The 274,777-nt window shown below is 49.6% G+C and overlaps 8 protein-coding genes and 2 long non-coding RNA genes across 23 annotated transcripts; 5 read left to right on the plus strand and 5 right to left on the minus strand.

Moving 5' to 3' along the window:
- The first annotated feature begins 2,042 nt into the window (after window positions 1-2,042).
- On the plus strand, window positions 2,043-10,347 carry SLC29A3 (solute carrier family 29 member 3). The gene is made up of 6 exons (XM_079313006.1): window positions 2,043-2,124; window positions 2,803-3,055; window positions 5,257-5,339; window positions 5,944-6,170; window positions 7,011-7,173; window positions 8,332-10,347. Exons 2-6 carry the CDS (start codon window positions 2,807-2,809, stop codon window positions 8,978-8,980), a joined length of 1,371 nt encoding a protein of 456 aa, XP_079169132.1. The 5' UTR covers window positions 2,043-2,124; window positions 2,803-2,806; the 3' UTR covers window positions 8,981-10,347.
- Window positions 10,348-15,699: 5,352 nt separating this feature from the next.
- On the plus strand, window positions 15,700-185,105 carry CDH23 (cadherin related 23). 4 transcript variants are annotated; one of them, XM_079312979.1, is made up of 68 exons: window positions 16,136-16,204; window positions 22,994-23,068; window positions 25,617-25,694; window positions 49,040-49,182; window positions 52,591-52,638; window positions 52,795-52,887; window positions 80,491-80,685; window positions 84,090-84,218; window positions 89,530-89,608; window positions 98,896-99,008; window positions 100,800-100,988; window positions 108,125-108,274; window positions 108,992-109,150; window positions 122,180-122,244; window positions 123,310-123,547; window positions 124,063-124,168; window positions 124,248-124,375; window positions 127,065-127,137; window positions 127,360-127,476; window positions 127,804-127,916; window positions 129,739-129,846; window positions 131,749-131,938; window positions 132,724-132,869; window positions 133,135-133,354; window positions 134,111-134,263; window positions 135,474-135,587; window positions 136,691-136,839; window positions 142,853-142,913; window positions 143,758-143,906; window positions 144,868-145,003; window positions 145,179-145,567; window positions 145,660-145,761; window positions 147,257-147,406; window positions 147,959-148,087; window positions 148,191-148,319; window positions 149,286-149,513; window positions 164,870-165,091; window positions 165,174-165,293; window positions 167,077-167,257; window positions 168,034-168,167; window positions 168,356-168,565; window positions 169,186-169,293; window positions 169,697-169,799; window positions 170,617-170,742; window positions 170,827-171,030; window positions 171,927-172,385; window positions 173,184-173,300; window positions 173,861-174,085; window positions 174,169-174,338; window positions 174,563-174,700; window positions 174,856-174,975; window positions 175,369-175,546; window positions 176,139-176,350; window positions 176,882-177,076; window positions 177,324-177,434; window positions 177,653-177,782; window positions 177,914-178,177; window positions 178,303-178,464; window positions 178,571-178,827; window positions 179,797-179,894; window positions 179,974-180,094; window positions 180,260-180,339; window positions 180,632-180,672; window positions 180,951-181,011; window positions 182,016-182,145; window positions 182,814-182,936; window positions 183,078-183,191; window positions 184,002-185,105. In XM_079312979.1, the coding sequence occupies exons 2-68, from the start codon at window positions 22,999-23,001 to the stop codon at window positions 184,326-184,328; spliced, it is 10,080 nt and encodes a 3,359-aa protein (XP_079169105.1). In that variant the 5' UTR covers window positions 16,136-16,204; window positions 22,994-22,998; the 3' UTR covers window positions 184,329-185,105. The 4 variants fall into 4 exon arrangements, with proteins under 4 accessions (XP_079169103.1, XP_079169104.1, XP_079169105.1 ...); XM_079312977.1 differs by lacking the exons at window positions 16,136-16,204; window positions 142,853-142,913; window positions 143,758-143,906; ... (37 more) ...; window positions 183,078-183,191; window positions 184,002-185,105 and adding an exon at window positions 15,700-15,863 and having other exon boundaries at window positions 136,691-136,956; XM_079312976.1 differs by lacking the exons at window positions 16,136-16,204; window positions 142,853-142,913; window positions 143,758-143,906; ... (37 more) ...; window positions 183,078-183,191; window positions 184,002-185,105 and adding an exon at window positions 16,627-16,667 and having other exon boundaries at window positions 136,691-136,956.
- Window positions 149,760-163,689, minus strand: VSIR (V-set immunoregulatory receptor). Its single transcript, XM_079313012.1, has 7 exons — window positions 163,317-163,689; window positions 157,983-158,423; window positions 157,353-157,400; window positions 156,040-156,147; window positions 154,800-154,827; window positions 153,709-153,896; window positions 149,760-153,487 (listed from the first exon to the last, which is right to left on the minus strand). The coding sequence occupies exons 1-7, from the start codon at window positions 163,378-163,380 to the stop codon at window positions 153,450-153,452; spliced, it is 915 nt and encodes a 304-aa protein (XP_079169138.1). The 5' UTR covers window positions 163,381-163,689; the 3' UTR covers window positions 149,760-153,449.
- A 349-nt stretch (window positions 185,106-185,454) lies between the features above and the next one.
- Window positions 185,455-192,723, minus strand: LOC306805323 (prosaposin-like). 2 transcript variants are annotated; one of them, XM_079313004.1, is made up of 14 exons: window positions 192,507-192,723; window positions 189,551-189,675; window positions 189,239-189,316; window positions 189,029-189,154; window positions 188,647-188,835; window positions 188,012-188,155; window positions 187,728-187,784; window positions 187,317-187,424; window positions 187,032-187,118; window positions 186,765-186,948; window positions 186,521-186,690; window positions 186,362-186,442; window positions 186,140-186,247; window positions 185,455-185,961 (listed from the first exon to the last, which is right to left on the minus strand). In XM_079313004.1, exons 1-14 carry the CDS (start codon window positions 192,565-192,567, stop codon window positions 185,926-185,928), a joined length of 1,554 nt encoding a protein of 517 aa, XP_079169130.1. In that variant the 5' UTR covers window positions 192,568-192,723; the 3' UTR covers window positions 185,455-185,925. The 2 variants fall into 2 exon arrangements, with proteins under 2 accessions (XP_079169130.1, XP_079169131.1); XM_079313005.1 differs by having other exon boundaries at window positions 189,239-189,313; window positions 192,507-192,719.
- A 1,040-nt stretch (window positions 192,724-193,763) lies between these two features.
- On the minus strand, window positions 193,764-214,327 carry LOC306805321 (prosaposin). 7 transcript variants are annotated; one of them, XM_079312997.1, is made up of 16 exons: window positions 214,193-214,327; window positions 206,421-206,554; window positions 205,307-205,381; window positions 204,502-204,627; window positions 204,178-204,372; window positions 203,287-203,430; window positions 202,727-202,783; window positions 200,488-200,556; window positions 199,939-200,052; window positions 199,731-199,784; window positions 199,079-199,174; window positions 198,711-198,897; window positions 198,425-198,579; window positions 196,673-196,753; window positions 196,088-196,195; window positions 193,764-195,549 (listed from the first exon to the last, which is right to left on the minus strand). In XM_079312997.1, exons 1-16 carry the CDS (start codon window positions 214,245-214,247, stop codon window positions 195,514-195,516), a joined length of 1,686 nt encoding a protein of 561 aa, XP_079169123.1. In that variant the 5' UTR covers window positions 214,248-214,327; the 3' UTR covers window positions 193,764-195,513. The 7 variants fall into 7 exon arrangements, with proteins under 7 accessions (XP_079169123.1, XP_079169126.1, XP_079169128.1 ...); XM_079313000.1 differs by lacking the exon at window positions 199,731-199,784; XM_079312996.1 differs by lacking the exon at window positions 193,764-195,549 and having other exon boundaries at window positions 196,019-196,195.
- Window positions 214,328-218,111: 3,784 nt separating this feature from the next.
- LOC306805332 lies at window positions 218,112-219,756 on the minus strand. Its single transcript, XR_013775184.1, has 2 exons — window positions 219,344-219,756; window positions 218,112-219,239 (listed from the first exon to the last, which is right to left on the minus strand). It is a non-coding gene; the product is annotated as an uncharacterized lncRNA (long non-coding RNA).
- Window positions 219,757-226,365: 6,609 nt separating this feature from the next.
- Window positions 226,366-239,832, plus strand: CHST3 (carbohydrate sulfotransferase 3). Of its 2 annotated transcripts, none has more exons than XM_079312995.1 (4): window positions 226,366-226,477; window positions 231,902-232,101; window positions 232,238-234,901; window positions 239,709-239,828. In XM_079312995.1, exons 2-3 carry the CDS (start codon window positions 231,965-231,967, stop codon window positions 233,466-233,468), a joined length of 1,368 nt encoding a protein of 455 aa, XP_079169121.1. In that variant the 5' UTR covers window positions 226,366-226,477; window positions 231,902-231,964; the 3' UTR covers window positions 233,469-234,901; window positions 239,709-239,828. The 2 variants fall into 2 exon arrangements, with proteins under 2 accessions (XP_079169121.1, XP_079169120.1); XM_079312994.1 differs by lacking the exon at window positions 226,366-226,477 and adding an exon at window positions 230,255-231,648 and having other exon boundaries at window positions 239,709-239,832.
- A 620-nt stretch (window positions 239,833-240,452) lies between these two features.
- AIFM2 (AIF family member 2) lies at window positions 240,453-244,811 on the plus strand. The gene is made up of 8 exons (XM_079313007.1): window positions 240,453-240,688; window positions 241,443-241,558; window positions 242,183-242,302; window positions 242,649-242,741; window positions 242,973-243,081; window positions 243,232-243,384; window positions 243,703-243,903; window positions 244,370-244,811. The coding sequence occupies exons 1-8, from the start codon at window positions 240,514-240,516 to the stop codon at window positions 244,522-244,524; spliced, it is 1,122 nt and encodes a 373-aa protein (XP_079169133.1). The 5' UTR covers window positions 240,453-240,513; the 3' UTR covers window positions 244,525-244,811.
- Window positions 244,812-245,710: 899 nt separating this feature from the next.
- MACROH2A2 (macroH2A.2 histone) lies at window positions 245,711-265,405 on the minus strand. 3 transcript variants are annotated; one of them, XM_079313009.1, is made up of 9 exons: window positions 265,199-265,405; window positions 260,227-260,442; window positions 253,659-253,765; window positions 252,266-252,463; window positions 250,911-251,021; window positions 250,445-250,544; window positions 249,460-249,549; window positions 247,570-247,744; window positions 245,711-245,929 (listed from the first exon to the last, which is right to left on the minus strand). In XM_079313009.1, exons 2-9 carry the CDS (start codon window positions 260,396-260,398, stop codon window positions 245,764-245,766), a joined length of 1,119 nt encoding a protein of 372 aa, XP_079169135.1. In that variant the 5' UTR covers window positions 260,399-260,442; window positions 265,199-265,405; the 3' UTR covers window positions 245,711-245,763. The 3 variants fall into 3 exon arrangements, with proteins under 3 accessions (XP_079169135.1, XP_079169134.1, XP_079169136.1); XM_079313008.1 differs by lacking the exon at window positions 265,199-265,405 and adding an exon at window positions 264,416-264,545; XM_079313010.1 differs by lacking the exon at window positions 265,199-265,405 and adding an exon at window positions 264,127-264,146.
- Window positions 264,728-266,573, plus strand: LOC306805331. The gene is made up of 3 exons (XR_013775183.1): window positions 264,728-265,111; window positions 265,940-266,075; window positions 266,412-266,573. It is a non-coding gene; the product is annotated as an uncharacterized lncRNA (long non-coding RNA).
- Window positions 266,574-274,777: the final 8,204 nt, after the last annotated feature.

Below are 274,777 nucleotides of genomic sequence, written 5' to 3' on the forward strand. Positions count from 1 at the left end.
GCTGGGATGTGGTGGGATTCCTCTGGGCAGCTCCTGAGGGAGGCACTGAGCTGCTGGGGTTCACTTCTTGCTGGGTTTTTGAGGCTGTGGGAGAGGAGGGATCTTTTCTCCTTGTGCTGGGTGGGACAACTGCTGCTGGCTGAGCTCCTGTGTCACATCCATCCTTTGGGATTTGGCCATTTCTGAGACCCTCTGAGCTAAGGAAGAGGAAGCAAATTTGGAGAGCAATAAAGGCTCGATGGAGCAATGCAGATGGATCAATCCTTCCCAGGTCCAGGGTGTTCTCTGAGGGATGAGATGCCCCTTGAGGTCACACCTCAGAATCTCTCTCACTCCTGTTCTCTGGTTTGTGGGTCCCTGCACCAGGGTGTGCATCTGTCTGTCCATCCATCCTTCCATCCTGCCTCTGGGTGCCTCTCTCCATCCCTCTCTGCTCATCCTCCCCTTCCTTTGGGGAGGCAGCTGGCTTGGCTGAAATTTGAGGAGATTCTCCCTGTTTTTCTGACTGGGGAACCTGCAGCAGGAGCAGGGCAGGGGGGTGCAGGGTTTGCCTCCAGCTCCCTGGAGCCCTCCATGCCTCCCTCCATATCCAGGGCTTTCTCCAGCCAGGAATTTTGGCAAAGGCAGCCCCATGGTCCATGTCGTGCTGGCAGTGTCCATCTCTTGCTCCAAAATGTGTTTCCATATTTATATGTCCAGGGGATGGGCCTGGTGGCGTCCTCTAAACCCACATCTGTTTATTCTGTAAACTAAAGAACTGTAAATAAAGTTTAGCATTCCTATTGTAACAAATTAATTTTTATGCAATAAATTATATTTCCTAGTCTAATAATAAAAAAAAACCAAAAAACAAAAAAATTAAAAATGTAAACACTCTGCTCTCTCGTCTCCTGTTCATCACTCACTGGTTCCTGCTGTGTTTGGCACTTGCAGATTGATTGATGGTATTGATGGCTTGTTTTGGGCTCACATTGGGTGTTTCCAAAAGGGAGGTTCCAGGAGCCCACTGTCCCTGCCTGGGTCACTCAACTCACCAGGGGATGGCAACACTGTCTGTGCTCTGGGCAGGATGGGAATCCTGCAGCCACGGAGCAAAAACAGGGAGGAAATTGCTGCCCTGGGACTTTCCAGGATGCTGAGGCAGATTCTTCTGAGAAAGGATAATCTTTCCAAAGAGTCATAGAATGGTTTCATTTGGTTTGGAAGGGATGTTGTAGTCAGTCTTGTTCCATCCCCCTGTCCTGGACAGGGACACCTTCCATCAGAGCAGGTTGATCCAAGCTGTGCCAGGGCCTCACCACCCCCACAGGGAAGAATTTCTTCCCAATATCCCATATCCAATATGCAGGTGAACACCCCCAGTGATGCCTCTTATATTCTTCAGAATCTCTGCTGCTTAGTGTGTAACTCTGAAACTTCACATTTGTAAATTCTCTTCACAGGATAGTTGGACAAAACAATTCCTTTCCAAATAGAGAATCAAGGACAACCTGTACCCAAAACCATAAACAATGTGAGGGAAAGGGGGCTGAGACTTCATAGCCTGGGGCTGTTCTTGGATAATTGACCCCAATGTGAAAATGAACCAAAACATAAAAATGTGAAAATTCAAGACCAGGATCCAGCTTGCCCTACACCCTTAGCTACTGTCTTATTTATTAAAATATAAAAAACATTAAAGCATACAAAAAATCACAAAAATGCAAAAATACTACCAAAAAGGGAGCTAGAAAAAGTTACAAATCGTACAGGAGTTTCCAGCCCTGGGGGGAGGACAGGATTTGGGATTTGGGATTTGGGATTTGGGATTTGGGATTTATGACGGAGGATTTGGGGTATAGGGGCGTGGCCAACGCCGAATGGGCGGGGTCAATCGCCACGAGCCCGCGCTTTTCCTGTGGGGGCGTGGTCATTCATATGGAAGCGTGGTTATGGGGTGGGCGTGGTTGCATTGTTATGGGCGTGGCTTTGAGATGATTGACATAAGTCTGGTGTGGGCGTGGTCGTGATGAGTGGGCGTGGCCTGTCCATAAAAGGCGGGGCGGGGCGGCCCCGCGGGCCCTGAGGCGGTGGCGGCGGCGCCGCGATCGGGATCGGACCGGGACCGGACCGGGCGGGATCCCCGTAAGTGCTGCAAGGGCGGAGCGGGACGCGTGGCTAGAGTGGGAGGGAAGCAGGCGGCACTCCCCGCTCCCGAAATCCCCCGTTTTGTTTGTAAAATCCGCGGTTTCCGCCATTTCCGCCTCCTCCTCCTCTGTGGGCGGGAGTCAGCTCTGAGGCTCCCGGCGCGGCTGCTGCGGCGGCCACAGGTGCTTTTCCTGCTCCGTGACTCTTTATGAGTCATTTTCCAGAGCCGTGGTGGCTTTGGGAGCCTCTCCGCCCCGCCCGGGTGATGCTGTGGTGGTTTCCCAGTCCTTTCGGTGTCACCAGAGCCCTTGGGCGCCGCTGCTTTGGCAGCTGTCGGCTTCTTTTTGAGCTGAGCGAGGTTTCTCACCCTTGCACATCCACGGGGGCGGGTTAATTATTAATTATGGGTGGAATCTGCTGAGTGTCAGGCCCTTTCCCCATGCCAGGCTCGCTCCTCCAGCGGCTGAGGCGCTGGCACAGGTTGTCCAGAGGAGCGGTGGCTATCCCTGCAATTGTCCCAGGACAGGACTTTGAGCCACCTGGGCTGGTGGAAAGTGTCCCTACCCATGTGAGTGAGATGAGCTTCAAGTTCCCTTCCAAGCCTGGCTGATTCCAGCCCGTGAGCAGCCCAGGTGTGACGATATCACGTTGTTTTGTTTTTCCCAGCGTTGCCAGCACGATGATCCCGGCGGGCAGCAGCCCTCCCCCGGACCAGGAGCCCCTGCTGGAGGATCCCGCAGGCAGCAGGTACAGCCGGCAGAAGCCCAGGGATCGCTGGAATGGAGCCTACCTGATATTTTTCCTGCTGGGAATCGGCTCCCTGCTGCCCTGGAATTTCTTCATCACGGCCAAGCACTACTGGAGGTACAAGCTGCAGAACTGCTCTGATGAGCCAGGCCCAGAGGGGCAGGTCACCTCAGACCTGAGGGTGAGTGCTGCTTTTGAGGCAGAAAATATAATCTGCTTTCCTTCCCAGCTTGCTCTTTTCTCCCCTCCACTTCCTCAGAACGTCCTCTAGGATGTCACCTGCTGCAAACCACAGGGAAAGGTTTATTTGGCATTTGGTTACAAATAGCTGCAGGGAAGATGCTTCAAATCGTTTTGTGGTCTGCATTTGGACTGCTAAGTGTTAAGATGCTTAACCTTTCACAGGGTGATTTCTACAGTGCAAGGTGTCTTTGTGGTGGGGTTTTTTTTTGTGTCCTTCCTGATGTGGCAGGTGTGCCATGAGTATCTCCTTGCAGTGATCAACATTTGCCTTGTGGCATATCGAGTGTGGAGCTTGTCATGTGGTGATGGATGGGGTGGCAGTTTAATGTCCCCAAAAAGCTGCTTTCTCTTGCTCCTCCTGCCACAGCAGGATTATTTCCCCCTGTCTCCCTGACAAAGGGTTGGTTTTTTGTGACTTTAAAAAGTGTTGGAGTGCTGAGGCTGTATCACATACTCCTCTCGTGGCAGAGCTTGTTCAGATGGTTTGGGTACATTTTGTTTTTATATAAACACAGGGCCAGGTGTGACACCTGCATTTTCCCTTTGCATTTCTCACTCCAGTACACCCACAGCTCTTTTAATTTCCATAGTTGTTAAGTGTCAGCTGCTTTTTTTGATGGGGAGGAAGGGAAGTGCTTACACCAGGATGCTACAGGTGTGCTGCTCCTACATCACACTGAAAAAAGCTGGGATTTAGGTAAAGTAAGTTGAAGTAGGTGTTTGCACAGCTGTGCTGCTGGCTGGATCAGCCATTTCTCTGCTGAGAAAGTGTTTCTCCTTTTCCTGATGCTTTTTCCTTTATCCAAGTGAAAGCTGCCTGGCTGTTCTGTGGCAGTTGAGTGTGATCAGCATCCAACCAGTCAGCCCAGTTTGTGCCCTGGGTTTGCCTGCACAGGGAGCTGGGCTCTGGAAGGATGCCCCTCTGACTGACAGCCTGCTCCTGGCTCCAGCCTGTTCACTGCTGCTCATTTTATGCCCTGTGCTCAGTAACACTCCAGTGCCTTCAGCCACTGTCACGGACCTGGATTCCTTCCCCAGCCTGGCAGGAGCCCATCTGCCAAGTCCAGGCTGGAGCAGAATAGAAATTACTTTGCAAAAGCATCTTGTGTCAGGTTTGCCTCCATGATGCTTCTTTGTCCTGGTCTGGGGCTTTTTAAGGCATCCTGTGGGGTTAAACACTTCCATTATGTGCCTCAGCTCCAAGGCTGAGGGACCTGGATGTGGGAGGAAGATGTCAGGTGTGGTTTGGGGTTCATTTTAAGGGCTCAGCAGAAAGGAAGAAGAGCTAGGTATATCCTGCAGTGCTAAAAATGAAAGCATATCTTTCACATGAATACCCAGGGAGGGAGAAGAGCTGCCACTGGAGATGGATTGAAACCTAACAAGCAGGAGAGAGTGAGTATGGAACCAAGTATTTTCCATTGGTCCAGGCATGGATTAAATTTGCCACCCACCATTCTGCTGCTGCATTGAAAATATGGTGCAAGGGCTCTTAAGTATTTGCCCAATTCTCTTCTCTCTGCTGGTGTGAGCCCATTTGCTGAGAATGAAGGAATATTTCCCTGGGATGCTCAAAACACAGCATCTCTGCTGGGTTACTTTGAGTGCACTTCTGCTTGGTGCAAAGCATTAGAAAGTCATTTTTCCTCCCCAGAAGCAGAAGCAAATTAACTTGGAAGTTTACTGTGTGTCCCCAGGATGTTTTGGAGGTTTGTTTCAAGTAGGTGGGTAAATAAGCTGGAGTTTTAGCAGCCAGCTTTTGCATTTTGCTTTGTCTTTTTTTTTCTTTTTTGTGATTCATTGTGTGGCCACAGAGCTTTGAACCTCCTGCTTGGCTGAGCTGATGCCATAAGCAGAGGAATTTAAGCCTGGACCCTCTAGGAGTGATTATTAGATTTCCTGTTGCTTCCAGTGAAGCTCCTGATAGGGAAGAAGAGGCAAACATGCTTGTAAACTGATTAAAAGTGATGCTTTAAAAAATAATAAAGGCTGTAAAAAATGAGCTATGCAGAGAAAACCATATATATATTTTTTCATAACTCCCTGTGTCATATTCAAGACCTGAAATTCATGTGCTGTTCCCCCTACAATGTTTTTTTACTTTGTTTTGGGGCTTTTTTTTTTTTTTTTCCCTGGCAGGACTATTTTGAGAGTTACATCTCCATTGCTTCCACTGTGCCCTCAGTGCTGTGCCTGATTGGAAACTTCTTGCTTGTCAACAAGTAAGTGTTGCTCTGATCCCAAGTGCCTGAGCCATGTTCCTCCCTAGCTTTGCTCCTGTCTTTTTTTCAGTTTCCAGCACAGGCTGCCCTTCCCTCAGGGCTCAGCCTCCCTGTGCAACCAAAATTCCCCTCCTTGCCCCTGCCTGAGTTGCAGCCAGCTGAGATGAAGTGGGAGAAGCACCTTGCTCCACACATGCCTGCAGCTGGCTTGAGTAAATAAATTCCTAATGAATTCCTTGGCTAATTGCTTGGAAACAGTCTTCCCTCTTAAAAATACCTTTTGTTGTCATCAACAAAAACCAAGCTCATGCAGGTAGGAGCAACAGCAGCCCTTGAACTAGGATAAGAAGTGGGCCAGCTGCACCTTGTTGCAAGCTTGGCTTAAATCTCAAATCTTCATTTGTACCCTTCCTTATCCCACACCAAGCTCCTGCATGCTGGCAGGCACAGGTTTGAGTGCCTTATCTCCAGATTCCAGCTCTTTACCTTGCTGCTTCCTCATCTCCTCCCACCTCTCTTTGTTTTCTTTGCCCCTTCTGCCAGCACAGCAGTTGTGTTCCTATGTTGAGCTGTTTTAAACTCCAAGTCCTTCCCCTTATCCCAGGGTTGCTGCCAGTGTCCGGATCCTGTCCTCCCTCTTTGTCATGCTGGCTGTTTTCCTGGTGATCACAGTGCTGGTGAAGGTGGACACCTCCTCCTGGACCACGAGTTTCTTTGCCCTCACTGTGGGCTGTGTGGCTGTGGTCAGCAGTGCCTCCACAGTCTTCTCCAGCAGCATCTTTGGCCTGAGCAGCTGCTTCCCCATGAGGAACCTGCAGGCTCTCATCTCAGGTTGGGTGATCCCACTGCCATCGTGCTCTTGGACTTTCCCTGCTCAGCTCCGTGGTTTTCTCTCCCCTCCCTCTGGGGTTTTGTTTTAAAAGCTTAACTTTGTCCTGATGATAAAAGGGAAGTTGCTGAAGGAGAAACCAGCTCGGTCACATGAGCTTTGGTTTCTGTAAATAGCCATAAACTGACCCTGGAGAGCTGCTGGGTGCAGGGAGAAATGAGGGAAGGAGATGGCATCCCCCTGCCCTGCCATTTCCAGCAGAGGGATCTGCAGCTTTGCCTTGTCTGCTCCTTTCTGATCAGCATTTCCCTGAGTGCTGAGGGGCAGGTTGGGAGCTGTGAGTGATGAACTCCCTGGAGCTTTGATAACATTATAAATGTGCTGTGGAATGCTTGACAAACCAAGAGGAGAAGAGGGGGGAAATCAGGATGGTGAGATTTTTCCTGGGGCCAAGACAGGAGTGTATTAATGAGTTTATCTCAGAGAAGGAAAGCACCACATCCCTGAGATGGCATTCCTGCCTCTGGTGGCTTGAATTCCCATCTGGGGGAGTGAAGAAGACAGATTGATTATATGTGTGCTGGCTGAAAGCCAGGTTTAGGCTTTGGAAAAGGTTTGGACTTTTTCTGCAGGGCTGTGTCCCATCCTGAGCCCTGTGCTGTGTTGGAAGGGGTGCAGGATGAGGTGTGGGAATGGAGAGGAGCTGGTTTGTGCAGCTGCACCCTGAGCTGGGTGTGGGGCGGGGCCTGAGCTGTGTCCCCTGTGTGTGTCACAAGAGCTTCTGGGCTGCCCCTCTTGCTCTGTGTGTCCCTGACTGTGGCCACCTCTGCTCCCACATGCAGGGCAGGCCATGGGTGGCACCATCAGTGCTGTGGCCTCTGTGATAGACCTGGCAGCAGCAGCCGATGTCACCGACAGCGCCCTGGCCTATTTCCTCACCGCCGACATCTTCATCGTTGTCTGCATCATGGTGTACCTGCTCCTGCCCAGGCTGGAGTACTCCAGGTGTGTGCCAGCCTGCCAGGGGCATCCTGTGGGGGTTAGCAGTGGGATTGCAGTGGGATCCTGGCTGTGCTGGTCCCTGTCACACCACCAGCCATTCTTCCCCTTTCACCAAAACCACAGGCTGAAACTGGGCGCCTGCCAAATTTCTGCCGAGCTCTCCCAGGGTCACTAGCACTCCCAAAACAGCAGAGTTTGGAGTTTGTGGAGTCAGCAGAGAGCCCTAATCTGGAGCCAGTCAGCCAGCAGTATTCTCACATTGTCTGTGTGACCCACTGGTCTGGTTAGTGCTTGTGGCCCCCAAGTGCCTGCATGCAGTAGGGTCCCCTCTGTGAACACTGAGGGTGCAGAGAGATGGTGGCTTATCCTGGTTTGGAGGACAGGTATCTGCCAATAAAGGCAGAAGCTTCTCTTTGAAATGGAGAATGTAAACCCCCTCCCTCCAAATTATTATTATAATTTTGAATTTAAGTGGCTCTCAGGCAAAGATAGGGGAATTAGAAATAACAGTTCTTTACTAGGAAAATTAAAATAGAAATTAAGTATTACAAAGAACAATCCCAACCCTGACAGAGTCAGAATCCAAGCTGACACCCTGTCAGTCAGTCAGGGTGTTGGCAGCAGTCCCATTCAATGGTGGCTGCATCCTCCTGCAGTGGCAGATGTGGTTCAGCTGGAGCAGTGCTCCTGGAGAAGGTGCAGTTTTCCTCTGAAGGTCTAGGGATGATGTGGAAAATTCTAGTTTTCCTCTGGAATCCAGTGGAAAGATAGAACCTTGCTGTCCAAAATCTCAGTTTTTATCTGTATAGGAAAGGCTTGGCTCCTCCCCCTGGCTGGAGCATCTCCCAGTGGGATGATGTAATTTTATCAGTCATGCAGTGGGACTCAATGTCCCAGCAGCAGATGATATCTCCTGGAGGGAAGATGGGTTGTGGAAAGATAAAGATGATTGCCCCATCTGGTTTAAAGATGGCCCATTAGCAGAGGATATGTGCCAGGAGATAAGGGTCACTGCCCCACCCACTTCAACAGATGGTGACAGAATACACATTTCTGGCCACATCAACCCACCACAAGGCTCTGCAAGGGTCACTTCACTCCTGCCCTCTCTGCAATTCCCAGTTGCATTCCCCCTGTGCTTTCCTCTGTCTCTTTCTCCAGGTACTACCTGAACAGCCAGAAGGAGAGCCCCTCTCTGGCCACCGTGCCCCCCGACAGCTCCGTGGAGGACAAGGCACAGCCAGGAGGCACAAGAAGCACTGGCATCCCCCCACTCCGCCCCATCCTGCAGAAGACTGCCCTCCTGGGCTTCTGCCTTTTCTATGTCTTCTTCATCTCCATCATCATCTTCCCTTCCCTCTCCTCCAACATCGAGTCTGTCAGTAAATCCTCGGGGAGCCCTTGGAGCACCAAGTACTTCACACCACTCACGTGTTTCCTCCTGTACAACTTTGCTGACTGGTGTGGGAGGCAGGTCACTGCCTGGATCCAGCTGCCTGGCCCCAAGAGCAAACTGCTGCCTGCCCTTGTCCTCCTCAGAACCATCTTCCTCCCTCTCTTCATCCTCAGCAACTACCAGCCCCGGGCTCACATCCGGACCGTGGTGTTCAAGCAGGATTTCTACCCCGTGCTCTTCACGGCGCTGCTGGGGCTCAGCAATGGCTACCTGGGCACACTGGTCATGGTCTACGGCCCCAAAATTGTGCCCAAAGAGCTGGCTGAGGCAGCAGGGGTGGTGATGAACTTTTACCTCGTGCTGGGGCTGGCTCTGGGGTCTGCCTGTGCTGTTTTCGTGGTGCACCTCGTGTAGAGGGGTGGGAAGAGGAGGAGGAGGAGCTCCAGTTTGTGGAGCTGCTGTTGGGTATTTAGGGTTTGGGTTTTTTTCCCCAAAAAAGTCAGGTATCCTGTGGTTTTGCCTGTTTTGAGAGAGGGGTGTAGCTGCATCCAGGGGGGATGCAGAGGGAAAGTCTCCCTTCTGGGAAGGGGCATCCCCTGTGCTTGGGAAAGTTCTGTCAGACATTGTTGCTCCCCAGTTTGATGGAGCAGGGACCAAACGGCCTCATCCTCCCCAGGGAGCTCAGGGAGGCACCAGGGACACAGGGATACCATCCCTTACCCTTGTGCCAGTGGTTTTAAGCTGAGCTCAGGGCTTTTAGGGGCACCTTGGGTTTTACTGCTGCACTGTTACAAGTTCAGCCCTTCAGGGGTTGGGTGGTTTTTGGGGGGGGGATCACCCCTCACACAACTGTGATGGTGGTGTTGAACTAAAAGGGATTTGAGCCCTGAAGCACCTTCACACAATGTAGGGAGTGAGTAGCAGCTGTTCCAGGGATCAGAGCACAGTTTTGCACAGATTTCATACAATCATTGCACAAAAAATATATATGTATATAAGGGAAACTGCTCCACTTAGAATTTTGCTTGCTTTAATTTTTCGATCTAAAATTGAATTGAGGGATCATCTACCTCACTGGTGTTGGGGACTATTCCCTGGCCAAGCTGAGAGGAGCATTTGTCCTGCTGTGACTGTGGTGTGACCCTCAAGGAAGGTGAAATGCTGAGTGGGCCTAACCTGAGGTTTTTAAGGCGTCTTCAATGTGTGTTCAGAGAGCTCTGTGAGAGCCAGGGAGAGGTATGAGACAGGCCCTGGTGTGAGGTGCACAGCAGAAATCTGGTTAATTCATGTAGACAGGCACCATATGGCCTCCAGATGTTTTCAGAGGGGTGAGCCACTGTGACACCCAAAAATAAAGCCCACCCAAAGATGACTGGCTTTGAAATTCATTTAAACTCCCATATGCCAGCACAGCCTGGGCTAAATCCGATTATTGTATTTATTTTCTCAAATTGCCTGGATTTATGGTCTGGAAGAGGTGAACTGATAAGCAAGGGTGTAATGGCAGAGCTTGGCAGTGCAGTGGTGCCTCAGAGATGCTGTCTGTGGAAATTAATTCCTTTAGGACTGGGTTAGGAGCAGGTGCTCCTTTACTGGGGTGCTCTCTCAGCCCTTTGGCCTCCAGCACTTGTCCAGGGACTGCCCTGACCCAAGGGTTCATCAGCTTGGTTTTTTACTGCTTTGCATCTCTGCTCCTCCTGTCTGTTACAGAAAAATTCCTCTGGAGGGAGAACTGAATTCTGGTACAATTGCTAATAAAGATAATTCTTGATCCTGTGCAAGTGCTGGTATCTGGGATAATTTCTCTTGGAGATGCACTGGTGCATGCAGTTTTAGCTTGCATTTTTCCTTCTGGTCATCCTTCTCTCCCAGCTTGGATTGTAAACTCAGAGAAATCCCTGGCATGGGCTGGGTGAAGGAGCCCTTTGCTTTAAGATCATTGCTTTGACAGCACAGTTATTCCAGTGGAATATCCCCAAAGGATGTGCAGGTAGGTGTGGAGAGCATTCCTGTGGTGGAGGGAGTGAGCAGAAAGGGATGATTATCACAGTCCCTTCCAACCCAAATTTATTCCATGTGATAAATGCATCTTTGACAGCAACAGCAGCCATGGAGCCCAGTTCCAGGGCTGGAATGATGTTCCAGCCAGGAGGAACTCTGCAGGGATCCAAACCTGCTTCATGACATGGAGCTGGGAGGGAGCTGCTCCCCAGAACTGAGTTCCAGAGAAAGATCTGGGTGTGGGCAGGGCTGGTGCTGGGCTGGGTCTAAAAAATGCATTCCCAGATTTTGTTTCTCAGCCAGCAGGGATGTTTGCCCATCTCCCAGTTGAGGAGGGTGAGTGTTGATCCAGCTGGCACAGGAAGGACCATGTGCTTTCCACAGGGCTTGGCCCCCTCTCATCTGTGGGTGCAAAATGAGCCATGCAGAATTCCACTGCAGAATTCTTGCATTGCAGAATTCCTGAGGGTGAGGGAATGTGAAACAGTCAAAGACAAATCCCTGTGTGGTGCCCAGCACTGTGACCCAAGGTTTGGAGAGTCCCAGTCCTGCCTTTGGAGTTAAATCCAGCTGGCCAAGGGGGAAGGAAAGCTGGGAGCTGGCAGAGCAGCAGCAAAGGCAGCAGGGTGCAAGGGAGAGGAAGGGATGAAGGAGCACAAAGGGGAGGAGATGCATCTGCTGCAGCTTCTGCTCAAAGGAAACCAACTGAGCCCGAGCCTGACCTGGTTCTGTCCCCTCTCACCTCTGTGGTGCCAGCTCCCCCTCCCTGTTCCAGAGCTGGACAGGTCAAGTGTTGGAACTGGGGGCTTTGAAGCAAACAAATGTGCTGGAGGAGGAAAGGGAATTTTTGTTATGGAGTTTCCATCTTCAGATGAGCTGAGCTGCTCCTGCCCCTTCCATGGGTGCCCCAGAGGGAAGAAGCAAACCTTGGCTTTGAACCCTTGCCAGCCAGCTGCAGGCCTGCCTGGCTGCTGCTCTCCTTTTGCATGTTTTATGGAGTAATTTGTACTATATTTACACAGCAGTGATAAACAGTTTTTAAAATGGAAGTAAAGAAAACGCTGCTGGATGAATTGTTACAAAAAAGCCCTGTTTGCCATTCCAGCAGGGGGAAAAAAAAAAGGGATAAAAATCACCATCCTAGGGACATGCTGTTCATCAGATCTGGGTATTTTTTCCCTTGATTTGTGTGCCTAATGTGAGCAGAAGAAGTCGCAGATGCATGCTGAATTCTGCAGGGAACATATGCATGCATTTAAATCATTTACAGCATTTACTGGTGCAATTGTAAAGCACATTATTTTCCTGCATTTGTAATTAGGCTCCAAGCAGATGGTGGAGGACTGTAGCTCCTGATTAGACAGGCTTGTGCTCTGTTGGATGGCACTGTGAGAACAAAGTGAGAGGAGAAACTTTTCCTCCCAATTTATCACACCAGGGCAGGGGAGCTCAGGAGGTGGGAGTGCCTGGATTCCAGCGTGGCTGGAGCAGGCTGTGCCATCCTCTGCTGCTGGATGGGACCCCTTCTTCCTACAGCTTCTTCTTTTCCTGGCTTGCATTCCTAAATCATGAATGTGTGACTGGAAGAGCAGAAGAAGAGCACGATGAGACCCAATTTGTGAGCAGCACAGGATTCCCTTGAGGCAACAGCCTGACCAAAATTCCTTTGTGTCCCCTTTGCTGGTGCCCCTCAGGGCTGTGGAGGTGGGTGCTCACCTCCCCTTTTCCAAGGTTTTTATCTTGCTGCTCCATCTGAGTTAGCAGCGAGGTCAAACACAGGTGGGCTGGGCAGGAGGGAGCTCATCTTCCACATCTTTGGTGTTCCCTGAGCCCAAACAGGGGTGGGGGCCCAGCCAGGGTGTGGTGACATGGGACAGGCTGCAGTGTGGACTCTCTGCTCCTGTTCATGCATTCTCTGTGCCTGTAGATGGCACCTTTTCCTCTGCTGAGGAAGAATAAACCGAGGGGAATGAAAAAAAGACTCAAGCTGGTGAGACAGGGCTTAGAGCAAAGGAGGAAAAGGTGCTTCAGGTGTGTGGCATGAAGTGACCCAGGGCAGTCCCACTGTTGTCCCCTCCCCGAGTTTACAAACATTGCCCATCACTAGGAAATCACAAGGGAAAAGTGATTCCAGCTGCACAAACACCAAAGGGGTTTTTTTTAAACCCTGGTTAACCCTTTGTGGAACTAACAAGGGGCCAGGTCCTGCTGGCTCCACCTTGGGCTGCACAGGGACACAATTCTGCAATCAGGCTGCTTTGGGGTCTGCAGAGTGCAGAGCTTCAGGGCTTCAGCCCTGCAAGGCTTTTTTGGGGCTCACCAACATCCCCTTGATGCTTCCTGCCATGTGTCATCACCACAGGAATATTGGTCCTGGGGTAGCTCACCTGGACCCCACCTGTGAGCACAGCCTGGAAGATCCCTGAGGAATTCCCACTGAATTAGGACTGTGCTGCAAAGGTGACCCAAAGTTTCTGCCCCTCCTGCTGTCTCCATAGGATCACCTTACAAAGATGCAATTTGAAACCCAGTGCATCTGTATTTCTAAAGGAAAAAAAAAAAAACCAAAACAAACCCAGCTGCTCTTTCAGTGCTTTTCTTTTCAGAGAGAGAATTCCAGCAATCCCTTAACTTTGCTCAGCTTTCTCACCAGCCTCCTTCACTCATAAATTCCTAAACAAACAGCATGATCCTAATATTGGCCCTAAAATTCTGTGTGAAATGAACCTGGAAATTAATTTCACACAGGAAAAGCCAGCTCACTGTCAGCCACAGCACAGGTGGTCGAGAAGAGAACTCCAAGGTGGCTCTACAAATTAATTGGTGATTTGGATGAGAGGGCAGCAGGAGGGGAGTTGCCTCCCTCACACCAACATCCCAACCCAGACTGCACCATGGTGTGCTGGAAATCTGTGGGAAAAGGAGGATACCACCATTCCCCTGGGGCTTGTGATTTGAGGGGGCAAAATCACCATGTTTCCCCCCCCCAAATAAAAAAATAATTGGAAGCAGGAGGCATGGGCTGCTTTTTCCTGAAATAAAACCCAACCAAACAAACAAGAAACCAGCCAGCCCTGCACTTTTATATAGGTTTTATTTACTGGGAAAAAAAATTAGGATGGTAGTTTGGGGAAGCACTTCCAGGGACACTTTGTGGGAGACTCCTGGGGAAAAGGAGGCGTGAAGAAATGACTGATGGCACAATATTGCAGGGCTGGTTGTCAGGCAGTGATGTTCTTGCAGACCCTGAACGTGGTGCAGGGCAAGCAGAGGCAATTCAGCTCCTTAGCAGGGCAGGGTTTTGCAGGTGTCCGTGTTTCACCTGCTTTCCATGTGATATTTCATCCATTTGGAGACAAACAGCCATCCCAGGGGAAGGCAGGCAGAGCAGTGAGAGGCTGTGGGGAGAGCTGGATGTGGGAATGTTCCGTGGCTGGAGGGAAAATGAGAGGGGGAGAAGCCCTGCAGAACAATTTCAAGGTTGAGTGAGTGGTGCCAGGAGGATGTGAAAGGCTCTGCTGAGCTGCTGTGTGCTCACAGGCAGGATGAAGAAGGGAGGTCATGGGATCTGCCTCCAAAAAAATCAGGTTAGGATAACCTAAGGGAGGTTAACCCAGCCCTGCAGCTCCCTGCTTTGGGGTTGGTGTTAATTATGATCCCAGTAGCAACAAGGCTCACAAAGCGTCACTCTCTTATTTTCCCAGCTCTGAGCCTGTGGAAGGGCTCATCTCCCAGGGCTGGATCTTGGAATACCGTGGATTTCTCCAAACAGGAGCTTGGGAATATCAGCTCAGTGAGCTGGTTGGAGGTCCAGCCTGCACACAGCTACTGCTGTCCCTGCCTGATTCAAACCCCCCCGACAGATCACCAGACACTCAATTCCTGTGTGTCTTGTGAAGCTGGCCACTGAAATCCCCCCAGTCCTCCCTCTCCTCCTCCATGGGAAAGGCTGCAGCCTGTTCTCCATTGGGAATGGGACTGGCAGCCCCTTGTTAGGGCTGATTTATGTAAAACAGGTGACACATCTCCCAGCCAGCCAGGATGTGAGCAGAAATCCATGGTGGGGAGCCAGGGCACAGGCACCTGGCAGAGGAGAGGTGTTTAAACACAAACCCTGACCTGGATTTATCAGGAGAGGCCCTAAGTGAGACATCACCTGGCCCTGAGACACGTCCTCACCAATAGTTCTGCTTTGGTTCCTCCCCTTTTTTGTCATTTTCCCCTCCTCATTATCTCCCTGGCTTTGTGGGCTGGGGTGGACGCTGCTGTGTGATGATGGAGAGGGTGAGGAAGAGATGGGGAAACCCCCCAGAGCAGGTGGCTCAGCTCAGCAAGGTGCTCAGAGCCCCAGCAGGTACCACCTGCACCCTCTGCTCTCCTGGTGAGCCCCAAAACCGGTGCCAGCACCGAGGGAAATTCCTTAACGAGCCTGGCACAGCCCAGCAATGATGTGATGTGAGGAAATGAGCTGCCAGCACCTCAATTATCTGCATAGAGCTCATTGCAGTCACCTGTCTGCCAGGACCTTGGGTTTTAGCCCCGAAGCACCTGCAGGTGTGCAGGGCAGGTTTGGTGGGGCAATCCCCCCATCCCCAGGACAGACCTGAGCCCAATTCCAGCCAATCAACCCCGGAGCTGTGCTAATGGCTTAATTAGGAGAAGCTGCTAGGTTTAATTGTCCCCTCCTGCTGCTGTAGGGGGATTTGCCTGCTGGTGCTCTAGGACTAGGTGAGTTGAGGCTTCTCACATCCCTGGAAGTGCTGGATGGGGTTTGGAGCAGCCTGGTCCGAGATGATTTGTGATGTCCCATCCAACCCAAACCATTCTGGGATTCTCTGGGGGCTCCAAGGGTGGGTTTAACAGCATAAACTGAATTTATTTAGCGTTTTGATCGAAGCTGGTTGTGATGGGGTCGGGTACACGGTGTGAGCAGCGGGATAGGACCCGGATCCCTGCTGATCCTTTCCTGGCTTCCAGGAACGTGGAATCACCCTTCAGTTTGAGTGCTGGTGTCACTGCAGGTGGATTTTATGGTTTTGTCACTCCCAAGGTGGCACGAAATGGAGTGAGACAGGGGCGTTTGGATATTTTTCCAAAAACTGCTCGCAGGGAGGGCTTGGACTGGAGGAATGTCCTGCCGGGAATACAGGAGGGAATTTGGTGGGAATCGTGTCTGGGCAGCACGGCAGCTCCAGCCCGAGGCTGCCGGGCAGGAATCTCCATCCCGGATCGCTTTTCCTGCTCATCCATGATTTATTCACGCTCTCCGCGCCCTGCCAGCTGCTCTGGCGCGCAGGTCAGAGAAACAATATTAACAATTAAAAAAAAAGAGAGAATTAAACCCGCCGGGGCGGAGTTAAACTTTGGGTACCCAGCGGGGTAAAATTGGATTTGAGCCGGCGGCTGTTTGGGGGAAAAGCCCGGATTTGGGGGATATTTTGGGGGTCCCCAGGGAGGGGAGGCGGCGCTGAAATCCCGGGTACCTGGGCGAGGGGCGCTGCCCCGCCCGCTTCAGCATCTCCGCGCTCCTTGGCTTTCCCTCCCCTTCCTCCTCCTCCTCCTTACGCCGCTCGCAGTGAGGGAGGGGGGGACATGGGGGGTCGCCGCTGACACCGGGCTCCGAGACATCCACCGCAGGTAATTCCCCGCCGCTTTCCCGTGTTTATTCCGTGTTTTATCGCCCTTTATCCCTGCGGGAGGGGTGGCATGCGAGGTCGGGGCATCATTTCCCAGGGGGCGGCTTTGAGCGGGGTCCCCCTTCCCAAACCTTTCAGCCACCCAACCCGCTTTTCTAGCGGCAGAGCCCCTCTTATTGTTATTTTTGGGAGAGGGGGAGCCAAGCCTGCTGCTCTTTTCCCAAAAAACAGCCCTGTAAATGCGCGGTGATGCCGCTGTCCTGTCCCCGAGGGGAGCGGGCACGGTGCCTCCCTCCTTCCCCCATCCCCGGCTCTAATTCGGAGTTCGGGCTGTTCGAGCCGCAAAGTTTCTGGCATAAGTTTTTCCCAGACGTGGGGGCTGAGCCGCAGTGGAAGCGGTGGGATTTTTAAATCCCCTCCCAGCGTTGTTAAAACGGGAGGGACAGCGCTTGGAAACGCCGAACGTTCCGAGAAAACACTTTATTTCTATTTTTCCTCCTCTTGTTCTTTACTTGCTGCTGCTTTCCTTCGCCTCCCTCAAAACCTGCAGTCCCTCTTTTCTTTAAATCCATGTTCTGCCCATTATCCTCTCCCTAAGCCTCTTCTCTACCCATCAGCGTTTTCCAGGAGGAGAGGGATGCTGGAATGGGACGTTCCTACGCTGATGTGTGTTTTCTTTGTTGTAGGTTTGGTTTTTTGGTTTTTTTCCCCCGCGTTTGGCAGCAGGACTAGGCTGCACTCAAAAAACAGGGATCCTCCCGGTGCATCCTGCGGGATGCTCCCTGCATGTGGGATAGAAATGCATTGAGATATTTGAGGGTTTTAAAAATTTTTTAAATTCTTTTGCGGGGGAGGTGGAACCGCGGACGAACTATTCCCACGGGATGCTCGCGTTTGTGAAAATCCAGGTGGTTGTTCCGGCAGAGTGAGTTTTATTTTTGTCTCTGCTTTCTCCCTGTCCTGGGGAAGCAGGGGAGGAATCCCTGTGCTGTTCCCTTCTCCTTCAGCACCCTGCTCCCTCCCTTCACCCCCGGCACAAAGATTCCTTGTTTCCCAAGGAGCCGTGAAAAATACAATGTTTTAACACCGAGTTGCAAAACGCTATCTTTGTGGGAAACTGTGAACATTGATGTCCCTTCTCGGTATTTTATTTTATTTTTTTGTTTTTGGCCAAGGAAAAAGGACTCTGCAATCCTCTCCTGAGCAGATCAGGGTGACAGCACCTCTTAAAAAGGATTCAGTTTATGAAGTTTCTGAGATGTTCTGTGCAGATGGTCTGGAGCACAGATTATTATATTTTTTTAAAATTTAATTTAAGAAGCTTTAAGATATGGGATTGGCTTGATGAAGGGGCTCTTGTTAAGGTGTAAAATATCCCAGCTGCTCAGCATACATCCCATACTGCAGCCAGGCTAATTGGGCTGGAGCATGAACAATTCCATGTGCAACCAAAAACTTTTGTGTTTTTTCCCCACTTACAGCATCCTCCTTCCTCCAGTAAGACTTCTAATAGTGCTACAGAAGAAATAGGGTTATTTTGGGGGCTTTTGTGGCCCAGGACTTATAAACCTGAAAATTCCTGCCTTGGTACTGATGTGGTTGCCTGTCTCTCCATCAGTGTGTGAATTCTGCACCCAAAATGGGCAGAAATTCCTGTGGTAGAGACCCAAATCTTGCAGCTGCCCTGGGTCTTGCCAGGGGTTTGGTGAAGCCCAGGGGCTGGGGTAGCATGAAGTTTCAATGTGGGCAGGAGATATTTGCTCATGGTGACTTTCAGTGCATGAAGGTGAAGATTTGATGGGATTTTGTGAAGGAATTGTTCCTTGGCAGGGTGGGCAGGCCCTGGATCCCTGGAAGTGCCCAAGGCCAGGCTGGATGGGGCTGGAGCAGCCTGGGACAGTGGAAGGTGTCCCTGCCCATGGTTTCAAGGGCTCTCAGCCACATCTGGGGTCTCTGGGGGGTTCTCATGAACAATCCTGTCACTGGTGATGAGCTGCTGTCATTAATCCAAATAACTTCATCCTGCTGCATGCCTTTGTCTTTCCCTCAATCCCTACTCTCCCCTTTGGGACTGAGGGGGCTCCTCCTGAGTTATCCCCACCTTCCTCTCCCTCTGCTGTGTCTGTACATTTTTTCCCTGCTCCTACAATTCCAGCCAGGGAGTGATTATCCCCAGAGCTTCCCTTTTATCAGCTGGAGCAGCCAGCAGGTCTTGGAGAGGTCTGGAGCAGCAAAGTGCCTCTCTGGAAGTTAAGTGAGCTTTGTGTGACTTCCCTCTTGATTTGGATGAGGCAAGAAAAGGGCTGAGAGCCTTTGCAGCTCTGGCTCATCAGTGTGAAGGTTTTTTTGTGGGTTTTCCTGCCATTGTTGTATTTTTTTTTCACCTTTCTTCTGAAGCATCCCTTTTTCCCCCTCTGTGTGGAAGATCTAGCATTCCAGTTACCACTGAAGAAAATAGCCTTGCTGCTTCTTTTTATTAGTGTTGCAAGCTCCCAGGCTGGAGCTTAGGAGGCAGGGAGATGGGGTAAAATCCCAGGAGCACACACACACACCCATCCAGGGTCCTGGGCTTGGAGCAGCACCTGCTGAGTGTTTGCCAACGGAGATGGAGTTAAAGAACTCACCCACCTCCTTTGGCAGGTTTCAAAATGCAGCTGGGTGGCTGATGGGGAAGAGCTGGTGGTTCTGAATCCTTTATTGCTGTTGTGGGGCAAAGCCCCAAAAAAGGGAATCCCTGCCTGGAAAGCTGCAGCTGGATGTGGCAAGGAGGGAGCAAAAGGGATAAAATAAGGATTTATTGAAAGGATACACCTTGGGCAGTGCAAGAACCTGGCCAGAGCTACACCCAAATCAAATCTGAGATGGATCCTGCTCACAAATCTTTACACTTTCATAACTTATGGTTCATCCACATATTGGGGTCAATTATCTAAGCACAGCCCCAGGCTTTCCCTCATCATTGTTTAGTTTTTGGGTACAGATTGTCCTTGATTCTCTAGCTAGAAAGGAATTATTTTGTCCAACTACCCTGTGAAGAGACATTACTAACACCTAATATGAAGTTTCAGAGTTGCACACTAAGCAGCAGAGATTCTGAAAATATAAAAGCTCAAGCCCAAGGCATCAGGGTGGCAGCAGAGCAGGCACACTCAGGGATGGTGTGTGGGAGCCTGGGGATGTTGGACACTGCCCCTGCAGTGTTTTATGGCAGTGTTGAAGCCCAGCCAGGTGCCCTGGGTCAGAGGGAGGTGTTGGGATAAAGTGTCTGGCCTCCCATCTCCTGATCAGGCTTGGAGTCAGCCCTTCAGCATCCTTACCCTTGCCACCCTGTCTGTTCCTGTGTATTTTCTGAGAGCCTGGAGAGAGGCTCCTGTCTTGTGAGACCAGACTGTGAGTGTCACTTCACTGCATGCAGCTTTCCACTTCCTCCCAGAGCAAGAATTACCACCCTTTTCCCCCTCCTCCTTTTTTTTCCTCCTTCCAGCCAAGCTCTGTTGCTGTTGGCTGCCTCTGCATCTTTTCATCCCACGTTAGTATCATCTGCTTCCCAGCCTGGCTGTGCTGCTGCAGCCCAGGAGCCTCTTGCCTTGGTCTCCATGCCCCATCCCAGCCTTGCTCCAGCTGGGGAGAGGCTTTGTGATGGAAAGTGGTTGCTATGATGCCTATGGTGACTAGCAACCAGTGCTGGAGGCTGGGCTGCCCTTCTTGAAAAGAAAAAAAATTTTAATTATTTCTTCTCTCTCCCCAAAGATGAAGCTGCCCTGGCCATGGAGGCAGTGGGTGGTGGAGCAGGGAATGGGGACTCTCCTCCCAAAACTCCCAGGGTGTTATTTCAGTATCCCAAGTTGAGTTGGATGCACCATTTGGCTTTTCCTTGGACATGCCACAGTTGTGGTGAGAGGTTTGGGTGTTGCTCATACAGAGCTGGGTTGGATTTTGGGATTTATTTGGATTATTTTATGTTGGGAAAACCAATGTAGTTTCCAACCCAGCACAGCCTTCCTGCAAGCACTTAGAAGTTTGAGGATGGCATTTCCTTCTGTGCCTGGGTTTTTTTTTTGTTAAATGGTGTCACTTTGCAGCTAATGTTTGTTTTCCTGTGGGAATGCAAACATCTGGAAGCACCAGCCAAAATACTTCCACTCCTGTACTTGTTGAAACAAATTTTAAAAATGGGAATAAACTGCTGGAAGTGGGGGAAATTTTTGTGTGTTAATAGTTGTCAGCAAGGAGCAGCTCCAGCTTTTTTTCTGGAAGAAGAAAGGGCTTTGTGGGGAGAAATCCCTGTCCCAAACTCAGCTTTGATTTTTGGGGTGAAGGAAGAAGAGAGAGGATTTTCCATGCTCTTTTCCCCTGCAAACACCATCTCAGGTGGTTTGTGCCAAAAGCTGTGCCCCTTATTCCCTGTGGGGATCCTTATATCCTGGCCTGTATTTATTTAACAGGGAAATTTTATTTCCTTTCACTGCAGGGAATAGAAAGGAAAGAAAAAAAAATTAAAAAGAAGGGGGCAAATTTTTTCACAGGGAACAAATCTCATTTTCAAGAGTCCTGACAAAATGAGCCATAAAATTACAATATTTCAAAGTGCTTTGTAATTCTAGCGTGGACGGCTCTTCATCATGGAATCTGAAAGCTCGGAAAATATAAAACTCATTAGATTAAAATAAACCACCTACTGCACTGGAGAAAAGCTTATTTATCAATATCAATTTACTCCTGATTGCCCTGTTCTGCAATTTGTTATTTTTGGGAATTATGATTTGGGTATGGCTCACGCCAATATGGGGGTAGGAATAATAATAAAAAAAGAAAAATCAGAATTAACTTGTAATTTTTTCCTTTTGAATCCTACTTATTGTAAAGCCCTGGCCAAGAGGCAATAATGAGGAGGAAAGGTGCATTTCTAGCAGTGTTTTTTTTTTTTTTTTTTTTTTTTTTTAATTTTTTTTTTAAGGAGCAGAGGGACGGGGAAGCTGGGAAATAAGGAGATTGGCCAAATTTAGGGATGCAGCAATGGGGTTCCATGGTTGTGATGTGCCAGGAGGCTCCTGGAGCTGGTGGGATTTGCCACATTTAGGGATGCAGATGTGAGATGTGCCAGGACACTCCTGGAGCATGGAGCTGGTGGGATTTGCCAATTTGTCACATTTAGGGTGCAGCAATGGGATTCCATAGGGATGAGGTGCCAGCATCCTCGTGGAGCAGGTGGGATTTGCCACATTTAGGGATCCAGCAGTGCTGTGAAAAAGCCACTTCCCAGGTTTGGAAAAGAGCAGGCTTTGGAGAAACCAGGCTGAAAAACTCCTGCTTGACCCCAGCTTGTTTGCTCTGTGGTGTTTCCTCAGCTCTGTGTGCCTTGGGAGCAGCTGCCAGCAGATGGGGAAACCTCTGGTTTAACATCAGAGCTTTGGCAGCCAGGAGCAGACAACACCTGAGCTCCCAGTGATATTTTCATGCTGGGAACTGCACTGAGTGCTTCCCCCAAAGAGCCTCTCCCAGGCACAGGGTGCAATTTAATCTGCTCTTAGTCACCATTTTTTAAGTTCTCCCCAGAGGCTTCTCAATCCTGTTCCTCAAATTTGCAGTATTTGAGTGAACCATCTCCAAGAGCTGCAATATTAATGAAGACAGAGAAAATCAAAATGACATTTCAGGCAATTACTTACATAATGAAGTGACTGGCTTGGAATACCCAATATTTAGATTTATCCTGGCACTCCAAAGGGGATGCTGTCAGCTGCCTTTATTTCTACGCCACATAAATTGTTTCTCCACTGCCCTGGTGCTTTTTAAGCACAGGCTGTGAAGCTGGAAAAGAATTTTCACACTCACTTGGGCTGAGAGTGGTGCTGTTTGAGAAGAAAGTTGGTGTTTTCCTCTGTGGCACATCATTTCCATCTCATCCTCTCTGCCTGCAGCAACACAAGTTGGGCTCTGCATTCCCTGCTGTCTGAGAATTCCCCAAAACCTATTAAAACAGGGGAAGTTGAGATATTTGATGGGTTTTCTTAACCACAAAAACCTATTCTGCTTTTTTTTTTTGCCTGTGTTTTCTGGAGTGATGGGCATGATTACACCTGAATGTTTTTCCAGGCTGAAACACCTGAAGATGCACAAAATGCACCACAGCACCATTTTTCTTGTCTGGGGACAGGCCTCCAGCTCAGAGCCTCTCCGTGGCAAAATAGCAGGAGAAATTAGAATTTCAGGCCCTTTCTGTGCTGACAGAGCTGTTACAAGCTGTCTTCTTTGACACATCTATCAGTAAAAATAAAATAGGTGTAGCTGGAGCTCCTCTGGGAGGATTCCCATGGATCAACAAGAGGGGGGCAGAGCCCTTTTTCCCTTAACTGGGTTGGGATAATTCTGCCCACTCTGCTTTAAAATCCAGGTGTGTGAATTTCCTTGCCAAGGGGCACTTGGCTGAGGTTTTGGTTTGGGAAAAGATTTGTGTGCCTCTCCAGTGATCCTGGGTCAAGCTTCTTGCACAAAGCTCTGCCAAATCATCCCAAATTTGGGTGCCAGAGCATCTCTTCCTTTGCTCCAGTGCTGGGGTGCTCATCTCTTTTCTGACAGAAAGGAGATTTGGGAAGCAGAAAATAAAAAAATGGAGCATTCCAGCAGGTGAATGCTGGTTTCCATCCCCATGAGGGTGTTTGAAACAGAGCACTGATGTCCTGAGTGGCACTGGGGACACCAAGGGCTGCACCCTGAGCCTGATTTAGGGAGGCAAGATGACATCTGTCAGGTGCTGGCTGGGCTTGACTCTGCCTCTCTCCTTTGACAGGAGCCATGGAGCCTCTCGTGGCTGCTGCCAGCAAGATCCTGCCTCTGCTCCTGCTCCTGGAGCTGGTCTCTCCAGGTGAGTCTGTCTGTTTGCAAAGCACACAGGTGGTGATTCCTGTGTTTGTGGGTCTCCTGGTGAATGGGCACTGCTGGGCTGAGCAAACCCCCTGTCTCCATCCCATGAAATCAATGGGACATGCATATGGTGCTCCCACTTTTCCTGCAGTCCTTACTGATTGCACAGGGAGGGACTGGGAAAGCTCTTTCCACTGTTGCTCTGGGTCTTTTCTGGCAGGGATCTGGTGGGGCAATGGCTCTTTGGTGCAGAAATGTGCCTCTTGGGGTGAGTTTTTATCACAGGGAGCTGTAAATGTGCAGCAAAGCCCCGTGAAAATTTGGATTTTTGCAGGGCTGGCTTCACCCCCCTGGGTCCTGATGTGGGGAGAGGGTGCCCGTGTGGCTCTTGCTGATAAACAATGGCCAGTGTGTGTCCATGTGATAGCACTGTGCCCTTTGGAATAAAGGCTTTTTTCCCCTCCTGAAGGCTGGAGATGGCTTGCCCAGATTGGCAGGCTGATTAAGCAGTCAGAGGATGACATTAGCTGTGAGTGACAAGCACAGTCAATCTCCCTCTGGATCAAGGAGAGCCTCACTGGCTAACTCTGGAAAGGGGACAAATAAGGGGAAAAAAGCCAATCCAGCAAGTCCTTTGCCTCCCTGAGAGGTCACCTGCCAGTCTGTCCCCTTGGAAGTGGGGTGGGGACTCTGCCAGCCCATCCCACAGTGACAAACTGCAAACCCTGGGCAGGCAGCATGTGGAGACAGGGATTTGGAGGCTTTGCAGCCCAGCAGTGCTCCAGCCCTTCTCTCCTAAACCCTGCCCAGGGCTTGGGTTGCCATCTCTGTGATAAGCAAGTGCTGACACAGCTGCTGTGCCTGGGATAGGGATAAACTAAAGGATGCCCTGCCACCCACCCTGGGCTCTGCAGGTGGAGGAGCAGCTCATCCCAGAAGGTTTGCAGAGCTCCTGGTGAATAAATGAGCTGGGATATCACAGGAAAGGGGAGCCTGAGTGGGCATGGAGTGTTTGGAAGGGGATGGTTGAGCCCAGTGCAGTCTCCCTGCTCCTGCTGCAGGAGGAGAGCTCAGACCTCCATCACCCACAGTCTCCCTGGAGCCTCCTCTTCTCCAGGCTCAGGTTTCCCAGCCTCTCTCAGCATCTTCACAGACTCCTCTGGAGCCTCTCCAGCAGCTCCAGGTCCTTCCTGTGCTGAGGGCTACAGGGATGGTGCATCCCAGGGTGTAACTGGGTGGTTGTGGCAATCTCCCACAAGCAAGCTGCAGCCTTCATCCTTTGGGATTTGCAGCCCAAAGCTGTGCCCTGCCTCCAGACCCTCCTCCCTCATCCTTTCCCAGCTCTCAGGTGCTGCTCTCCTCCTCCCTGAGCACACAGATCCCCTGTGCCAGGTGCTCTGGAAGCCTCCCAGCACCTGCCGCAGCTGGATTTGGAAAGTGCAGCTTATTTTTAGCATGCTGGTGGATGTCAAGAAACGTATTTTGAAACAGAAAGGTTTTGCAGGAGCGAGTCCTGTGTGCCAAGGGCTGCCTGGAGGTGTTTTAGCCTCATTTGCCCCTCCTGGAGCCTGCTGGCCCCAGCGTGGCAGCTGGTGACAAGTGAGCTGCCGAGCCTCTGGAGATGCTCTTAGCTCTCCAATAACCCATTTTGTCAGGTTCCTTTTTATTTTCTTTCCAGGTGCTTAACTCCAGAGGCTGGGATTTAAATGTGCCTTTGCAACACCACTGCCTCCAGTGCTTTCCCATTTCTCAGGGTGTTTAACCAGCCTGGTGCCTCAGGAAAGAGGGCAGTGCTGACAAAATCCCTGTCTTGTTCTGGAGGGAGCTCTGGGGGAGCCAGGGCTGCTCCCCCATCCTATACCCACATCCCAGGAGCAGGTTTATGAGATGCACACCTGAGACCTGTGTCTGGGAGGTCTCAGGAGCATCTTTGAGGGTTTGCCAGGCTGAGAGGATGCTGGACTTTGGTCTGCTCCCCTTTCCTGAGGTGGGATGCTGAACACACTCCACCAAACCTTCCTGGGAAATCATCTCTCTCCGCATCTTCCCCTGCAGCCCTGGAACAGCAGATCTCTGCTGCCTGGCCCTTTCCCTGCCTTTGTCACTCTCCTACGTGCTCTGCACTTGGCTCTGTCCCCTAATGAGGCTCCGGGGCAGGGGCAGGCTCGGCAGAGAGTGGGAAGGAGCCAGCCCGGCTATTAGAGGTGAAAGGAGGCAATTAGAGGGAGAGGCAAGGAGCACGGGGGTTTGCTGGGCTGGCTGACAAGGCAAAAGGCTCTCAGCCTTGGGAACAAAGCAAGGTATTAATCCTGGCCTAAACCAATAATTGATGCTCTTGGTCCCCGTGCTGTCGGATTTCCCCCCTTCTCTCTGCCTTTTGGAAAATACCAAATCCAGAAAGGATGGTGGAGGGAAATGGTTCCCATGCCAGCGTTTATGGGGGCTTTCTGTCCTGCTAGCTGTCATCTTGGGGCTTACCCCTTGCCCTGTGAGCCTTCCTGAGCCTTTCCCAGCCTTGGGAATAACTCTGTTTTTTGTCCTCTTCCCAGGCCAGGGCAACCGCCTGCCATACTTCATCAACTACTTCTTTGACACCTACCTGCTGATCAACGAGGACACCCCTGTGGGTAAGTGGGATGGGCCCCATGGAAAAGTATAGGAAAGGAATGCTTTCCTTTTGATTGGCAGGTGGAGCTTTTCTTTCTTTCTTTAGCTGGGGATGGGGATTTTTTTTTTAGTAAATGCAGAAATCGACCCGGCCGCTCTCGGCGCCCTGCCAGGCTCTCAGTCCATTAAACTTGTGGTCTTCAATCAGGGCTCCTGACTGGCTTCTAATGTGGGAGGAATCGATTGGGAGGCTGGGATGGAGCCTGTGGAGGCCCCTTCTTCCACCTTTAGGAAGGGCTCTTGCTGCACCCACATGGTGCTGAGGGTTGGAAGAGCCTGGAGGAATCTCTTGGCTCATCCTGCACTTCCAGCTGAGCCTTCTCTCCCTTCTAGGGGGCATTTGCAGCCCCTGTGGTGGAGTTTTGGGTGGTGTGTGAGCAAGCAGGCAGGATTGGAGTCTTGGTTTGGGTGGATGGTGGAGGCTCTTGCACAGAGCTCACCCCCAGGAGAAGCCCTGGGAAGGGAGAGGGAGTGAGAGCTGGATGGGAACAGCTTAATGGGAATGCTCCCTCACAAAGCACCTTGCCCTCCAAGCACTTGAGCCTGAAATACCTTATGGGAATTGCACTGAACTTCTATTTTGTCAGGAAATAGGGAGATTTCCTACAGCCTGCTTTCCAGCGAGACATTATACCAGTCAAGTTGTTCATGGAATTACTCTGGCAGTCGAATTTCATTTCTTTTTAACTATTACACTGTGTGTATATATGTAATTGACTCTTAGGAATATTGGCACCTTGAGATTTTGTTTCCAGATGCACCAGGGGGAAATGTCAGCCTGGGAAGTGTTGACACACACACAGTTGTTTCTGTGTTTCCTGCTGTTGATAGGTGTTTTCTATGTTAAGCATTATTAACTTAAAAAAAAAAAAATAAAGTAGCATCTGGAAACACCTCTCTGAGACCCTGAACAGTGTGTGGTGCCTGTTCCTTGAAGGGGGAAAAAAAAAAAGTGTCTTTTTTTGAGGTCTGTTTGAGCACCCATCCCTGTGACATCCCTCCCTCCAGCATCCCCTCCCTCCAAACCCAGCAGCTCCCTGCCTGCTGCCTGCCATGCCAAAAGGGATCTTAAGCAACAATTAAGAGATCATTCCCCCTCTAATCACTTACAAGAGTAAATTAGTCTTGTCAGGAGCTATTAAGACAGAGAGCTCTGAATTCATTAGGAGAGATTGGGCCGAGGGAGCTGCTGGCGCTGCCGCCGGTCCAGGCTGATTAATTTCTCCCAAAACATCATCAATGCCCATCTGTTTCATTTAGGTCTGGGGAGAGCAATTTTCAGGTGGACTGACCCTCTAGTCAGTTATTTCACCCAGAAGTAATGGGAACACACACACACGTGCAGAGGGAGTGGGAGCTGGGAGCTGCAGGAGCTGGGGGAAGGAGATGCCTGGAGGGGAGGGATAATGACTGGTTGGGCTGTGGTGGCACGGGCAAGGCAGGGCTAGCTGCCAGCAGCTGTGTTTCACTTGGAAAATGGGAGTTCTGGCTGGATAACACCCCTTGGGAAAGGAGTGTGCAGGAGAGGGGCCGTCCATCTCCATCCTGCTGCTGTTTGCCTTAAGCAGAATCATCCCAAGGGCCATTTCACTTAATCCCAGGCTTTTTTGGAGGGCTGTGGGTGCCAGCAGGGTGGGCTGCTGCAGCCCTGGATTTGCCAGCAGGTGGGAATGGGCAGGCAGCACTCCAGGCTCCTCTTGGTTGGGGTCCCTGCTGCTGCCAGGGGAGTGTCCTCTTAGCATAATGTAATGACTGGAGTCTAATTGCCCAGCAAATGGATTTGCTGTGAGCAGGACAGGAGTGGGGGAATGAAGATGATCCATCATGTCAGCTCTGTAAGTAGCCTTATAACCACCTAGCTTGGCTTCACCCAGGTTTCTCTGCAAGCTTTCATGCCTCAGTGCCTCCCAAAATGTGTGACAAAAGAGCCTAATTCCCCTTCCCCTCATCCCAGCGACAGCATCTCTGGAATAATGCTGTGTGAAAGGGTGGGGAACACTTCACCCACAGCACTTGAGGTGATAACATGCACTTGGCCTCACCCTCAGGCTGTGCTGTGCCACCAGGGTCCCCCAGGTGGGGACAGCGTGTCCCCTTCAGACCTTGGTAATTCGTGCCTTGCCCAAAACCAGAAGAAGTTAGTCTGGGTCTTAGGTCAGGTTGCACAGGGCTGTGAGCACCTCGGAGGTGGCCTGAATGTGGCAGAGAGTTTGTCCTGGTTTGAAGGGCAGGTATCTGCCAATAAAGGCAGGAGCTTCTCTTTGAAATGGAGAGTGTAAACCCCCTCCCTCCAAATTATTATTATGATTTTGAAATTAAGGGGCTCTCAGACAAAAATATGGGAATTAGGAATAACAGTTCTTTACTAGAAAAATTAAAATAGAAATGCAGTATTACAAAGAACAATCCCAAAACACTGACAGAGTCAGAATACAACCTGGCACCCCGTCAGTCAGTCAGGGTGTTGGCAGCAGTCCCATTCAATGGTGGCTGCATCCTCCTGCAGTGGCAGATGTGGTTCAGCTGGAGCAGTGCTCCTGGAGAAGGTGCAGTTTTCCTCTGAAGGTCCCGGGATGATGTGGAAAGGTCTGGCTTTCCTCTGGAATCCAGTGGAAAGATGGATAACTTGCTGTCCAAAATCTCAGTTTTTATCTGGGTAGGAAAGGCTTGGCTCCTCCCCTGGCTGGAGCATCTCCCAGTGGGATGATGTAATTTTATCAGTCATGCAATGGGACTCAATGTCCCAGCAGCAGATGATATCTCCTGGAGGGAGGATGGGTTGTGGAAAGATAAAGATGATTTGCCCAGCTGGTTTAAAGATGGCCCATTAGCAGAGGATATGTACCAGGAGATCAGGGTCAGGTGGGAATGACTGCAGCTCCACAGCCTCAGCTCTCTGCCCCACCAGCTCCCTGGGATTCCTGCCGAAGCTGGTGAGAGGCTCTGCCCCACATCCCCCAAATTTGGCTGCCTCAGCACCTCCCATGTGTCACCCTGGGACAGCACAGGGCCAACGAGAACCCCCAAGTCAGCAAATCCCAGGGTCAGGAGCAGTGAGGGGTGACAGCCCTGGGCACCAGCTCAGCACCACATCCAGTGACCCAGGATGTGCTTGCTGCTCTGAGCCCCCTTTTCCTCCCCTCTGGCTCCATGGCTCTCCCAGGATGGATGGATGGATGGCTGACAGGGAATTTCATGGGTTCTCTGCCCTCTTTTCACTCTGTGCAGCTTTTGCTGAGCTGGCAAACACTCTGACCAGGGGTATTTCACCATTAAATCTGACCAGGCAGAGCTGAACCTTGCTCTTTGTAAGACCCACTTCAGAATGGGCTGTAGCAGGCCCTGCCCATGGAGTTGTGGCTCCCACAGGAGGAGCCAGGGATGGTGGAGTGTGCTGAGCTGTGGGGCTGTGACACCTCCAGCCTGCTGGGACACGATTGTTTCACCAGAAAAACTAAAGAGGAACGTGGCATCTCACAGGCAGGGTGCTCTGGGCTGACTCCTCACGTGGATCTGAGGCAGCACATCCCTCTCTTTGTGGATTATTTTATTTAATTCTCTGTCCTAGACAAGGGCCAGGCCAGAGGGCTGTTCTTCTTCCATCCTCCACACTCTGTATCCATCCTTTCCAAGGCAATCATCTCTTCCAACACTGCCTTTCTGTGCCCTGGTCCTGGGCAGGGAGATGTCTTGGCACCCAGGAAGGGTCCCTGGGGGTGCTGGGGCACTCAAGCTGCTGCTGAAGATATGGTTATCATTGTGGGATTGAGCACTAAACCTGTTTGATCCCACAGCTGTCAGCAGCTGCTGTGCCCAAGCTCCTCTAGATTCATCACTGGAAGGAAAAAGGAAAAAAATTAAAAGTTGGCTCTCTTTTCCCTGCATGCTTCTGGAATGGTTAAATCATTTCAGAGCTGATTTGGCTTTTTAGGAAGGGTAATTCCGGAGGAATGTGCCAGATTCTGGTTGTGTGGCTGGAGATTTTGTGGTTTTGAAGCTTTTTTGGCCATTGCTGAGATTCTCCTCCACAAAGGAGTTCAGTGTTTATCTATCCCCCAATGGCTGTTTGCTGCCTGGAACTGAATTTTCAGGGTTCTGGAGTGCTCTTCAGAGGAGCAGCCTCATTTCTAAGTGTGCTGGTGACCCTAATGAACAGCAATATTTGAGGAGAGCTTAAGCAGAGGATTTCAGCTCTCCCAACTCAAGCCCTCCTTCCATCATTTGAAGGCCCATTGATGAAATTACTTGTTGAGCTGCAGAAAGTACAGCATCTTTAATGAAAACTTAAGGCTAGAAAATCAGCTATTCCCAACATCAGGGAAACTTAAGGTTTAAAAAAAAAAAAAAAAAAAAAAAAAAAAGCCCCCGCTCCCACCCAAACCCTTAACCCTGTGTCATTAAATTAATCACTTCATCAATCACTTAAACTTTCATATCTGCTTTGCTAATAGGCAGTAGCATTAGTGCTTATGTTGAAGGAGGGGAGTGGGGAGAAGGGAGGAAGGGTGTTTGCAGCATGGACTCATTAACATGCCAGGGTAACCTTGCTCCTGGCAAGAACCCTGTCAAACCACCCAGAGGTTTGATCCTGCCACCTCCTGAGCCCTGGCACGGGGGCCAAGCCCTTTCCAGGGAGAGGGAGGAAGATGTGTGAGTTTGGTAATGAGGGCTGGGGTGATTCTTGCATTTTTTTAATGTCTGGGATGGCTTCAGCAGCATTAATTATCTGTACAGGGCTGCCTGTAGGAGCTTTATTTGCAGGCTGGCTGCTCCTTGTTACTCTGGAATACTCAGGCTTGGATGTCAGCACTGCCCCAGCCCAGGTAAATTGAGCTTTCCAGGCTGATTGGAGGCATTAACATGGGTGCCAAAACTGGTAAAGAGCAGGGATAATGATGTGAGTCAGGCTTTACAAAGAAAAAAAACACAGGAGGAGTAAAAAGCACATATATATTGGTATATGTGTATATATTCAAGTTAGGAGACACACACACACACATATATATATATATATGAGTTTTTAATTTATTTATATGGAGCTATTCATGCTCCAAGGGAATATTATTAGCCAAGGGTATTTCCCTGTGCTGGAGGGAAATACTTGCATTTGCGTACACTCATAATTTTATTATTGGTGGGGAAGGTGAGCTGTGGTTTCACTATCAAAAAAAAAAAAAAAAAACAAAAACCAAACCAACAACAACAACAAAAAAAAACAAGCCAAAAAAAACCACCCCAAAAATCAACAAAAGCAAACCCCTGGTTGCTAAAAGTGATGAACAGGCTTGTGAGTTTTGCCAGGTTGGAAACTTGATGTATTTGGGGTTTGTGAGATTAAAAAAAGAAGGAAAAAACCTTAAGCTTAAGTCCTTTACCCCCTGCTTCTGATGCTGGCACATCTGAGATCTCTCCAATCTGGATCTTCCCCTGGAAGTGTCCAGGGCTGGATTGGATGGAGCTTGGACCAGCCTGGACTAGTGGAAGGTGTCCCTGTCCATGGCAGGGGGGTGGAATGAGTCTTCAAGCTCCCTTTCAACCCAAACCATTCCATGACTCTTTTAATAGAATTTTTAGGCTAGTGAAGAAATTACCCTTTGAGTTATAACTTCCTATAATTGGGGGTTTTTCTTGAAGAAAAAAAAAAAAAAAATTCAAACTGGGGTGTGTGTCCCAGTGAGCATCTTGTGTGTGGGGTGGGATGCTGGAACATGGCACACTGTGTTGGTGGCTTGGGTCTCCTCTTGGGCAGTTGTTTTCTCACTTTTTTCATGTTTTTGGGTCTCCCCAGTGTTGTTGCAGGATTCCATCCCCTCCTCATGCCCTGAGCTTTTAAAGTGATTTATCACCAGCTTGTTCTAATGCACCTTCCTGCCTTTGGGTGGATTAATGTGCTTGATTGGCAGGGGGAGTTAACACATTGGTTCCTCCTGTCAAACTGCTCATTGATGGCTTTTGAATCAACTGCAGCCAGTTGGGGAGGGGGGAGAGAAAAGACAACTCTGTGGAAACATCTGCTCTGTTTGCAGCCCTGGCCAGGGCATTGGAAAAGCTCTCTTGAAGATTTATTAATATTGCTGGGTACACGAGGGGGAAAGATTTCAAACACTTGGCGTTTAATGGTTAGTAACTCAATTTTATTCCATTCATCTGCATGGCTTTGTCAGGTCTCTGCTCTGTCAAGGCTCTGGTGCTGTATCACAGAGGTTGTCTTGCTGCCTGTGGGCAATTAGGAGGGTGATTTGGTACCTGGACCCAGAGAAACCTTTTTATTTTTTTCCTTTCTAATTGATTATTAGCTCTGAGGTGAGAGCTGGTGTCGTGGAATGTAATATCCTTTCATAAATAGTGATGTGGCTTTACTTGCTCTGCTGTTTTGGTTTCAAGCAGTTAATTTGGGAAGAAGAGGAGGGGGGGAAAAAAGAGTTTGAAATATATAAAGTCCAAGGGAGATGAACAATTTGGGGCATCCTCTTAGGCAGAGATTAATGGTTGTTACTAATGATTTTGGGAAATTGAGGGGAAGGAATAAGACGTGGCAGAAGACTGTAAAAGAAGTAAGAGCACTGCAGAGAACTCTGGAAATGCACCTTCTCCCACCTGACAGCAGCATCAAACTAAACACATCCTGCTGGATAAAGCAGCAAAGAAAAAAAAAAATCCCTGCAAAGGAGCACAGATATGTGGTGAGGCAAGAAGAGAGGGGAGCACACAGAAAGCACCAGCAGCTTTCCTAGAGGCACAAAGGGGGGAAAAAAACATCACCTAGGATTTGCTTGTTGTTATTTTCCTTGGAAAAATTGTCTGTGCTCCCATCAGGTGCAGAGAGCATCAGCCAGAAGTCATTGCCCACCTGGCTTTGGTGGAAAGAGTCAGAAATCAAGGCTCTGTGTTGGGGGAAAATAAAAAATTCCAAGCTGGTTTTGTTGCACTGCAACAGGGGTTGCCTCATGGAGCCATAAAAATTGGCAGCATCCCTGAAGTTCACAGAATATTGGCAGGAGAATGAGTTTCACTGGTGCTGAGATGCTCCACAGGCAGTTTCTGGCAGACACAGGTGGGAAAGGAGTCCCAGGAGAGAGGGGAGGCCTCTGTGGGCTTTAAACCAGGAGCTTGACATTGCATTCCAGGTCATAAATTGGGGGTGAAATTTTGATTTTATCTCAAAAGCCAAAATTGCTGTGCTTGGTGGGCATCCTGCTGTAAAATCAGGATTCTGTTGGAGATCCTGGTGCTATTCCCCACTCCAGCCCCCAGAAGCAGAAGTTCACCCCAGGGCCAGCAAATACTGTGGATGGTCTGGGTTTGCTCTCTGTGCATCCTGTCCCCACTGGTATTATCCAGAGGGATGCTGCTCCCAGGAGTGGAGGAATGCCCTTTAAAAGGAGTTTGCCTGATGTCAGTATTTGGGGTGGCAAGGCAGGGCTGCTTTGCCAGGGAGGGGCTCATCCCTGTTTTCCATGGAATCCCACTGCCATGTGCAAGTGGCCCCAGGTGGTTGGATAATGGCATCCCTAATTGTGCTCTGAATGGGATAAGCTTCTTATCTGGCAGCCTGACATCTTTATTGTTATTAATGTGTGAATAATGCACTGTGGTGGGGTTTTTATGCATGACTTTGGTTGCAAATATTTTCCTTTTGTTTACTGGTGCCTGTTACTTTGTCAGCCTGGGATTCCCAAAGGTGGGGATCCCAGAGGTTAGGGAATGCTGCTCCTATTTCTTTCCTTTTTAAAAGGTCACTGCAGCTCCTCCCCTTTATTTCTTCTGTGAGCAATTCCTCAATGAGTCTGGAGTTTGGTGTTGGAATGTGACATGGAGGACTAGGGACCATCAGTCAGGTGGGGCTTGGGATTTTGGGGTGTGTAGGGGATGGGGAGGCTTGGGATGATGCCAGGCATGGCTGAGGGTGCTCTGGCAGGGACTGGATCCATTCTTTGGTGCTGGCAGGGAAGGAAAAGGGAGCTGTGGAGGGTGGGAGGTGGCTGCAATCTGTCAGCTCCAAGAAAAGCAGTTCCTGTGATGTAACTTGCTATTAAACAGGATAACAAGGTCAATAATGCCTTTGCCTGGGATAGCTTCAGCCAACACTTCTATCAAAACCAATATTAATTTTCACTAATTAGGAGCTGCAGCTAATGAGTGTCACAGCTAATTTGCCTCATCCATAACGAGGGAGAGGAGGGGGTCGTGTGCCTGGGATCAGAGCCTGGATCTGCCTCCTCCCTGCTCCCCCTTTCCTCCTGGCCCAACATGTGCTTGTCACCTGGGTGGCTTCTGCCTGCAGGGATGTGGGAATGTGTGTGTGGTCCTCTGCTGCCTTCCTTGGGGCCTGGGAATGCTTTGGGAAGGAGCTGGATGGGGAGACAAACTCTGCAGCAGGTGCTGGCTGTTCTGGTGAGGGGAGGAAAAGAGCTTGGAAGGGATGTGCAAGGGAAGACTTTGGGAAAGAAGAGGAACTTCCTTTTGGGAAGAAAAGCAACTTCCCCTGTTGTCCTGAAGGGGAAGTTGTAGTGGAGTGTTTGCTCTTGAAAGTCCTTAATTTCCAAAGATTTTATTGTGTGCTTTATTCCTGTTCCCTTTCATATCTTTTACCCATACAAACCAGCCTGGAAAGCACCAAACAGTGAGTCTGTCACCATTCATAGGTTTGTGGCTCACTCTAGGGAGCCTTTCTGTCATCTTTAGTTCTGTGACAAGCTGGACAAGCATTGGAAATGTTTGTGGGAGTGAATTTTTGAAAGCAGATATCTTCAGTGCCGTGCAGGTCATCCTCCCTCACGGGTCACAGGCAGGAGCATTCCATGGATGTTGCCAAGAGTGCTAAAAGAAGGCAAATTTCTGATTTGAAATCCTTCCTGTTTGGCTTGTAGACTTGATTTGATGGCTCAGAGGAGGGAAGAAAGAGAGCAGTGAACACTGCATCCCTCTGAAACATCTTTATAGTCTGCGCTTTCTAAACAAGTCGAAGAATTATCCACAGGGACTATTGCTTTGAATAGGAATACACTAGAGAAATTTGTGGTCTGCTGTCAGACAGCTCGTCGTTAGGGACAGCTAAAATTGACTGAATAAATGATTCACTGGTTTTATTCACGTTGCCCTGACTGTAAACCTCAGGAGAGTTCCCTGTCGGAATTGATCTGTTCTGCCGCGAGCGGCACATGCAACACCAGCCCCAACGTGTTGGAGGAGAAAAACCTTGTCCAAGGGATCTTTCCTAACAGACAGTCTCCTTTTTGGGGTGTCTGAGGCCTTAATAAAAGGGCTTGGCTTTCAGGCACATCCTGGGAAACTCCAGGAAAGTGGTTTTCAAGAGAAGAGCCTGCCTTGGAAACCAGCTCATCCCAGAGCATCATTTCGGGGCATCCCGTGAGGTTCAGGTGGGAACTGCTTGTGGTCCTGCCTCTCATCCATGTGCATGGTGGGCTTTGCCTCCATGTTATCCAGCTCCTCCTTGTTTGGGCAGATGGATTTTTTTTGGTTTTTTTGGGTTTTTTAGCTGTTGGCCTGAAATTGCCACCCAGCCTGCAGCAGCTCCCAGAATGTGTTTTCCCTCTGCCTGCTCCAAGACTGCACTCTTTGCACTTCTCGTTCTTCACCAGCTCCCCGTGTCTGTCACCAACCTCAATAGGGATAGGAGAATATATGAACATAGATAATAATAGATATAATATGCAGAAGAAATTTGTGCATTATTTAGTGGCCAACCCCTGCTGTCCCTTTGGTGGGGGCCAAGGTGGCTGAGAAAGTTTCTTGGAGCTTATTGCTCAGGGAAAAACGACCTTCAGGCAGAGTTCTTGGGGGGGAAAAAAGCTTCCCCAAGCGTGACAGATTTGACTATAAATCTCCAGATTAATGCCCAGGTTCCCAAGGTCTGTCATCCTGCCTGGCACGTGAGCTGCTCAAAAACAATGTGCAGGCTCATCAGTCATTTGGGAGGCTGCAGGATGCCTGGAGGGGACACGAGGGACAGATGGGACAACATCCTCACCTGAGGGCATCCCAAAACCTGAGGAGCCTGGGGTTATGTCTCAGGCAAGAGGAGAAAGATAAGCAGGAGAAATATCTGGGGTGAGGAGATGGAGGGCCAGAGCTGAGCCCCCCCCGCCAGGGTCTCTCTTTTCTTCTCTTTTTTTTTTCTTATGGAAAGAGTAAAACTGTTTTTAAAGTGGATTCATCCTGAGTATCGCTTATTGGTACAGGTATTAAGCTGGTTATGAATTTCTTGCACTTTCCCTCCTAGGAAAATCCTTTCCTTATTCCTTTTGCCTTCACTCTTGACTGATAAGGTTTATTATCACTCTTTAATAACCACAGATATAATCTCAGCCCAAATTTGAGGAATTTATGGGAGTTACCTAGGCCGGGGTATCTTCATCCTGCCAAGGACAAGGGCTAGAGAAAGGACAGCCAAAAAAAGAAGAAGAATGGCTGTCATTTAATGGGAAGGAGGAAAAGAGGTGCATTTCTTGCTGATGGCAGCTCACTGCTCACAAACACTGCAGGGAAGTGCCTGTGGTGTGGTTGGACTGGTGGGCTGAGTTTACTTTGGGGTTTTCTTTGAGGTTTTTAGCTGTGTCTCCTCTGGGACAATGTCCCCAGGACTGTGGGATGGATCATCTCTTGGCTGTGATGCATTTTTGCAGGAAATGAATGAGTCTTGCATAAATGAGTGCAAGATTCATTTATGGACATCCATAAAGTCCCTCAGTAGAGCCAAGTGGCTGCTGTGGATTCAATCTGGAAATAATTTGGAGAGAGTAGGGTGGGTTTTCTTCATCCAATAAATGGCACAGGAAGGGTTCAGCTCTAGGGAATGTGCTCTGAAGAAACTGGGTTCGCTCCAGAGGGGCTGGAAAAATGGATGTGTGTGACACCTGCTGGGTCACAGGAGTCTCTGATGTGTACAAGTGGCAGGGAGAGGCTGAATTTGATGGTCAATACCCATTTCTCTCTCAATCAGGGCTTCAGGGGGAGGAGAAGCTCTGAAAGTCTTTGCTCTGAGCAATTGAAAGGAAAAAACCTAAAACTGGGACTTATTGGCTCACTTTTCTCTCCATAAATTTCCACTTTTAGAACAGTCTGTGAAACCTCAGTGATTGCTTTCTTTTTGCTTTCAAACAACCCAGCAGCTGGGATTTAGAGCGTGGAGTTTTGTGTTTGGTTTGGATTTTGAAATGTTATTTGGTTTTTTTGACCAAAGGAGGTTTTTTTTTTTTTTTTGAGTTGATCTGGATTGATCTTGATTTTTTTTTTTTTTTTTTTTTTTTTTTTTTTTTTTTTTTTTTTTTTTTTTTTTTTGTGGTTGATCTGGACACTGGGAGAGGGGAGTGTGTAGCCAGGTTCTCCAGGTTCTCACAGGTCACCTTGGCCATCATAGAATCCTTAGTAAAACCTTATAAAAGAGAGCTCTTAAAAAATCAGACCTTGCTATTTCAGCTAAGCTAGCAGCTAGCCTGATAAGTTCCCATGAGAAAAGAATGATAAGAACAAAAATCAGTTTGCATAACAATCTATTCTTGTGAGAAAACAATTTGCACCTATAAAAATAAAAAGCCTACCCCGTGAGAATATGAGAAAAAAGAATGCAAACACGACTAGAAAGAAAAAAAGTTTAATAAACATGTGCCCCCACTGTTACCAACTTGTAAACTGAGTTTCAATAATTTGCTAACCTATCAAATTCAAACAGAGTGCCTTCTACTACCACATAAAAATATAGTGTGCATGATAAAGATTGAACTATTCTACACGAAGAAACAAGTGTCTTTGCCTGTCTCTATTACGCACAGCTTGTTCTGGGGGTTTTTTGGGAAGCTGAGGCAGGCTGGATAATGCTGTGTGGATGTTTTTATGTGCAGGTGCCTCCACAAACCCTCTTTGCAGAGGTAGATTACATCCCATCAACATGCAAAGGCATTCCCACCTGAGCACGGTGACCATTTCTGTGGGGTGAGCTGCCAGTTGCCAGCACCCAGAGGGACAGTTGTAGGAGCAATTAGTGAGAAATCCTTTGCCTGAAATATGTTTTTAATAAACCATTCACTGGCTATATCCAAATAACAAATAGATTCCTGCAAGCCCGAGTATATTTGCAGACAACTTGCAAATGAGAAAGGCTAAATTAATTGAATGCTCCAGCCACTGGGGATAATGGTCCAGCTGTAACAGGGCTCTCCAGATGTTTGTTTGCAGAAGAGTGTGCTTTCATAGGAAAAGGAAAAACACTCGTGGGGATATTAACTCAGAAACAAGTTTACAGCTGTGTGCTTGCACGCTCTGTCTCGCTCTCCTGCCAGCCACTGTGGAGCTCTGTTCCAAGGCTTCCTCTTGCAATAAACAGCCTCTTTATTTCTCACTCATTGTCCTCCTGGCCCTGGTTAGACATCTGTGACGTCCAAAGTGAGGCAGTGGCCCTGTGAAAACCTCCTGGGTTTCAGCAGATCTCGCCCTTGTTGTTCCACGTGTTGCACATACAGCTGGATGGCTGCTGCTTGGCCTTGAGGCTCTTGTGGTTTGGCTTTTCCCTGGTTTTGGGGAGGGTTTGCTGCACAGGGCCATAGACTGGGAGCTCACAGGGATGAGTGGAAGAGCCCTGGCTGCTGGGTTTGGTTTAATTACCCCTAAAGGCTGGAGCTTTGCCTAACTTCTCTTGGAGGAGCTTGGCTTTATCAGCGCACTGGAGCCTTCAGTCCAGTGCCCTCCATCCATTTCCCTGGGCCTTGTTTTGTTCTGTGGTTAAACAGGCCAAGCTGGTTGTGAAGCCCTGTAGCTGAAGTGCCCCATTACTCACAGGAGAGGGGACAATGGGACATGAGGCCTCTCTTAAGCATCTTTCCACGTCAGCATCATTAATAACTGTGGCGCTCCTAAATAGCCTCATTTATCAACCAGCAATTTACTGCAGGGCCACAGATAAGCTCCTGCCTCACACACCCAGGCACCACCTGCCAAGAGCCTCCCCCCACCTCCTCTGTGTGTCTTGGGTTGCAATATAGGATGTGGCCAGCAATGTGTATTCTGTCACCATCTGTTGAAGCTGGGTAGGGCAGTGACCCTGATCTCCTGGCACATATTCTCTGCTAATGGGCCATCTTTAAACCAGCTGGGACAATCATCTTTATCTTTCCACAACCCATCCTCCCTCCAGGAGATATCATCTGCTGCTGGGACATTCAGTCCCACTGCATGACTGATAAAATTACATCATCCCACTGGGAGATGCTCCAGCCAGGGGAGCAGCCAAGCCTTTCCCACTTAGATAAAAACTGAGATTTTGGACACCAAGTTATCCATCTTTCCACTGGATCCCAGAGGAAAGCCAGACCTTTCCACATCATCTCTGGACCTTCAGAGGAAAACTGCATCTTCTCCAGGAGCACTGCTCCAGCTGAACCACATCTGCCACTGCAGGAGGATGCAGCCACCATTGAATGGGACTGCTGCCAACACCCTGACTGACTGACAGGGTGTCAGCTTGGATTCTGACTCTGTCAGTGTTTTGGGATTGTTCTTTGTAATACTATATTTCTATTTGAATTTTCCTAGTAGAGAATTGTTATTCCTAATTCCCATATTTTTGTCTGAGAGCCCCTTACATTCAAAATCATAATAATAATTTGGAGGGAGGGGGTTTATATTCTCCATTTCAAAGAGAAATTTCTGCCTTTATTGGCAGACACCTGTCCTTCAAACTAGGACACTGTGGCATTTCAGGGGGACAAAGAGGGAGGAAAATTTGAGTTGTGGCAGTCACCATCAGCCCTGAGGAGCTGGGCTGTGCCTGGAGGAGCTGGGTAGATGAGCTGCAGGTGTTCCTCAGGATGTCACCTTTGAGGAGAGACTTCCAAGCTCTTGGTGGTTTCTCTCAAAGGTTTTGTTGATTTTGTTGTGGCTGGCCCATCCCTGGAAGCGTCCAAGGGCAGGCTGGACAGGGCTTGGAGCCGCTTGGGATAATGGAAGGTGCATTTGGCTGGATCAAAATGGTCTTTAGGATCCCTTGCAACTCAAATCCTGCCACAACTCCATGATCCAAGGAGGAAGAAGAGCAGGAAATGCAACCTTTCCAAAACTGGCTGCCTTGGGTCTCTAATTCCTGCCCTGTTGCTCAAGCCCTGCTTTTGCTGCAGCCGTATCTCGGCGATCAGGAGGCACTAACTCAGCTCTGGGGAGATAAATCAGGAAGGGACTTCACTGCATCTCCATTAAAACGAGGCAGAATTCATCACCCAGCACGTGTTTTGAGATCTCAGAGAGTTACAGTGACAGCCCAAGGCCGGTTTACTCATGGATCTGAGACCTGCAGATAAAATCCTGACCGCTGGCACCATCTCCCAGCTCTGGGATTCGGATGCAAACCCCGCCTTGGAGCTGTGATATTTGGGCTGAGCATGGCTGTATTTTGTTCCCCTGAACCATTCAGAGAGGAGCAGAGCAGCTGGGCAGGAGCTGTAGCACGAGCAGGGTTTGCAATGCCTGAGAGCCTCGGGGCTGTTTCAGCCTTTGTGCAGATGAGGTTCCAAACGAGACGTGAATGGATCCCGCTCAAATGGAGTGGGATTTGCTGACGGGTTTGTTTTGTTGTTGGTTTTTTTTTTTTTTCTTCCCCCACCTCCTTCCCCCATTCATATTGATCAGCTCCTCAGCTTGACAGGGCTGCTAGTGCAGGAAGCAGTTCAGCAGCGGGACTTTCAGCTGGGAAACTTTTAGGGAAAAGGTGTAATGGCTTTAAGCTGGAAAAGAGCTTATTTAGACTAAGAATAAGCAAGGATTTTTTTACAGTGAGTGTGGTAGGATATCTTGTTTTAGTGCTTTATCCCTTGATGGGGTTGGACAAGGTTCTGGTCTAGTGAAGACATCCCTTCCTGTGGCAGGAGATTTGGACTAGAAGGGACTTTAAAAGTCCGTAGGAACCCACAGCATCCTATGACTTCTAAATCAACATTGCTAATGCCCCTGCCTTGCATTTCTGGGGGTGTCTGACACCCCAGAAGTGTCCTGGGAGAGCTGCCCCATGGGCATTGCAATCTAGCTTTATCTCCCACCTCATATTAATTGCAGAGCAGCTTCTCTTTTCTAATTAACACCAAGCTATGTTACCTCACCTAGCTAAAATGCAAAAACGCCACACGTGTCGCCTTACTCATAAATCATTTATTTACACCAAGTAGCAAAGCACCTCATTAAATAGATTTCTGGGGTTCTGCTCCTCTCCTTGCCCTGGTGCTTTTTCTAGAAAGGGAGATGAGGCCAAAGGGAAGCACTCAGCTTGAGGGTTGTGGGTCCGCTGCATCTTCTCTGAGGTTTCTTCTGTATCTTCTGCAAACTCTCTGTACTCAGGCCAGTGGGTGTGTGCCCCCTTTTTTTTTTTCCAAGCTGAGACCTGTGAAAGGGTTTCCTTTGATCTGAGTTAGTTAAAAAAAAATTGAACATTTTGGAGGAAGCTGGGTAGAAGGCAGGGAGGAACAAAGGGAATGCTCCTTGTTCCTTCTGGGCTGTTTCTGATTTCAGAAGTTAATTAGAAAAGGATATTCTGTGGATTTAGAGTTCAAACTTTGTGTCAGATGTGGTAATCAAGGTTGCATTAGCCAGACTTTCCTGGAGGAGCCAGTGGAGAGGGTGCACTGATGCTGGGATGTTTCTGTAACCCCAGATTTATGTTTTCCTTTGCTCTTCCAGTTCATCCTGCCTCCTCCCACCCCTCTAGAAATAGTTGTTGGTAGTCACATGAAGGCAGCTCTGAGGAGTGAGGCACCTGATATTTAGGGTGATATTATTCCCTTTCCCTCTTCCTGGGAGGTGTGTGGGTACTGATGAAGATCACAATCTGATTTCCAGTTGGCAGTGCTCAGGAATGAAATACATATTCCTGCTGTGCTTGAGTTAGGAATGCACATCTTGGCTGTGTTCCTAAGGATTGCCCTGGTCTTTGGGAAAATTTGGGATTTGTAAGGTGCTTTCCCTCTTTATGACCCCATGATGCTCAGTGCTAATGCATCCCTCCCTCCCACCTTTTGTATTTATTTTTCAAGTTTACCAAACATGGACTTTCCACTCCAGGAAGTCTAAATGCTTTAATTTCCCAATTCCCTGCTGCTCTTCTTGTTCTCTGACCCTTCTCAGGGAAAGGTGTGAGTGAACCACCAGTTAATTTCCTTTAAAATTAGTTCCTTGAATGGTTGGTTCACTGCAGAGCTCGTGGCTTGTGCCTTGGGACCAGGATCACATCCAGGTTGGAGCCAGTTTCTCTCCTTCCCCCTCCTGTTGTGGGGATGAGGAGAGAAGGACAGATATCAATAAAAGTCAATGAGACTTTTTGACAGAGCAGCTTCTGAGAGAGAACTTTTTTTTTGTCTTTTAAGGGTGCAAACAATGGATGGAGCAGAATTTGCATAAAACTCATTAGAAAAAAAGTACAAGTTTCATAAATCTTGTGATGAATTAATGCTATATCGTTCCAAACATGATGTATTAATTTTGGGATCAAATGAATGGGTCTGTGATCATTCTTGGTAATTATGAGGCACCCAGGCAGTTTGGAGAGGAAATTATTTTCAAGGTTTTATTTTTTTTAAGTGCTGGATCTCTTTTTTCACCAGAAATATCTTAACCCAAACCCCTCCTTTTACACGTGTTTCTTTTCTTTTTTTATCTCCTGGGCGTTTTGTTTTTTTTATTTGATGTGATTTTATTGACTTCCCTCTTTCCTGCTGGAGCAGCCTATTCGTTCAAAGACAAAAGGAAACAAAAGCCCTTTCAGTTTTTGGAAATTCTCCATGGTCTCAAGGAAGGTCTGTGGGTTTTGTAGTGAAGGGAGGGCAGGAATTGCTGGGTCCCAGCTGGAGCAGGGGGATTGCCCAGGGATGAGCAATTTATTTATTTCATTTTTTTCCAGGCAAGTTTGGAGATACCACAGCAGTGCTAAGGTGCATCTGTGGTTTTGGCAGGAACAAACCCTGCCTGGCTGCAGAGTTTTGGTTAATGAACTCCTGTCTGAGCCCGAGGAGGTGGCAGTGAGTGAGCAGAGGATGGCATTTCCATCCCAGGAATCCTGGAATGGTTTGGGTTGGAAGGACCTTAAAGATCATCCAGTTCCACCCCCTGCCAAGGGCAGGGATTCCTTCCACTATCCCAGGCTGCTCCAAGCCCCATCCAACCTGGCCTTGGACACTCCAGGGATGGAGCAGCCACAGCTGCTCTGGGCACCCTGTGCCATTGCCTCACCACCCTCACAGTGAACAATTCCTTCCCAAAATTCCATCTAAATCACCTCTGTCAGGGTGAAGCCATTCCTCCCTGTCCTGTACCTCCATGCCTTTGTCCAAAGCTCTCTTGGATCCCCTTCAGGTCCTGGAAGGTTCTTTAAAATCTTCCTGAACTTCTCAGGCTGAGCAGCCCCAGCTGCCCCAGCTTTCCCATGCACTGCAGAGGCACATGAGCAGCACGAAGCCACAGATTTAAAACTGGGTTTGGAGAGCTTGTGTGATACCTGTGCTGCTTTAAGACCTGTTAGGGGCTGATGGAGGGCAATTTCTCTGCCTTACTCATGTCAGTGTAAATGTTGACTTTATTTAAATGTTGACTTCTCTTCCTGGGTGCATCTGCCAGGACATCCTCAGGAATTCTGCTTATTTTAATGATATTGTAAAGAAATTTCAACATGCCACTGATATTTTTGTATTTTTCCTCTCCTTGTGTGTGTTGCAAAGTTAAGCAAAGTGATGTGTTCTGAGCAAACCAAAGAAGCCCTCTGCAAATGGGAGTTGCTGCTGCTCTCTCTGCCTTAAACAGCTTTAAACACCCTTTTACACAGGTCTGTAAGGCAGGCAGTGCCTCTGCCTGAGCTTTACCCACTGGCTGTCAGCTCTGCTTATGGATTCTGCCTCTACACTGAGTCCCCACCTCAATAACTAAACGCAGCAGAGGAATTACAGGCTCTGTCTCAGAGCATCTGAGGAACCAGGAAAAACTCTTCTGCTGTGCTTTTCACTTCCCAGCTTGACAAACTCTCTCAGAAATGGTTCTGACTGCACAGATTTGTTTTCCTTCTCTGCTGTCACCTCTGTGTTTGGCTCCTTTCCCTCCCATACATGACAGCAGCTTGTGGTTCCTGGACCAGCTGGTCCAAGGCTTTTTCCTCACACCCTTGGTGAAAAAACCTTCTTTTCCCGATGGCAGGAATTCTTCTTTTCTCATTTATTTATGGTGAGGGCCTTTTTTTAAGAGGTGCTGGTGTCTCCCTGCCCTTTCTGGCAGGAATTGGAGTGGAGGCAGCACCTGGAAAGAGAAACGTGTAACGCTGACCTCAGTTGAATTTTAGGAGTGGAAACTTCCCTGGCCAAGCCCCTCCTGGAAAGTTTTGGCTCAAGTGGTTGAGCCCATTCTGAGAAGAAGGTCAGGGAGTATCTGTTGAGGTTGTGCTTATGGAATGAGCTACCAGACACCTGCTCTGGGAGAGAGGCTTGGGATGGGCTGTGATGTGCCTTGGGGTGATGCTGGCCAGGGTTTGGGCTCAGTGTGGTTGTGTGCCAGGAGATTTGCTCTTCTGGTTCACCCAACATGGGAGCAGCTCCTGCTTTAAACTAGATTTTACTTCACTTCCTTGGCCAGGGAGTCACCAGCGTTTTTCTTCCCCTCTCATTGCTCAGACACTGCTGAGCTGGACAGAAACACTGGCATTTCATCTTTCCTTTTCAAAATCTTTGGGAGAGCCATCTACAGAAGGACTTTCTCTTCCTCCTTGGTTTTTTTTCTTTTTTTCTTTCTTCTGAAAGGTGAAAGAGAAAATGAATTAGAGGCAAAGAAAAGGGGAGCAGGTGACAAATGAGAAAAACAGGGCTGGATTTTCAAGTTCAAATCCATCAAATCCTTCCTGTGAGTGTGTCAAGGTTGTGATGAACTGGGATAATTGGAGAGGACTGTGCTGGGTGACTGGGGCAGGAAAACTGGGCTGAAGAAGTAGAAAATGGGACTGGGTTCTCCCATCTCACAGGGGAAAAGGGGATCCAAGGCAAAACTTCCAATACTGGGAATTTTATTTTGGAAGTGTGACATTGACCTTTGTGTAAGGTGGGAGTACTAAAATTATTTTTTAACTAATTTTCTACCTGTTTAGGGAGCTGGAGAACAGCTGAGGGGTTGGTTCCCTGTGCCAGCATGGGGAAAAGCCAAAATGTGGTGACTGTGCCCACACATGTGACCCAAAGCTTAGGATGGATGAGGATGGCAAGTCGAGGAGAAACTGGCACTTGGTTGCTAAAATCAGGATTAAAATGCTTTTCATATTAAAGCCTCAAGTTTTGAGCCCAAAAGCCATTGCAGAAATTCCTATTAACTCCACATGGGTATGAATCAGAGCTCTTAAAAGAGAGGCTTATTAGGCAGTTAATTAGAAACCTGCCCCTTCTGTGCCCTCCAGCCCATTCCTGCTGCTCTGGGTCAGCATCTGGGTCTTTCCCTGGCCCTGGGGCTCTGCACTTTCCAAAACCTTCCAGCAGCTCTAGGATCCTTCCAGAGACTGAGTTTGTTCCCCCTTTTCATCCTCCTCTAGAAAGCAGAACCAGTGGAGATGAATTGGTGGGGTGCAGCCCCTTTTCCCATTTTCCTCCTTGGCCAGAAAAATCCAGAGGTTTGCAGCTGCTGAGACAATGGGATGCAAAAGTACCTCCTTAAAACAGCCAAACCTAAAAAAAACCAAAAAAAACCCCCAAAATCTGATCAGAAAGAAAACCATGGCAAAAAAATCCCCAACAACTCCTGAGGTCAATCAAAGTTCAACACTTGGAGAGAGAAGAAAATATGTGTATGTGTGAGAAAGAGGGAGAAGTAGCTGTGATTGAGAGAAAGGAGGCAAAGGGAGACAAGATAAATTCTGATTATCTGCTGGAATCAAGACACTTAACTGCCCTGTCTGATTCCTGAGAGGAAACAAATGGAGCCTATAACTTTGGGCTGCAGGAAGATAATTTGTCCCTGTTTGCTCAGCCCTGGCTGGGGCCAGCTCAGTGCTTGGGCTGAGGATGCTTGAGCAGCACCTCCAGCACGACCCTGAGGAGAAATTGAAGGAGTTTTTCCTTGTGAGACCCTCTGCTTCCTGATGATGGGGCAAAAATGAGGATAAAAATCAACAAATACAATGAATCAGTGCTAAAGAAATCAGTGAACAAACTTTTGAGGCTTTGATGCCACACTCCTAAACTTGGCATGCCCTTGAGGTGAAACTTGGAAAAAAACTTGGAGCAAAGCAACTGTGAAGTCTCATTTCTCATTTCAAGCCTATATTTCTTGTTATCTTATATTTAATCTGTATTTTATACATTTGTAACACTCTTTTTTTTTTCAATCTGAACATGGTGCTTTGAATGGGGATGGTGCCTCCTTCTCCAGGTTATCCTGAACTTAGGAACTCAATTCCCTGACAGCTGGAGGTAGTTGCAGTGCAAAGAGAGAATTGAATGCTAAATGTTCCTTGATTTAGTAATTTATTTATTGGTTTGCAACACACAAACCATGATTGTGATTAAAACTAGGTGGAAAACGTGGTTTTCCTCTTCACCAAGAATTTCAAGATCCTTTGCCTTCCAAAGGTGCAACCAGCTTTGGGATTTGAAGTATTTGCTATTCTGGAGGGGAATGATGACCTGTTGATATGGGATTTTTTAACTGGGTGTGCAATTCTATTCTCCTGTTAAACTGGGCACAAAAAGAGGCATGATCCTGGATTTATTTTGTCCTAGTTACTGGCTTTCCCTGCCATGTAGACTGAGTGTCTTCTTTTTCCCTTGGGGCAAATAAACCTTAGCTAAGGGTGGCCTTGAACATCCCCCAGCACAAAATCGAGCTGCTGCCTTGTTTTATTTCAGGGCTGCAAGGTTTGAGGAAGTGTAGGGGCTTTGTATTCACAGGGCTGGTTGCCCTGAAGAGGTGAGAACACTGCAGATGAACACTCTGATCACAGCCTGGGGTAAAACCACTTGTTTTTGTCTCCATCCAAAATGCCTTTGGCTGTGACCCATCACTCACTTGCACCTGTTGGTGGAAAGAATGTTGTTTGTTTGGGGTTTTTTTCCTAGTGGTTAATTCTAGCTGCTTCTTTTAAAATAACTGCTATCCCTCCTCCAAACAGGAATCTATGCAGGTTTGGGCACTGTCTCTTGCTGTGCTTTCCTGCTCATTGCTTAGGATCACATTTTGTCCTCTCTGTGGATGTGCTCGAGATGGCCTGAGTCATCTCACTCTTCTTAGTCACTCATCAGGCAGTTCAAGCTTTTAAAGCCTTTTATTTTGGAAAAGCTTTTTTTGTTAGCTCTTGAAATTTCATGGCTTCCACCTGTGTCCAGTCCTGAAGGGGAAGCAGGCAGCTTGCAGCTCTGCAGCCTTGGCAGAAGCACTTTTTAGCCTGAAATCCACTCCTGGCTTGCCCAAGAGCACTGTGGCTCTCCAGGCAGGGTGTGGAATGGTTCCTTGCATGCTTGGACCCCCATTCTGCCAGCAGGGCTGGCTTTGGGATGTTCTGTGACCCTCCAGCCTTTTGAGGTGGCTTGGAGCAGGGTCAAAAAATAATTATTTTCCCCAAGTTACCAAGGGTCTTCCCTGTTATGTGCCATGCTGTCACCCCAGCTTGTACCAGCAGCAATTTTACATCACACTGGTATGTTCCGTGTGAGGTTTGGTGGCCTTGGGACCTGCCAGGCCAGCTGGGTCCTCCCTTCAAATGTGCTTCCCTGATGTCCCAGGGCACTAAATTTTTAATCACGAAGTCACCCAGGGCGAAGGCAAACGCCTTGCACAAGTCTATTATTCCTTCTTTATCTGCCAAAGTCACAATCTCATCAAAGAATAAAATCAGGTTTGTTTGACAAGCTCTATTTTCCATAAAATCGTGTTGACTGGCAATAATTACGTTCCTATCATTTAATTCTTTATTAATGGAATCTCGCATTGGCTTTTTCCATTATTTCTGCCCTGATGGATGTTGTGCCAATCCACTGGGAATTCTCCCCCTGCTCTCCAAACTGTGCTGCTGCTTTTGCCCTCTGGTCTGCTGGGGCTTCCCAGAGGGGTGAAATTTGGGCATCTCCTTGGCCAGGAGATCTGGAGCAGGGATGGCTCTGGTGCTGCCAAGGGTGGCTCACATAGACTATCCCATCCCCATCCCCAAAAAGGAGAAATCCCATCCTTATCCCCTCCATCCTCAAGGCCAGGCAGCCTAGGGAATGTCCCATCCTTATCCCCACCCAACAGATTTTTTCCAACCTGTTTTCTCCCCCATCCTGCTGAGGGGCAGTGCTTACCCAGGGGAGGTGTGGGGGTCTCTGGCTGCACCAGGCTGAGTTTCTCTTCTGATAAAGGCAAGGAAGGAGAGGATCTGTGGCTCAGCCCCTCTGTGCCACACAGAGCAGCCAGGCCATGCACAGCCTGACTCCATATCCTGGTTCGAAGGACAGGTGTCTGCAATAAAGGCAGAAGCTTCTCTTTGAAATGGAGAATGTAAACTACTTTTCTCCAAATTGTTATTATAATTTTGAAATTAAGGGGCTCTCAGGCAAAGATATGGGAATTAGAAATAACAGTTCTCTACTAGGAAAATTAAAATAGAAATACAGTATTACAAAGAACAATCTCAAAAACACTGACAGAGTCAGAATACAGCCTGACACCCTGTCAGTCAGTCAGGGTGTTGGCAGCAGTCCCATTCAATGGTGGCTGCATCCTCCTGCAGTGGCAGATGTGGTTCAGCTGGAGCAGTGCTCCTGGAGAAGATGCAGTATTCCTCTGAAGGTCCAGGGATGATGTGGAAAGGTCTGGCTTTCCTCTGGAATCCAGTGGAAAGATGGATAACTTGCTGTTCCAAATCTCAGTTTTTCTCTAGGTAGGAAAGGCTTGGCTCCTCCCCTGGGTGGAGCATCTCCCAGTGGGATGATGTAATTTTATCAGTCATGCACTGGGACTCAATGTCCCAGCAGCAGATGATATCTCCTGGAGGGAGGATGGGTTGTGGAAAGATAAAGATGATTGTCCCAGCTGGTTTAAAGATGGCCGATTAGCAGAGGATATGTGCCAGGAGATCAGGGTCACTGCCCCACCCACTTCAACAGATGGTGACAGAATAGACATTGCTGGCCACATCCTGTACTGCAACCCAAGACATTCCCCTTGAGGCACTGGATGTGATTCCAGCATGTGGAATATGGACACAATCCAGGTTTCCCGCCAACCTCTGCTCTCTGACAAGCTGGATGGTTTCGGGGTTTCCTCTTCTCTGCCTCGTTTTGCTGAACATTTCTCCCCTCTCTGTGCTTTCCAGGTTCCTCAGTGACCCAGCTGCTGGCCCGGGACCTGGACAATGACCCTCTGGTGTTTGGGGTAGTCGGGGAGGAGGCGAGTCGCTTCTTCGCCGTGGAGAGCGTCACCGGCGTGGTGTGGCTCAGGCAGCCCCTGGACAGAGAGGTAAAGCTGGGGAAAAAACACATAAATGGTGGATCTCCATCCTCTGGGACAACTGAGATGGGTGCTGCTCCCTAGTGGGTTGTTGTCCTGCTTTGAAGGACAGGTGTCTGCCAATAATGGCAGAAGATTCTCTTTGAAATGGAGAATGTAAACCCCTCCATCCAAATTATTAGAATTTTGAAGTTAATAGGCTTTCAAGCAAAGATGTGGGGATTAGGAATAACAGTTCTCTACTAGGAAAATTAAAATAGAAAGGCAATATTGCAAAGAACAATCCCAAAACACTGACAGAGTCAGAATCCAAGCTGACACCCTGTCAGTCAGTCAAGGTGTTGGCAGCAGTCCCATTCAATGGTGGCTGCATCCTCCTGCAGTGGCAGATGTGGTTCAGCTGGAGCAGTGCTCCTGGAGAAGGTGCAGTTTTCCTCTGAAGGTCCAGGGATGATGTGGAAAGGTCTGGCTTTCCTCTGGAATCCAGTGGAAAGATGGATAACTTGCTGTTCAAAATCTCAGTTTTTCTCTAGGTAGGAAAGGCTTGGCTCCTCCCCTGGGTGGAGCATCTCCCAGTGGGATGATGCAATTTTATCAGTCATGCAGTGGGACTCAATGTCCCAGCAGCAGATGATATCTCCTGGAGGGAGGATGGGCTGTGGGAAAGATAAAGATGATTGTCCTAGCTGGTTTAAAGATGGCCCATTAGCAGAGGATATGTGTCAGGAGATCAGGGTCACTGCCCCACCCACTTCAACAGATGGTGTTAGAACACACATTGCTGGTCACATCCTGTACTGCAGCCCAAGGCAGTTGGGAATCTGGGTGTGCTCACCTTCCCTGTCTCCAGTTCACAGGCAATGAACAGCGTGCTGTGTTTTGATCTGACTTGTTGGTTTTCCTGGGTGCTGGAATAAAATCTGTGGGTCTGGGAGTAAAGGAATTAACAGGTGGAGGTGATCTACCAAGGAGCCAGGCTGCTCACACAGTCAGGGAGATGTACTGGCTTCCTCTTTAAATCTCTATGCCAATTAAACCCTTTGCTATTTAGAACAGCGTGTCAAGAGATGTGAGGTATCCCTGCTTATTCAATCTCATCAAGACTTTTCATCCTCTCATGGATTCAGACTGCTGGATGCTAAATTTGGCAAGATCCTTGCCTCAAAGCTGTTCCACCACCCCTGTTTCCACAGGCAGCTTTGGTGTGCAAGGCTGGAATCCCATCCAGGTGCCTGCTTTGCTAAAACCTCAGCCCTTGCAGCATTCCTGGAGCAAGGAGGAAGGGATAGCAGGAAGAGTGGGAAAACACCGTGTGATTTGGGCAACGTGCTGAATTTCCCCCGTGCTTCTGCTGCCTGTTTTTAGTGCTGCTTGGCCAGCAGCAGCCTTGGGAAGATCAACTCCATTAACACACCTCCAGTTCTGGCCTTTCCAGCAGAGCCAGCCAGGCATTGGGATGTGCAGAGGGAGCAGGGTGGTGGATGCTGCTCAGGCTGATGCTGCTGGGGGGAAGGCCAAACCCAATTTCACAGTGTTAAGAGCGAGACTTTGGGAAAATAAAGTGCTTTTCTTCACCCCTCTCCCCTCCGCCTCGCCGTGCCAACAACTGCTGGTGTGAGTCATAAATCTTCCCTCATCCAAATGCCTCCTGCTTCCCCATATTTCCCATGCCAGCCTTAAGCCCAGGAGGGTGATCGGGAGATTTTTAGGTGTCTTGTGGTGTGGGGAGTGGAAGCTGGGCAGAGTTTGGATGGTGTAAAGGATGTGAGAAAGGTGTAAATGGCAATTTATGGTGAAGGAAGGGATGGAGATGGGCAGGAAACTGGGAGCAGAGAGCACTTGGCCTGGATGCACGTTTTCAAAAAGTCATGGGGGGAAAGCCACTCAGGAGAAGTGGTGGGAAAGGAAAATGAAAAAGTGAATACAGTGGAGGAGAAAGAAGGGAGAAGTCATAGTAAGGCAAATGATGCAGGAAAAGATGAAATAGGAAAAAAAAAAGAAAGGATCAAATGTATAGAGGGAAAATGAATTCCAAAACTTTCTTTTTTTATTCCTATGAAGATTAGAAGGAAAACTGATTTTTTTTTTTTTTTTAAAGGCAGACCCCGAGGCTAAAGAATTGTGTTAAAATAATTTTAGAGACAGCAGTGGGTATGTGGAAGCTTTCTCTGATTACTCCATGGAGCTTTTAAAATTTAAATGCTCAACAGGTTGCTTCTTATCTCCTGTTTTAAATTTTCTTCCCTATTGCTTTGGATGAGCAGGAGGAAAAGAGCCCTGTAAGGCACAGGTGCAGCAGGGTGGGTGGCACAGGGAGCAGAATCTCCTGTTTCTTGGGATTTCAGCCCTTCCTTCTGCCTGGGAGCACTGCCCCAAGGAAAGGGCTCTCTCTGGCTGCACTTCCCAGGTTTTTGGATGGAAATGTGGGAGCAGGAGGGGGTACACACTGCTCCCCAAACCCTGCTCTGGGATGAACTTGGATTCTGGTGGGAGCAGAGCTCCTGTTCCAGGTGCTGCTGGCTGCTGGCTGTCCCTGAGCCAATCTTATTAGGAATAAATCAACCAGAGCTGCAGCACAGAGAGCCATTTCAAGCTGTCTTTTCCAGCCTTTCCTGTGTGATGCCTGGGAAACAGGGAGTTGCTGTGCTCCAGCAGGTCAGGCAGGGCAAGGACACCAGAGGTGGGAAGGGACTGCCAGGACTGGAAGGGAGCAAAAAGCACCAGCTGGTGGTGGGTACCAGATTAATGTGGTGGCCAGAGCTGTCCATCATAATTCTTTGGTGAAATAGGAGCAAAATGGTTGCTGGTGGGAAGAAAAGGGTCAGGAAGAGAAGGTTTGCATCCTCTAGCAATATCCCCCTGCTCTGATGCCCCCAAAATTTTGCTTTTTCCTACTTGTTGCTCACCCCAGCATCAGTGGCTCGAATAGATCCCAATATCAAGCTGTTCATTTAGTTAAAGCAATGAGGAGCAGAGAGAATTATGTGGGTATTTTCCTGGAATTTCAGCCTGTTCTTGTCCCAAGATTCCCAGCTGTGTGGTAGGTAAGTTGGGGAAGCTGCAGCAGGATTTAGAGGTGCTCACCGAGACATGCTGCATTGCCACTAAATCTTGCCATGTTTTAAGTGCCCAGCTGCCAATCAGGGAGTCAATTCCTTAGCTCTGCATCCTCCTGCCCCAGGGCAGGGCACCTCCCTGCCTCTGGAATACACAGGAGCCCCGCTGGCACTCAGATTGCCCAGCATTTTCTGCCCAGAGCAGGTAATGCCACGCAAGCACCTCTCCTCTTCGGGAAGGTCCTGAAAGCATTTTGCGTGTAATGACATTGGCTACAAGTCCCTAGCCTGCCACCTGCAGATAAACACCACAGTAACTTTAATTATAGTTGTTTATTTTTCCCTTCTCTTTCTCTTTCAGACCAAGTCAGAATTCACGGTTGAATTTTCTGTCAGTGACAGCGAAGGGGTGAGTGTGAATTCTCATTTCATGATCTGGGGCACGGATGCAGGGGAGAATGGGGTGTGGGTCACTGTGGCCCCCTCTGCACCCAAAAACACAGTCACAAGCTCAGGTCTAAACCCACACCTGAAGCTGACATCCTGCTTCCTTGGGTCTCCACAGGTGATCAAAGGGACGGTGAACATCCAGGTGGGAGATGTGAACGACAACGCCCCACAGTTCCACAACCAGCCCTACAGCGTCCGCATCCCTGAGGTAGGGACCCTCCCTGCCCACCCTCTGCCTCTTCCCCCACTGTGGTTTGGTTTGAAGGACAGGTGTCTGCCAATAAAGGCAGAAACTTCACTTTGAAATGGAGAATGTAAACCCCCTCCCTCCAAATTATTATTATAATTTTGAAATTAAGGGGTTATCAGGCAAAGATATGGGAATTAGGAATAACAGTTCTTTACTAGGAAAATTAAAACAGAAATGCAGTATTACAAAGAACAATCCCAAAACACTGACAGAGTCAGAATCCAAGCTGACACCCTGTCAGTCAGTCAGGGTGTTGGCAGCAGTCCCATTCAATGGTGGCTGCATCCTCCTGCAGTGGCAGATGTGGTTCAGCTGGAGCAGTGCTCCTGGAGAAGGTGCAGTTTTCCACTGAAGGTCCAGAGATGATGTGGGAAGTTCTGGCTTTCCTCTGGAATCCAGTGGAAAGATGGATAACTTGCTGTCCAAAATCTCAGTTTTTCTCTAGGTAGGAAAGGCTTGGCTCCTTCCCTGGCTGGAGCATCTCCCAGTGGGATGATGTAATTTTATCAGTCATGCAGTGGGACTCAATGTCCTAGCAGCAGATGATATCTCCTGGAGGGAGGATGGGTTGTGGGAAAGATAAAGATGATTGCCCCAGTTGGTTTAAAGATGGCCCATTAGCAGATAATATGTGTCAGGAGATCAGGGGCACTGCCCTACCCAGCTTCAACAGATGGGGACAGAATGCACATTGCTGGCCACATCAAACCAACACAACTGGCCACTCATGTTGCCACCAGTGTACAGGGCTGTGCTCTTGTCCTGGACCATTGGGGTGAAACTTCTGGAAGTCACTGCCTGAAAACGGGCAGAAGCAAAGCGTATTGGGTGTTGGGGGAAGGAGGTGGAAGAGGAGATGTGACACTTTGGTGGCATCTTTCTCATGACAGTGAGAAAGTTTGGAAATCAAGGTCTTGTTGCCTTTCTTGGAGCTGGGGGAATGCACAGCTCTTGCCACAGAGGTGACCTGAGGCAGGGATTTCTCCAAATGCCTGAATTCTGTCAGAGTGCTGCCCAAAGACTTCGTACCCTGGCTGGTTATTTCCTTTAACAGGACTTGTCCCATAATGTCCCTGGAATAAAATGATGGGAAGGGGCCACAGGAGATCATCTGGCCCAAACTCACACTAATCCAATGAGAATTTTCACGTTAGGTCAGGTGGCTGAGGGCTGTATCCAGCCAAGTGTTGAATCTCCCCAAGGACAGAATTCCCACAACCTTGTGCTGCTCTCAGTGCTGTCCACTGCGAGGGAGGTGACATCTGCCTATCCATCAGGGACAGCTTCTGCACCTGCAGCCTGACTGGGCTGGGAGCTCACACCTCTGATGTGAATTTAGGCTTTAAAGTTGTGGCTTCTGGAGCCAGGAGGAGAAAGTGAGGTCCCTTGAGCATTTTGTGTGTGTGTGTGAAAGGAAGCAACTTTGGTAACTGAGAGGTGCAAACGATTGTGTTACCAGGGTGTATTTAATATTCCTGCTGCTGATGGGCTGGGCTCTGATCCCTCCCCATCCCTCTGCTGCCAGGATGAGGTTTCCTCATTAGAGCTGCTTGTGATGTATGAGCTGGGAGCTGGAGTCTCATCTTTGCACCAAGTCACATGAAACCCTCCCCTGAGAGTGACACTGGGTCAGGGGCATTGCTGCTGCTCTCTGGAGCACAGAGGGTGGAGAAACGACTTGGCAAAGCCCACACCAGGTGCTCCCAGCTCCCAGCTTTGCTCTGGAGCCCCTGGAGCTGGCAGTGCCTTGCTGCTGTTCCTCCCGGCCGTGCTCTGCCTGCAGAGGTCTGCAAAGCAAAGGGAATGGCACAGGATGGCAGGAGAGCAGGCTCCTCTCCCCTGCCCCTCACCTCTGGTCTTGCTGTTACCTGCCCCTCGTGGGAAGGGATGGAAATGGGTTTCTGTGACTCCCCCAGGGCATCAGGACTGTGTTAAGCATCAGTTTTTTACACACCTGGAGTTTGTGTTCCACATCTCACTGTCCTAAAACCCAATATTGCAAAGCTTGAGTATTCCCAATTTCCAGTATTGACCTGTGCCCAGCCTGGGGAGCAGGGAGTGCAAAGGTGCTGGTTGGGAGCCATGGAATCTTAGATTTACAGAATGGTTTGGGTTGTAGAGGACCTTAAAGCTCCTCTAGCTCAGCTCCTGCCATGGGCAGGGACACCTTCCACCGCTTGCTCCAACCTGGCCTTGGATGTTTCCAAGGGATGGCTCAGCCACAGCTCCACTGGGCACCCTGTGCCAGAGCTTCCCCACCCCACAGGGAAGAATTCCTTCCCAATATCTAGTTTAAATCTCCTCTCTTGCAGTTGAAGACCATTTCCCCTGTGTCCTATCACTCATATGTACATTTCTCATATGTAGAAAATCAGGGCTGGTTGAGGAGAAGGAACTGCAGGCAGGTGATCTGGGCAAAATAATATATAAAAGCAGAAGAGGGTGAGCCTTAGTGCCATGTCACATCTGTGGTTCTGCTGTGAGGCATTCCCAGGGCTGCCTGGCTCTTTGGGGTGCATCAAGCCCAGTGTTCCCCCCGTGCAGCCACTTGGCCTTGGGAGCTGTGCTCTTTGGAGGTTGGCCTAATCTAATTACGAGGCAGCATGTGCCAGCTTCCAGTTTCTGCCCCTGATCTTTAACCAAGGGCACTGATCAGAGGTAATGAGCCACAAACACTCCTGCTCTTCTGCCAGGGAGAGAGAGCCTTGCTTTTCCAGGCACTGAGAGCAGGGCATAGGGTCTCACCCCCTAAAAGGATTCTCCAAGGGCTGCAGGCTGTGGGAGGTGTCAGCAATAAACTTTTCTCTGTGTGTGGGAGCTCTCAAGGAGGAGATGTGCACTTGGTTTTGAGACCTGTGCCATGGTTTTCTTTGTTGCTTGTCCATGACTACTCAAACTGGAGGTGATGTGGCGTGGAAAAGTGGTGGGGAACCAGCCATGAGGGATGACAGGTCACCCCATACTCCAGACAGCTTGAGGTGAGCAGGGAGGGCACAGGTGCCAAAATCCACCTGAGACAGCACCCAGACCAAATCCAACGGCTAGTGGATAACAGGTGAAGAGGACAGGAGGTTGGAGAAAGAGAAGAGGCTGGTGTGGTTTTCAACAGGCTGGCTCTGTGCAGATTTGGCAGCTAATGAGGGTTTTTCTCTTTTTAATTTTGAGATAAATGGATGTATCGATTCGCAGTTGTCGCAGCTAATGGAGCGGCGACCGAAGGGCTATTTAAACCTCACTGCTATTGTGTGCCACTTGGAAAGTCAAAAGAGGAGCGTGCATAAATAAATGGAACACGGAGTAAACTGACCTTTAAAAACAATACTGCCTCTGAATCCCCATCCTGGTGTTTTACCTGGTGCGAGAACAGGAATTTATCCGGGCACGGGCTGCGGGTTGTGGCGCGGGGAGGGATGGAGAGGATGCACAGCAGCAGCTTGGGATTGCTGGAGTGGCACGGCTCCTCTGTGCTTGCTGTGTGCTAATCCCATCCCTGGAATAGCTGCTGGTGGGCTGGGAGAGGGAGATTGCTCCGGGGCAATCGTCCGTCCCGTCTGTGCAAGGGCGCGCTCTCTCGCGTGGGCGAAGGGAAGGGGAATCCTGCTAGAATTGGCAACTTAATTCTCCAAGCTGGCCTGGCCAGAGCTCATTAAGCTCCCGTGTATTCATTGTGGGCTAATGGCCATCATGCTGGCTGCTGTTTGATTTGCTGTAATGGGCTTTTATGGCTTTCCAGTTCGCCAGGACTGCTCTGCCCCGCTGAGCTGCTCCAGCGCGTCGGTGAGCTGCTCGTGTGCTGCTCTGACCTTCAGGGCTTGCTCTGCTCTTGGATGCAGCCCCTGCACGTCCACATCCTGCTCACAGCCTCTTTTCTACCCCCCTCATCCAACCCCATGTTTCTGGGAGTCTCAGATTTTTGCCTTTTAAAAAAGGAGAGATCTATTGCTAAGCTTGTGGAGGGCTGTTGTGACCATGCCTCAATTTCTGTCAAGTCCAATCTTATTTATCTGACCTTTTTTTTCCTTTTGGCTGGATTCCTAGGGAGCTCAGAGTTGTTGGATTGTCACAGTTCAACACTTTTAGGTTGAAGGGGAGTGGATCCAAGCTCCTGTTGGTGGTACCAGTTGTGCTGGGGACATCAGGGGGGTTTGTTCCCCCTGGGTGCTTGCTGGGCTTTCTGTCCCAGTCCCAAGCAGGAAACCTTCTGGGACTTCCACACAACTTTCCACTTGCCTTTGGCTCTTTGGGCAGTGGTGGAGTCACCATCCCTGGAGAGGATGGTGGGGTATTGGGTTGGTGTGGCCTTGGCAATGCTGGGAGAATGGTTGGACTCATCCCTAAAGGGCTTTTCCAACCTAAATTGTACTAACTTCAAGTGTAGTGCCCCCTTAGGAAAAGCTGTTTTCTCCTAGAAGCACCCAACATACAATCAAGTTTAAGCCATACCTAGACTTCTCTTGGCCTTGGACCATCAGTAGCTCTGGCAGAAAGGTCATTTAATTGCTGGTTTCTTAGCTGGATGTTTCCATTGGAGTTTTCTCTCCTTTTGTGCTCTCCCCCACCTCATTCCTTCTGTGATATTTATAAAACTGAAAGTATTCAGGGACAGGGTTGGAGGGGGCTCTGAGCAGCCTGGTCTAGTGGAAGGTGTCTGTGGCAGGGGGTTGGAGCTAGAAGGTCTTTAATGTACCTTCCAACACAAACCATTCCATGATCCTATGATCTTCCAGCAAAAAACCTGGCACTAGGCCAGAGACTGCAATTCAGTCATTCATGAAATCACAGCTGGATCACAAGAAGTACCTGAAGCTTCACAAGGACACAGGAATTAGAGCTCTGCCTTCAAATATTCAAATTTGTAAGTGCAGCCCTCTGCCTTGGGAATGTGCTCGTCTCATCCCGAACTCAAGCAAGCAGGGCTGTGGGAGAGGAGTTTAAAAACGGAAAGGAAAGTTTCTGGTCTGCACATAGCAGCGTTGAGGCAGCCACGGTGCAGCTTGCAGGTGTCCTGTCTCCTGAGCTGAGCCTTGATTAGCTGATTTATTTTAATTGGGAGGAAGGCGGGCGCTCACCATCAGCAGCAACCCCTTCTGCTCAGGGAGCAGGCTTTGGGATGAGCATTCATGAGCTGCTGGACACTATTCCCGTCCTTAATATAGGGGTGTAGCTGAAATCGTGGCTTTTATGATGCCTTTTCCTTAATTGTGCAGAGAAGGATTTGGTGGGAGAGGTGGGAGGGGAGCGCCACTGCCCCGTCCCCACCGTGCTGCACAGTGAGCAGGGGCAGGGAGGAGCACAGAAAGGCCCAAAAGCCCTTGCTGTAATTAAAATTATTATTTTGCTTTAAGGGTAATAATGTCAGTAATTACATTGGTTTCCCTGCCATCCTGCCCAGGAGTCTTTGGGGGCTCGTATAATTCTATTGCTGTTCCTGTGTAATTCTATTGCAGGCCTGGTGCTGTGCATACAGAGCAGCTGCCACGAGCTGAGCCCCCCTCAGCTGCATCACCCAGCCCCTTCCACACTCCCAGACACCTTCTGGGGCTTTCTGTCCTCCCCTCCTTTATATAAAGAGCCTTTACAGTGGACGTGATGATAACAGAGCTGATAAGGAAGATGTTTCTACCACATTGCAAAAACGGCCTGAAATCATTGCTGGCTGCTTTCCTTCCTCATTTCATTTATTTTTTTCCTTCACTCATTATTTTCCTTCTCTCCTTGTCCTTCTATTTCCACGTAGAGTTTGGAGCTGAACAAATAATTTACAGTGAATAACTCATCCCCCCCAAACCCAGTCATCCCTTCCTTCCGCCACCTTTGAGCATGCTGAAATTTGCAAGTGTCTTGAACTTCTCTCCAGCAAATCAGGAGCAGTTCTAAAATTTCATTTATTTATTTATTTATTTATTTATTTATTTATTTATTTATTTATTCACTGTGGAGGATTTTTGGTTTGTTTTTAAAGCTCCCTGGAAAGGCAGCAAGCAATGTGAGTTATTGAAGCTGTAGTGAGTTATTCATTAAGCTCTGTTGGACTGAAAAGCTGATTCTCTGAGCACTTCCATCTCCTCTCCATTCCACTGGCAAGCCCAGTGCTGGTGATCTCCCACTTCCAGTGCCTGTTGGACAAATAGGAAATGGAGATTTGCTGTAGCAAGGGTGCACAGGTGATAATCTTCAGCAGTGAAACACTTCCCAAACCCTGGACATCCTCAGTTTTAATCATTTTATTGCTGTTTTCCACGTGCAGGAAAAACATAAATTGCTTGAGAAGTGCAGGCCCTGTCTTGGGTTTTCCTTCTGGCTTTGGGATGCTGGTGGTGTCTTCAGGCAGGATCTTGGAAGCACAGCAGGCACCAGCTGTCATCTTCTCCCTGCTTTTTTCCACCAGGACTGGAGAAGGGAATTTAAATGAGACAGACTGCAGTGCATTGAGTAAAACATGGGGTTGGGGCTGCAGGGGTTTGCACAGCTGACATTGTAGATGTCAGAATTCTAGAATGTTCAGAATCCTAGAATGGTTTGGGTTGGAAGGGATGTTTAAAGGTCATTTACTCCATCACTTTGTCATGGGCAGGAACACCTTCCACTATCCCAGGCTGCTCCAAGCTTTGTCCAGCCTGGCCTTGGACACTTCCAGGGGCAGCCACAGCTTCTCTGGGCACCCTCACCTTAAATAATTTTGCCCTTTGAAGCTGTGACCAAGCAGGTGCTCAAATCTGGAACATCCCCCATATCAAAGGTCATCTGTGTGCCAGTTTTTGTGGTTTGCTGTGATGCCAAAGGGCCTTGAGTGACATCCTAGGGATAAAAAAAAGTGTCCCCTGTCCCTTGTTTGGATTCACCAGTGAACAGGAGACCCTGGTCCTTTAATACACGTGACCAAGGAGCGAAATGAGAGATGCAACAGAAACTACTGGGGCGGAAAACTCCAAATGGCGTGGAAGTAATGTGTAAAGTGTCCTGGAGATAACAGTCATTTCCACCAGGCAAAACTTGGGCTCTTTCTGGAAGGCTACTGCAGCAAAGGAGGGGGGGGAGAGCCTGAAAATTAGAAATAGTCGTGCTGTTCTGGCCAGTGTTGGGCAGGATGAGGGGGACAGGGAAAACAGCAGGTTTGGACCAGAAAGGGGAGCCAAGTAATTTGGTGCCTCCTTGGAGGAGCTGTTGTGCTGGGAAATTAGGGAATTATCTAGAGGGAGAGGAAGGGAAAGCATCCAACAGCATCCTCTGAGTGAGGAGAGCACGGGCAAAGAGGGGCAAGGTAACTTGGACAGGTGAGTGACCATTCCTCATGGAAGAAATGGGAAAAAAGGAAAAACATCCTCACTCCCAGCTCCTTCATATGGGTGCTGAGGGCATGGATCTGCTGAACTTGTGGTCCCTCAGCACCTCCTGGGCTAGAAAAGGTCTTTTTTCCAAGGGACTTTCCAGCCCAGCCCTCTCAGGGTGATCACAATTATCTGGGCAGCTGATAGCTTCAAGGTCTCTTCCCTTTCCCTGGAGCAGAGGGGTGAGGAGGGAGTGGATGTGACAACCTGCTGGCAATTAGTTTTGAGTGTTTTTTCCTTTCCTCTGGTCACCATCTTCTCCCAGAAGCCTGGGATGTAATTTATTACCTCATGCCAGCCAGCAAAATCTGCACCCATCCTCTCCCCTCAATCCCTGTTTTACCTTCCTCTCCAAATCTCACTTTGGAGTTATCAGCAGCACTGTGCCTGGATGGTTTTTATTGGTTTTTAACTAATTTCTAATGGTCTTTAACTCATTTCTAATGATTTTAACCCATTCAGGTGGTGAGTGGCAACTGCTCCATGCCAGGAAGCAAAAAAACCCCATCACTGAAAATATATTGAACTTTTTTTACTCGCAGTTTGTGAGTTTAGATTCCTTGGTTTTTTTTTAGCCAAAGCACCTAAATTAAGGGTTTTTTACTCACAGTTTGTTGGTTTAGACTCCTTTTTTTAGTCACAGCACCTAAATTAAGGGATGATTAAGGTGGTGCTGATACAACACTGAGGGACAGGGGAATTTTAGGGTCTTTTCCACCTGCAGTAACCAAGAAGACCAGCAAATCCCTGAGCTGGGCACACATTAGCATCCTCACTCTGTGCAGCAGGGGAATGTGAAGCTGCAGCTGGCACTTTTTTCAATAAAAACACCATTTTTAATTAAGATGGAAATATTTAGGGAAAATGTTGCCATTTTGACAGCAAAGCTGGGGAGAAATAGCATTTCAAAAGAACCATAAAAATCGCTCTTGCAATAGATTCATTCCAATCTCTCCTTGAGAATTGCATTTTGTGTTTTATTAGTTTGTAATGTGTCAGTGACAGTCATGTATAATAAGCTTTCCACTGCTGGTCAAACTTTGTGGTAAAATAATAGACTAAATCAGCCTCTCTATCAGTTTTTTAAATATTTATGTGTGAACTGAACTGTTTGTGTCGGTTTCAAACTATTTTCATTACAGATGGAGGGAATTTGATCTAAGTAGAAGTTTCAATCAAAATTAGGGACCATTACTTAACTTCAGCCATTAATTGCTGTGGGAACTTAAAGTGAGGGTGATTAATTTTGTTAGTGCAAATAATGGAGAGAGCAGGGAAAGTGAATAAAGGGTTCAAGGCAATTTTGGTTCAAGGAGGGAAAAAAATGGGGAGGTTTTAGTTTTGGAGATTTGCTCTATGGGAGGTTTGTAAAATGTATTTATTTGTTTTTCTGAGACAGTGTGGGTGATAAAGGAAGGATGGTCATGGCTGTCATTTTGTGTAGGGTGGTGGTTGCTTGTCCCTCTTTTTTTTTTTTTTTTTTTTTTTTTTTTTTTTCCCAGGAAATAGAGCTTGTTCTGTGTGGTTAATAGGTTTTGCTGGTTGTGCCAGGGTGGTCACCAACACCACCATCAAGCTGGTGTTAAAGGAGGAAAAAAAAGGAGTTTGTAACTCATAGGCTCAGGCAAGGGGTTCTTTTTTAGCACTTCTCCATTGCCATCAGTGGAAGATGATCTTTCCCTAATCAGTAAATCTTTATTTAGAGGTAAGTTTTCCGAGCTGAGGATAAAGTGGGATCTACCTGTGCTCCATCCCATTACCAGAGCTGGATGAAAACCCTGAAATTGAAAATAATTTTTACTGCCTGTGTGATTTAGATGGCCCCAAATCTCCCTGGGTCAGCAGCTGTGCTTGGAAAAACACTTCATTAAACATGCTGGAAGTGCACATCCAGATGTTTGCAGATTCCTCAGCCCCCCAGGAGAAAATTCTCCAGGATTTGCATTTGAGAGGGAAATAGCAGGGCAGGTTCATGGCTTGTTTTCTTGCGTGTAAGTCAGACCTGCACTGTGCTGGCCCCACATTTGTGGGCTGGATGAGTGGCCAGGTGCTTGCAGCCAACACCAAGGAGCCTCATCCCCACCAGTCTGGTATTTTTTAGGTTTGGGAGAGGCAAGCAGAGCCACCCAAATGGTGGGTGGTGAGGAGAAGGAGAGTTTTTGGGAAGGGCAGAGCCTCACCTCCCTTCTGCACGTCCGAGCTTGAGGCTGGGCAGCCTTTTTTTGGGGGGGGTATCTGCTTAAAAAGCCTCAGTGGAGCGTGATGGAATGGGAATGTGAAGGGTAATGGAGCTGAAAGCCATTCTGCTCCTGCAGCCTGCACTGCAGGACCCACTCCCAGCACCAGGAATCTGCAGGGAGAGAGGGAGCTGGGCTGCACCCCTGCACCTCCTCTGAGCACCCAGCTCAGCCAGAGAGGCAGACAAGCCACACCACAGAGAGGTGGAGAGGAAGGTTTTATTTCTTATGCAGAAAAATGAATGTTTTTTATGCAGTTCCTGAGCTCATCTCCTTCCTTGCAGGCATTGCTCTGCTCTCCAATTGCTCCCTGCAGCTCACGTGCCACCACCCTGTGTCCTGCTGTGGTCACAGCCTTTGACTGTCCCCATTTCCCCACCCAGAGCTCCACCAAGCAGCCCTGTGCTTTTTCCCATTGAGAAAATACCACACACACACACACAGAGATGCACTCACAGGCATGGCCAAATGGCTGATAATTTGGAATAATCAGATTGATAAAAATCTTAACAAAAAGAAGAGCGTGGCTACTCAGAGTGGATGTAATCATTAAACACACACACACACAAATATTAAAAGAAAAAGAAAGTGAGGTTTTTGTCACTGTCCCTTGTCTCTCTAGTTCTGGGAGTTGGGATTAAAGACCCCCCCCCAGTCTGGACCCCAGCACAGCAGTATGTGAGATGCTCAGCCCAGCTGTGTACCCTGTCCTCTGTTATTGATTGCTGAACAGGCACAGTTAAGTGCCTCTCATTAATATTTGTTTTGGTCTTTTCCCTGAATTCTGATGAGTGGAGGAGATGCTGCTTATCTCCCTCCTGCAGGTTTTCTTTCTAGAGGATTCCTCTGGCTGGTGACAGGCCTGGGCTCTGTAGCCCTGAGAATGAGGGATGAGGTGGTGGCTGACACCAAATCTTCGGAACTCGGCAGAAAGGAAGCAAGGAGGCAAAATTAACACAAAATTAAGAGGTAAAAACACTCTGCTCCTGTCATCCAGATGAAATATGGAATTCCAGGCTCACCTGTGTTTGTGAATGTCCTACAAGGGGCTCTCTGGGCAAGTAGGATTTCTGAAACTTGCTGAAATAGAGCAAAGCACTTTTTCTGCCTTGTGTAATAATGCCTTGTTTGTTAGGCTTGACTTAGCTGAGACCTGCCCACCCAAAGCCATTGAAATGATTCTGAGCAGCAGTTCCTGCCACATCAGGTGCAGCTCCTGAAATGAAAGATTTCTGGTGTGCCCAGAGGCAGTGAAGAGAGCTGTTTTAATGTGGTTGCCTCTCCAGCTTTTCAACGGAGAGTTGGGTTCAGGTTCTGCTCTGAAGTGATATTAGAGTCCATGGAGCATGAGAAACTGCATTTGTTTGTGGGTTACAAATGAAGACCTGTCAAAAACCTTTTTAGGCAGCGACAGAAGTTTTCTTTTTCATGATGCATTTAACTTTTGAAGGCTTTGCCTCCTGAGGAGGTTTAGCTCTTCTCTCTCTCCCTTTCTGTGAGTTTGGAAAAAGATGGTTGGCAAATCATTTCTTTCTGTGCCTCCCCCTGTTTGTGGGATTGTTGGATCCTCTGGGTTGCTCTTGGTTCTGGAAAATGAAGGAGTGAAGGGGGTGGCACTGCTGGGGGAGAGGGGGAATGGGACATGGAGCCCTCCTGGTGCTCCACCAGCTTCTTGTGGGCAGAAGGCACAGGTTATTCCCACTGATCTGCAAAGGCTAAACTGTGTTTATGGAATTTCTGTCCCCTTGTTGCAAGGAGCAGGACTCCATTCCTGGGCACAGGATTTTGCTGAGGGAGTGTCACATCAGCTCTTCATCACTCTGTTTGGTGCTGCAGCCCCTTCTGAGGTGCAGGTGGTGTGCGAAACACCACAGCTCCCTTCTCTCTGCTGAAACCAGCCTTTTATTCAGTGCAGGCTCTGGACAGAGCTGATTTCAGACACCATCCCTCATTTTGTGTGCTCCCAGATCCATCCATGGCTTCCACCTGAGCATATGAAACATCTGCCTGGAGGTGGGTTTGGAAATGCCACATGCAGAACAAATAAAGGATTGTCAGAGCTGATGGGTTTGCAGGGAGTTTTTTGCCTCCCTGCAGCTCTCAGCTCAAGAGTTGTCTTAAAGCATTTGTGCCTTGTCAAAACAGTGTTTTTTATGTAATTATGTGTTTTATGTATGAAGGAATCTCACCTGTCCATCCAGGAGGATGAGGGATGCCAGGAATTGGGCTGGTGGGTGTCAACCTTGATGCAGAGAGATCTCTAGTTCAGGCTGTGGGGAGGATTCACAAGGATTTTCCTCCCCTTTGTAGGCACAGGTGGTGTCACAGCTTAATGGGACTGGTTGGAGTCAGAAACCCAAAGAGCTGGAAGGGGCTGAGGAGGAGGAAGGAAATTATTGTTGTGCAAATAAATCTGCTTGCAAGGACCTCCTTTACAGAGAAGGAGGAGAAACATGCTCCTGAGTGGTTGGGGGGAGGATTTTAGCAACCCAGTGGTTGTTGAATTACTAGCAGGGTAAATCTTGCTTGTTCCCAGCTTGGCATTTTCCTGCTGGATGTCCTTTCCAATGCTGGGCTCCCATAAAATTCTCTGGGATCCTGCAGACCACAGACCTGTCCCACAGCTTCACACCCTGTTCCCTGCAGGTCACATTATATTCCCTGCCCTGGCAATTGGGAGACACCAAGTATTTCCCCTCCATTCTTCCCTGCTGTGTTTTTCCAGCAGGGATTTCTCTCCCTGGGTCATACATTTTGAGTTGGCACACTGAAAGTGCTTTCATTTAGGACTTCTTTTATCAAGGTGGATTTTCTATTGCTTTTTCCCTTTGGGTGTGCTTGGGGGAATTTATTCTTTTTAACAGGTTTATTCCAGTGCCAGGTATTGGTTCTAAAAGGCTGGGAGCAGGGGGGGGCTTTGATTTGTTGCATGGAAAATGAATTTGTCTTCTGTTCCTTTTCTTGAACTGGGAAAGGAGGAAAAAAAAGTGAAACTTCTGCCTGTTTAGCAGCAGCTTTCTGATCCTGTGTGCCTGTGTCACATTCTCTCGTTTTCCACTGTCACCAGTGATTTTGTTCGCAGAAAATTTGTGAGCTGGTTGAAGTCCCCCCTGTGAGAACTAGGGGAATGGGCACATGGAGACAGGATGATTTCATTATTTTATTGTATTTCTTTCCAGTTCTGCTTTCCCTTTATCTTTCCATTATGTTCCACAAGTCTCAAGTTTCTCACAGGCAGAAGTAGAAGCAGGGTTTTGGGTTGGTGATTTGGTTAAATCTCTAGGAGGGATTAAATTGAGAAATACCCCCATACATCTCCCTTGCAGCTGAGGGCAAATTTAACCACAGATTCCAAAGCTCCCGAAAATGGCTTTGTCTGAAAATGAATTTTGGCCTCTCAAAGTTCAAACATTTATCCTGAGCCAGAAATACACACAGATTTGCTCTCTAATTTAATAAAGCCATCCAAATAATATGATTTCTCCCATAACCATCGTTTATGTTTCACAGCGAAATGATAATGAGAAAGTCATTAGAAGTAATAAACAAAACAAAACCCACACAGCAAATCCTTCACTGAGCCTGATGGATGGGGAGAGGAGCAGCATCCCACTCTTGGCCCACTGAATGTTTGCTGGGTGCAGCTGTTTTGAAGGAGATGTGCTCTTGAAACATCATTTTTGCATGCTGTGTTTTAATTTTTTTTATCTTTATTTTTGCTTTGCATTTAAATGGGGTTTTTAATAGGGTGGAGCTTGGGGTGGGCACCTTGTGGTTGGTTGCAATGGGTGATTAACAGGCATTTTCTTCTCCCTCTCCCCCAAAAAATCCTCCTCCTTATCACTGCTTCAACAAGGTGCTTTTGTTTAAATTCCCTGCTAAGTCTTGAACTGGGAATGTTGAGACAGGAGCTGCACCCAGATATCAAAAGTGCTCTTTTTAAGCTTTTATTTATATCTGGCTGTGCACTTTGGGCTGCAGCTCCTGGGTTGCACTCAGCCAGGTGAATTTTTCTTTGACTCTGGTGTTTTGCTCCAGTGGGTGCCTAGATCGGATATTAGGATGAAATCCTTCACTGGGAAGGTTGTCAGGTTCTGGAATGGGCTGCCCAGGGCAGTGCTGGAGTCACCACACCAGGAGGGGTTCACTGCATGTGTGGATGGGACACCCTGGGGGTTGGCAGTGCCCAAATTATCCCACATTTGTTGCTGCTGGATGTTTATTCCCTCCCTCTGATCCAGGCATTGGGTTTTGGTGACAAAAACCCAGTTTTTTGGGTGGCACTGCTGGTGCTGAGCCAGGTGGTAATGACTCCTTAATTTTTGGCCCTCCTTCCCTGGCCCAAGCTAAGTGCTGGCAAATTACTCCTCCAATTAAACAGAAAAGTTTTTTCCTTCTTCTTACACTTGATATAAAATAAATATCAATAGAAGGAATTCCTCTGGATGAGGGATTTTGTAGAGCATTTTTTTTTGTTCTTGTGCCTTTCTCTTTTCCTGCTGTAGAATCCACCTGAGGACCTGAAGGGTGCAAACTGAGGCATGTGACATCTTTTTACCTCTCTTTGAAAAACAAATGGCACATCTCAGCTGTCCTTGGGCAAACTCTTGCCTGCTGACATTTCAAAAATTGCTCTTTAAGGTTCCTCCTTGCTTGTGCTTCACTCTCCTCCTAAAAGAAAATCCTATTTATGTTTTCACCTTTAAAAAAAAAAAAAAAAAAAAAAAAGAGCTTAAATAAATAAATAACTGTGCACAGGCTGCAGGGAGAAGAGAGCTCTTCTGCTTTTTACTCCTTTTTCCCACCCAGATATGCTGTGAGCAATTGGTTCTCCCCTGGGAAAATGAGACTCCTTGGTCTCCTGGCTCCTCTCATCCAGGAGGAACTTTTGTATTTAAACATGCTTAGCACTGAGCTGAACATGAATTTCCCCCCAAGCAGCTTCCAAGCTCATTTTCAGCAGCCTGCTCTTGGCAGGGAGAGCTGCTAGGTGTGTGAAACCCGTACAAAGCTGGAATGCCCAGAGGCATCCTTGTTTAAAATGAGCTCCCTGTCTGTGTCCAGAGGGCAAATCTTCATCTGGAGCTGCCTGAGTCTGTGTTTTCCAGGAGGCTGAGCCTGAGGATGGTCTGGTTGATGGATCAGGGAGAAGCAGAGGGATGTTGCTGTCCTGTGCTGTTGTCTTGGCTGCTGGGATGCTCTTCCCTGGGGAGCAGGATGGATGCTGTGGGTAACCAGCTCTCCTGGGGCTCAGAACTGGAGTCACTGTCACTGGAGGAGATCCTGAAGCCTTCCCATGGCTTTGTGGAGAGGTGTGAAACAATGCACTCATCATTTTGGGGGGATGCTGATGGTTCTGTAGGATGGACTTTGTGTGCCTGAAGTGGAGGGATTGAGCAAAGCAGGGAAATGGGGATTTAAAATGCTGGTGGAACATGACTGCAGGGAGCTGACAGATGTGGCTTGTTAATGACTGCAGAGGTGCTTTGGGTAAAAAGAATTGCAACCTCACGTTTTTCTCCTGCGGCTTCTTCTTGCTGCCTCTCCAAAGGAAATGCAGAGGACAAAATGCCTTTCCCCAAAATCCCTCTTGGGATGTTACCTGGCACCTTCCAGGGGGCACCAAGGGAAGAGGAGAGCTCCCTTGTGCAAGAAAAGGGCCTCAGGAAGGTGGGGGATGATGGCACAGCCGTGTTTTTCTGCCAGACTTTGCCATTCCAGCCAGAGCATCCCCAGGATGAAGGTACACCCAGGGATCCTTCCCAAGGCAATTCTCATTCAGCCAGCAGTGGTTTGGAAATAGTCACTCCTCAGGCACTTATGGATCTTTCAAGCCCCTTTCTCCCCCTAATAATCCCTCCTCTTGGGAGGTATTGATTCAGCAGCTGCTGGCTGCCTCTTGGTATTCCACACTCCGTGGAAATCGCTGCGCTGTCATTTTCACGCAGCAATTACCTGCTCCTGATTCCTTTCATCCCCAATCCTTCCCTGAGTTCAGGTCTGAACTCTGTATTGACAAACCACCCTGGAAGAAAGGTGGGGTTGGGGATGGAGTTGGGGTTGGGGTTGGGGAACAAGGTTCACTCAACAAAAGCTTTGGGCAGAGTTTCCTTGTGGTGTGATTGTCTCAAAGGTGCTCAGCCGGTTTTGGGAGTGGTTTATGAACATTCAGCACAAGAGGGATGCTGTGGCTTGCCAGCCTGAAAACGTGACTTCATGCCTTGCTTTTTTGCTTGTGACAAAAAACGTAGGGAATTCTTCACCTTGGCAAAGGATCAGCCTGAAGAGCTTTGAAGGACAGGTGTCTGCCAATAAAGGCAGAAATTTCTCTTTGAAATGGAGAATGTAAACCCCCTCCCTCCAAATTATTATAATTTTGAAATTAAGGGGCTCTCAGGCAAGCATAGGGGAATTAGGAATAACAGTTCTTTATTAGGAAAATTAAAACAGAAATGCAGTATTACAAAGAACAATCCCAAAACTCTGAGTCAGAATCCAAGCTGACACCCCATCAGTCAGTCAGGGTGTTGGCAGCAGTCCCATTCAATGGTGGCTGCATCCTCCTGCAGTGGCAGATGTGGTTCAGCTGGAGCAGTGCTCCTGGAGAAGGTGCAGTTTTCCTCTGAAGGTCTAGGGATGATGTGGAAAGGTCTGGCTTTCCTCTGGAATCCAGTGGAAAGATGGATAACTTGCTGTCCAAAATCTCAGTTTTTCTCTAGGTAGGAAAGGCTTGGCTCCTTCCCTGGCTGGAGCATCTCCCAGTGGGATGATGTAATTTTATCAGTCATGCAGTGGGACTCAATGTCCCAGCAGCAGATGATATCTCCTGGAGGGAGGATGGGTTGTGGAAAGATAAAGATGATTGTCCCAGCTGGTTTAAAGATGGCCCATTAGCAGAGGATATGTGCCAGGCGATCCCTGCTCCACCCAGCTTCAACAGATGGGGACAGAATACACATTGCTGGTCACATCCTTTACTGCAACCCAACACAAGAGGCGAGGGCAGCTGTTTTCCAAATCATCCTCATTCCTCTGCTGAGGAATGGGCTCCTTCCACTACCTGGAGGGGCTTTTGGTAGGGGCAAGGGGGAATGGCTTCCCGTTGCCATAGGGCAGGGTTAGATGGGATGGGATATTAGGAAAAAATTCTTTCCTGTGACGATGGGGAGGCCCTAGCACAGAATGCCCAGAGGAGCTGTGGCTGCCCCATCTCTGAAAGTGTCCAAGGCCTGGTTGGACGGGCTTGGAGCAACCTGGGATAGTGGAAGTGTCCCTACCCATGGCAGGGGCTTGGAATTAGATGATCTTTAAGGTCCTTTCCAACCCAAACCATTCTGGGACTCCTCTCACTCTCCAGGAGATCATCCTTTGATTTGAACTTTTCACCCATCTGAGGAGGTGTTTCATTTTAATCCCCTTTCAGGTGACTTTTTTTTTTTCCCCACTTTTTGGGTGAACAAAAGTTGATTTGCAGCAGTGGGGTTTCCTCCAGCCCTCTCTGCTGTGGCACAGGAGTGGCACCCACCTTGGCACCTCCAAACCCAAAGGCATTTTGTGATTAAACCAGCATGCCTGGGCTGTGAGTGAGGGCTCTCACTTGTGCAGAATCCCCATCCTAGCAGAGAATAAATTAAAAATCCAACTGGCCATGGCTGCCTGAGGAGCACCAGGACCAGAGATAGGGCCAGAAGTCAGATAACAAACAGTGTCCAAAATTGCAGCGCCTGGTGCATGGCGTGAAATTAAAACCTGCCTCCTCCTGCACGCTGGAACAAAACTGCTCCTGACACAGTCTGCAGGCACCAGGAGTGAAGGGGAGAATAATTAAATATGTGGGAGTTTTCTGCATCTGAGAGAAGGGAAGGGATGAGGCTTCTGTGCTGTGGACCTTGGTGGTTTGGTCCTGCAGATGGGGTTTAGTTGGAAGGGTGTTCCTTGCTACCCAGATGGGCAGGATTCTGCATTTTTTTTCCTCTGTTTTGTTGGCTTTTCCCCTGAGTTTGGCCCCTCCGCCTTCCCTGTGAGGCTCAGCAGCAGCCCTGTGGTGTACAGGCTGCTCTCTCCCCAGACCTTGCTGGCTTTCCATCCCTGGGGAAGGACATTTCTCTGGAGTTACCACCCAGGAGTGATGAAGAGGGCAGCACTTTTTAATCAAAGTTACATTAGGTGAAGCTGATATTATTCACTCTGCTTTATTGCAGCTATTTTTACACGAGGGTTAGAAGTTAATACTACCCTGTGAGCCTGGTTTTGCTGGATTCTGGCAAGCCCCAAAATCCATCAGCACATCCAGACAGGGCAGAAAGAGCATAAGTAAAAAAAATAAACTCTCTAGCTCAACTGGGGGGAGAAATACAGTCAAACCCCCAAACCTTTTATAAAAAACAGACCATTGATAATTGAGGGTCTGGTCTGGAAGGGCAAAACCCAGCCAGGACCATCAGCTGCAATCAGCAGAAGGATGAGCTGCTCCAATCAGCAGGGGAAGGGAAGCAGGAGCAGTGGCAGGGGGGGATGCAGGGTTAGTTTTTCCCTGCCCTGGCAAACGATCCTGACTCTCTCCTGCTGCTCAGCCACAGGTGATAAGGCTTGGTCTGAGCCTGGTGGGGGGATGTCAGCTGGAAATAAAAGCCTGGGACTGAAGGTGCCCCCAAGGGAACGGTTTCAGCCAGGAAGGTTTTGCCAGGGTTGTGTGGGTTTGGGTCTGTCTGGGTTTGGGGTTTTTTTCCTCCCACTCAGGTAATGCCATGTTAATTCCTTGGGATCTCCTCTGCTGCTTGCAAGGTGAAATGAACTGAGAGGGGGAAGGAGGGAGTCATCCCTCTGTTTCTAGAAAAGGACAAAAGTGCAGGTTTTTTCTTTCTCCTTTGTTTTCTCCTTCCCCACCTTGCTGCTGCTCTTTAATGCAGATGTCCCAAGCTGGAATGTGCCTTTTCCTGCTGTATTATCCCTGTGGTGAGCTTTTGGGACCCCATTGCCTTGGTTCTTGTGATGTTCCTCAGAGACTGACTGGGGCCCCTTTAAAACAAACCCCAACACCCCAGCCGAGTGTTTTTATAACAAAACACAAGATCTATTTGAAAACCACTTAAGGTATTTTTTAAAATCTGCTTGACACAAGTGGTGTCACCAACAGATTGCTTTGTCCCTTCTTCTGGTGTGACTTCCCAGTGTGCTTGGCCAGTTATTTGGGCTGCATTGTAAAGGTTGGTTCCTTTGGCCAAACAGGGAGGAAATAGAGGGAAAAATTGTTTGCCTCAACACTGAGGTTATGAGACTTTACGCAGATACCTGCAATTGCAGAAAAAAAGTGTTTTTTAAAAGTTTTTGCTGCCATCTTTCCCCAAACCAGGGCAGGGACACGTTTCACTGTCCCAGGGTGCTTCAAGTGATGTCCAACATGTCCTTGGACATTTTCAGGGATCCAGGAGCATCCACAGCTTCTCTGTGCCAGGGCCTGCCCACCCTCTAGTAAATAATCTCTTTCTCACATCTAATCTAAACCTCTCCTCTTTCATTTTAAAGATGAGCATTATGCTTTTTTCCTCCCCATTTGGGGAAAAAAATCCTCCCTTGTATTGCTGCCTTCCTTGTCTTTATTATGTGTCCAGCTTCTCAGCATAGCTCCTGCCTGGCTTTTCCTGCAGTTTCTGAGTCACCCTCCATATATTGTATTTTAAAAGGCTGTTCCCTGCTCTTCCCACTGTCTCAGGCTCTCTCTGCACTGTCAGGCAGTGGGAGACAGGGAATTGGGGTGTTACCTCCCATGGGAGAGTGATGCCCATGCCGTGGCTCCAGCAGGAATTTTTCCTGACAGAGTTTGCTGCCTCAGCACCAGCAAAACCTGATGAGGAGACCCCAGGTGAACCCATATTGATCCTTCCTCTGGTAATGAAGCCATCCAGGGGAAGACAGGGAAGGATTTTTTTGAATCAGCACGGCTGTATGGATTTTGTGTTCGCTGCTCTTGAGGGTGGTACCTGCTCTCAGCCTGCTGCAGAGGCTTTTCCAGGAGTTTCTTCTTGATGGATCTTTGGGATTTACAAATCCCAGATTTCAAAGGGGTGTGTGTGGGGGGTTTCCTTGGTTTTCTGAGGTTACTCACTCCTCCCCTGGGAAAGGTGTTTTTAGCTTCTCTACCAGAATAGCAGATAAATAATTAGTAAAATAAACAAACAAGGGAGAAAAGCCAGCAGATGATAGTAGCACTATTTTATTAGTGGCATATTAGTGACTGGCTTTTATTTATTTATTCATTTTGGTTTTTAGTCAGAATCAGAATTGAAACTTGAGAGACGGATTTTCTTGTTTGGACTTGGTTGTTTATTCTTTCTTATCTATAGTACAGAGAGTTCTTCAGCACTTTTAGCTAACAAGTTAAAAGCAAGAAAATGGAGGTGAATTTAGCTAGTTACAAGGTCTTTTAAAGGCAGACTATTCAATTAAAACTGACATCTGTATTATTTATACTTTTGGCCCAATAAACACCTGTGACCTGTACTGTGGGATTTTCTATTTAACCAAAAGCTACTACCTGAAATCATGAAGAAGAAGGAACAAGAAGGAAGAAGAGCCACTGCCCAAGAACCTCCATCTTGTCCCATACCTATTACTCTATTTTAAAACCTCAAATTCAAAGCCTTTCACCATGTGAAATTACACACTTCTATTCTAACTACACACCTGTGATTCTAGCTCTGTCACTCAAATTTGGGAGTCTTCTCCAAGGCCTCAAGTACAAAGCAGTGTTCTTTTGGGGGTCAGTGTCAAAAAGCACAGAAAGTTCAAAACTTCCAGGCTTCAGGGTTTCAGCAGGCAGGTTTCTTTGTGCCTGGCTAAAATGGGAGTGTGAGAGATGGAGGAAGGGAATGTGATCCTCTTTCCAGGATTACATGTGCTGAACCAGAGGGTCTTTTGAAGATCCAAGGGAAGGGAACAGTGAGAAGTGCTTGGATGAGAGGAGATAGCAAGAAGGCAGTGAAGTGATGAAGCAAGCCTTGAGCAGCTTGGTGGCCCTGCAAGGTGGCTCAGGACAGCTTGAGAGGCAGGAAGGAGCATGGAGAGGGGCAGGTGGCAAGATCAGCATCCATAGATTTCATGTATATATTTTCAGTATGTTGTGTAAATTAAGACAATACCTAATGATTCGTGGCTATTATTTGAAGTGTCCCACTGTTCCAGATTTATTTGTCATTTCTAGTGGCAACACCGATGATAATGAATCCATTTGTATTAATGGGGGTGTCGTGGACTTCTGTTGATATCCCACATTAATTAATGTACCATTAAGAGGAAGTGGCACCCAATTAATATCGAGTGGGAGCGGTGCTGCTGGTGTCCTGTCATTAGGGTTTCATTTGTAATGCATTGTGTGAATGCTCTGCCTTAATGGGAGTCATTTGCCATCCACAGCATCGCCCAGTGGGCTGCCATGGGGTGCCAGAAAGTGAAAGTCAGTGGTGAGTGAAAAAAAAAAAAAAAAAAAAATATATATATATATATATATATTAACAAACAGGATCTGTCCAGTTTATGGCATAGCCCTCAAGCAGGAATTGGAAAATGGTTTTTACTTTTCTACTGAATTTTGATGTTGAAAGAAGGGACGATGGAAAACCCCCCTGGATTGTGTAATCTCCCTGCCATTGCTTCCCTAAACAAAAGCAGCCACTGCAGGAAGGCAGACCTTGACTGTGGCCACATGGATCCACCTGATCCATGCCCACCACCTCCAGGAAGGTGAGAGCCAAAGGGATGCTGGGCCATCTGCCCTGGGAGGATGCTCCAAACGCCCTTTTCCAGCAGAAAAATCACACCAGTAGGAGAGACACCGTGCTGCTGAAGCCAGGGGCTCTGACTGGCAGGTTTTCACATTCTTGGCACTCGTGTCTGACTTTCAAATGTCTCCTTACACCATCTTGGCTTCCATCTGCTGTCTCCAGAACTGGGGCTGACCTACCAGCAGCTGAGGAGGGAAGCACAGACTGCCTCTCAGCCCTTGCCCTGGCCCTGCCTGCTCCTTGAAGATGCAGAATGGGAGAGAAATGTGGCTTTTGTGATGAAATTTGGCTGTGGGTGCTGAGTTAGTAGAGTGGTGGTTGCATCACCACCCTTTTCTCCTGCCCCCTCCCAGAGCAGTGGGAAGCTGCTGGCTTCCCAGCAGTGATCTTTAAGGTCCTTCCCTACCCATCCACAAACCATTTTAGGATCCCATGATTCCTCTCCCAGCTCTTGTGGGTGCTGTGCCATGGTTCAGCCACAGTGCTGGCAGGGTTTTGGTGGGCAATGTGGGATCTCTGGGCAGGAAGAAGCAAGCAGGTCATAATGGTTTGAAAGCAAAACTGGTGAGAGACTCCAAGTCAGAAGTACAATTTAATAGGAAAAAAGAGAAAAATAAAAAATATATGCAATAGGACAAAAGAAAAACCACTGAGAGTCAGAATACAACCTGACTATTTGGGGTGGTGGTAGCAGTCCAGATGAAGTGATCTTGTTGAAGTAGTGATCCTAGAGAAAGGTCTGGTAGCTCTTGTTCTCTGAAAATCAGTGGGTAAGGGCTGCTCTGGTGTTCCAAATCTCATCTTTTATCTAGGTAGGAAATGTTTGGTTCCTCTCCCTGGCTGGAGCATCTCCCAGTGGGATGATGTAATTTTATCAGTCATGCAGTGGGACTCAATGGCCCATTAACAGGAGATATCCCCTGGAGGAGAAATGGGTTGTGGAAAAGATAAAGAGCATTGCCCCATCTGGTTTTTAATAGCTGACCCATTAGCAGAGGATATGTCCCACAGAGACAAGGATCACTGCTCCACCTGGTTTCAGCAGATGGTGACAGAATACAAACTTTGGGCACATCTTTGCATTGTAACCTAGGACACAGGTTTATCCCACAGGACACCAGAGAATCTTCTGCTCCACGAGGCTGTTTGTTCTCTGCCTGCTGAGTGCCTTGCCAGCACTTCAAGGTCCCCTGTGGGCTGGGTGGTTGTGATGTCCCTTCCTCCAGCCTTGGGTTGTGTCTGCCATGAATGAGCGCACTCGGCTCCAAGTGTGGTTATCCAGCAGCTAATTCCTCTCCAGCTCCCACAAAGCATCCATTCCAGCTGTGTTTATGGTGTTTTCAAAAGCCCCTCAATTGAATTATAGCTCTGTGGTGGCCGTTTGCCAGTGTCACCCGATAATGAGGGAGGTCACTTAATAGAGATAGCAACAGGAGGTACATATTAATGAGAGCTGATTGAAAGGTGGGGTGGATTTCCACCCAAAAAAAAAAAATTGTAAAAAGGAAAACTATCAGGTTTTAAAATCAAACTTAGAAATTGGAAATTGCCTGGCTCGGACGAGCAGTAATGCAATTAATAAATGTAATTAAAAGTGCAATTAGGAACAGGGGAATTGGAAGTCTGCGCACATCTGAGGGTTCAGAGCTGGCACGCAAGTGAGGGACTCACTCTGGCAGATGGATTGCTCCAGGATGGAGCATGGGGACAGGAACCAAAACATGGGGCTGGTTTTTTCCCTCAGCAGGGCTGGCACTCGCTGTGACTGCTTCTGCAGTTATTTCCTGCAGAAATGAGACCTGGGCAGAATAGGTGACTTAAAGCAGCTTGGGATGAGAGAGACAGGGTCCCAGCTGTGTTGGGAGCATTCTTGTAATCCATGTCAGCTCTGTTCTGCTGCACCCTGAGATGCCCTGCCTTCAAGGCAAGGAGCACTGAGCCCTCCTTGCTGCCCATAGTGATTGGGGATGGGCAGGATTTGCCTGGAGCCCAGGGATGTCTGAGCTCAGGCTGTCAGCAGAGTGCAAAGCTCCATCCGTCCGCCCCACTGCAGAGGGAAAAGAGCAGCCAGGAACAGCAGCAGGGAATTATTTAGGAGCTATAGGTCGACCTAAGCATCCTGGTGGGGCAGCAGGAGTGGGGCAGGCAGGGCTGTGGAGACCAGAGCTGCCTGCTGCTCGTGGCTGTGAGCCCCCCAGTCCGTTTGTGTCGCCTCATCTCCCCGACCTTCCGACAGCTGCTGGGCCAGATTGCCTGCCGTTTGTCCACATTATCTGCATGGCTACAGCATGCACCAGCATCCTAATCACCCCCACCAGCTTCTGCCGGGTGACTTTGCCCTGGGAGGTCAGATGGAGGTCCTCTACATGGCCAGCTACCAGAGAGGAGAGGCTGGCGTGGAGGGATGAGCCCCAAAAAAATCTAAATATTAATTTCTGGTGCTCAGTCCTCTTGTTAGGATGTTGTCGTGGTTTAAACCCAGCTGGCAGCTCAGAGACACACAGACAGACAGCAAGTGTAAATGCTTTAAAAAGTTCCTTTTTGGTAACCTGTTCTTCAGCCTTATTTGCCCCTTTGCAGAGGGGCTCTGGTGTCCCAGCTGTCAGGGTTACCAGGGCACATCTGTGTCTGGTGGCTGGTGCTGAGGCCACATGGGAGGTGACAGCCACCCCAGGGCAGCTGTTTGTTGTGGTAGGCTGCACTTGGGCCATCCCACCACAGCTTTGGGATGGAAACACAGCTCTCTGGGAGGACTGGGACAGAGCAGTCTCCTTATGATTAGCAGTTATGGGCTCCTGCATAACAGTGCTTCTTCTTCCATTACATTTTTTTTTAAGCAGCTTAAACTTTTCTTACTCATTTATTGCAAAATAAGTGAGGCACAAAGCATCACCACTAAGCACCCCAGAGCTCTTTAATTCCTGGAGCTTCTCTGGATGCTGGAGCTGCTCCTGCTGAGCTGCCAGGTGAAGGATGGGGTGCAGGAGTCAGGTCAGGAGCAGGTCCCACTCCTGTTTGCCCTCCTCCACCTCCCCCCCAACAGGCAGCATCTGTCTGCATGTTTATTTTTAATCTCACATCTGCTGGCATCGTAACAAAGATTTAATGACATGACACAGTTTTGTCACCAGTTCTTTTTTCCCTGTAGTGAATGAAGCCTGCAGAGAGCTGAGAGCTTTAAAAAATGACAGAATTTGGCCACTCCTGTAGGAAGCTCACCTGCTTACCACGAGCACCTGTGGGCTGTTGTCTGCCTGGACAAAAGAAATGATAGATTTTGTTATTTTTGCCTGTTGGTGAGATAAGCACAACCACAATTAGTCTGTGTTAATGAAGAAAAGCCATGAAGGATATGCAGAGGAGTCCTATAAATGAACAAAATGCTGGAAAAGCAGAACTATTTGGGGCTTTCCAAAGGCATCTCCCTGGTTTGTGTCCTATGCTCGGTATTTACCATCAAACATCAGCCCCAGGCTCTTCTGTTTATCCAGATGTTTTGCTTCATTGTTTAGATGATGGGCCACAGCTTCTGAGAAATAAAGACATCCGCTTCCTGCTGAGGAATATCTCCAGCCTGTTTGACCCAGAAATGGCAAGAGGATTTTAAAGACATACTTTTAATGCTTTTTAAGGCAGATGGCCTGAAATTCCACTGTGTCTTGACTGTGCCTGCCTGGGCATTGATGAGGCCATTTTCCCTGGAGGACTGTTGATGTGGGATGTCTGCACCCTACAGCTGGTTTTGCTGGTTTGGGGGAATTTCTTTTTTTTTTGCTTGAATTTGAGCTGTGATAAAAAAGATGCTTTACCCAGTGTGCTCCTTATGGGTCTGCATCCTCTCCACTGTGAGCTATTGGAAATAAGGGCATGTGCTTGGTGGTGAAATATTCCCATGTGTCCTGTGCATTTTGGGCAGTACCTGTGATTTCTCTCTTGCATCCATTTCCCTCCTAAATTCACTTGGCTGTGCTTGGCTGGTGTGCCCACACCCTGGGGTCCCTCACAGCCCCTCAGATGTTTTGCTGTTGATGTCCATGACTGATTCCCAGTGCCAGATCTTTGTCCAGAACTGATCCCTTGCTGTCCTGGCCAAGGAAGGGAGCTGGTGAGCAAAGCTGTAAAACAAGGATAAAGTCACCCGGTGGTGTCTGCAGGGTCTGGAGCTGACACACCAAAGCTGGTGACCTCCGGGTCCCCTCCAGGCAGCTTCTCCTCTGGAAGGACAAGGAGATGGACTCTTTTCAAAGCCTGCTTTGGGGCTATTGTGTGGAGACAATGCTGGGGAAATCAAGCTCTGCTCTCTCGCAGCCAGCCGAGAGCAGCCCCGTAATCACGGGTGACCAGAGAGGATTTGCATGTTAAAAGCAGTGGCTAGGGGCACTTAAAAAGGAGAGGAAAACGTGTTCACCAAGGCCAGCTTTATCCTTATGAATATTATTATTCCCAGGGCAATGTAGCCCAGACCCTTCTGTGCAAGCCTGAATCTGCTCCTGCCCTGCCTCTCCCTGTGAATGGTTAATTTGTGATGCTCTGTGTGGTGGCACTGGTCACTTTTTGGGAAGGCAGTGGAGTTGTTGGAGCATGTGGAGTAAGGTGGTCCCTTCCAGCTATATCTGTTATGCTTTTGTGACTGCTGATCACCAAAAAACTGGAAAGAGCTTTAAAAAATAATCCTCAGGCCGTGCCCTGCGAGGCTTTCTGGAGCAGCCTGATTTAGAGAAGGGAAAAAAAAAAAAAAAAAAATGGAAGGAAATGGAAAAATCTAAGTGGGAGCTGCAACCTCTCACACCCTGGCAGAACTGATGCTGATGTAAGGGAAGTGGAATTTTGCTGGAGCCCGAGGTGAGCTTGGGTGTTGGTGTCCCTGCAGTGCCACAAAGGGATGTGTGTGGGGTGAGTGTCCTGGATTCATCAGTGGGAGCTGCAGAGTGGCCCAGCTCTGTTGTACCAAATCCTGCCACCTGCCTCGAGGGCAAATTTCTGCTGGACTCAGCCCTAACTAGGAAAATTTTGATTCTTTGGTTCTTTGCTTGTGCCAGTGTTAAGCTGGTTAAATAAGATTCCCAGAGTGGAGCTCTGTTTTCCTGTATTTTCTACTAGAGGAGGTGCTGCTTGGGACAGCCTTTGGTTTACTGCAAGCCCTGTGGTTCCCAAAAACCCTGAAAATGGCTCAGTTTGTTTCACAGCTTTGGCCAGGGATTTTCTGGGAAGCAGTGTCCCTCCTCAAACCTCCTTCCCATCCTCTCAGCCCTTCAGGATACTCTATAAACTGAGGGCGAATAATTTAATAGGGAAGGAGTTAACAATAAAACACAGAGGAGACTTGGGGAGAGGTTTTCAGGAATGATCCATATTATCCCATAACCAGCCTCTGTCAGGTCTCATTTCTGACCTCTGCTGTCTCCCTTTTGAGGTTTACCTCCTTGCCAACCCTTTTGGTGTTGTCACAGGCAGAGGGACATGCCCAAGGTGTACCTGGAGCCTTTTTCACTGGCAGTCTGTGCTCGTGCCTTCGGGGAGAGACAAGAATACGCATTTTAAGATTTGCATAGGAACATGCAGCTGTTCCACCAAAAATGGATAATTGTTCTCCCCGCTGCGAAGTTAAACAATAAGAAGTGCCAAACTGCACTTGCCATTGCTGATTTTGTGCACTCAGCTGCATATTTTATGCATGTAGATTAGTTCCAGATTTATGACGATGGAGCTGCTCATGCCTGTGTTCCTCGGGCCAGGTTGGAGTTGCTGTGGAAACTACAACTTTGACTTTTGTGTGAATTTCCCTGTTGCATTTAATCCTTTTATTTATTTATTTATTTATTTATTATATTTCCCCTTATTTTTTTGAAGCTCCCCTATATTTGATACTTTGTGGTGAGAACACTGGGGGAGCCAGTGTCAAAAATAAAAACGCCTTTGGGAAAAAAAAGAAAACAAAAAACAAGTGTAAGCAAAGAGAGCAATTTTTCTGGAAAGTTGGGAAAAATAAGGGTTTGTGACAGAGTGCCATCTTGACCACAGCTGTATAACTGTTATTATAAGTGTGTAACAACTATTGTAGGCCCTGCAGTACTGTAATAAATAACACAGCTGTGTAAGTTGTAAATGCTGTGGAAATACAGGACTGAAGGTGCTGTGTCCCTGGAAATCACTCCTGGTGCAGGTTTGATGTGAGAACAGTGCACGGTGTAACCAATATCCCTTTTTTATCCCCAGAACACCCCCGTGGGCACCCCAATTTTCATTGTGAACGCCACAGACCCGGACCAGGGGGCAGGAGGCAGCGTGCTGTACTCCTTCCAGCCCCCTTCCAGCTTCTTTGCCATCGACAGCGGCCGTGGCATCGTGACAGTGACCAGGGAGCTGGACTACGAAGTCACTCAGGCCTACCAGCTCCAGGTGAATGCCACGGTGAGTGTCACCCTTCCTGCAGGTGTTTGTTTTATTGCTCTGCTCTGGAAAATGTCCTGGTTTGGAGGATGGGTGTGTGTTGAGAAAGGCAGAAGCTTGTCTTTGGAATGGAGGATGTAAGCCACCTCCCTCCAAATTGTTGGGATTTTGAAATTAAGGGGCTCTCAGGCAAAAATATGGGAATAGGAATAACAGTTATTTGCTAGGAAAGTTAAAATAGAAATATAGTATTACAAAAAACAAACCCAAAACACTGACAGTGTCAGAATCCAACCTGACACCCCATCAGTCAGTCAGGGTGTTGGCAGCAGTCCCATTCAATGGTGGCTGCATCCTCCTGCAGTGGCAGATGTGGTTCAGCTGGAGCAGTGCTCCTGGAGAAGGTGCAGTTTTCCTCTGAAGGTCCAGGGATGATGTGGAAAGGTCTGGCTTTCCTCTGGAATCCAGTGGAAAGAAGGATTCTTGCTGTCCAAAATCTCAGTTTTTATCTAGGTAGGAAATTCTTGGTTCCTCCCCCTGGCTGGAGCATCTCCCAGTGTGATTATGTAACTTTATCAGTCATGCAGTGGGACTCAATGGCCCATTAACAGGAGATATCTTCTGGAGGAAGGATGGGTTGTGGAAAAGATAAAGATGATTTCCTCAGCTGGTTTTTAACAGATGGTGATAGAATACATACTTTTGGTCCCATTCTGTATTGCAACCTAAGACAATCTCCTTTTGGGCTTTTGCAGGAGGGGGACCAGCTCCTGGGTGGTGAAACCCAGTACAGAGCATACAGACCATTCCCAGAACCGTGGAATGGTTTGGGTCAGGCACCTTAAAGTCCATCCCATTCCAACCCTCTGCCATGGGGCAGGGACACCTTCCACTAGACCAGGTTGGCCCAAGCCCTATCCAGCTGTGTCTGGAATACTTCCAGGATTGGAACTGCATCCACAACTTCCCTGGCAACCTGTGCCAGTGTCTCACCACCCTCTGAGTGAAAAATGTCTTTGGTATATTGAATGCTCCAGATTAATTCTTTGTACAGTTGATTTATTACAAGTGGATTCTCCTGTATTAAGTTCAGACACCAAGAGTTAAATTTTGGTGGGCAGAGGAGAAACCAGGGTTTACAGTCAGTGCCATCACATTGGCAGGGGACCCCTGGGACATGCATCCCGCATAGCAAATTCATGTCCCATGTGAATGGGTGTTCAATCCTGTCCAGAGAGAGCTGGAGAATGTGGAGCAGCACTCAGGCTGGAGCTCTGCCTCCCTCCCCACCTCACACACAACAGAGATTCAGCCTTGCAATATATCTGCCCACCTCCACACTCAGGAGAGGGGGGGAAAACCCTCTCTGCCCCCTCCAGGCAGCTGGCTAGAGCTCTTGGAGCATGTGATTTAATCAAGATCATTGTCTTGATGCAGAGCCACAAATGTCAGGAGGACACAGAGGGCTGCGCTTGGCTCTTCACAGCGCCGAGCCTGGACACTCATGGGCTGCAGGGCAAACACCACAGCCTTTCAGACCAATCCCTGCATGTTCCAGGCAGTGGAGTTTTCTCCAGAAACTTGTTTTTTCTGTTGTTTGGTTTTCTGGGTTTTTTTGTTTTGAAGCGTACCTCATTTTATTTTCAATACTCCGGTGGGAAGTGGGACTCTCTGTTTGTTGCTCCCTTGCCAGTGTCTGTCACTGACACCCTTTCCTGGGATGTGTTACTGAACTGTCTAGCAGATTGGAAAATGGGGGACCAAACACAGTCCCTGGTGGAAATGTGGCTTTCTTCCAGGATTTTGAATTCCTCAGTGCTGTCAGCTTGGTCCATCCTACTCTGTCTGGCCCTGTGTCCCAGCAAATATAAAATGGGGGATTCATAGAATCCCAGAATGGTTTGGGTTGGAAAGGGTTGTACACCCAGTTCATCCCAACTCTGTGCCCTGAGCAGGGACACCTTCCAGTATCCCAGGTTGTTCTAAGTCCTGTCCAGCCTGGCCTTGGACATTTCCAGGGATGAGGCAGCCACAGCTGCTCTGGGCACCCTCTTACTTGCTTTGTACTCTCCCGGAAATCCACTGGAAATCCAGTGATTTCCAGCTCTGGGAATCCAAGGACATAAATCTTGTCTCTGGATGGCAGCTGTGGGAATATCTCCTCAGCTTGGTCAGTGCTAGTAATTCCTAGAAGAAAAGTGATGAGAAACCCCAAGGCAAAGAAAGATGGGAGTCCCACCAGCACAACAGGAGCTGGAAGAACAAATGCAGAATTTTGACTGCCTGCTGAACAATTTGCATGGTCCAGAGTGGGAAATGGGGTGATGGTGAGTTCAGGGTGGCTGCAGGGATTGCTGAGGAGCACAAGGGCAAGGCAGGATTCGTTCCATCCCAGGGATGAAGGCAGCAAGCACAGAAAGAGGCTGGGAAAGACAACAGGAGAGTCCAGTGAGGAAACTGGAATCATGCTCGCTTTTTATGTGCTATCTGTGATGCCTTAAACAAAATTTAAGAGGTGAAGGGGAGGGGAAGGACCATTATGTGAAGAAACAAAGGACTTTAACCTGATGGCACTAACAGTAGAGTCAGAATAAGCATCCACCCAGGCCACAGACACTGAGCCCTGCAGGTGAAGAGGATAATGTACAAGCTGAGCTGCTGAATAGAGTTTAAATTAACATTAATCTTCTGGCAATCAGTCTTTGCCTGTGCTCAGAGCTGCTCTGGAGGAGTGTGTGGTGAGCTCTGATGGTCACCTTCCAGCACAGTGCCTGATTGGGGGTAAGGAGACATTGATTCCCTTCCCTCCGTGTGCTCTCCTTACTCCTGCCCTTAGCAAAGGGCTGGGGACATTTTGGGGTCATTTTTGAGCACCTATGGGACAAGGCTTCAGCAAGAAAAGCAGTGGCAGCAGGAGAAGCTTGGAAAAGAGCCCGAGGCTCTGTCCTGGTGGGGTGTGATGGAGTGAAAGGGAGGGGATCATGGAATGGTTCAGGTGGGAAGAGACACTTAAAGACCATTTAGTCCATGGCCAGGGACACCTTCCACAAGGTGCTGGCACCCACCCCTGGGTCTGGCCATGCAGAGGTGCCTTAGACTGTGTCTGCATTAGGAAGGAATTTACATTTTGAAGTAGGTGTTGAACAGCGCTGCCGCATTTTCATTCCGAATGTGATGAAAGCTGAATTGGTGTTTGCTTCATTTGAAAGGGCTGATGCTGCAATGAAATGCATATTGTGTTTCAGCTTAGAGGGAGGTGCAGTGGACAATAATTCCAGCAGGTAGCTTGAAAAAGAGATGATTGCCTCCACTATTCAGAAATCCTGCCCCAACTACAACTGCAAGAGACTCAGAGCTGCTGAATAATCCTGTTTTTCTGATACAAATCCTTTCTCCCCCCTCCCTGCCCCTTCTGTTTTTTCAAGGACCAAGATAAAAACAAGCCTCTGTCTACTCTGGCCAACCTGGCAATCATCATCACAGACGTGCAGGACATGGACCCCATCTTCATCAACCTGCCCTATAGCACCAACATCTACGAGAACTCGCCTCCGGTAAGGGCTGTGCTTCCTGAGGTTTTCCTCCTGAAACAGCACATTTCCAGCCACATCCAAAACACTCAGCCCCTTTTCTTATTCAGCCTAAGCATGGACCCCAAATAAAATATTTTTTTTATGGATTTTTGCTTAAATCCCACAAAGGGTGTCACCCCGTCTCCTCCCCACGTTCTATCTGCATGCCATTTCCAGTAGAGAACTTGAAGGGGAAAAAAAAAGAAATCTAAACGTTCCTCAAATGAGGCAGTTTTGAAAATGCCAGAATCATCAGCCATTTCAGCACTTTGAGTCTTTTCCCCCCAGGTTTTGCCAAATTGATCCAATCATTTTAGTTCTTCTGAAATTCGGTTTGTCAGCAAACTCGCTGTTTGTGGAAAAAAACGTCTCCCAGTCTCTGAATACAGCAGGGATGAGTTTGTTTTTTGTTGTTTTTGGGGTTTTTTTCCCCTACAGATGTCAGGGAGTGTGGAGGGCAGCTTGGGCTTTGGAGCTGTTTGCTCTGCTCTCACCAAGGGCTTTAATGCCAGCACCAGCCCTTCCCTGCAGCATCCCCAGCTGTGCATCCCATCACTGTCTCCACAGGGAAGCATTTCTGTGTGTGGAAGGAAAAACCTGCCTTAAAATCACAGCACTCACACCACATGTGCATCCCACAACTTGGATCCCAAATCCCTGGTGGCTCAGTTCAGAGGGAGAAGGAGCTCCATTGTGCTGCAGTTTGTGCATTTTTATTCACTTTGGAGCAAAGCCCTGACATGCAGAGTGCTGGATCAACAGGGCTGAGTCCCAAAATCCATGGGGACACAGCATATTATCTGTCTGCTGGCCCAGGGGTGGCCAAAAAAGCACAGCTTATTCATGAATTACTCACAAGGCAAAAGTTTTGTTGATATTAAGGAGTATCTGGTATGGACTGAGTGAGCAGCAGGGAAATAAAACCCCACAAATTAGATCACACTTAACTAGGAGGACAAAAGCTTTAGATGAAATTAGAGGAATGGAAGTGCCATAAATATTAAAAATCACCTCCATGAAGAGAAAGAGAATGTCTCCCAAATAATGATAGATATTAAGGGTCAAGGATCCCTTTGTGTCAATACATGCACCACAGTTATTCCTGGAATATTCTATTTGCAGTCAGCAGAGCTGCAAATAACCACTGTGCAATGTGATGCAGGAAAAGGAGGAAGGAATTCCCACCAGGTTTAGAGATTTTAATTTCTCTTGGCCACGTGCAAGATCTCCAAAGGCACTGAGGTATCCCAGATGAGTAGGTGCCACCAGGATGCAAGGATGAGGTTTGCTTTGGCAAGCCTGGGGTTTAACACAGAGTCATTTGGTTGAGAAACACCTCAAAGTTCATCAAGTCCAGCCATTAATTTTGTGCATTTTTTGTCTAAATCTTCTCATCAGCTCTGCCCTATACCCCTGAGCAGAGCCACCTCTAGAGTGATGTCATGGTTATCAAAATGATCCAGTTTGGGCTTGGCCAGCTCAGGCAAAGCTTGCAGATGAAACAAAGAGGCTGAGGTGCATTTTTGGGTGATGTTTACCCTGACATGTGACACAGCAGGTCAAAATGTGCTCAAGGCATCTCATCCCAGCCCTAAATCCACAGAGCCGCTGCTCTTGTCTCTCTTCCCTCTTTTTATCTGTGGTGCACAGCATGTCTGTGTTCCCCTATCAATGTATCAGGCCAGAATACCTCATCTAAAGTGTATACATTACCTAATAAAATCCTTCTTATTCGGGATTATTGCATCAAATTTTAATTTCCTCACTCGAGTAACAGCATGTCAGCCAGCCCGTCGGCGGAGAGCCGATAGAAGGTGAAAAGAGTGGATAAACTGCAGCAAATTACCACAAACAGATCTCTATCAGCCCTTTGACTGGAATTGACTGGAATTAAGAAGTGAGAAATGGGATTTTTTTTTTTTCTTTCTTTCTGAAGCACTCACCCCCCACCCACCCCCCTCCTCCTGCCGCAACGCTGGGCAGCGCTTCGCCTTTCAAGTCCCTAATCCTGTAAGAGGAGAAGAAGAAAAAGAGGTGGAGGGGCATGAGAGGGGAGAGGAGTGCAGTTGTAGCTCTCATTTCTCTCAGGCTGGGATCTGGGAGCATAATTGAGCAGCGTTTTGGGCAGGTGCTTATTGTGGCTCTGAGAAGAAAGCAATTTCTTATCGGGCAGAGGAAGAGGACGCAGCAGGGAGAGGCACTCTGCTGTCCCTGGAGGTGTTGTATCTTCTTTCTTGATGTTGTTTATCATCCCAGCACGGCTCAGACATCTCTCCTAGGGCACCCAAGCACCCCTGCAGATGTGGCAAAGCTCCAAGGCGTGATTTTCATCCTCAAGAGGGTTTTTGGGTGTTTTTGGGAGACTGAGTGGATGGCTGATGTTGAATGCCATGGAAAGGAAGGGTTGTCCAAGCACTGCATGGGCTGCCAGGGTGGTAGTGGGATCACCATGCCTGGAGGGATTTAAAAGGCATTTTTGGGGATGTGGGTTAGTGATGGGTTTGGCAGTGCTGGGGAAATGGTTGGAGTGGAGGATCTCAGGAGGCTTTTCCAGCCTGGATGGGTCTGTGATTGCTTTTCCAACCTGAATGGTTCTGTGACTCCTTTTCCAACCTGAATGGTTCTGTGACTCCTTTTCCAACCTGGATGGTTCTGTGACTCCTTTTCCAACCTGAATGGTCTTGTGATTCCTTTTCCAACCTGAATGGTTCCGTGACTCCTTTTCCAACCTAAGTGATTCTGCTCTGGAGGAGAGGGGCCATTTCCCCTGATGAGCCCCTGGTTCTGCACCTCAGCTGGTGCCTGGTGCAGCTGCATTTTGTGGGTGCAAGAGGAGGAACCTCCTCTCCAGGAGACAAGCTGAGGGCTGTGCTGCATCCCGCAGGGAGCCACGGGAAGGCAGGAGAGGGGCCAACCCCACTGGCACATGGTCCCAAGACCAGTGGTAGAATGGTACAGATATGTGTCAAACATGGTTAAAACAGTTTTAATTCTTCAGCACCATCCCCCCCTCCTCCTCAGAAACTCCTTGAGTTGAAGAAATAATGTAGAACCAGCTCTGGTTTTGCCCTAGAGTCTCAGTAGCTCTGAGTTAATTCTTTCTTACATTATTTCGAGCCCATCAGTGTGAACACTTTATTAAAAGCTCAGGGTTTTATTAAAAAAGGATTGATTTACCCCTGCCCCTCTTCAAAAAACCCTCAGATTTTGTTTGGATAATGTGCCATTCTTTATTTTCTTTGCCTTTTTTTAAGCACAGGCTTTCCCAGATTATTACTTTTCTAAACCTTCTTCCTCCTCCCCCAGGGAGGGGAGAGTTATTCCATTCTCTCTGTGCCCACCAGCCTGTCTGCAGCAGGAGGAAGAGGTGTGACTTGTTTTAAAAGAAAATTCAGGGGTATTTGGGGAGTTTCTAAGAGCTGCAGGGTCTTGCCACAGATTGTGCCACCTCTCCAGGAATGTTCAAGTTTGCTCTGTGGATGCTCGGGAAGGGATGGCCCAAGGGAATTGTAAGAGTGGTGGAGGACCTGTCGGGAAGGATGGAAACCAGGTGGGATGTGAAGGGTGGGTGGCAGGGAACCCAGCAGCACTCCAGGATGTTTCCTGGACACTGGTGGAATGTGGCCCATCCCCAGGAGGTGCTTGTGGAGCAGGAGGAGAAACACAGGAGGCTGCAAGGAGAAACAGAAGGTGCCCCAATGCCAAAATACCAAAACCCAGCAGCATGTATCACCATCATGGGCCTGCCAAGGGCAGGGGGTGAACATCAGTATGGTCCCTCGTGGTCCCTGTGATCAAAAGTCTGGATAATTCCTTTCCTGTGGGCATCTCTGCTGAGATATCCGAGTGAGATTCCCCCTCCACCCCTCCTAAACTTCCCCTGCTGCCACATCCACGCTCATCCCTTTATCTCTCCCTCCAGCCCTCCCCCTTGGCTCCTCCAGGAGGGGTCTCTCCTGCAGATAAAGCTGTTCCCCATTGCTATTCCCCAGCCTTCCCTCTGCAGGGGACAATTCCCATTCTGTGTCACACAGACCCGGTGTGACAGTGAGCTGTCACACAGACCTGGTGCCTTCACCCTCTGCCCCTTCCACTGGGGAGCTCCAGCTGTCCCAGGGAGGGGAGGGGGATCTTATCTGTCCCGTGGGGATGGGAGATTAAAGATTTCATCGAGTTTGATTCTGCTGGATGTGAGTGTAATGTATAATACAACACATAAAATGTACAATTTATAGTATGTAATACAATTAAATATATATATACAGGATATAATTTAAGCAAAACTATGCTGGGACAGAACACATTGAAATGCATCTCCCATTTTTTCCCCCTCCACTTTGCCCTGCCTTTCTTTCCACATCCCCTATCCTGCTTTCCCACCTGCTCCTTCCCCATTCCTATGGTGTTTTTTCCTCTCTCTGTGCTCTCGGGCAAGCACAGTTATTGCCAGTAATTTAGAGGCTCTCAGGGTGGCTGCTGAGCCTCACCAGCCGAGCGCTGCTCAGAGGCCAGTGACCTGGGATTTATGGCTAATGTTCTCGGTTAATAACATGGATTTACTTAAGGAGTCCATGGAAATGCCCTCAGAGATCAGGGAACAGGCAGCCTGCCTGGCCCTGGGAGCTTTCTTTATGGCACTGAGCCCACAGGGACACAGATCTGGGAGCCAGGGCAGACAGCAAGTCCCTGCTTTCCACCGGTGATGTTTCTGCCACAGTTTTCCCTTTGGCCTTCAAGTGATGGATTTCGGGACAAGCACCCGCTCTGCTCCCTTGTTAGATATGCAAACGCCTCTGCTGACATTTCCTTTGAGGGAAAAAAAAAAATTAAAAAATTTGCTGCTTTCCCCACTGTTAATAAGCCAATGAAAACAAGAACAGCTGAGTTGTAAATTTTTTCACACTACATTAATTACAGGCATGTGCATGTGTTGGTATTCACAGGGGCTCGCTGCACTGTGGCGGGGGAAGTTGACTTATGGAGCAGGATATTTTTATTTCAAGAGCTGAACAAGAATTTTGGGTCCCTGTTAGGTTCTTCTTGTCAGTTTTGGGGGGACTCTTGGGTCTTTCTGCTGGGCTATAGGAACAGGATTGAGGATGAGGTGGGTGAGCTGGCACTTGCAGAAGAGCCTATGGGCAATCTATGGTTCTCTGTCCAGCCCTCCTCATCCTCCTCCTCTTCCTCCTCGAGGGTTTCAATGACAATCCCAGCACCTGGCACACAGTGGGAGGTGCAGGTGGTGTTGGGAGCCCCAGCAGTGCTGTGACATGTGTCCCCTGTCCCTCCCCAGGGCACCACAGTGAGGATGATAACAGCCATCGACCAGGACAAGGGACGGCCACGGGGAATCGGATACACCATCGTATCCGGTGAGTCTGGGGGACTGGAGGATGGAGGGATGGATGGAGAAAGGGATTGATGGATGGATGGATGATGGATGGATGATGGAGGGATGGATGGATGATGGAGGGATGATGGATGGTTGGATGGATGGAGGGATGGATGATGGATGGTTGGATGGATGATGGATGGATGAAGGATGGATGATGGATGGATGGAGGATGGATGGAGGATGGATGGATGATGGATGGATGATGGATGGATGGATGATGGACAATGGATGGAGGATGATGAATGGATGACGAATGGATGGATGATGGATGGATGGATGATGGATGGATGGATGGATGGATGGATGGATGGATGGATGGATGGATGATGGATTGATGGATGGATGGATGGATGGATGGATGGATGGATGGATGGATGGATGATGGATAGATGGATGGATGATGAATGGATGGATGGATGGATGGATGGATGGATGATGGATTGATGGATGGATGGATGGATGGATGGATGATGGATAGATGGATATATGATGGATGGATGATGGATAGATGGATATATGATGGATGGATGATGAATGGACGGACAGAGGGATTTATGGATGGATGTATGATGGATGGATGATGGGTGGATGAATGATGGATGGATGGATGGATGGATGGATGGATGATGGATGATGGATGATGGATGGATGGATGATGGATGAAGGGATGGAAGGATGATGGATGGATGTATGGATGGATATATGATGGATGGATGATGAATGGATGGACAGAGGGATTTATGGATGGATGGATAGAGGGATAGATGGATGTATGATGGATGGTCAGACAGAGGGATTTATGGATGGATGGATATATGGATAGATTGATAGATGGATGGATGATAGAGGGATGGATGGATGGTGGGATGGATGGATGGAAAGATGATAGATGGATGATGGATGGAGGGTATAGCTCTGCTATCAGTCTTTGTACATGCCATTCCTGGGAAATCATTGAGTAGAATAGATAGAAGGATTTAGGATGGAAGGACATTTAAGGTCAATGTTCCAACCCCCCTAATACAGGCAGGTACACCTTCCACACCTTCTTAGAGCAGGTTGCTCCAAGCAAATTTGACAATATTTCACATTGAAACCTTTCATTCCTAATGATGAGCCACAAACAGCTCGGTAACACCACGGAGAGTATTTTCTGTTCTGGGAGGGAAGGGGACTGAACAGCTCCTGGTGTTTTCTGTGGTGTTTCCCAAAAGTTGTGATGCAAGGACTGTGCCAGTGAGGGTGCAGAGCTAGAGGATGAAGCTTAATTAAAGAAAGCCTTAATTAAAGGCTTTCTGCCTTCTGACAGGCACGTGGATTGAGCCTGCCTTTGCAATCTGGCTCTGAAGGCTGGGAAGGTGTTTCCAGATAAAACCCAGCTGCCTTATGGAAAGGCCAGTTTTGTGTGGTTGGGTTAGTTTCATTGAAGATTCCTTGAGCTCAGCAATCTCTGCGACACCCCAGCAGACTTGGATGCTTCCAAGGCTGCTTTGCTGAGCACAGACAGACTGCTCAAGGTGACCCAGGAGTGAGGGACCAGCTGGGTGGGTGTGGGTTGTAACCCTCTTCCTGGCATCATTTTTTTTTGGGGGGGTGCTTCTTCCCAGCAAGAAACAGCAGCAGTGCCTCCCCCTCCCCGCTGTGCCACATGTTCCAGGTGCTGCCTCCACGTGCAGGAGTAATTTCCCAGTTTCTTTTCCTTAAAGCCCAGCCATTTCAAACCCTCTCTTAATCAGCCTCAAGGGTCAAGGTGATTTCACCCTGACTTTCAAGTCCTCTGATCCTGACAGCAAGTATCCAGCCTTTGAAGATGCGAGGATTATTTATTCCTCTAATTCCCTCTGCAATTTATTCAAGAGATTCTCCCAGATTGTGGGAGAATCAGCTGGCCCAGGTGCAGCAGAAACTGCCTTCTGCCTGATATGGGACCTTTTTCTGGACTGAAACATCAATCTGATTTTGGAGAGGTTGCTGAATTATGGTGAGGATGGTAAAATATCTGTCCGCTTGGTGATCCTGGAGGGGCAGTGTGGTGGTGGAAGGAGAACCAGGATGCTCTGGGATACAGGTGGAACATGGAGAGACCTGCGGGCAGATCACTGCACACAGCCTTGCATCTGCTTGTGCATGCCAAGAATTTAACCCTTGTCTGCAGTCCTGCCTGGTGGGGGCAGATCTCCTACCAGAGGATCCAGCAAAACAGATCAAAAGAGTGATTAAGCTGCTTTGCACTATTTTTTTTCCCCAAACATGAGAATTTCAAAGTGTTTTCCTAACTGGCCAGGAATCTTTCTCCTGTCATCACCAGAGTATCACAGAGAAGAGGTTGGGAATGATCAGGCTGTGGACAGAGCTGATTTTACTTTCTGATGTCTGAGAGTCCAGACACAGGACTGGCATCTAATGCACTTCCAAAATCCTGCTCACTCAAGGCAAGCCATTTCCTTTTTTGGCAGGCAGGTAAAGCCTAATTAATTTCTCATTATCCTCAATCATGATGGTAAAGGTCAACAAGCAGATTTTTGTGCCTGAGCTAGAAAATTTTTATGGCAATTTTGAAAAAAAAAAAAAAAAAAAAAAAAAAAAGCCTAACATATGGGAATGGGGAAGCAAATTAAATTAGAAACCGACCGTAAGCAAAAGTGAAAGTGGCTGGAGGAAGCAGTAATTAAACCTGGCTCTTCAGCTCCCTTCTAGGAGGGGAGGCAGCAGGAATGCAATGCTCCCATTCCCCTGCAGGGATGGGTGATGCCTTTTCCCAGCTCTCAGAGTTTTTTGGGCACAGGGTTAGCACGTGGCTGTTCTGATTTTGCCTTTTTTTGGCTGTCTTATACAGCAGCAGAGAGCTGAGAAGCAACCTGGCCGTTCATCACACCTTTGGTGCTAATGCCTAAAACATTGCTGCGATTTGGAGGTGGGGTTTAAAACAATTAATTAATAAAATTAATTTGGAATTGCCGCTGTCGTGTTTGGCTCCATCCCTGGGGCAGCCACGTCTGGGGATGTGCTGCAGCAGCTCTTATTTATACAGCTATCTCCAGCACAAGGTCCTCCCATGACAGGAACACAATAAAACTAAAAGATTAACCATAACCACATAAAATAGGAGTCGAGATCTGACTTTACACTGCCAGCTTACAAAGCTGTTAAGGCTGAGATGATGGAGGAGAGCTGGTGTAGCTGTGCCATGGCTTTGTCTACTTGTCCTGCCTGCATTGGGAATCATTTCCATGCCTAATAGGGGAAAGCCATTGGTTTTTTTTCTGTCCCTTCCTTCCCATCAGAGTGTTTTGACCCCAGGAAAATGCACTTTTTTTTCGCTTCACACTTTACAAGGAGCTTTCACTGCCCAATTAAAAAAGAAGTCCTAATTGAGATCTCACAGTTCCAGCCCCTGGTGCCAACAGGCTGGTCAGTGCCAGGGTTCCCATTGCTCCAAAGGGTGTTCCTGCTGCTTTTCCTGTGGCCAGAGCCCTGTGAAATCCCTCCCCTCCCTCCCCAGCTGCAGTGACAGGTTGGAGATGCTCAGCCGCTGAGGTCAGGACTCTGTTTGAAGGACAGATAATTAATCCAGCAAAGTAATCCACAGCTTCTTTTTGGCAGATTTATGGAGATAGCCTCTGTACTGGGGACTCTGCCTCACCATCTTTCATTTCCCAGGCAAAGCAAGTGACTTGTTGTATAACATGACCTGTTCTAGATAAGGCTTTTCATTTAGGGGAACTCTCCGGGCTAACAGAGATTGATTTTTCCCGGCAGAAATCGGGAGGGCCCTGGAGTTTTGGGCAGGATTTGCCCTGCAGACGGCAGTGTGTTTTCACATTTGCTGCCTCTGCACACTGCCTGGGGCACGGGGAGTCCTCTGGCTCTTCCAGGGAAGGAGTTTTAGGCTGAGTTAAACAACAACTTAATTAACAGGCAGGAGGAGAGTTTGGCCAACAAGCTCTTCTTAGGAAAATGTATTCACTCACATGTTGCTTGCTTAGCAGTAAACTTAGGGCTTCATTTATTTCCAGGATAGTCAGGAGGCTTGGAGCCTTCTGGCAGGAGGATGTGAAGGTGACCTGTGCTGCTTGGGCAGGCACTGAAGGGTTAAGCCAGGGGAGAGGGTCCTGCATGTCAGTCTCTGCCTGCCTGGCACATTTCAGGTGCAGTGATGGATGGGCAGTGGGAGATTGCACAAGGGCAATCTGTGTGTCCTTCCTGGGCTTGGAAAGTCCTTCAGGAGAGAGAGGAGTGAGGTTTTGGTCCTTAGGGCTATTCACAAACCCTTAGGTGGATTGTTTTATGAAACTGATGCAGTTTCTGGCAAAGCCCCTCTTCCTTAAGCTGGTGCATCCAGAGGGGAAACATGGATTAAACATCATTATTTTCACAATGCAAAAGAAACGTGAGTTACTAAAGTGAAAATAATTGTTCTCCACCTTCTGGATTTCCTGCTAAGGAATAAAATGTCATATATAAAAATGCATATAAATATGAGTAAAAAAATCAGTGCAGTAGCTCTCAGAACATGTTTCCCATCCACTGCCTTCCTTAGGAAATTGCAGCACGAATCCTTGAGGAAAGGTCAAGTGGCCAAAGAGGTCAGTCTCCAAGCCCTCAGCTGCCTCACCTGGCTTAATAAAAAAGGCAAAGCAGAGCAAACCTCTAACCCTAAACCCTTAAACCAGACATTGGGTGAGAGCCCTTGGAAGGGGGAACCTGCTCATTTTGCTATTCCCTGCCTGGCTCCAGCTTTTTTTCCCACATTGGAGCTACCTGGGTGTCGGAGCCCTCATAAATTCCCCCTGCTGGGAAAGGCTTTCGTGTGTGATTTAGAGGCAGCCATCATAGCAGAACATTTCTGTAGGAGGACACGCTGATGGGTGGAAAAGTGCCTCACCCTGGGCTATCCATCAAAATCTTTTTTTTTCCCACCCTACCAATGCAGGGGGATGAGGCAGCACAAAGCAAATATGGTGGCTGCAGCCACAGCCTCTCTTCCCTTGGCTCCCCACCTTCCTCCAGGCTGTTGGCATCTGGGTTTGGCTCCCTGGCAATGCAGGAGTCATTGGAAAAGAGATATGATTGGGATAATGATTTTCGTGGCAGGTGGTCCCTCAGCGAATGGCCCTCGGAAATTAAAACTATACATTCCCTTTTATGTGTAAATAGGAAACAAAAGCACCCTTTCTGTTTAATTTCTGGGACTTCCTGTTTAGCTTCTTGGGATTTTAATGTGTATTCAAGGCTGAGCAACCTGGTCTAGTGGAAGGTGTCCCAGCTCATGGCGGGGGCTTGGAATGGGAAGATCTCTAAGGTTCTTTCCAACCCAAACCAATCTGAGTTTCAATGCTGACAACCAGTGGAGAATGATGAACATGGACCATGTTGTGCCTAGTGAAAAGAGCTGGTACTGAGATGGTTTTAATGGAGAAATTTCAGAAAGCTGTGGAGCCTGGAGATGTGAGGTTTATGACAAAAATCCCATTTTAGATGACGTGGGGGGATGATGGTTGTGGTCCTAAACTCAGAATCCTTTTGTGTGCAGAATTACACTCAGAGCAGAAACTCTGCATGTTCTGTTCTCCTCTCTGGTACTCAGCCACAGCTCTCAGGAAATTTGGGGTGGGGGATTGCACAAATACTTATTTTTATTTCCTTGTACTGTACATTCCATTCTAAAAGAGGAAACTGAGCGAGCATTTGACATGAGCTCCTGTTGTGGCTCTGCTAGATGAGGAGTTCTGCTGGTCGTGCTAGAATGGACAAATCCTTTGGGAAAGATACTAGAAAGGTCTGTTTGCAGAGCAGGTGTGTGAAAAGGAGCTCTGGCACACAGCTTTGGGCTCAGATCTGTTATCCCACAAGGGCAGCAAAGCAAAGCCCTGAGCAGGAGAAGGGAGCATTGTTTTTACACATCACCTCGATTTCCCAGAGGGCTCAGGCTGTAATAACAATTTTTCCTTAGGAAATGACTTGTTGCCTGTGAATTTAAGCACAGGGGGCAAGGTCCCTGCCCTGGCAGTGCTTCCCTGCCTGCATGCTGGGGGCAGAAACTCAAGGTGAAGAGCAGCGAGGTGCTCACGGCAGCTGATGGACTATTTATACGCTAATAACTGTGTCTGTTGCTGGCTCCATGAACCACATCCAGCAGCATCTATTTCCGTGCCCGAGGAGCCCTGACGGAGCACATTTTGATTAATAAATTATCCAGAGCAAGGTGTGTGATGGGCTCCCCTTTCACATCTCCTGAAAGTCACCCGCTCCGAGTCCGGCGGCGGCTTCCCAACGCCAGCAGCTCTTCCCGTGGAAAGGGGTGGGAAAATCATCCTGCCCTGGGAAAACAGCTTGGCCTGACTGGCAGGCAGCTCTTCAACAGAGCAGCATCTCTCCCTCCATGGGATTTGAGCAGCACTCAGAGCATAAAGGGGTGGAGAGGGAGGAGGGGATGTTGATGTTGGGGTTTTTTCCCCCTTTTTTTTTTCCTTTTCTTTCCCGCTTTCTCTGGGTTTGAGCCAGTACTTTTAACAGCCTTTTAAAACTGAGAGCTTGGCTCAGGGCAATTAAACATGATGGCTCTCATCTATAAAACCCCTCGTTATAGCAGTGTTTCTCCAAAATGATGCCTATGCCACCACCCGTTCCTCAATGAGCTTGGAAAACACTCTGAATGGGCTTCTGTGATCCATCCCAGTGCTCCCAGCCCTGCCTGCCTTCCTTGTCAGGTGGGAGCAACAAGTCTGCCAGAAGTGGGTTCATTCTGCTGTCCCAAAGTTCTCACTTTTTTTTTCTTGTTTTCATTTTCCCCAATTCCTCTGTGTTTCTGATATTCAAAACGTTTTCTGCCTCATTTTCTTTCTCTCTGCCCCCCATTTTGCTGTTCAGTCTTTCCCATCTTTAAATTTCTGCCACATCCCTGCATGTACCTCTGGTCTCTCCAGAGAGAGGAAGGACAAAAATTGGATAATTTCCCCCCATCATATTTTTTCCCCTTGTTCTCAGGAAAGTGAAGATGATCAGAGAGATTTTGGCAAGGAAAATGTCTTGGGAAATGGGCATTGTTCAGCAGTGTGAGTCACTGGTCAGAGCAGTGAGAAAGTGGTGGTTGGAGAGGTATTGGAGACACCTCTTCCCCTAAATTAGCAAATTTGTAAAGCCAGGAATTCTCTGCAAGTGGAAAGGAAGGCCCAGTGGGCATGGGATGAGTATCTGATGGTGTTGGGGAGGCTGAGCTAGAGAAAACCCTCTGATGTGCAGCCTGGGAGGCCTTTGGGTTCCCAATTTAGTTTCCCATCCTTCAAAAAGTGACTGTGGTCAAATATGAAATGCATCATGATTTTTAGGAGACAGGACACAGCGCTGTGTTCAGTCAAATTTCTGCCCTGTTGACCTAATTCCACTAAATTCCATTGTTCCTGTGTTTTATTGCACTTTATATTAGGGGGAGGTGACCCCAAGGCATAAACTTTACCATGGCAACCTGGTGTCCTGGAGCTTTTAAATTCCTCTCAGCACAATCCAATCCATCTCGTGGGGTGTCCTTCAAAGCTGCGATCAGGAGAAGCTTCCTGAGGAATCAGCCATAAATTACAAAAATGGGAACTCAGGGTGGAAAGAGGGGAACTGTCCGAGGGAGGAGGCCGGAGATCTTCGTGTACAGCAGCAAAAGATGAGGAAATAAAACCCCTCAAGGCTGTTGTTAATATTTTAAGCAGCCTGGCATCAGCTCATTAAGCTGGTGAGTGGTCAGTGGGGCATTTCAGATGGAGAGAAAAGAGGAGCAAGGACAGGAAGGAGAGGAGAGAGGAGAGGAGAGGAGAGGAGAGGAGAGGAGAGGAGAGGAGAGGAGAGGAGAGGAGAGGAGAGGAGAGGAGAGGAGAGGAGAGGAGAGGAGAGGAGAGGAGAGGAGAGGAGAGGAGAGGAGAGGAGAGGAGAGGAGAGGAGAGGAGAGGAGAGGAGAGGAGAGGAGAGGAGAGGAGAGGAGAGGAGAGGAGAGGAGAGGAGAGGAGAGGAGAGGAGAGGAGAGGAGAGGAGAGGAGAGGAGAGGAGAGGAGAGGAGAGGAGAGGAGAGGAGAGGAGAGGAGAGGAGAGGAGAGGAGAGGAGAGGAGAGGAGAGGAGAGGAGAGGAGAGGAGAGGAGAGGAGAGGAGAGGAGAGGAGAGGAGAGGAGAGGAGAGGAGAGGAGAGGAGAGGAGAGGAGAGGAGAGGAGAGGAGAGGAGAGGAGAGGAGAGGAGAGGAGAGGAGAGGAGAGGAGAGGAGAGGAGAGGAGAGGAGAGGAGAGGTGGCTCCTGGGGTGGGAGGAGACTTTGGGGCTTTGGCCATCCAAGAAAGCTGCAGCTGTGATCCAACAGAGGTTGGAAGGGAGCAAGGTGGGTGCTGAGTGATGGGAAACAACTTTCCGTGGCAGCAGATCTGTCTTGCAGCTCCCTCCCAGCAAAATGACAAATGCTGTGTGTGTTTTCATCCGTGCTGAGACGTATTGAGGAGACAGGATTTATTTTTTTACCTCCTTTCGACTGGGATGACTGGAATGTACCTGCAGGGTTTCCTGGCTGCTGTCTGCATCTGGGGTTTCTGCACGCCTTGAGATGCTGTGTGGGTGACCATATGCCTGGATAAAACCTCCCTGGTCATCACTAATTCAGCAGCCTGCTCTGCTTTTGTGGCAGGCTGGTGTCAGGTGTCCCAGGCTCCACACACCAACTGCTTGCTTTTGTCTGGCTCACAGGGAGAGCACCTGGAGCTGCCACAAGCACATTCCCGAGCAGGACATTGTCCTTTGAGTGCCTGCTGGCTGTGACACCCGAACATGTTGTCTTAATCCTCTCTGGGTGTCTAATTCCAGAGGGGGATTCAGGCTGGGGAGTCCCTTAACTCCTGTATTTTAGGAGAGGGGCCATGCCCACCCCAGGAACACAGTACCCTGCAAATGCAGGTGGTCACTCAGAGGGGAGCAGCTGGATTTGGTCCTGCTTTCAGCTTTGCTGTTGTAGATTTTAATAACTGAAACCCTCTGAAATTCTTCATCTGCCTCCAGCATTGGCAACTTTTGGCTGTGGAAGGAGAGCCCCACTTGGAGCCCTAAGCCACGGCAGGTGAGAGGAGGAGAGGAGTGTTACAGCCATGACATTTTAATGCACATTAGATGGAATGCCAGGTTCCCAGAGTCCATTTGCTTGCAGCTTGTGTCCTCTTGCTTCCCTCCCTGTTGACTCCAGCCCTTTTTGGGATCAGCTGTGCCAGCTGCCTGTGCTCACATTCCTGTTATTTTTTCCCCAGGTAACACCAACAGCATCTTTGCACTGGACTACATCAGCGGAGCCTTAACCCTGAATGGGCCCCTGGACAGGGAAAATCCCTTATACAGTGCTGGATTCATCCTCACAGTGAAGGTGGGAGCTGCTTCTGGGGACACCCCTGGCATGTGTTCTTCTCTTGGCATCCAGAGCCATGATGTGCTGACCAAGTGAGATGTTAAACACAGCCCCCTTTGGGTCTGGTGGCTCAAAACATGATTCTCTCAATATGAGGGTGTTTTTGCTGTCCTGCCTGTGTCAGCATGAAGATACCTCAGGGCTGCAGATAATACATACTCAGGCACCAGAATTGTGCCCACTTTTGCCTGTTTTTCCTCTTTCTCCCCACCAAAACCCTGGATAAACACAACATTTTGTCTTGTCAGCAGGCAGTGGTGTAGCAGGGCATCATCTGTGCCTACCCAGCCCAGGGAGGGAGTGATGCTGGAAGTTGCCTTGTCAAGAAAAGGCACTGGAGCGTGGCTTCCCAGCCCCACCAGCCCCACCTGAGAGCATCTCCCTGGCTCTGCTCACAGCCCTGTAATTAAAATCAATACCAAGCTGGGCAGCTGGCTGGAAACACATTTAGAAGTATGGATTCTGCTGGGCCAGGGTGGGGAAAAATCAGCAGTGGAGGAAGGGGCATTGATTGATTGGGAGGGAGGGAGCCAGTACATCACCTCCTTGTTTTGGCAAGTGTGATGCTTCCTTGGAGGGGGGCAGAGGAACAAGAATCACCCCCATAGGTCCCAGACACAGTTCATACAGTGGGGTTTTGTTGTGTGTAAGGAAGAGATCCTCACCCATCCTTGGTATCTTTTCGCTCAGGCTTTTGTAGTTTCAAAAAATCAAGAGAGGAAGGATTGTCTGGATTTAATAGGAACAAAAATATCTGTTTAATCTTGGAAAGGTTTGTGAGCCTGAAAACTTGCCTCCTTGCATGACAATGGAGTTCCAACCAATGTTCAGTTGATCTGACAGATTTCCATGTCCTCTCCCCACAAACTCCCTGTCCTCCCGCAAGTGCCAGCTCTCTGCATCCCGCATCCCCAGGACCCAAAATGTTCCCTGCTGCTCTCATCCTGGAGCACACACTGAAAATACAGCTGGGCTGCTCCTCGCTGGGATCAGCCTGTTCTGCTGCTGTGTGCAGAAGCAGTGAATAGCAATGAGCCGTGTGGGTCGTGATAGCTGCTTTTCCATGCCCACAGCAAAGCAAGATTATCCAAAGGACAAGAGGAGGGACTCAGCTTGAAAAGGCTGTTTCATGAGTCTTGCTTCTCTGGCATTAAAATCTGCACTCTCTCCTTTTGGGAAGGCAGAATTAAAGTCCTTCTTGAGACAGAGGTGTGGGTTCATGACTCAGCTCTGTATTTAGGCACGTGCTGCCAAACCTATTTTAAGTCTAAGTCTTCTTTTCCTCTGGTGCCCTAGTTTTCCATCCCTGTGTTTTTCAGTATAATGTGCGGTTCAGTGGCAGCTCCCAGCCCCTCATCAGGGATGGCAGAGGAGAGAGAAAAGTGTTCTTTGCCTGTTGAGCCTTCCCTTATTTTGTATTGTCCCCTATATCTCACAAGGGACTTTTCATTTTGTTTAAGCGCTTGTGGTAGGGAAATCTGACTCCAGCCTGTTGCATGACAGAGGCAAGGAAAGAACTTGGCCACAGCCATCCTAAGGGAAGCCTCTGGGAAGGTTTTTGAGAGTGTTTTGGGATCAAAGCATGAGTGATGGGAGAGCTGGGCCAACATCTCTATGTGTTAATGGGACAACGGCAGAGACAGAGGAGGAATAGAAAGCTGCAGGAGCCTCTCACCACGCCATGCACACTTCCTTTAGACTGATTATTTCTGGAGAACAAAGAAGGTTTTTTTCTGCCTGCCCTGGCAGGGGACGGAGCTGAACGATGACCGCACGCCGTCCAACGCCAGCGTCACCACCACCTTCAACATCCTGGTCATCGACATCAACGACAATGCGCCCGAGTTCAACAGCTCCGAGTACAGCGTGGCCATCACAGAGCTGGCCCAGGTGGGCTTTGCCCTCCCCCTCTTCATCCAGGTGCAGGACAAGGATGAGGTGAGGTATCTCTCCCTCCTTCACGGGCTGGCTTGGTTTTGGGGCGGGCAGGGGAGGAATCACTGAGGTACCTGTGGTGAAGTGCACGGTTCTGTCCCAAAATCCACTTTTTCAGCTTTTCTTTGCTCTGCTTGCTGCATGCCCCAAGTTGCAGTTTCCCTCCCCAGTGTGCAGGCACTGATGCAGTCAGGATTGCACAGCCCCTGAGAGCCAGAAAATAGGATTTTAGGAAATAAGAAAATAGGTCTGGGAGGCTGATCCCTGCCAGTCTGGGTTAGCAAAGGAGGATTTTTCCTTCCGGACTCCCAGGGGAGACTTGCCAGGGACAGGGAAGGCAGGAGCCCCAAGCTCTGTGCCAGGAGGGATGGGTGCTGCTGCTGCAGGGAGGAGGCAGGAGATGGCAGGAGATGCCCCTCGAGGTGGGGAGGGCTGGGACACCAGTTCATCACTGCAAACAGGAGCAGGGGAGCCTTGTTCTTCCCACGTGCCAGTGGAGCTCCTATTTGTCATGTGTTTGGGATTGCAGCCTGTTTTTTTCCCAGCCTTGGGCTCCCAGCCTTCAATTACTCTGATTATTTGACTCGTGCAGTTCACGTCTGGCTGCCCCTGTGTGCTGGTCCCCCCTCCAGCCCCGCCAGACTGCCGGCTGTCTGCTCCAAACTAGTGCTGACACCTCATGGTGAGCTGTCCAAAATCGCTGGGAAAGGCTCTGCCTGCAGGCTCCTGAGCAGGAGATGAGGGGAGAGGGTTGCTCAGAATGAATGGCAACACAGAACTGGGCTGGGTTGGAAGGGACCTGAAAGATCTCAGGGACAGCTTGCACTAGAGCAGGTGGCTCAGAGCTCCATCCAGCATCCTGGCAAAACATCATCGGGATGGTTTTACCTGCCTCAGGTGTTGGGAAACAAAACATCCCCACCCCCAAAATCCTGGTGGGTCAGTTAAAATGTGCATCTTTTTAATTGCCTTTTCTGGCTGAGAAGATGGATTTGCTGCTCTCCAGCCCTGGGTGGAGCTCACCCCCATCTCGTCAAGCCACCCAGAAATCCCATTTTTTTTCCATCTGAAGTGATTATGACACAGAACTAATAACCTGCTGGTGACATGGTGTCACCATCCAGGAGTTATGAGTTCAGCCTGAAGAGGTGCAGATGAGCTATTAACCAGATAAAGAGACTGTTTTTTTTCTTGAAAATGTCAATTGCTAATAAAGAAGATATGGATATGACAGATGCTTAGGATAGTTTCTGAATAGAGCTGCTGTCGTGCTTGCTGAGAGATGTCAGCAGATCCATTCTTGAAGGGCATTGTAACACTTCTGTTTGTGCCACCAGGATGAAGGATCTGTCATTATTTCTGCTTAAAAGCTCATTTTGCTGGAGTGACTCCCATTCAAGAATTCACTTTTCAGCCTTGCTAATTTTAAAATGGGAGAATAAAAAATAGGCTTGCCTTCCCCATCGCACCAGCAAAAAATAGACTCTGTTCTTTTGATGTATTTCTTTAACTTCCTGAGATTTCCCCAAAAGAATTGGCTGAGATTTTTAAAACTGCTGAGAGAGGATCTCTCGTGCTAAGGGAGTCTGAAGTAGTTTTACTGTACACATCTTCAGAGACCACCATATTAGCACAGATTGCTTTGACCATGGCATTATTTTCACTGATAAGATGCAGAGGAGAGCTGATTCTTGGAATGTCTGGAGGGAGGAAAGTCACAAGCAATTGGTTGGTTTTTTTTTTTTCCTGCCTTATCCTGTGATGGATCTTCCTTATTTCCTCTCACGGATGCTTGCAACTGGGTTAACTGTCAAGGTAGCACTTTGGGGGAAGAAAAAGAAAAGGGAGAAGATGCCAAGCTTGTGAAAAAATGTGGGATAGAAGTAGGGCTGCACCTGCAGCCAGCATTGCTTCCCAGAGCTCTGGGGACACATCAACTTCCAGTGAAAAAAAGCTACAGAAAGGTTGGATTTGGGATGCTCAAGCACCCCGTGAGAGCTGTAAGGGTTTTCCAAACCATCTGCATTTGGGGTAGCTGAGGTGGCAGTGGGCTCTCTCGTCTCTCCCTGGGTGCAGGGGGTGCTGGCAAGGACTGAGGTCTGCAGGCAGGGATGTGACTGAGGACGTGGCTGACAGAAGCTGTTCTGGCAGCCCTGGCTTCATGCTGGAGATGACAGGACTCATTTGTGTAAGGGGCAGAGGCAAACAAGAAGAGAATCATGCACATCTCCAGGGAAAGCAGGGAGAGAAATAAATGAGAGCAGATGGGTTGAGACACGGGAAATCAAAACCAGAGTCTTTGGGAAGATCACTTTGCTCGAGTTAGTTTCCTGTCTCCCAGCTTATGTCACAAAGTCCTGGGAGAGTCACTCTGGTTTATTGGCTGATTTTCTGACCCTGGAAAATCCAGGCACTGCTCCTTTAGCCCTCCAGCTTGTTGAAGTCCTGCTGCAGGGATGCCTGGACTTCACCCCTTGTAGGGGTCTGTGGGTCTAGGTGGTTTTGGGGAGCCTCCCTGTCATTGTGCCTTTGTTGAGCTGGGCTGTCACATGAGTCTGGCCTTTAACACCCACCATGTGGGCTGCCAAGGCTGTTAAGCAAGGCTTTTCAAAGCCAGGCCCACACAAAACCCTTTTTTTAACCGTGGGGTTTTCAGCCTCTTTTTCTTCTGTTTTGCACAAACTGAAATGAGGGCTTTTGGAAGGAGTCAGATTAAACGATTCAGCAAAGCACTTCAAACTGCTTTTCCCAGGAGCACATGACCACTCCTGAAAGGCTGTGCTTGGGTTTCCCTCTGTGCTCTGAGTGCCATTCTGCAGCTCAGCTGGCATTAACCTCTCAGACAAGGCTCCCAAGTGAATGTCTCCAAGGAGAAGCCCTTCCTTGGGGTCCAGCCCCTGCAAACTCTCAGCTTTCACCCCCCAAAATGTGGCCATGTTCCTGCAGGCTGGGATGGGGATCTCTTCAAGAAGGAGGCAACTCTGTTGAGCCCTACACATGGATTTGGGGTGCAGCCAAGAGGTGTTCAGCCAGGTGTGCTGCTTTTCCTTTCTGCATTCTCCAGGGCTTACTGAAAGAGAAGTCTTTGCACAGGGTTTTAGACCTGGCCTTGCTGAGCAGCCTGTCACGTGGAAGGTGTCACTGCTCAGGGCTTGGGGGTGAAATGAGCTGAGCTTTACCATCTCTTCCAACCCAAACCATTCTGGGGTTCTGTGAGCCAAGGAAAAAGAATTCATTGCTGTGCAGCTGAGTTTCTCTGCCTGCCAGACAGAGAGCAGACCCTTGAACAGCTTTCCCAAGCCATTCAAGAGCTGTTTATGAAAAATTCATTGATGTTTCAGTGTTTAGACTGAGCCTATACTCAACTGGACACCTCCAGGCTGTGCTTGGGTTCTCCTCTCATTCACATTGTGGTGATTCAGCAGGGGGGAATAAATCCTGTGTGTGAGGCAGAAGATGAAAGCATTGACTTATCTGCTTTTACAGCAGGGTTTGTTTCCAGGTTGGGAACAAGAGCCCTGAGCTGTGGAACAGGATGGTGTTAATTCAGAGGGCTCATGTGCTGATCTGGGGGGCACATGGATGTTTTTTTGGATATGCTTGTGTTCTGTACCTGGTGGCTCAATGCAGGATCACAGGGAGAAGGAAAGGAAAAGGAGCAGGGCATCCTTTGGGGCATCCCCCATTTCCTGTGGCTCCAAGATCCGTGGATGCCTGTTAAGGGAAGCAGCAGGGCATGCCAGGGGAGCCAGCACTCCCATCGTGGCTTCCACTTGATTTTCCTCGATGTGGTTGAGTAAAGAGGAAGAAAAGGGCAGAAGCTGTCTGAAGCACCACTATCACGGCCTGACATTTTAAAATCATTTGGAAACAATTCTCTAAAATAAGCATATTGAAGGAGGCAAATGGGGAATTTAAAATAAGGAAACCTGGGCCGTGGGGATACACTCTTTGTTCCACCAGAGACCCCCACCAGGATTTCCTGTGTGCCCATGCGTGTGCAGGTGGCAATATATGATTCATCCAGAGCATATATATATGCATATGACAGGCACAAGCACTATAAATATGATCTACATGGCAAGAAACTGTAAAGGGGAATTGACGGCACACGAGCGTTCTCTCCCAAAAGTGCCAGCTGCCAGTCGGGCTGAATTAGATTTCACAGGGGTTTTTGCAATACATGGAATTCACCAGCAAATTACCCTTAAAGAGGGAAAATCAATCATTTGGAGCAGAGATAAGCTGAAGGCGAGGCAGCCTCGGATTGATCCCGTCTGTGCAGGCGTGTGTGGAATTCAGCAGATAACCTGGGGAGAGCAGGGAAGGGGAAAACTCCTCCAGGAGGGAGGGAGCAGGCAGGGACTGACACCTGGGGTGGACAAAAAGATGGGAGAATAGGGCTGCTGGCGTGGGGAGGAGGATCAGAAGGGTTGGGGAGGATTTTTCTGCTGACATCCTGCACTGCCTGTCAGCTCAGTGAGTTCCTTAGGGATGCAGGGAGCATCACAGTGCCCAGGGAGCCTTTGGAAGGTTATTGAAAGGGTTTTTGGCACAGGTGGGAGAGGGGTGCTGGGATCCCAAGCTGGCTGGGCACTGGGAGAGAAGCAGGCAACACCCAGAGAGGATGTTCTGAGTTAAATCCTATTAAATAGATGCAGGGAATAACACCCTTCATGCCTTGTGTTTTCAGAGGAGGGATTAAGGACCATTTGTGTAAGACTCACTAGAGCCAGGCCTAAGTTACCCAAGCCCCACATTGCTTTAAAAAAAAAACCAAAACCCCAAATTCTTCTTTCCCTTTCCTTCACCTCCCCTCCTAAACTCAGGTCTTTCCTTTCCTTGTAGAATTCCCAGAATAAGGAATTAAATTCTTCGTGGCTTGCTGTAGGTAATAGCCCAGAAAGTGCCTAGAAAGTGACTAGGAGGAAAGCTGGATTTTGTGCTTCAGTAAGGCAAGGCTCTCCATTTTGGAAAAGCAAACTGCACTGGGGGACCCAAAGGCAGATCTGTACTGAGGCAGCATGAAAAGGACAAAACCAGAGGATTCCCAGGCTGCTTTTCCCAAGTCTAGTTCACTTTGTACTGAAAATGATTGCAAGAAATCAACCTGCCCATCTCAGGGAATGGTGTGGTTGTGGAAGGGTTGTCTGCTTGTCTAGGGATTTGGATTATTTCATTTTTTTGCCTTTGTTTTCTTGTGTAGCCCTTGGTAAGCAATGCTAAATCTTTGCTGTGACTTGAGCCACATCCCAAGCCCAGAGTGCTGGCATGGGATGAGAGGAGTTGGAAAATCTGTGGCTGCATCCCAGCGTCGGGCGATAGCAAACTTTCCTCCAAAACCTGTTTTTTATGGGTCAATTCGTTTCAGAAGGAGACAGGTTTATTGTTGGAGGGTTGCTGAGCTTTGGCAGGCTGCTCCTTAATTTGTGGCTCTGAAGGAAAGCAGAGGACTCAGTTTGTTTGCAGTGGTGGGGAAAATATTGAGCCGTGCAGTAGATGGGAGGTCAGGGGATGGAGAGGGGAATGAGCACGTAGAAGAGGTCACTGAAAACATCCTCATCCTCATCCTGGGCACTGCAAAGAGATGATGGTGCTTGGCTGTGATCACTGCACACCCGGACCTTTGAGAGCCCAGGGATGCAAATCTTGATTTTCCTCTTCCCAACCACGTTTCAAATCCGTTGTCTGCTCTGGGTGGCAGGAGCAGGTAGGAAAGGGTGAGGAAAATGTAAGCAGCTCCCTGTGGCTTCCTCTGGAGTGGGGGGTCCTTGCTGTGAGCCTGGCTTAGCCAGGCCCTTCTGCTGGGCAGCTGATAACAATTTGAATATTCAGATTTGCTTTCAGGCAACCACAGGGGGCTCGCAAGCTCCGGGAACCAGGAGCAAGGAAAGCAGCATGGGGGCCGAGGCAAAAAAAAAAAATAAATAGCTGAATAAATATATAAATGGTAACTCACAGCAGCCCTCCCCAGAGGCAGCTGTATCCCCTTCTCCAGACCTCACGTGGGGAGACTGAGGCACTGGAGGGGCTGCTAATTAGGGGTACTGGGTATCTGGAACTGATCTCTTTCCCCAGCTAGAAAGGAATTAATCCACCTGGCTCTCTTCCTGCAAATACTTGGATTTCTTTTGATGTCTCAACTTTTATCTCACACCCCTAACAAACTCACCCTTCTCTGGCTTCCAAGAAAACCCCTCACACCTCACTGCCACAAGAGGTTCCCTTGTGTACTGCAGGGAGGGTGCAGGTCCTGGGAGAGATCCTGAAATCAGGAATTTCCTCAAGGAAGTAGCTTTTTGTCACTGGTGGGAAACGGTCATTTGCTGTAAATCCACATCCTGAGGATAGGGGACAAAGTAACATGGGAAGTAATGCTTCTTTCTGCTATTCTATGGATTCTCTGCTCCCTCCCTTCCAGGTCTGAGGTGTTGGGAGAATCTCTCCCTTCCTTTCTGGGCACTGGAACAGTTTGTGGACTCAATACTAGATTTCAGCCCTGAGATGCTCCCACTGCCCACCAGCAGAGCACTGCTGGGCTCCTGAGGCACTGGGTTGCCCTTGTGTGGTTCTGTGGGTGTCCTCAGGGCTTGTTCCTGCTCTGGGGCTCCACTGGGAGATGCCCTCAGCTCCATGGATTGCAAGGAGAAGGGCAAGGCACAGATCCTGCTCATGCCACCCGCTCTCGGCAGTCACACTTAGGCAGCTTTCACTATTAGTGCCCCTTCGTGCATTTAATTGGCCACTTTTTCTGATAGGAGGGAGGTCATTCGGGGAAAATTGGAAATTCATCTCTGGCAGCTTCTGAGCTTGCTTTTCGCGTGCTCTGCTGGGCCGTGCTCAGGGCAAGGCTCTGAAACCATCCAGATATTGGCGGTCCTGCTGCTTGGCTGGCCGAGTTTTGGGAGAGGAGAAGATTTTCCAGTCCCCAATTTGAGCTGCCTTGCTGGGAGAAGCCTTCTGCACCCACATTGAGGCAGGGAAATCCCAGGGCATGACCTGTGTGGTGTGTGAACCTTCAACCAGCAAAGGGATTTTCCCTCCGTGAGCCGCGCGGGATCATCCCAGGGATGCATTCCCACTCCACTCACTTGCACACAGATTTTGTAAATTAAACACCTTGTTCTTTCCCTTCCCAGGGTCCCAACAGTGTTTTTGAGGTTTACCTGGTGGGCAACAACTCCAACCACTTCATCATCTCGCCGACGTCCATCCAGGGGAAGGCAGATATCCGTGTTCGCGTGGCAGTGCCGCTGGATTTCGAGACCATTCCTCGCTACGAATTTTCAGTAAGGATGCACCCCTGGGCTCTGTGGGACAGCCACAGCTTTTAGCATGACCTCAGAGTGATCATTAAACATCCTTCTTGGCCAGTACTTGAAGAGAGAGGTGGAACAAGCTTGTCAGCAGGGCCTGCTGCAGTAGGACAAGGGGAGATGGCTTTTGGTGGTTGATTTAAATTAGGTGTAAGGAAGATTTTTTCCATAGGGGTGGTGAACATTGGAACAGGATATCCCGAAAGATGGATGTCCTATTGCTGGAAACTCAGGGTCAAGTGAGCAACCCAGTCTAGTGGAAGATATTCCTGTCCATGGCAGAGGTTGGACTAAGAAAACTTTAAAGCTTCCTCCCAATCCGAATTCTATCATAATCCCCACCATGAAACAGTGGAGCACCACAAAGCAGCCAAAAAACCCAGAAATTATAATAAAGAAGGAGGTGGGGAAGAGATTGGCTCTGCACTTTCTCTTTCCAACATCCAAAGGCTCAGCTGCAAGAGCTTAAGCTGTGCAGGGCCATAAAAGCTTTATAGAGCATAAAACTTTGTTTTAAGAGCACCTATCAGGTGCCAAAACCCTCCCAGTCCTCCTGCTCCAGCTCTGTTGGCAGTTTGCCTTCAGCTGGCTCAGCTGGTGTGGAGAGCCTGGTTTGCCCCACTAAATAAGCAGAGGTAACTCTCCCAAGCTTCCCATCATCTCCAAACTTGCCTCGTGGATTTTTCCCAGCTCTTTGCCAACGAGAGTGTCCCGGACCACGTCGGCTTCGCGCGGGTGAAGATCAACCTGATCAACGAGAACGACAACCGGCCCGTGTTCAGCAAGGCGCTCTACAACGTCAGCCTGCTGGAGAACACCACCGTGGGCACCACTGTGCTCCAGGTCCACGTGAGTAGGAGCACCCCAGCTCCCTCTGGAGTCCTTGTGCTGGCTCTGTGTCCCTGTCCTGGTTGGAAGGACAGGTGTCTACCAATAAAGGCAGAAGCTTCTCTTTGAAATGGAGAATATAAACCCTCTCCCTTCAAATTATTATTACAATTTTGAAATTAAGGGGTTCTCAGGTAAAGATAGGGGAATTAGGAATAACAGTACTAGGAAAATTAAAATAGAAATGCAGTATTACAAAGAACAATCCCAACCCTGACAGAGTCAGAATCCAAGCTGACACCCTGTCAGTCAGTCAGGGTGTTGGCAGCAGTCCCATTCAATAGTGGCTGCATCCTCCTGCAGTGGCAGATGTGGTTCAGCTGGAGCAGTGCTCCTGGAGAAGGTGCAGTTTTCCTCTGAAGGTCCAGGGATAATGTGAAAAGGTCTGGTTCTCCTCTGGAATCCAGTGGAAAGAAGGAACCTTGCTGTCCAAAATCTCAGTTTTTATCTGGGTAGGAAAGGCTTGGCTGCTCCCCTGGCTGGAGCATCTCCCAGTGGGATGATGTAATTTTATCAGTCATGCAGTGGGAATCAATGTCCCAGCAGCAGATGATATCTCCTGGAGGGAGGATGGGCTGTGGAAAGATAAAGATGATTGCCCCAGCTGGTTTAAAGATGGCCCATTAGCAGAGGATATGTGCCAGGAGATCAGGGTCACTGCTCCACCCACTTCAACAGATGGTGACAGAATACACATTGCTGGCCACATCCTGTATTGCAACCCAAGACAGTCCCTCACCCAGGGCAAGCCTGGGAAGAGAGCATTAGGAGATGCTCTGGTGGGATGCAGGCTTCTCATGGGCTTTGGAGCAGATTCATGACCTTTCCTGTTCTCTGGAAGGTGTGTGAGTGTTTCCTGCCACACTAGGAATTAAAAGAGAGTCCTGCCCTGCATTTCATCTGCAGATCCCAGCGGTCACAGTGCCCCTGGTGTGGCTTTTGCCACTGCCCTCCTTGGAAACATCATCTTCCTCAATCAAACCTTCACTGTTAAAAGGGGGAAGGATGGAAAAGGAATGGACTGGCTCTGTTTAGCATGGCTGGCAGCAGAGCAGAGGCAGGCAGAGGTGGTGGTGATAGCAGAGGGCATCTCCATTCCCTCCTCTGTGGGTTAGTTGGAATCCTCATGGAGAAAACACATTTCCTGGTGCATGAGAGCAGTGTCAATGCCAGCATGGGGCACAGCAAGAACCACAACAAAACCCTGTGCTGAAATGCCATTGGAAAGGGAATCAAAGCTCCTCTGGGATGGGGAATTTCACAGCAGGGAGCACCAAACCCCCTGCTACACCTTGGGTGTGTTATTGCCACTACTGTGAGTTGTGAATGGTTTTTTTTTCTCTTCAATGAATTTGCTCCAGCTGCCCTCCTGCCCCCTGCTCTCCCAAGGCACAGCCCCTGGTCTCCCATCCATGCAGGAATGCCCACTCAGAGGATAAAACCCTGGACAAAAGAGTTGGGTGTATGTGCCTGTGTGTAAGTGTGTTTACTTTACAAACAGATGGTGTGAAACTGTGTAGAGCCCCCAGGCTGTTCCCATCTGACAGTTATTAATATTTCAAGCAGATGTTTAGCTAGTCAGGCCGTCAGACACTAAACAATGAGATTGTTACTGCGTCTCCTCTTCCCCCAACTTCCAGCTATGCCAGCATTTCAGAGCGAGCACAAAATGCCAGGAGTTGAATCTTCTATGATAAATCAGAATGGATGCAATTAGCACTGAAATCCAAATTGCCCTCCCAGCTGATCCCAAACTTTTTACAGCCCTCATAAAGTGCCAGCTCCTCCTGCTGTAGCCTCTTGCCTTTGAGCTGCAGCCCTTTGGTGGCTGCCTGTCTGTGCCATGCCTCTCCACCTGTCCCATGTGCTCTCCTTGCTGATAAATTCCTCCTCTCCTTTTCTTCCTTCTTTTCCACTTGCTGGAGAATGTTCCTGGGTGTTCACACGTGGGGATGGGGTTTTGGAGAAAGCCACGTGGCATGCCCACTTCTTTGGTGGCTGCTGGGTGACATCCCCACAAAAGAGGACTTTTTTTGGCTCCCCTCTTTTTGCGCTCCTTTGTGCAAATAAGTGCAGGTTTGGAGATTTGTGGGGTGTTAAGGATAAATCAGGTGGCTTGTGGGGTCAAGGAGATTGATGAACTGGGGAGTGTGTGTGCTGGGTGAGTGGTTGCTGAAGGGGGGCAGGAGGCTTTGTGCCAGCTGCTGCTGCTGGTCAGACACAGCTGGCAGGGCAGAGGACAGAGCAGTCAGTGCCTGCAGCACCTTCCTGGCAGGGACACAAGCAGCCAAAACCACGGGAGCTGAGGCAAGGGGAGGTGGCTGATCCCGGCAGCTCAAAAGCCCCCAGAGCTGTTTGCCCATCTTCCAGTGAGTGCATCCTGGCTCTCCCACCTTGGCTGTGGCTGATGTGTGTGGGCTAGGGGAAAGGCTCTCCTCAGTGCCACCCTCTCCAGGCTGCCCTCAGCTGAAAGGGAAAGGCAGGAGGAAGGAGCAAGCAGACTTCATTTGTGGTGACAAATGGCCATTTGTTTCTGCAGCCTTTCAGCTGCTAATATCAGTGACAGCAGGGAAACATTGCCTGTTACACGTGTAAATCAACTGTAAAACAACCCAAAGTGCAGGCAGCCAGAGCTGCTTTCTGCTCTCTGCTTCCTGCCTCTTTCCCTCTGCCCAGGGATGGGTGGGCTTGGATCCATGGATTGCTGGTCAAACTTCAGCCTCTTCCCTGGCACAACCCAACCTTGCCCACCCTCTAAGATTTTGTTTGCTCTCTGCTTAGCATTCCCTCCATCTCCCTGTCCATCCACCCATCTGTTTAATTCTGTCCCTGTAAGGCATTTATTATTTAGGCTCAAGTGGTCATTTGCTTGCACAAGAACATCTGGAGAGTCCAGGCTCCATGGGAACAGCTCCTGCCCTGTACAGGGAGCCCAAAATGTGCCCAAGGGCAACCTCCTCTCCTGCCTCCATGCTCTTGGAGCATGAGGGCAAGCTGAGGGAGCTGGGAAAAGGGCTCAGGTTGGAGGAAAGGAGGCTCAGGGGGAGCCTTCTGGCTCTGCACAGCTCCCTGACAGGAGGGAACAGCCAGGTGGGTCAGGGTCTCCTCCCAACAAGAGGAAACAGCCCTAAGTCATGCCAGGGGAGGTTTACACTGGATATTAGGAAAAGCTTCTTCATTGAAAAGCTGCCCAGGCAAGTGGTGGGGTCACCACCCTTGGAAGTGTTCAAAAAACACATAAATAGGGGTGGTGTGTGGTGAGCTCGGCAGCTCATGGTTGGGCTGGATGATCTCCCAGGCCCTTTCCAGCCTTAGTGATTCCATGACTGTTTACACATATGATGAGCCCCTCAGGCCAGACATTCCTGGTTCTGCAGAGACCAGTGTGAAGGGCTCCTAGCTCCGGCCAAAGCTTCCAGGTTACATGAATTGTGACTTTTTGGAGCTGCATGTCCACAGCATGTCTGGGACAACTGAAGGACAAGCAGCCTCTCCAGGGCTCTTACAGGCTTCTCTCAATGGAAATTCCATTTTTTACCTGCCCCAGACTCTGCTGTGCCAGGAAAAGGCAGGCTGGAAAGGCTTGGAGGTCCCACACAGCAGCAAACAGCCTCTGTGAAGCAGGAGCAAAGCAGGGAGGTGAGCAGAGCTCATCCTGAAGAGATGGGCCAGTTCTGCCCCAGCTCCCAGCAGATATTGAAATACTTTTTTTTTTTTTTTTCTGAAACAACTGGCCATGAAGCCTTTTAATAACATAGCAGAAAAGGTCAGAGAAAGAATTTCACACTTCTTGAGCAAGCAGGCAGCCAGTATAACTTCATGCCTTCCAGGAATGAAGCAGCAAGAACATACACTGCACCCCAAATTAACTGGGGTTCTGGCACCCCTGCCAGGTCCTGCCTGCCTGGTGGTCTCTGCTCCTTCCTCTCCCTGGTGTGGAGAGTTTGGAAGCAGTTTCTGGGTTCCTTTTGGTGGGGCTCCCCTGAGGAACTCTTCTGCCACCTCTCCAGGGGAGCTTCCAGCTGGAAAGATTTTTTGGGTGGAAGAAGCTACATGAACGTGGCCTTGCTTCTGAGCTCACCTGCAATGGGTTAGCTGCACCACCTAATTAGTGGCTTGCCTTCATTTTATTCTGCCTTCACTCAGAGTCAGGATTGAAAACACAAAGGAGATTAATTTTCTTGTGTTTGGACTTGATTGTTTATTAAATCTTATCTAAAGTACAGAGAGTTCTGCAACACTTCTAGCTACCAGCTAAAAGTGAGCAAAATGAAGCTGAATCAAGCTAATTACAAGGACTTTTAAAGCTAAACAGTCCAATAAAGACCTAACACCTTTGTTTTTTATCCTTTTGACCCAATAACCAAACACCTGTGACCCACAGTGCAGAACCAACTAAAAACTACTACCTGAAATTAGGAAGAGGAAGGAAGAAGACAGAAAGAGACAATGCCCAAGAACCTCCATCCTGTCCCATACCTATTATTATATTCCAAGAGCCCCAAATTCCAAACCCTTCACCATGTGAAAGCACACATTTCTATATAATTATACACCCATTATTTTAACTCCATCACTCAAATTTGGAAGCTTCTCCAAGGCCTTAAGTGAAAAGCAGTGTTCTCCTGGGGGTCAGTGCCAGAAAACACAGAAAGCTCAAAAAATCACAGATTTCTGGGTTCCAGAAGCTGTGCTCCAGTTGCTGATGTATTTGCTAGACCTGGAGGATGGGGAAGGGGCTGAAAAGGACCCAGCAGGAGGTGGGAATTAAGATCTCCTTAAGCTCCTTGTGCTCCACAGATCTGCACAGCAAAGTCCTCCTGAAAAGCCCCGATAACCAAAAATCATTAAAGCCCAAGCAAGCCGAGAGTAACTTGTTTTTAACACAACAATGCATTTGATTTGCCTTGAAGTGTCTGGAGAAAAATGGTTCTCCAGGGAAGTGTGGAAAGTAATCCTAGCTCCGTGATCCCTCCTGTGTGCTTTATTTGCCCCGGTCTGGCTTGGCTGCACAGGCTGGGATCAGTGGCCCTGGGCTCCATCCACTGCCTGGCAAGCAGCAGCAAGCTGGGGGCATGCTGCCAGCCCCCTCCCTGCTCTCCCACCCTGGAAAATGGCTGGGATGGAGACAGGGAGGCTTGCAGGGGATTAATTGCCCCCTTGCCCTCCTTCGAACCACACAAAAGTTCTTCCTGAGTCCAGCTGGGTCAGGGACAGATCAGATAGATGAGCCATGCTTTGGAAACCACACCAGCACCTCTCTGGGATGGTTTGTGCAGCTATTTGTCCCAAATCCTTGCTGATTCCTTCTCTCCTCCCAAATCTCTGTGAGGTGATGTGCTCTTGGTGTCCTTGCCCTGAAACACCTCTCTGGTCTGGGGCTGGGTTTGTCCTGACCACAGCCACCCTCAAGAAGTCTGAAATGGATGTGGAGACTTTTCAGAGCTTTAAATACACAATACTTTTGGGCCAGCTGCTGGTGGGCTTTCCAGAGATGTCTTTTGGAGACCCTCAGAAGCAGTGTGAGCATCTCAGATTATAAACTGTGGTGCCTGGTTCAACCAGCAGGCATCGATTTCAGCACAGGAATGATTCTCTGTATCTTGTGATATGTGGCAAGGCAGGTAAAATAAGCACTGTGCTCCCTCAGGGCTTGATAACCTGAATCTCTAAGGCAGTCTTGTGTGTGAAAAACTCCACTACTTTCCCTGGTTTTTAATGAAACCTGGATTAAATATTTCAGATTGTTTGACAGAGTTGAAGAGATATCTCCTGGTGTTTTTGGCAAATGCATTAGCCTGTGTATTCTCATGTGTGTGTGTGAATTCAGTATCTATGCACACACATATGGGTTCCCATTCCTTTCTCCTGCCCTCCTGGGTTGTCCCTCCCCTGAACATCATCCCCAGCCCCTCCATCCATTCACCTGCATCCTCATCTTCCCCCTCCCTGCCACTTCACTTCCTCGGGAGGAGCCTTGTTAGTAAGAACCTAATGAAGTAAATGTGCTAATTAACCTTCCATTACTCTCCTCATTAAATCAACCTTTAATTTGGTTGGCAGAGTTCCTCTCCTTTGCCACCCAGCTGTCAGTTTTCTTCTGCTGCTTCGATCTCTCTTTGGCCTCGTGTCGGGGATGGGAAAATCAATCCCAGCCTGATTTTCTCTCCCCGTCTTTCCAGCCAGCTGTAAACGCCAGTCAACAAGAAAGTAATAATGTACTTTTCCCACCCTGGCCAGGAGAGTTGCAGACATCAATAAACAGCTATTTAGGATGCAAATCACCTTCGCAATCAGCCTTTGAGTTTGACTGGGATGGTGCTGTGGTCTGTGGGTTCCCACATCCAATCCCAGAGCAACTCTGGGATGTCCAGAGAGTCGCATCCCTCTGGGTTTGTAAATCAATGGATGGGTCGAAAAACATCTAGGGATCTTCCATGAGGAATGAGTGTGGGATAAACCATCCCCTGTCCCTTCCAACCTCCACCTTCTCTCATGGGCTGTGGAAGTATGGGATGGGGAAACAGTGGGAGACTCCGATGCCAGCCTCCTCCTTTCCTCCTGCTTTCTGGGAGTGGAAAATGCCTTGGAAAGTCCTTGCTGCAGAGGAGGAATGGACAGGGTGGTGGCAACTGGGGACTGCCAGCCAAATGTCCAGGGCAAGCTGGGCGCTGCAGAGAGCATCAGGCATGCAGAGATGATCTAAGAGGGCATTCAGAGGGCACTGTAGTGTGAGAGCATGGCTCAGCAGCAGCTGGTGGAGGCTGGAGAACTCTCAGCTAGACATTTCTGATGTCCCCCAAGCCTGGGCTTTGTCCCTCCTTCCAGCCCTTCCCTTCCCGTGGCCTGCATAGCTCTCCCTCCCTGTCAGCATCTTAATTGATCTTGTTGTTCTCAGTCCCCCCTCCCCAGTGCTCCATCTCCAGCTGTGCTTAAGCAGAACAAAAAAAAATCTCTCCAATTTCCCCGCCGCTTAAAAGAAAATTGAATCCTTTATCTGCAAGAGGAGAGGGAAACTGCAAACACGCGAAACAGCAAAGAGTTAAATAATCAAAGCAGATGATTCCAAATTGCCTGGAAAGTTAAACATGAATGGCTTGGCTTCTTTCTGCGTGCTCCTTGGGTTTTTACAAGTACAAAAATATGCTTGCACTCCTTGTTCCCGTTAAATATTCTTATCAAGCCAGCTCTGTAAATAAAGGGAAGGGGAGGAGGGAGTTACCAGGCGTGATTGACAGATCTGAAGTCCTCTCTTTCTGTCAGGGCCCAGTGCTCTTTGGCTGTGTTTATCTCTTTAATCTAAATATCAATCCGTGGGACTGAAATGGGGTGGAATAGGAATCATGACAGCCCGAGCTGTGAGGGGAGAAGGAGAGAGAGAAACACTTAGAGCAGCTTGTGCAGCCTCTCCCTGTCCTGATGGAGCTGTCAGGAGAAATGCACAGTGAGAGCACAGAGGTGGGAAAACAACAAAATCGCAGCCTGGCCCCTTCCCCCTGCCCAAACAACAGCAAAAAAATGAAATGATGAGAAAAAAAGAAGGAAAAAACCCAACAATTCACCAACAATTCAAACCACTGTTCCCAGTAGGAGATGGTGTTGGGTGGCTTTCCTGTGCTGCTGGATCTGCCTTGGTGATTTGGGATGTGGCTGGAGTTCAAGGCAGAATTTTTCCCAAGGTGATGCTCTTTGTCATGTGAACACCCTGGCCTCACACCTCCTTCTCAGCAGCCCCTTTAGGGCCATCACTGTCTTCACCTTGATACATCCTTTCCCAGACTCCTCACATGTTTTTTTACACCCCCAAATTTCCTATAGAGCCAACACTCCTGGGATTTTAATCTGTTTTCAAAGCTGCCCTCAGCTCCCTCATCTCTCCCAAAGCATCCAAGGCTGTGTTTGCTCCAGCAAAAGGGAATCAGCACCCAGGGGGTGCTGTCAGCTGAGTGATGCTGTGACAAGGACAATGCCACCCCTGGAGAGGTGACCTTGGGCTGGCCCTGGTGGTGCTGACGGGGTTGGTGTGTGAAGAGGAGGGTGATTTACCTCAACTGGGAGTTTGGGAAACATCAAATAAACCAGTTGGGTTTTGTCATTCCCTTCCTCCAGGCTGGAATGCAATGTGTTCATGTGGCAAGGACTTGTTCAGCCCATCCCTCCTGGTTTGTTTTCATCCTCCCTCTGCCTCCTGGGCCTCTCACCTGGGCAAGGTGCAGCTGCAGATTTTGGGTGGCGTGATCAGCTTCGCAGAGCTCTTCCAAACACATTAGAGACTGTTGAGAATTTATATCTCCTCCACCAGACTTTGACCTTAATTTCTTCCATTTTGCTGGGCTGTAAAATTCATTAGGGACCCAACAGTGAAGTGATTGAGATGTCAAGCTGGGCAGCTGTGGGGATATTTAATGGCTGAGATGTGCCACTTGCCATTTAGGCAGACAACAGGCGAATATGAAACCAATGTGGCTAATTAGTGGAGGATTTGCACCCAGCTCCAGTAAAACCCGTGGGCATTGAAGCAGTCTTGGGTGCCACCAGTGAAAACCCACGCTGGAAAAGCCAGTTTATCTCACTTTTGGGCCATCTCCTGGTGTTTTAAAGCCCAGCCATTCCAGCAGCCTGGCTACGGTAAATCACTGCCCGCTAAATCACGGCTGCCCAGGCAAGTGTTAACCTTGTGTGGAGCTGATGTAGCAGGGGCTGCTGTTATAAAACACAATCAGGAAGGCTCTTGTTTTCCCTGGTGGCTGGCAGAAGAGGTGGAGAAAAGCTCTGCCATTCCCAGGGGGGTTGATTGACTATTTTTTCCCCCCCCAGCCAGGTTCAGCGCAGCCCTCTGGGGTCATTAGCGCCGATTGAGCTGCCTGGCTCTGGGCAGGGCTTGGAGCTGCTGGGGGAGCAGTGGCAGCATTGCCTTGATTCCCCACTCCCTCTTTCCCAGCTAATCACTGGAGCCACTGGACCAGCCAGCCACCAGCTCTGCTCTTGCCTGATTGCCACCTCCCACCGGGCAGCCTCCCTTTAAAAGCCTGGTTGGGCCAGGCAGTGCTGACAAAAGAGCTGTTTTTCCAACTAAAGTCATTCCACAACAACTTTAAGTAGGTTTTCTGTTGGTTTCCCATTCGGCTTTCGCAGCCCAGTGATTGCATCCCGCAGAAGTCCTTCACTTTCCTCTCCTCCAAATCACAAATCAAATCCCAAATCCCTGTGGCTACCAGCAGTTGTTCCCCTGGGACGTGAGGCTGCCTGGAGGAAGGGATGTTTGGATGGCTGCATACTTTATACACACAGTTTTTGGTGGCTCCAAAAAAGCAGTAAGGATGCCAGGGCATGGTTTGGCTCCCCACCCTGGAATTCCTGCACCACAGTCAGAGCAGCCCATGGCTGCCCAGCCAGCCCCAAGCAGCAACTACATCTGCCTCAATTTCCTAGAAAACAGCAACAAAATAAAAGGCTAGGAAGCAGATGGGAATCCTCCTTCTGTTTGTTTCCCAAGCCACAGGCATCTTGCTGGATCAGGGACGAGGCTCTGCCCGGTCACTCCAGCACCCTGACAGCTTTTTGACGTCCTGTAATTGCTTTCCTGCCACAACTCTTTTAAGCAGAGAGCTGCTGGCCAAAGCAATTTGTTCCCCATCAATTTTTATTTCCTGCTATGTGCATGTGAGGGAGGGAAAACAAAGAGGGTGAAGGAGAACAAACAGAGCTGGGACCTGCTCGTGCTGAGGGAAAGGTGGGAAGGGTTTGGCTCTTCAGCCAGGCAGGATGTGTGCCCTGATCATCATTCCAAAGCTCTCTGCTCTCCCCTGCATCCAAATTCCAGCTGCTCACCCCTGCCTGACAGCTCTGGGGGAGGATTGCTGTGTCTCAGGGGCTCCTTGGAGGATCTGAGCTGTCTCCCAGGGCTCTTCTTAGTTCTTTAAAACCCTTGCCGACTCCTCCTGAAGCTGCTGTGAGTAGAGTTAATCTCCGGCAGTTTAAGGAGTCATTGAGTGGGTCTGGCGGATGATGAATGTCTAAACCATTACCGGGTGAAGCTCCACGGAGCTGTTTAAAACTGAATTCTCCCATGTAAATTTCTGCTCCATCAGTCCTGATGACATGTCAAACATTTGCTATTGTTTCCCTGAACAAATTGGACGACATGCCCTCTCCTGCAGATTTGCCCAGGAGAGCAGAACCAGCAGAGCCAGCTCGGGGAAGGGGGGATGTGATGGCCCTTGGTGGCACAAAAGGACACATCCCAAATATTTGTGCTTGGGGGATGCAGATGGACAGAGAGCCAGGCCTGTTTTTGGTATTTTTGTGTGATTCATGTGCTGGGTGCAGCTCAGTGAATTAATCCTTTAGGCTATCCAGGCTTCCTCTTCTTGCTGCTCTCCCAGAGTTCAGCTGCACAAATGTGGGTTTTTTTAGACATGGTTTGCGCTGGTGACAGCTCATAAAAGTACAGATGTGGACCTGCATTTTCATCCTGCCCTTTTGCAGGCTCCAGTGGGCAAATCCCACTTTAATATTCCGGGCAGGAGAGGAGAGCCGTAAAAAGCCATTTGATTGCTTCTCCAGGTGGAACCCCGAGAAACTTCCAGCCAGATGCCTTTCCTCCCCGGGCTTGGGGAATGAATGCTTGCATGCTGGGGGGTGGAAAACGAGTCAGTGGTTGGGAAAAGCCACAGGAAAACAGCTGGGATTGCTGACAGCTCGGTGGGATTTGGGGTGTTCTGCGGGCGTGCGCTCACTCGGAGCCCTTGGCATCATTCTGCAAAGGGACTGTGTGCTGCCTCCCCAGGGGCTTGAGCAGCTGAGCATGCTTTTTACCCTCAGAGAGGAATAAAAGCTTGGTAATGCAGAAACAGGTGAAGATCTCAAATTAAATATGCTGAGCGTGTGTGGTTTGGATTTTTTTTAGCATGTTCCCTGTCACGCTCAACTAACCCGCCGCATTGCCCAGCGTTATCTCCATGATGCTCAGCTGCCAGGAAAGCCATCCAGCCAGCCTCACCTTCCACCTCCCCAGTGCAAATTAGGGACATTAATTAGCCTGGGGAGCTGGTGGATGGGGCAGAGGCAGGCTGCCCATTCTCCTGGCTCCTCCAGAGGGGTTTTTTGCCTCGCTGGCATTTTTGATGTCATCACAGCTTGTGGTCCAGCCACCCCCCTGGCTCCCCTCTCCCCAGGGCTCCCATTCCCTCCTTGCTAACCTTCTTTTAACCTTCCTCCTTCCCTTATCTTTTTTTTTCCCCCTCATCAGAAGAAAATTACACTTTCCCAGTGTTGTCTGTCACCTCAATAAGCACTTAGGAGTGCAATTGTATGGGGCCAAATGAAGGGAATTCGTTTTGCCCGTGCTTTCTGGTACTGTCAGACCCCCTGTAAATCATTATCTCATCACCAGCCCATCCAGGTGCATGGAAAATGCTTTTCTGGGCTCTGCTCTCACACCAGCCACTTAGGAATTAATGGAAAAGAGGGATTGTGGGCACAGAAGTAATTAATGGGAAAATGGCTGGAGGCTGAGGGTGCTCCAAGCTCCCAAGGATTTTGGGGAGAGAGAACCCAAAAAAAGGGGCTGAAGGCACGTGTTAGGGTGAGGGATTAACCCCAAAATGAGTAGGCTGAAGGATGCTGGCTGCTGCTCACCCTTTGGGCATCTCTCCAGGCAGATTTCTGCAGTTTTCTCCCATTTTACCAAACACAATTCCAATGCCCACGGAAAGGAAATCACTCCATCGTAGCAGTGGAGAGGAAAAACAGCAAAATCAGTAGGTCTGGAAGGCTGGATCCACGAGAGCATCCTTTGGCTGGCATCAAGCAGCAGGAGTTCACTTCTCAGCCTGGGAAGATGTTTGGGGAGAAAAACTTGAATAATCCTGTCTGGTTTTCATGCCTTTTTCCCCCTGTCACCCCGTGATGTGGCAGGGCAGCAGCACACGGGGGTAGAGCTATGCTCAAGCTCCTGCTCTGCTGTCAAGGGTAATCAAGGCCATGGATAAATCAGGAAGGTTTCAGGAACAGGCTGTGTTCCATGCCACTCCTAAAATACAGCCTTACCCTGGTATCTGGACATAAAATGTGTCTTTGACCCTGCTTCTTCACAGACCTGTTGGTCTTCAAGTAATCCAGACAGGACTCAATTTAGAAAATATACTGGGGGAGAAAAAGGATATTTTGAGGATTGCATTCCACCTTCCTCACCTAAAAATAAAATTTTCTGTTCCTTTTTCCTGCTGCCTCTCATGCATATTTTATATATTCATTAGAGCAAAGACTTTAAAACATAAATAAATCTTGCTTTGCTCATCCAGAGCTGACACAGTGAGTTGTGAACAGCTTCCCCAGAAGGTGCTGGTCGTTTAGCCGTGACCAGCCTGCCGGTGGAGCCGGCGCATCCCGCGGCATCCCGAGCAGCTCCATCCCTGGGAATGCAGCAGCTTGCACCCCCAGAAGGGCTCTCCTTGTGGAAAGCAAGACCAAAATCTACTATTCCTTGCTTTTCCAGATCTGTGTTTTAACCTGAAGTGCAATAGCTATTTATTCCTCTGCTCTTGTTGTGTTTGGACCCTGGGCAAACACCAGGCACCCATGAAAGCTGCTCAGTCACCCTCCCCTCTACAGCTGGGCAGAGGAGAGGGAAAAAAAATTAACAGAGCGTTCATGAGATAAGGACTGGGAGAAAACACTCCAAGGGCGGGTACAAAGTGAGTTTATTTCTACCAAAATCAGAAGAGGAAAATGAGAAGTAAAAGAAGCCCTTTAGAAATCACCTTTTCTTCTACTCAGCCCATCCCTCCTTCCCACTGACAGCACAGGGAGACAGGGTGTGGGGGTTCTGGACAGTTCATCACCCAAGGTTTTCTTTTGCTTGGCCCAGGGAGAAGAGTCCTTTCCCTGTGAAACCATAAATTATAACACACCAGGTCTGCAGTGGTGTGCTCAATGCGACATTTCCATAAATACCTTCTTTTATTAATTGAATTTTATGTTTTCCAGGCGACTGACAATGATGTGGGCACATATGGGAAAGTCAGTTATTTCTTCAGCGATGACCCCGACCGGTAAGTGTGACTGACTGGCAGGAGCTTGATCCTCCAAAATCCTCTTCTACCCTCACTGGGCAGCCACAGGGCGATTGAAGGCACTGGTTATGAGATTCTGTGAGATTCCCTGTCTGTGCCTGATGCTCAGCATGTTTAATTGCCTTGCTAAGTTGGGACCTGCAGGCACCAGCGTTGCTGTAGGCCAGTCAATGGTTTTGCAGTGAGTTGTTAGCCCTGGAGTAATACCTGTGGAAAGTTGGGGAGCACACATAAGCTGAACAGCTCTGGGGGTCTCTGCACCCATTTTTTCTGCCTGTGGAGCAGCACTGAGGGTTTCTCACTGCTCTTGAAGGTGTTCTGGGACCCTGTCACGATCTGCTCAACCCGAGCAGGAGTCGTGATGGTTCGTTTGACCCCAGGGTGCAAAAGACAAAAGAGATTCAGGTTTTATTCAGCAGAAAGCAGTAATGCAGTTTATTGCGCGTAAACAATTCAGTTTTGCAACAGAAGAGAGAGAGAGGTAAAGGAAATAAAGTAAAAGCAGGGAGAGAGAGAGAGAGAGAGAGTAAGGATGAGGGATATCGCTACCAACAGAAGGGACGTCATCCTCAAATCGTCCCATGACAGACATGTCTTTGATCTGTTGGGGAGAAAGAGATCTCGAAGTCTCTTTAAAAAAGTCACTTTTTATAGTCCTTTTCCAAAGTGAGTGGCCTCTAGCCAAAAGGTGGGGAGATTTATGGACTATTGTATGTGGAGATCATTGCTCCAACAAACAGGTGCAGGAACAGGGCACTATAACCAGTATCCTGCTCGAGTGCAGAGTGCCATGGCAGCACCAAGCACACCTACAAACAGTCCTGGGCAAGCATCCACCTTGGCCAGGCCAGAACTCAGGTCCAGAGCGAGTGGTCCCAGGTCTCAGTCTCTGATGATGGTCGTAAGGCAGATCAGAGAAACTTCAGACCAACTCTTACAAACCTGCAGAGAAAAGCCATGAACTTCACACAGTCAGGCTGCTGCCTCTCCCTCTCCAGTGTGTGCTCACCGTGGCTTTCCCCCCTTCCTCTGCCTGCCCCCCAGTTTCTCCCTGGACAAGGACACGGGTGTGATGGTGCTGACAGCACGGCTGGACTATGAGAGCACGCAGCGCTACACGCTGACCGTCATCGCCCGTGACGGCGGCGGCGAGGAGACGGCGGGGCGCGTCAGGATCAATGTCCTCGATGTCAACGACAACGTGCCCACCTTCCAGAAGGAGGCTTACCTGGGAGCCCTGCGGGAGAACGAGCCCTCCGTCGCACAGGTGGTCCGGCTCCGGGTGAGGCACTGCTGTGGCTCCTCTTTTTTAGGGTGTGCAGGAGGGAGAAGGGAGAGGGTTAGGATCACAGAGTGGTTTGGGTTGCAAGGGAACCTCAGAGCTCAAACAGATCCAACCCCCTGCCATGGCCAGGAATGTTGTCCACAAGACTGGGTTGATCTGAGCCCCATTCAGCCTGGCCTTGGATACTTCCAGGAGTGGGGCAGCATCAGCTCCTCTGGGCAAGCACTGCCAGGGTCTCCCCACCCTCATAGGGGAGGATTTCCACGTGACACCTAATCTAAACCTCCCTCTGTCAATTTAAACTGATCAATGCCTGCCATAAGCTTAAGAGACATCTTCCAAAGCAGGTCCCAACAGCCAGTTTCCTTCTTGCACGAGAGGAGGCTGGCTATCAGATCCCCTCAGGGCCCCTGATGGGCACAGATCCCTCCTTCACTTTTCCAGTCTCCCATTCCTTTAACTCTCCCTGGCACAGCTCCCAGACCCATGCATTCCCTCTGCTCACACCCTAGGCATCTGATGAGGACTCCCCTCCCAACAACCAGATCTCCTACAGCATCGTGCAGGCATCTGCCTTCCGCGAGTACTTCGACATCACGGTGTCGGAAGGGTACGGAGGTAGGTGCTGCTCAGGGGCACCCTGAGCCTGCTGGGTGTGAAAGTGCTCCCCTGACTCCCTCACTGTGCATCCTTCCAGTGATCAGTGTGAACCACCCCCTGGACTACGAGCAGCTGGCCAATGGAGTCATCTACCTGACGGTGATGGCCAAGGACGCCGGCAACCCGCCGCTCAACAGCACTGTCCCTGTCACCATCGAGGTGTTTGTAAGTGCCTGGCATTCCTCTGTGCTTTCCCTGCTCCACAGCAGTGCTGTCTATTCACCAAAAACCCGACAAGACTACCCCACCCTGTGGATGTGTGTGAGTGGATTCCCATTACATGTGTCTGATGCCACAGCTAACCACGGGGTGAGGAGCGGAGTGGGACCAGGTGTGGAATTCCCTCTGGAGGAGGGGTTTCTGCTGGGTGATGCAAAGCATCACAGCATTCCTGGGGAAGATCAGATCTGCGTGTCACTTTGAGGCACGTTGTGTTTTGAGGGTGTCTGCAGGGAGGGATCAGTGCTGGAGACAGTTTGGCTGATAACGAGTCAGTCTGGCAGCTGCAGCAGTGTCACTCTGGGAAGGTGAAGGAGATAAAGCCAACGATGCTTTATCATCACTGTAAGATGTAAGATGGGAATGAAGTCCCATGAGGGTGGCTCTCTTCAGATCCCTCACCATGCTCAGGAGAGGGGGAACAAGGCAGCATCCAGGGAGTTAGTGGTGGTTAAATACATCCCTCCCACACCATGCTTTCGACAGCACAAACACCTCTCTTTCAACACCACACTTCAGTGGGTCATCTCCCAGGGTTGGGTCTGTACTGGCAGGGTTTAAGTAGCTGTCACTTTTCCCACTCTCAACCAAAGGGAATTTCTCTCAGCTGGAAAAAGAAAAGAAATAAAAACCAAAAAACTAGGAAGAAAATGAGGGGGAAGTGTTTTGTGACGGCACTTGAGGAACAAGAGCTGTGAAAAGGCAGAACCAGAGCGAGTGCGGAGGGAGGTAATTTTTTTCCATCCTTTGGTTGTTGGTTTTTAATAAAGAAGTCAAACTCGCCTTGTAGATTTCCCATTAGGGGACAATACGCTTTTGTAGAGGGAGCCGCCGAGTCAGAACTAATAGTGCGCGCCGCGCCAGGATCCCAGGAAATTGCACTGCTAATAAGTTTCTGCCTCACTCCCTGCCACCAACACCCCTCCCAGAGCCATGAGCCAGCTACTCACGGCGTGCCTGTGCCTGGAGGAGAGGGGCTGTGTGCTTGGCAGGAGCATCTGCCACTCTCAGCATCCTTGGAGAGGGCGGGGAGTGGGAGGATCCGCTCGAACTGAGGACAGGGGAGGTTTAGGTTGGATGTTGAGAAGAAGTTCTTTGCTGTGAGGGTGGGTGCCCAGAGAAGCTGTGGCTGCCCCTGGATCCCTGGAAGTGTTGGATGGGGCCCTGAGCAAGCTGGGATAGTGGAAGGTGTCCCTGCCCATGGCAGGGGGTGGGAATTGTCTGAGCTTCAATGTCCCTTCCAAGCCAATCCATTCTAAGATTCTATGGTACGATGGCTGTCTGAGGGTTGGCAGGAAGGCAGAGGGCCAGGAGAGCACAGGAACCTGGTTTTAGCTGGTTAGGTGGATAACATCTCCTCTGGGAGTGGAAGAGTGCCGGGTTCTGTCTGGCATCGTTGCAGGTGCCTTGGGGAGCTTTGGACCTCCCGTGGCTGAAGTGGGAAATGTCCTTCTCCAGAAGAAAGCAGGTGCAGGCCAGCTCTGGCCAGATGGAGAGCCAGCCAGAAGCAAGCCCTGCCTCCTTGGGATCAGCATTGCTGGGCCGTGGCCTTGCTGAGCGTGGCCTGATGATCTCAGGATCATTAATGACACGACACAGCATCTGCTCTGGCTCTGGTCCACCCAGCTGGAGCCCAGCTCAGCCCCATCCAGCTGCACATGGATGCACACCCAGCCTCTCCATTCCCTTTAACCTGCCCTGGGTTTGCCCTGGATGAGATCCACCAATCCCTGGGAGGAGGAGGAGGGATGGCGAGGACACCACCAGGACAGGCAACAAGTTCCTCACTACCCTCAGAGGAGGCACCAGGAAAGCTGAGTGGCTTAAAGGCTGATTAAAGGCCACCTGCTTGCAGAAACTAAAGCAGAGGCTGGCAATTTAATTGGGCATCGTTGGCACGTGAAATTGCTTCGAATCTCAAGTCCAGTGGCAGCAGGAGCAGCTGAGCCTGCAGGTCCATCAGTGGTCTCTGGGTAGAGAATGTCTCCAGAGCAGCCCCAGGGAAATGGAGGGGTTCATAATGTGGTGTTTTAACGGTGTTTTAATGTCATGGCAGCTCTGTCCTTCCTCCATAGGCAGTTTGGTTTGCTTCGTTTAAGGCAGATTCTTAACAATGTTTAAACAAGGTTTAAAGATCCCCTGAGGGAGCTTTAAACAGGTCCAAAATCTGTTTTGAGGGATGTTGCAAGCTACTGCTCCTGCCTGGTTTTTCCAGGATGGCTGTAGTCACTGGCAAAGACAGGCTTGGAGGGAGCACATCGGGATGCAAACCAGCTCCCCCCCCACAAAAAATGCTGTGGCAACTCAGCAAGCACCCACAACATTCCTCCCCTGGAAGGGAGGCACCCAAAGCTCAGTAGCTCCCCTGGCCAGCCCAGTTAACCTCATGACCTTGTGGCCAGCAGGTCCTGGAACACAAAGCCACCCCTGCACTGCTCAGGGAGGGAGGGTCAGCTCAGTGCACCATGCTGTGGGGCTGGCAATCACCTCACCCATCCCCAGCTACCTCCACAGTGAAACCCTGGGCTCATAAACTGGTCACACCTTGAGGTGCAGTCACCCAGGACCATCCCCATGCCTACCTGACCATTTAGCCCTTTTCCCAACCAGCCTCTGGACCTTCTCTTTGCTCCAGGATGAGAACGACAACCCCCCCATGTTCAGCAAGCCCTCCTACGTGATAACCGTCCTGGAGGACATCATGGCAGGTACCAGCCACAGCCCTGCTCCTCCCCTGGGCTCCCCTGGGTGTTTCACAGCCAGAATGGGGTGGGGGATCCCTTTTGGGGAAGCAAAGTCTCATAGCTGTGGTGTCTGGGTGTTTGGCCACTTCGTGCATGTGCATGTGCCAAGGGACCCCTTGGCTGGAGCAGTGTGGGGGCACAGGGCAGTTCTGGCTCATCCCAGTCCTCATTTCTGTCTCCCCCAAGGAGCCACAGTGCTGTTTCTCAATGCCACAGACATGGACAAGTCCAGGGAGTACGGGCAGGAGTCAATCATCTACTCCCTGGAAGGCTCCTCACATTTTCGGATCAATGCTCGCTCAGGTGAGCCTCTGGACATGCTCTGCCCTTTTCCTTTCCGTTCCCTCTTTCAGCCCCACCCTTCCCTCCTCTCCCCCAGCCAGCCTGCTTAGGAGTCCCACAATTTAAGGGATTCAGCAGATTTCAGACACCACCACTTGCTCAGTCACCCTGAGAGTTTCAGCAGAGGCATCTGTGGAAACAACTCAGGAAGGAAAAGCTTGGCTGTGAAGGTTCCTGTTAGTTCAGGAGCTGCCAGCTTGGATCCAAAAAGAAGGGCCCATTTGTGGATTATCCTGACCTCGGTTTTAAGTGTTTCTTTTTTAACCTTGTCATCTCCTGTGGCTTCAGGAGAAATCACAACAACATCTTTGCTGGACCGGGAGGCCAAATCCGAGTACATCCTCATTGTCCGGGCAGTGGATGGAGGAGTGGGGCACCATCAGAAGACAGGCATTGCTATGGTGAGTGTGGGGAGAATTCCCATCTCCTCGAGCCTCTGGTGCCCACCTGGAGCTGGGATTGTGGAGACCCAATCTGTGGACCCCCGGTGTTGTGAAGAGCTCACAATGGTTCCTGCCCTGCTGCTCCCAAAAATGATTGTCCAGGTGGTACAAACCTTGAAATCAGTTTGCTTTCCTGGAAAAACATTTACACAGGAGCCACGTGGCTTTCCACAGCCTGTGGATGTGGTAGTGAGTCCTATTCCACCTGCAGAATGCTCCCTTTGTTCCACTTGAGAAGGGGTTTGCTCAGAGAGCCTGCAGGTACCCGTGGTTATTCCTTAGGATATTCCCATGCTGCCTGGGCCAAGGGTTTCCAGCCACTCCAGAATGCCTGTGCTCCTGGTGGAGCTGCAGGTTGAAGCCTTGTGCTTTGTCTTGCCCTTTTCAGGCCCCAGGAAGCCCCATGGTTGGCAAAGTCAGCAGGAAGTATCAGGGGATCAAAAGCCAAGGATCCATCCTTTATGATCTTCGTCCTCTTACTGCTCATGGCATCACATTTCTTTGGACATTTCATTAATTTGGATGATCCTGCTCCTGGGATGCTTGGTTGGGTTGCAGGAGAGAGGCCCCACACAAGATAGGGCAATGCAGAAAAATTTGTGAGGAGGAATAACCCTAATATAATTGTCCCTCCTGCTGAGGGACATCAGGAGGTCTGTGGTAGCAGTCTGGAAACTCCCTGTGGAAATGTGCTGCCCTTGGTTGGGCACCAGCTGTGGAATGCTGATATCTCCTTTGGGGCTCCAGATGGGATTGTGTTCCTATAACCTTGTTAAAAGGCAAGACAAGGGAGAGAAAGATGCCTCCTGAGCCCTAAAAAGTTAAAGAACATTAAAACTCAGTGAGACTAGGGCAGCTGGCTAAGTTTGTCTGCTGGGATAAACACCTGGCACTCAAAATAATCATTTTTGATGGGGAATAAAGGTGCCCAGGTGATGTAAAGCACATAAACTGCTCGGAGCAGGGGTGGGTCAGCAACTTTCCCCAGGGACCACTGTGGTGCCTTGGCTTGTCCCCAGAGCCTGGACTGGCCTCTCTTACCACGGGGTGGCACCAGCAGCCCAGCCTGCTGTGACAGCAGGACACAGTGGGACATAGAGCAGGGAAAATCCCAGGAAAAGCTCCGCTCGGACCTGCTGAAGGGTGGAGGGCTCCCTTGGAGCTCCCAGGCAGCAGGATGCACCCCACAGGCTCTCTGCTGTCACTGGGGTGACGTTTGTCAGGCTGAAAATGAACACAGGTGACACTTCTGGGCTGCATCCTCACCCCTGCTCTTGTCTTTGCACCTCCCACCCCCTGTTTACTCTAATCTCCTGATTTCTCGTTTATTCTGGGTTTTTTTTCCTGTCGCTTTTTACCAGCCACCCAGATTTTTTCCTTCCTTTCCTGACACATTCCCACTGATTTTTCATCCCCCTTTCCAGTGAAGGAGCTGCTTGAAGACACACCTTGTGGTTGTTCTAAACACACAGGAACAAAACCCAGTTCAGCTATGCCAAGGAGCTTTGGCTGCAGAGTTGCAGGATGTTGATTTTTTTGCAGAAAGTGAACACAGAATCACAAAACCGTGGAATAATTCAGGTTGGGAAAGGTCTCTTAAGAGTTTCAGGTCCCCATGCCAAGCCTAGCACATGTCCCCAAGTGCCACAACTCCACATTTTTAAATCGCCTGAGGGATGGTGACTCTGCCACTGCCTGGAACATGTCTGGGTACATCCATGGGGTATTCCACACTGCAGGAACCTGCACCTCCTGCAGCAGCTTCCTTGCTCTCCCACAGGTAAACATCACACTGCTGGACATCAATGACAACTATCCCACCTGGAAGGATGAGCCATACTTCATCAATCTGGTGGAAATGACCCCTCCCAACTCGGATGTCACCACGGTATGTGTGAGGCAAGGCTGTTCCCAAGGGTTGGCTGGAGCAAGGGGACACCTCCAGACAGGTGTCACCTCCAAACTGGTGTCACCTGTGTCACATTCAGCCCAGCACCCTCTTGCAGAATTCCATTGAAAAGCTTCCTCCCACTGCTGACCATTCCCTGTGTTTCTTCTCCCTGCTGGGATTTTTTTTTCCCCTCTCCCAGTTGTGTGGATTTTGGCCAAATATTCCTTTTCTTAGCCTTGTCCGTGACCTCCTTCAAGGACCCCTCTGAAAGACTTTGATTTGCAGTCTTTCAAGTCCCTCTGGCGAAATAAAAGAGAAGGAGAGGGGGAGGCTTCTATTCCATCACGTCGAGAGAAAAATGACTGGAACAAAATGGAAAATAAATGAGGGAAAAGTGAAGAGAATCCACAAAATCATTTAAGGAGGAAGGCTGCAAAAAAAAAATTTTTTTTTTCCCTTTCTTTCTGGAGGGGGAGAAGGGTCTGCCAGCGCTGCTCAAGCCAGAGCACAGTTTTCTCTCCTTCAGCCCTGCTGCTCAGTGCCAGCTTGAAGTCATCTTGCCTTTGACAACCCAATTAGTTGCTGGGAAAATAATTATTTTGTCACCGATCCGATGTAAATTCAGCTGCAGGACAAGCAGCAGGAGCCGGGGAAGTTATGAGGGCAATGAAATTGGGGTGTTTTTTTAATGTAAATGTCCCCTGTAATTAAAAACGTCACAGGGAGAACAATAAAGAACAAAATATGTGGTATGGAGGAGAGCTCCACCAAGAAATTATTACCAGCGCTCCTGATGTGGCAGCAAAAGTTCCTCAGCATGCCTCTTTGTCCCATTTACCTTATTTTTCCAAGGGGTCTTTGTTTTTTTAGGTGGTCTTATTCAAAAAGGAGGAAAATCAAGTTTGATTGCTGGATTTTGTCGTGCTATTACCTCCTGCGCTCGCAGGCCAGTTTTGGGGAGATGTAACACCACGGCAGAGGTCTTGAGGGTGCAAAGTCCCTACAAAGGTTGTGAAAATACAGGGCTGGATGGAAAAGCTTCTTCCAGTTTTTCCAGATCTTCTTGCTGCTGGTGGTGCAGGGAGGCTGTCCTGGTTTGAAGGACAGGTGTCTGCCAATAAAGGCAGAAGCTTCTCTTTGAAATGGAGAATGTAAACCCCCTCCCTCCAAATTATTATAATTTTGAAATTAAGGGGCTCTCAGGCAAAGATATGGGAACTAGGAATAGCAGTTCCTTACTAGGAAAATTTAAATAGAAATGCAGTATTACAAAGAACAATCCCAAAACACTGCCAGAGTCAGAATCCAAGCTGACACCCTGTCAGTCAGTCAGGGTGTTGGCAGCAGTCCCATTCAATGGTGGCTGCATCCTCCTGCAGTGCCAGATGTGGTTCAGCTGGAGCAGTGCTCCTGGAGAAGGTGCAGTTTTCCTCTGAAGGTTCAGGGATGATGTGGGAAGGTCCAGCTTGCCTCTGGAATCTACTAAAAAAAGGCTGCTTTGGTGTTCCAAATCTCAGTTTTTATCTAGGTAGGAAAGGCTTGGCTCCTCCCCTGGCTGGAGCATCTCCCATGGGATGATGTAATTTTATCAGTCATGCAGTGGGACTCAATGTCCCAGCAGCAGATGATATCTCCTGGAGAGAGGATGGGTTGTGGGAAAGATAAAGATGATTGTCCCAGCTGGTTTAAAGATGGCCCATTAGCAGAGGATATGTGCCAGGAGATCAGGGTCACTGCCCCACCTGGCTTGAACAGATGGTGACAGAATACACATTGCTGGCCACATCAACCCAACACAGAGGCCAAGCTCAACACCATCAAATCTCCACACAGATTCCTCACTGGTGCTAATTCCCTGCACTCTGCCCTAACTCTGCGCTGTCCCCCCAATTTTGGCAGGTGGTGGCTGTTGACCCGGACCTGGGGGAGAACGGCACGGTGGTGTACAGCATCCGGCCTCCCAACAAGTTCTACAGCATCAACAGCACCACGGGCAAGATCCGCACGTCGGGCGTTCTGCTGGACCGCGAGAATCCCAATCCCCAGGAGGCACAGCTCATGCGCAGGATCGTAGTGTCTGTCACCGACTGTGAGCTCCCACCCCACCCTGATTCTTTTCACTGTCGAGCTGAGCCTTCCCCCAGCCTCATTTTGCCTTTACTACTGTTTTCTTTCCTCCTGTTTTGAGCGGGAGTGTTTCTGGGGTCAAAGAATGGGAGTAGCTTGAAAGGTGCTGCTACAACAAAGTACAAACCCCTCTCAGCCATTCATGTAGCAGCCCTGAGAATGAGTCTGAGAGGGAGGAGCCCTCCCTCCCCTCAGCCTTGCTCCATTGGCATCGCAAGAAATCAATTTGAGCAGGTGAGGGAAACAGAGCTGATGGGTTTTTCTTTGGAAATATTGCAGCAGGAAAACTTCTCTTAGGCAAATAAAGGTAGATACACAGAGATAATTCTTAGGGGATTGTTTGAGGAATGGTTTTAAACCAAAAGAGGAGAGATTGAGGTTAGGTGTTGGGAGGAAATTCTTTACTAAGAAGGTGGTGGAACAGCCTGCCCAGAGAAGCTGTGTCTGCTCTAACCCTGGAAGTGCCCCAGGCCAGGTTGGACAGGGCTTGGAGCAACCTGGTCTAGTGGAAGGTGTCCCTGCCCACAGCAGAGGGCTGGAATTAGATTATCTGTGAGGTCCCTTCCAACCCAAACCATTCTAGGATTCTATCTAATTGTCCATTCATGGTAGATCATCCATGACAAACCAGGGCCATCACCCCATCCTGCACTGCTGTCTGCACGGGGGGTGAGGGCTCCTTTTATAGGGGAAAGGGGTGGAAAAGCTCAAGCATTAACCTTGAGACCCCATTCCTGGCCTCCACAGGTGGGAGGCCGCCCCTGAGAGCCACCAGCAGTGCCACAGTTTTTGTCAACCTGCTGGACCTGAACGACAACGACCCCACTTTCCAAAACCTGCCCTTTGTTGCCGAGATCGCCGAGGGCCTTCCCGCAGGCTCCTCTGTCTTCCAGGTGAGCCTGTCTCACTGCTGCCATTCCTCACACTGGGAGCTGCTCCTGTCCCTGTCATGGCTTCTGCAAACAGAGATCCAGCATCCTTTCCCTTCTCCTCATCTCCTCCATCTCTTCCATCCTCTCCACCTCCTTCCCTTTGCCATCCTCTAGCCGGGATGTGCATCTTCACGGATCCTCTGAGGCCATTTCATCCCTGCATCCCAAAGGTTCTGGGGGTTTCTGCAGCATGGGCAGGAGATGATGAGGGTGCTCTCCCCACCAGGTGGTGGCCATTGACCTGGACGAGGGCCCCAACGGGCAGGTGTCCTACCGCATGCAGGTGGGCATGCCCCGCATGGATTTCCTCATCAACAGCACCAGCGGGCTGGTCACCTCCACGGCCGTGCTGGACAGGGAGAGGATCCCCGAGTACTACCTGAGGGTGGTGGCCAGTGATGCTGGAGAGCCTGCCAAGAGCTCCACCAGCACCCTCACTGTCAAAGGTGGGTGTGCCCAGACCCCGTGGGGATGAGGACACCTCGCTGCAGGAAATGCAGTTCCTGTAAGAGACCCAAAAACAGGATCAGGTCTGGCTCTGCGTGCAACAGGGCATAGGGATGGCTCCCACCACACTGCAGAGATGGGGAAAACATTGGTGCTTTTCCCAAATTCTCTATTTTATTTTTATCCTCCATTCCCCCATCCCCAGTGCTGTTTTTTCTTTTGATTCAGCGTGATTCCCATCAGCTGCATGCCTGGACAGCCCACGCAGTCCCAGTTCAGAGCTGGAGCCTCAGTGCATGGCCTGTCTTTAATTTAATGCCTTGCTGTTTCCTGGCTTCGTGCAAGGCTAGTGCTGGAAAAGGATAAGTGTCATCTGGAAATAAACTGACCCTGGATTGTCCCCAGGCCTGGGTCTGGAAAAGAATTTCCTGGTCCTGTACCTTCAGAGCTCTCTGCTGTGCCCCAGGAAATACTGAGCTTATATTCAAGATATTCCTTTGAATGGGGATGGAAATAGGCTTGGTGAAAACTTGAATTTCAGTGATGTAATGTTTTTTTGGCTGTGAGGAGGGTGATCTGTGGGTACCAGAGGCAACCAAATGCAGCCTACAGCCACTCTGCAGGCACCCCCACTGCACAAACAGGGAGAGTCAGGCAGAGCATTCCCTGGGATACTGAGAGCAGCAGGAGGGGGATTTGGGAGCCCTGGCACGTGCAGGAGGGGCAGCACACTCAGCTCTGCTCCCCCTTTTCAGTTCTGGATGTGAATGACGAGAACCCCACCTTCTTCCCCTCCGTCTACAACGTGTCCCTGCCTGAGGATGTGGCCCGGGATTTCAAGGTGGTCCGGCTCAACTGCACGGACGCCGACATCGGGCTGAATGCCGAGCTCAGCTACTTCATCACAGGTGTGAGCCCCATGCAGGAAGGCAGTTCTGGTGGCAGGAAGGCTCAGGCTGCCCCAGGGTGTTCTGCACTTCCAGTGCTGCCTTTCCCAGCCCCTCCAAACCTTGTCCGGCATCGCCCTCTGCTGAACAGCCCCGCTTGGCTCCCGGCCATGCTGACCACTCTGCTGACCCTTGAAAAGCACCAGGGCGGGCAGAACACAACTAGGGAGAAGGGCTGAGGTGGTTTTCATTATTTGGGAGCTGTAAATGGCATTTTGGGGCATTTGTGCCAATCCTCTGGTCAGGTAAGATTGGGTGGGATGCAGTGCCCGGCTCACTCTGCAGCTGTAGCACCTGCAGCAGGAGGCTGGGGAATCCCCTGGCCACGGTTTGACTTGCAAACTGAGCCCTGAGGAAGAGGGTAAAAAACAGAAGTGTCACCAGAGAGTCGTTTTCCCCACAATAGCAGCCTGCTGTTTCACACCACAGCCCCAAGATGGGGTGTGCTGTCCCACAGGTACCACGGCTCACGTGCAAACTCAGCCCGGTTTGCTTCCAAAGCATTCAGGAAATTATTCAGCTTTTCCCACGGCCATTGGATTTTCCCTGTGTTCTGCCAGGGAACAAGGTACAAAACCATCCTTGCACAGCTGTTCCCAGGCTTCAGGATCCAAGGAAATGGCCTCAAATTGGACCAGGGAAGGTTCAGATTAGAGATTGGAAAATCTTTCTTCACTGAAAGGGTAGCCAGGCTTTGGAACATGGAAGCAGTGGATGCTTCATCCCTGGAGGTGTTAAAGGTCAAGTTAGAGCACCTGGTCTAGTAGGTGTCCATGGAAAACTGTTGGAACAAGATGACCTTTAAGGTCCCTCTCAACCCAACTGAACCCAATCCAATCCAACCCAACACAACACAACCCAAATCAACCCAATCCAACCCCACACAACCCAACACAACACAACCCAATCCAACCCAACACAACCCAATCCAACCCAACACAACCTAACCCAACACAACACAACCCAACACAACACAACCCAATCCAACCCAACACAACCTAACCCAACACAACACAACACAACCCATTCCAACCCAACACAACCTAACCCAACACAACACAACACAACACAACCCAAATCAACCCAATCCAACCCAACTCAACCCAACCCAACCCAACCCCACCCAACCCAACCCATTCCAAGTTTCTATTCTGCTTCTCCTTTGCTGCAGGTGGGAACCAGGATGGCAAATTTAGCGTTGGCTTCAGGGACGGGGTCGTCAGGACAGTGGTGAGCCTGGACAGGGAGACCGTGGCATCCTACACGCTGATCCTCGAGGCCATTGGTAAGGATTTTCCAGGAATCCCACGGGGCCACTGCCACACAGCCCCATGAGTGCACTTGTCAAGCTCCTTTGCAGGTGTGTTGGAGGGGTAGCAACCTCCAAGGCACTCTGCAGACCAGAGCCTGTGCCTGGAGTTAACATTTCACAGCCCATGTGAATTAACACGTTCCAGTTCCATCATGGTTTTTGCAGAGAGTATATTCTCCTCTCAGGTTTTCCCAGCCCCAGGGCTCTCCCTTTCACACAAGGAAGGAAGGCCTCCTACTCCTGAGAGGCTCCACACTATCCAGGGCAGCCCTCTACCCAAAAATGCCAACACCACAGCATCGTTCCCCTCAAGCCATGCCAGCCCTTGGCTCCATGGCTGTGATTAACCCTGAGCCACCTGGCACAGGCAAAGGGTCCGTGTGCCAAACTCAGCTTGGCTGCCATCCTCAGAGCTTTATAATGATGTGCCTGTTCACAGATGACTTGGATGTCCGTTTTGAGAGGAGGAATAAGTGGCCTGGACAGAAATGTTGGGGGCACAGCTTTGCAGGTGCCACAGGGGCCGCAGCAGGGATGGATCCCAAGGGGCAAAGGGTCTGTTGTTCCCCTCCAATGGGGATCACAGTGCCTGTGTTTGCCCAGATCCCACAGGTTCCCAGCTGGGTGGGCTTAGCCTGCAAAACAGGCATTTTGAAAAATCCAACCCCAATCCATGCCTCCCAGTGCTTCTGTGCCGTGTCCTTGCCTGTGAACCCATCCTGCTGCTCTTTGGCTGCGGAAAACTCATCAGGCTGCCTCCATCTCCCAAATTCCTGTCCTCCAGCAGTCCCTTCACTTGATGTATGGAATTGCAAATCCTCTCTAATGATCAGTTGCATTTCTAGCTTTACTGGGCTCCATGGCAGGGCTTGGGGGTGGTTTGGCTTTTCCTTTTTTTGTTTCAAAATAGGCAAGGAAAAAAAAAACAAAAAACCCATGGTTCAGTGTGGGATTTAAAAGCTGCAAAAAGACGAAATATTTTGGTTGAGAAATCTTGATTCTGTTGTCTCAGCAGCCATGGGCTGAGCAAAGAGGAGGTGGCTGACCCTCTCTTCCTCACTTTTTTCTCCCTGCAGACAATGGTCCCACCGGGAACCGGCGCACCGGCACTGCCACAGTGTACGTGACTGTCCTGGATGTCAATGACAACAGACCCATCTTCCTGCAGAGCAGCTATGAAGTCAGTGTCCCTGAGGACATCCCTGCTGCCAGCAGCATTGTGCAGGCACGTGGCTCTTCCCCTGGGGTGGCACTGGGGGTCCCCCACTGACTGTGCCCTGACCCTGAGCTGCTGCAAGCCCAGGCCTGAGATTTGCTCTCCCCTTCAGTGTCCTGCTCCCTCGGGGCAGGGAGAGATGTGCTCCTGCTCACCCACTCCTCTGCCAGTCCAGGCTGTGAGTGCCAGGCAGAAGGCAGCAAAAAACAAGGGAAAATTAAGAAGCTCACCCCGTTTCTGCAGGGGGTGAGAGGAGAAGAGCCAAGCCCTGTTTTCTCCCTCCTCCCAAACAGATCTCCACGGGGAGGGAGAGGAGTGCCCCGCAAAGAGATGCTCGGAGAGGGAGGAAAGCATTTGGGCTTTGCTTTCATTTTTGTGGCTCTTTGAGGGAGCGGTGGGCAGAGCTGAATGGCTCAGTGAGCACCGAATGAATGCGGGCATTCACTCGGGCTTCCAGCATCCCTCCCAACCCCGGGCTCTTCTGGAGCAGGCACCAAAGGCTCTTTGCACAGGGCCCTGGGAAGGCTCCTGCTGCCTTCAATACCTCTGCCGGCACAGGGAAAGGGGCAGCTTTGTCCCTGACAAAGCTGGCACGATGAGTCACCGGCAGAGAAGAAAGGAGCCTTTAGCCTGCTGCCACAAAGATTTGCCGGGAGCCGTGTGTCCGCTCCGAGCAGCCGGTCCCCAAGGAATCCTGTGGTTCCTCATCACCTGTTGTGCCATGGCACAGTGTTCCCGATGTCTCTGGGATCACACATCAGTCTGCAATCCCAGGATGGAGGCGTGTCCCTGCACAGGACTCTTCAAATTGAACCAGTTTGGCAAATTGGATGAACGGAGGGAGCTCGAGTCTGGCTGGTGTCAAAATGCCTTTTCTTAGAGGGGGATGCCCTTGGAAGTCCATGGCAAGAGAGGGAGTGACTGGGGGGAGTTGTTTTTTCCACAGAAAAAGATGAAAGAGAGACAGAAATGATCCATCACCAGGCTTTACTTTAATTTACACCTCCAGTGTGAACCATTTGTACAGAAGATCTCTCCCTCCAAATGCATCCCCACAACCCCAGGGCAGCAGGAGAGTTTCTGAGTGTTTCCCCATCCCTTTCTCCCAAAACCAGGCAGGCCAGAGAGCAGAAATGGAAATGCATTGACCCCATGGAAAGGGGTGACAGGGACCAGGCAGCACATGGGGCACGCGTCTCCCTCCACCTTCTTGGGGCAAATCTCCACTGAGGATTGCTTTCTATGGAGCAGGTTTCCTCTGGGCTGCCTCTCTTCAGGTGGCCAGGTTGCTCCTGCTCTCTTCTAGGCTGTTTGTTCCGGTGGAGCACAACTTGCACAATGTTTTCCAAAAGAAATGAAGCAGCAGGATTTTTTTTTTTTTTTTTTTTTTCTGCTGGTAACTGGGTGTAGTTGTAGTTTGGATGCCTCCACCTTCCCTGGCAGGAAGCAGCAACCTGGAAAGCATCTGGGAACCTGGCATTGCAAAATCTCCTGGAAATGAGTTGCTCAAAGTGTCTCTGCCAGGTTGTTCAGGATACCAAGGGATGCTTGAGAAGGGAGCCAAAATCTTGGGAAGGAGCACAGGGCAAGATCACATTTTGGTGGACTCCACCATGTGCCAGTCCTGGCTGGGACAGGCAAGAGGGCTCTGAGGCACCAGCTGGCTTCTCCTGAAGCTGCTGATGGAGCACCTGAGGGAGCCCAGGCGCTTCCAGAGCCTCAGCTGGGGCTCACTGGCATCCACAGGGTGGTGGGGCAGGCACTCCTGGAGACCAGGGAGGGACCAGCCCAGCACTGCCGGCTTGCAGAGGGTGGAAAGGACCAGGAGGGTGGCCAGGAGCAGGAAGATGCAGGTGACGCCGATGATGATGGGCAGCCAGTCTGTCCCCTGAGGGGGTGCAGCACTGGGTGGGAGCAGCTCCGTAGTGGGAAGCCCAAGGAGAGGTGGGGTGGGAGTGGTCCAGTTGGCAGAGTGCTCCGTGCTCATCCTCCCTGCAGTGCAAGGTGACACAGAGAAGTGGCATAGGTTGTTACCACCTGGAAGCCACCCTCTGGTTAAACTGGTGGATTCTTGTGGTGCCTTGATGCCCAAGATTCTCCCAGCCATGTTTTTACTGGCACAGGAGGTGTCCATCTGCCCAAACTGATGTGCAAAACCACCTGGCCAAGAAATTCTACCACTTTTTACATGTGGTACCATGGCCCCAGGGAGGACACTTTTAGGGAGCACACACACATTGCATGAAGGTTTTCTGGAGGAGTTAAATATCCATGCACTACAGAAAGTTCAAAATCCTCCCCCCACAAGCTGCTGAGGTTTTATTCTCCTCTGTTCCCCAGAAATGCAGATTTGCTGAACTGCCTGTCATTTGGGGCTTTTGTGATTATTCTCTTGAAGAAATTGGACAGTTGGTTGAGCCTGTGCTCTGATAATCCCCCATCAAGCTGTGGTATTGTACTAGAACTGATTTTATTATTTTGCAAGGGTGAAGAATAACACCCTCACCCTACTCGTGCCAAAAATCCTCATGTCAGGCATTTTGCTGACCTGCTTTCGGGTTCAGACATGTCATGGGTGATGCAAACCAGCTTCCCAGAGTGTTAGCAATGACAGCTCTTACCTAACACCTGATGGAGACTGTCCTCTCCTTCCCCTGATGGGTCAGATCCTCCCAAGAGCATTTTGCACCCACTTTTTTGCTCCCCAGCCCCAGACAGGCTGTGACAGGGGCTGGCACCTCTCCAGATGGAGATGAGGAGATGAGGGCTGGGGAAATCCTGTTTGTGCCAATCCTCTAGGGGTAAATAAAGTCAACTTTATTATAATGAGTTTCCTGTGGAGGTCTGGGAGAGCTGATTAACTGGGCTGTGGCTGAGCAATCTCCTGGTGGACTTGGGTTTGGATTGAGCCAATTTAAAACCAAAATCTTAGTGGGGGAAAGGCAGGGATGAAGGGTTCCCAAAGTCTCTAGGTCTGCTAAGTCCCAAAGTCACACATACGTGTGTAAGGCAGAAGGAAACATTCACCAAAAACATCCCAAAAGGTGGGGAGAGGACATCAGTGACATGGTTTGAATCACTAAGGGTGTACCAGCCTGCTCAGAGCTTGGGGGAGATGCTGCTGTTTCCATGGGTCAGAGCCTGGAAAATGGGGAATGCAAAAACAAATGGGTCAGCTTTGAGAGGGTGACTCCCTGTGTGTATTGCACAGGGACTGAAGCTCTTGTCACTACCTCCACAGTGATGTTTTCACCTCTCTTCACCCCAAAAGTATTTTATTATCCTTTACTAGCTCTGTCCTTTCCCCCAGCTTTGGGAACAGACCAGCAATCCCAAGGACTCTCTGCTCCTCTGTGCTGGCAGGCACAGGCAGGGCTGCAGCTTGTCCCACACCAAGGGCAGCCTCAATCCAGGTTTCCAGGGCTACTTTAGTGCTGGCATTCCCTGACTGCCTGTGCCTGTGGTGACCTCACCTTGCTCCCTCAGAGCCAGCCAGGAGCCATGGGCAATTCCTGCAGGCCCTTCTTGTTCATGGCTGCAGAGCTTGTCTTTTAAATTCCCTTGACAGTGTTCCATAGAAACCCATCAGGAGGGATCACACTGATGTTTTCCCAGGCTTTTTCATCCACTCACTGCCCTCCTCTTGCTTCCCATCCAGCTTCTCCTCACACTCAGCTTTCATGGCACTACCCCTTCCCAGCATCACTGTCCCACCCAGGCTCCATATTTGTCACCCTGGTGGGTTAAAAGAGATTTTCCTGTCCTGGAAATTCCCCCCAGCCTGATCAACTCCAAATGTGACACATCCCCTTGAGCACTCAGGCTCCAGCACTGGCCAAGAGGCAGATGAGGATCAGAGGGGGGAAAAAAGAGACATTGCAAAAGGTAAAATATCCCTGAGAGAGGTGGAAAGGGAGAAAAAAGGAATGATTCTCATGCCTGAGCAGCAGAGAGGGTAGTTCAGTCCAGCAGCAGGCACTGCTCCCTGCCCTGGCCCAGCTGCCTAGTTTGGCAGCTTTTCCATATGCTCTCCCTCCTTTCCTCAAACTCCTGCAAAGAAAAGACTGTTTTCAGGCACTGCTCCCATGAAAAGCAGCTCTCATTCCCCTGCCCAGCCTGCTTAGCAACATTTCTGGAGCTCACCAGCTTATCCCAAATATTCCCACGGGCTTGGAGGAGGAGGTGATGCTGGACAAACACCTGACCCGGATGGTTGGGACCCCAGAGCTGTGAGTGATGCTGCTCCCCATCACCCTCAGAGCTGCATCCAGGCTGTCCCCCTCTCCCGTCACCAGGAGAGACACAGCAACGAGCCTGGGAAGGGAGGAGGGATGCCTGACCTCATCCCCACCCAGAATTCTGCATCCCCACCCCGAATCTGCATCCCCACCCATTTCCAGCCCTTTCCCCTGGCTGGGGGCAGCAGCTCTGCAGCCAGGGATCTGTCTCACCCCTGGGGGTGACCAAAGGGAGGAGGTTTTGGGGTCCCTACCTCTCACCAGCCAGCCAAGCCCGGGCTCTGCCTCCTGCATTCCCTCCTTGTGCCTCTCCCACCGAGCTCTTCCCGCTGCCAGCCCCCTCCTCCCTTTGGGGAGGGTGGGACAGAGGTGCCATCCGGGCTGGGGACAGCCTGCACAGCAAGGACAAGGGGGACAGAGCTGTGTCCTGCTGGAGCTGTGTCCCTTGCCGAGGTCGAGTCCCTGGGATGTGTATTTTCAGGATTTATCCCTGCAGGATGACTCAGTGGTGCAGTCCTGGGCTGAGCCCCCCGTGGTGGGAGGGTTGGCACCTGCCCTCCACATGCTTGTTCCCCCTTTTCCCTGAAAATCTACGTTTTTTTCCCATTCTTTTATGGCCCTTCAAAGCACCACCTTTCCTTTGGGACCTCAGCAAGTCAAACAAAACTTTCTTCAGGCAGCAGACTGGCAGAAGAATACCTTGTCTTAATGCAAACTACTGATTTTTAATAAAAAAGAATTTTTAAAAAATGGCTGGGCTGACCCGTATCACCTAGTTTGTGTGCCACAGATTCAGGTTTGGGGTGAGCTGGGAACAGGGTGACCCAAGGGGATTTGAAAGGTGAAGTTGGCTCATCCTGAGATGAACTCTCCTGGGCACAGTGGGGCAAGGAATGGCACAAAAAACTGGAAAGATTTGCCTCCCATCCCTTCATTTTTCCTCCTCTGGCTTTTCCCTGTGAAAACATGGAAGGCTTTTCTATTCCTGGCATGATAGCTTTTCCCTGTGCCATGCCAGGGCAGCTGGTCTGCTGTGGGACCCATCCCACAGGATTCCTCGGGCACTCCCTGCATCCTTTTCCTGGTGCTTTGTGAGTGGCCACAAGCTTTGGGTGCTTTGTGGGGAGTGGGTTTTGCCCTGAGAGAAATTCAGGGTCTCAGTGCCAGCTGGACTGGAAGCCCCAGCCCTGCTGGTCACAGCCAGGTCTCATTTCCCAGCTGCCAGCTGCTGGCTGGGGCTGTAGGGAATGCACTGCAGTGTTGTTCAGTGACACCAGAGGGGACCCGTGCCTTGGTTTTCCCAGGGCAGACTCGGTCCATGCAGTGCATCAGAGCCTAGGGGCGCTCCCACCCCTGCTCAGGGCCTCACAAGGATGCTCTAGGCTGTTTTTTCCATGTGCTGCTGCTTGGAAAGCAGGATGCCATGGGCTGTGTGCCTCCTGCCCAGCTCAAATCACCCCAGCAAGGCTCCACCCCTGGCAGCATCACCACTGGGACAAACATTGGATTGCAGGGTAGGATTGGTGGGGGCAGCTCCTCCAGCACAATGTGGGATTTGTGGTGTGCTCCTGAGGTCAGCCCCAGCAGCTAAGCTGGCAGCCAGGGGCTCCTGAGACTACTGTCCCTGCTGCCCAGTGATGAGGGAAGAGCAACTTGCTTTGTTTTGTATTTGGCAAGCTCCCCAGGTGGAGGAGAAGAATATCCAGCTTTGGCAGGGTAGGAGGACTAGTCCTAGCGTGGAATTCTCTGCCCTTCACCTCTACTCCTCTGCTTTTCTCATGAAGGTGAAAGCCACCGATGCAGACGAAGGCATTAATGGGAGAGTGTGGTACAGGATTGTCAAGGGTAAGTCCAGCTGCCCCATTTTGCAGCAGGGAGTTGGTCCCAGGCTCCACCCAGACTTGAGAGGTTGAGCTTGCCATCCTTTTGCACACTGGAGCCCACAGAACCATTTCTCCCAGCCCTAAGCAAAATTCAGCTTTAGGGCTCGTTGCTGAGGAATGATTTGTCATGGATGGACAGCTAGATAGAACCCTAAAATCACAGAATGGTTTGGGTTGGAAGGGACCTTTAAGTTCACCTCATTCCAACCCCCTGCCATGGGCAGGGACACTTTCCAACTTTCCACTACCCCAGGTTATTCCAAACCTGGGCTTGGACACTTCCAGGCATGGGGCAGCCACAGCTCCTCTGCGCAGCAGGGTTCACCACCCTCACAGGGAAGAATTTCCAATATTCCATCTATCCCTGCCCTCTTTCAGTGTGAAGCCATTCCCCTTTGTCCTGTCACTCCAGCCCCTTGTCCCAAATCCCTTTCCAGCCCTCTCAGAGATCTTTAGACACTAGAAGGGGCTCTAAGGTCTCTCCAGAGCCTTTCCTTTTCCAAGCAGAACACAGCCTGGACCCAGAGCAGAGTCCCTCCAGCCCTCAGAGCATCTTTGTGGCCTCCTCTGGACTCACTCCAACACATCCACATTTTTCTTATTTGATGAGATTCTGTAGTTCCTCCTGTCCTGACCTGGTGCCAAACCCTGATGTAGCTGAGTCTGATGCAGCCAGAGCTGATGGGGCTGAAGTTTTGCTCAACAATCTCCCTCCAAAACAGCCCCCCAGGGAGGGCTCAGCGTGTCACCAGGATGGATGTCAGGCAGTGGGCAACACCCCTGTTGTATTTTTCCCCCTTCTCCAGGAAATGAGCACAACCACTTCCGCATCAATCCCAGCACAGGGTTGGTGATGCGGGGCGTGAGGCACCTGGACAGGGAGCAGAACTCCTCCCATGTGCTGGAGGTGGAGGCCTACAACACGGAGCAGGGGCCCATGAGGAGCTCCGTGCGGGTAAGGACCCGGCAGAGCCGCTCGCGCAAAAGGCGCGGAAACGCGCGGTCCTTCCCAGCTTGCAGTCGTGCAGGAAATCACAAAGGTGTGGCATAAAGATGCTGATGGAAAGTCTCTGGGGGATGCTCAAGGGGATGTTCACCTTGTTGGTGAGGAGGGTTGTTTGATTTTTCTTTTTTCCCGTGATGTTTTGGTGCCATTAGGCTGCAGAGTGGTGCAGCAGTCACTCAGAGGGAGTCCTGCTCGCCCGGTGAGATGCAGCTCTGCTGCTGGGAAGAGAAGCTGGGCCTCAGCCTGTTGAAAATAGTCCTGGCCAGGCACTATTTAAATAATCCAGGGCCCGGTGGTGACAGTCTCCAGCTGCAGCACACCAGCTTCCCACGGTTCCCACAAACCCAGCCCTCAACTGTTGCATCTATTCTTAGACCCGGTGCTCGGGTGGGCTCTGGCTGAGTGTGAAGTGCCCCCAGCACCAGCAGCAAGCAGAAAACCAGGAGAAGGAAATATGTTCCCTGAGGAAACAGCAATGAACTTGGAGCAAAAATTTCCCACCAAGTCGCCAGTGTTTCTGTATTGCGAGGTCTCCAAGGGTTTGGTCAGGGGATCCCAGAGAATGGAGGAATTAATGTACCCAGTGTACCTCCCTCCCAGCAAGGAAAGACTGACTCACCCCAACCCTCAGGGCTGTGATGTTAAACCATTTGTGCTCAGCTGTGAGGTTAAACCGTTTGTGCTCACTCTACATCACCAGTGTTTGAAGAAGAAATTATCACCAGATCACGGAATGGGTTGAGTTGGAAGGGACTTTAAATCTCCCCTAGTTCCACCCCCCTGCCATTGTCAGGGACCCCTGCACCAGCCCAGGTTGCTCCAAGCCCTGAAACGTTTCTCCACTGGCACCACGAAGGGTTTGTTCCCAAGCTGGCCCGTTCACGCCCGGTTTCTCCGCGTGCGTTCCCAGGTGATCGTGTACGTGGAGGACGTCAATGACGAGGTGCCAGTGTTCACCCAGCGCCAGTACAACCGGCTGGGGCTGAGGGAGACGGCAGGAATCGGCACCTCGGTGGCCGTGGTCCGCGCCACCGACCGAGACACAGGTGGGAAATCAGCACCCAGCGTGGGGGACAGCACACTGATCCAAAGATCAGCCGCTGCGTGGATCCTGGCTGGGTTGGGCTGGGCTGAAATCCCATAGCATGGGCTCTGCTGGTGGTGCCTGCCTTTTTGGGGTGCTTGGCCCAGCCAGAACCACGGTTCCTGCTCCCTCTCCAGGCAACGGGGGTCTGGTGAGCTACAAAATCGTGTCGGGCGCAGAAGGGAAGTTCGAGATCGACGAGAGCACGGGGCTCATCACGACCATCGAGTACCTGGACTACGAGACCAAAACCAGCTACCTGATGAACGTCTCTGCCACGGACCAAGCGCCCCCCTACAACCAGGGCTTCTGCAGCGTGTATGTCAGCCTGCTGAACGAGCTGGACGAGGCTGTGCAGTTCTCCAACAGCAGTTACGAGGCCGTGATCATGGAGAACATCCCCCTGGGCTCCGAGGTGCTCCGCGTCCAGGCTCGCTCCATCGACAACCTCAACCAGATCACCTACAAGTTCGACCCCAACACCAACCCCCAAGCGCTCTCCCTCTTCAAAATCAATGGCATCACGGTAAGCAGCCACAGTGTGGTCCCTCCTGGCTTGTTTGGGCACTGTGAGCTTTGGTTTTGGTGGCCAACACAGCTGTTGCTCATGCTTGGCAGGGTGTGATCACGGTCAAAGGCCAGGTGGACCGAGAGAAAGGGGATTTCTACACCTTGACAGTGGTGGCTGATGATGGAGGACCAAAAATTGACTCCACAGTGGTGAGTAGCTTCTCCCAGCTTCCCCACCATCCACTGTCAGCCTTAGATCACCTCCCTCTCCCACCTCTGCCCTAGCTGTGCTTTCTGCTCCAGCTTCATGGGTCTGCAAATCCTGATATGGGGGAAAACCTGCTAAAACAGTTTGAAGGAGGTAAATTTAGGGGCCTCAAAATACTCCACAGTGGTTTGTGTTTCAGAGGGTTATATTTAGCAGTTTCACAGGCAGTGGGCAAGGGGTGATTTGCATTTCTCTGCTGAGTGCAGGGACAGCCCATGGGTGCGGATGCTCTCGGCTCTCCACACAGCACTGTGCTCTTATCTGAGCTCTCCCCAGTCAGATATGCCAACCTTATCTAGGAAAAAACAAAGGGATGCCCCAGAAGTGGAGCCACCAAATCACTGCAGAGGGCTACCCTTGACCCCTGGCACTGCTGTGGTAGGATGCAGGGTTAACCCACACTTCCTCATCCCTCACTAACTCCTCGTTGTTTACATTCTCTGTTTCTCCCTCTGCTTTCCTCCAACAGAAGGTAAGCATGTCCATCGTGCTGGGGACCAGAATCCCTCCCAGGGTCCACACTGAGCTGCAGGTGGAGACCTCCAGCACTGTTCCACCAGCACCAGCCTCCCCACCACCCCCAGGACGTGGGGCAGCCCCAGGAGCCACCCTGCTGAGTCCCAGCTCACTGATCCAGCACTTGGGATGGCAGCTGCAGTGGCTGAATGAGCTCTCCCAGCTCCTGGCTCTGTGTTTTGAATTCAGCAGCAACAATAACTGAATCACCTCAGGGCTCATAGCTCACTCCCCAGCTTCCTCCCGGGATGTTGTCGCATTCAGCCTGGCCGCACCTGGGAGCTTGGGGCACCCGAAAATAAATCCCCGGGAACAGAAAGGCTCTTCCTCTCTCATTTCTTGGATTGCACTTGGATTACAAACTCGATGAGAGCATTTCCTCTGCCTAATTGTGGCCAAAGTGGCCAGGTCCCCTCGAGCATCTTGTGCCTTTTTCCAAGAGGGAGTTCAGGTCTCCTCCAGCTTGCTCCAGTGGAGTTAAACACACTCAGCTCTGCCCTCTTTGTGGCCATTGAGCTTTAGAGCAAATCCCTGCTGCTGTGAGTGTGGATGAAATCACTGCTAGTGAAAAGTTTAGCAGGAAAGGGTCACCCTGCAGCAGCCCGAGCTGCTCCATTCTGAGCTATTTGGAGGATAAAAAACAGAGTGTGTTCCACCAAAAAATACACTGCTTGAGAGATGCAGCAACCTTGTTCTGTTTCTGCAGCCTCCAAGCATCCCTCCTCCTCTTCCTTTGCAGAGAGGGATGTACCTTCAGCTCCTGGGCTCAAACAGCTGCATCATTCCCTCAGGGGATGGATGACATGCTGTTGGCACCTTGCAGGGGTGTGGTGTGCTGGTGGGGTGCAGGGTGGCTGGCCATGCTGTGTGGGCAGAGTTCTGGCTCCTGTCCATGTCCTGATCCCCGTGCTCCTCTCACAGGTGACCATCACAGTCCTGGATGAGAATGACAACAGCCCCCAGTTCGACATCACCTCTGACTCGTCTGTCAGTGTGGCTGAGGACAGCGCTGTGGGCAAGAGGGTGGCCCTGGTCCTGGCCCGAGATCCAGATGCAGGCAGCAACGGCCAGGTAGGGAGGGAGACATTTGGATGCAGAAATTCTCCTCCCAACCCCTTCCCTCTGCATCCCTGTTAGAGGAAACTCTGGTCAATAATGCCAGCTATTTTGAGGGTGGGTTGTGCTGTGAGTACCAACAGCCCTCAGTCAAGGCAGCAGGAGAGGTAAAAATTCATCCTTGGGCTGTTTGGGGCATAGAGCTCTGTGGGACAAGTGTCGAAGGAGCCCTGCAATCTGAAAACCAGCTGTGGCCTCTCCCACCGTGAGGGCTGGCAGAAAAAATCCTTGGCAGGCTGAGCAGGAAGCTCTCTGATATTTGCTATTTTCATTACCCTGCAGACGAGCATTAATGAGGTCCCAACACCCTTAATAACAAAAATTGCTGGCAGCACAGGAGCTGTGGATATGATGGAGGTTGGCCCTGTTTGCTTTGGGGTGGCTGGACCTTTCCAAAGAGACATCTTGGGGGGACGCTGGATGTATTTTTGTCAGGTCTCCTTTCTCTTCTTCCTCCTCAGCATCACTCTGCCCTGCCCTGGTTTTCTTTCCCTGTGATGTTTCCAGGTGACTTTCTCGCTGACATCAGGGAATATCGGCCGGGCTTTTGAGATCCGTACGACCAACGGCACCTACGGTGAGGTGTTTGTGGCACGGCCGCTGGACCGGGAGCTGCTGGATCACTACACCCTACGGGTCAGCACCAAACCACCCCCCTCACCCCTTGGCCTTCTGGTTTGTTTGCCTAGAGCTGTGAGCTTCAAAGTAGAGCTTTTTTTCCCCTTGAAAATCCGCACAGATCCAAGCGTCAGATGGCGGCGTTCCTCCGCGGAGGAAGGAGCACATTCTGCGAGTGAACATCCTCGATGTCAATGACAACCCCCCTGTCATCGACAGCCCCTTTGGCTACAACGTGAGCGTGAGCGAGGTGAGAACCCTTCTCCTCTCCTTCCACCCTCCCAGGGTTGGGTCTGACCACAAGGCCAGCAGGGACAATGGAATTTCCCTTGCAAGCGTCACCCTTGGTTCATTTCAGGATCAGTGACCCAGTGCAAACCTCATCTTTGGTCATTTGATGGTTGGTGTCCCCTTGCAAACCTCACCTTGGGTCATTTAAGGATCAGTGACCCCTTGCCATCCTCACCTTGGGTGGTGGAAGGGTTGGTGAACCCTTGAAAGCCCTCACTGGTGATGCACTCCTAGTTTTGGGCTGGGAAAGAGCTCTAAGAGCAGCTTTGGCCTGTGAGGCTGCAGGGACCAGCAGGAAGGAGAAGTGGCTACACACCCATGGAAATGCCACCAAAGTGACACTGGAGACGGTGCATTGCAGAATAAGAATGGCTTTCAGGAAGCAGCTTAGCAAGGGCTAGATAATTAAGCAATAAAACACAATCAGGCGTGAGAAAAGACAACTTATTTCCTGACAGTTTAATTCCTGGACTGAGGCAGGGGGGGATTCTCAATTTGGTGATGAAAAATGAAATATGAGTAATAGCCAGTGCCACTTAGCCGTGAGGAACTGCTGCTCATGATTAATAGCTCAGCATTAAGGATATTGCCCTGTTAAGGTTTTCTTATCTATTTAATACATGTTCAGAGCAGGTTGAAGAAAGGAATTTCTGTTATGATTTTCCCCATAATGGGACTATCCAAAAATAATTAGCCAAGCTCCGGGTCCATTACACGGCCTTCACCTTTGCACACACTGCAGGTTTTATGCTCTTCCAGGCTGTGCCAGACTAGATAAGACCTGATGTGCAGCTTCCTGCTGAGCTGCTGGGTGCTGGGGCAGCGAGTTTGGAGCCTCCAGCACATCAGTGCCCTCCCTATATTGGAATTAATCACGTCGTTAATTAGGCGTTTTACACGGGATTTACGCCGCGTATCCCCGCAGAACGTTGGCGGCGGCACGGCGGTGGCCCAGGTGAGAGCCACCGACCGGGACGCCGGCCTCAACAGCGTCCTGTCCTACTACATCACCCGTGGGAACGAGGACATGACCTTCCGCATGGACCGCGTCACCGGCGAGATCGCCACGCGGCCGTCCCCACCCGACCGCGAGCGCCAGAGCTTCTACAGCCTCGTGGTCACCGTGGAGGACGAGGGCACCCCCTCCCTGTCGGTGAGACACCAAAAACGGGGCTTTGGGGGGCAAGGTGGGGATGTGGGAGTGGGTGTGGGAGGGAGGAAAGCACAGGGTGTGGCATTTTGGGGACTCGGGGTCCAAACCTGCTGTTGACGTATAGGCGGCGAGAGAACACAGCAACTTGCTTGGTGTAAGAAAGAGCAATTTATTGAAGGAAGCCATGGCTTCCTAAGATAGTTCATGAAAAACAGAATACAGACAGTTCACTGGACAGAGAACGGGACACCTCTTCTCCCTGGCTTTCCCATGCATCCATCAGGTGTTTATCTCTCTTATGATTCTTTCTCTTGTGTTTACGGTAAAGAAAAAGTCTCTAGCCTGGGAAAAATCCTGGCTGGAGCTGAGAAAGTTTCAGACATGAGAAAAAGACTCAGAACCTGAGAAAAAGGCCTGGCTGAAATGTGCCTAGGCCTTCAGCAGTGTCCACAACCTGCCGTGCACAGATTTGGTTCAGGCATCTCTCGATGCCTGGTCCTGCAGGAGCCTCCCTCTGAGTCATTCAGCAGGCTTTATCTCCCATTTCCAAATGCAAAAAATATGAGCATCCCTGTGGGGAAGTGTGCTGGCTGCTGCTGCCCTGTGCTGGGTCTGCACACACAACCCACCCACCCCAGCACTGAGCAGCAGCTCAGCCACAGTTTCATTCACCACTGACACGTGTCCGCTGTGCTCCTTGTGGATGAGAAGAGCTTTGGTGATTTTGGAGTGACAGGACAAGGGGGAATGGCCTCAAACTGAAAGAGAGTTGATATGAGAGCCCACGCATCATCCCATGGTTTGGAGAAGTGACTTTTGCTTGGTTCATTGTTTGTGGCTCTGAGGATGACTCTGGTATGGGAGAGTCAAAAGAGCAAATGCCATGTGGGGCATTTTGCAGCTCTGGGCTCCTTCTGACACCACATCTCTGCAGAGAGGTGAGAGAGCACCCACGTGCACAGACAGTGAGACGGGCTGACACCTTGCGTGACACTGCCATCCTTCCTGTCTCCACCTCCACCTGCTATCTCTCACCATCCCTCTGCTCTGCCAGCAGAGCTCTGCCTGCAAAGCCCTGCTCTAATTTTGATGAAACAGATCACAGCCAGCAGTGCAAAACTCTGGCTGTGATTCTCACTCCAGGCTTTGCACTCCCACCCGCTTGGTTCACACTCCAGCTTCTACAGCACCGTGTTTTGCATTTGTTGTGTTGTCATGAGGCTTAAACCCAGGCAAGTCTCTTCCTCCAGAGTGAGGAAAGGCAGATTCAAGTGACTGCAGCACACAGTGCCACCAGCTCCTCCTTGTCCCCACGGCTGTGGGAGCATGGCTGAGGAATGCCGTGTGCTGAGCTGGCAAATCCCGTTGCTGTGGCAATGGCCTCTTCCCTTCCCCGTGCCAGCCAGGACAAGTGGCACTGCTCATCTCTGCCAGGGTGGTGTCCCCCCAGCCCTGCCTGTCCCCAGAGCCTCTGCAGTGTCCCCACCATGTCACGAGCACACGTTGTGCCAGCAGCAACAACCCAAATCCCAGCGGCACAAAGTGCCCAGTGACCCAATTCCTGAGCAGAGAGAAGAGTTCTGGCCCTTTGCAGAGCCTGAGGACGCTCAGGTCTTGTGAAAGGCTGCTGGGCATGTTGCTGGGTGCCTGCTGGCCTCATGCCTGGGTGGGGAAATGATGTCTGTCAGGGGCTTGCTCCCTGCCAGAAACTCTGCTTTCACAAGGAGCTCCAGGCTGATGCAACAAAGCACAAAAGGGGGTGATTGTTTGCAGTTTGTACATCCATCCATGGGTTTCGAGGTTTGGCCTCCTCTGTGAGGGAGACAGAGCTGGGAGAGGGCTGGGAAGTTCTCACTTTGGAGTGGTGGTCAGGGATACCTAGGACAGCAAGGCAGCAGGGAATACTGGGCAAGAGGAATCTCTTGGTAATAAAAGGATAAAATGCTGCTGATAAAGGGAAAATATTTTCATTTTAAAAGCATTGCAGGAGAAAAAAACCTCCCCAAGCTGGAAGCTGTGTGGGAATTGCAGGAGTCAGCTGGGTGCTGTCTGACCCTGGGCAAGCCAGCAGCTGCACCTCCCCAAGGGCTGGCCCTGCTCCAGAGTGGTCAGGATGCTTCCTGCAGCAGCAGGGAATTGCAGCACTCCTCTGCACTGGGGTACAGGGATCCTGCTGGCACCCACAGCCCCAGGCACTGGTGTTTCCAGCAGGGAAGGGTGGATCCTCACTGCCCAGATGTTCACCTTCACCACAAGCATCTGTGTCATCTTCTCCATACACACAGTGCCACGACTCCTGCTGCAGAATGTGTGGATGCAGTTTCTTCTCTCTCCTAGAAGTCTTTAGTTTTCTTCTGGAGGGAAAACTGATGCCACAGCAGAGCCTCTGGCAGAGAGCGTATCCCAAAAAATGGGGCTTGCAAAACCTATTTCCAACAAAGCTTGGTTCTGTCATCCAACAGTGCATTCCTTAGAGTGACTTGGAGAGGGTTTCCAAGCCGTTAAGACCTGCAGGCAGGCAAAACCCTGGCGTGCCTTTCCAGCTGGAGCTGCTGAGACAGGGACAAAGGAAGTGCTGGAGGCGCCAGGTGCTGGGGACGGGGCTGAGCCATGGGTGGCACGAATCCCGTGCTCAGGAACCTCCATGGGGGTGTGGGTGCTGGCTTCTCCTTCAACCCTGAGACACCTTGAGGGTGCTCCTGCTGGAGCCATCGCTGGGTTAATCAAATCCTGCAGCTGCCCACTCCAGAGGCAAACACTGTTCCTTCCAGCCGAAATTCCTGTGCTGCCAGAGATGCTCCCTCTGCCTGGCCACACTGCCTGCTCAGAGATGGCTCTGTTTTGCTATGACTAATGTTTATGTTGTCTCGTGGCCATGTTTTTACCCACCTTACAACAAAAAGAGAAACAAGAGGGGAAAAAAAAAACAACAAAGCAAGCACACTCTGAGTAACAGCATCTGCCACAAGGTTTGATATCATCACTGGGGCTGAGTCACGCTGGAGTTTCTTTTGGATAAGCCATGCCAGATGCTGTGTTCAGATGCTGCACCCACGTGCCCCTGGGCATCACAGAGTCCTCTCACTGTTGCCCCAGATCTGGCTGCTCTGCTCTGGCCATGCTGGCCCCAGCAGGGCAAGGGGAAATTATCCTTAGGATTTCCCACTGTGCCCCCAATGCCTCCAGCTCTCCACAGGGGCTCTCAGCCACCTCACAGCAACACCTCCAGATGAACTTCCTAATTGACAGGCATTAAAAAAAAAACCACAAAAAAACCCCATAAACATCCTTTTTTTTCCCTTTTAATCAGCATTGATAATGAAACAAACAGAAAGATAAATTGCCCTGATCCCAAGCCAAGGATAAAACCGCAGCAAAAATGAGGCTCCTCCCAACATGTGTCCTGCTGAAAAGGCAGCAGCATCACAAGTCCTTGGCCATTTCAAAAGGCTGGTAAGGAAAGAAGGCTCTGGTGGCAGCAGGGAGCCTCTCCCCTTCCTGTTTTGCAGAGAAAAAGATAGTACAAGGTTGGCTGGTGATCCTGTTTTGTTCCATGCTGAATAAAGTATTTTACCATCCACTCCCAGAGAGGATGTTCAGTCAAGGATCCAGAAACGTGTTGATGTTGCAGAGCTCAGACCCTGGCAATAAGTTAATCCTCAGGGAAGTCTGCAGGTGCAGGACATCCTTCCATCATCCCCACATCCTCAGTTCTCAGCCAGTCTGTGAAACGTGAGCAGTACAGAGCCACACAGTTAAAAATCGAGAGCCGAGCAGGAGAGTTTTGCTTCCAGTCCCAGAGCAGTGGCAGGATGGGAGATCAGGGCAGAAATCCTGCACACAGCTTCATTTCCTAAGGCATTGTTGCCCCCGGCCTTGCCACCCTCCCGGGGCTGTTGTCTTGGTCTGCAGGATGTGTGGTTTCCTCTGGGGTCTTCAGGCTTTCAAGGAATTCGGTGAGTCGGGAACAGGATCTGGAAAAGGGCACAGCAGGGATATCAGCCCAGCTTACAGCTGAAGGGATATCATTCCAGGAAGTGAAGCAGAGCTCTGCTTTTGGGTGGGAAACAGAGGGTTTGGGTCCCTCCCATCTTCCCACACAACCCCAAGTGTGCTGCTGATATTTAACCCCTCGCCTTCCCCATCCCACCTCGCCCGCAGTCCCCAGAGGGGCTCAGCATGGCCAGTCACTCACCCAGGGTGGGGAAGAAGCAATCCCCGGGGCCAGGGGGGGCCAGGGGGGTGCTGGGCTCCGAGAGCAGGTGCCTGCCAGACTCTGAGGGCAGCCTGCTGGCCACATAGGACAGCTGGGGCCGGGGCCGTGGCTCCGCGCCCACCGGCGGCACCGCCTCGAACACGGGATTTTCAATGCCCTGGGCACTACTGTGAGACAAAGCAAGCATTTAATTTATATTTTATTTGCCTTTTTATAAAATCCCCAGGTGCTGGAACCCAGAAGCATGGGAGTTTTGAACTTTCTCTGCTGCTTGACCCCGCCCCCCCCCCTCAAGGGAATACAGTTTTCAACTTGAGGGCTTGGAGAAGCTTCCAAATTTGAGTGATGGAGTTAAAATCATGGGTGTGTAGTTAGAATAGGAGTGTGTGATTCCACATGGTGGAGGGTTTGGAATTTGAGGTTTTTAGAATATAGTAATAGATATAGGACAAGATGGAGGTTCCTGGGAGTTGTCTCTTTCCTCCTCCTTCTTTATTCTTCTTCCTAGTTTTTGGTTGGATAGTATGTGCTGCACTGCAGGTCACAGGAGTTTGGTTATTGGGTCAAAAGAATAAATAATATAGGTGTGAGCTTTTAATTGGACTGTTTAGCTTTGAAAGACCTTGTAACTGTCTAGATTCAGCTCTACTTTGCTCTCTTTTAGCTGATATCTGGAAGTTTGGCTGAGCATTGAGAGCAGGCAAACAGGGCAGGGAGCAGGTGCAGGTGGTGGCACCTCAGCTGAGAGCAAATGGTGAGCCCAGTGCAGGGGGGAAGGTTCAGCCAAAGTGGTTCCAGGCTCTTCCTGGGGTGCAGGGAGAGGCAGGCCCTTGAAAAACGGAAGGATGCACTTCCCACGTGGAGATAGGGAAGAGAAACAGCGATTTCCCAGAAAGGGAAAGGGCTCAGGGTGTGGGTGACAGCAGCATCCCTTTCAGTCTGCCAAGCTGAGGATCTGTGCAGGCTTCAAGGGGAAGGAGGAAAGGATAAGAACTCTGCAGAGTGTGGGATGCAGGCTGCAAGGGCATGTGAGGAGGTGGAGAAAGCTGGTGGCACGTGGGTTTCCTTACCTGTCCATCCTGACAAGCTCGTGGGCACCTGCCAAAGACAAAATGTTTGGGGTGAGAGCTAGCAGCACAAAGCCCAGCCCCGTGCCCAGAGTCAGTGCTGTGCTCTGGTGTCTCTGTGCATCCCTCTGTGCCCTTCCTCCTGTGCATCCCTGCCCTCTCCCACCTTGTCCATTCCCCAGCCCAGCTTCCTCCAAGGCTGAGACCCAAAGAAGAGGAAGAGACACTTCTGCAGGCACGGGCTGAAGCGAGGTGCAGCTGCAGGCCACTCATGCCTGGATGCAGCCACCACCCTCCTGGGGCTGTGCAAACACCACCTGCAAACCCTTGGCTGGTGTCAGGTATTCCCTCACCCCCTTTGCTGCAGCAATCCCACAGCCTGGCTCTGCTGGATGCCTGAGCTGGGATGCTCGAGTTTTATCCCAAACTGTGCCAAAGAAAAGTGTTGTGTGGAAATAGCCTGGTCCATGATACCTGAGGGGCAAACCCCCTGGTTTTTGACTGCTCTCTGGGGTGAAGCAGCATGCAGGTGATGCTTTGCAGGTGGAGGTGGGAGCTGCAGCCCAGGCAGTGCTAAATGGGATGGCTGTGGAGAGCACAGCTCCCATTCTGGCACTGTGCCCGCTGCTGCTGCACAAACCACTTCCCCAAAGGATCCACACAGCCCCCACCGAACTGGGAGAGGAAAACCACAGGGCCCCTGCTTGCCCAAGGGCTGATGAAATACCTCTGCCTGTTAAGGTGGTGCCCCTTTCCGCCCAATTACCGAAATCTCTGGGAGCCAAACACAGGCAGGAGCTGGCAGCTGGCTGGGATTCCAGGGCTGGGGCAGCAAAGGGGAGACCTGGCTAGCTGCAGGTCATGCCAGGGGTCTTTTTAAAGAGAAGGGTGATAAAAAGTGCAAACAATGCTTTTCAATCACTTAGAAGGCAAAGCTTCTATTTCAGGCTGCAGTGGAGGGAGGGATGAGTAAATGAGAAGGCTCTAGCAGTGGGTGTGGAGGAAAGGGCTCAGCAGGGAGCATCCTCACAGTCTCAGTGCCCTCCAGTGCCACACTCCCTGCCTGGTCCTTCCCAGGACAGCTCTGCAGGAGGCACATGGCAAGGAGGACCTGTCTTTGGGCCACCACTCCCACTCCCTGGGACTTGGGGCAGCCAGAGAGCTGATCCCAGTGGGGCACATTCCATCCAGCTTTGCCAGGCTGGGGAAGCCCGGGAGATGAGCTAGGTGTCCTGCTACATACGTCTGCTGGTGGCAGCTTGTCTCTGCTTGTAAATGAGGAGCAGGATGAGGGGCAGGCAGAGGATGCCCACGATGCAGGCGCCCGTGGCCAGCGCGGCTGCCGTGATATCTGCAACACAAGAGCACAGAGGTGAACCCTCCCATCCACCTCCCCTTTCCTTGGCTTCCCTGAGCCAAAAGCACAGGATTGTTTGGCATGGAGGAGACCTTAAAGATCATTAAATTCAGCACAGGGCAGCCCTGTGTTGCCTCAGAGCTGAGGCAATGTGGCTCCCCCCAACATGGGATCCACACTGGGATGCTTTGCCAGCTGTGGAGATAAGCTCTGAGCCATCCTGTTGGAGCCCTGACCACAGTCCTTCACTGCTGCAGGATATCTCAAGGTTTTGGTCTTCTAGATATGAGAGAAGCCCTGATAAAGGCTCCCAGCAACTTTGGAGGGCTGACTCTGACCCAATGCCAGCCTCAAAGTGCTCAGGCATCAAAGGGCTTGCTGTTAATTAGCCTCTGATAATTAACGTGCCCCTGGAGAATGTCACCCAGAGAGGTTCCCAGGAAGGCTGGCAGCCTGCAGGCACATCTGTGACCATCCAGGTCCTTGTGGGATGGCTCATGGTGAGGCTGAGGGCTGCTTAAATCAAGGGCAGGTTCAGCTCCTCTCCTGCACCTCCATCTGAGGAAGCAGCTTCTTGCCCCTCCGTGTTTTAGGAGGGGACATTTTCCTCTTTTATCCTGACAGGTGTCCCAGCACTTGAGACTGAAGGTTAGGGACAAGATAGCACAGCTTGTGGAGACCAAGAGCTGCTTCCCTTGTCTGGGCATGCTGCAAGATAATATTAGCCAAATCTGTCCATTTAGGAATCAGCAAAGGGGGATAGACAGAGCAACCCAAAAAGAAACCAGCTGCACGGTGGAGTGTAGGCATCTCCACGTCTAGACACAGCTCTGGGGCAGCCCCACACTGTCTGGGAACTCTAGCAAGATTTGGGTTTCCCCTGCTCGAGGCAGAGGTGGCTGGGGGTGTAGTAAGAGATTCTTGCAGCTCTTCTACCTTTCTGTCCCTTCCCACCTGCTCGTGGCAGTGTCTGCTGAATCCTTGCTTTGGGAGGGGGCTCAGGTGCTTTAGAAGAACAGGGTGAATGATCTCCATGGGCTTCAGGACAGCCAGGGCCAGGGGATGGGCTAAAGAAGGCTCCGCATTGGAGCAGCATTGGAAACCCAACACCCAGCTCTGTGAGCACTGGCAGTGATCCCTAGGGAATGTGTGGGCCTGGATGGTGAGCAGCACATTGGAAGAGGGGTTTTTCCCTTTACCTTTTCCAGTGGCAGTATGAAATGTGCAGTTTTGAAGGCTTCCTTTGCCTGCAGAAGAGAACAGAAAAGCTCAGGATTCACCCAGAATTCCCACAGAACTCCCAACCTGCTGTCTGTACTTGCCTTTTCTCCCTGGTACTGAGAATATTGCTCATCCCAGAGCAGCCCAAAGCAGGAGTTTAATCCTGGGAAGTGCTCACTGAGATCCCTGCTGCAAGAACCCCTTTGCCCATAGCAGCAGGGCCCAATGCTGACTGTGCAGCCTCTTTTTTTTTTTTCAGTCTAAACTAAAAGTTATCTAATGCTGCAAATCAAGGCCAGGAGATGCCTTCCCCTCCCTCATGCCTCTCCCTCTGGGCTGCTGTCCCAAGGTTATCTGTGAGCCTCACTCAGCTCCTTTTAAGTTGAGCCTTGTTTTCCTCTCTGCCAGAAGGAGGTTGAGGAAGATCAGTGAAACTATGTACCACGGATTTTATTGCATTCCATCCCCTCGAGTTATTAAGAATTTTTTTTTTTTTAATATTTCATCCCTGCCTATCTCTTAATTCAAACCACCAACATCTGCTGCCCTTTGACTTGCACTAAGTCAAAGAAGTCGACTTCCCAGCCCCTTCCCCTGGCATCACCCACCTGGCTGGATCTGCAGCTCCACGAAGCCGTGGGCCACCTGCATGGTGTGTGGCTTGCCGTGCCCTTCCCTCCTGACCTCCACGGCATAGCAGCAGTAATTCCCACTGTCCTGCAGCGTCAGGTTCATCACCATGATGTGGAAGGCGCCGTGGCGGTCTGGCACGAACTCCACGCCGCGGTGCCGGCCCAGGGGGGATTTTTGGGAGCCGTTGTGGTGCCTGGCCAGGTCGTGGTGCAGCTCCTTCTCGGTGACGTTGCGGACGTGCCGCTTGTCGGAGCAGCTCTGGTCACCCGTGCTGCTGAAGTACCAGGTTTTGTAGAGCAGGTCGTGGCGCTCGGCCAGGGCGCCGCTGATGCGGCAGCTCAGGGTCACGTTCTGGCCCTCGGGGCACACGCACAGCGAGTAGGGGGTGCTGATCAGGAATGCTGCTGCCCTTCCTCCTGCCAGGGACAAGAGACACAGCCTGGGCTTACCCTGATGTCCTGGTTTGAAGGGCAGGTGTCTGACAATAAAGGCAAAAACTTCTCTTTGAAATGGAGAATTTAAACCCCCTCCCTTCAAATTATTATTATAATTTTGAAATTAAGAGGCTCTCAGGCAAAGATGTGGGAATTAGGAATAACAATTCTTTACTAGGAAAATTAAAATAGAAATACAGTATTACAAAGAACAATCCCAACCCTGACAGAGTCAGAATCCAAGCTGACACCCTGTCAGTCAGTCAGGGTGTTGGCAGCAGTCCCATTCAATGGTGGCTGCATCCTCCTGCAGTGGCAGATGTGGTTCAGCTGGAGCAGTGCTCCTGGAGAAGGTGCAGTTTTCCTCTGAAGGTCCAGGAATGATGTGGAAAGGTCTGGCTTTCCTCTGGAATCCAGTGGAAGGACGGTATCCTTCTGCCCAAAATCTCAGTTTTTATCTAGGTAGGAAAGGCTTGGCTTCTCCCCTACATCATCCCAGTGGGATGATGTAATTTTATCAGTCATGCACTGGGACTCAATGTCCCAACAGCAGATGATATCTCCTGGAGGGAGGATGGGTTGTGGGAAAGATAAAGATGATTGTCCCAGCTGGTTTAAAGATGGCCCATTAGCAGAGAATATGTGCCAGGAGATCAGGGTCACTGCCCCACCCAGCTTCAACAGATGGTGACAGAATACACATTGCTGGCCACATCCTGTACTGCAACCCAAGACACCCGAGTTTGCAGCACAACTGCCCAAATGAGCAAACCCACCACCAATGTTGGCCCTGGCACAGCATGCCCAGAGAAGCTGTGGCTGCCCCATCCTTGGAAGTGTCCATGGCCGGGTTGGACAGGGCTCTGAACAACCTGGGATAGTGGAAGGTGTCCAAAATACATGATCTTGAACTCCTTTCTAACCCAGACCATTCCAGGATTTTGTAGCGGGGCTGGGAGCACAACTTCATCCTAGAAATCTACTCTGCTTTAAATACAGTTAAGCATCAGCAGCAGGAGGCAGAAGCTTCTCTGGGGCAGGGAGGTGAAGAAGAATGAGAGGAGAAGCAAGGCAGCAGGGTTATGGCTTGTAAAGGAGGAAACTCAAGCACTGCTGCAAAAATAAACAAAAGGAGCAAAGACAAACAGAAAGGCGGGGACCAGGTCCCACCCTCCTTGTTTTTCAGCCCCCAGGGAAGAAAAGGGGGAACTGGCTGATGCTGATGGTGGGGAGCTGCTGGAAAATGAAAATAATTTTCAGAAAGAAGTTCTGGGATGTGGGCAGGGGGCGTGGCAGGAGCAGGAGCAAGGGCCACACTATGGAATTGCTGGTCTTTCCTCAGCACATGGATGCGGGGGGTACTGCTGGGTCAGGGGAGGGAAAAGTGCAAAAACAGGAGAGGTTTTGGTGCCCTGGCTCTGCCCCTCCTTCGTGTTTGCAGAAGTGCTAAGGTCACTTTTAAAGCTGGAGGAAGAGCAGATTCTGGGTTTATTTACTTTAAATTACTGTGGAACAGAGGCTTCTGGGGCTGGTTTGCAGCAGAGAGGAGATGTTACAAGAACGAGATGGGTTTTGTTGGTTTTTTTGTTTTTTAGTTTTGGTAACATCCTGTTGTGCCATTAGCTCCACCAACGTTTCGTTTTGAGGTTTGTTGCTCGCTGTATCGAGAGGGCGTCGATCACAGGGGGTGATGTGTCTGCCCACAAACATCTAGCCAGGCCAGAGGCTCCACGCTGCTGGGCCACCCAGAGAGCATCCTCCTCCTCGAGCAGAACAACTGTGTCACCTGTCTGGCCCAGCCGGAAAGAGTGAAACCAAAATGTGCCTTCCACCACCTGTGGTTATCTTTGACTCTCCGGTGACGGTGCAAGAGCAGCCCTGAGCCCCAAGGGTGCTCTGCAGGGACAGGAAATGTTGCTCTGCAGCCCACTGTGCCAAGGAGCCCCCAGAGCCAGGGATGGAGTGACCTTTGCCTGACCACTCAGGCTGATTGCTTCCTGCTCCCTGCAGCACGTCCCCAGAGCTGCTCTGGGGCAGAGGTTTGTGTGGCCTCAGCTCAAGTCTCATTTTCAAGCCCTGACTTCTCCTTACCCTCGGGTGCTGCTGGGGCCAGGATGCACAGCCAGGCAGGATGGGTTATGGCAGGCAGCAGTGCGGGTGCTCCAGCTCCTTGCCAAAGCACCAACACAAAAGGCACACTCAGATGTGCTTCTCCATACCTGCTGCAAGGGGAAGTGCCCCATTCACATCGGGGCTCTCCTGGGAGCCACAGGAAGGGAAGCCAGGGCTCTATTGGAGGAAGCCACACTTCCAACACCTTCCAAAAGTACCTGCAGGAGCCTTTTGTTTTCCACACATGCCCCCTCAGCCCAAGCCCCGCTCATCCCACACGTTTTGCAAAGCTCTGCCTTGCTGAGCCAGCCAGCCTCCGCCTCCGGAGCCTGATGGGAACCGTCTGGATGGAAAGGCAGCACAGCCCACGCTCTCAGGGAGGGGCAGAGGTTACCATGTGTGCAACCTTCAGCGTTTCAGGCTTCCCCTCCTTCTCCCGATCGGGGGAGGGCTCTCCAAAGCCTTGGAGAGGAGGAGACAGCATCTGGCAAGGCACGGTACAGCCCAGAGCAGTGCCAGGGCAGCTGGTGCTCCCTCCCCGAGAGGTACCAGGCTTCAAACACATGCTGGATGCCAGATGGAGCCCAGAGGAAGCATCTCCTGGTGGTGCCTTTATGCTAAAGCCCATGGATCTTTAATCTCCTGGGCTTCTTCCGTGCCCAGAGCCCTTGGCTCCTTCCACACCCCTTTGAAGTCAGAGCTGCTGGCAAACGCCAAAATAAAGCCAGATGCCCATCTCTGCGCATCTCCAGCTGGTTGGACCAGTTGAGGGCTGAGCTGAGAGCTGTTGTCTTGTCACCATTCGGTGAAGACAGAGGAGGCCTCAAGCAGTTGCCCAAAGTGCCCATTTTCCTCTTTGGCACCTCAATAACTTTGTCTCCAACCCTGTTGCATTGTGGAGCGCAGAACCCAGTGCAGTGTTGGTACATCCCAGTGCTGGCATCACTCTCTTGACACCTGGGAGCTTCAGACAAAACAGAACCAGAAAAAAGTGCAGAAATCTGTGCTGCTTGGCTGACCAACAGCTTGAATAAATCAGGATTTCACACCAGATCCTGGGTTGGCAACCAAAAGCCTCTCCTGGCTGCTTCTCCTATGTTTGATCCCCAGGTGTTTGATCTGCACTTCTGTGCTTGAGAAGTGATTTCCACATCAGGCTGCTTCTTCCCACTCTGAGGAAATATGAGGTGATCAGGGGATGGAGCCTTTGGGGGGGCTCACCTGATGCAGAGGAGGGGCTGCAGGAGACAGAGGTGGAGCAAGGAGCTCTGCTTTCCTCCTCTTCTGGGGACTCACATCAAAGTGCCCTGAGCCCCATCATCACCGTGCTGTGATTATGCTCCAGAGTTATCAGCCAGGTGAGATGTGCAGCTCTGCCGAAGAACCTCGAGCACAAAACAAAGAGGAGAGAAAAAAACTTGCTGGAGATGCCCGAGACGTGTTAACAGCCCTCATCTCCTGCACCCCAGGGGCCAGATGGCTTTCCAGCAGCAGGGGTACCCATCATCCAGGCAGTGGAGGGTCCTGCCTTGCTCCTCTTCCAGCACAGCCCTGGCTCGGGGGCAGCACTTGGGATGCGATTTTGGAAAACCCAGCTCAGCTGCCGTCCTTCAGGTGAAGAGGAGCCACTTCCCCATCCACCTTGCTGCCAGCATCCCCAGGCTGGATGTCTCCAAGGGCTACTTCTCCATCAATCCCTGCTAAAATTAGCCGGAGGGGGAGGTTCAGAAAGCTTTGGCAGGCACGGGGTTGTGCAAAGCTCAGTTCCTCTGGTGCCAGCCTCTCCTTGAACACCAGCACCCGAGCTTGTTGCATTGCAGAAGGCCCGGAGGTCAGTCCCAGATGCATAAATGAAGTCATTCAGATCCCCGTGGAGATGTTGGGAATTGCTCCCTCATGCCGGTGCAAAATGGGTTTCAATACACACCATCTTTGCCGTGGGGCACCTTCGGGCGTCTTTTCTTCCTGGAGATGCGCTGGCAGAAATCGTGGAGGCAGTCGCTTCGTCCCGGGTGAGAAAGTGAAGCCAAGCCCCGTGCTCATCCTCCGCCTGCGACTTCCTTCTCTGGGTCGTCGCCCGGAGTGGATCCGCGGTTGTAATGCCACCGCCCCCGTTCCACCGCCTGGCCCCGGAGCTCCGGAGCGAAAACTGCCAGCCAGGGCATGAGGCAGCCCCCTCCCAAAGCATCCCCCTGATATCAGCCAGCCCTGGGAAGCGCTCCCTGCGGGAATTCGGAGTGTGCCCGGTTGCCCAGCCGGAGAAGCTGCCCGGCACATCCCGGCGGAGTGCAGCATCCTTAGAGAGGGCATCCCAGCCCCGCTGGCACAGATCCCCTCTCTACGCTGCCCCAGGGCTGCTGCAAGGGTCTTCTCACCCTGGGACCCCCACCCTGCCAGGGAAAAGTGCCGTGCAACTTTTCCAGCCCGGAGGCTGGCGGGGACAAGGGGCTGCTCTCCTTCCACGCATATTAGATCAAAGCAGAGGAAGAAAGAAAAAAAACAAAAAAAAAAAACAACAAAAAAAAAACAACAACAAAAAAAAACAGTTCTCAGAGTTTTAGAACAGCAGTTCCCCCTGTGGCCCCTTTACCCCAGCACCGTGTGAAACACTGGCTTGATGACCAACACATAAAAATTACAGGGGAAGAGAGCAAATAAACCAGACACCCCAGATTCCTTGCACTGGAGCACAGGCGAGCACGGCGCCCCGAGTGAGGAGAGTTTGTCCGGGCAGGGAGGAGAGGAAAGCGAGCTGTTGCTTACCGTGGGAAGCGAGCAGGCAGAGTGCAGCCAGGAGCAGCCCGGTCCGGGGCTTCGCTGTCCCCATGCTGGCAGGGGGACAGGGGACACCGAGGTGGCCTGTGCGGAGCCACCGCACGCTCTGAGCAGCCCCGCAGCGCCCGCCGGACTCGCACACACACAGGAAATTTCATTGCAGCGCTGCGGAGTACGGCGAGCACCCCCCGGAGGTGAGAGGCTGCAGGGAGCACCCGCGGGTGGGATGGCTTCGGACCCCATCCACTTGCTGGGTTTCTCCCCTTACAGCCTCGCTGAGAACCGCCTGGTCCCCCCTGCGTGAGTTTTTGGGGGGCTAAGGAGGATGCTCGCCGTGCCAAGGGACTTGCGGGGGACTGGTGTCCATCCCTTTCCTTGGGCAGGGTTGTAACTTTGTTCGTTTTCTCCTTGTTTGTGAGGATTAAGGAGGCAGAACCTCTCCCGGGATTAAACAGGCAGGTACAGGGAAGGGCTACTCAGAGCTTGGGAAAGGGGACTGAGCTTTTGCCCCCCAAAAAATGCGACCAAAGCATCCCTCTCCTACAGCATGTTTACACTCTGCCCTGAAATAGCAAAGCAGCCCCGTGGTCTGACGCATAATTCCTCCTGGAGCCTCTCTTCAAATTCCAAAGGCATCAACAAAATCTCTGGCTGCAGCTGGGAGCTGCCTCATTTCCAGTCAGCCTCCCCTGGAAAGTGGAGCTCAGAGACACTAGGAGTTTTGCAAACCACAGGAAACTTTGCTGCTTGCCTGCTCTGGATCCGGAGTGTGCAGAGAAATAGAAAAGCACCTAATTACCGTGTGGCATTGTGTTCTTTACAGCAAACACGGCTGTGATGCTCCTACCAAAAAAAATGCAACCTTTGGGTGGCTGGAAGAAATTTGTTGCTGGGGGAAGGTGTAGGCATGGAGTCCAGACACCCCAAGGGAATGGTTTATTGTCCCAAGCCCCCACGTCTGTGCCAAGCCCTTAGGCAGAGTGGCGTGTCATTGTCACCTCCCCATCCCCAGGTGACATCCAGGACATCCAGATGCCCATGGAGGCCCAGATGGAAGAGGGTCCAATCCAGCAGTGATGTTGGCCAGCAGGGAGGTGGTGGGACCATGGAATATCAGCCCAGTTGTCCAAGATGCTCAGTTTTGTTCCTCCCCTGAGCTTTCCATCCATTTTGCCACACTTAGTAACAACCAAGGTGTCCCCCTGGCAAGGCAAGGACTCACAAGGACTCCTCCAAAGGCAGGGAGGCACAGTGGGGTTCAGTGTCTGTTTTTTCCCTGTGCCATGGGCTGCTCCCTGGTGTTGCCAGTGAAACGAGGAGGGATCCCACAGAGACACACTTTGCTTGGGAGCAAGGGTGTGATTTAATCTCTGCACATTTATCTCTGTGCGTCTGAAGCCACGGCTCATTTCATTTGGAATTTGTTTGGGTCTCCTGGCAGCGTTCAGCCCATGCTGGTCATTGACCTTGGCAGATCCAGCTCCAGACACTGCCCAGAAAACATCTCCACTGTCCTTAACGCCGTGTCCCGTGTCCCACAGGCCACCACCACGGTGTTTGTCACCATCCTGGATGAGAACGACAATGCTCCCGCCTTCCAGCAGCCGCTCTACGAGGTGACTCTGGATGAAGGTCCCTCCACCCTCAATGCCAGCCTGGTCACCGTGCAGGCCCTGGATCAGGACGAGGGTCCCAACGGCACGGTGACCTACGCCATCACCGAGGGCAACATCCTGGGCACCTTCCGCATCGACAGCGCCACGGTCAGTAGGGACACCGGCCCCATTCCAGGTGTGCCCCTGCCCTGCTGCCCTCACTCCCAGCTGCTCTCCCCTGTCCCTGCAGGGCGAGATCCGCACGGTGAAGGAGCTGGACTATGAGATCAGCCACGGGCGCTACACCCTGATCGTGACTGCCACCGACCAGTGCCCCGTCCCCTCGCGCCGGCTGACCTCCACTGCCACGGTAAGGAGCTGGCAGGGAGGGAGGGCTGGTTGGGACACTGTGGCCTCTCTGGGGTCAAGGAGTTCCCACTTGCTGAGCAGTTTCACATCTCCTTCCCAGTTTTTTCTCCCAGCTGTGGCTGGTTTGCCCAGTTGCTCACTCGAGGATGTTTCAAAACAGGGTCATGCACAAGGAGATGTTTCTGGGTTGATCAGCCCAGTCAATTGGTCCTGCAAAGACATAGACAAACTCCTTTTAAGTTGCATTATGTGGTGTCCTCTTGGTCCTTTCTTCTTGAAGGGACAGTGGGTAGTAAAGCATTGATACAGAAACAATTTCATCTTTATCTTTTCTTGTTATTTATGTGCTTTTAAAATTCCCTTTTCCCTTGTAAGGAGGTTATTTAAAGCCTCTAGTCATTTTTATGTTGCTTTTCTCTGTAGCTCTTTCTATTCTCCCTGGGTCATGGTGACCTGAACTTAGAGCACTGCTCAAAAACTGGGGAGGGCAGGCAAGCAGCTCCAAAGCAAATATTTTGCAGGAATTGAGTACACTGATTTTGTGACCAAAACCTAAATCTGACGAATTCTACAGCATACCCAGACTGATTCAGTGGTCTGCAGGTGGCAGGGATGGGTTAAATCCTCTGTCTTGATTGCCATGGACCATTGTACCTCACCCTGATATTGAGCAACAGATTTTGTAGTCCCACAAAAGGCAATAAGTTCTTGTGTGTGAAGGGGAAAAAAAATGAAAAACTGAAGGGGAGATACCAGTGTGGGAAATTTCTATGGATAAAATCTGTCCCCACAAGCCTGGGAGTGAGAGTTTATGCTTGGACAAAAGGGAAAACTTTCAAATTTGGGCATCTGATACTGCTGGGGGTGACTTTGTGGTCCAGGACAGACCTGGGGTTTAACTGCAGGCAGCAGCTGCCATGTGCTGCAGGCAAAGGCAGAGCTTCCCCTGCACTTGGCTCAAGCTGAGGCATGAACTTGGAAACCCCTTCAGCAACAGTCACCCAAGCCAGGAAAGATAGGAAAGAAGGAAACACCCTCCCTCCGCTGCTCAAGGAGTTTGTGCCAGCAATGTTTGAAAACACAGATTTTAGGAGGATTATTTGAGATCCCCAGTGATGGGAAGTCCATCACCCTGATAAGGCATGCCAGTGTTTGTTTTCTCCACTGCTAGGAAACGGAGCAGAAACTTGGATATATTCTCTGTAAAGATTAGATTTAACCAGCAACAAATGCCCATCTGGTGGATTTCACTGTGCTTCAACCCAGGAGGTCAGAAAATGCCTCATTTCCAGTGTCCTTCTCACAACCACTTGTACCACAGGTAGTTTTGTTGGCACAAGGGTGCAACCTGTCGATTTTTAAAGTTTGCTCAGCATTAGGAATTAAGTATTTAATTCTTAGGTGTTTAAGTAAGTATTAAGTATGTTGGAGGAAAAGGAGTGAGCCAGCATGCAGCTGGCTCCAAACTCATGCCTGTGGTTTTCTCTGTCCTGTTTGGGTGTGGATGTGGAGGACATTGGGCTGTTGGGTTGAGTTCCCCACCGTGGTGTGTGGCCCAGAGGTTTAGCAGTGTGGAGTCCTGTAGTGTGGCTGTAGGAATAACCAATTTTGAATCTCTGAGCTGTGACCTGGATGTGTGGCCAACCCAGAAAGGCCAGAAATACACAAGGCATTTTGCGACATCACCCATCCACAGCTTCCCATAGCCTGCAGGGTGGTCTTGCCTTCCCCTTCCTTCCATCCCTCTCTTCTCACACCCCTTGTGCTTCTCACCATGCCTGCAGGTGCTGGTGAACCTCAATGACATCAACGACAACTGCCCCACCTTCCCCCGGCCCTACGAGGGTCCCTTCGATGTCACCGAGGGCCAGCCCGGCCCTCGTGTCTGGACTTTCCTGGCCCACGACGGTGACTCGGGGCCCGGTGGACAAGTGGAATACAGCATCGTGGCTGGGGACCCCCTGGGTGAGCAGGGACACCTCTCCCCAGCTGCTGGTGGTGATGGAGGCGATGCCCCTCGCCCCATCTCACCCGTGGAAGAGCCCGGCTTGAGGGAGGAAGCGTTTCAGAAAAGCCATCCTCCCTCCCAGCTCAGCCTGTCGACACCAGGAAATCCTGTTTGAGCAACAGGAAGCTTAACCTGTTCGTGCCGGGACAGCAGGGTGGATGGGGTTTGTGGAGGGAAAGGGGGTGGCCCCGGTATCTGCGAAATAATAAAGGCAAAAGGAAATCAAAAAGGCAAAATGGGGAGGGCAGAAAGAGAAACCGAGCTCGTCCCCAAGTCCCCGTGGGGTTTACAGGGTGGTGGGGGATTGAGCTGCTCTCCAGTGGTGCAGATGGCAGAGGAGCTGGGGCCATTCCTAGCCATGGGGACATCTGGATGTCCCTCAGTGAAGGGAGTGGTGGCTTCAGTCCAGGCAATCTGTAAGGCAGAGCCCAGTCCCATCTCCCAGCTGACCCAGAACAAGCAGGATTAGGCCATTCAGCTCCTGGGGTAGCCCATCCTGCTCTGGCCATCCCAGAAACAGAAAGGCCCAGAAAATAGGGACAGGCACCTCTCATTTGGCCATTCAAACCCTGCTCCTGCTGCTGCCTGGGAGTGCATCCAGCACAGTGCCCAGCTGTCACACCCCTGCTCTATCTGCATGGGTTTGTCCCCAGAGCTGCCAGGGTGGCCCAACTCCCAAACAAACCCCTCTCTTGGTGCATGGTGAGAGACAGAGCCCCGCTGTGTCCGGCAGGGGAATTTGTCATCTCCCCAGTGGAAGGAGAGCTGCGTGTGCGGAAGGACGCCGAGCTGGACCGCGAGAACATCCCCTTCTACAACCTCACCATCGCAGCCCGCGACCGGGGCGTGCCTCCCCTCAGCTCCACCGTGAGTCCTCCATCCCGCCACGGGGGTCCCCACACCCAGTTCCACTCTGGCTTCATCCTCCTCCCCTCCACCTCCTTCTCCTTGCCCCTAGGCCTTCCCAAGCCCACCTCTTGCCTGGGGAGCGCAGGAAAAGGATGGGAGGCGTGGGAACACCCGCCACATGCCCTCCCTGCTTCTGTCCCCGGCAGATGGTAGTGGGTGTCCGTGTGCTGGACATCAACGACAACGACCCTGTGCTGCTCAACCTGCCCATGAATGTCACCCTGAGCGAGAACGCCGCCGTCTCCAGCTTCGTCACCCGCGTCCTCGCCCGCGACGCGGACCAGGGCCCCAACGCCCTGCTGACCTTCGATATCACGGCTGGGAACGTGGAGAACGCCTTCTACATCAACAGCACCGTACGGCACGGGGTGGGGTGCTGGAGGCGCTGAGTTAGGGGGTTGCACATTTTTATATGGGATTTTTTCACTGAGCTAAGATGCAAACTCGGGCCACCGCTCTTTAACTTATTAGAATTCTAGTTTCTTAGCACGCCAGGTTATGTGTAAGACTACGCATACAACTTATCTTGTTCTATGCGAAAAATGTAAGCAATATTTTTACTATAGCTCTATTATGACTAAGTCCTGTCCACAGCTGTGGGCATGGAGCCTCTTGCTGAAGATATCAGTGTGTTTCAACCTTCACTAGAACGCACTCTGCTACTCTGGCACTTGAAACCTTTCACTTACTAAAAGCATTAGAACTCACTCTAAAACTTACTTACTTCTACATAAATATTTACTTTATGTGTGAGAGGCTTAATATACTTCAATCCATCCAAAGGCTTTAATTCAATCCCTGCACCTCGATTTCTCTCTGAAAAATTCAGAAAATCCCCTAACTCACTGACTCCAACAGTGGGATGCTGGGATAAAGGGGGGTGGGAGCCCGGCCGTGCTTGTCCTGGCAGGAAGTGCCCCTAGGGGAGACATTCCTCAGATCCCACGTGGTGTTTTCTCCTCATTTTTCCCGGCAGAGCGGCATCGTGTACGTGAACCGCCCGCTGGACAGGGAGCGGGTGGCCGAGTACAGGCTGACGGTGACGGTGAAGGACAACCCCGAGAACATCCGCAATGCCAGGCGGGTAATTACGGGCAGGGCAGCTGGGAAAATGGGGTCCTGCCACGGCCAGAGACAAGCAGGGCCTTCACCCACAGTTTCTGATAGCAGCCCCATGCCCAAAATGCATCTGGGGATAGCAAGGAAGGGGCTAAGCCCCATCCCCAGCAGAGAACAGGACCAGTAGGGTCTAGGGCAGGTCTGAAGTTGTTTGTGGACTCCATGCAGCAACAGGAGGTGTCATGGAAAGTGGGACAGTGTTGGGCTAGAGAGCTGGGCACACAACAACAATAGAACATCCTCTGGCTGACTGACCCAGCTGCACACCTTCGAGAGTAGTCCAGGGAATGCAGAGGTGGGAGAGGGGGAAGGTGAGCTCAAGGCAAGGACATTATGGTCATCGCCCTCTTGTCCCAATTTTCCTTTAGGATTTTGACCTGCTGGTCATTTCCATAGCAGATGAGAATGACAACCGCCCCCTCTTCACCCAGAGCTCCTACCAGGCCGAGGTGATGGAGAACTCGCCCCCTGGTAGGTCTCTCTTCACTCCCTCATGTGGCTCCTGGAGACCCCCTTCAGGGCTGGATGAGGGCAGGTGTCTCCTGGCCGTGGTGGAGGAAACAGGACGTTGAGCAGGACAGGGCTGCCCTCAATGGGAAAGGGATGCTGAGTTTGAGCTTGTGCCTTGACCAGCTTTGAGGAGACCAAATCTTTGGTCCATGTTGTTTGTGGAAAACCTTCCTGGCGCAGGTCAAAAATCAGCAACATTTGGGATTTGCTTAGCTGCAGCAGGTGCCCTGGGAGCAAACTTGAGGGCACCCATCTGCCCAATACCCTGAAGAGGGTGGGCGGGATGATGTCTCCATCACCTGGAACTGCCTTGCTCCAGGGGTTAGAGATTTTTAAAGGGGTCCAGTCTGTCCAGATAGACATTTCCCAGGCAAAGAGCCAGAAACACTGTTCTTACTATTTTTTTTTTTGCCTTCCTGCCATGTAAATTGCTCCCTGCTCCAAGACCTCAGGTATCCTGTCCCATAACATCTCAAGCAAAGGGTTTGGGTGCCTCCAGGTGACACCCTCGGTGGCAGGGTGCTGGTGCCACCCCTCTGATTGAAGTGTCTGTCTGTTTGCTTTTAGCTGGATGTCCCACCACCTCTCCTGGGCCTCGCCAGTCCGTCTGCAAGGCTGCAGCAGCCACCCCCCAGTGCCTCACACCCCACGAGGCCCGGCTCTGTCACCTCCTCCATCCATTCATTGCTGTCCCTCATGTGTCACCGGGGTGGGAGGGGGACAGGGGGGCCCCGTGGGGGACTGCCCCACTCCCTAATGCTTTTGTCATCTCATCCAGGGACTCCAGTCACAATGCTCAATGCACCCATCCTAGCTCTGGATGCTGACCAGGGCAGCAACGCCGTGGTGACCTACGAGCTCCTGAAGGCATCCCCAGACTTCTTTGTTATCAACAACAAGACAGGTGGGGTGGCTCAGCTGGTCTGTCCCTAGCCCAGGGCCACCAGGTGCCCATGTGGCCTGCCACCGGGCTTTTCCCCTCCTCCAGGTGTGGTTTCAGTGAAGCCCGGTGTTGTGATCGACCGAGAGGCTTTGCTGGACCCTCAGCTGGAATTCACGCTGGTGGCCCGTGATGTGGGGGGGCTGAACAGCACTGCCAGCCTGGCTGTGACCATCCTGGATGACAATGACAACCGCCCTGTCTTCCAGCCGGCATCCATCACGGCGCGGCTGCTGGAGAACAGCCCTCCAGGTCAGGACTGGATGCTGGGCTGGGACATGGGGTGACCTGGGTATCCCCTTGGGTCTGGGAAGATGCAGGTCCCAATGACACAGCTGACCAGGATGGGATTGTTATAGATAAAAATGAGATCAAGCTGAATTAAATATGATCAAAATGAATGATATTTATTTGGCGACCAAAATACGATCCTCGATAGCCACAGTCCAAAAGGGACAGCACCAAGCCCAAGATTGGCACTGGGTGAACACACTCTGATCTGATCTCTAACACATCAGATTCCCCAATGTTCACAAAGCCACCTTGGTCACCCCAGTTTTTATACTGTTTTTCCTAGCCCAGAGCAGAGGTTTTTGTCTCCTTTGGTAGTTCTGCATATTCATGTTATTTTGTTTCTGTGCATTGGGCCGGACAAAACCATACTCTGGGGGACGATGAATTTGGGTCTTGGTTTATGGGAAACTGGTATTGAGATGTATCTTGCAGGTTTTGGTTTACTGGAAGCTGGCATTAAGATGTATTTTTCCTGGTGGCTCTGGTTATCTTAATCGTGGGTACTTGTCAGGCACTCATTGTTTGGGTGTTCTTTAGACAGTTTAGACCATCTCCGTTGCTGCTACGTCTATTAACTTGTTAATCCTGGGCTCTCCTGATTTTGTTGTTTATCACAATGCTGCGATGAAGCAGCCTGTGTCCCTTCGTCTGCGATTTTCTTTATGGTTTCCGAGTTTTTTATTGTTTTATTTATACAACCATTACTGACTCTGTATTAATTTACAAACTTACACGAATTGCATTATATCAGGGTCAAAGGGAAAATCTGGGAATTGAGGTTGACGGCATTTGCCTTGGGCTTGTTTCTCTGCCCTCCAACCCTCGCTTGAGAGGGCTGTGTCCCACCTTTCCAGGCTTCTCCGTCCTCCAGGTGACAGCCACGGACGCCGACAGCGGCCTCAACCGACAGCTGGACTACCGCATCGAGGGTGGTGGCCAGGACAGGTTTCTGATCGATGCTGCCACGGGCGTGATCCGCGTGGCCAACATCACCATCGACCGCGAGGAGCGCGACGTCTACCGGCTGGCGGTGGTGGCCGTGGACCAGGGCACCCCGGCGCTCTCGGGCACCGCCACCGTCACCATCCTCATCGACGACGTCAACGACTGCCGGCCCGAGTTCATCAACCCCATCCAGAGCGTCAGCGTGCCCGAGTCGGCCCCGCCTGGCACCGTGGTGGCCGAGGTGGCCGCCGTGGACAGGGACCTGCAGCCACGCCTGGAGTATTACCTGCTGGGCATCGTGGCCCGCGATGACACGGACGCGCTGGTGCCCGACCAGCAAGGAGCGTTCGAGGTGGATTTTAGGACAGGTAGGAGAGTGGGGAGGGTGGAGTGGGCAGTGTGGAACCCTCTCCTCGTTTCTGCTTCTGCTTCTTCTTCTTCTCTGCCTTGAGGTAGGTACAGGGAGGTGATGCTCCTCTCCTGCCTCCCCGCTGTGCTCCTCCAGCTGCCCTGTCTCACCCTGCCCCATCTTCTCTTCCCTGTCTGACTGACTTAACTTTGCTTTCTTTCCCGGTCTTTAGCCTGCCAGGTTTGTCTCTGTGTCTGTGCTCATTTCTGTCCCCTTGCCACCCCTGGCCTCCATCCATCTCACCCATCTCCACTGGCAGAGGTGGCCTCTGTTGAGGGCCAGGGGCTGCTCAGCCTTGGCAGACTGGACCCAAGACTCACCCTCACTGGGGGAGCAAGGGGGCAATCCAGGGTAGGTGGTGGGCTCCTTTGGGGAAGGAGGGCCAGGACCTCCCCAAGCCTCTTTTGGAAGCACAATGTTGATTCATGAAAGAAAAATGCCCTTGTTGGAAAAGATACAGGACAAGGTTGTTAAAGATGCTGAGCTCAGGTGGATGGAATTGTGCAGAGAAGCAGCTACTGCTGCTCCCAAACTCCTCTTGGATGCACAACCAGAACCACCTGAGGCCACGTGGAACAGGCAGGTAGGAAGGACATGGGGGAGAGCAGCTCTTTTCCTGTAGCTCTCAAGTGTTTTCCTCATTCACCCTTTGGAGAACAAGCGCAGCGCAGAATGCAGCAGTCGGCTGACACACACCTCCCTGCCCAGGCAGGGGCACAGGCACAGCCTGTGACATCCATCTTTTTGGGGTTCCCAGGAGCTGTGAAGATCAAAACTCCCCTCAACCGCGAGCTAGTGGCCACCTACGAGGTCACCATCTCTGTCCATGACAACGCCAGTGAAGTCATCGACCGCTCGGTCAGCGTGCCCAACGGTAAGGGTGTCCCCTGGAATGTGGGGACAGGGACTGGCACAGCCCTTCCCAGGCACCAGTGCAGCTTCTGGGTAATCAGATCAGCAGCTCTCCCACCTTCCTCTCCATCCTGACCAGCAACATTTCCAGTCCTGGACCAGCTCCCATCAGGGTCAGGTTCTCCCCTGAGGACTCCTTTAGAGAAAGTCCCAGACATCCCAGTGGGTATGGAAAGGAATGTGTGTGCCCATGGCCTTACCATGGGAAGCCCTCATAACTTTATTACCATTCCTATCATATCTTGCACCCCTCTGTGGGTGAATTCAGGCTCATGTGTGAGAAGGCACACAAAGATCAGGAGCAGGTGTCCCACTGCAGCCTAGGGACACCCATGGCATGCTCAGGGCATAGTGGCTTTGGGGCATATTGCAATTTTTCTTGATGAACCAGCACCAGCTGGCTCTGCTACACTTTCACAACTGTGGCTTTACAACCCTCCCTCCTCCCAACCTTCCTTCCCTTCTCTTTCTCACTTGTTCACCTTTTCCTCTCTCCCCCTATGGTCTCCACCATCGCCACAGCCAAGCTGACAGTCAATGTCCTGGATGTCAATGACAACACACCCCGTTTCCGCCCCTTTGGGGTCACCTATTTCACTGAGAGGATCCTGGAGGGAGCCACACAGGGCACCACGCTCATCTCCATCTCAGCAGTGGACCCAGACAAAGGTGCCAATGGGCAGATCACCTACGAGCTGCTGGACCTCTCTCCGGAAGGTTACGCCTGTCTGGAAGACCATTCAGCAGGTCAGTGGTCTGGGGAGGTGGGAATCTGGGGCAGGTCGGTGACCTGGGTCAGGTTTCTCATTTCAGGGTCTGCCATCCTCTAGGGAAGGTTGTGGCCAACAGGACAGTGGATTATGAGGAGGTGCAGTGGCTGAACTTCACCGTCCGCGCCTCCGACAACGGCACTCCCCGCAGATCCGCGGAGATCCCCGTGTACCTGCAGATCGTGGACATCAATGACAACAACCCTGTCTTCAGCCAGCCCTCCTACCAGGTGGGCTGGCCTGTCAGACTGTGTGTGAGGCTGGGGGTTCTCCAGGGACACCTTTTACCTCTTGAACTGTTTGGAGGAGATGGTCAGGCCTGCCATGCGCTCTGTGCCAGCACCTTGTTGGGAATCTGGCTGTGCCCAGTCCTGGGTGTCCCCGGTGCCCTGGGCTACTGACTGCTGCTGGAACAGCACGGCTGAGCCTGTCCTGCTCCCTCCTTCTGTTGCAGAAAGCTGTCTTTGAGGACGTGCCCTTGGGTACGGTCATCCTGAGCGTCACAGCCACCGATGCGGATTCTGGGCAGTTTGCTCTCATCCAGTACAGCCTGGGTGATGGAGAGGGCAAGTTTGGGATAAATCCCAACACGGTAAGGAGCCAACCGAGGCTGGAACAGAGCAGGGAAAGGGAGGGGAGGCTGAAATGGTCCCAGCTTGTGCCTTGCTCCCACACCTCACCTTCTGCCCCTTCTTGAGTACCAGCTCTGCCAGACGAGGTCCACCTGAAGGTGTCTGTGTGCTGCAGGGTGACATCTACATCCTGTCAGCCCTGGACCGGGAAAAGAAGGATCACTACACGCTGACAGCCGTGGCCAGGGACAACCCTGGGGATGTCTCCAGCAACCGTCGGGAGAATTCTGTGCAGGTAGGGCTCTCCTCCTTCTATCACCCCCTGGGTGTTAAAGCTCCACCTTTCCTCCCTAGTGGCTGGAGCAGGCGGGAACTGGGCAGAAGAAAGAGGGGATGACGCCAGGAGCTGTAGGGTGGATGGTGCAGGGCACTTTGTGCAGCGGGGACAGCACGTCGGCAGGAGGGGCAGGGCAGGGTGACACTATTGTCTGCAAGTGCTTTGGCAGGAATGGGTGCCCCAGCCACAGCAGGCCTCATTGTTGGAGGCAGGAATTCAGCTGGTGGAGACAAACAAATAGCAGGAAGGGCACCTCTCTCCAGCAGCAGAGCTGCAGGTCACGGCAGGGGTACGGCCCCAGGGGCTGCCCAGCCTTCCCCAGCCTCACCAACTGGCTGTGCTTTATCAAAGGTGCTGATCACAGTCCTGGACATCAATGATGTCAGGCCCCAGTTCAGCAAGAGCCAGTTCAGCACCAGTGTCTACGAGAATGAGCCAGCAGGGACGTCAGTGATCACCATGAGTGCCACCGACCTGGACGAAGGGGACAACGGCGTGGTGACCTACAGCCTCGAGGGTCCTGGAGCAGGTAGGGGCTGGGGGCCCTTCGCCAGGGAGGAGGGTTATGGGGAGGAAGGAGTCATAGGCACCAAGCCTGTGTTTGGTTTGGACTCCTGGGAGCAATACTGAAAGCATGGAACTTTCCCTATTGCTCTGCAGTTTCCAGTTCCTCATGGTGTGGGATATTAGGGCTTTGCCTGCCTTCATCCTGCAGCCCAGCCTTGATGTGTGGTCCTGTCTTCCCCACCCCAGCAGGACTTTCTATGTACACCAGTGTGGAGCAAACTCACTGCCTGCTTTAGGTGAAGGGCAGAGCATGGTGGATTAGTAATAGTGCCTGAAATCCAGTGTATCTGCACACTGAGAAGTTGCAGAGATCAGGCAAAATCTTCACTCTTCCAGCCTGGGCAGGAGTGAGACACAGACAGGGCTTTCCAGGGAATGGATCCCAGAGACAGGGATATAGCAATGGTCTGAGATGCTCTGAAAGCCCTGAAACCACCCACACCCCTGGCCCACTGTGAGGGTGCACTTCAGCTGGCATACTCATTTCTAGTCATCATTTATCTGGTGCAAAGTGTCCTGCTGAGCCAGAGGTGTGGGGGTTTTCTGTCCCCCAGAGGCTTTCAAGATCAACAAAGACTCCGGGCTCGTCACATCCCGGCGGCGCCTGCAGTCCTACGAGAGGTTCAACCTGACAGTGGTGGCCACGGACAAGGGGCACCCCCCTCTCTGGGGGACCACCCTGCTACACGTCGAGGTCATCGACATCAACGACAACCGCCCCGTCTTCATCCGCCCGCCCAACGGTACCATCCTGCACATCAAGGAGGTAAATCCCCTACAGGGAGGGCTGAGGCATGTTCAGGGTGTGTTCAGGACCACTCCTGCCCATTACAGTAAAATCCGAGCTCCATCTCCACTGGGCATGAAACAAGAGCTTGGCTAACATGTGGCAAGAAGGTTTGGGTTATGGGCGTGGACCTTCAGAAACAGCCTCCCTCCGTACGTGAGAGCAGGGTGATGGGGTAGATTTGGGGAACAGAAACCTCAGCAGCACTCAGGATTAGTTAACAGTCAGTGCGTGCAGAGCGTGTTTATAAACACGCTGGAAATGCTGACATTGAAGATGGTTCTCCTTTCTGGGAAGCCAGGCTTGACTCAGCCAGTCCCTGGTGCATGTCTCAGCGAGTCTCCAGCCAGCAGGCCAGAGAGAATCGCAGCTCCATGTTGGGTTTTGGGTAATGGGAGCCTGCTGACCTCCAAACCCAAGGGAGTCTGGACCAAAGGGGTGTGGAGGGGCAGGGGGAGCAGGGGGTGGGCGTGCAGTGCCAAGGCTGAAGGGCTGTGTGTGTGCAAGCAGGAGATCCCCTTGCGCTCCAACGTCTACGAGGTGTATGCCACGGACAAGGACGAAGGTCTCAACGGAGTGGTGCTCTACAACCTGCTGAAAACCGGGGCAGGCAACAAGGACTGGGAGTATTTCAGCATCGACGCCGTCAGTGGGCTGATCCAGACGGCCATGAGGCTGGACCGGGAGAAGCAGGCAGTGTACAACGTGAGCCAGGCACCCCAGGGCTGCTGGGCTGCGAGGGATGTGGTGGGGATGGCACAGCTGTGGAGATGTCACATCTCAGCAGGAGCTGGGGGTTATCTAGGGTCATAGGAGGGTTGCATCCTCTTGGGGCATCACCCAATTCCCTGTTAAATCCCCCCAAAATGCTCCACCATCCAGCTGTCCTCTCAGTCATGTCTCCCAGGCCGTGTGATTTTGCCCAGGACAGCCCTTTTGCCTCTCTCCCCAGCTGATCATCGTGGCCTGTGACCAGGGCCAGCCGCCCTATGAGACCATGCAGCCCCTGCAGATAGAGCTGGATGACATCGATGACAATGAGCCCGTCTTCCTCAGGCCACCTGTGAGGGACCAGGGCGAAGGGGGTGGGATGCAGGGGATGCAAGGGATGCAGGGGATGCAGGGGATGCAGGGGATGCAGGGATGGGGATGCTGGCGAGCACATGCGATGGAGCGCACACACCTGTGTGTCACCGTGGCGGGGAGTACCGTGGGATTTATCTGCTTTTATTTGAAGCAGCCCCAGTGCTCACAGCATTCCTTTCCTGGGGTCTCTGGCAGAAGGATAGTCCCCAGTACCAGGCACTCTCTGTCCCCGAGCACTCACAGCCAGGCACTGTGGTGGGGAACGTCACCGGCGCGGTGGACGCCGACGAGGGCTCCAATGCCATTGTCTACTACTTCATAGCAGGTGGGTGTGGAGCTGTGTGTCCCCCACACACAGGATTCACGTCCTCTCCTTGCTGCTTCTCTGCCCTGCTTGGCATTTTTGGAAGTGCCAAACCCAAGGAGGACTAACTGGGGATGCTTTTCTGCACCCAGCTGGGAATCAGGAGAGCAACTTCCAGCTGAGCCGAGAAGGGAAGTTGAAGGTCTTGCGAGACCTAGACCGGGAGAAGGAGCCCTACCACTCCATCATTGTCAAAGCATCCAGCCAGAGGAACTGGGCTCCTCCCCGGGGCCAGAGGGCAGGAAGAGCCCAGTTCTGGGACCTCACTGAGGACCTGACCCTTCAGGAGGTGCGGATCTTCCTGGAAGATATCAATGACCAGGCGCCACAGTTCACCAAGTCAGAGTACACAGCGGGTAAGAGGTGACAGGGAATGGGGGGGGCAGCAGGAGCCAGAGATACTGCCAGGAAAACACAACAGGAGGGCAGGGCAGCGAGAGCCAGCCTGGCCCCAGATCCCTTTCCCATCTCTCCCTCAAAGGGGTCGCCACCGATGCCAAGGTGGGGTCGGAGCTGATCAGAGTGCTGGCGGTGGATGCTGATGTGGGCAACAACAGCCTGGTCCTGTACAACATCCTGGGCATCCGCTACATCAAGCAGCACTCCAACGACTCCGAGGAGGTGGCCAACATCTTCAGCATCGGTGGGTGCCCAGGCTGCTGCAGGAGCCTGGGGCTTTGGGGGCAGAGATGTGGCCAAAGGTGTCCCCATGGCTGGGGTCACTAATCCTGGGCTTGTCCATCCCACAGGAACCCTGGATGGCATCCTGCGAACCTTTGACCTCTTCACAGCCTATAACCCCGGCTACTTCGTGGTGGACATCATGGCCTCCGACCTGGTGGGCCACAATGACACGGCCATTGTGGGGATTTACATCCTGAGGGACGACCAGAGGGTCAAAATCATCATCAACGAGATCCCTGACAAGGTCAGGCAGTTCGAGGAGGAGTTCATCAGCCTACTCTCCAACATCACGGGCGCCATCGTCAACACGGATGACGTGCAGGTAACCATCCACCTTGGGGGTGGCTTTGAGGGTCTTGATAACCTTCCATGTGCTAACTGGCGGGAGTCCTGCCTGGATAACCACAGACACTCCTGGGCTCTGAAGGTGATGGATTGTCCTGGTTTGAAGGACAGGTGTCTGCCAATAAGGGTTCTCTTTGGAATGGAGAATATAAACCCACTTCCTTCAAATTATTATTATAATTCTGAAATTAAGAGGCTCTCAAGCAAAGATGTGGGAATTAGGAATAACAGTTCTTTACTAGGAATATTAAAATAGAAATGCAGTATTACAAAAAACAATCCCAAAACACTGACAGAGTCAGAATCCAAGCTGACACCCTGTCAGTCAGTCAGGGTGTTGGCAGCAGTCCCATTCAATGGTGGCTGCATCCTCCTGCAGTGGCAGATGTGGTTCAGCTGGAGCAGTGCTCCTGGAGAAGGTGCAGTTTTCCTCCGAAGGTCCAGGGATGATGTGGGAAGTTCTGGCTTTTCTCTGGAATCCAGTGGAAAGAAGATTATCTTTCTGTCCAAAATCTCAGTTTTTGTTTAGGTAGGAAAGGCTTGGCTCCTCCCCTGGCTGGAGCATCTCCCAGTGGGATGATGTAATTTTATCAGTCATGCACTGGGACTCAATGTCCCAGCAGCAAATGATATCTCCTGGAGGGAGGATGGGTTGTGGGAAAGATAAAGATGATTGTCCCAGCTGGTTTAAAGATGGCCCATTAGCAGAGAATATGTGCCAGGAGATCAGGGTCACTGCCCCACCCACTTCAACAGATGGTGACAGAACACACATTGCTGGCCACATCCTGTATTGCAGCCCAAGACATGGATACACCCAGGCTGGGGTGCAGAAAAGGGTCCAGATTGATGCCTGAGGGTCTCTTGCCACACAAGGTCTCATGCCTCGAGGCATGCTCAGGAGGAGACTCCTCTCCCACTCTGCACCCTTGCTGTCTGTCCCCAGTTCCACGTTGACAAGAAAGGCCGGGTGAACTTTGCCCAGACGGAGCTGCTGATCCACGTGGTGAACAGGGAGACCAACCGCATCCTGGATGTGGAGCGGTACGTCCCCCACCCAGCCTGGCTCCCTGGGGACCCTCACTGACATGTCAAGGTGCCCAAGCAACCCTTCTCTTCCCAGGGTTATCCAGATGATAGACGAGAACAAGGAGCAGCTGAGGAATCTCTTCAGGAACTACAACGTGCTGGACGTGCAGCCGGCCATCACTGCCCGGGCACCAGACGACCTCTCGGCTCTGCAGGTGAGGACCCAGCTGGGGTTGGGGGTGCTGCTCACAGAGGGGGTGCTGTCCCTTCCCATGGGACTGCTCAGGGTCTGGAGAGATGTTCCACCCATGCGACATTGGGCATGTGGCCACCAGCAGGTGCTGGCCACATGCTGGTGGTTCCCCCTGTGTCTCTCCTAGATGGCAATCATCGTGCTGGCTGTCCTGCTCTTCCTGGCTGCCATGCTCTTCATCCTCATGAATTGGTACTACCGGACTGTGTGAGTAGCTCCAGGGCTCTGCCCTGCCCCTGCAATGTCCCCTTGGACCAGGGGGACTAGCATGGCCCTGGAAATGCCAGCAAGCAAAGGAGGGCATCAGCTTCCCAAGCCTCTTCTCCCAAAATGCATGGTTTAATACTAATGGTAATCCCCCTTCCAAGCTCCCCAGCCTGATTTAATATTTATTATTTAATGCATGCCCTGTATGAAAGGTTATTGCAAATCTGTGTGTCCTTCTCCTTTCCATCATCTTCCTTATTTTCTTCCCTGATTTGCTGTGTTGCTTTTGCAGGCACAAAAGGAAGTTGAAAGCCATCGTGGCTGGCTCCACTGGTGAGCAGAGTTTGGGGGTGCCCCAGGTGCCTGGGAGAGTGGGGGTCACAGGGAGACACAGGGGATATTATGGGGTGTATATTAGAAGTGATCCTGCCCTGAGAGGTGTGGAGGTGGGGGCTTTTCTCAGCATCAGGCTCTGCATTACCTGCCCCGCCCCACCTTGTTTCTCAGTGCCCGTTTGTTGCTGTTTATCCCCCTCTGATAAAGAAGTGTCACCCCATGGCTTGCTAAGCCCACCAACGTGCCACCCTAACTCTCATCCCTGCCTTTTGCAGGGAACAGAGGCTTCATGGACATCATGGACATGCCAAACACCAACAAGTACTCCTTTGATGGGTGAGTGCCACCTCCTGGGGTTGGAGGCTGCCTCCCAGAGAGAGATGCCTGTGTTTTGGAACCAGGAGGTGGAGACACCATGTCTCTCTGCTCTGCTCTGCATGGAGCTTACTCTGAGAGCTTTCTAAGCTAAAAACATATTTATTCATTCTCCTGTGACTCCATGTCTGCCAATCCCGGCCTGATTTGGGGCAAGCAGAGATAATGGGCAAGGTTGGACACACGTCTGCATCCAGAGCAGCCAAATTCTTACCTGCACAGGGCAGGAGGAGGCAGCACAACCCCAGCATCCAGGCTCTGGGTTGTCCCAGTCTGGGGTTCCTCCTCTGCCCCGAGATCACTCCAGAGGGACACGAAGGTGGTTCAAACCCTGGATTTCCCCGAAGCTGCTGAAGAGAGACTGCCGGAGACGGTTTTCTCTTTTTCCAAGGACTGTTTATTATCTCTTATCTCTGGGACCTTTTGCCTGGCCAGCAGCGGTCTGCTCAGCCTGGCATCCATGGTGGAATCTGCCTGGTGAAGGCAGGGCTTATCTTATATAGTTAGTACTACGTATTACATGTTTACAAAATTTTCCCAATACAATACAATTTTATTAAATGGTCCAGCCCTGACCCCAACCAATCCAAGAGTGCCGACGTGTCACCCAACATGGATGACATGGAGAAGAAGGAGGAAAAGGTGTCCACCCCCCTAAATTCTCCATCTTGGCCACGTGTCCCTTATCATAAACATTCAAGAAAACCTATTTATCTACGTTCTAACATTCTAATTTACACTCTACTCATCATTATTTTCTGTGTCTCTTCTCTCAATGTGGGCAGATTCTCCTAAGGAGCCAAATCCAGCCCCTGCAGCTCCTGGGCAGCACTCAGGGGTCTCTGAGAGGTCTGCCAGGGGGGTTTTTGCACCCCCAAAGGAGCCAGGGAAAAACCCTGGACTCCCACACTGGGTGGGCTCAGGGGTGACACCGCTCTCTGACAGCTGTTCCATCCCCTGGGCAGGGCCAACCCGGTGTGGCTGGACCCCTTCTGCAGGAACATGGAGCTGGCAGCACAGGCAGAGCACGAGGACGACCTGCCCGAGAACCTGAGCGAGATCACCGACCTGTGGAACAGCCCTGCCCGCACCCACGTGAGACATGGCTGATTTGCCAAAATATGACTGTTGGTCTAATACTGTGATGGACAAAAGACTCTCTAACAGTTTAAAGTTAGAAAGTGTGTGTTTATTCAGCGCTGGGCAGCAGCGTGAGGTAATCCTCTAATACTGCAAAATCACAGGTGATCACAAAGACTGTTTATTGACAAAGGATTCAAACAAACACATATTCACAGTAACAGCCCCTCCCATCCCATGCCTCCTGTGGTAATTAGCTTGAATAGCTATTAAGCATTGATTGACTTCTTAAATTAAGTCTGGGGTCGTTTTCGTGGGCAGGGGTCTTAAAAGGAGGAAGTAAGGCGAGTGTTCCTCACTGTAAATTCTTGATCTTTTCTATGAATGAAAATACAAATTATTTCTGGGGATAGTTCAGTTTTTCAAAGAATAGGTTTCTGCTTGCATTGTCTATGTTCCTTTGGATCTGCTCACTAGTTTTGTCTTTTCCCATTGTAAGCGCAGCTGAGCAAACATAAAATGACAGACAATAAGTTTCAGATAACTACTCCCTTCTAACTTTCAAATATTTTCAGCAAGGTACCTAAAACCCTAATTTTCTAAGACTAGTGTTTCACAGCCCCCAGCAGGACACAGTGTCCCTGCTCCTGCACATCCTGAGCCCCTCTCCCCTCTATTTGCAGGGCACCTTTGGCAGGGAGCCCTCAGCTGCCAAGCCTGAGGATGACCGCTACCTGCGGGCGGCCATCCAGGAGTACGACAACATCGCCAAGCTGGGGCAGATCATGCGCGAGGGACCCATCAAGGTGAGCACTGAGCAGCAGCAATCCCACACCGAGGAGAATTCTCTTCCAGCTGCATCTTCCAGCTCTGATGGGATGAGGCCAGCCTCCCTCTGACGGAGCCATGTCCCCTGGATAACGCCCAGTCTCTCCTCCTCCACCCAGGGCACTCTCCTGAAGGTGGTGCTGGACGATTACATGCGCCTGAAAAAGCTCTTTGCCCAGCGGATGGTGCATAAGGCCACCGCCAGTCAGGGGGACCGCTCCTCGGTCTCGGAGGTAGAGGGGTGTGCGTGGGCGTGGGGAGATGCTTGCCGTGCCCTCTGGGATGCAGTGTGTCTTCCTGGCCCCACGGGCTCTGGTCACTCCCTGTGGCCATGCTCCCTGGCACCCCGTGGTGCCCCAACTCTCTGCTTGGTCAAAACAAGCCAGGCATTGGTTTTGCACTGGTTCCCGCTGGTTTTCCAGGCTGCTGGTGACTCCTCTGATCGGCATCTTCTCCCGTGGTCTCTCTGACCCCAGGGGAGGACGCCCCTCTTTGCAGATTGGGCTCTGTCCACAGCTCCCATTTCTGACAAGGCTGAAAGCTCTGGGGGATCATCTTCCCTTCCTTCTGCTTCTCCAGTTTTTGCCTCAAAAACACAGGGTTTTGAGGCAAAAATGTTGGGATGGAGGGTGTTGGTGCAGAAGGGAGAAGCAGTTCCTTCTACCCTTCATGGGGGCGCCGAACGAGGGGTAGAGAGCAGAGGGATGGGAGATGCATTTTAGCCTTTCTTCCCTCCATCTGTCCATGCCTTTATTCCCCTCCAGCCCCATCCAGCCTTCCTTCATCTTCCTCCCTCATGCAACCCCAAATTCCAACCTGGGTCCACCAAACTTGGCCACTCTGGGGCCACCTGGCAGCCAGAGCCTGAGCATCCAGCCAAGGATGGAGCGATCCAGCTGGAGTTCATCTCCTGCTGATCCTTATCACCACGCTCCGAGGGTGCTTCAGAAGAGGAGATCCCTTCCCTCTGGCTGCACTCCAGCACCGCAGGACTCAGGGAAACCAGGATGGTGGTGATTCCCTGCTCCACATGTCTCTTGCAGCTGATCCAGAAAGAGCTGGAGGACGAGGAGGAAGAGCGCAGCCCCAGCCAGGGCAGCCTGCGCTTCCGCCACAAGCAGCCGGTGGAGCTGAAGGGACCCGACGGCATCCACGTGGTGCACGGCAGCACGGGCACGCTGCTGGCCTCAGACCTCAACAGCCTGCCCGAGGATGACCAGAAGGTGCTGGGCCGCTCGCTGGAGACTCTGACCGCCGACTGCGGGGGCTACAGCGACCACAACGCCCGCACCGAGTCGGCCAAGTCCACCCCGCTGCACAAGATGCGCGAGGCGATCATGGAGAGCCCTCTGGAGATCACCGAGCTATGACGAGCGCTGCTGCTGCTCTAGGCAAGCCAGGAGGGAGCACAGACCCAGGGGGGCCGTGGTGGGGGCCAGGGGCACCCTGAGACCGGTGCTTGGCCCCCCTCTTCCCCTGCAGGAGTCCAGGTTGCCCCGGTGCAGATCGCTCCGGTGGCCTCAGAGGGCTTGGCCCCGGGAGAGGGCTCTCAGGACCGGAATGCTTTTACTCGCCTGTCATTTATCCATGAAACCATTAAATTTTTTTTATTTTTCTTATTAAAAAGAAGAAAAACAAAAGGGTTTTTTTCTAAAAAAAAAAAAGAAAATAAAAGCTAAGTGAAGCTGATGAGTCCAGACTGGACAGGGGAGGAAGGTGCAGTGAAGATGCGGATGATGTGCTGCCATCCCTGGGAACAGGCTGGGGACAAGCAGCTGTCACACCTTGACCACGAGCATGGGGAAGGCCAGGGAAGCATGGGGAGATACCAAATCCTTTTGGCATTAACGTCACCTTTCCAGTAAGGAAAGACCCAAAAAATTAAAAAGGAAAAAAAAAAAAACCCAACCCGAAGACATTCCTCCATTTCGCTGGCTTTACCAAAACTTGTTGCGATGTCAAAAGAGAGAGAGTAACTGGATGTGCAGTGCTCGTGCGTGTCTTTTGTTGCCCTTTTCTTTCCCCTTTTCTCTTGCATTTGGGGTTGTTTGTTCGGGGGTTTGTTTCCAGTCACAGTAACCTTGTGGAGAGTTTCGGGCACGGTCTGTTACGGGACTCAGAAATACACTGTCTATGGCTTTGGGTCACCTGTCTGTCGTCCTTCCTCCCCAGATCTAAACCCCTTTTGGGAGAGAAGACCCTCTTTTGACTCACCCCTCAATCCATCATCTTCACCAGATGCCACCCTGGGTGTTGCTGCACCCGGGATTTTGGGGGAAGCATTAAACCTCCTCTGGGTTTGCCCACAGTCCCACTGCAGCCCCCAGCACAAGGAGGAAGGACACAACCAGCCAGGCTCACGGGAAGAGTTTATTTGTGATGGGATGCTCCCATGCACGCCCAGGACCAGGCACTGCAGGCATCCCCCCAACACTACTGGGAGGGACAAGCCAGTACCCTGCTGCCCTTGCCACCACGGCAGGGACCCCCAGCAGGGATGGGGGCGTGAAAGAAAAATCCTTGTACCCAAACTCATTCACTTTATGTTCAGGTGAGGATGGAGTGGCCAGTCAGGAGTGAGGGGCCAGCGTTTGAGCAGCAGAGCCCAGCCCAGCCCACGGGGACAGATCCACGTTGCAGGATCTGGACCTTACGAGTGGTTCAGGGTGGGATGGAGAGGTAGAGGAGGGATTGGGGATGGAGATAGAGGTGGGAATAGAGGTTGGGGATTTCACAGCCACCCTGAGAGACCTCAAGGCTGAATCCCTAGTCCTGAAAATATTAACGAGTCCCTTAACCTGATTTGGAAATCCAAGCCCCAGGAGTGGAAGAGGAAGTGGCCGAGGCCGCTGGGGTTCCCCGGATGGCTCCTGCCACGGGCATCTGTGAGTGCAGGCACGTCCCAAGGGAAGGGAGCCGGGATCCCGATCCAAACGGAGCGAGTCGGGCCAGCTGGGGACACGGCTCCTAGTGCCACACGTGGCGCTGGCAGTGCGCGACAGCCTACGGGAGGGACGGGCAGGGATGGCACGGGGGTGGAGGGACTGACATCCCAAGGGGAGGAGGGTTGGGATGGTGGTTGGGATGCAAGGACTGCCATCCCAAGGGGAGGCTGGTTGGGATGACACTGGGATGCAAGGACTGCCATCCCAAGGGGAGGGGACATGAGTGGGGCACTCACGTGGCACTCGACCGCCGTAGCCATGTTCTTGCACCAGTACTGTGGGCCCCAAGCACAGGGTACCGAGCCCAAGAGATCCTCCTTGCCTGAGTCACAGGCTCTGAGTTTCTGCATTGCCAAGGAAGAGGGTGGAAGGGAGAGGGAGAAAACCTCCATGAGGAGCCTCTGAGCACCCTGACCCACATGCTGGGACAAAGGATGCCCAGGGATGAGGACACTTACAGTGCAGACAAAGGTGGGGTCCATCATCTGCACGAAGAGCCGCACGGCCGCCGGCTCATACTGCAGCACGAGCGCCTGGCACTGGCAGGGAGAGAGGGGTGAGCCTGGCACCAGGGGGGTCCCCACGGGCTGGCACTGGGTGTGCCCCCCTCAGCTCACCTTGCTGGTGAGAGGCATGGGCAGCATGGCACAGCCCTTCTCCAGCACCTCGCCCAGCTCCTCCAGCGTCTCGTTCTTGAGCAGCTCGTTGTCGAAGTAGGTGATGAGGATCTGGCACACGTTGCAGAAGGCGCCCGAGCTCACCGCCAGCCGCTCCAGGGATTCAGCCACTGGAGAACACGGCCATCAGCAGCCAGCAGAGGGGACACCCAGCTCCCCATGCCCGCTCGGGGTGCCAGCTCACCGGGCAGGGTGTCCCCGCTGCGGGGGCAGCAGCGCAGCATGGCGCAGACGGCCGCGGGGTCGGTGGCCTGCAGCAGCATGATCACCACGGCCTTGCCGTAGGAGTTGACAAAGTCCTTGCACTGCCCGATGACGCCGTGGGGCAGCATGTAGCACACCTTCTCAATGTCGTTCACCAGCTGCTCCTGCCGGCACAAGGCACCAGAGGGAAGCTCCTCGCTGCCCCTTTGCCCCCTCTGCAGCGCCAGGCTGAGGCGGAGGGGCTCACCTCTGTCACGTTGTTCTCCAGCAGGCTCTCGACTGTCTTCACGGTGAACTGGCACACGTCGCACAGCGGAGTGCTCCCCACCCTCTCCTGTGGGGATGAGGGGGTGGGATGCATGCAGAGCCCCCCCAGAGCCACCCTCGTCCTTATTCCTTCACCATTCATCACAGGTATTCCCCATTTTGCATAAATGGAGGTGTTCAAAGAAATTAATTACAAAATAAAACTCCCCCTTCACAGTGTTTGGATTTTAAGGAGCCTAGCAGAATTGGGGGTGTTCCCACTTACCCCCAGCATGCTCAGGGTCTGCATCACCTTCTCGGTGAGCAGCGTGTGGAGGTGCAGTGGCGAGGTGGAGGCACAGAGTCCCAGCTGGCCACACAGCTCCATTGGGCCCTGGGGAGAGGGGACATCCCAAATCAGGCAGGCCTTGGCCACAGGGAGGGGAATTTCAGTGCATCAGGGCATGGCATTTCACTCACCTCAGCTTGCTACCGGTGAAGGGGCCAGGAAATGGCAAGAAAAATGAAAATAAAATATAATTGCAGCAGTTGAAAGGCAGAGAGAAGGGGGGAAAAAAACACCAATATTTTGTAGGAATATTAAGCAGTTTAACTGAAGTTAACTGTGAGTTTAACTTAAAAAAAGGGAGCATTGGGTGTGCACCCTGGCATTCCTAGGGAGCCCTCAGCCTCTTACCACATAGCTCAGGAGCTGGGCAGCTGTGTCCATGTACTCAACCAGGGAGTGCTTGCACTGCAGGAGGGAGGGAGGGAGAGACAGCATCAGCACTCGCCCCTCCCTGAGCAGGCATCTGCAAAAGATGCTCCCATCGAGGAGGAGAAGGCAGCCCATCCCTGCAAGTGTCCCAGGACAGGGTTTGGAGCTTCTGGGATGGTGGAAGGTGTCCCTGCCCAGGGCAGGGGGTGGAGTGGAATTGTTTTAAGGCCCCTTCCAGCCCAAAGCCCTGTGAGATTCCTCACCCTCTGTGCCAGGTCGGGTGTCAGGGTCTCACACACGTGCTTGGCGTGGCCCAGCAGCTCCCAGGTGAAGGCAGTGTTAGCGCCCAGCTCCTTCTGCACAGCTGTCAGCAGCTGCAGGCAGTCCCCACACACCTGTTCTGTCTCCTGCAGGATAACAAGGGCAGGAACACATTGGTGCCCCACAAAAAAAACCCCATCTTCCTCCTCCCCATGCCCCAACTAGTATTTAAATAAATAAATAATAAATATTTAATATTTAAATACTGTAATTTGGGGCAGCACTCTGACCAGCATCTCTCTATTGCCTCTTGCATCCTGAAATAGCCCCCCAAGCTGGTGACAGCATCAGCCAGAGGTCATTTCAGCTCTGTAGAAGTTTTAGAGGCTTTTTCTAATTGTTGTTAAGTAGGTGATGTTTTTAAGGGGATTCTCATCCCTGAGCAGCATTAGGATACTGGCACCGGTTGTCCAGGCAGCTGCATCACTCCTGGAAGCGTCCAAGGCCAGCTTGGATGGGGCTTGGAGCAGCCTGGACTCATTCCCTGTTCGTGGCAGGGATGATCTGTAAGGTCCCTTCCCACCCAAACCTTTCCATGAGCTCGTGCTCAGCTCCATCCTTGCCTGTGCCACGGTACCTGTGCCTCGCCGAGAGGCAGCTCCTGGGGGTGCAGCAGGAGGGGCACGTTGGCCATGAAGGGGGAGATGAGCTCAGCCAAGTCCTGCTTGGGGCTTGCGGCAGCTGCTGGTGGCTCCTTGGAGGTTTCTGTGGGTCTGTCCCGGCGCTGGCACAGCTTGATGGTCCCACACACCACCTTGGGTTCCGACTGGGGGAGCAGAGGGGTGGGGAGGGGGCTCGAGGCTGCAGCTCCTCCATCACACCCACCCTGGCTCACTTCCCTCTCCATCTCGTCCTTCAGATGGTTTGTCCCAGGCTCCAGGAGCATCCTTTGCCCTGCAAGCCCCCAAGACATCCATCTCTACGGAAAAACCCCAACCCGGGGGCTTCCCCTGCATTACCAGCACTTGCTTGCCCAGCTGGACCAGGACAAGGATCCCGGTGTCCACCATCCTCTTGCACTTGACAGACCAGTCCTGGAAGGGCAGGTACTGGCATTTCTTATCCAAGAAGAGCCGCAGCTTTTCCTGGGTGGCAGAGAGAGCGTTCAGGGCTCGGTGGTGTTGGCGGGGAGGAGCACCAGCCCCGCTCCCCCTCCCACCGAGACCCACCTCGGTGCGGTTGTCCTGCAGGATCTTGCCCACCACGGAAACTGCCACCTGGCACAGGTGACAGGGGATCCCCTTCTGCTGAGAGAGGGGACACGTCGGGGAGCTGTCACGGCACCGAGATCCCAACCCTCCACCCCAAAAACATCCCATGTGAACGTCCCGGGGCACCCCGTTGATTTTTGCTTTTTTCTCTGCAGGCGCGCTGATGCTGGGATGAGCAGTCTGGGGTTCTCCCAACATCTCTGGGAGATTCTGGGGCAGATGGGCGCGTCTCCCGCAGCCCCCCGCATCCCCTGCTCCCCGCACAGTTACCCCCAGAGCCCGGTCCCACGCCGTGAGCCGGCAGAGCTCCAGCGCCCCGCACTTGGTGGCGGTCGCCACGTCTCGGCACCAGTCCTCCGGCCGCTCGCCACATTCGTGGAGGGGGCTGGCCCCGGCTGCGGGAGGGGAGAGGCGGCTGTCAGCCCTCAAGGCACCCCAAAACACCCAACTAATCCCTCTGCACCGCAGTGAGCTCGGAGTGATGCTCCTCACCCTCCTGCTGCGATTCCACCTCAACTCACAAAGTCGCGGGTTTGGGGGAGGGAGTGGGGGGGCAAGTGTTTCACTTATAAATGACTTTATACAGTCCATTTTGCCAGGCTGCCAGCTTTTCCAGTGGGATGTCACAAGGCCAGAAGCAAAGGGATTTAGGGGCTCATCCTCAGCCTCTCTGACACGCTGCGGAGGCGGCTGCTTGTAAAAGCCGCAATAAATCTTGCAAAACGGGCGAACGCGGGGCGCCGGCGCTCAGCCCCGCACGGCAGCCACGGATAGCCACGCCACGGCTCCCGGCGACGATTGAGCAACCCCGCTTTTGGTGGGGTTCTTTTGGTTTTATTTCCTCCCCACGACAGCGTTTTCTGCCGGCTGTAGCTCCCCGCCCCGGCAGCGCTGGGTGGCGTGGCGCAAGAACCGCGCTCTAATTGTCACCTTGGTGTGTCAGGACTCATTCCTGATGGAGCGAGTGCTTGTTTCCACCGGGAACTGTGCCCACCCAGGATGCGGACAAGGGCGCAACCCAAGCCCTTCGCCGCCTTGCTTTGGCCAGGAGCCGCTCCGGGAATTTGGGGGCAGATCCAGCTTTTATCCCCCAGCCGTGATTTTGCAGAGCAGGAATAAATCCCAAGGCAGAAACTGCTCCTTCCACCCAGCCCTGCCCTTACCAGGTTTCTCCACAAAAGATGCTTTCCCTGCATGCTGGATTTTCGCCTCCAGCTCATCCCTGAGACTGCAGCGTGCCCAGGGCCACCCTGGAGAGTCCCTGGGGCTGGAGGGGTTATGGGGAGAGGGGTCCCAAGACCCCCACGGCTCCCGCCTGCCCCCCAAAGCGCTGGCACAGCTCGGCGGGTGCCGGGTGGTGCTTCAGCCCCGATTTCCCCATCGGGCTGACAGCAGGAGAGCCCCGGGGCAGGGCGAGTCCCCCCGGCTTCCCAGGCTTCCCACACAGCTTCCCAGCTGCGCCATGCCGCGCTCGCCGCATCAGCTGAGAGGGATATATTTATGTTTTTCAGCCCCGGCATCAGGGCAAACAGGAATGGCAAGTCAGCGGAAGCATTAAGGAGCAGCACCAAAACCGAGGAGACGGAAGGCAAGAGCCCCGCAGATTTTTTCTGAGCTGCTCTCCCAGCATCTCTCACAGAGCCGGGACCCCGTGGTGGGGAGGATGTAAAAGACATGGGTGGTTTGTTCCTGCACTTTCCTGCCCGCTCAGATCCTCAGCTCAGCACTTACTCCTCACCCTGCTCGAGCTGCAAAGTCAGGAAACCAGTCCTGGGCCAGAAAATAATTAGGACTAATCACAGTACCCAACAGCTGAGAGCAGGGGGAGCTTCCCTAGGTGGAAACCACGGCCACGGGGCAAGCAACTGGGGCAACTGGTGTCCCGTGAGCTCTCCTACACATTTCAAAGCCGCGCTGGAGCCACCTCATGCTGCCAGCACACAGGGTTATTAAACGATGGCATTTTTGGCAAAGGAGTAAAGCAGGGATGCTCCAGCGATCTCGGTCAGATACAACTGCCCTATTCCTGTCTGCCCGGCCCGGGGATGGGGTGGGCTTTGCTCAGGGGGGATCCAGCAGGAGCTGCAGCCCCGGCAGGGCTGTGCTGGCATTGAAGGGAGCCTCGGTGCTGCCCGGCCGAGCCGGCCCAGCCTGGCGAGCCGGTTGTGATGTAAAGCCCGGGGGTGGCAGCGTGGGTCCCAGCGCCCCAATTCCCGGCCCGGAGCACGCCCCTGTTACAGCAACAGCCATAAATACCCAGCTCCCAAACCCTCCTGCAAGGCTTGCAGGGTCCCCACAGTACTCCCTGTACTCCTGTGTCACCCCAGGTATGGAGAACAGGTGAACTTTCCTGCTCTGCCTGCTGCTGGCTGGAACACCTGGATGCTTCCCCCCCTCCCTGAATCCTCCATCACAAAACCTTGGGAATGTCACATCTGGGGAGCCCAATGTGCCAAAACTGGGGTGCAAGGGGAGCTTTTCACTCAGAAACATGGGGGGTTGCTTACAAGAGCAGGGCTGCACTTATTCCAGGGAAGATTTCCCCAGGAAGCAGTGATTTGCCCCCAGGCAAGGACCCGAGGTTAGAAGCAGGCTGTTTCCAGGCTGCTTCCTGGGGATGGGCAGGGGATGACTCAGGGGTGGCCTGCAGGAGGATTCACTCACAGACACCCAAAGTGCCCATGCTGAGAGGGCTCCTGAGGTGAGCAGAGCACATCACCTCACTCCCATCCCTGAGCTCAACAAGCCACAGCAGAGGCAGCTTCCTGCCTCCTGCAGCTCCCACGAGGAGCCTCAGGAAAAAAGAGCAGCTTCAGAAGGCAGCACAGTCACTCTGTTGTGACAACCAAGTGGCTTCCCCCAGCTCACACATCAGCAGCCAGGCCCCAATACCAGGAGCATGAGAGAGAGCAGCTCCTCTGCCCCACCACTGCAGAGACACGCTGGCTTCCCTCCTTCCATGCCCCAGCACAGCACCTGAATCCCAGAGAAAGGAGGGAACAAACCCTCTTTGGCCCTGAGATCACCTTTGAGGGAGAAAGTTCCAGCTCTCACCTCCAGGTGGATAACACAGACAGCAGTGCCACCTTCACCAGCTCTCCTCTGCCCAACTCCAACACCAGAGGAAGCACATTATGGAGCTTAGACAGCAAAGTTGGGAATAATTCTGGGATTCAGCAGTTTTCTGGGCTCTCCACGCCCTACCTGCCCCCAGGCCTGGCCTTACCTTGGTAGGAGCCCAGGCACACAGAAAGGATCAGCACCAAGCCACTCCATTTGCTCTCCATGCCGTTCCAGAGTCCTCAGTGGCTGGTTCCTCTCCTGTGCTGCTCCCAGACTGAGGAATCTTGGATGGGCTGGGAGAAGCAGTGAGAATCCACACCTACGCAGGGCAATTACCACACCCCTCACTTTATGCCTTGATTATAAAATCATCACCAGGGAGGGAGGGACCAGAGGCAGGCAGGTATTCCCAGGAGGTCAGGAGCAGCCCAGAACCTGCTGCTCAACACTCACCTGGCTGCAGAGGGTGGGTACAGACAGGGAAAACTGTCCCAGAGGAAGGTGACAACAAAGTTCCCTGCCTTTAAATGACATTTCTGAGTTTTATTTGGAATCAAGCAAGGAATCAGGCCACAGGGGAAGTGCAAGTCAGCAGGGAAGGCCATATCAAGGAGTCCCTCTGGGGATTGCAACACGGGGCTGTTGCCTCACAGCAGGCGTTGTGTTTGTCCAGGGAAGAGAGCAGCAGCAATCCCAGGCAATCTTCCACCTGCTCAGCAGAACAAAGGCTTGATGGGACATGCAGCCTAATGGCAACCTGAATCCATTCAGGCCCAGATTCCCAGTGACAGCTTGGGATGTGCCTTCTCCTGGCCCTGCAGCCAAGGGGAACCTCAGTGAGAGCCTTTGTCAGTGAGAAAAACGAAATACGCGAATTTGTCGTTTTACAGAAGTTTTTATTGTTCATCAAGGAAGCCTTTGTGCAGGGAAAAAAAAAAAAAGAAAAAAATCAAGACAATGTTCTTTAGAAAGCAACTGCACAGTGTTCCCCCACCCACCCCAGAGCATGACTCAAAGCAGGTCAGGTGCCACAGTCCACAGAAAGGGAGAAAAACTAAAGGGACTCCCACGAGAGCACAGGACTTCCCCTGGTTCACCTTGCCCAGCAGGTTGCCAGCATGAATCCTACTAAAACCCCCAGGAAAATAAAACCTTCCCAACCTGCCAAGCTGACAATGCAGCCCCACCTCCCCCCAAGAGAGACCCAGAGCAACCAGTTTACAACACCAAATGCCACCCTCTGTGCCATGGTAGAACAGAACCCATCCCTCCAGGGCAGTGGTGTGAAGGAACAGAGCCCAGCTCCTATCTGCTCCATCTCTCCCAGCTGGGACACACCACCACAACCACTGCACAAGCCTGCCACGACAGAAAGCTGCAGTATTTTGTGTCTTTAGGGGAAATTTTCCTTTTTTTCCCCTCTTTTTTAAAGCCATGAGTGCTTTACCATTCAGGAAATAGGAGAGAACCCCCTCTGTTGCCATCTGTCAGCACTGCCCAGGCTTTTAGTATCAACTAAAAACCTGCAGCCCAGTGGTTTTCCAATGAAAAATACTCTGCTTGCTGTTACAGCATTGTTACTGGAGCTCCTGCATACCCCACACACCACAGGAACAGCAGGAGTTACCAGCATCTTTCTGAACAGGACTGGAATTTTCAAAGTTCCACATCTGCCCAGCTGCTCCTTCCCAAAGGTCTCCTCAGAGCCACTTCAGTGCCTTTGCTTTGGGGATTACCTTGATCTGAAGTGCACACCCAATGCAGGGTCTGTCCCAAGCAGTACAAGCAGGATTCTCACTCCCAAGGACCCCTCACATCAAGGGCCTGCCATGTTTCTCAGGGTAGCAGCCTTCCTTGAAGGCTTTTTTGGGGTGGATTTCAAGCCATTTAAGTGAAATTTCAGACAGATGTGCAAGACAGGCTGTCAAGCATGCCAGCAGAGCCTCAAATACCTACATTGCTCCTACCATCTGTCATCTCTGCTTGCTGCATTTCCCAACCGAAATGGGAACTCTGGATAACAATCCAGAGCTCCAGTTACTCAGCAGGGCGCCAGTGAGAGTGGGTGGGCAGCAGTGGGAGGTGCCCCAAGGCCTCACACCACCTCTCAAGCTTCAGATGACTGAAATATGCTCTGAGAGAAACAGCAGAGGAGGGAACAAACAGGTTACAATAAAACCCTGCTTTTCCACAAATTCCACTGAACTCCCTTTGACATATTCCCAACTCCTGCTGATTTGATCCTCCTCCATCTTCCAGTGACAGCTCACGCTACCTCCTCAGCACCCAGCCTGTGGGAAGCTGCAAGAACAAGCAGAATTGAGCAACTAGGATAAGGGAGGGAGGGGGAGGAAAAAAAAAAAAAAAAAAAAAAAAAAGGAGTCATTCATTCCTCAGGTAAGCCAGCATGCTTCAGGAGATTGACATCCCACTGGGGCTTGGCAGCAGAACACCCGTGCTGAGGCCAAGCCCAAGGAAATCAGAAGGATGTGATGGAAAGCTGAGGGAGGGTTTTCCTTAGCTAAAAGGCCATGAGCCACAAGCCTGATCACTCAAATGCAAAAGGCTGATCTCTCAGATGCATCTTTTTAAGTACCAACTACTTTGAAAGTTAGCTGGGCACACAAAGCCCCCTCCTCTGCATCTGCAGAGCTTTGAAAATTCCAGCCAAAAGGATTCCCAGATTCAACATTATCCCTTAGTTTCCATACACAGAAAATGAACATTCCAGCCAGATGTTAAAAATGCAAAGCATGTAAAATCTTCTCAATGCTGCCTACAGAAAGACATTTGAAAGTTTAGTTGCTATCTTGCTCTTTTTTAAATTAAAAGATAAGAGCCTTGACTCATTTCACCATCTGTCATTCTTTCCAGCACATAAAAAACCACTTCAGCTATCAATTAAAAAAAAATATAAATCTACAACACACTGACTATTTTTAGGAGCATAATGGGTTAAACTGTACAATCAGAAATATCTTTGTTAAGTCAACAATGAAAATCTGATCCTTCAACAGCAGCACTGCTACAGAAGAGTTACAACAAAGGAACTTGAAGGTCAAATTGTTAATGAGGCAGAGAGGAGGGACAGGTGAGATACAGCTCTCTGCCAACCTCAGCCCACATTTCCTAAGAGCCATGGCAAACTTTCAGAACTGGAAATTCTTCTTCTAGTTCCACACATGACGTTTGCAGTGATCAACAGCCTAAAGGGGAAGAAATAGCTGATATTAGTGGAAAAAAGCCAGTTTGCAAACAAGCAGCTCAACACCTTATCCTGGGCCAAGATCTTGGGAGCAAATCTGTTTTTCTTAAATAAGTGATTTCAAAGAGGACTAGAATAAATAACATCCTGAGCCCAACCAGCCAGGAGCTTCAGGAAAGAAGGTTGATGACCCCTAGCCATTGAGGCCTGGCAGAAAAAGCAACACTGGAAGCCAATTTTTAGAGCCTGAGAGATTGTGACATGGTCTGTTGGCTGCAGGAACACTGACTAAATATAAAGCTGACACTGTACCTTACTATAGATTCTGAAATACTAGCAGACAGGTGTGTGACACAAGAAGGAGAGGGAAATCAGCTTTGAGAAAGCTAAGAGCTATGAAACACCTTCTAAACAAACTAGTACCCTTTTGGTTTTTTTGAACTGGAATTCATTCACTTCAAAGAGCAGCAGAAAGCAAAAATAGCTCAGAAGGAGCTGTCAGAAACAGGAAACTGGAGGCAGAAGGCTGCCTTACGTACATTGCACTGGGCAGCAGTGTCCATGTTCTTACACCAGTAGCCAGGACCCCAGACACAGGCATCATTCCCCAGGAGAGGCTCTTTGGCTGACTCACACACTCCAAGTTTCTGGGAAAAGAGCAGAAGCACAGTCAGCACTTTTCTAAGCACAACAAGAGGTCTCAGTGTCTGAGTTTCCACCTGAGTGGGTGAGGAAGCTGCACAAGCTCTCACTGAGGTCACACCTGCAGCTGAAGCAGCAGCCACGTAACCTGACCCAGGGTAAAGTTACTGGAACTCTTTCAGTATCAAGTTCTGAAAAACAGATCTTCTAGTGAGGGACCTTTCTCAAGAAATGTCACTTGACCTCCCAGCACATTCAGGGCACGTCACAGCCTGTCACTGAACATCAGCAGTGGGTAACCACTGGCAGCTCTCTCCCTGTGCTAGGCTGGCAGTCAGACAGCTGTCCCTTCAGGAAGCCCCAGGACTTGCTCTGAGCATTCAGCATGCTGATTTTGATTCCAGCAGAGTTTCTGCATGCTGGGCACTGAAAGGCACCCAGGACAGTAGGCAGCACTCAATAAAACCAAATGCAATACTCACAGTGCAAACAAAAGTGGGATCCATCACCTCTGCCAAGAGTTGCACAACCACGGGTTCGTACTGTTCCACAAACTGCACACACTGTAACAAAACACAGGGTGGGAGAGATTCTCCTGCTAGGGCCTCTGAAAGCAGAGGAATGTGTGGTCTGCAGTGCCACCCCAAACACCCCAACAACACACCCCACAAGGATCAAGAAGAGGCTTGAACTCTGCACATGGCAAAGGAGTCAGGCACTAATCACACGACTGCATCACTGTTTCTGCTGGCTCATACCTGCCTGCAGCTGTCTGTAGACAAACTATGAGGAGATAAGGGGTCACAGGGAAAGAACCAAACAGGACAGGCTCTGGGAAAAGAACCAAGCAGAAGAAGCTTTGACTGCAAAGCTTCCCCTTTGATCGTGGAGATCACGCCTGTCTCGAGAGGAAAGCACACAGAACCAGCTGGAGACAAACATCCTGAGCAGGGCAGCAGCAAGGACTCCCAAGCACTTGAACTCAAGTTATTCCCTCAAAAGGCAGCAGCAGGAGCAGCTCCTGCCAGAACAGCCTCTCCCTCTAGTGGAGAGGAGAGGCTGGCTCCAGAGCTGAGGAAGATGCTCAGAGACAAACAGCACCAATTAATAAACCAACCACAGCTATTAAACAGCCTCACAGCAGGAAGAGCTGCTCCACAGCTGCTTTAAGCCTCTATTTTCTAGCCCCAGTAAACTCACAAGCAGTTGCCACTTGCTGACACTCAGCAGCCACCTAATAAGAGTTTCAGGTAAATCTAATAAGATTTTCAGGTAAATCTTGATATCAGTGGTCTAACAGGTATCCCACTGGAATTACACCAGCCTGCTTCCAATTACTTCATTAATCCTCTGAACAGGATCGGTGTTGAGGGAAAAAATAAAAAACCCAAAACCTTCAACTATTCCCACCCACTGTTCTCAGAGTATTTCCAGGCAAACCTTTCCTGACTGCAAATTAGTACAACAATCCAGCCAGTCAATTCAGGCCCTTAAAAGCAGACATCTATTCAAGGGACTGCCAACTCCCAAGGATGGGAACTGAGCAAACCTAATCCCCCTGCACCCCAAACTCCTCCCAGCCTTTAGCAGAGAAGACTGTTACAAAAACCAACAAGAGAAGCTGCTCTATACTTTTCCCAAATACTCTGCAAGATGTCCCTGCCTACAGCAGGGGGGTTGGAATTAGATTGTCTTTAAGGTTCCTTCTAACCCAAACCATTCCAGGATTCTGTTTCATCCTTCTGTTCATCTCCATCTGCCTTGCCCTGACTGGAAGGCAGGCTGTCACACAGCAAGGTCATTCAACTGCCTCAGATCAAGCCTCTTCCCCTTTTTTTTCTTGCTCTACTGCACAGGAGAGATTTAGATACATAGACACTGCTATATTTTGGTGCTAATTAGTAAAGGGAAAAACCTGAGGAGGATCAGGTTGCTGGACACAAGCCAGTCCCAGCTGCACCTGTGGACAGTTTGTCTCCAGCCAGAGACAAGGCATTTGGCCAAACACAGAGACCTCTGTTAGGAGTACCTGGACATTTATAGCAGAAGTAGAGACACTTGAGAGATGGACCTAAAATTAGCATATAGACAGAACATCAGATGAAACATTCAGAAAATGAGGTTAAGCACAACTGTCACTGTTAGGACCTATGTAAACCAAACAAATGAGCAAGGGCAGCTCCCAACCACCAGGACCATGGCTTTTTAGTCTGCCTCCTGCACAAACACCTTACCTGTTCACTGACAGACTCTGGCAGGAAGTGACAGACTTTTTCCAGTAAAGCTTCAATTTCAGCTGTCGTGGCATTCTTCTCTAGCTCTTTGTCTGCATAAGCCACCACCATCTTGCAGATATCACAGAAGCCACCTGCTGCAGGTTTCACTACAACTGAGAAGGAAAATAAAAAACAAACCAAACATCAGTGCTTGGGTAGCTCCACACAAAGAGAGGAAAGGAGGCAGTATCAGCAGTGATCTCACCATAGGTGAACCAGCTCATTTGGAACACTCATCACCCACCTGGCTGCTGGGGCAGCTTGCTGGCTGCACAGCATTTCAGCATGGCACACACAGCTTCAGGACTGGTTGCCTCCAGGAGCATGTCAATGACAGCCTGGCCATAGACCTCGATGAAGTCCTTGCACTGGTCCTTGACGCTGCCCGGGAACAGGCGGCACACCACCTCCATCTCGTGCACAATCTCCTCCTGAGGCACAGGGGAGCAGCAAATGAGGCACTGAGCTTTCACTCACTTCATAAGCACACCTTTCCTGTCCCAGCCAGCACACAAACTTTGCTGGTGTGAAAACAGGCAATAAAACTGATTTTCCTTCCCCCTTCAGTGCAGCCAAAGCTAGGAAGGGCTATGATGCCCACCACTCACACACCTCTGTCTTGTTGCTCTCCAAGAGGCCAGTCACTTCTTTCACCATGGTCTCACAGATTTCACACAAGGAAAAAGTCTTCTCTTGAACTGAGGCCTTCTGAGTACACAGAAGAAATAGAATAGGTCAGCACTGGAGCACATCTGACAGGGACAATTCCTAATAAGCATTTACCCCGCTGCTCAGTTTGGGCTGTATTCAAAAGGTCACAGAACCCAAAACCAACCTCAAAGGTCTCAGTAAAAAGCCTGTCTGAATAAACAGGCATTTTGTGTGACTAATTTTAAGACTTCAACCCCCAGGCTGTACAAGGAGTTGAATTTAGTAGGCACAAAGAAAGAAAGAAATAGGCACAGTGACAGAAGTCAAGTGAAATTTATAGTGGTTTGTAAATACATTAATGGAGGACATTTCCTAGAATTGAGAGCACCCTCCTGATTGCAAAAATAACCTTTGGAGAGGCCAAGATTCTTCTTCAAACTCAGAGTTTCAGCACTCTGACCCCTCATGTGCACATGCAGAATGCTGCCCCATTTTTAAAAGGCATCAATGTATTAGTCCAAACAAAGAGCAAAATTCAAACTGAGAATTTACATTTAAGATGTCACTCAGAACTGCTGGAATGAGAGTTCCCCCTTCAATCCTGAAGCATTACCTTGTAGCTCTGGGTTGAGTGCAGGCTCTGCTGTTCAAAAATCAACCAGCTTTCCTACTTCACAAACCAGCAACAGAAACAAGAAAAGGCCAGGAATTTATATGCAGGGAGACTTGGATTATTCTGTGCACAAAAGTTCATCCTTTTCACCTTTTAGTTTGTTACACTAAAGCAAAGAGGAAAGCAAAGTACATAAAGCCCATCTTACCTCCACAATTTCCATTTTCACTTCATGAACCACCTGAGCTGGCACCAGAGGCTGAAGTGGAACAGACTTGACAGAAGAACAGAACCCAACCATGGCACAAATGTCCTTTGGTTGCTGCAAAGAGATGTATAAGCAATTTTTAAAAGTCTAGAAGTCTCTGCCCTGTGAGCAGGCACAGAGAGCAAAATTTTTAAAGGCTCCAACACAAAGCTTCACTACTACTACTTCTACTTCAAGAATTGCCAAAGCATTTGGTAAGGTTATAGGCAGGACAGCTACTGGATGGGATTTAGCAGTTCCTGTTAAAGAGGTTAAAAACTCCATTTAAAAAACCATGTCCCACTTTGCAAGCCCTTCAAAAGGAGTTGACTTAAGAACTACCAACACCAAAACAAGCCACCAGCAGCATCACACCAGAGCTGCATCCACAAAGCTGCTCCCCAGCTTTAAGGGATCACAGGAGAGGCCAATTATCCTGACTTCAGAGTTCACCCAAAAGCTGAGAGAAGTGCCTAGAAGAAAGAACCTCTTTCCTCATCCACAAACTACCTTCTTTAAAGCTGCCAGAAACATCACGTTCTGCAAACAGAAACAGTTTCTCACATTACTGAACACAGCCTACAAGAAACAAAAGTTGAGCCTGTTAAAACCCAAGCCTAACCATTTGTACTGCAACAAGGGAACTTGCAGTGTTCTCACAGCAAGATAAAACAGCAAACAGAAACCAAGCCTGTAAAAAGCCTTTCTCAAAGAAATACACTTCTTTGCATTTCTTTTTTGAAATATACTTTACTAAATACACAAAGAAATACCAGACACGAGGCAAACTGCTCTAAGGAGAATACCCAAAGTGAGAAAGAGCAAGACACAAAACCTCCATTTATCCCACCTAAAGTCCACTTAAGCTAGAGAAAGCCACCCTTGGCCCTATAGGTAATTAGAAGATGTCTCACCTTGCTGCAAGCTTCCTAGAGCAGAGGCTTATCCCAGAGTTAATATTAATACATCATGCCACAGTCTCATGCACAGGCAAAAGCAGCACCTCAGAGACACTGTGCTGCTTCAGACCACTGCAGGCAGCACCTTTAAGTCAAGCCCTTTGGTTCATGCAGTGTAAGAAGCAGTTCCAGATATTAATGTTACAGCTAACACCCACATACACACGTTCCCTCACAGAGAGGTGACAGACACAAGGTCCCACAGGACAGGTTATAAATTAAAAGCCCAAATTGCTCTAGGAAGCCTTCATCTTTCAGTTCATGTACTTCAAACATCTTTGCCATTGTCCTAGATTTAAAGGTTAGCCAAGGAAAGACCTGGGGACAGCTTTGCTCAAGCCCTTTTGAGCCCAGACTTTAAACCAGCAGCTGTCAGGAGCCACTGGCACGCTTTTTCCACATCTATCCTTCTCTTCTGTAAGAGGGAGGATATTTTCTGCTCTATTAGTAAAAGCATAATCAAGTTGAAATCTTAGCAGCACAAAAGGACTGATGCACTGGAGAAAACCTATAGTGTTTCTCTGTTGTAATCACATAAATATCCCTTGTATCTGTCAGCACTGAGTACAATCACACCAAGTGTACAGCTAAGACAGCAAGAAGTGAACTACAAGCCCTTTAAAAGCAAAGGGTGAACTACAAGCAGGCTATCACCACAGGCAAGTTGCTCACCTACCTGATCCTTCTGTTGACAGGGGAGATTGGAGACAGAGGAAGAAAGGAGAAATTGAAGATAACAGTTAAGAGAAAAAAAACACATCAAGCACTTGGAACTGCATATATTATTTCCACAGAGATAATGAAATATGACAGTCCCCACCCCAAAGAGCCTCAGCTACAGCAACTCACATTTAATTGCACAGTGCTAACCAGCATTACTCATCTGCAGTTATTAAGGCATCCTGGGCAGGTCACCTCCAGAGAGCCTGGACAACACTCAGATGCACACAAGGTGCAGTCATATTCCAATTTCAGGTATTAACAACACACTGCATTGCAATGCTTAGAATGAGAAACTAAGTGCTGTTGGAACAAACACTGACTTCCCTCCAAAACGTTTAAGAAACAGGATGAGCTTCTAAGTAGCCTTTAGCAACTGGAAAGAAATAAAAGGCCACTATGTTAACAAATTCAGGTGGTTCAAGTCAGCCTCATGTTCATCTGGAATTTATGTCACCTGTGGTATCTCAGGCTGCACTAAGGAAAGGCTTAGCCATTTTTAAAAGACCCTCAGCTCTCTGGATTAAAAGGTGCTATGTATGAGGTGAATATATGTTGCTGCAGAAGGTACCACTCACTTTCCAGGGCTCCTGTCAAGAGCCCAGAGAGCAGGAATCTTGAGACAGCAACTTCAGAAGGATGGTTAGCCTTGCTTCCAGGAGACACCTTATCTCTCACATGTGAACTCATTTTGCAATATTGCAACAAAGCCAGCTCTAATATCCTTAATACAGTATTTGGGGGAGGGGGAAGTGTTGTGTAAGCACAGGATTGAGATACAAGATATAAAGGAACATGTGTAATGTATCTTTGTATTTCAAAGGATTGCAGTGCCTTCTGCACTGCAGAAGTGGTTATAAAATGAAAGGAAATGTGCTAAAGAAAGCATCCTGAAACTGAAATTACTATCCAATCAAACACCAAGTTCAAAGCATTAACACCAAGACTTGCAGAGCAAGGGCTCTCCCCAAAGTTTTACTGCAGTGCATGTGTTTCCTGTTTCCAAAGAAGTTAGCTACACAAGCCAGAAAAATGAACTGAGAGCAAATACTGCACTCTGCTGATCTTACCATGTGCATCATCATCTGGATGGCCAAGTCAGAATACTCAGAGATGTAGGTCTTGCACTGCAGAAAGCAGGAAAGGAAAGACTCGTGACTATCAAACCACTCATGCTGTAGAGTTAATCTGGAATTTTCTAATACATCTCAAGGTATTAATTTATCTGCTCTACTGCATAGCAACAGGGCTTTCAGGGCTTGGCCCAAATACAAGATGGCATTTCAGGTTACAAAACAGCAGCACAGATAACTGTTTAACCTTTTCTCTTCCTCTCAGTGCAAAAAGCAACCACATTACCCACCTAGACCATTTTAGTGAAAAAGGTCTTTAAGGGTTAGAAGCAATCTGGAGTCTTTCTCCTCCTCCCCAGTCCCACACATCCCACTGAGCATGAAGTTTATTTTCCTGACCATGAAGTTTACAGTTTCAGTGTTATTGCTATACACATGCATCAGAGTCTCCTTTGTGATATTAAATAGAGAATATGATCAGGGGATTAAGGCAATGAGCAAACTATTTCATGTTTGCTTACAGGAACAGAATTTTTCCATAAAAAAGGACAGTTTACCATATCAGACATCCCAGGTCCCAACCGGTCACACTCCTCCTTGGCATGAGCAACCAAAGATTTCACAAAAGAGGAGTTTGTCTTCACAGCTTCCTGAACATCAGTGACCAGCTGAATGCAATCTTGGCACACATCTCCACTGGCCTGGACAAAGAGTGAAAGGAAACTGAAGCTGACACAACTTCACATGACATGTTTTAGAAGCTCCTGACACTATCAAGTTTTACAAGCTATTCTGAGCTATGTACAAACCCTAATAAATTTAAAAAAATAATAAACTCTGGAGAATACTTTGAAGCCTGAGCTAATAGGGAGAGGAGCTACTGCTGGTGTGTGCACCAGCCACTAGATGGAGATTAGGTACCTACTTGGCTCCAAAGCTGAGATAATAGTTAAGATACCCAATCTTCAAATCTTTTGGTTTTGTTACAGACCACAGTGGGGAGGTTTCTAAATCTGGCATAGATCTTACCTGCTTCACCCACAACTTGTTCTCAACCCACTCACAGCTCAACTCCCATGCCCTGGCTTGCTGTCAACACTCAGCCTCTGCACCCAAGTTCATTGCCTCATCTATTCCCCTTTGTCAACTACTTGTTCTTTTCCAATCCACTCTGTCACCCCTACATTCAGAGACATATGCATCCCCTGAGGGGCACAGCTAGCAGGTTGCTCAAAATGTGGGAAGAGCTGTTCTTCCTTTGAACCCTGGTGCCAAGCTTTCTCTCAGAAGAAATTATTTCCAGCAAGACCTGCTTGATTACCACAGTCCTGGATGGCAACAGCACAGCAAGATTTTTTGTGGAGTTTTTTTTTGTGCTCTTAACAGACTGTAGAACTAAATCCAAGATTATACACATGGCTCATGCTAGAACAGCCTGGCACCCTTACCTTAGGTTTCTGCTTAGGCTTGTCCTGAGGGTAAAGGAGGAGAGGCACATTAGCCATGAATGGGGATGCCAGCTCAGAGAAATCCAGCTCTGGGATCTTGTTGGTCTGGAGCTGTTTCTGGAGCTTCATTGCTGCAAGGTGCTTCTGAAGGGACTGGCACAGAGCAAGGGCACTGCACACAACCTCAGGTTTATCCTGGAGGAGACAAAATACACACACAAAGCTCCAAATTGATGTCACTTTTAAAGTTCAGAGAAGAGAAATTCGGGCATCAACAGGAGAACAACTTTTAATACCAACAGCTAAAAATCATTATCTACTTACAAGCTCTTCCTTGATCATATCCATGATAACTGGTAGGTAGGAATCCACAATTTCTTTGCACTCAGAGACAAGGCCTGGGTCAGGAAGAAACTCGCACGTCTTTTCCAAGTAAGAGCGGATCTCATCCTGTGAAAGATGAGGTGAGCAGGGATGAATTAAATCTCTCTCAAATGCTCCTTCCATTCCCAAAATGCACAGTACATAGCCTGAAACAAGCTCCTAGGATTCAGGCAGGTACAGGTAGCAACATGCAAAACTAGAATCAGGTTCTACACTACAGATACATTTTCCCCATTTTGATGAGACCCTGCCACAGCACAAACATGTCACGTGCTTGTTTGGCCTGCACACTTCAATCTCACCAGAACAGAACACTTAGAATTCAGAGGAGAAAATGAACTTCTGGGCTCATGGGACAGTGACTTTTTTATACAAAGTACCCACAGGTTGACAAAAGAAAAAGGGAAGCAGTGCCCACAAACCAAAGCAAGAGCCACTTGGTGTAACCACCCACTCCTAGAAACTGCAGTACCCCACCTTTTAATATTGATGCTCCTCTGGCACAAGAACAACTTTATTGAGCATCTACAGTCAAACAGGGAGGTATTAAGGCATGGGGGCTCTAGAAATTGCTAATTTCTAAACCAGCAGAGGTTGTTTGAAAACTTTTTCCCATGCACTTTAGTCCCTTTCAACATCTGCTGCTTATGTTAGGAAAACAACACAGACTATTCTTCCACCCCCTCACCATGAGATCTTGAAACCAAATAGTGCTTTGGGTGAGGAGAAAAGGAGCTCTGCTTACCTCAGTGCCATTATCCTTCAAAACTTTGCCAGCAACAGTCACAAGCTCCTTACACAAGTCACAGGGAATACTGCTCTGGAGAGAAAAGCACAGAGTTACTTGGAGAAAGAATTAAGTGCCTGTAAGAACAGAGTGTGAACAGCAGCACAAAGAACAAACATTACATCTGGAATTAAGGAAGAAACACTGGTGGAGGCCAGGGTGGGAAGAGGTATTTTTAAACAAAGACTGAGTATTTCAAGCATGCCCAGCTCCAGTTTCATCAGCAAACCAACACTGTATGAAGAAGCTGGCGTGCTACCACTTGCTCATTTCACCTTCTCCCAGTCCTTTGGAACAAAGTTGATTGCCCCAAGATGACCTCTCCTTTTACCTTTTCCTTCAGAAAGTTCACACTTGTTAGAAATCTTAGAACAACTCAGGCTGCTTTAACCATTGTAGCTATGCTCTGACATTCCTCCCTTCCCCTACTTCTCCTTAAACTGAAGTATCGCTGCACAGACATAGCAAGTGTGGAGTGTAAGAAAAATAGCTTTTCTTCCCTAGAAAACTGAAAAAATACCCAAATTACAGTTAAAGCAGTAGTTTGTAAACTACAGTTACAGTTGTCTAGTAAAGCAGCCCTCACATTTGGTGCAAATGCAAATAGAAAAGCTGCACTAAATGTAACATTTGTACTATTATTTATTGTTGTGCCTTCCATAATTTAGCATGTGCTGTAAATGTAACATTTGTACTATTATTGACTGTTGTGCCTTCCATAATTTAGCATATGCTGCATCTTTCTGGGAATTTTAACCTTTGAGAAAAACCTAAAAAAATACACAGCTTTTTTGTAACAATTGCTCAAGCTCAGAAAAGACTCCTATGAATTAGGAGTCAGTAGCCACACAGAAGAACAAGTGAAATCCACTATCTCCATTCCATACATTGCTGTGTTGATTGTGCAACAGGTCACGGGAGAAGTCAGCAGACGAGTTGAGCAAGGCACAAACCTTTACCCAGCACGCTGAGCCTGATACAGCACTTAGCTCCAACCAGAGGCTTGAGGAATCTCCCTCAGCATGTGGAAAGCAGCAAGGTGGGCTGGGAGCTGCCAGGGGTCAGCACTTACCACGACAGGTTTGTTCCAGACGTTCTGCTGGCAGTGTTTGACCGCCCCGCACTGCGACGCCGTGCGGATGCTCTGGCACCACACCTCCGGCCCCTTCACACACTCCTTCTGCCACAGCACAGGGCTTGCCAAAGCTGCCACAGAGAGAACACACTGCTTACTAATGATGTTAAGCAGATTGCAATCCAGACATTGCTGAAACACAGGTTACAGAGTCAAAGAAAAAAAATTCTGGAAAAACTGTAAAAACATCTCAGCGGTAATTTCCCCCATCATCCACTTTAAAAAAAAAAAAATTAAATCCCAAAATACAAAACCCCACTTTGAACTACCAGAAAAAATTCTCAGCACAGAACTCCACCCTGCAGCCAGCTGATTCTCAAAGCTACAGCCTCCCTGTTCTCCTGCCCTACTGGCACTCCAGCTCTGAACCAGCTCGTAATTGCTGCCTGCATTCCTCCTCCCACATGAAGCATCCTGTTCTCACACAGCAAGGGAGAGAAACCAGACAGGAGCCACAACAATGCACACATTGCATGGAAGACTTAACAGCAGGTACAGACCAACACACTGACTGTAAACAGCTTAAAGAATGCTCTGCAGGAATGTTCTCTCATACTTTTTAAACCCACTAAATTTATTTTACTTCCTTTTTTTCTCTTGGTCAGGTCTTCAGCTGTGTAGAGAATAATCTGTGGGGGTGAAAAATGCACCAGCCCTTTTTTTGGACATTACATCCCATCCCATGTGGGATTGCCATGCAACCTATGAAGTTTTCAAGTAATATACAGAATATCTTCTCTGGATAGCCCCAGAAATTAAATGTAAAGTATCTGCACTATGAGCACACAGTAGGACAAGTGATTCAGATGCATGGTTTTGCTGACTTTCCAAGCTTAATTCTTTTCTTTTTTTTTTTTATTGTGCTGTCTGAACCTGATGCTCAACATCTCCCAGTTTCTAAAACTATCCTAAGCTCTGTTTCTTCAAGAGACAATGCCCTACATTTCACTAACCAAACAAGAAGCATCTCCTAAAGTCCTACAGCATGCAGGCTCCAAAGAAATCCAACATGGTCCAATCCTACAAGGCACTGATTCCAGTTTTCCAAAAATTAGAAAATAAATAAATAAATAAATTTTTAAAAAATTTAAAATGCAAAATATAAACAGGCACCTGTTCAAACCTATTAGCTGTACAGGTGCTCTTTTGACATCAATGCTGTTTGCACATCACAAAACCCTGCAAAATTACACTGTTAACCACGAGGCAGGAGTTCAGCAATTTCACTCCTGTGAAGCTTCTAGTAAGGTTATAGCAGATGAACAATCACTTTCCCATTTCTCATGCCTCATTCTAGGCAATTAGAGGATTGATTTAAAGCTCAATTACCAGTGCATCTACAAGGTACACAGCCACCACTCATCAAACAGCCAGATAAAAACACTGCTTTATAGGTGGCACTCTGCAGCCTTCTCAGCTGTTGATTTATAAAGCCTGTTCACACTGGATTTCAGAGGAATAACCCATTTATTTTAAGAAAAACGTGCTTTGCACACCTAATTTTTACACAAGAGCTTGAAGCTTCTCATCCTCTCTCCCAGTAAAAAGCCTTTATTACATATTCTTCTTGAGCAGGACAGCACACTGGTAGTGCCTGGGAGGCTGCAGGAGTAAGACTTCAAAGCTTCTAATAATGTATGGTTAGCAAAATATTTACAGCCTATTCTAAACTCCAGCATTATTGATCTGGAAGCCCTAAGAACAGTTAATTTTCAAAGTCAGACTTGGCCAGCCAGAGAGCTGTCAGCTCTGGCAGGGTGACAATAAGCAAGAACACACTTGTTTGAGGGAAAGTTATTCTTCTCTTTCATATACTGGCATTGACCAGTGGTAGGAAGGCTCTGGAAAGCAGAGTCAAGCTCTGAATGAAGTCAGTCAAGACCTGGACTTTAAACAGTGGAATCAAGTATTCCCAAATATTTACAAGTACAGCTTTTAACCTATGCCTTTATCAAAAGAATTACTCCTCCTGCATTGAAACTTACTGTAAGCTACAAAAGTGAACTGTACAAATCCAGTAATAGTTATTCCAAGCAGCCTCAAACTCTTGATTTAGGAGAGTGTTTTAAAGCCAAATGGAGGCATTCATGCTGTAACTTGCATTGGTTGACCAGGCTCTTTGTGAGCTTTCAGATTTTGTTTGATTTTTTACTTTTAAGATTCTCTGTGTGACTTATCAGATCTTGTCCCTTCTTCCTCACAGCCTTAACAATAGATCATTATTGAGTGTATGACAAAACAAACTATGCTTCAGATTTCTTTTTACTTATCAGCTTTGCTGGCTGTTTCTCAAGACAACTCTAAATTTGATGTTTTCAGTACAGATCTTTCCAGTCAGACAATGACTAAGCAAATTTGTTTGTCAGAGCCATGCAGGCTGGCACATTTTAGAGCAGCAACAGAACAAAGATGGCACACATTAACCATGGCTTCTTTTCTGACACCTTCCCCAGTGACTTCAAACACAGTTAAATTTTTATGCCTCTGTTCTGTATTATGGGGAACTACTTTTATTTGAAACATTCTATCTAATAAGAAAGGATGCAACTTCATTGAACAGTATCCACTCTCCCTTTCAGAACATCCTGAGAAAAACAGAAACAAAGCTAAAAAAGCTCTGCATTAATTCAGATACTGCAAAGAATAGCTGGAAACTCCCTAGTGTTACAGCTTTTTCTCTTTTAGCTTGCTCTAAGTATGAAACAATTTTTCCCTCATATATTAACTTACATTACAACAAAAGCAAACATGCCAGTGAAGTGTGTTAATACCTTGTGCTGTCTCAATTTTGAGTTTTAACTCTTTGCTACAAAAGGAGCAACAACTGTAACATGGTATTTAACATTGCAGCAACCCAAGAGAAAGCAAAGCACCGTCAGTTACCTCACACAGCTCTCAGAGCTCCATGGATAAACCCAAGGAAAATATTTTCTTTGCTATCTCTGGCATCTCCTTATATTCTTTATCCTAACACACAGACACAAATTTGGGAAATAGAGGTGATGGTTCCCTTAGAAAATATCACCTTTTCCACTTAGCTTATGGAGCCATGCATGTGAAAGCACAGCTTAGTTCTTCCCTCCTCTCCAGGAAACAGGAACCTAAAAGGAAGGAAGCTCATAACGTCTGGATTATCATTCTGCAAGGACAGCTACAGAAAAATTGCTAGGCAATTACCTTTCCTGGAAAACACCTTCCCTTCCCTCAAGCATTTGTCTCAGTCTTCCACAGAGAGCCAGTCTGAAATTTTTCCCCTAGATTCTCAGAAAACATCCTAAGAAATCCCCTCCAAAGCTGCAGCGAAGCTACAAATGAGACTTAAAAGTTAACACCTTATGTAAGAGTAAATTCTGAAGGGCCAGATCAGATTCCCTAAAGAGCCAAAGGATGAACCAGAAACACAAAAATTCAAGAAATTCAACCTGAAGAACTCCAGCCTCCTCCAAACTTCAACTGCTACAAAAATCCCTAGTTACAGACAAATTAACCTGCAATTTGGTACAAAAAATACACAAGGAAAGTTCTGAGCTGCTGTTCAACTTAATGGATTGAAGCAAAATGTGAAAATCATTTAGGGTGCTGTCAACTCTTATGCTTTTGTGACAGTCCAACCTGCCTAAGTGCATTAACCTACTCATCAGGAAGGATGTTACCCCAGGCTGTCCTACTTGCAATGTTAAAAAAAATATAAAAATAATTCATCATCTCCCAGAGACACCACAGACCAAGAGAATGCATCAACCTCTGCCACCTGTGCTCTTTGGGACTTGCAAAAGCAAGGCCTGCTGAAGTTAAAGAAGTCAAGAAGGATCAACTTCTCTCCACCAAAGTTTACAAAGTGTCAAGAAGTGAAGGGGTGACCCCAAGCTGAAGTTATCTGAAGGGCTCAGTACTCCACAGCCTCTCTGGCCAGTTAATGAGTAAAACTTCAAAAATTGTAACTGCATCACACACCAATGACTCCTGCCAAAGGGCTCCTATGCCTCTGGATTAATGAGCAGTGAAGTGCCCATAATATCTGAGGGATTACAGGTAAATTGAAGAAAAATTGAAGGAAATGTGGCTAGCTGTTACTAGCATTCCAATTAAAAACCTTCCTGTCCAGTATCTACTGATGAAAAACCAAGCTTGAAACTTCTAACCAGCATGATGGGCAAGAAATGAGTTTGGAGTTAACCAGGCTCCTCCTCAAAGCTGGGAACCCATTCTCATTTTGGCACACTGCCTCTGCCTCAGGCACTCCCTTGCTTCCCTCACCAGAACACAAGCAGGAGAAGCAGTTTGTGTAGGTACAAGCAATCACAATAAAATTAAAGAGAGTAGAGAACTGGATGAGCTGGGACAGTAAAATCACCTCTATTGACCCAGTAAATTGTCCCAAATAACTGCAAAGGTTGCAAAAGAATAATTTCCAAGTTGGTCTGACTGTTGCCTGAGATTATTTCCATGGTAAAATCCAGAACAGATAATGGGTGGATGTTCTAGGGCACCTGGTAGTCATCAGGAATAAATGGCCTCATACACTATGATAAGATATTCCCAAAAAGTTATGAGCTGCATTTTTCCCAGCAGCAGATGCCAGTAGAAATACTCTAAAATGTGTGGGGCATACTTGTGGTCCATCCCCACACTTTCTGGTTTTGTTCTGAAAGGTTTTTTTGAAGGGATGCAGGGGACAGATTTCATGTGAGGCTCTGCAGAAATCTTGTATTTAACATTCCTTTTCCACCAGACAAATACACCCACAGCAAAAAACCTGGGAAAATCTGCTATCAGGCAACTGAAACCAAACATTGCCCCACGACTAGATGCAGAAAAGCACTGCCCTAAAATAATACACACACTTCAACACAGCCTTTTTAATTGCAATAGGAACTCTGATATTTCAGTAGGAGCAAATAAATTGCATTTAAAAGCTGCTCTATTAAAATAATGGAGAGTAAATCCTTGAAGAAGAAACAAAGTCTTTTTTTATTTCACAGAGTTTTAAGGCGTTGCCCCAACCTGCTTTGAAGAATGAGATCTTCACCAGATACTGCAACAAAAACCCACGGCAGGCAGCAATAACTGGTCCTGCTTCCCTCACAGATAAAAGAAATCAAGATGTCCCTGCATTTTACAGCAGAAGAGCCTTCCCTGAAATAGCACAGCCGAGCCTCAGCTGACATCAGGTGACACATCCAGTTTTGCTGACAAGCTCCCTCTCTCTCGCTCCGCCCTCCACGTCCCCCGGGTTTTTGGAGGCTCCCGGAGCAGCTCGGGCACACACCGAGGGCTCGGGCAGCTCTGCGGGCGTGGCCGGCTGGCTCAGCTCCTGCAGACACAACCAACAGCCCTTTCTATTTATACCTGCCCGGCAAACACGGAGGGGATTGTGCAAGGGCAGGTTTACACAGGGCACATGACTGCTGTGCTATCAAAGCACCGGCCTGACGCCACGGCTACTCCTCCAAGAAAACATGAATTCTATTTCTATATAACCACAGCACTATTTAGTTTGATAAATGCCTCCAAAATCATAAACCTGTAACCCATCCTCACCTGGACACAAGATTTGAGGTGTGGTCACACCATTGCTGGCACAAGCACCTTCCAAATTCTCCTAATTTAATCTGGGCTGCACCAGCCTGCCTTTTTTTTTTTTTTTTCCTGTTAAAACCACATTTACAGCAGAACAAGCCTGCAAACTACAGATCAGCCCAATTATATGCTTTATCCATATCCTCAAGAAAATTCAAGCCAGGCTAACTCAGCCTACAAACTTCCTGTCCCCAGATGTTGTGACCATTGTTTCCTAGAGGAATTACACATGAACTTACAAGGTATTCTAGGGGAGGGTGGGGGGGAGCGAAAAAATTGTATCCTCAAAGTTTTTACTTTCCACTCTCAACTTTACTTTTAATTTAGCAAAAAGAGAGAAATGTTCAGTTCAAGAGAAACTGAGTCCTGCTTTAACAGCACGCCCTGCCTGGGCTCAAAGACAAGGAATAATCAGAGTGTGCATCAGTAGTCCAGAGATGCCAGGACCTGTACACCCTGCTTTAATGCCTCAGTATCTCCCTTAAAGGGAAGATGCACAGAAGCCCTGTAAGTAGGTCAACCAAAAAACCCTCACGGGCTGTAAGGCAGCCAAGTGACTCCATTAGGATCTGACAAGGGTGGCTGAATTTCTGCACAGTTAATTAGCGAGCTCGGCAGACGAGAACGGCATTTCAGGCTGTCACAGCAAAATCTTCAGGAAAATCTGCAAGGTAGGTGAGGCAATGAGTAGCCAAAACAGAACCCTGTGAAAAAAGACAGCTGTTTATTTGTGTTAAAAGAGTGATTTCCCAAGGAAAAACAGGCCTGACCAGTCTCCTGCTGCCCTCAGCTGCATACTGTGCCTTTAGCAGGTAGGCCAAGCGAGCTCTCATTGCTGAACAGGTTTCTCATTACAATTTCCCTAAATACACTAATGGGAAAGCTGGTGGATACTTCAAGGTGAAGCCTTTTCACTTTCAAAGAGCATGAAACTGCAATGATTTCAGCAATTTGGAAACAGTCCCAGAAGGAGTGGTAACTGATGGCAGCTAATTCAGTGGAGAGCGGGCTCAAAGGACACTATGAAAGATGATATTTGCTCTCTTGCTTCCTACCTAAAAACTGAGATAATCCACTAAACTGTCCACATAGCAGCATATTAAATATTATCAGTACATTTAGGGGAAGATGTCCCTGTCCTCAGCAGAGGACAGAGGCAGGAACTAAAGGACCTTTAAGGTCCCTTTTAAGCCAGGCCATTTTATGACATTAAAACTACAATAAAGTACAAGACTCACATACAATAACAAAAAATTTTACAGGATTATTTGCTGTACTATGCCAGCTCATTACTCCTATAGTCTTAAACAGCCAGTTAAGCTTTTTTTTTTTCACTGACTTTTGAAACACTGCAGGTTAAACTTGTGGGAAAATAACCGTTAATATTAAAACAGTTTAATTTAGAAGAAAATCCTCTAGGTGCCTGTGCACATCACTGTGCAAGTCCTTAAATTCTGAGGTTTCTAGCTATCCCATCCCACAGCCTAAAGGTGTATTACCACTTGCCAGATTATTAATCACTTCTGTACATCTGTCAGGCTTCTGCAATGTACAAAACACAAGCATTTCATGTCCTAATCCTACAGCTAAAGGGGGACGATCATCCATTTCCCCCCATCGCTTTCACCTCCGCAACAACAGGTAATGAGCCAGCGAGCAGCAAAACCGGCGGAATTTTCCACACGGAGCAGGAGATCCTAATGCAAAAACACAACAGCAAAGGCAACCAACCTCCCGCCATCTGCAGGGGGATTAGCAGCCATCTATATATCTATCCCTGAGGAGATAAACAGCGCTGCTGGCAGGAGAATCGGTCCCTCCCGAGTGTCCCCATCAACCCGGAGCTGAGCACGGCTCCATCGGGAATTCACTTCCCGACCAGCAGCGAGAATGGCCAGACCCTCACGGGGACTTCTCCCTGCCTTTCCCTGGCGTTATTTTTGGGCGACTCTCCCCCCCACCCTCCCTCATCGCTGGGATGAGAGAGCGCGTCCCGCTGAGGGAACGCAAACAGCGTCAGGACCGGCCTTCGCCCCCTCTCGCCCTGGGCGCTCAGAGAGCCTCTCCCCGAGCCCGCCGGGGCTCGGCTGGATGGGGAAGGGGCTCGGGAGGCGGAGGGCAGCGCTTACCGGCGGCCAGGAGCCCGAGGAGGCTGAGGAGCCCGAAGATCAGCGATCGCGCCATCGCTTCCCCCTCCGTGCCTGTCTGCAATGCGGCGCCGCCGGCACCGCCCGCTCCCGGCCCTTATAAAGGGGCGGGCCGCGCGCGCACGCGCCGCAGCGCCCCCCGCGCATGCGCAGTGGCAGCGTCTGGGGGGTGTGAGGGGCGGGAGGTCTGTGAGGGGGCGCAAGATGGCGGCCGCGGGTCCGTGTGAGGGGTGGCTCCCCGCGAGCCTCCGCCGCCGCTATAAACAAGAAACAAAGCCTTCGAGGCGATTTTTGCCTCCCTGAGGCAGGAGTCCCCCCACACAGATCAGCCAGGCTGGCAGTATCTTAAGGAGGCACACACCAACATAGAGACGTAGTGTTGAGGGGTTGGAATGCAGCTTTTCCAAGCCGCTTTCCGCTAGGGCAGGTTGGTCAAGGCTGTCTCCCACCTGGCTTTGAACAAAGCTTCCTCATAATAGCCAACCTAAATTACCTCTCCTTCAAATTGTATCCACTCCCCCTGGTCCTGTCACTACAATTGCTGATGAAGGATCCCTCCTCAGCTTCCCCTGAGCTTCAGATGGTGGAATATGCTGCGAGATCTCTGAAAAAGCAAACATCATGTTGGAAATGTGTCACTTCCCACTCGCAGGTTTCCCATCTTGCTTGGGAGGCAGTGAGAATGCTGGTTTTCCCTTTCCAAGGGAAAGCTCCTCCTTGTCACAGGTATCCCTGTGGTCCAAATGAACGGCAATTAAAAGTGTAATTTAAGAACAGCAACCTGAATTCACTTTCTGTGTGTCCCAGCATCTTACTCCTGCCTTGCCCCTTGCACTGATTCAGCTAACTGGAAAAACAAACTTAACAGAAAGAAAGGAGGAAAGAGCAGTGTTCTCCTGACTGGACCAGCTCAGCCTGGGCAATTCCCCTGTGGCCCCAGCAGAACACAAACTTATCCCATTCCAAGAACTTGGTCTCTGCCAGGCTTATCCCACCCTATTCATAAAAACATTGCAGGTTCTGCCCCTCATCTGGGGCACACACATTTTTACCTTGTTAAGTCCTTTGCTACATGCTCATTTTGCAAGGACCAGGCTTGGTAACATTCAAGGTTTACTTGCAAGATTAGGAGGAAGCAGATCTGTTCTGTTTTACTTTGCCAGGCTATCACACATTTCTCCTTTCCTAATAAAGACCTTTTAAAAGCTAAGAAGCCCCAGTTACTGTGATTTTCTTCACAAACCACATCAGAATTGGTGCTTACACAGGGCCTTTGCCCCTCTACAAGTGAGCTTCATTTGGAGCCTCTGCTATCACCACCATCAGTGGTTCTTAGGTAATTCCCAAACTGGAGCCAGGTGCACCAGCCACCCCCAATTTTGGCCAGACTAAACAAGCAACCTTTAGTCTGGCTCTAAAGCCACCTTGCTTAGGCAGGGCTCAGTGTGCTGCCCTTATCTCATGAGTGTACATAAAATACATAAAGATTTTCCAACCAGCAGCCAGCTACTAACCCAGGAAAACACACACCAAGGAAAAAATATCTTTGTGAAGAATATTTAGAAGGAGGTTAAGTAAGAATGTCTAGAACAGGAGAGCTATTTCAGCAGGCAGGGTGTTTTTCTTATGGGAGCTGAAGGACGGGGGGGAAGGAAGGAGAAGCTTAGAGCTAAGAGGTTCTATCCCCAATCTGTTATCATTTCAGGCTAGCCCTAGGTTCTCCTGGAGCTTTGCCAATTCCCATTGATTTGGGACTTTATTTTCCTCTCTCAAGCACACAGCATATAATATTTGGCAATAACAAATTGTCTCCATGACTTAGCCATTGTCTCCATAGTCTAGCCATACTGTCTGCTAGTTTCCTATTTTAAAATGGAATTAAACTGAATAAAGCAGCATCAGGAGTTCAAGCACCAGCTGTGGATACCTGGAAGAGTGGGAAACTCCAAAGGATATCTCAGCCTGTTGGGATCAGGTGCAGCTCACACACATGAGCTGCAGCCACCAGCCACTGTCTGCCTGCCACCTTCTGCTTTTGCTGAGATTTGGGGTTTTTCCTGAAGATAAACCTGCCAGATAAGGCTTCTCAGGAAAGATCATGGCTTGTCTGTGGTGACACACAGCTGAGTCACTTGGCTGAGGTAGAAGGAGCCTTCCCCAACCTAAACTTGGTTTTTAGCCCCATTTTCTGGGAGGCACATGCTCTACCTGGAGAAGGGAGTAGGAAGAGCTCAGAAAGCTGCAGCCAAGTGAGGGACTTTCCTGCAGCCAAACACATGACTCACTTTCCAGCTGCCTCCCCTACCAACCAGTTGGACTGGGCCAGCACCAGAGCTGGTTTTGATGCTCAGTTTTGTCAGTGCCTACAGCACACAAATTCCTTCCACGTCACCTCGCCCTCCTGGCTCCCAATTCTGTGCTTTGCATAAGTGGGGCACGTGAGGAATCTGTTTGGCAATCCTGGGAGTCCAGCCAGAGGCCCCTGCAGGCTCTGCTTTTGCAGCCACAGCCAGCTCTGCAGGAGAAGTGTTCTCTTTGCAAAAGAAAAAAAATCTAAACAAGTGAAATAAATAAAGAGAGGCATTTTCCACAGCAGCATGGCTTTCAGACTCTTTTGCAGTTCCACTCAGACTGCAGCAGGAGGAGGAGAAGCAAAGCCAGCCACAAATTACAGCCTGGCAGCCTTGTGCAGAGCCTTGAGCACATCTGAAGTTGATTCCAGCCCAAGAGCAGCTTCCCTGTGATTCACAAAATGGTTTTGCTCACTGGAGTGGAGACAGACACCCACACACACCCACCCTTCCTCACCACTAACAGGCTGCAGAGAAAAAGCTCCTTCTCTGACACTCTTCCCAGAGCACATTCCAAATGGGATGGCAGTGCTGCAGGGAATGCATCCAAGGACAGAGCTGCAGCTCAGCAACACCAGCAGCTGCCAGGGCAGGCACATGGGACCTGCCCCACACACAAAAAAGAAACAACCAGAAAACACAACCCTGACTTACAGAAAATAGGTGGTACTTGACTGGATCAGGGGCCTGAATCAGCCCAGGGTGCAGGGAGAAGCATGTGATGAGCCAGGTGGGCTCTGAGAGACTACAGCAGCTTCAAACTGAAAGAGAGTAGGTTTAGGGAGGGCTGATGAGAAAATTCTTCCCTGTGAGGGTGGGCACAGGGTGCCCAGAGAAGCCTTGGAAGTATCCAATGTATCCATCCCCCTTTGGCAGCAGAGCTCTCAATTAACACTGGCACGGTCACAGGCTGCATTCCTTCCCACGTTCAGCTCTGCCACAACTTAATTATCAAAAGGGGTCACATCCAGTACACTGGATTTCCCAAGCAAAGGGTAACATAAAACTTCAAATCACTGCAGCTAATTCTCATTTCAGCATTTCCTTTGTCAGCTGGCACAAGCTGTGCGTTTTAGTTACAAGCTGTGTTTTGTTTCCAGTTTGTTCAGCATTTTAGTTACTTCTTACTGGGATTAGACTCTTGTTTCAAGGCAAACCATATCCCAAGGCATCTGATACTTTGAACCAAGTAGCTCAACAGCAGCCATAAAGGCTTTCCCCTCCTGATTTCTGACTAGCTCTAGAAAGAGTTGCCAGAAAAGCAGATGATTCCTCCTAAATGCAAGGGGATCAACAATGCAGCACCAGCTCATCAATGTTTTAGAGGATATGCACCAAGATGCAGAATTCTGGTCCTGCTCCTATTGTGTCATCTTGTCAGGGTCAGAAGCAGGAAGGTTGCAGCCAGATAAATCTCTGCCACAACCTTTGAAGCAGGGTTTCTTTTTATAAGTGCAAAGTAATATGTTTCTCTAAATCCTATTTAACCCAACCCCCCAAAAAATCAGAACTATACATCTAGGTTATCCAGGAAGAAAACAAAACAAAAATGTATAGTAGATTTTAAAATATATTTCAATGCAAATCTATAAAACAAAAATATACACAAAATATGGTCTGGGTTCCTTTCATTTGGTCTCTGCTTTACAGGTTTTCTAGGATTACACTTAGCAGCTTTTTTTTTTTTTTTTTTTTTCTCACTTAGGGCTTTTTCAGCAATGGAGGTTATTGCCATCCAGTGTTTTCCATCTGCTGTGACTCATGTGGGCTCACACAGAAGTGATTAGATAATCATGGGATTCCAGGAGCTACAGCTTTAGGGAAAAGCACAAAGAATTACAGCTTTTGCAGGAAAAATAAGAGTTGGCAGAGAACAGCTCCAAAGGCTTCTGTAAGGAACTGGGCTGAAGAGACAAACTCACCACCCAGACTTTCTTCACAGTTTCCTTCTCTGTTGAAATACTTGCTTTCTCTTCCTTCATTTTCCAAAGCAAAAAGGAAGGCACTAAATAGAAACTATTATTTGGGGAAGAAGGTACAAAACACAAAAGTTTGGACCAGAAATAAAAGCCCAAGTAAGCTGTCCTCAAAACTTTGCATGAGCTGAGGGCTGATGTGTAGGAAAGAGAGAAGGAATAGGACAGGAAGATTATGTAGTTTTATTAATGAACACCATGAATAGTCAGGCAGGGATTGCTGCTTTGCTGCTCACTGGATTCTGTGCTATTGCAAGGTTTGCAGTTCTTTTTTTAGGCCACAAAAAGCATCAGGCTCCTCAGGGAGATCTCACCTCACTGCAAGCTCATGGCCCAGGAGTTTTGAGCTAGGCTGTGGATTTCAGTAAAGTTTATACCAGTGGCCAAAAGTGGCAGGGGTTGGGATTAATCAAAGTCACAAGGCCTCTGTGGGGAAGTGGCAAGTGCAGCTACTGTGGCTCCCACCACAAGGTCTTTCTTCATTAAACCAGTGACTACAGCCCACACCCAGAGTCACAGCTGTTCTTTTCTACAAAAGGGTAAAAATACAGCCAGAGCTCAATCTCCTCCTCTCACTGGCCCAGCTCAATCTGGGATTTTAACAGTTTGGAACAAGCTGGCCTGATGTTCATCCCTTGTTTCCTCCAAATCTGAGAGGCATGCCACAGCAAACTTCCTGAGCCTCTTCTATGGTTTCTTCAACTTCCAATTTCATAAAGCAAAAGCAGGTTTCACAGCAGGGAAAAAAAAAAAAAAAAAACACCAGGATTGTGGCACAAGGAGGGCAAACAGCTAGGATTCAACACCTTTGGATTTCACAGGATTCCCTGGATCAACCTCCTTTCCTGTGTCCTTCCCACTGTTCACTCAGCAGCAGCTGGGGAAACATTGGGCATCTCCTCAAAACAGCCAACACAGGCAATAGAGATGTGTTATGAATTCCATGGGCAGTGTTGATAGCCTGGTTTTACATGGCAATCACAGTTTCCATGATGATCACCTCGTGTGTGTCTTTACACTTGCTCTTCACAGAAAAAAAACGTTAAAAATCAGTAAAAGCTTATTTTCACCCTCAGTTTGTTAATCCTGGCCCTAAGAAAGTCAGCATCATGTACCCACACAAGCTCAGCTAGTGCCAGGAAATAGCTGAAGCAAAACTCACCATTCTGCTGAGCTTTGTTTGCCATGGTGAACGTCAAAGGAGAAACAAAACCCTTCTTATCCTTCCCCAGGGAAGGGCAGAGAGGCGTAGGAGTGAGCATTCAACCTTGGGCACTACAAGCCAGTCATCTGCAGAACAAAAGCATGGTTGAGCCCATGGAAGAAAGGGCAGGGAAAAAAAAAAAAGGCAAAAACCCACTCTGCCAAGAGCAGCAAATGGTATTCCTGGCTTAGCACACTTTTGGAAGGACAGGGAGAAAAACCAACCCAAACACCTCAGGTACCTACCACAAAGCTGCTGAAGAGTAACCATCCCATTTCCCCTCACTAGGCCACTGCAAGTGCCTTTTACAACTTATCCAGCAGCTGCTTCCCCTCAGGTTGTAATTCTCATGCTCAGCTGCAGCTGGTCTCTCTCTCTGCTCTTTTAGTGATTCAAGGTTCAGAACCATGTTCTGTCCCTGCTAGCAGATCCACAAATGAGACTTAACTAACCCTGAGAGATTTGGAAACTGTTTTTTCCATAAAAATGAGGATTATCAGGTTTGAGCTGCTCCTGTTTCACAGGGAAGCTTAGAAAGCAAACAGGTTTTGCTCTTGGTGCCTGGGGCAATCAGAAGATATGTGGAATTTGTAGTGATTTCTAGTAAAAGTTTTCCCCAGCTTGCTCTGAGCAGCTGTTGCAGTGACAGCCTCCCTGCTGGCAGCAGTGGTTCCTCCCACAGGTGTGCACACAAAGCAGGTGATTTTGATGGAACTCTTTCCCTCAGACCCATGGGTTCTGTTGCAGGAGGATCCTGCCCTGTGTCACATCCCTATGGACATCCCAGTGAACTCTCCAGGCTTCTGGGCAGATATTGGTTCTACCTTTATCTGTTCAGATGCTTTTGTTTCATATTCTTTTTTGGAAAGGTGCTTCTCTGTTATGAGCAAGGCTCCAAAGATCCTGGTGTCCTCATTGTGTGTAAAGCAGTGAGGATCTGGTTATCACCAAGCCAGAAAGGTCTCCAGGCAGAAGTGTTATCTTCCCTTGGTAAACAGACCCACAAGGCCACAGTGTGACTTTAGGGGATTGTCAGAAGCCACCAAGGGGCTGAGTGGTGTTCACAGTGGAACTGTTGCATGCCTGAGCTGGTGCTGGAAGGGGCTTCCCTGCCATGCTCACCTGATCCCCATCAAGCCTGATCAGGGGGATCCAACTCTAAACTCCCCCTGCAAAGGAAAGGCAATAAAAGATAAGATTACAGGCTCACTTTACCTCAGGTCTCACAAAGGGAGGGAGAGGGAACATGTGTCAGGGACAGAAAGATGGTACAGATGGTCCTTCCCCTGCATTAAGTGGATTTAAGCACCCCAATGGCGGGGCAACAAAAAAATGAGATACAAATAACACATTAGGGCAAGAAAATAAACTGCACCAATAAACCTCACTCATGAACCTCTTCCAGCCTAAGGCTTCTTGAAGGTTTGGTCAACATTGGGGAAGACCTTGATAAAACCACACTATTTCATAAACAACTTGACACCAAGGGTTTGGCTTAGCTATTAATAAGTCACTGTTGCCAGAATTTATTTCCATACTCTTAGGACTCGTGGTGTTCTGGGTGACGAGCAGGATAGGACAGCCTGCAGCAGAAGGTTCACACTTTGGTCTGTACCTGTGGCCCTGGATGGCACTTCCCAAGGAAAACCCAGTGGGTACCCTGGCTGAATAGCTCAGCACCCAAAAACCTGAGTCACTCCTCAGGTTTTCTGGGTGCTCAGAACTTTCCAGTACAAAGTGGTTCTCATTTCCTTCTATTTGGAGGTGAGAGAATGAGACAAGTCATGATTTTGCAGACATTTCCTCTCCCACAGTGGCCCAGAGTGAGTACCTGCTGCCATTTAGCACAAGCAGCTCCTTTTTGCTGGGGTTTTCTCTCCACACACAGGCTGGTCAGGAAGAAAAGGAGCTATACTTGGCTGATCCTAAATAGAGTTCCCTTCCTTGAATGGTGTGTTGGGAAAGTGGGTTGGTCAGATGGTGAGTTTTCATGTCTGTAGAGAGCAGGGAGACACGGATTTTACCCAGCTGAGGATGCTGCTGGCCTTACTGAGATGCTGACAGCCACATGATGGCATTTTCTACTCTGCAGGGCTGCTCCAGAGCCAATGACACTGGTACAAATGCACTTGCAGCCCGCATGTGATCCCCCTCTCTCCTCACTTGCCTTTTTTCCTCTGTGACAGAAGCTTCAAAAGCCAAACCAGAAAGCACAAGGCTTCCTGCTCACCTGGGAGAGCAGTAGACTGGCCTTGCTGGGATAGGGGACATCAGAGAGAAGCTTTTTCTACTGGTGTCACTACTTTAAGGTTGGCCAGCCTCTCTTCTTGACAGAAATCCCCCTGGCTCAGCTGCTCTCATCATGACAAAAGTGAATCTTTTGCATTGCAGGTTTGGATGATTAAAAATAAACCAACTTCTTTATTTCGCCCTCAGCATTTTTAGAGAAGTGGAATTGAAAAAGGAACAGAAAACGAGGTGCAGGGTCATTTGAAGATTCTGCACGTGGGGGGCTGAAAGAGGCAGTAAGGGAAGGGAGAATGGAGCTCAGTCAAAAGCACATCAGCTGCAAACACCTCGATTCCCACTGAGCTCCCACCCTCATTGTGAAGGCTTGTTTTAATTACACCTGCTGTGAAAGTGGGGGAAAGATCCACTGAAAGTCTCTCTGGAGAGCTCAAATAATGGGATGTGCTGGGGCTGCACAAGCCAGGAAAGCAAACATGAGAAATCAGCCATATCCACAGGTTCTGGACAAAAACTGGCCCAGTATCAGTTCTCTGTGAAGAGCAGAACTCCTTCCTCCGGTGCTGAGCACACAGCAAATCCTGCTGCCTTGGGGACAGCCCTTTTCATGCTGTTTGCTGGCTGCCATCTCCCCCAGCCCCTGGCTCCTGTTTGGGCTTGCTGCCCTCTTTGTGGGCAATTTGTTTTTTCTTCGTTGATGGCAAAAAAGAAGACAGCTGATGCACCAGGGCTGTGCATGCTGGCTGAGACAGGAACAGGCACTGCCGGGGCAGACGAGGCAGGGAGCAGACAGGAGCTTTTTTTGGATTAATCCGTCAAAGAGCTGGGGAAGGAGGAACAGAAAAAGCAGATGTGGGGTCTGGCAGTGCTTGCTTTCCCACTGCAGGGCCAGGAAACGCTGTGGGAACTCGGCTCCTTGGGAGAGGAACCCTCCGAACCCAAGGCACACCCGCTCCAGTTAAATGTGGAGCTGTGAAACTGGGACCGGTTCGCCGGGAGGAGAGGGAGCTGTCGGCAGGTGGCAGCAGCAGAGCGCTGAGAGGAGCAGCTGCCACCCAGGGCTCTGAAAATTCTGTAAAAACACCGAGTTTCCAAGCTTGGCTTTTTTTACAGCCTTCTTTGGCATAGGACGCAGAGAGAGTGGAACACCCCGTTCGTTGATGGTTACAAGGAGAGAGGTTTCCAAGTAGGAGGGAACAGAAGTGTTTAGTTATTCATAGAAACATAAAAAAAAAACCCAAACCAAACAAACAAACAAACAAAAAAACCAAACCAAAGCTAGAAAAGTTTCAATTCTTAGTTCTGCATTCCAGAGGAAAAGGAAAAGAGGAGGAATTGTAAAGTCTTCTGCCAATAAATTGGATCCTTTGGGGTTTTCTGTTCTCACACTCGGCATCCACATGAGGCATTCTGTTTTAAACAAGCTTTGGAGACTCAAGAAGGTGCAGGAACAGCAAAGCTTTATTATGACAAAGGAAAAGCCTATTCCCCGAGGATCGGGAGATTGCTTTTAACTCTTACCAGCTCAAGGGGTTGTAGATAATACAGCAGGAAAAATAGATCTCATGGTTGGAACCTGATTATCTTTTAGATTTTTTCCAACTCAAACCAGTCTGCAGCTCCCTGATATCTCCCTGCATTTATTTTGCACTGTTTCCCACTTTCTGATCCCAGCAAATGAAGCCACTTGTGTTTAAAAAAGGTGGGAGGGGTTTGGGACATGGATCAGTGCTGCTGCTCATTGACTTAGATATTTTTAAAACTGAAAAAACAATATTGTGGAATAATCTGTGATAAAGATTTAGTCCCCTAGAGATTACCTCACGTTTAGTCCTCAAAAGTTCATTTTGTCCTCTACAGCTCACATATATTTTACAATGAAAAGAACCCTCTATATTATCCCAAAAATGTTCATTCTCTTCCCGATAGATTGTCTACATTTTACTGTTTAAAAACCCCTGCTGATTGCCTCTAGATTGTTGCAAAAAATGTCATTCTGTCCCCTATAGATCTGACCTCCAAAATATTCCCTGTGCCTTACAGATCACCTGAAGTTTTTTAGACAAAAATTTGCCTACCTGTTGATTACTTCATTTTTACCTCAAATCAATCTCTTTCCTACAGACTAACTCAAATTTCCACAACCCCCACATTTTGTCTCCTACAGTTTAAGTAAATTTGACCACCCAAAAAAACAACCGATTACTTCTGTTTTGTACCAAATAATTGAATTTATACCCAATTGTTGAAGCAGATCCTGAGAGATGAGACAATGCTTTTTATCAGAGCAGATGCTGCTGTGGTGCTAACAGGGAAAAAAATAATAATAAAAAAAACAACCAACAGTGGAGGCTTTTATAAATTGAAGCCCAAACCCAGTCACTGCCACATCACCAACTTGAACCGAGGGCGTAAAAGCAGCGGCAGATGCCTTTATTCCCCCAAACCCCAGAGCATCCTGGTTGCTATAGAGACACGTCGCCCTTTCCTTGCTCCTGATATCGTTCTGGGGACTGCCCCTTTGCCTCCTCCCGCAAAGGAGCTCCATGTGCAACACAGGGAGCGAGGAGGAGCCTCTCTGTTATCCCTGAGGAAGAAGAATTGGCGATCGAGGGAATGTGATCCCGCAGGGCGGAGGAAACACAAGTCCCTGCCTCTCCCGCCGCCTCTGTCGGCAGTGAGGGGTGGAGAGGACACTTTGTTCCTCCCCGTGACAGCTTTATTATTGATGAAGCGGGAAGGTGATCTCCGTGAGCATACAGAGCAGGAAGGGAGCACGCCCCGGGCTCAGGCTGTGCCCTCCTCTGCTCCTGCCACCAAAAGCATCCTACAAAGACAGTGACACCCCACTGGAGTGGGTGCTCGAATCAGCCTCTCAAAATTATTTATGTATCAGGGTTGTATTTTTGTCAAGATCTTCGCCCATAAAATCCGAGGCAGAATGCCCCGTTCCAGTTGAAATAACGAGCGAGGAGCTTAAAACTGTTTCACCATGTCTCAAAACCCCACAAAACTCCTGCGGTGTGTGGCCAGCCAGACTTATCTGCTCTTTTATGACGTGATCAACCTGACAGCCTACACAAGCCTGATCCTGCCAGCCCTGAGTTCCCGGGACACTGCATTTCATCCCCTGGAGTTATCAGAGCTATCCTGCCTGTCTGCAGCTGGATTGAAAGGAAAAGGAAAAAAAGAAAGGAAGGAAAGGAAGGAAAGGAAGGAAAGGAAGGGAAGGAAGGGAAGGAAGGAAGAAAGGGAAGGTCCTACCCAGGCTTTCTGCTTGCTGTTTGCATACCAGCTGTGCCACCAGCTGCTGGCACTCTCCATGCAAACCCATCCCCATCACCTTGGCTCACAGGAAGCCACAGAAGAGTGGTGAACAATGTTGGTCATCACACTTAAATGCCAAGAAAACTTGCATTTTGCTGTCTATGCCACATGCGTAGCAGAAAAACTATGCCAGGAATGTGAGAGAAGGCTGAAAGTTTTTATGGGGACTAGTTTTTTGGATGTCTCTCTGCTTGCAGAGCCAGATATCTTTCAGCTCCTCAGTGTCTAACATTACAGAGCTCTGAGGGAGCTGGGTGAATTTCTGCACTTCAGCCAAAATAGTCGTTTCTGTCGGATTTAATGCTCCAGACCCTAAGCCTGCCTTGCAGGGACAGTGACAGCCGGTGTCCCCCAGTGCTCCTGGGCTGCTCCCAGTAGGATGCTCTCACTCCCTGCCCTCTTGGAGCACACAGATGTGACCTCACCACAGTGGAACCAAGCCCCTCACAGCTCTCGAATGGGGACAAAGTGGAGTTTGGGGAGAAAGGTGCTGACCTCGAAGCCAGTTTTAGCTGACGATAACAAAGAGGAACCTTGCCACAAGGTGGTCACAGAGATAGAGCCAGGTTCCTCACATGATGGGGTGGTGAGAGCCGGGGCAGGAGAGGTTTGAAGTGGATAGAAGAAGAAACAATTTCTCCAGTACGACAGTCAGCAAAGGGAGGTTGTACTAGCTCCGTCCTTGGAGGTTTGCAGGACAAAGCCCTGACCGCCCCAGTGTAACCCTGCTTTGGGCAGGAAGCCTACAGCCCAAATTAGCCCGTGGTGCCCGGGGGAGGACTCGCTTTGGCCCAGACGGGACAATTTCGAGGGATGTCTGTATGCTCCCAGGACCCCGCTTCCCCCTTTCCCCATCCCAGCGGCCCCTTCCAGTCATCCCGAAGCTGGGCCCGGCAATTCCCGGTTTCCCGGCGTGGCGTGTCGGGGTGGCGGCAGCGGGGGGCTGGCCTGGGGACCCTGCCCGGCCCCGCCCCGGGACCCGCTCCCCCCGCCGCTGCCCCGGCAGGGAGGAAGGAAGGAAGGAAGGAGGGAGGGAGGAAAGAGGGGAGGGAGGGAATCAGGGAGGGAGGGAGGGAGGATGACAGCACCGTGAAGAAAAGCAGGGGACCCGCTGCTCTCTCTCCTCCCGCACGGCAGGACCGGGCGAGCTCGCCGCCGCCGGGTAGGTGCAGCGGGGGTCGGGACAGGGAGCAGCCGGGGGCCGGGAGCGGAGGGATGGGCAGCGGGAACCCCGGGTCGAGGGGGAGGATGGCGGCGGGGATCGGCTCTTTCTTTCCCGGCACGGAGGGGAGTTGCGGGAAGTTGGGCGTGCGAGGAGGGGCCGCGGCCCCGAGCTCCCCCGCCCCGGGCAGGGGCGGCGGGGAGCCCGCGGCTCGGGGGCCGCATCCCCCCGCGGGGCGGCCCCGGGCTCCGGCGGCTCCTTTGTGCGCCCTCCGGGCTCGGCCGCTCCTTTGTCTCGGTGCGGGGCCCCCCGCCGCCCGCTCCCGCAGCGGGGCAGCGCCGGCGGAGCCTCCCTTCCTCCGCTGCCTCCCTTCCTCCCCTCGGCGGACAGCCGCCGAAAGTCCTCCCAGCGCATGACCGCTCAGCAGCTCTCCCCGTGCCTTTCTTTCGGGGGAAAAGGAAAAAAAAAAAAAACGGGATAAAAAAAAAAATCAATGGAATAGGATCGAGCTCTGCGGCCGGAGCGGAGCGCGGCCGGGGCGACAGAAGGAGACTTTGGGAAAGGAGAGTTTCTCCCAACCATCCCGCAGTTGCATCATCCGTCCTGTCAGCCCCTAGCAGGGAGCACTGGAAAGTTGTTCGCACCCTTTCCCCTCGTGTCCCGGGGCCGGCTCCCGGCTAGCGACATTCCAGCCGGGGCTGGGGCTGTGACACCCTCGCGGCCTCAGACGGGGCCCGGATGGTTTGGGGGTGTTCCCCTGTTCCCCCTGGGGGGAAAAGGCAGAGCCCAGCAGAGCACCCCAGAGCTGCCGGGATTTCAGCCGCTCCCGGCCGCGCTGGGGAGAGCTGCCCGCACCCCACTGCCTTTGCACCGAGCCTGGCTTTGGTGCCTGCAGGAAAGGTCTCCTTTTCCACAGCCAACGATCCACAACGCTACACCAGGACAGGGATTTAACTCTGCAATTTCCCACATCTGCCATGTTGCTTCAGCGAACTGCTCGATTTCACACCCCCAGTCTCCCTGCGCTGACTCCAGCCCAGGTCACTGTCCCCAGGGCCAGCATCTCCTGCCACCACTCCCTTCTGCATCCCTATTCGCCTGTGTCGGGCTGAAAGGGGAGCTGAGACGGGCACAGAGAACGCGGCATCCCCGCTTTTAGGGTGGGTTAGGCGGAGGAGCTCCCAGGCGAGCGTGGAGCAGTGAGGGGAAGCAGTGTGGGGCGGTGGGAGGGACCGTGGGCTCCTCGCCCCGAAGAAAGGGCTCATTGAAGCAGTGCACGGGCATTTGCGGTTCCCAGCGTGGCCGGGGGCCGCCGGCACGCACAGCAGCCGGCATTGTGCCACCGGCGCCGGGCTAGCAGCGCTCTCACCCGTCTTGGTGGTCTGCTTTGTAGCCTCCCTCGCTGCCCAGCAGTTTGGAGTATTCAGTCGCTCACCTTCGCTGCAGGTGGTGCTGCAAACCCCACCCCAGCCCTGTCCGTGGTTTCCAGCGGGTTGTATCAAGGTTGAAGGTGTTTTAGCTCCTGGTCCTGATCCGGCTCCAGAGGCTGGTCCCTGCCTGGCAGATGCATTGATGTCTCTGAATTCCATCAGGTTCACCAGGGGCAGGAGCAGCAGCTCTCCTCTCTGCTGGGTCAGGAGAAAACACCTCTCTCCGAGGTTAGGGGGAGAAATTACGTTTGTCCCAGCCATGAAGTCTGTGCTGCTCCTGTCACAACATTACTATGCCCTCACCAGCCTCTACTCACCTTCTGCTCAGTGGTTTTTGGGAAATAAGGAATAAGGACAGCTCATCTGTGTCATCACAGAGAGCAGGTGGGACAGTAAAGGACAGGAGATGCCCTCATGCACCTGGAGCCTGAGAGCTCCTGCAATGGAAACAAATTCAATTCAGTGGTGCTTGTTTGTACCAACACCCTCTCCTGCTGCTGCTCCTGAGTGTAACCACTGAGTCAGAAGGACTTTCCATTCCCAACTTTCTCCTCCAATGGGCAGATTCCATTTCAACTTGATGAGGCTTGTGACTATTCTCAGTAACTTTATAAACATTGTAGGAAATTACTTTTTTTTCCCCTCTTTTTTTTGGCTTGACTAGACATGTTTTGAACCAAAAAATACCTGCCTGGAGAGGCTCCTTAGCTGCGCTGCAGGGCAAACCAAAGCAGTGCTGTGCTCGTGCCATGCCTTGGAGGACAGCCAGGACCAGGATGAAAATTGCTGGGAGATGAAAGCAAAGTGGGAAGCTCTGGTGGCACATTTCCCAAGGAGGAAGTTGGGAGCGGAAATAGTTGAAAGAGTAAATACAGAGGGCTTTTTTTCCCCCAGGTTGCAGACAAAGAGCAGCATGGAGAGCAGATAAACCCGTGCTCCTTATCTCTTTGTTGTTCTGCCCCTGTGTGTTGCTGGTCCGAGTGTCTGCTGGAAGTCTGATGAAGCAAAGGACCGTGGAGGGGATTATTCAAAGCAGCAGCAGCAGTGAGGGCAGTGAGCTCAGCCACAGGTCACTGTGGGCTTCCATGGAGGGATGCATGGACAGAAGGATCTCGGGCAGGGAGGGAACTCTTGCACGTGGGTGCTTCATTGCCTTTCTGTGTCCAGAGCTCAGTTGTTGCCTGTTGAGTCACCCGAGGAAAATGTGACTTCATCCAGTCTCACCTCCAACTGGCTGCCCCTGGCAGTCACAGGCATCTTTCTTTCCTGGATCTCACCTGGAGGGGGTTCAGGGCAGCCAGAGTTGGGGAATGAGAGCCCCAAGGCTTTGTGTGAGACCTCCCCTTTCCCAAAAACGAGCTGAAAACCCCTGCTCTGCTCTTCCAGTCAGGCAGTCCTGTGGAATGCCCTGCAGAAGCATCCCTTCCCTCCTTCCTCTCACAGGGCCTCTGGTTAACTTAACTTGCTAATAGTGGCAGATCCCACCTGGGCAGATTTGCATGGAAACAAAATCCCCAACACCACCCAAAAAAAAAAGCTCCTTTCCTGGCTTTAACTCATCTGGGAAATCCATAAATCCTGTTATCATCTCCACAATGGGATTGCAGCCGTCCCAGCTGAACTGAAAAGCACTTCCAGCCTGAGGGATAGGAAGAGGAAGGGAGCAGCATCTGAGCTGCCATCTGGGGCATCTCAGTTTAATAATTCCTGGAAATGATTCTGCTTAGCTTTGGGACGTGGAGATGCTGCTTGCAGTCTCCAGGGATGATGTCCATCCATCTGCCTGCTCCCACAGGTGAATTCCCCAGCAGTGGTGCTGGCAGGGCACCCTGGGGCAGCAGCAGCATCCCGATGGCTCTCCTCATCCATCCCATCCTCATCCAGCAGGAGAACGTGCGGGGGACACAGAGCCCCTCTGTTCCCGCTCACAAAGGGGCGCTTGTGGCTTTGCACTGTGCCCCAGCCGGGCTGCTCCTCACGGGAGGAAGGGATTTAGGATGCCAAGCGGCCCCAGGCAGCCTCACCAGCTCACCCTGGTGTCCCCAGCCCTGCCGGGGCCCCCGCGCCTGTCGCTGCTACCCCGCAGCTCCCAGGCAGGACGTTTGCAGCCGGCTGTTTGTTTAATGAATTATGTCTGCCCCGAGCCTGTGAGCCGGGGTTTTGCCAGCGCTGCCGGACATGGTTCTCTGTGTCATCCCTCTGAATAATTCCTGGTCTGTGGCTCATTTGTGGTCAGGCAGCTGGGGGCATTAGATGGGGAAAACCGCGGGCTGGCTTTGCCCAGGGATTTGTCTGAGGAAGCAGTGTCCCCTGTGCAAGGGGACTGTCCCCAGCCCGGGACTGTCCCCAGCCCCAGGCTAGGACAGGGATGCAGATCACCGCTCCCTTGGGATGCCGAGAGACGCGGCCGCACACCAAGGACTTTGTGTATTTGATTATTTTTTCCTCTCGGTTGCTCAAATACTCCGACAAGTCCTGTCATCGAGGGAGCACGACCGAGGAGGGGGGATATGGGGAGTGGCTGGCGAAAGACACCTGCCCCGGCGGCGTGATGACAAACTAAACTAACAGGGCTGTTAAACACACACAAACACGCACACACGTGTGCCGGGGATCTTGAAAGCGGAGAGCTGGGGAACCACGGTGGGAGGGCTCTGGGGCTGCCAGAGTCCCTGCATCCCACTAAATCCTGAGTTTCCTGGGTGCGTGGGTGTGGGTGTGGATGTCTCTTTTTAGAAGGTTTTCTGGGAAGGAGGTGGCTGGAAGCCAAGCCTCGGGAGCTGAGTGGTTTGCTCAAGCTGGGAAATTCCTGGTCCTCACACAGAGAGGACCGGGAATCTGACAGGCTGGGGTGCTGCCTGGCCACGGGGCACATCCTACCTCTCCTTCCCAGCCGGAGCAGCACTAAAAATCGCACATTTTGGCGGAGCACGACGCGGAAGAGGTTGGGACGTGACGCAATACCTGGCAGGGCTCCCCCGCTCCACGCTCTGCAAATACCGAGACTTGGCCAGGGCATCTCCCCTCCAGCAAACCCCGGGAGCCTCCCAAAGCATGGGGATCTGCCTGGCTCCTCTCCTTCACCCCAAAAGGGGGGTGGGACAGGATGCCGGGGTCGCGCTGGCGGAGCCAAGCCAAGGCTAAATAGATTTTCCCTGAGTCACCGAAAGTCTGGCCAAGAAAGCGGGAGGAGTGAGCGGCGTCACGCACCAGAACCAGCGGGCAGGTGGCAGGTCCCAGCAAGACCTAGGGGTGTAAATCTGCACACTGGGGACCTGCCAGTGAAACAGCAGCTGTGGCCCCCCCCCCAAAATCTCCATCTGGGGTGTGCGTTTGGTGCAAGTCAGAGAGAGGGGCTGAAGGAAAAACTGGGGGGCGGGTATTTTCTGCTAGGCGGGGATGCCAAGTCGCCTGGTTTTGCATCCGACACCAAGCAGCTGCACCATCATTTGGGTTTTTTTTCCTCTTTTTTGGCAAAAGCCTTCCCCGGAGCATTCTACTCCCCGAGGGGGACTGGCAGCAGCAGCAGCGTTTTCCGGCCCGCCGTCGTTCATGAGAACTCTCTGGGTTTCATTTCCGAGGCTCAGCAGCTGCTGCTGCCATGCCGGGGGAAGGCGGAAACTCCTCAGCCCCACACTGGGGCCCTACAGCGGAGCCTCCTACCTCCCCTTGCCAGAGGTTGAGAGCCACAAAGCGCCAAAGATCCGGATGATCCAGGGGCTCCCTCGATGCCAGCAGCAGGTTTTTGCCGGGAGAAGTAGGCAGCTGTTGGGTGGCAGGGATTGGGTTTTAGGAGGGGCAGGGGCAGCTGGTGGAAGCGTGCGAGGGGGTCCTGTCAGGGAGATATATTTTGGGAAGGAGGAGGAGCAGCCAGGGGTGGGATGGAGCAGTAGGGAGGAGCTCCCCCTTTTTTGCTGCTCTCATCAAACCTTTGTCAGCCTCTGACCCTGCCTGCAGGGAGCCATCGCCATGCTGAGCCTTCTTCTCCCCACAGGCGGGCAAGGCTCCAGCCCAAGACACTTTCCCGGCGTGCAGGAGGCACCTGGGTGTGCTCCCCATGGAGATCCGACGCGCTTTACCCCAGGATATCCGGGAGCTGCTGCACTGCTTGAAGATGAGGAGCAAGTACGCCGTCCTTCTGGTCTTCGTCATCAGCCTCATCATCATCGAGAAGGAGAACAACTTCATCTCCAGGTAGGCAGTGGGTACCCGTGGTGTGCAGCCCCTCTTCCCCAGTCCCGAGCTCCCGTGCAGCAGGAGCCCCCCAAATCCCCCGCCAGGACGCAGGGGGGTCCCGCTGTCCTCCAGGCTGGGCTGGCTCTCCCCACAGGGTGTCGGACAAGCTGAAGCAGTCCCCGCAGGCACTGGCAGAGGCCAACAGCACGGAGGGCAGCCCAGCACCGCCCAAGAACGGCTCGCTGGCCTCGCTGCAGGAGCTGGACGCTGCCTTCTCCCAGCTGAGGTCCCACCTGCACAACATCACCCTGCAGCTGGCAGGTGACGGGCAGCCCGGGCCGCGGCGGCACGTCCTGCTGATGGCCACCACCCGCACCGGCTCCTCCTTCGTCGGGGAATTCTTCAACCAGCAGAGCAGCATCTTCTACCTCTTTGAGCCCCTCTGGCACGTCGAGAAGACCGTGAACTTCCTGTCGGGGGCAGCCAGCGCGGTGGGCTCGGCCGTGATTTACCGAGACGCCCTCAAGCAGCTCTTTCTCTGCGACCTCTACATCTTGGAGAACTACATCTCCCCGGTGCCCGAGGGCCACCTGATGCCCTTCTTGTTCCGGCGGAGCTCCAGCCAGTCGCTGTGCGAGGAGCCCGTCTGCACGCCCAGCACCAAGAAGGTTTTCGAGAAGTACTACTGCAGGAACCGCCGCTGCGGGCCCCTCAACATCACGCTGGCGGCCGAGGCGTGCCGGCGCAAGCAGCACGTGGCCCTCAAGACGGTGCGCTTCCGACCGCTGGAGTTCCTGCAGCCGCTGGCGGAGGACCCCCGGCTGGACCTGCGCATCATCCAGCTGGTGCGCGACCCCCGCGCCGTGCTGGCCTCGCGCATGGTGGCCTTCTCCGGCAAGTACGAGAGCTGGCAGAAGTGGCTGTCCGAAGGGGAGGCTTCCCTGCAAGAAGAGGAGGTGCAGAAGCTGCGGAGCAACTGCGAGAGCATCCGCGTGTCGGCGGAGCTGGGGCTGCGGCGGCCGGGCTGGCTGCGGGGCCGCTACATGCTGGTGCGCTACGAGGACGTGGCGCGGGCGCCGCTGCGCAAGGCGCGGGAGATGTTCCGCTTCGCCGGGCTGCCCCTCACCCCGCAGGTGGAGGAGTGGATCGGCAAGAACACCCAGGCTCCCCGCGACAGCAGCGGCGTTTACTCCACGTGCAAGAACTCCTCGGAGCAGTTCGACAAGTGGAGGTTCGGCATGCCCTTCAAGATGGCTCAGGTGGTGCAGGACGCCTGCGCCCCGGCCATGCGGCTCTTTGGCTACAAGCTGGCCGGCAGCCCCGAGGCGCTGGCCAACCGCTCCTTCAGCCTGCTGGAGGAGGCACAGCCCGCCTGGGTCACGTAATGCTGCGGGGCCACGCACCGAGGGACTGCGGCCGCGCTCCCGGCCGGTCCGGAGATCACCTGGGGGTCCCTGCTCCCAAAAATGCTCCTCGCTGCTGCCAAACGGCAGCGCCGGGAGCCGGAGCATCCTGGCAGAGCTGGCCCCGGGGTCCTGCAGAGCCTGAATTGCACGGTTTCTCCGGGAATGGGGAAATGGGAAGGGTGAGGGGCAGTGGGGTCGGCAACAGGGCCGCCTTCCCAGCTCGGCAGCTGCACTGAGGAAGAGGAGGGTGATAGCAAGCAGAGAGGGACAGGATCAAGCACCTCTGCCTTGCCACCCCCCATGCCGGCTGGGATGGGGCAAGGACAAAATTCCTGTGGTGCCAGCAAACACCCAGACCGCAGAGACCTTCTTGGTTTAGTGCCTTCTTCATACACCAGCACAGACTGGAAACTGCCCACAGAGCCCTGGACGGCACTTGGGCTGCAACAAAATGAAGTGACTATGGTTTGGTGCTCTTCAAACTTGGTTTTGGTGGTTTGGGTTTATTTCCTTTTTTTTTTTTTTTTTTTTTTTTTTTTTTCCCTGTGTATTGCATACCAGGTGAATTTATTTATTTACTATGTGCAAAGGAGGGGGAGGCTGGTCAAGACGCTAAGGCCAAAAATCAGAGCAGCACAACATACCACAAAGGGAGAGACCCAGAAAAGAGGTTTTAGCTGGAAACCACCACGTGTCCTTCTGTATGATCTTGGGACAACCCCCAGGGGCTGACTGGCTGTAACCCTTGACTGAGAAATTCAAAATTCGGTGGTGCAGAAAGACTGTCAGACTTATCTGATTAAAAACAAAACCACCAGCACAGAGTCCAAAGCATCTCTTGTCTCCTAACTGTTGGTGGGTGTCCCCTGCTCAGGGGGGAGCCCCAGAAATCTGTGCTAACAGCACTGGTGGCTCGCCAAATCTGGTAGAGTCTCAGAGTGTTTGCCATGTGCAGATGTTGACCCAGTGCCGAGCTGCCCCCTCCAATTCACATTTCATTAATTAAAATGCCTATTTTTAGCCTCCCTCTTTGTAGCTTATTCTTTGTCTCCCCCAAGTATTTTGGGTTATGGCAGCCACCTGAGGGAGAAATGCCAGGCATTTCGGTGGAGAGCGGTTGTCTCCACTGAGGGGTCCCAGCAGCCGCATGTCCCCTTCTCCCCAGCTGCTGGCCAAAAGCAAAAATAAATAAATGAGACTCGGCGGCAGCCGGCCCCAGCTGGGCTGCGCTTTGCCGGCCGTGAGGAACGCGCTGGGGCTCCGGCGAAGGGCTGCGGCTGGGCTGAGCTCACAAAAGCTGCGTTTTCAGCCCAAGAGGGAGAACAGAGGCGGCATTGAAGAGCGCGGGGCCGGCCGGCGGGGAGCAGCCACGGAGCTTTTCCGAGCAGAGCCGGGCGGCATCTGCCTTCGAGGTGTGATTTCGGGTGGGAAAAGGGCGCAGAAGTGGGGGTTTTTTTTGGCACAGCCTCATCGCTCACAGGCGATGGAGAGAGTCAGCCTGGTCCCAGCCTCACACGCGGCTCTCGGCATCACAAGCAGCCCTGAGGCTGCTGTGTGAATCGGGTTTTGTTTGGAGGCTTCCTGCTGGGAAAGCAGCAGGGTCACCGAGGTCAGATGGATATTCCGCAGCTGCGCGCTGGGAAAAGCCCACAGAGCTCGGACATCACGAGGGGGGACACAGTGGAACACAGCTTCCTGGTACATGCTCCACCTTTGTGTTGGCTTTGCAGAAAAACATAATTTTAGGGTAATTGTGAAGCAGCATGAGGGATGAGCAGCTGCCACAGCCGAGGAGGGGACATTGGAGAGATCCCAGGATCCATCCCCCTGCCATCCCAGCCTTTGGGGCTTGGAAAGCCGGGATCAGGGGGCAGGGACAGGCAAATCCAAGGTGGGCAAGCGGTTTCAAGGTGGAAAACAAGCGGCAGCTGGGCTGAGCCTAAGCAGAGGCAGAGGCTGAGCGGCGGCCGCGCTCTCACCTGCGCTGCCTCCGGCCGCGCTGGCTCCAGCCCGGCACTGCCAGCCAAGCATGAGCAATTGTTCCTGGACACCCTCCAGAATCCCGTCAGAAACGTCACAGGACAGAGAGAAAACATGCCCCCGACCCATGCGCATTTCCGCGGGGCTAATTGCTCCCATTAAACCCATGGAGTCCAGGCGCATCGGGAAGCCACGGGGGACGCGGCTCCTTTCAGCTGCAGCAGCTGAATTCCCCCTGAGCTGGTTGTCCCCCCACAAGGGGATCCTCCTGCTCACCCTGCTCTGGCTGCTGCCAGGCTTTACCCAGATTTGGGAGGAAAAACATGGATTGGGAAGAGACAGTGCCTTAGAGCAAGGGCATACCTGTATCCAGATGAACCAGTGAAATCCACAACAGCAGATGCAATGCATGCAGCCTCACCCTTGCTCACAGACATCAATGCTGAAAAAAGAAAACAAATATAAAAATTTCAATAATCTTTTCCAAATATCTAAGCTTTCCAAAATAAAGCATTTCTAAAGCCTGGTTTAAAATAAGGAAATCAAAGAACACCAACCTGTACTGCCTTCAGGCTCACCTCCCAGCCTGCTGCAGCTGGAATTTGGGAACATTGTGGGGAGGCTGATTGTCACCAGAGAGACCTTTTCCACAAGCAGCCCAGAGCAGTGTCCCATGGGACAGGCCACCAGTCAAAACTGCATCTCCTTGGGGTCACTGCAGGTAGCACAAGATGATGTAGCACCAGTGAGAGCTTTCACAAATGATGGATGTGCTGTTCCCCTCTAAAGGGGATCTTTCTGGGAAATGATTCCCTCCTGCTGGACTAATCCAGAGCTGACTTTGAGAGATGCCCTGCAGTTTAACACCCAGGTGACCCTGCTGGGCCATGAAGCCAGGCAGGTCCATGGAAATCCATAAAAAAGCCTTTTTCCAGCCTGGCATGAGGTTTCTCCCAAACAGCAGAAGTGGTGGCTGCTCTGCTGGCTGTCCTGACCCCCCATACCCTTCTCCTCACTTGTTCCAGCTCCTTTTAATGGGATCAGGTGAGCTAATCCCCCATGTCTCCTCACAGCCCTATCAGAGGGGATTTCTGCACAGGGGCTGGAGGGAAGGAAATCCATCATACCAGCAATTGCCTGCCCTCACCCAGTCCTGCTTCTGCTGGAGGCTGGATCAACCCTTTCCTTCTCTCCATTCTGGGGCTTGGTGTGGTTCTTGCAGGGAGCTGGTCCATGGCTTCAGCTGCACCATCCAAATATCCAAATACTGCATCAGTGGGAGACCCATGGGCCAGTGAGGGACCCACAAGGGCTGCAGCACGTGTGGACATTTCAGCATTAAATGACCACCTTGTTTTCTGTTGTGTTTTTCTAAGAGACTGCACGCCTGACCAGACTGCATTTCTTGGTCTGCATCCCATATTTATCCTGTAATTACACCTTTGGACAAAGCCTGCCTGTCTGTGAGGCCCACTTTTTTCAGGACACAGTTTTATTCTATGCTCTGCTTTCACTGTAATGAAATCTGGGGAGCAAGGGGAAGAAAACCCCCCACATCAGGAATGAAAGCTGTTCTTTCTCAAAAGCTGTCCCAAGAGCAAAGGAGCTCGCTCAAGCCCTTTTCCCAAAGAAACCCCAGCCACTGACATCCTTTATGCTTCTCTGCTACCCCACAAGGATTAAAGCCACAAATCATGTCATCCCATAAAAGAGTGGAGTGGAGTGAAGGGAGATCCCAGCTCCCCAGGGCTCTTCTCATGGATACAAAGATCACCTGAACTGCAGAGACCATTGCATTTCACCCCTGGGGTTTTCCCACACTTTTCTGGGTGGGATCTGTGACCAATTTGTGGGTTGGCATGGACACATATGCTGCCTACAAATAAACATGACTGGTCCAGCCTGACCAAAATAGGGTGATTTTAGTGCTGTCGTCCACAGGAAGCAACTTGTCTTCTCAAGCACTGAAAAATTGGAAATGAAAAATGAGGTTTGTCAGGGAGAGAATAAATGTAAGTGGGGCCTTGTTGATTTCTCCTTAAAGTGGATTTTTTATGTGTAAGGTATAAAACAGCCAGTGTTGATGTTTAAAAGCAGCCAGGGACTGTCTGAATTGGTTTTTCTGGGTGATTCTTTGCCCTGAACTGACAATTCCACCTTGGCTGAAGCAGAGCTCCCTGAGGCACATGGGGGCAACTAGGTCACCCAGGCAAAATGGGGAGCCAGGGCATTTGTCTAGAGCAATCCCTTACTCCTGGGAGACTCAAAAATCCTCTTTTCCCTGAAGCAAAGCCTCCAGGGGCACAGCCAGAGAGCTGCAGCCACACTGGTGCCATGGGGCTGTCACAGGACGATGTGCAGGACATGTCTGTAGGCAGAGGGAATGTGGTGTGTGAGGCTGCTGATACAGGACAGGATTTGGGGTTTTGCAGAGATGGCTGTGAGCCAGAAATGAATTGGCAGGGAAGGATGGGGCCTTCAGCCTGGCCCAGGTGGGAGGAACTGCTCTCTAGAGGAAGGTGAAAGGAGGAATGTTATCCCCCTTCCAGGCTGTCTGGGCTATTGCAAAGTTGGGGAAGCCAAACTGATGATCAGGGAGGGCAGAACAAAGATGCAGAGGCTTACAGGGATTTGGGCCAGTGCAGACCAGGGGCACTTGTGGCATCCTAAACTCTCCCCAGGCAGCACTGTTGTACCCATCCATGTTTTAATCATCCTCAGGGGGATGTCTTTTATGCTCTGGATGATGGTGGATTGCACCTGATGAGGACTCACAGACAGTACAATTAGCCATGCTGCCTGTCCTGGAATGGCAAACTGGGGCAAAACCATCCCACAGAGCCCCTTCCCCACACCTCTTCCTTCCCACTGGACCCCTGCCATCCCACAGAGAGCATTTGTGACAGCTGTGAGGAAAACTGCAGGGAGCCTGGAAATGGGCAGGGCAGGGCAATCACCTGCCACTGACCACCAGCAGGAGACAAACCCCTCTCTGAGGCTGATGAACTTTTACCACCTACCTGCAGCCAGCTGGAGAAATACCATCCAAACATCCCATCTGCCAAACCTGAGCCCTCACTTGCACATGGAATGCTCCCACTGGCCACATCTTTGGGGATTCCGAGTTTCTTCCTGTTCACCTGGGATTGGATGTGAGGTTTTTCACAAAGGATCCTTTTACCCTCCCTGTTTGCTCTGGGCACTCTTTTTGCCAGTGACCTTTTTTTTTTTTGCTTGTTGGTGCATCTCCAACTCACTGGCCCAGAAGATGTTTCCCTATTTTTTGAAAGGTTCTTCTGTTGTCCAGCTGGGTTCATCTGAAGGTAGCACTCATATTTACCTGGAGGGGAAAAACACCATGGATGGTTTCACACACAGCAGATGATAAGCAAGCCTGTCCATCTAATTTGAGGGAAGAGCTTAAACCAGATTTAAACTGCAGAACTCACCCCTTATAAATGGAGGCAGGTTTGGTTTTTCACAATTTTTGCACTAAACTGTGCTTTCCCAAAGCCAAGCTCTACCAGCAGCCTCCTCACAGAGGTACCATGCCAACACCAGGAGAAAAGACAGGGAGAAGACCTGGAGCACTGTTAGCCTGGGGATATTTCCCAGTCTCTGGACATTCATAGCTCCTGGATCTCCTGGCCAGGACAGGTGCCTCTCTGTTTAGCAGCTCAGCTGGTTTATATTGCACAGATTAATCAAAATTTGATCCTATTGAAAACTTTATCATTTCCAGCTGAGTGCTGTGTAACAAACAGCACCAACCCTCCCTGGGTGTATTTCAGTGGAGCCATTCCCATCAAGGGTCTTCTCCATTGCAGCTTTATTGTTGGCTGTTCCATCCCTCCCCTCCCAGGTCTCTTCCAGGCGTGGGGTGCAGGAAGGTCCCCCACTCCTTTAGATCCCTTTTCCCTCCTCCTTCCCCAGTCCCTGAGCCCCTCCTGTTGCCGAGACACCGATGAGCTGGACTTGGCCACCGTGTCCCGTGTCCCTTGTCCCCACGGCCGAGCTGGCTGCACCCTCTGGTGGCAATCCTGAGTCCAAGTCCTGCTTTTCCTGGAAAATTGCTTGGTCGTCTCCCAGCCACAAGGCTGGAGGGCGTTTTTCCGGGAGGGGGTTTTGGCACCGGGCTGTGTTTTGCTGAGGAGCAGGGAAGGGAGCAGGGGAAGCGTGGGGGCAGCTCTGCCAGCTCACAGCACCCGCAGTGTGTGCAGCAGCTATTTTTATCCACAGGGCCAGCAGCTATATTTATCCAGAATGCCACGGGAGCCGAAAGTCTTCGGGACAACTTCCGTGCTGCGAAAAAACACGATTTGCATGTCCTTTATACCGCCAGCCTTCTCCAGCGCCCTTTGTACCTCCTCAGCCCTTCTCTGTGTCCCACCGTGGTGATGCTGAGCTCGTGTCCCTGCCCGTGGTGCTCTCTAAGGTCCCATTCTATCCAAACCATTTCGAGGTTTTGTGATCTTTCCTCTTGCACAGCCATCTCTGGGCTCCCTTTCCTGCTCCACTCAGAGTTTTTCTGTGTTTAAGTTGTACATCGGGAGGAATTTCCTTACAGAAAGGGTGATTACACACTGGAATGGACTGCTCTGGATTCACCATTCCTGGAGGCGTTTAAGGAAAGACTGAGTGCCATGGTCTGGTCGGCGTGGTGCTGGTTTAATCATAGCTTGGATTCGATGGTCTCGGAGGTCTTTTCCTGAATCTGTAATCTTAATTTCCCTCTCCAATGGGTTGCTTCTTCGTGTGGAGTGAGGTTTTATTCACCCAGCCTGCAGATTTGTGCAAGCAGGAGCAGAGCCCTCCGTGTGTAAAACCCGCGGGGAGGGGGATGCGGGCAGCGGGATTTAGGGCAGGTGAAGCGCTCTGCGCTCGGAACGCGGCGCTCGCCGGGCAGCAGCCATCCATCATTCCATTCCCTGCCCTGCAGCTCCGGGAGCCGGGCTCAGCTCCCAGCAGCCGGCTCCGCCCGCAGCCCCGCCCGGGGAGGGCAGAGCGAGCCCCGGGCCAGCCCCGCTCCGAGCCCCCGCTCGCCATGGGCTCCCGCCTGTCCCTGGACGACTCCGTGCGGGTCGTGGTGGTCGGCGGCGGCTTCGGAGGGACGGCGGCCGCCAGCCTGCTCAAGTCCTGGGCCGTGCCCTTCGTGCTGGTGGACGTGAGGGATGCTTTCCATCATAACGTGGCCGCCCTCCGGGCCGCCGTGGAGAGCGGTAAGGGCCCGGGCAGCTCCCCCCCGTCCCGCCGGGATGCGCGGGGAGCGGCAGGGAACGCGCTGCTGGTGAAAGAATTGATGTTTTCCATCTGGAAAACAAATATTTGGCACCGAGAGTGGTTAAGCTAATTGGACATCCGCTGAGAAAACGGAGCAAAAACTATTCAGACCATCCCTCCTTAACTCCCAGCCCCCCCCTTTTTTTTTTTTTTTTTTTTTTTTTTTTTTTTTTTTTTTCAAGAGTTTAGAAGGTGACTAAGCTAAAAGCAAAAGCAGCTGGGAGGGGTGAGTCGATCACTTTCTGTATCGGGCCCTTGAAAGGTGGAGCAGTTGAGCAGCGAGGCCCTGGATTATAAACCAGGGTGCAGTCACTAGGAATTTAGCAGTAAAATATCACTCTTGAGGCTGAGAGCAAGCATCAAAAGGATAGCAAAAGCTTGGTCTGAGAGGCAAATTATATTAAAAAAGCCTCTGACACCCAGCCTGAAATTGCCAGAAAAAGTTATTGATAAACCAGTACAGGAGATACGGGGAGCAGAGGCAAAGCCATCCAGCCAAGGGTGTAGTGTGATCTGAGGCAAAGGTCCTGTAGCTGGTGGCTGGGCAGAGATAACACCCAGGAAAAGCCCAGCCCACAGTCCCAGATGCATGCCATGCTTTTGTCTGAGCAAGGACAGCATGAGGGGAGGAGAGAGAGAGGGTTGTTAACCTCCTGAGAAGGAGAGCTCTCCCATTGTCTCCTCTTCCCACAGGATTTGCCAAGAAGACTTTCATCTCCTACTCGGTCACCTTTGGGGATAGCTTCCGACAAGGCAGGGTCGTGGGCATAGACCCTGGGAGGCAAAAAGTCCTGCTCAGTGATGGTGAGGTGGGTGTTGCAATGACCTGGCAGCCTCATGGCATCACCTGTTGATGCTTCAGCAGGGTGTGTTCCACTCTCCTCAAGAACTTGGCATCTTTCCCTGCATCCCTTCAGAGATTCAGCTCCCTTCAGCTTTGCTGGGATGTGGGTGTGCAGTAAATACCCAACCCCATCTCCTGCTCAGCTGAGCTTTTATTCTTAGAGCTGGATTTAGAGCTCAACAATTAAACCTGGGGCTCAGTTCCTTATTTAACTGCAGGAAGAGCCAAGAACAGCAGCATCAATTACTCTCTTCAGTTCAGGAGAGAGTGAACAAGAGTAATCTCTGGAACCAGCTGTGAGTGTCCAGCATAAATATCAGGTTATTCCCTGTAAATTTAGTGTAATTTCTTTAAAGGTCTCAACTTAATCTGAACAGTGCTTAGCTCAGGCCTTAAGGAACAGTTACTTGGTGTGACCTGGACTGGGTCTCTTCCTAAAGTCACTTCCTGACAGTGACAAGTATTTTCCTGGTTACCAGCAAGGGCTGGAGAGGAGGGAATGAGTGACCAATATCTAGGAGGCAACCACTGTGTTCTAGGCTCTGTTTTTAAGAGGTCTAATATCCCATTCTACCTTCTGCCCTCCCAGGAGCTTCACTACTCCCATCTCATTATTGCAACAGGCAGTGATGGGCCATTCCCAGGGAAGTTCAACCAAGTCATTGATATGGAAAGTGCCATCCAGACCTATGAAGACATGGTGAAAGAGGTGAGGAATTAACTCTTAGGAAGTGCTGCCTGCCTTTGTTCAGCCTCCCTGTCCCAGATACTACTGTGGCCATCTGGCCAGCTATGCCTGAGAAAGGGACACAGGGAGCAGCCAGGACAAGGAGCTCATTGTGGCTTCTCTAGCACAAGGAGAAACCTGAAATGCTCAACAGTGCTACAGGATAGGCAGGAAGAGTGCACAGGGCACTCCTTTCTTTCCTCTTCATGAGCTAAGCGGTTTATTGCTGTTGGGCCAGTGCTGCACCCCAGAATGCTCATGGAGTGACTGAAGGTATGTGGCTTCCTGCCCTTTGCAGTTGTGTTGTAACACGAATTTTCTCTCGAAGATGCAGCAATCTCAGCGCATCCTGGTGGTGGGAGGTGGTGCTGCTGGAGTGGAGATGGCTGCCGAGATCAAAACCGAGTACCCAGACAAGGAGGTAGGAGCATCTTCATCACAGCCAACTTCATCCTAGTTTCCAGGACTGCTCCTGATGGTGCTGCTGGAGGTACCTGAGATGTCTGCACACCTGCCTGCTGAGCCACAAGCACACACTGTGGCACTAGGTGCCCCTTCCTGGCTTGTTCTTGCAGGCACCAATTAACTACAGCTGCTCTCACCTTGCACACAGCGAGCCCTGTGCCCCCATTTGCTGTTTTGTCCCCACCAGGTCATCCTCATTCACTCCAAACCTGCACTGGCTGATGTGGAGCTGCTACCCAGCGTCCGTCAGGAGGTGAAAGAGATTCTCCTCAGGAAAGGAGTTCGGCTTCTGTTAGGTATGTCCTTAACCACTCCTCTCAATGCTTACAAAGTATCTCCTGCTGTCCTCTTTCTGACTTTTTTTGGTTGCACATGTCTCCCTTGAATCCTGTTTCTCTGGGTTAGCCTAGCAGAAGTTTGTGACCCAGGGCTCTCTGTTGCAACAGGTGAAAAGGTCAGAGACCTGGAAACCCTCAGGCCAAACCAGTTCCAGAAAGACACGGTAGTAAGGACAGATAAGGGCACTGAGGTGGTTGTTGACATGGTGGTGCTGTGCACAGGGATAAAGATTAACTCTTCTGCATATGCTGCTGCATTTGGTGAGTGAAAAAAACCCCAACTGTGGGGTGGGGAGGAGCAACACAGTTCTTCAGTGTCTGGTGCCTGAGGGGTGTGAGGTGGGGAATGGTGTACAACCTGCAGGAGTGATTCTACTGAAATATCAAAGGGTGATGCATTGCACAAGACTGCAGTGACTAACTAGAGCAAGGCAAAAAGCATCTCCTCCCTGACACGTAGAAAAGAAGGTGAAAAACAACCTCTCACTTCGTGTCAGCTACATCAGCAGCATTTTGGGGTCTCAGGCTACAAGAAGCCACACAAATCTGCTTCTAAAAACCTGCTGTTTGTCAAAACAGGTGAAAAAATGGCAAGTAATGGTGCTTTGAAAGTGAACAAGTACCTGCAGCTGGAAGGCTGTGAGAACATCTATGCCATTGGGGACTGTGCAGATCTCAGAGAGCCCAAGATGGCCTACCATGCTGGGCTCCATGCTGACATTGTGGTGACAAACATCATCAACAGCCTGACACAGAAACCTCTCAAAACCTACAACCCAGGTAAGGTCAGCTGCCAGCACCTGGCCTGGCTGCTTTTCTGCAAGGAGCAGCTGTCTAACTTTCTGAACTCACTGAGTTCAGTGTGTAGGAACTCACAGCTGGGATTATGTCAGCTTATAGCTCAGGCTTCATATTAGTCCTTGCCAAAGATATAGTGTCCTTTCTTTACTAATATCTTGATAAATCTACTGGTGGGAGTCTGCTATTCATCAAACTTATTTTCTTTTCTTAAAATTGCTCACTGTCCAATTAAATCTCAGGAGTAAGATGACTTCCCTTTTCCTTCTTTCTCCCCTTAAACTACAACAAACACAAACGGAACAATCTGATCTCAAAAATCTCTCTGGTTAATTGGTCTTCATGAGCACTGATGAAACACTTACCAGAATTATGCTGAAAGCTGTTCCACGTGGATGCAGGGAAGCTGGCCAGTTGCTTGACTTACACCTTTGCATTTTCTTTGCAGGGTCACTAACATTCCTGCTTTCCATGGGCAGGAATGATGGTGTGGGCCAGGTGAATGGTTACTATGTGGGACGTCTCCTGGTGACCATGGCCAAGAGCAGGGGTCTGTTTGTCTCCAAGAGCTGGAAGACCATGGGACAGACAATGCCCTCCTAAGAGGGCACTGGAACAATCCAGTGAGGAGGACAGCAACTGGAAGAGGGTGAGGGTGCACTGCTGTTGCTTGGACTGACTGATACTGTCCCCTGCAGCACCTCCTCAAGCCACCTGTCACCCTGACACATAAAAGGGGTGCCTGCCTTGCTGTGAAGGGGAAGGAGGCACTTCCCAAATAAACTGCACAAAGTTCCCATGATAAAAACCAGGGAAGAAATGTTGCAATGTTGTTTTCAACCAGCTTGGCTTACCTTGATTTGTAACAATAAACACTGTGGTTTTCAGAATCTCTGTGGTTATGTGTTGTTTTTTTGGTTTTTTTTTCCCCCTGGCTTTCTCTATCCTTGCTCTTCTAAGGAGGAATTCCTTCTTACAGATCTGGCATCTGCTCTGCAGGGAGAATGGCTCACAGTGCCTGTCTAAAACCTGGAAGGGGATATGGCAAGCCTGGAATTCCACAGAATATAATGCAGCTTTGTGTCAAAATCTCCTCAGCAGCTTTAATTACATCACTTATAGCACCAAATTTCAGCAGAAAAGCTGTTAGTTGTGATCCAGCAAGCACTTAATTACAGGTGCTGCTGCTTTTTTTCCCCTTCTCTTTTCCTTTTTATTTTTTTTCTCTTTTAGGGTGAGAAATCCCCAGAGCAAAATTAGGGTTTATAATAATAACCACACTTGACACATCTTTTTCTTTTTTTCTTATAAAACAAACAAAATCACCATGAAATAGTCTCAGTAATTACAGAGGTTATTGTGAGTTAAAAGCAAAACAGAAGCTCCTCATGCATCACTTCTAAAACCCTTTTCACCTCTCTGTTGGCTGAAGGCAGAAGTTTACCATCTACCTTCAAGGGAGGGGGAAAAGGAGCAGAACATTTTTAAGAGCTTTCTTGAAAGTGGTGTGTGTGTGTGTGTATGTGTGTGTGTGTGTGTGAAGAAATCATCACTACAAATCTAAAATGAGGTTACTCTTTAAAAACTTCTAAACTAAAGTAACAAAGGGCACTAAACTCCTGAAGCCAGATGATAACTCAATTGCTTAAAGGTGATAAAAATGGCATGAAGCAATCAGACTAAACCCCTCTCATCTCTAATCACAGCTCTCCATCAAGTCACAACACGTCACACTACTACCACTCCCCCTCGTCGTCACATTGAAAAAATAAAACCCACCTCTAATGCTTTTAAATGCTACTCAAGTTTGTTGAAAAATAAAGTTTCATTTGGCTGCTGTTGCTACTTAGTGTCTAGCTTGGCCATTTCTTGCACGTAGATGCCAATGCTTTCACTGTCAAAGAGCAGGAAGTAAATGTTCTTCAAGGAGGAAGAGCTGCTGCCATCAAAATGGGTGGAAATAGCTCGGAGGGTCACCTGGGCTGCTGTCTGTTTTGGGAAGCAGTTTCTGTGTGGTTGGGGAAGAAAAAAAGAGAGAAGGTGAGTGCTGGGCATGCTTTTCTTGGGATTCCTGTGAAAATAATTGAAATTACAACTCCAAGCCAAATTAAGGTCGACATGCATTCATTCACTCCTTTTGATGGTAACATTTTCTAACCTATAATTACATTTATATTGAAAACCATCAAAAAGATTTAGAACAACTGAACTATCTCATCCATTGAAATGTTACATCAGTTACTATAAAGAATCCCTAAGATGGCACAAGGAAAAATGAAAATTCACAGAACTGATACAGTATAATTCTTTATCTACCCACAAAACCAGCATTTCATGTGCAGACATGTAGGTATGACAGCAAAACCAGGAAATCCTATTTGAAAAACTGCCTTTTTTTCAGGAAATTCTGAGACCCTTTGATAAATGAAGTTTAAACCAGCAGCACCTGGCAAAACTCTCTATTTCAGTTAGGAAGAGCAACAGAGTGAAATGGAACAAAGCAGAAGAAGGATCTGCATTAAGACTAATGGTCCAAGAATGGATTATTCTGATTCTGTACTCATAGAAGACATAAAATCTAGAAAATATTTCCATTGGTATTAAAAGCTATATTAATTTTTATATTAAAGACTGTTAAAACAATGTATCATGTTTTGCTTTGACTGAAAAACCATAAACAAAAAGATCTATATTTTTAGAAATTACTAAAAATTGCACTGCCCTTCTATTTATTCTTCTTTCCTGATCCATAAAAATATATTTTGCTTTGAAGAGTATCTGTGTAAAAATGGCATTTTCACCTCCTGTGTGTTCAGTGATGTGTGGTGATTTCAGTTTTACTTTCATTTTATTCACAGTCAGGCCAACACAACAGGACTGTACTATGTACTCTACTGCCAAAATCAATAGATACAATTCAAAATAAATATAAGCACATGAACTCTAACAAAATAACAATTACTGCAGTTAGCAGGGCTTGTGTAAGATTTCTCAGAGACCAACAAATTGCTGATTTAGAAAGAAATTTGAAAGAAAAAAAAAAGAAAAATATAAATACTTCAGATTTCTTAGTCAAGCACACTCTACTTGCTAGTCATTGAGAAAGAAATGTGTGGCTTCACACTTGGTTTAATAGTTTTTCCTTTTGAAAGCAGAACTACATTTGAGAAAGAGATTTTCTTCTGGAAGAAAAGCTTTGTGTGGTAAGTGTTTTACATATCAATTACCAAGAGGCTTAAGTGGACACATCCACATAGCTCAGGTGGCATCACAGTTTCCTACCCTCAGTATTATGCTGGTATCATCTCATTAGTACAAATGCAGGTTTAATAAAACTCCCCACAGCAAAATGAAGGGACACAAAACCTGAGGTGGTGCAGAGGAATGAGAATGACTGCCTAGCAATAGAAAACACAGCAAACCCACTCAGCTCTCCTGTGGGCTGGCTAATTTCCCTTTACAAAGGCTCTCTGGCAGTTTTGTGCACACACTGCACTTCAGGCTGGATTCCTCTGGAGCAGCTCTGTGTCAGATGGCAGCAGCAGAGGCAGGGTCACAGAGCAGAGGGCACCTGTCTGTCTGTCTGTCTGCCACAGCAGCAGCTCTGACAGCCAATTCCACCTCTGCTACTGACACAGGGAGTCCTACCTGCCACTGGGAAAGGGGGGGAAAGCCACAGACTTCAACTTCTTGTCTTCTGCAGCTGTTAAGCAGTTCTTGACAGTCTCCTCGAGCTGCTCTTCACACTTGTCTGAGCCCCACTGTGGGATGTGACAGTGGATGACAAACTTTGCTGCTAGGCCGCTAGACTGAGTGAGTGCAGCTAACACAAATGAAAATATAACATTTAGTTTGGAACATAAACCACCCTGCAATGATCTCTCAACCCAAAGCACCTTCTTAATTACAGCACCTCTCCAAAGAAACACATTTGGGATTAAAATATACCACAATGGCTCACTTGCAATCATAACCTGTCTCATCATTCCTTTTGTGATCAATTATTATTTCTTTGGAGACCAAAGAACCCAGGGCTCATTTGGTTAGCGCACAGCTACTCAATAATGGTTTTTAGCTCTCTCATTCAGCACAGCCTCTTGTTTGTTTCATGTAAAGTACAAAACTTCACCTTAAGCACAGTATCAGTAATGCCCACAGACATTTCTGCAGGGCTGTCACTGAGTGCTTTGCACAAATATCCAGCATCATCACCATCATCATCATCATCATCACCATCATCATCATCATCATCATCATCATCATCTTTACAACTCCAAAGTGTTGGAGAGTAATATTTAGACCCACTTCACAGCTGAGTAATTTCAGACAAGGACATGAAAATCAAAGTTGTGTGTTGAAAGTCCTCACCAGTTATGTTCAATTAGGAATCTCAAATTTATTTTTAGAAAGCATAATAAGTATTTCTCCAGGACCTGCAGAGCTTACAGCAAGGCATCAGTTTGCTTTTGTTGCAATTGTCACCATCAGCACTACTGAATGTCTGGGTGTGTTGGTAATCTCAGGTTGAACACTCTGAAATTAGCTGTGCAGGATGGAATTAGCCCAAGGATGAAAATCCTGGATGTATTCACTTGTTCTCCATCACAGAGGAATTCTGTTGCAGGCACAGAGGAATCCTGTGCTACTTAAATTTTAACCAGTTATCTTGATAGTATAAAAGGAATCTACCTTCTAGTTAGGTAGTGATGTTGACATAGAAAAGTAGTTTACTTTGATTTTATAGCATATAAATTTGATTTGATATGAAAGTGAAGCAAATTATCTCGTATAAAAATTTCTCTATCATTTCAGATTTTAAAACTAGGCTACTCAATTAGGAACTTTCCTAAACTAGACTATTTAAAGCATTTAATTTTGGGGCATAGAGATACTAAGCCAAATAAGGCATATTGCAACTTTTCTCCATCTGTCTTCCAGACACATTCAAATTGGTTTAATCTGTCCACAAAGGAAGCACAATCTCAGGTCCCAAACTATTCCCTGCTACAAATGTGTTAACCCTTGAAAGGAGCTCCTCTCATGCAGTGCCTGAGCAATTGATCTTCCAGAAAGCATGCCAGTTCTGCAGATTGTATCATATCTTCACTTGTGCTCCAAGAAAGGTAATTATTTGGGTTATATATATTCATCAAATATGCAAAAAGGAGAAAAATTTATGAAGTATCACTATTTTTTTCCTAAGCCTCCTCTGTTAGGCTGAAAATTGTTTCTGATTCTCACAAAGGCTGCAGTACAAACAGGGCAGGAAAGATGGCACAAGATTCCCCTAATATTTGGCCTCCCACGGACAGAAATTGCCTAAGACAAATCATTCAGTCTAAAGACAGGATGTGCACACACACATGTATCCTATTCTTTTTTCCCCCTCTTAGCAGGCTGCCCACAAAAGCAACATTTTTTCGAGGAAAAAATTACATCACATAGGCAAACATAACAGGAACAGATCAGAATCTCCAGAGGAAAAAAAAACATATAAAATGAGTCATGTCCAAAAGACAACAAGAGTATCCTTTTTACCTTCAGCAACTTCCAAAGGTCCTTGAGATTTGCGAAGCTCTTTCACTGTTTCCAAGAACTCTTTGCCCCCAGCTTTTTCCAGTGCCTTGCCTGCAGGGACACAGAGCAAAAGGCCTTGGCTTCAGAGTATCAGTGTGGGAAAACAAGCCTACATTATTTAAAAGAACACTGCACACACACTGTCCTGGCTCCCTCTATCAGCAGCAGCTGATTTTTTATGTTTACCACTCTGCCTAGACACAGATAAAGTTTACTTTTCATGGTTTTGAAGAGTCCTGTATGCTGTTATTGGCAATTACTTTAATATAAATATCTGGAAGAATGCTATTTACTCTGACTCATGGCTAAAGTCATGTGGAGTGGGATTTTCAGGACTCAGGCTTTCAGCTTCCAAAAAGGGATCCAACATACAAATCCTACTACTTGGTGAAACAAACACAGCTGGGATGCCAGTGAAGGTCTTGATGATTAAAGAACAATGATCCTAAAGCCTGCTACTAGATTCTGTGCCCCCCAGGCAACTGGCTGAATTGCTTTTTACCTCCCTCCTACTCAAATTTCCCTATTTGTAATAACAGTATTTCCTTATTTCACAAGAGCAGTACAAGGCTTTGTACATGAGTATTTGTAAATTACATAACAATCAAAGTCATAGTTAGAAATGCTATTAATACATAATTTTGCAATGCAATTTCCAGATGCAAGTGTAAAAACAAAACAATAAACACCTCAACAATAACTATTTACACCTTTGCTGCTCATGTGCTTCAACAAATCATCTGTGTTTTGCTTGTCATTAAAAGGAGACAAATTAGAGATTAGCCTGTTATACCTAGTCAGATCCAGCCTGATTTTCAGAAGCTGTAACTGATATTTTAAGGCCTGGGGTAGATTTGGATGAAACTAGATGGGATCTCAGCAGGCAGCCAGTAGACCAGCTGCTGTTCCAGCTCTAGATGTGTTTTTCCTGCATGTTTTTCCTCACCTATTTCCTCCTTGAGGTCTATTTCTGCAGTTGTAGGGTGAACGATGCCTTCTACTTTCATGGAGCCAATGTGGCTGATGTCACTCTGTGTCAGAGAAAGCTGAAAAACAATAATGAGGGGAGAAGAAAAAATAAATAGCAATCCCAGAGCAAAATCATTTTCATACCAAAAAGCTGAAGTGAAAGAAGGCTGGATTCAGTCTTTCAGAGACCAGTCATTTTGTTCTGTTCAGTATGTGTGATTCTGACTTGTAACTTTGAATTAATTAATTTGCACACCAGTCAGATTATTTGATGACATGCCCACAACTTGGCAGCATGCTCCAGAGGAAGTTACTGCTAGAAAAATGATGTTCTAGCATCACAGTTTGAAGAAGAAAAAGGCTGATTTTGGAAATGCTTTGGTTTAAGAGAAAAGCCTCCTTCCTTTTGTGTTAAGCCTCAATCTGTTATTGCTTTTCATTACCTTTTGTCCTGGCACAAGGCTCTTGGAGGACAAGATAGTGAAACCATCCCCAGGTCCATCTTCAGTTGTTGAATTTGAAGCTCCTTCTTTTTCGTTGTCCTTCTGTTTGTTCTATTTGATGGGAGGAAAAAAAGCAAGACTTCTCAAAGGAAACAAAATAATCAACATCTAGCATTATTCAATAATGGAGACATTTGATAACTTATTACAAATCTTATCTTCTCAGATCAATACATTACTCATAGCCTTGTATTCCCCTAAGATTATATAACAACAGAGGTCTGAGCTGTTTATATAATGCTAATGGTTCATCTGAGTCCTTACATTCTTTTGTAGTCACATTCAGAGGCAGGGCACCCACACCCATCTGTAGATTTACTGACAATCAAGGTTGTATTTATATGGGTGGGTATGTGTTAATTTATTTTTATTGCTAACAGAGCAGAACCTCATATTAAATCAAACTCAGTCACTTAGTAACCCAGTCAAAAACTCCAATCTGAAGAAAAAACAACTTTGTGATCTGAAAAACAAATGTTTAAATCTCAGTTATTAAATGATAAAGCCTTATAGCTTACCTCCAGGAGCAGCAAACCAAACAGTCTAGAGGGCTGAAGGAGCATCCCCTCATCTCTCTCTCAATATTTGCTCTAAAGTATGTCAAGAAGCTACCACCTCCTAACAAGTCCAAAATCTGCACATGCACAGTTCAAAGTAAGGTGGTAGCTGAGATCAATACACAGAGGCATCCAATTACACATCCCATTAAGCAACTCTATTTTCTTTTTAAAGGCTTTTTCTGCATATTATCAGCTATGGAAGTGTATTACAACTTTGAGGCCTCCAGAAAAATGTGCTTAATTCAAGTTTTAATAGTTTAAGTCAAAGCTTGATATACCCCATGAAAAACTCAGCAGTGTTTCAAGGTACATGCTCTGGAATGACAAACCAAAAGCATTGATCTGGGTAACTGCTTTATCAAATTAATCCATTTTGGATTGTGATAAAGGATGGGCAACCCTAAGGGAAAGTGTACTGATCAAGTTCTGATTGATTTATCCTTCTTTCAGAAATCACTATCAACAGCACAGCTAAGAATCCATAAAACAAAGAGCTTGTCACAATGACATTGATGTTCCATGTCAGGACAAGTTCTCTGGACAGTGAAAAATCTTTACCAGGATTTACAAGACTGAAGGCATGACATCTCTGGTAGAAAATGTTTTAGAAAACAGCTTTCTTTATTTTAAAAAGGCTCACTGCCACAGTGTTAGTGTGAAGGTAACAGATTCTACACAGTTATCAACAAAATATTGCAGAGGGTGACACAGAATCTGTACCTGCCCTGTGCTTACCTTTTTGGATGTCCTGGCCTTGGTGGACTTTGCCTTCTTCCCACTCTTTTTGTTCACCATGGATTTCCTCCCCTTCTTCTCAGGAGCAGGGGAAAGGATGGTCTCAGATTTGCCTTTGGCACCCCGTTTCTTGGCTAGAAGCTCAGGCTGAATTCTGGGCAGGACACCTCCACTTGCAATAGTCACACCTTTGAGCAACTGCAAGGAAAAGCAGGGTATGGAAGCATATTACAGATCCTCTCAGTCTACACCACCAAAAAACAATCAGGGAGAAAATTCACAATAACAATGAACTTGACAGGTGACAGCAAAGTCAGCCAGCACATCCTGGAGAATTCTGCTGCTGTACAATCATTCCTCCCCCTTCAGTGTGAACCTGTCCTTGGTGACTCACAAGCAGTGAATAAGGGCAAAAGAAGAAGAGTGTCTGTGGGCTGCCTCAAAAAAAGGACTGCACCACAGCCCTGCTCAGAGGAGGACTGGATGCAGATCTCTTTGGCAGGCAAACAGATGCAGTGAAAGCAAGGAAAAGCTCCAAGGACCTGCTTTGCAGAGGCAAACAACAGTAATGGGCTGTGATACCATGTAGAGGACAAAGTCTGGCTAATTCCTAAGAGACAACACTGGATCTAGATCCCAGTTCACTGATCAGAAACACAAAGCTGGAAAAGGGCTGGTACTGTTAGCATACTTTCTCTTCTGGCCTGTTTTGAATTTTTACTCCTTTTTACAAATTTTACTTGACTGGAAACAGAGCCACATGACTTCATGGGCACCACATTCTCATTATTTAAAGCAGTCATATTAAGTGCAGGAACATTCAAAGTGTGAATGACATCATCCATCTTCATACAGAGGAGATATTCTGATGCTGACTGAACCTTTTCAGCAGCCCTGAATAGCACAATCTGCAGCCCATGCTGTGATCTCTGTCCTCACTCAACAAGTTTAGCAGAAGTGATCCCACAAGTGATCCCAGGAGTCAGAGTGCTGAAAACCACAGTTTGGGCAAACAGACAGCAATTGGGAGGCAGCAATAGCAGAGAGTGAGCCAGATCCCTACCCAACATGGGCCTCACAGCCAGTATAATAGAAACCACACATTTCTATAGCTTTTGGGAAAAGGTCCTGCATGTTTTCTTTAAGTTTTGAATGTCCCTGAGGAAAAACTGAAGCATCAGGACTACTTGTTCCAACAGAACTCATAGGCTAAGAAGAACCAAAGATTTAAGATGATTTGGTTCTGTTTGCTTTGATTAAAGAGGGCACAGTCTTCTTCTCCACTAACTGTGATATCATTCATGTCTCAGACTAAGCTGTTTCTAACCTTCCCTGGTAGCAGCTACACTCAAGCCACAGGACACAACCCCTGCACCAAAATGCAAACAGGCACCTGATTCAGTTCCTCATCATTTGCAACTGCCAGGAGGATGTGTCTGGGGGCAATCCTTCCTTTCTTGTTGTCCCGCGCTGCGTTTCCCGCCAACTCCAGGATTTCAGCTGTAACATATCAAGATAAAAACCAGTAACAAAAATGCAGCTTAGGCACCTGCTGCACACACATTTTACACTGCTTCTTCATATATCCATTTACCTTTTCAGGGATGTTTCCAGATTTAAAGGGTTCTTGCTACAGAAAGGCAGAAATCAAACCCTACTCAATGTATCTGTAAATTTAGATAAATCCATTTGTCCTTCCTAATTCCCTAAAGGAGAAAATATGCTAAGCTTGGTTCACATAATTTCTTTTAAGATTCTCAAGTAAGAATTCTCTTTCAAAAAGGACAAAAAAACCCTAAAAATGTACATCAGCAGTCCAAAATTTATCAGCAGCCCTGTGACAACAGAACAGTCAAGCATGCAGTGAAACCCCCAACCTGGAACAGACAGCTCTGACAAACAGCAAGGATTCTCAGGACCAGGGAAGATGAAGACTGAGGTGCATTTGAAGAAATACTTGGAAAGCCAACACACTAGCCAGGCACTGCTGGAATTCTGCATGAAAGGGCACTGAAAATCTGTGAGAAGCTTCACTTCAGCACAAGATATGAAAGGTTTGACTCAGATGCAAGCAGAGACAACGTGAGAGATTCAATGCATGAAATATTGATAGAAAGTTCCTTCTACATCTCTGGGAACAGGAGCCACTTCAAAGGTAGTTCCTCTAAATTAGCAGTAACATTTATACTGTAACCAAAGTCACTGAGCTTTTCCTAATTATTACAGAAATACAGACACACCTTCCTAAGTTTATTTGGACTGCAGCAATCAGTATCATTCATTAGCTTACATAGCTTGGCCTCTACTCAGAAGTTATTTCTCATATAAGAGCTCTACTGAAACACTGAGAAGGAGAAAGGATTTTTTTTTCCCTCCAATTACTCCTAAAAATCATATTCATACTTTGTTTCATTTTAAAAACATACAGTGTCTCTGTTGTCTGGGTTTTGGGTTTGTCTTTGTCAGTAACAGGAAAATTAAAATTACAGCCAATCAGTATCCTGTTGATAACTTACTGCTGTCTTAATGACATCCTACTCCTTTTTACAAACTACATAAAGAACTATAACTGTTGGGGAAAAAAAAGCACTTCCATGAAAAATCTAGTGGAAACATACATAATGTTTGGTGAAAATCCAAATTATTTCAACATGAGGCTTAGCTCTGGCTCATGGGAAAAACACGAGCTTTCAATTCCAGTCAGTTAGAATAACAAAAGAACAAACTTGTCTCCCAGTTTTCACTATGCAGCATACACATTTAGCTGAATGTTGGAAATGTAAAAATTTATTTGCATAAAAATTTAATGCATATTCACAGTGAATTGTAAAACTTAGGGCAGGAACCTCTCAGCTCTAGCATTTCCTAGTCTGTTCTGGATTTTAAAGGAGGAAACTGAAAAGAGATCCCAGCTATGTTCACCCCCATGGAGCTGGAAGTGTCAGACCCTCTCCCAGACCTCTGCCAGCAGAGCTAATGCAGCAGCAGACAGCAGGAAGAGATTCCATCCATTGTGCAGGCCAGCAGAGAGCAAGAAAAGAGACCCAGGCTCCTCCAGTGGATTTTGCAGATGTGTGCTGACAGCAGAGGAAAATTGCATCAGGGGGGAAAAAAAAAATCCAAAAACCAACACATACTTACCTGTGTGGGAACTGAAGTTCTTTCAGGTGTGCCAACAACATGCACATCCTGCTACCTGTGTGCTCACCCCACTGCCCCAGGTTTGGGTCCTTTGGCCAGCAGCATCCTGATGGTGCACTCTTAGTCCTCTGCCTAATGTTAAGAGCAAAAAAGGCAGAACACTCAAATGCCAGCCATCCACCACAGGACACTGGGAAGAAGAGAATCCGAGGCAGAGGTGATGTATGGCAGATTGTGGGATATGCACATGACTTACCAAAGGATGCTAAACATTTACATAGGGAAACGATTGCCTCACCTCCTTCTAGTGAAGGTTTCTATGCATATTTTTTCTAATGGTGCTCATAATCTTAAGAATATAAAATGGAATTTATAAAATACTTTATCAAAACTGGAGGCTTCAGTTATCACTGAAGCTCTGCTGATAACAACAGATCCCTGAAGAAACTGCTTTACATTTCAAGTAGAATCATCTTAACAGCTGAGGTTACCTAAATTCTTAAAAGACTAGTCTGAGAATGTAGATCCTGTAATAAAGTCCTATATCATAACAAGCTCTCTTGGAACTGGGCATCTTGATATTCTCAGCCATAAATTGGTTTTACTTTCTGTGCTCTCAGCACGGGCATTTAGAATTACATTAAAATCTCAACTAATATTGCTTCCTGTAAGAGTCAAAATCCACAAAGATGCCTCCACATCAGAAGTTTAATTTCAAATCCAGACATCCTCAGGAGAAAATAACTCTCTTCCAGTAGAGACAAGCTGCAGCCAAGCTGTGACCTGAATGGGATTACTTCTTGTCATCCTGTGACATATAGGGAAAAAGAGGTTTCTTTAGCTGATGGATCAGCAGATTTGAAATGTCTGGGAACTAAAGTATCCTAGCCAGGCCAAAGGATTTTGTTCAGCTGAGCTTGTAGGAAGGTGGACTGCTAAGAAAGACCAATGAGAATTACTGATAGCAAATTGAAAAGATTTCACACAGGTCATCTTGTTTTCTACCTCCCCTTCAAGAAAAATTGTGTCAGCTCCTGTTACACTACCACATAAAAAACTACCACTAATACCTTTACTCTGCAAAAATCTATTGATGATGGAGTCCTTGGTCCTGCATTGGCAGGTGGGAAACTATCTGCAGATGAGCACAACAGGCAGAAAAGTATTCCAGGTGATTCCTGTGAAGGAGGAAGCCTTTGCTGGTGTTGGGTTCTGCCCTAATTTAGAGAGGATGGCTTTCCATTGAGATTCCAAAAGTTCCTCTGACCAGCACACTCTCACATGACTAGTGCCTCCTCATCAAGGGGCTTCTGTATTCTCTGCCTACTTTTGGGGCAAAGATGCCCTGTGGGGTATTTGCAGTTGATGTTTGCTTTAGGTGGTTGTGCCTGCAGCCAGCTCTGTGCTCACTCAGAGCATGAGTCTGTTGTGAAATCCATCATTCAGATGGGACAGGCCAATTTTCCACAGAATTTTAACTCTGAAGCCATTAGAACTCAACCTTGTTTCAGCAAACACAACCTTCTGGGCAGGAATTAAGCTGCAGTTTTACAATATGATTTTCAAGCCTAAGATGTAAAATGGCATAGAAAGATTAAAAAGAAAGGTTTAGAACAGTGAGGAGATGTTCACATTAGCTGATCAGGTAAAAACACCTCTTCCTGAGATTCCACCACCTCTACACTATGGTGATTGCTGGCATTTTAATGATAAGGCAAAGTGCACCTCACCATTTATTTGCCCACTGGTCATCAGCCCAGCTCTCCCCACTAGCCAACCTATCCCTGCCCCTGTATTAACATCAATATTCTTCTTCCATAACCAATGCCTCCCCACAATGATCCAGCAGCAGAGAGAGGCTGGAATTGTTCAGTTCAAGTCTCCAGAGATTTTAGCTATTAAAGTCAAAGAAGTCTGTGCTGAGCATGAGCAACCTTTGTTTTATCAAAGTTAAGAGCCTGGCCAAAGAGAGAAGATTTCTCTGAGGTGGCAGAGACCACCCTTCCCCTTTTTTCAAGTACCAAATCTCTGCTCAAACACAGAGAAGCACTCAGGGGTTTAGAGGAGAAGTTTTCATGAACATTTTAACATAATAAAAAAAAAATTATGTTCGACCTGCTTCTGTGAAACAGCTAGAAAGCCCCAGTCCCTCACTGCCACCCTCCCAGATTTAGCCTGAAGCAGTTCCCCTGCATGCAGCCTTTCATCCTGAGGAACCAGCATTTCACAGCTCCAAATCCAGGAGAAAAGAATGGCATTTGTAATAGTAAGATCAGATAATGTTAAGAAAATGTAGCAGTTTGACATATAATACCCCCTTTGATAACATCCTTGGAAAAACCTACTTTGTTTCTACAGGCTTCCCAAAACCAAAGACTTTATTCACCCATAATATTAGGAATCAGCAGGGTTAGATGCTGCAACACTGTTTTTTCAACTGAGCTCCCCACCTTTGTAATATTTCCAAACAAAACCCTGGGCAGAGCACAGGAACTTTGGTTTGGAAAGAACACAATCCACCAGCAACAGATGTTTGCTCAGAAACATTACTCCATTCTATCACAATATATCCAGGAGTTCTCTGCTGAACCAAGCAGCTGAAAATAGCATTCCCTTACAATTTATGTGGGCTCCCAGCCTACACTTCTAACAATCTTCTTGATTATACTTTTTTTTTTTTTTTTGTCTAAAGCAAAGTGTAGGCCCACACATAATCTGCTCATATCAGATTAATGATTGAAATTAAACTGCATTTACTATCCAGGAACAAAGCCAGGACATACATTGTCCTAGTTCAGGTAACAGGCAAACAGTGCTGACCACAAGTCAGTCTGCACCACTGAAATGTTGCACAGACCAGATGTGCTGCTGACAATTTATTACTGCACCTTGTAAAAATTGCCACAGCTCAGAACAAGCATCTCCAAATGTTTATCCTAGAAATATCTCCCTGTGGAGTAGGAGAAGAAAAAAAGTATTTCCCTCCTGGTAGAAGGTTAGCAGAGCCACAATGCATCACATCACGTTATAAAAGTTACTGTGATTTCTTCAACACAAGCAATATTTTGTCACTCCAGCTCCAGAAGTAGCCTCAGGGAAAAAAAAATATTCTCATCCTGGAATGTACTGCCACAAACACGGACATTTTTGCAGTGTAGTATTAGACTTCATGATAAATTTATTTTAATTGTGAAATTAGTGAAATTTATTAGTGAGATCTCAGATTTTCTCCACACCTTTAAAAAGAAAATAATGTTTTTATTGTCTAGTAATGAGAACAAGCTTCAGGCATAAAAAACATAAAGCCTGTTGCATGGACAGCCAAGCTCCTTCATGCCACCTTGGCAATAATCTGCACTCCTGAAACACAACTCAACCAGTTCCATCCAGGCTGTGACTCCTCACAGATTCTCTAATGCACCTCAGTCTTGATCTGTAAGCCTTGAGTAACCTGAACCAGAATCCTCTCCACACTGCAAGTTCTAACAATTTGCTGAAGTGCTGTTTTCCATAATTAAACAAGGAACTCAGCAGATATGATCATAGGACACTGAAATATTTCTGTACAGAATCACAGCATATTGTATCAGCATGGGACACCTGCCCCTTCCTAAAATTTCAACTTCAGAAAGGCAGGAAAAAGAAAACTCAGGGCGTGTGGGAAGATTTAAACCCTGGAACACTTTCTTTATACACTTAGGCAAAGCAAAAGGGTTTTTAAAAGTAAAAAAAAAACAAAAACCACCTTTATATTTCATAACACTTTGACACTGTCCTGCAAGAAATGCAGCCAGCAAAACAGTTTTCTCACATAAAAAGCACAGAAGCATTACAAAGTGGGTTTGCTTTGTTTTCTCCTATTACTCATGTTTTGGTGTATCAAAAAGCCTAATTAATACTAATTTTCTCTGGGACAGAAACCACACAGATGTGACTCCTCACTCTGCAAAGCAATAAAGAATAAGACTCCCAGCTAGTGACCAAGCCTCTAAAGGAGAGAATTTCCACCCTCAGCCTCTCCAGGAAACAAATTAACCTCCTTAGTGTTCTCAGCAGATTTCAACAAATGTGCTTGCAGGGCCTGATTTCCAAGAGTGCTCCACATGTTTGTATCTGTCTTAGGTTACAACACAGGATGGGACCAAAAGTATGTATTCCATCAACATCTGTTAAAAAACAGGTGAGGCAGTGGTCTTTATCTTTTTCACAACCCATCCTTCCTCCAGGGAGATCTCCTGTTAATGGGCCATTGAGTCCCAGTGCATGACTGATAAAATTACATAATCACACTGGGAGATGCTCCAGCCAGGGGAGGAGCCAAGCCTTTCCTACCCAGATAAAAAACTGAGATTTTGGGCAGAAAGGTACCTTCTTTCCACTGGATTCCAGAGGAAAACTGAACCTTTCCACATCATCCTTGGACCTTCAGAGGAAACTGCACCTTCAGAAGGAGCACTGCTCCAGCTGAACCACATCTGCCACTGCAGGGGGATGCACCCACCATTTAATGGGACTGCTACCAACACTGTCTAACACGGTGTCAGGTTGTATTCTGACTCTGTCAGCATTTTGGGTTTGTTTTCTGTAATACTGTATTTCTATTTCAATTTTTGCTAGTAAAAAAACTGCTATTCCTATTCCCACAACTTTCCCTGACAGCCCCTTAATTTCAAAACTACAATCATTTGGAGAGAAGGAGGTTTACATTCTCCATTTCAAAGAGAGGCTCCTGCCTTTCTTAGCCAACACCTGCCTTTCAAACCAGGACAATATGCCATGCTGTGTGTGAGAGCAGCACTTCCAGGAGCAGCCAGGTTTACCTGCCAGGTACTCTATGACAGCTGCCATGTACACGGGCGCTCCCACCCCGATCCGGTACTTGTAGGTGCCTTTCTTCAGGTAGCGCATCATCCTCCCCACGGGGAAAATCACTCCAGCCCTGCTCGAGCGCGACAGCTTGGACATTTTCTTCTTCCCACTCCTCCCTGACATCTTGCAGCTTTGTGCTTCTCAATGCCTTGCTCCAAATCCAAGGGCTGCAAGAGAAAAGCAACAGGATGGATGAGAAACGTCTTTGTGCATTGCTCGAGCAAAAATTCAAACCCGCCATCACCCAAACGCTGTTATTCATTATTCATTAAAAGCTGGATAATTGAAGTATATGCTCTAACTTCATGTTGGAGCCAGTGAGTCAGGGGTCTCTCTGAAGAATTCAGAGAGAAATCAGAGTCCAGGGATTGAAATAAAGTATCTGGATGAATTGAAGTACATTAAGCCTCTCACACATAAAGCAGACATTTAAGTTAGCAAGTTTTAGAGTGAGTTCTAATGCTTTTAGTAAGTGAAAGGTTTCAAATGCCACAGTAGAAGTTCAAGTTCTAGTGAAGGTTGAAACACACTGATATCTTCAGTAGAGGCTCCAGGCCCACAGCTGTAGGCAGGACTTAGTCATAATAGAGCTATAGTAAGAATATTGCTTACATTTCTTAGACAGAACAAGTTAGGTTCTATGCATACCTTATACGTAACCTGGTGCTAAGAAATTAGAATTCTATTAGGTTAAGGAGTGCTGGTCTGAGTTTGCATCTTAGCTTGTTGGAAAAATCCTATATAAGAGTTTGTATTGGGGAGAGTTGTTGCTTTTAGCCACTGTGGCTTTTAGCCATTTGCTCTTTGCCAGGTTTTTGCTTTGCTACTGCCACTGCATTTCCCATTGCTTTTTGCCATTGCCTGTTGAGACTGATGTGCTTTGTAATAAATAACTTTTTTAACCACTAACTGCTTTTGCTTATTTAAGATAACCCAACAAAGTAAGAACCAAGAGCTCAGAGTGGGAGCCTAAAGAGCTCTGGAGTTCAGTGCCTAGAGCACAGGAGGTCTGAGAACATCACAACTTCACACCTTCAGTGTAGCAATACCAGGAGCAAAGAAAACAAACCTTGTTTTGTCCTTATTTTTCTGGCAACCACAAAATTATGGATAAACAGACAACAAACCCTGGAATTTACCACTCCACTCTAAAGCTTGCATGTGGTCACAGCTACACCTTTAGTTCTCATCCTCAGTCAAATTACGTTGGGGAAAGTTTTAACTCTATTACAAAAATTGGTTTTAACTCCATTTTGAGGCTGCCCAGAGGCCTAATTATGAGTCTGGTTACTCTAGGTCTGCCACAAATGGTATTTTTGTCAAAGAAGCCACAGTTACCTCACTCCCAGAATTCACCCACCCCAGTGAAACAAGGAAACACAATGAGGGAAACACTTTGAAAAGCATTTAAATTAATCCAGATGATACTGCTAAATTTTATCATAATCTTTTCATTTATGATATCAAGGATATAAAACCAGCAGGGACCTCTAAAACCTTGGTAAGTCCTTGTGTATCAGCCAGACAATTTCTTCTTTCTGTGTGCAATGTATTTTGTGGGCAGGATAAGAAAAGTTGGGGAAGATTAAACCAGTAAACCTATCAGACACAAAAACTGGTGTTGCTCATCATCCCACTCTGAATTCCCTGCCAGCCTGGAACCATGAGTGGTGGTAACAGAGCTCAAAGGAAAGATGGAAAGAAGTGGGGAGGCATCATACTGGTCTTTATGGGTGCAGGAGGATGCTGTGAAGGTGGAGAGAGCAAGTGTTCCCTACAGCAGTGACCCTTACAGAAGGTGTAGAGCAGAGGAGAGAGAGGAGCACCATCTTCCCATCAGGACAAATTTAGAATAATTTGGGAATGTATGTTAGAAATCACTCCAGCAGCATTGCATCTGCCTTGGCACTGGAGGCTGGACAAGGTGATCTTTAAGGTCCCTTCCTCAATTAAACTTGCAATTGGTGACAAACTCTTTATAAACTTTCAATTTTGTAATAATAACAACCCTTAAAACGTGTCCTTTTCAGTTTGTGACAAGTGACATCCAAATAATAAACATAGGCTGGGAATCAGGCTTCTAGCCATCAGAGGAGCCAGTTTCTGGACCAGCCTTCTCCTTAGAGCAACACTAACTCATTTTTGAGTGGAACTTATATACGCAGTAGGGTACAAACAGATTCCTGCAATGCTGACAGGACAGCTCAAGAGTTCAGTCCAGCACTGAAACCCCCTCAGAGAGCCATGCTGAAAGAGTACACTACCTGAATCAAAATTATATTAAGCTCACCTCTCATATATTTGTTCCTAGAGCATCAAATCCCAGTTGAGTGAAAATCAGCAGGAAAAGGCAAATATCAAGGAATTAGATCCACAGAAAACATCATCGTTGCACTTGACCTCCATGATAGAAGATCAAAACATATTTGTGTACAACTGTGCACTGCTCTGGGCCATGCTGCTGTATTAAATAAATTTATGTTTAATTACCCACTTTTGGCTCATCCTTCTGTTGCATCACTGAACTTTCCACCCTTGCAGACTCCTTTATTTTCCCCTTCTCTCCCACATGAAGCCTCTGCCATTATTTACTCCCCTGCTGCCAAGCCAACTTTCAGAATCCCAAAATATTTTCCAAATGCTCTGCAGGTTACATTTGCAGAATTTTGTGAGAGCCTAAATACAAGCTGTTTCAAAACTCTGCTAACACTGTCTCTGCTCTGCTACTTGCATGAACCAGGGTGCACTGAGGAGCAACAAACACAACAGTGTGCTCTTCTCTTATTTTGACTCCTACAGGAGACAATTTTTGGTAGAAAGCCAAGCTCTGGTATAGTCACATCAGGACCAGGACAAAGAAACAAGCTGAGAAAACTCTTGTGGAACTGGACAAAGAAATCCCACACAGAGGGATTTGGTTTTCTTGCAGGAAGAGGCACATGAGCTCAGCCCTGCCACACTCACCTGAACTGCAACCAACAGGTAAAGAGCTACACGTTGAGCACTGCACTCCTAATTGTTCTCTTCTGATGACACAGCCCAGCCTCAAGGGCTTATGAGTTGAAAAGTCTACCCACACTCATTCCCTCCCTGCCAGCTGATTCATCAGCTCTACATTCCTCCTCATGAAGTGCAGCCTCCATTTAAAAAAAAAAACCTGTGCCACTCGTGCTGAGTCCATGCTCACTGAGCTACCAAGGGCTGTATCTATATCTGGCTATCGTGACATCAGGCTTGGGCAATTTAAAGCAATTATTTTTCCTATCCCTTAATTGGTCAGAGCACACTCCCACTCTGCCATGACTCCAACATCCCTGTGTTGCTATGGGGGATTGAGCAGCTTCCACACCTCAGGGAGCTCTCTACAATATCACTGTGAGCAAGGCTTTCCTCTCTTGAGTTTTGCTTTCTCCAGAGCCCAAGGCACCCTGACATTTTCCTTCTGCCTCCTGGAAAAATAGCAAAGAGACCATTGTCATCTAGACTGGGTTGCTCCAAGCCCAGTCCAACCTGAACTGGGACACTTCCAGGGATGGGGCAGCCACAGCTCCTCTGGCACCCTGTGCCAGGATTTCACCACCTTCATAGGGAAGAGTTCCTTCATAATATCTGATACGAATTTCTCCTTTTTTAGATTTAAACCATTCCCCCTCATCGTGTCACTATCTGTTCATGTAAAAAATCCTACTCCTTCTTTCTCACCCCATACAGATGCTGAAGAGCTTTTTCATGGCCAGGCTGAACATCTCCAGCTCTCCCAGCCTCCGGAGCACCTTGACTTCCAAACACTGAGAGAACTCGAACTCGGCAATCAAAACCGAAATAAAGGATATGCAGGACTATCCACACACCTGCACTTCCCTCATCTCCAGCTGAAGATCTATCAGAACAGTGAGAAGCTGACAAGGAACCCACAGACGTACCTCGGATCCAGCAGTACATTCATTTACAAAAGAAATATTTGTGAAAAATACCGCAGAAGACCTAAAAGCAGGAGCTCGTTACCCGAATTGCTAAGGCACCAAACCACAAACATAGCGCTATTCAGGGGGCAGGTGGGGCCTCTCCCAGACTCCAGTGAAAGAAGCTCCTGGGGCACCCCAAACCCCGGGGGTCCCCGCAGAGGAACCTCCCACTCACAAACACCGTCGGGCGACCCCCGCGGACCCACAGAGAGCCTTTGGAGCCCGCTGAGAGCGGCCGAGCTGCGGGACACGGCGGTGACCGCCGGAGCCGCCCCGCGCCCCCTCAGGGCCGCCCGCCCAGCGCCCCGCCCCGCCCCGCGCACGCCGCGCCGTTGCCCGGACACCGCCGCCCCGCCCAGTCCCCCCGCTGATTGGTCGCTGCGGGGAAGGAGCGCGGCGATTGGCTGCGAGCCGTTTGATCGACGGGAGAAGGGCGGGGGCAGCAGCCGGTCCGCGCAGGCGCGTTGAGGCGCAGTGGAGTGTGCGTGCGGGGGGGGGTGTGGCCGCCGGCTTTCCCGCGCAAACGCTCCCCCCTCACAGCACCGCCGCCCCCCCACCTCCCTCAGGGAGTGCCGCCGCCGCCGAGGCTTCGCCCGCTGCCCGCCAAGAGGCGGCCGTGGCGGCCGCACGGCCCCGGAACGGGAAGCGCTGCGGGGGCCGAGCGGAGGCAGCGAGAGAACCGCCCCCCCCCCCCCATATACACACCTTAACCGGGGCCGACCCCGCGCGCCGCCGCTGCCACCTCGCGCCCCCCCCCCCCCCCTTTATGGCCGCCCCTCACCCGCCCCCCTCACGGCCTCGGCCATGGCCGGGCCCTCCCGGAGAACGGCAGCGGCGCCGGGAAGAGGAGGAGGAGGAGGAAGAGGAGGAGGTGGGTCGTGCGGCCGGGGAGAGAGGGAAGGAGAGGAGCAGGGCCTCGCCGCGGCCCCCGGAGCCCCCGCGCCGCCGCTCCCCTCACCTGCCGGCGCCCTCCGCCGCTGCCGCCGCCTCCTCCTTCTTGTCTTCCCTTCCTCTTTTTCCTCCCTCTCTTTTCCTCCTCTTCTTGCCCCCCCCCCTCCCCTTTCCTCCCCACTTCCCCTTTTCGGCTCCCCCCGCCCTCGCTCCGCCTCAGCCGCTCTCCCCGTATTGTATGTTTCAATGGCGATGGCGGCTGCTGCTGAGGGGGGCGGCAGGGGTTTCCTCCCGCTCCGCACATACCGCCTCTAGGAGGAGTCACTGCAGCCCGGGCCCGCTACAACCCCCCTCTCTTGGCTGCCGCCCTCCTCGCCCGGGCCCCAGGGCTGCGGTGGGGACAGGAACCCCCGCCCCGCCCAGCACAGAAAGGGCCCCCCTGACCCCAGTCCCAGTGGGCTTGTGGTAGCCGGGAGCATAAAGGCAGAAAAGCCTTCCCATCCTTTCCCAGGGTGGAGGAGTTCGGACATGGAAAGGTTTCAAGGCAACCCCAGATTGGGCTAAAGCTCAAGGAGCGCCTGGTTTTTGTTAGAGAGAGCCGCCCATCCCTCTGTCCCTGTGTGCCTCGCTGTGGTGCCTCTAACCCGAATATTCCAGCGTCCCCAAGTCGGCTTGGAGCGGCCCTAACAAAAGAGTGCCGGCGGCTCTTTGTGTTCTCTTCCATTGGAGCGTTCTGGGCCCTCGTCCGTGAGGGCTGCGAACTTCCCCTCTGAATGGAAGCTGAGGGTTTTTCTTTTCCTCCCTGCAGCCGCACGGGTTCAAGAGCTCGGGCTCCAAGAGGCGCAATAAGCGATTGTGTTATGAGTCTTGGCAGCGCCAAATCCGTGAGGAGAGGCTGGTGCAAACAGGAGAGCACAGGGCTACACCTCTTTAACCCACCTCAGGTACATTTTTACATCAAACGGGGTTTATATCACCGTTCCTACACAAATACTTTGCATTGATGCACTGATGTCGCTTTATAGACATTTGGGTGCTACAGTAATGCACTAGGAGATACATTATTAACACAGGCCACTCCTGCTTGCTTGCAGTGTGACTTTAGGAGGGTGTCTGGGAACAACAGAGAGAAAGGACCACTCATGCATTCAGCACTCTCTTTGCCACTGTAAAAAATCATAAAGGATTCACTCGAGTTTGGTCTTTGGCTCTGCCAAAGTAAGCGATTTTGTGTCTGCATAGAACTGGATTTGGTGGGTAAAAAAGCAATATTTCCCTAGGTTATGTTAATTGTGGAACACACCATCTCTTGAAGAAGGGCATGAGTTCAGGACCTGCATTTTCCTGGGCTGCTGTGTGACCTTGGGTAAAGCAGTTCACTTTACACAGCTGGATTTTGACTTTCGTTAAAATGGAAATAAAGATACATTTTTTCTTTTCAAGCATTGAGTAAGGTTCTCAATGCATTGCTGTGGATTAATTCTTTGGAGTCTGTTCTCTTCCCTACTTCTTTTTGAAAACAAGGTCAAGATGCTTTGAGACCACAGGAGAAAAAAACTGTGTGAATGTGTGTGTGAGTTTGACTTATTTTACATGTAAAAGGAAGCCTTACCTAGATCTTGCCCACTGAGAGTTGTAATTTATCAAAAGAAGAAGATAGCTGTAGGCTTGTCAGTGCATTGAACTGAACCATATTGGGAGGGTAGGAGGAAGCTCAAGAAGATTTTCAAGCACTAAGCATAAAAATTAATGACAATGTAAAACCCGTGTGAAAAGGAAGAAAAGCATTCACATTTTTCTATTTCCAGATACAAATAACTGCATCCAACAACCCTTACAATCATGCATGCAGTACGTGGCTATGCAATTAAAAATAATTTGAGATGAGGCTAAAAATGCATAAGAGTTTTTGAATATGTTCCCAGTTTGTTAGAGTTCAACATCTAATAATTGTTGTGAGATAAGAACATGAGCATGTGGGAGGTCTTTCAAAAGAAAAAAAAGTCTTTGTGTGAGGCAAATTTTCAACATTGGGAGAACTCACTCTGTTTACAACATTTTTCTGTTTATAAACAACATTCTCCTGAAGGAAACAGGAGTGCTGGAGATGTGTGAGAGAGGACATGAAAGATTTTCACAGTCTAACACTTTTTAAGTCAGTCATAGATGTCTGAATTTTAATACCAATTTTCCGCCGTTGTTATTTTTAATAATGTCACCATAAACTCACATTCCACTCTTTATTTCTCCAGTGGATACAGCCTATCCTAAACCTAAACAATAATTAACAGCATCACATGGATACTTTTTGTTGTTTCAAACATTTCTGGAAGATTTGGTGTCACTTTGCAACACAATAAAGAATTTTTCAGTAGAGCAGATCAGAGCAAGGCAACTTGAACATTTACCAGGTGTGAGTTGTTCTGGCCCTTGGAACCAGCTGCCTTTTAGAGCAGGTAAGAAACTTCTGGTCACAGTACCTGTGTGTTCTGGCTATTTAGGTGGAGTTGTTCAAGGAAGAGCTGTGCCATTTGTGCCATGCTGGAGTCAAGCAGACTTTCCCTGCTCAGCAGGAGCAGGGCCTGCCCTCTCTAGGTTGTGCACAGACCATCTGCCTGTTGCCTTGTGAGTGCAAATACAATCTGTTACTTTGTCAAAATAAACAACACATCTATCTGATCATTTCTAGCCTGCTGCCTGCCTGACTCCCCAGCTATGGGGGAAACAGCCTGTTTATGGCACTCGAGTTTTGGGGCAGAAGCTGTTACATCTCAAATGTTGCAATGAATATTTCATAGCTCCAGAACCCAGAGACAGGGCTTTGCTCTCACTCAGGCTGGCAGGAGTTCTGGGGTATCCTGGCAGGGCAGGAATGCCAAGTCCTCCAAAAGCTTTGTTGTATGTGTGTATACAATCCAGGGAACTTGATCAAATCAGTGTAAGCATTGCCCTGACGTTAGGATTACCAAATACAATCAAAGCTGATGTGTGTCTATACTAGAGAACAGTTGCAACAATCATGTTCTGCAACTAATTTATATTTCTGTAATGAATTATTTTTCCCATTTTTAAACCCTTCCTCCACCTTATGGGCTTGTTATGCCAGTAGATTGGGCACAATGGGCTAAAGAAGCCAGAAGAGCTACATGCTAACTTTCTGGATAACTCTCTTTTAACAGAACTCTCTTAAATTAGACCATCCCACTTACTTCAGAATTTAAAGTCTGTGTGTGTGTTACATTCTGACATGTTTAAAGTAGGCTGATCAGCTGCAGTCACAGGTTAGCTGTAGTGTAAGCAAGGGAAGAGGTCTTTCCTCCCCAAACACCTGCTGAGTCTCAAAGTTAAATGTAGCTTATTAGCTTAACAAAATATCAAATATGTCTTTGCATCCTCTAAAAGGGACTTCTTGTTACTTATCCTTAAATGTAACTATGTTGACTGCAGAGATCACTGTCTTAATTATTCCTTAGTCATGTAAGTAAAAATACTAATTTAATGTTTATTCACAATCAACATGCCTTTTTTTGTTTTCTTGTCTAATGAAGATTTACAAATACATCTTTTGGAATGAAGGAAAAAAAGAATAAGGTAACAAACACCAGAAAATAACATTGTTTTCAGCTGAGGAATACATTGTAGGATCCCTCTCCCCAGGTCAGAAAGAGTAGCCAGAGGGGGATAGGGAAAATTGTGGGAATCACAAGTATAGAATGGCTTCTCCACAGAATTAGAGCAGGTCAGGACTGTTAGATCTGATTGATTATTCTGTGCTAATAAGGATGTCTGTCCCTTTGCTGTTACACCCTCTGGTGTAGTTTGGAGCAGTAACACACATTTCCTTTCTCAAGCACGTCTCCCTGGCTGGGACCATTAAGCTCCAAGTTCTTTTCAGAGCATCTTCACAGCTAAGGACAGCACAGCAGTGCTTGTTTGTCTGCTTTCATAATTTGATTTAAAATAAGACAATTTACCTCATTAGCTGGTTTTTTTTTTTTGGTTTTTTTTTCCTGCAAACTGCAGAGCTCTAAAGGAAAAAAAAAATCTCAACTGTGTCCTATAAATAAATGAAAATGCTTTGAAAGAAGGCAACCTTTGGGTCTCACATTTGTCTGAGGCAGGACAGAGCAAGCCTCCAGAACATTTCTTTATTGTGCCAAGTGCAAAATTTCACTACTCTTCCAGGATAGAGCAGTACATATCCAGGAGCCATCATTTTATAAAGCAACAGTGGCCTTGAAGCATTAAGGAATGATAAAAGCCAAAGTTTTAAACACATACTCCATTCCAAGTTGGATCATCAAAACGTGTGTTTTCCTGCCTAGCTTCATGTATCAGTCACTGTTAAACATCCAGATCCTTGAGGATTTTGCCTCACACTTCAAGCTTGCTGTATATACTCAGAGGAGGTCAGGAGTGAAACACACTTTTGCTGTCTGGCCACTCAGAGCTAATGGAGTTTGATTTTGGGATTTTTTTCCCATCACATCAGTTTCATTCCAAGGAACCTCCACTGCATTGGTGATTTGACTTACACAGAAACACACCCAGGAGAGGGGAGGGAAAGCTTCCTCTAAGAGGGAAGGGAAAAATGGATGGACACCTTCCCATTGTTTCTCTCAGTTCCAAGGAAAGACAGCACACAAAGCTGATCATTACAATAATTTTACCATGGGCATAACTGGACAGAGTCTGCCTGTCCCCTTTGCCCTTGCTCTCTCAGTTCCACAGTTAGTGTGGGTTTGTGACTTATGGCTGATTAATTCCTGTTGTAAGAGCAAGCTGCTGTTCATGCCAGGGGAAGTTTCAGGTGTCTTTCTCCCACGCACATTCCTCAGTGTCCAGTGCTAAGGCTCAGCAGATGTTGCTGCCTTTCCCTTAGTCCTTAGGCAGGACTCTGCCCTCTCTCCAGCCATCTAATTTTATAGTGATAAGTCTTTTTGAGGTTTCTCTCCTAAATCCATTGAGTTCCCACCAGTTCCACAGTTAATGGGTCTGACTGGCAAACAGCAGATGGCGTGGTTGCCTCAGCCTAGGAACCTAAAACCCACCCCCAAAGGGGAAGTGAATTTACCTATAAGTGAATTCATGGGATAGGATTTGCATGTGGTGTCATTTACAAAAGACACAAACGATGTGTAGGTAAACAGGCATTTTTATAAAAGGAGAAGAAAGTATGTACATCATAGGGAACAAATGCAGACTGTACTGGAATAGGTATCTATGTATGTATTTAATTTATAAACTAAAATAGAAACCTCACTAAAACATTGACACAAAGGAGTAAAGCTTCAACACAAGGCACAGGGCATTCATCAGACTCCTCTTAGAAAACAATGGGATGACACTTGAAATATGATGTCATATTTACCATTACAACCACTCTCCAGCCAGAGATATTTATCATAACCTGCCTGGATTTTTAACCCATTTTTAGTTATCCAAGAACCCATTCCCCAAACAAACTTCCTCCTGAAATCTCACATATTTGTTCTCCTAATGTAGATAATTAACGTAAATACTAAGGTAAGGTATTTAAAATAGTAGTATACTGCTCTGCATAGGAGTTTTTTATCACAATATAAACCAGCACCTCTCTGATTAAATCAGTTTATTTATCTGGTAAATGAATACTTGGTGATTAAATATAAAATTTCTGCCTTTTGCTAGAAGACAGAAATGCTTTGAAGGTGCTGTATTTAAGCAACACTTTTGCAAAACTCAGCTTTATTTACTACTGAGGAGTGGATTCAGGGGGTTCTTTAAGCATCTCTGGTTTCCAGGACAGGGATGGTTTCATTGAAATCATTGGATTAATTAATGGACTCAGGAAATGTGTAACTGAAACTCAGCATAAAAATTCCTAAGCTATTTTTCACTCATACAGATGGAAATCATTTACCTGAATCCCTTGTACATGTTGAGTATTTTAGTCCTTTAGTGTCTTTCTAATCTTATATCACACTGAGAAAAGATTTGCTTTAAAACTTAATAGTGGAAAAAATATTTATAAAGAAACACAAATAATTACCATATTTCAATTCTTAATCAGTGTAACTCCTTATGGCACAGCTGTCTCTGCTTTTGTAAAATATTGCTAGGAATGGTCAATATGGGATTCCAAATTCCCAGGATTAAAAACCAAACAAATCAGCACTATCATATTAACAAGAAAAAAGTGAAAAACAAAAGCCAAATGCTCATTTTGGCTGAAGAAGCTCCTACTGAGGTTGAAAAGTTTGTGGGAAAGAACAGCCCTTTGTTCTCTTCATTCTAGCAATTAGTCAGTGTGGAATTTTGTGGAAGTCCAGAAAATTCCAAGTAGCTAAACTATGTCAAAAGGAGTTGAAATAATGTCTTAGAAACAGCACAATGACAGTAAAAATTACTGGTAACACAAAAGTATACAGCACATACATGAATCAATGCCAAATAACATTGGATATTCAATATACAGGCTGAAAAGCTCAATGTAAAAAAAAAAAAAAGTGTACAAAATGTATTCAGATTTAAACATCTCAATCAATTAATGTCTGTAAGAGAAACATAGAAACAATGCCCTGTCAAGGTCTACTCACAATTCATCACTTTACTACAGCTACAATAAATATTCTACAGCCTATTCCATCAGAGGGGAAAAACCTCTCTTGTAAAACACAAGGAAGTCAGATATGTAAGGGCACAGAGTTGCTTCAGAAATCATTCTCCTGCAGTCATCAGTGTTTGGCTGGTGTTGGCTGGTGAGCAGAGTTAAAAAGTGTTATCACCAAAGGATTTGGTGTCCAAGTGACACAAAGAGGAGAAACAGGAGCAGTGCCAGTGACACAAGCACTCCAGGTGTGGGAAAGGCCATCAGGGAGGTGTTTCCTGTTGCTCTGAGGACTCTGAATACCAAGGGGGGATCAATGTGCTTTTTTGGAGGAGCTAAGTCAGCTGGGTGGGGGACAGCCCACCCACCTCCAAGCCAGAGCATCGAGAGAAACCCCTTCCCACTGCACCAAGTGGGAGTGTGGAGAGCCTGTGACATCCACAGGCTGTCCCCTAAATCAGGAACTCCCTCCCATTGCTGCCCTGCTCAACATCTGGAGCTCATGCTGCATCGCTCCAGCCACGAGAATGGGCTGGGCTCAGGCTGTTCCTCCCAAATAATCTCAGCCCTTTTGGGGTGTGGGTGAGCACAGCAACGACTGCTCTGCCTCAGTTTCCCCATCCTGAACTGTAATGGTGAGCGAGAACAAGGAATAGCAAAGGGGAGTGGGAATGCGACAGGTCACGAATGAGTGCTGAGGGACCAGCCCCAGAGGAGTCTGCTAATGGTGGCCCACAAAGTCTTGCTGCCAAGTGTCTCTTTTTCACCAACACCACCCAGAAAAGGCTGTGGAATTGAAAGAACTAACATTTTTCCTTTGGAAGACTCAAAAAAAAAGGGTGAAACTGCTCCGTCTGTGGTACTGCTCGTAGAGTGGATCATCAGGGTAAAAGCAAATCTTTGCAGGAGAGCAAATGGGACGATTTGCTGAAGCAACATTTTGAAACATGACTGTGAAAAAACAATGGAATTATCAAAAAATGGAATTTCACACTCCCAGCAAACCCCCACCGGAGACAAGAGACTGACAAACAGCAATAGTCTAAGTTGCACTCCACAATCAGTCCTCTTGTACCTGCCATCAGTATCTAACTTACTAAGCTTTGAAACAGCAGTTCAACAAACTCTTGTTTCACAGGAAAAACAAAAGTTTAGCAGGTTTTCCTTGGAACAAAAAAATCTGCAATATTCTAACTCCATTTATAAAAGAACAAAAAAATCATAAGAAAGCTACAAAACTGCACTGCCTTTGCTGCCTTTTAAACAGTAAAAGCTTTAACAGTGAACTCTAAAATAAATCACAAACAATCCTAATTCATGTTTTGTCACGATGTTCTCATCAAAGCAAAACATTTACCAAAGCAGGCCTACAAGGAGGGAGGAAGGACAGCAGGAAGGGTAGATAATAACAGTGAGTGGAAAATGATCAAAACGTGACCAACAGAGATTTTCTGAAAAACGCAGAAAAGCAAGCAGTTACTCTGTCTGGACATCTGGAAGATACAGGGACAAAAAAGGGAAGAAAAAACCCCAAGTGTAAAGGAAAGGGAGACCTTCATCCAGCAAAGCATTTGCACGTAGGCTCAGGGTTAAGCACAGCCTAAAGCTAAGCTTGAACCTGTGTGTGCTCCTGGATTCAGAGGAGGGAAAACAAACAGACTAATACTTGAGCAGGTACCCCCCAAGAACTTGCCATCTTCAAATAAATATATTTCTAGTTGAATTTTTCAGCTCTTTCTAGCCAAGCTTGTGATTTCAGGCTGCAGAACACTGCTGAAGAGGACACAGCAACTCTTGCCAGACTTTGGAACAGACCCCTAAGGTGGGAAGAGACCATTTCCAATCGGCTGGTCCCTGACATAGCCCTTTTGATCTTTGTAAATGTAAATGAAGAGTTGTGGAGGGAGTTGTCGTCTGGGAGAGGTCACCGGCACCTGGTCCCTAAGTGTGGCATTTGGGGATATGTTTATCCCCACTAAAAACGGGTTTGCCCATAGAAAGCACCTTTTCACTACTGAACCTGGGGAGAAAAAGCATGACAGGAATGTCCTTAGGACATCTTGGGTGAGGAACTTTTACACACTTATTCCAAAAGCCCATTAAGAATATATCTACAAGAAAACAGAATAGAGCAAACAAATTGCCCCCCAAAAATCATTAACAAAAAAGTAAAAGTAACATTGTCAAACTATATATATAATGGTTTTCATTAAAAAAAGAAGGAAAAATGCACAACTACTGCCTGCAGTTCTGGTCAGGTTCTCCCTCCACCCACCCAAAAAAAGTAAAAATAATTCTTAAAAAAGCAAATAGAATAAATTAATCTTTCCACCAGCCTGGTTCCCAATTGAAACAATTTCTTCCTTTGCTTCTCTATTTCCTGAACACTTCGGTTAGAAACCTCAAGAAAAAAAAATCTGCAATTCTTCAGACAAACCTGAAAGTAGGATTTTCCCCCAGTATTTGCAAACCTGGATTTAACAGTAGATTTTCTGAGCATTGGAGAAAGGAGATGGGTATTAAATATGTGGTTTATGCACTCAGGGAAGTAGAGATGTTTTGTTCAAAAGACAGGTACTTATTTTAAGTTTGGTGTTTAAAAAAAAACAAAACAAAACATTGCAAGAGCTGTGATGGAAAGACTTGAGTTTACATGTTAATCTCCAGCAGTGGGGGCTGAGTAAAGGATGCCAGGTTTGCATGGCAGCTGGTTGGAAGTATTCAGCATTGTATATTGTGCCCTTCAGGCAGCTGGGAAACGTCCTCTGAACCCCTTAGCACTTTGCCAAATCTCTACTTCCCTTTAATGAATATATTAAAACATGCAACAGTGGAATTGAACCTTTGTGATCCTTCTTTTCCATCTGGACGTACATCTGTGGAGATGCATCCACAAACGGGCCTTAATGGGCCAGCAGAAAACATTCCTGGAGGGCTTCAGACAAAGTACATCCAGAGGGTGCAGCGGAGACCAAAGCACAAGTACAGGAAGCAAAGGAATTAGTCAGTGAAACCAGACTTTTTCCACATTTTCCTCTTTGACAACATATTTCATGC

Source organism: Erithacus rubecula (assembly GCF_903797595.1).
Source record: "Erithacus rubecula genome assembly, chromosome: 9".
NCBI lineage: Eukaryota > Metazoa > Chordata > Aves > Passeriformes > Muscicapidae > Erithacus > Erithacus rubecula.

Excerpts from the sequence above, each read along its gene's own strand:
- MACROH2A2 (XM_079313009.1), bottom strand. The coding sequence starts at position 260,398 with ATGTCAGGGAGGAGTGGGAAGAAGAAAATGTCCAAGCTGTCGCGCTCG. Across the intron at positions 252,464-253,658 it reads ATGATGAGGAACTGAATCAG|TTGCTCAAAGGTGTGACTAT; the intron begins GTGCCTGTTTGC and ends TTTTCCTTGCAG. Across the intron at positions 247,745-249,459 it reads ACCTTTGGAAGTTGCTGAAG|CTGCACTCACTCAGTCTAGC; the intron begins GTAAAAAGGATA and ends CATTTGTGTTAG.
- LOC306805323 (XM_079313004.1), bottom strand. The coding sequence starts at position 192,567 with ATGGAGAGCAAATGGAGTGGCTTGGTGCTGATCCTTTCTGTGTGCCTG. Across the intron at positions 188,156-188,646 it reads TGCCTCTCGGCGAGGCACAG|GAGACAGAACAGGTGTGTGG; the intron begins GTACCGTGGCAC and ends GTTATCCTGCAG. Across the intron at positions 186,443-186,520 it reads CCATGCCTCTCACCAGCAAG|TGCCAGGCGCTCGTGCTGCA; the intron begins GTGAGCTGAGGG and ends TCTCCCTGCCAG.
- VSIR (XM_079313012.1), bottom strand. The coding sequence starts at position 163,380 with ATGGGGACAGCGAAGCCCCGGACCGGGCTGCTCCTGGCTGCACTCTGC. Across the intron at positions 154,828-156,039 it reads ACAAGCTGCCACCAGCAGAC|GTGCCCACGAGCTTGTCAGG; the intron begins GTATGTAGCAGG and ends TGTCTTTGGCAG. Across the intron at positions 153,488-153,708 it reads TTGCTTCTTCCCCACCCTGG|ATCCTGTTCCCGACTCACCG; the intron begins GTGAGTGACTGG and ends GCCCTTTTCCAG.
- AIFM2 (XM_079313007.1), top strand. The coding sequence starts at position 240,514 with ATGGGCTCCCGCCTGTCCCTGGACGACTCCGTGCGGGTCGTGGTGGTC. Across the intron at positions 242,303-242,648 it reads ATGAAGACATGGTGAAAGAG|ATGCAGCAATCTCAGCGCAT; the intron begins GTGAGGAATTAA and ends TTTCTCTCGAAG. Across the intron at positions 242,742-242,972 it reads CCGAGTACCCAGACAAGGAG|GTCATCCTCATTCACTCCAA; the intron begins GTAGGAGCATCT and ends TGTCCCCACCAG.
- CHST3 (XM_079312994.1), top strand. The coding sequence starts at position 231,307 with ATGCCAAGTCGCCTGGTTTTGCATCCGACACCAAGCAGCTGCACCATC. Across the intron at positions 231,649-231,901 it reads TCCCTCGATGCCAGCAGCAG|GCGGGCAAGGCTCCAGCCCA; the intron begins GTTTTTGCCGGG and ends TTCTCCCCACAG. Across the intron at positions 232,102-232,237 it reads GAGAACAACTTCATCTCCAG|GGTGTCGGACAAGCTGAAGC; the intron begins GTAGGCAGTGGG and ends CTCTCCCCACAG.
- CDH23 (XM_079312979.1), top strand. The coding sequence starts at position 22,999 with ATGGAGCCTCTCGTGGCTGCTGCCAGCAAGATCCTGCCTCTGCTCCTG. Across the intron at positions 167,258-168,033 it reads CGTGGCTGGGGACCCCCTGG|GGGAATTTGTCATCTCCCCA; the intron begins GTGAGCAGGGAC and ends TGTGTCCGGCAG. Across the intron at positions 177,077-177,323 it reads AGAAGCAGGCAGTGTACAAC|CTGATCATCGTGGCCTGTGA; the intron begins GTGAGCCAGGCA and ends CTCTCTCCCCAG.
- LOC306805321 (XM_079312996.1), bottom strand. The coding sequence starts at position 214,247 with ATGGCGCGATCGCTGATCTTCGGGCTCCTCAGCCTCCTCGGGCTCCTG. Across the intron at positions 205,382-206,420 it reads TCTGGAACAAACCTGTCGTG|AGCAGTATTCCCTGTGACTT; the intron begins GTAAGTGCTGAC and ends TTTTCTCTCCAG. Across the intron at positions 204,373-204,501 it reads ATATGATCAAGGAAGAGCTT|GATAAACCTGAGGTTGTGTG; the intron begins GTAAGTAGATAA and ends TGTCTCCTCCAG.
- SLC29A3 (XM_079313006.1), top strand. The coding sequence starts at position 2,807 with ATGATCCCGGCGGGCAGCAGCCCTCCCCCGGACCAGGAGCCCCTGCTG. Across the intron at positions 5,340-5,943 it reads AACTTCTTGCTTGTCAACAA|GGTTGCTGCCAGTGTCCGGA; the intron begins GTAAGTGTTGCT and ends CCCTTATCCCAG. Across the intron at positions 7,174-8,331 it reads CCCAGGCTGGAGTACTCCAG|GTACTACCTGAACAGCCAGA; the intron begins GTGTGTGCCAGC and ends CTCTTTCTCCAG.